Source organism: Pinus tabuliformis, chromosome X, assembly GCF_031772625.1.
Source record: "Pinus tabuliformis cultivar Carrire ecotype Pingquan chromosome X, CPIR1, whole genome shotgun sequence".
In the NCBI taxonomy this organism is placed as follows: domain Eukaryota; kingdom Viridiplantae; phylum Streptophyta; class Pinopsida; order Pinales; family Pinaceae; genus Pinus; species Pinus tabuliformis.
The window spans coordinates 1,211,930,479-1,212,218,836 of record NC_142308.1 but is presented as its reverse complement, the minus strand read 5'-3'; positions in this window follow the sequence as shown (position 1 = coordinate 1,212,218,836).

The following is a 288,358-nucleotide window of genomic DNA, read 5'->3' as shown; positions in this document are numbered from 1 at the left end:
GGGTTCACTTCACTCGAGACGGTTAAAGTGGAGGAACTTGTGCCGGTCTATTCATTAAGCAGGTTGCCGGGGTAATTGTTCCACCCGCCACTTCTGTACTGAATCCGGCGATGTTGGGTTTCATCTCCAACTAGCGTTTTCGGTCTGGAAGGCTACTGTTTGTGCTTGGTTTGACGCCCTAGATTCTTTAGGCGTGTGATTCAAATTTGTTTGGTTCTTTAGCGACTTTAGGTGGTTTGATTTGATATTTTACTTTGTTTTCGTGTGTAGTAGTTAAAAGTTTTTAGCTGTGGCGGAATTACCGAGACAGTCCCGTAGACTTCGGGGCAAGTCACTTGAGATTGTTACCGGAACTGATTTGTTGAGGAAACTCCGTAGATCACGGGGTGGATCTCCTGAAGACGTCCCGGGTCAGTACGAAGGATTGAAGGTCCTTGTAACTCCTCCTAGTGGCAGTAGAGTAGGTTCACCTGAAGAAGGAGAATCTTCCTTGGTAGTCCATCCAGATTACCAAAGTCTAGAGACAGGTTATAATATCGAAGCTGTTACAGTTTCTGAGCTTGCTAGTAGTTTTTCGTCTACTAGTGATATAGGCGAAGAACCTGAAATATCTGAACCTGTTACTTCGACTTCTAGTGTTCTAGATTCACCAAGAGTAGAGCGAGTTATCACCGAAAATCTTCCTACTGGTCTGATTGCTATTGAAGAACTTGCTCCAGAGGAAGAAATAGGTGTCTCTAACCTTGAAGATCAGCTTACTATTGAGTTCAGAGAGCGTGAATCTATCTTTTACAGTCCTCCTAGAAGTACTACTTGGTACCTTTTGTTAACCAATTATTTAGAAAACTCAGGGATAGGTTTTTCTACACCTCGTACTCCTTTCCACCTGGAGGTATTTATACTCCTATAAATATGTCTGGTCAGTCGTCCTTGTTTACTCAAACTCCTGAATCTTTCTTACACGGCGGTCCTTCTGTTCCCACCGGGTATCAATCACTTTCTGGTACCTTTGCGGGGGCATCTCCTCAACCCATTGATCATGGGTTATTAGCTGGAAACAATGGTAATATACCATTGGGTGGAGGAGACATTTACATGATGTCAGGTTCAGTTCCCGTTTCTCAACCTCAAGGTGGCCAATTACCGCCTGGGGGGCAGCCTCAATTAACCCCTGGGGGGCAACCTCAAGGTACACAAATTGTGTCTGGAGGGAAACCTCAAGGTCAGTATGTACCTATGGTGCAATACATGCCTCAAGGTCAACCCCAGCCTCAATATGTACCCCAGGGTCAACCTCAGTATCAATATTTACCTCAAGGGTATCAACCCCAAGGGTATCAACCTCCAGGTCAAGGTCAACCCCAGTATCAGTATTTACCCCAAGGTTATCAACCTCAAGGTCAATACTCGAGTCAAGGTTATCAACCACCTCAAGGTCAGTCATATGCTCAAGGTATGGAAACTGTACCTTTCGGTTATCAATCCTATCCTCAATCCGGTTACGGATCTCAGTATTCTCAACCTGTTACGGGTCAATACCCCGGAATGTTAGTGTGGGATCCATCACAGGGTCAACAGGTGTTGCAGCCAAGTATACAGTTGGTACCTCAAGCTGGACAACCCGTAGTTTCTGGTCCACCCCAGCAACCGCAACCTGTCCAGTCAAATGTTCAAACTTCTGTAACTTCGGTAGTTACTCAGCCGCCAATTGCACCTAGTACTCTATCTCAAACGGCTACTGCAACTACCGCTACATCTGCCGCACTTACTTCTGGAGTATCGACAGCTCCGGTTTCTACTGTCTCTGCAACCACTCCTCAGATATCTTTACCGTTGTCTGGATCTACGATTCAAACCATGGTCCAGATGCCTACAGGTCAGCCTGGTATAAGTACGATTGTCACTACTCAACCTCAATTTGTTCAACAACCGTATCAGGGATAGTACCAACATGGGCAAGCTGTCCAACAGCCGGTTTACCAGTATCAACCGTATCCTGGGTACACTTATCAACAACCTCAACAACCCCGATACGGTCCGGTTAATCCTGGTTTTCCAGGAGGATATAATATCCCTAATGCGATTCCTGCTCCTAGTTATCCTGGATATCCTCCTCCTAGGACTGGTCTTGTGACCCAGAATTTTAGAGATCCTAACCGGCAATTACCGTTTATCGCAACTTTGGATTTACCAGACTTGACGCGCCTAACGAACGATCTAATTCAATATCTTTCGTTCTGGCCGCCAATGCCAAATAAGTTGCCCAGTGATATACCCAAGTTCGAAGGTAAGTCTGGAGAGGATCCGTCCAATCATGTGATGACTTACCACCTCTGGTGTGCTTCAAATTCTATCTCAGATGATTCGATCCGCTTACGTCTTTTCCAGCGTACACTCATTGGTCTCGCGGCCAAGTGGTACATTGAGTTACCGCGGGCCTCTTTTTACAATTTCAGCCAGTTAGCTACCTCGTTCTTAACTCACTTTCAGTTGCCGGTCAGATACGATAACGGCACGGAGTTATTAACTTCACTAAAACAATCGACGTCCACGTATATTTCTGATCACATTCATGAGTGGAGATGTCGAAGAAGGTTAGTGAAAGTTTTTATTCCGGACCAAATCTTAGCTGAATGGTTTGTTAAATCATTATTACCGAAGATTACTGAAGATGTAGCTAAGGCCGGAGTAGTTACTGAGGAGCAAGTCATTGCTCAAGCGCAGTACCTTGACTTGGGTTATACTCAGTCAGGTACGTTACACGACAAGATCCCAGATCTTCCAAAATCGAATCAAATCGCTGCTGCTCCTTCGGGATCTCATGCCGCTGATGGTATGATTGGTACGGTGAACACAAAGAGCAAGAAGAAATCTTCCAAGAATTCTACTACTCCTATAATCACCTTGCCTGATTCCCCGACAGGAGAGTCTTCTCCTAAACTTTTCGCCGATATTCACGCTGTAGAGTCATCTACGGCCAAATCAAAAAATGGTGGAAAGAAGAAAGGAAAGAAGAAGGCTAAAGCAGACAAGGCTCCGAAGGAGAAAACGGAAAAGTCAGAAACTAATGACGAAAAGCGCAAACCTCGATATCCTTGTCTTATTTGTGAAGAGGATCATTTTACAAGAGATTGCCCTCATCGGGCCGAGGTTGTGAAAATAGTCAAAGGTTCTCCCACTCCTGCTGTGTTAAAAGATCCATTTCCAAAGCAGGAGAGTAAGATGATAGGTTCTTCCTCGAGTGCCGGTGAAGAACCCATTTTGATGATGTCTCATGTGAGGATTGCGACTCGGTCGCAAGATTATGGTAGTAAGAATCTTGTTGATGGTAAGGAAGCAGAATCTTCTCATTCTAATCCATCAACCTCAGCTCCTGGTTCTGATCCACTACAGATCGAAAAACCTAACCCAGACTTAGTAATCAAACCGCCCGCCAAGGGTGTACTTCGAAGGTCTGCTTTCAATCCACATGCGAGAGCGGCCCAGAATTACAACATTGTTGAGGACTTAGCTGTTTCACCCTCAACAATGTCAGCTTTAGAAGTGCTGCAATCATGCTCAGCACAGCGAAAATTACTTTTGTCGGCTATCGGAGCTGTTGATGTTCAGGACCCGAATCTGATAATCTTCGATCTAGAAAATAGTACACCGCGTCTACCCCATCAAATGGCTTTCCAAATTCCAGTGATAGTCAAAAACAGGCCTATTCATCGGACTGTGATTGATGAGGGAGCTTCTACGTGTATTATGTCGATTCAATGTTGGAGATCGCTGAACCAATCCCCGACCATCCTTAAGGCCTTTGATGGCCGTGGGTTCCGTCCGTTTGGTATTCTACAGGAATTGTCTATAGGGGTAGAAGGTAAAACCGTTAGTCTGGATGTGGAGGTGGTTGATGCCCCTCTAGACTACAACCTTCTTTTGGGTCGAAGTTGGTCATATGCTATGACAGCGGTCGTTTCATCGGTCTTCAGAGTAATAAAGTTTCCACATAACGGTAAGATCGTGACAATTGATCAGCTGACGTACTTTTCATCCGACCCAGCCTCTTCAGAGAGTATCCAGCATGTCGGTAAGACGACAATCCCTTATAGGGACGTTGGCGTAGGCTTAGTTAAAGATTTCGGTTTACTGGGAACTTTTCGTTTCCCTCCAATCAACGCAGACCCTTCATTTGCATCAATTCATATGATTACATCAGACACCATTATTTACGACGATCCTTGGATCGTCCCATCTGAATCTGAGATAGACTCATTCGGTGATGCTATGCCTTTGAGTCCATATGAAATTGTTTATGAAGCTGTTATGTCTTTTACCGGCTCGTGTTCAACCCAAATCGACAAAATGAATGTGGTCAATGAAGAATCATTTTTCACATCAACCTTAGAACGGATAGCGTTTCCCGATGTCGTGTCATCTGACGAGCAACTTCGCGAAATCCTAAGTGTAGACGATCTACCATGGGAAGATCTCCATCATAGATCTTCATTTTTACCTGAGGATGATGCTTTTGAAAATGATTTTTCATCTATCTTTACCGCTGAATATGTCAAAGACGCTCAAAATCCAACGAAACATTCTGATTCAGAGTTGAATTTAGGGAATATTTCTCGCACTATTCCCATTGACATTTCAGTGAAGCCCGGAATTGAGGAAAACATTCATATAGGTGCCTCATGTACAGAAGATGAAATTCAAACTTACAAGGCCCTATTCCAAGAATTCCGCGATGTGTTTGCCTGGTCTTACGAGGAAATTCCAGGAATCGACCCTGCCATTGTTGTTCATGAAATAAAGACCTACCCGGATGCTAAACCCGTCCGGCAACGGTTGCGTCAAATTCACCCCCGGAAAGCGGCTGCGATTAAAGCAGAAGTCGAGAAGCTGTTGAAAGCAGGTTTCATTTATCCAATCCCGTTAACGGATTGGGTATCGAATATTGTTCCGGTCAACAAGAAACAAGGAATAATAAGAATCTGTATCGACTATAGGGATATAAATCGAGCTTGTCCAAAAGACAACTATCCTACGCCTTATATCGATCAAATTATTGATGATTGTGCCGGAAGTGAAATGTTTTCCTTTATGGATGGTTTTTCGGGCTATAATCAAATCAATATTCTACCTACCGATCAACCAAAAACGGCATTCATTTGTCCATGGGGGACATTTTCTTATTGCAAATTACCTTTTGGGCTTAAGAATGCCGGAGCCACTTTTCAACGGGCGATGTCTTACGCATTTCATGACATCAAGCACATTGTGCAACCGTACCTCGATGATTTGCCTGCTCATTCCTTACATCGAGCTGATCACCTTGTCCACTTACGAGCAATCTTTATGAGGTGTAGGAATTATCGAATTCGGTTGAATCCCCACAAGTGTGTTTTCTGTATAGAGACGGGTCGATTGCTGGGATTTGTTGTTTCAAAAGCCGGCATTCGCGTTGATCCCTCGAAGGTCGAAGCTATCATCAAATTGCCTCCTCCTTCGAGTTTGCGCCAACTCCAAAGTTTGCAAGGGAAAGCAAACTTTTTACGCCGATTCATTCCAAACTACGCCGAGGTCACTAAAGGTTTTACACGGTTGTTGAAACAGAACGCTCAATTCTTTTGGGACGAGATTGCCCAACAATCTTTTGATGCACTTAAGCACGCGTTGACCCATGCACCGTTGTTGCATCCTCCCAACTACAACCAAGACTACTTCTTATACCTCGCAGCTTCGCATTCCACCATTGGAATGGTGTTAGTTCAAGAAGATGAATTCGGAGCGGAACATGTGATATATTATCTTAGTAGGACATTAAACCCCACTGAGCTAAAATATTCACATGTGGAGAAGTTGGCCCTGGCAGCCGTTCAAGCTGCCCAACGTTTTTGTCACTACATTCTTCTCCGTAAAACTACAGTTATTTCGGATTGCAACCCTATGATTTATATTTTGACAAAACAACTACTAGGGGGCAAGTACTCTAAATGGATCGTTATCCTGCAAGAGTTTGACTTGGAGTTTGAGAAGTCCAAGTCTAAGAAATCCTTAGTTTTTGCAGAATTGATGTGTGATTTCCCGCGTGCTGACACAGAAACTGTGGCAGAGGAGTCCATTACAGACGAATCTTTGTTTCTTATCAGTACTTTAGATCCGTGGTACGGGGATATAATCATCTATCTCCAAACCCAAACCTTTCGGCCTGAAGCTTCAAAGTTGGAACGTCGAAAAATTCGGTTTCAATCCCAGCAATACAGGATTATTGGAGATACACTTTATCGCCGGGGGGCAGACTTAGTTTTTCGACGTTGTTTAACTCACGAAGAGGCTGAGAGGGTTTTGAATGATTTTCACTCTGGAGCATGTGGCGGTCATATGTCTGGGTATGCCACAGCTCAGAAGGTGTTGCGCGCTGGTTATTTCTGGCCGTCCATGTTTAAATATTGTATCATTGCGGTCCGGAAATGCCACAACTGTCAAGTGTTTGATCGCAAGATGCACGCACCACTTGCTCCTCTCCATCCTATAATTGCTGCTGGTCCTTTCGCCAAATGGGGTATCGATTTTATTACTTGTAACCCTCACTCGGCCGGGGGGCATGCGTATATCATCCTCGCGGTTGATTATTTTACTAAATGGGCCGAGGCGATGCCTACATTCGACGCAACCGGCAAAACAACTGCAGTTTTCGTATTCAATCACATTATAACTAGGTTTGGTGTCCCGCAAGCAATCATCACTGACCATGGGAGCCATTTTCGAAACATCATGATGACTGAGCTTACAAGCCAGCTTGGTTTGCGCCATGATAGCTCTACTCCTTATTATCCGCAAGCCAACGGTTTGGTTGATTCTATCAACAAAGTTCTGGTTATCATGATCCGACGAACCATTGGTATTCATCGGTCGAATTGGCACAACATGTTATTTTCAGCGCTATGGGCATACCGAACTTCAGTGAAAACTTCAACAGGGTTCACTCCTTTCCAGCTAGTTTATGGCTTGGAAGCTGTGTTACCCATTGAATGCGAAATCCCATCACTTCAAATGGCTGTCAAATTACTCCCAGCTACTTCCGAAGAGGAGAAACGTTTATTATACTTAGCTCAATTAGATGAGACTCGACGTGACGCTGCATTGGCAATCGAGACTCACGCGAACCGAATGAAAGCTCAGTATGATAGAAATGTGACCCCTCGGAGTTTTTCAGAGGGAGACCTAGTGCTATTATATGATCAAGCTAACGATAAGCTAGGTGCTGCAAAATTCGTTCCTATGTGGCATGGACCCTACATTGTAAAGCGAAAGCTAGCAAAAGGGGCCTATGAGCTGGTAGATTTTGATGGGGACTCTTTGGGTAAACCCAGAAATGGACTTTACCTAAAGAGGTATTATGCTTAAATGGTGGGTATGGATATTTTTAGTTAGGTTAGGTTTTCTTTCTAGCCAGTATGTTTGTTAAGTTTAAATAGTGTGCTTAGCTTAGAAAGTGTGTTTTTCGTCGTTATTCTAGCTTATCTTGGTTTTACTCTTGATATTGCAGATGTCGACGCCTCTCCAAACGTACATTAGATTTGCCGATGGTGCTTGTCGTAGTACACGGAATATCTCTTCCGCAGCTTGGGTTATCTATTCGCCCTCTGACGAGTTAGTTTCTATGCATGGGGTGAGCCTCGGTCAAACGACGAACAACATTGCAGAATACAGTGCAGTGGTTGAATTATTGTCTGAATCTGTTTCATTTGGAATTCGACGTTTGATAGTGAGGTTAGATTCTGAACTCGTTGTATTACAGCTTAATAGAGTATATGCCATTAGAAATCCTGTGTTATTAAGGTTTTTTTTGAGAGTGCGTCTCTTGGAACGTGAATTTGATTACATTGAATATCAGCATATTCCAAGGTCTTTAAATACATTAGCAGATGCAATTGCTTCTCGAATGTTGGACAGACATTTGCGATAATCATACAAGTAAATTTAAAAAACATTTGATCACATATGTTAAACAAAATGAGCCGGTAATAATGATATATATATATAGATAGGAGTGTGTCAAAAATATACATCGTCTTCGATCATAGGTTGAAAAACACCTTATGATCGGGAAAAATGATAAGTACAAAAAACCAAAATGTCATATGTGTCTACAAAAGTGACTAGTCAATCACTGGTGGTGCTCTCTATACGAGACCACTGCCCGCGCTACCCTACACAAGAACCTCCTAAAAGGTCCTGGGACTGCAACCACATAGCGCTGAAGTCGAATGGGAATGTCATCTATGGTGGTCTCTGGTATATCCGCCGTCAGACGCTCTAGATCCTGTTCGAGCTCGGCTAAGGTCTCTACAGCCGCATCCTGTGGGGCTGGTGCTGGTACAGCTGGTACTCTCCTCTCAAAATCCCGGAGGTTGGCTGGACGCCGTGGACCTACATCTGCATTTTGAAAATCTGTGCTGTCAGTTTTGAGGCGATATATAAAAACAAAAAAAATATATATATACATAATTTGAAAACTCGTGAAAAATGAAATACCTCTGTCATCCCACTGTTCTCCCTGTGGAAGAACCATGTCCAGATCATTCCGAAAATCCATTCCGGCATAAGGAAAGTCCTGAATAGCAAAGACCTGGCTCTCTAGCCAGTGAAAGTAACCATCAGGAAATCGAACAACTGCTGCGCCCTCATCAGGATGCCGGGCCATTACCGCAACCCATCTCGTCAACTTAGGCTCCCGAGGCGCCACAACTGGAACTGTAAGATGCTGGGGGACCAGCATTGGAACTCTCTCTAGGGCAAAGCTCACGACTATAGGCCCATATCCAAAGGTCTTCAGTTGTCCTCTCTTTGCCCTGGTTAGTTGGCCCTTCAAATTAGCCAACACAGCATCGCACTAGTTGAAAATGGTGCCATGGAAACAGTCTATAGCCATCCGCATTTGGGACCCGGTGGCTTGGTGCAAAGCGGCCGCGCCGCAAAGTCTGGTAACAGTAAAGGCTATCACCATAAGTTCAGGTCGGGATATGTACTTGATTTCTATCCCCTTCTCATGGTTTTGGTTGTTGCACCACTCTAGCCGGAGACTAGCAAGGGATTGGCCACCCAGCCTAGTCCCGAATAGAGAAAGTTGCTTGCCCCTGTTAGGCAAGCCAGTGAGAAAATATATGTCGGAGGGCTCTATCTCGAGCTGGTGCTCTCCGATGTCGAAACATTGCTCCTGAATGTTCCACCTTTCAACCAGCCACTCAAGAAAAGGCACTTGGCCCCTCATGCCAGGTATGGCCCAGTATTTGTACAGTCCGCATGCTTTTAATGCATCAATGGAAGGTTGATGACCTATTGCGGCCAAATCAATGTCCTCATGCTCTCTTTCACGCCAATCAAGCATGGTGTGCTCCCTGCACATCATAAAACATTAGTTAGGATCCATAAAATTTAAAAATTTTGGTCTATTTTGGAGATATGAGGGTTTCAATTTGTGTTTTGTGGGGTACGCACCGCGGCCTTTAGGGACAGAGCGTCCGGACGCAGCTTCCCTTAAGGTCGGGTGCGTACACCCCGTAATTTTCCCATTTGGAAAATATCGGGGTACGCAGGTCAGCAGTGCATGACCTGCGTACCCCGAAGTGCGCATCTTGAAACCCCAAGACCCCAAAAAAATCAAATAAAAGCTTAAAAATGAATTCTAAATGGATGGAAATCAAGAGAGGGGTGTTGTAGAATACCTGGTGAAACGGCGTTCGATTCTGATGGTCGGATTCTCCGCAATCTCCACGGGAAGTTTCTTGTCAAAAGCCCTTTTCTCAACCTCAACAGTAAAATGGTAAAAATGACATGGTAAAAAGTCTTTTTATAGGTTTTTTGGATGAATGAATGCTAAGTTTGTTTATTTTTCACCATGAAAGAACATTTTTCAATGTATTTTTACCCATCTTAAACAGGTATGAGTAATGTGTTGTTTCTGTGCAGGACAAACAGACTTTAGGGTAAATTATCAATTTTCACGTCAGAGTCATCTTTTAAGCTCTTTTCTGACTCCTAAAACATGAAAAGATTGCTGAGCGTTTCTTTTACACTCGTTAAAACGGAATTAAAAGACGGTCCCCTTATAGCTCTTTTCTGACCGTAAAAACAGGAAAAGATTGCCGAGTTTTTGTCGTTTCAAACTCGATATGGAAATAAAACGACGTGTCCTTGATCGCTTTTTACTTTTCAGGTCAGAGACACTAATCATGAAAGTACTCCTTGGTCGCAAGATCAAGCGGTTCTCCCGAGTATTATTTTATACTTTTTCGGGCTTGGGGGACACAAATTTACGAAAAAGTTCAACCTGTAGTCTTCTTAAGTTTTTCAGACTCTCTAAAATTGAAAAACGCCGAGTTTCTCCTATACTGGGCTCGTTAAAATTTCACAGTAAAGGACCTGTTCAATTACAAACAGGAACGAACCACTCCTTCCTAGGGTTTGAATCAAAACTAGGTTGGACTCATCCGAAGGATGAGCTTATAATCAAGCATATGTTATCCTCCTCAAGCTTGTTAAAAATAAAGAGGTACTTGCCAGAAATGGTGGTTTAAAGAGAGAAGAATGAGCCTATTTGTTATCTTTTGTCTCAGAAGAAACTTTATTACCACTCTTGGACACGACACTTTTCATTCACCTGGGTTGGGAAATCCTTTGCCTCACAGTTGATCAAACCACTTTGAAAGTCTTCAGCCGGGTTCCGGGGATTAACTTTGAGTCATTCATCACCAAGCCATCTGTTGTGTCGTTATGTGTTCAAGAGGTCTACAAGCAAAACTTTCATCTGCAAAATACTTGTCATCCATTTGACCATCCCTGAGTCAGTCCTTACAACAACATTTCTTCAACTTGAACAATGATTTCGTGTTGTGGGCTTGCCCTGCAACGGGTCGCTTTCTATCGACATCAGCACATTATCTAGAGAGATGACTTAGAAATCGTTAGTACCTTGAAGTCTGCATGCATCAATGGTAGGTTTCTCGCCTTTGACGTCAGTTTACATCATTGACTTTCGATCGAAGGATTCCGTGAAATGTTCGACATCAACTCATTCATTCACATCTCATGGATTGTATTGGGTACTTTGAGAACCATTGATATTACTGGTGGTCTCTCTCACACTTGTTAACAGTTTACATCATCGACTGGTAATCAAGTGGTTTCTACCATGTTCGACATCAACTCATTTATTCGCATGGTTAGAATCGTACCAAATCGGGAGGTAGAAATGAAGACCCTGGATCTAGTTTCCACCATCCAGGCTGCGAGGAGTTTTGTATTCATTATCTAGTAGACTAATCATAAACAGATGGCTGTGCCCATACTGTGTCTACAAAAGTCTATGATTATGATGTACTGCAAGATCATTCCTGTATCAGAGTAGTTATTCTGTTAGTTAAAGTTTTGATCTGAGTATGGGAATGCCTACCTTAGCGATGATATAATATTATACGTGTATTTTGTGTTGAAAATTGCAGGTTCTGACCAGGCTCTCCACGAGATAATCCTTGAAATGATAAAGCGCGTCACCCTTCCTAGATAATACAAAACCCTAATCTACTACAGGCTTCACACTTTAGGGGGCAATCTGTTACACTAAAAAATGTCACCATGGCTATTTACAGTTAGTATGGCTCCATCAACAGTCATGCTATCCTCCTGGGCAAGTCTCATGCCTCTGCTCTCCATGTCAAACTTCAAGAAAGAGAGAAAGTCTTTGTAAATGTGTTTATCTCTGGGTACGCAGATTCTCTCGGCCTTACCTACGGGTACACACCTAATGTTCACAAAAACTGCGTACTTGTACGCTCTGTATGTAAAGGGGCAAGTGCGTACCCCTGTAAAGGTCAAAATGCGCAAGTTTCATCTTTAAAAAGTTACTTGTGGTCATTTCTAAGGGCTTCTAGAAGTATGTTTGACATGTATGAAGCGCCTCCAGATGGTTCATGTACCCCTACCAAAGAGGAACTTATCCCATCAATAAGGGAGATATCCCATCCAAAGAGGGGATTATCCCATTGATGGTGGACCTGATTAACTTCCTCTTGAGCACTATAAATACAGGCATTGGGCCAGAAGGAGGAGAGGTTGGAAGCTAAACATTTCTAAGGGTAGATGCTGCTGGAATTAGGACTCCCATTTAGAAGCTTGTGAGGAGAGATTACCATCTTTGCTTGTTCTATTTGGAAGTGGGTGAGCTTTGTCAAAGTAAATGAGAACTCTTGATGGACCCTGGGAGGAACTTGCACAACACCAAGGCTCAGGTTGTAATTGTTCCTTTTATTTCCTATTAATGCAAATGAGTCCATTCTTCTCAATAACTTGTTATTTATGAGTTGTTTCATGTACTCCTTGGTCTATGTGTTAAATATGTTTTATTTTATGAGATTATCAAGTGCTATTTAATCGTTTGATTGTTAGTGAATGCAGGTTTCGAAGTGAAGGAGGAGCTCATCTGGATCAGCAAGGCTGGACTGCTACAACAGCGTTGGACTACAGTTAGGATCTAAACACTTGATTTCTTATATAATAAATGCATGTTTAGAGAAGGATTGCTCTCATTTGTCTTGTTTGTCACTAGAGAGTCTTAGGCTCCTAGGGAGGTTGGTTGTGTCTGCACTATCGACTCTTTCCGCCTGACAGGGGTAACTTTAGTATCATCCAGTTGCTGACTTGATTGTTCTGGAATTACGGTGTTCTAAACGATGGAGGTCGAGAAGAGCCATATCAGCAAACCAATCGTCAATCCTAGAAGTGACAATGTGGCCATATGAGGTGCAAAAACATCTCCCCAAGAGGAGAAGGGACTAGGATTTCCTCCAAGGGGAATTCCTTGGTTGGTGGACTTCATTTTCCTCAACCTAAGACCAACGCGGGAATGGTGATATTATTCCAATTAAAATAAATTTTAGACGCTTTGACACAACTCGTTTTTTCAATTTTTAAGAGTCGAGAAAAAACAAAAGATGACTCTAGTCGCCTTCGATTTTTAATGAACCTGAATTGACAAGTGCTCAAATGGACCTTTTCCTTTAAGGAGTCTTAAAAGGAACGAAAGAGACTACTCTAGAGATCTAGACAGAGGGATTACCAAACCAATCGCAAAACCGCAGAATACTTTTTACGGTATGACAGTCAATCTTCCCGAATGTTGTGCTAAGTGCATTGCGATCGATAGGTGGCAGACACGGCTTCCTATGGATAAAGGATATAGCCTATTGTGGTCTCCCAATATATACTCGACGGTATGTGGGAGCACAAGTCCGTACTGGCACTTGTCGTCTTAAAGAGGAGGAATCACCCAACCAACAGTGAAAGCGACAGTTTCCAGGCTTTACGACGCCAGAATACGTCTCTAGCCTAGACTTCTAGATGTTGTGCATTAGGTTCCAAAGCATTTTTAGGTTCATTAAATTTATTTTACAGTTGATCTTTGTTAAGAAATTTTCCTTTCAGGTTCACCGCGTGATGTAGATGTACAATTCCTAAAATGAAATCTAAGATGATAAACAATCGTTTAATCTTCTTTTTGCAATGAAAATCCTAGTTACTAAAGAAAGAGAGATGATATTCTTTCAACATAGCGCAGAGAGCACACACTAGATGCACTGTCCTAAATCAAACCAACAAGCAGTCTAAATGCAAATGCACATGCATGTATTTGTTTTCAGCTTTCTTAATGTGTGGACGACAAGAAGAATGCTAAGTACAAATCTGAATTATTTTTCAAAGCGACAGTACTAACAAATTTCTCTTCAAAATGAAAGGAAGATAATGATGACACTTTACTATTTTGAATTGAAAACTACATTCGACACTTGAAAAACTACTAATTCAAATCAAATACAAGAGTAACTGTATAATCAACCATCAAGAACAATGGAATTCTTTTCTTTGACTGAAAACGACACTTGCGATACTTTCAAAACAAAAGACGACAGTTCGACTATGCTCCTACTTTGCAAAATAGAACTGAAAATGGTGGAAAATACATAAAAACATTCATAGTTCTTTGCACAATGGAGGCAAAATGATGGAAAGGAAGGGGGTTTCCACAGTGATATACTGATCACAGACAACAAAACTCCAGAATAGAGTTGAAAAGAGTGAAGAAAAACCAAGACCTGGAGGTAAAATTAGCCTTTTCTGATCATCGCACCTGTAACATAGGGAAACAGGGATGCATCCCACCTGCTGCACACAGGAGGTGCGATGCATACCGGTTTCCTTAAAGAGAGGGTGGGATGGTACAAGGATGAGACATTACCTGGGTCTTGGTCACAGTTTGCAACTCAGTTTAGGGATTTAGGCCGAGAAAATGATGTACAACAAATAGAAATCACAGGGGCTGATCTAATGAGGTTACTAGAGCCACCACTAGGGCAATTAGAAAGTTTTCAAATCGATTGTTCAGTTTATAAACAAAACCCGAAGATAGACTAAAGCAGCATTGATCTACTTTGCACTTGCATAGAAAATGCAGATCAAAGGCTAGCTGGCTTGACTTCAGGCTCCCTCTGTAAGTTTATAAAACAAACAAATATAGACAAACAAACAATCTATTCGCTCCCCAGTGGAGTCACCATTTTGTTATCGGGAAATCTGGTGTCCACTCAGATCTGCTAGTCCCACTTAGACTGGTAGCTATCTTAGAAACAAACAAACTAAAACCACTTTTGTTTTCCTTTATGAAAAGTAGATAAGAGTGGAATGAAGGACACCAACCTGAGTCTTGCACTTGGTTCCTTGCTTGATTCCTCTCCTTTCTGACAGATCCTTGTCGCTTCTCCTTCATCTACCCAGCTTCAAAGAGCACCTATGGAACCAAAGTAGCTTAATACTATCGAAGAACAAAGATCTACAATCATAAACAATATAGGACCAGATATATATTGAGCACACAAATGCATATATCATTAAAAATACAAGAATGTGGAGGAAAACTTGAATAGCTTTATTAACAATCAAGAATAGCAAAGAGGATTACAACCAATTGTTCTAACCTAGCATCATCCTCCAGCATGAAAGCCCTTCTTTCACCTCATGAAAAGCTTAGATCACCCAACACTATGATATTCCAACAAGAAACCAATAGCACTTCCTTACAAGATACAAAATTCCAGCCTCTGGACCTCTGGGATGAGGGATCCATATATAGATGATTGCAGGGGGATGAGTGAGCTTCTAGGATTTTGATTAGTGTCCTCTCTCTGATAGTTCTTGATTCCACTTGGAGATTGATGATCTCTTACTCATCCCTGGACGAATTCAGAGAGGCAAGTATCATAGGAGAAGTTTATGGAAGATTCCATGATCATCCACCTCGCATAATGCCTCTGCCATTTGTCCACTCTCGCCCATCGCACCCCATAGAAGGGATTTTCAGTATGCATCACACCTCCCGTCTGAATTAGGTGGGATGCATCGCACTTTGACCATGGAGCAAGTGAGATGGTCAAGTTTTGACCAGTTCTCAGTAGTTTTTCATGGAGAACTTCTGGAAGATGATGTAATTAGCTGACCTTGTTCTTTTAGGGTATGGAACAACACTTTTAGGGACTTAGGAGCCCTTGGTTTATGGACATGTCTGACTTGGGGTTGCAGTGCCCAAAAATGTCTATAACACCATCTATCAGTTACCCTATGATGATATCAAGACATTTTTCAAAAACTATTCTAGGGCATCCAGAAAGAAGGGTAGGGCTAGTCACTCTTTGTCTAATTCATCCTCCTCCAACACATCCCTAAAAAGTGAAATCAGGAATATGTTGGAAAACTTCAAGAGTGAAATGTTGCATAACCTTGCCTTAAAAATGGACACCATGGAGATCAAGAGGAAGTAGGAGGAAGAAGAAAGAGCCTTAGCTATTTTCTGCCCTAGATGCACGAGAAGGAACCCTAGAAATGAATGTCCATGGAATATAATAGAGATCTACTCGAATTGTGAGGAGAACCACCCCACAAACAAGTGCCCTTCTCTACCTAGATTGAAAGTTGTGTATCAAGGAATTGAAGGGGTGACTGAACAACTCTACCATGTAACCAAAAGAAGGCCTCCAGGACCTCGACCATACAATCAACAAGGCATGCAAGGGGCATCCTATTCATATTACAACCCTAATATTAATGCATCCATTCCCCCTTGGTTTGCTCCTGCCCATCCTTCATGGTCCACATGTTCTCCCTGGTCTTTTGCACCTCAACACCATTCCAAATCTACCAATTAATTATTTCAACCATATACTCCTCCACAACCTTAGTGGAATACACCATCCCATGGGTGGAGGCCCCCATACAACCAATATCCAGCCTTACTACCTCCACCTCCATCTCAACCACAAATCCTTCACCCTACTCCACCTAAGCAACCTTAGATGCCTGCTCAACCAAATCTGAGCCCGAACAAAAGACAGGCATAATAGGTCTATAGTGGGGAAACATCTTACCCTACCTACACTGTGGAAATTCAAGAAATCAACCTCAGGTTTGGAAGAGTGCTTCCAGATGATCAACCTCCATCTCAACCTCAGGGGCTTGAATAGGAAAAGGCTGATAGTGTTCCTCAAGCCAATCCACCTCCTTCTTCTGAGAGATTAATCCACACTATCAAGCACACCCCAGAAGAGACTTAACTTCTCCATGAATTGAAAAACTTGTGTGTTAAAATCCCGCTCCTCCAATATATCATATATGTCCCCATCTACAACAAGTTAATCAAGGAGAAATGCTTCAAACTTTCCGGGAGGTGAAAGAAAGACACCCCTACCATTAATGTCAATGGACAAGTGTCCAAATTAATGTTGGGGCAGGTGATTTGTGCGAAATATCTAGATCCTAGAATTCCTGTGGCAGATGTGTGCATCAATGGTATCATTTTCCCCCATACCTTAATTGATATTGGGGATGCCATAAATGTGATGACTAAGGATATTATGATTTAATTGAATCTCCAAGGATTATTAAGAAAGACCACAACAATCCTGCAGCTTGTAGACAGGTCCACAGTAGCTCTTGAGGGATTTGTTGAGGATGTCATGGTCTCCATTGATTCCTAGGAATACCTTGTTGAATTCTTAGTTCTCCAACCTAAGACCAAGTTCAATGGTTATCCTCTCATCATTGGAAGGACATGGTTAGCCACTGCTGATGCTTACATAAGTTGCAGGGATGGGAATATGACCATTAAAAATGGGTATTTTTCCAAACAATTGGTCTTGTACCCTCCTGCTCAACCATCTTTGGAGCAGGAATTACCTCTATGGTTAGAATATGAGGAGGAAGATGAAGAGTACACTTCCCCAATATCTACCCTAGATGCTGCTATAGGAGGGGGGAAACCTGAAGAAGAAGACTTGAATCAGCGCCCTAACACCATGTCTCTTGAGGGGTTAGTAAAGAAAGCTGAAGATAACCCTTAGACGGATTTGTGCCTAGCTAACTCAAGTCCTACACATGTCAAGATGATAAAATTTAGTCCAGAAAGAACATTGGAAATCAACCCCTCTCTCTTTGCACATCAGGAAGGGTGGTTATGTGACATGCTAACAAAGAATCTAGATGTCGTTGCCTCGAGTTATAAGGAAATGAAGGGAGCGCACCCTTTAGTGTGTACTCACCACATTTACATCAAGGAAGGTTGCAAGCTAGTGCACCAACCTCAGAGGAGAATGAACCCAACCCTTAAGGATATATTCAAAGAAGAACTGCATAAGTTGTTGGATGTAGGGTTCATTTACCCCATCTCAGATAGTGAGTGCATGTCTCCTCTGGTTCTGGTTCCAAAGAAAAATGGGAAGTGGAGGATCTATCTGGACTACAGAGAGCTAAACAAAGCCACAAAAAAGGACCATTTCCCTCCACCTTTCATTGACCAAGTATTAGATGGTCTAACAGGAAAGAAGTTCTTCTCTTTCCTGGATGGATTCAGTGGTTACAATAAGATCCAGATCAGTTGAGAGGACAAATACAAAACCTCCTTCACCTATCCTTGGGGTACCTTTTCTTATATGATCCTGACTTTTAGATTATGCAATGCCCCTGCCACTTTTCAGAGGGCAGTCCTGAGCATCTTTGAAGAGCTAGTCCATGAATTTGTGGAACTGTATATGGATTATTTCATACCCTATGAGTTTGATTTCCTGGAGGCTCTCGCTAACTTGGGAAAATTGTTAAACAAATGAATTGAAATGAACTTATCACTTAGTCCTAAGAAGTGTGAGTTCTTGATGACTGCAAGGACTATTCTAGGTCACTCAATATCCCATGAAGGACTACAAGTGGACCCAAATAGAATTGCTACCATAAAGAGGGCCCCTACTCCTCAGAAGCAGAGGGATGTTAGAATTTTCTTGGATTTAGTTGGATACTATATGAGATTCATAAAGGACTTCAGCAAAGTAGCCTCACTTTTGTTTGGACTATTGGCCAAGGACTCTGAATTTTTATGGCCAAAAAGATGCCAAGGGACCCTAGAAACCCTAAAGGAAAAGTTGACTATGAAACCTATAATCTGAGGCTCAAATTGGGTTGTTCCTTTCCACATCTATGCTGATGGCTATGATAAAGCTATAAGAGAAGCTCTAGGCCAGATAGATGACAAGTTACCTTATGCCATTTACTTCATTAGCATAAATCTATCCAAGACTAAATTGAACTATACTGTGACTGAAAAAGAGCTCCTAGTTGTTGTCCATTCCTTGAATAAATTTAGACATTATATCAGTGGTTACCAGACCTTTGTACATACTGACCATGCCGCTATTAAATATTTGATGAACAAGCCTAATGTGAATGCCTAAATTATTAGATGGTTGCTTTTGTTAAAACAATTTGATCTAACTAACATTGAAAAGTGTGGTAGAGAAAATGTAGTTGCAGATTTTTTATTTAGACTGGCTTTGCTTGTAGGTGAGGAAGGAATGGTTGATGATTAACTGCCATATGAGAATCTATTCGCTATTTCAGTTCTCTCTCCATTGTTTGCTGACATAGCCAACTACTTAGTGGCTACATAGTTCCCTCCAAATCTGTCCTTCAAGGAAAAGAGAAGAATTATAAGGAAAAGTGAACCATTCACTTGGATCTGGGGTAATCTCTTCAAGCTATGCCCAGATCAAATTCTAAGAAGATGTGTGAGGGAGGAGGAATTTTTTGAAATCCTTATGGCCTGTCATGATGGGCCTTGTGGTCACTTTGCAACCAATAGGACACCCTTCAAGGTACTATAAGCTGACTGTTATTGGCCCACTCTCCACCAAGATGAAAAGAGATATGCCAACCAATGTGACTGGTGCCAAAGAATTGGGAAACCTACTCCCAGGGATGAAATACCTTTGCAACCTCAAGTGACCTTTTAGCCATTTTACAAGTGGGGCATGGATTTCATTGGGCCCATCGATCCACCATTAGGACAGAAAAAGTACATAATTGTGTGCATTAATTACTTGACAAAGTGGGATGAAACCAAGGCTATCAAGGTAGCCACAAAAGACAAAGTGGTTGACTTCTTGAGGGAGACTATGTTTTACAAGTTTGGTACACTAGAGAGCTAGTCACTGATCAGGGCACTCAGTTCACCTCACACCTGATTGAGAATCTATTGAGCCAACATAAAATCAAGGACAAGAAGTCAACTCCTTACCACCCTCAGACCAATGGACAAGTAGAGGTAACCAACTGAGCATTGGAAAGAATTCTCCCAAAGGTGGTGAGCAGCAACAGGAAAGATTCAACTGACAGACTAGTGGAGGCCTCTTGGGCCTATAATAAAATTTGGAAGACAACAACTGGCTTCACCCCTTATGATTTGGTGAATGGGAAGAAGGCTCTTCTCTCCATTGAGTTTGAGTACAACACTTTGAGAATGAAAACACAATTCGATTTGAATTTTATAAGGGCACTACAAGAGAGGCTGCTCCATCTCAATGGGTTAGATGAATTAAAGATTCAGGCCCTCCTACACACAGAGGTGACTCAAGCACAAATAAAGGTTTGGCATGAAAAAAATATGAAAGGCAAAGTTTTTCAATAGGGTGATTGGGCTCTGCTATATGACTCCAAGTTGAATGATTTCAACAGAAAATTGTGACCAGATAGTTGAGCCCATATGTGACAGAAAAGTGCCATGATAATGGTGTTGTTTAGATAAGAACCATTAATGAAGAAGGTATCCCCTTTCTTGTCAATGGGTACATACTGAAAGCCTACAAAAGACCTCTGTCAAAGAAAGAGTTTGTCAGTAGTATCAATAAGGCTGTGATGGTGATTAGAGGTGTCTCGACTTCCACCTCACCGAATTCTTGAAGACTATTTCATTTGACAAAAAATGAAAAAAGAGAAAAAAAAATAAGGGACATCGGTGAAAACCTCCATGAGGCACCTAAGGCCAACTTTTGGGTTGAAAACCTCCTTGAGAAAACCCAAGAGTGAAAAAAGGAAAAATAAAAGATCCCTAGGTGAAAACCTCCCTTGAGGTGCCTAGGGTAGACAAACATGTTGAAAACCTCCTTTGAGGTGACTTGTGTGTCTTAAAAAAACATATATATAAAAAAAGAAGAAGAAAAAAGAACAAAAATGGTATGGTAGGGACCTCAAACCTACCCACTAATAAAAGTATGTGATTTTTGCAGTTTTTCAAGGAAACAAAGGACACCAAGTTCAGAGGGAAGAAAACCAAGCCACACCCCATTCTTCCTTCTTTCATTTCATATCTTCCATGCACACCACGTCTCCAGTATCCATTCTCGTCTCCAAGCGTCCAAAGCCAATTTGCGGGCAATTTTCTGACTTCTAAAGGATTTCCTGTGGTTACTACAGGAGTTTATTGTAGTACTACAAGATGTCCTAAAACTCTACAGTAATGGAATATCGGTTGACAATTAATGTTGCAAGCCTACTCTATGTTGAAAGAGGAGGTAATTGACCTCACCATATCTCACCCAACACCAATTCATGACCATGCCACCCTCTGTGTCCATCAAGGAAACCAGTTAGAAAGAAAAAAAAACAAAAACAAAAACAAAAACAAAACAAAACAAAAAGGTAAAGAAAACAAGGAAAACGAATAAAATTCCAAGGGCCATACCATCAGTGGCCTACCTCACCTACCACTCCATCTTCCCCATTTCCACCCCTTCCACTCGTACTTCAATACCTATTCCTCCCCCAAAAGAAAAAACACAATAAATAAATAAATTAAGAAAGAGGAAACTACATGATTTCCTGTAGTACTATAGGAAAACCCTGTAGTAGCCTATATCATTATACCAATAGTCTCCATGATGCTCCTTCGCCATAGATGTGGAGAAAGATTATCAGAACCTCTGTAGGCACTATGGCACCTATCCAGAGCTCAACAACAGTAGAAGAAGCCATGACCTGCACATCACAACAAAGAAGACAAACATATCAGCTGGGTGAAATCAACAAAACATGAACAAAGGAGAACATGTACCTGAACAAGAAGAAGCACAATAAATCCATCCTCCAGCATGCATCGAATGAGTAAAGGAAGCCATAGGTATGGCACCTCATCCACACTCTTTCCTAAGTATGAATATGATAAAGTGTAAGAATATGAAAAAGTTGGTTTTATAAGATGAAGGTGACCAGTTAACTTGGCCACCCTTAGCCTGAAAACAAAAAGTAAATTTCTAGTCAGCAAGCCACGTGGCAAGGTCACATCAAAGAAAATAAGTTGGAAAGGTGGTCAAGTTAAGTTGTACAGGAGTGGGTGATGATTACGAGAAATGGTTGCATGATAACTAATGGTGGGCCAATGGTCCAAAAGGAGAAATCATGTACCCTGCTAGCTAGCACACTACTACAAGGAATTGACCATAATTAGAAAAAATTCCTAACTTCCATGCACACATTATTCATTTTTATATGTAGAGAGTTGGGACCACCTGGAGGAACCATAGAAGAAGAAAGCTAGTCTCGACCATCCTACAATGAACACCTACAGGAAACGTAGAAAAACTACAGGAAATGGTGGGAATGTTAAAAAAATCTGCAAGGAGGTGCCTAAGGACCAACTATTCAGGAATCATCCTCAACAATGGAATTACAGTGAAAGGTAGGTGGCCCATATCCTCTATTTTTTGACTTGATAGCTAGAAAAGAGAAAAGGAAAAGAAATCTTCATTTTTTCCTAGTAATTATAGTGTGCATAGGGATATACATAATTGTGTGGAGAAATTGTGTGGGGATAAAGGAAGAATTGCGGTCATTACTCTCCCAAACTATAAACCCTAAGTCACCTTGAAAATATCTAAAGCTAAGCCACCAAACTACCTATAGTCAGGTTGACAGAGAGGAGGAAATGAGAGGAGGTTTCAAGAGAAGGGATCCCACAGGGACATCTAGAATACATCTCCATCCCCCTGTGGTAGAGATATTTAGAATGCATCAATGATTGGGATTATTCGATCTGCTTAGAGGATATGATGATGATGTAGCACGGGAATTTTCCATGTTACTCACACCTTAGGATAAAGTCAGTGCCACTTCTGTGGTGAGAGGATTTTGAGCAACAATTACCCCTGAAAGCATTATTAGGATCACTACACTTCCTCTAGGCTTACAATGGAGATAGGAAGATAAATCTAGCAACACTTATGCCAAGAATAATTTTTTCTTGAGAGATGAGGAGCCAATTGAGGAGAAAAATGGGATTAGAAGGGAGAGCTTTCCCTATCCTTTGTATGAAGTAAGCTATCACATTCTCAAGTATATTTCTTGTGAGGGAAGGCTCAATATAGTCTATGGTTACTAGCTTAGACTCCTCCATGAACTGAGATTTGCAGAAGAGTTACCCCTTAACAGAAGACTTAGTGTGCCCTAATTCTTGTTGCAATCAATCATAGACATGAGCATAAAGGTACAAGAAGGAAAACATTAGCAACTATGACATCATGGACTAATAAAGGTCATACTGGAAGATGCCCTAAACCAATTAAGAGTCCCTATTCTATGTTCCACATTTAGGGACATGTATAGGGAGGCTGTAATTGAAGCAATTGAATATGGAAGAGACCTAACCTCTAGTGGTGAGGAGGAATAATGAGAACCCGAGGAGGAAGAAGAAGAGGAGGAACCTAAAGAAGAAGAGGAAGAACCAGAGGAAGAAGATGAGGCAGAGACCAATAAAATAGATGGAGAAAAGAATAGTGGGGAAGAAGCACAGAAGGATGAGGCAAGCCCTGAAAAACATACCAAGGAAGGGGAAGAATCTCCAAGAGTGTCTCCTGAACCCACAGAGAAGGAGGCAACTGCTGCCTTGACTACCCTAAGTACACACATAAAGTCAACAGGAAAATGGCATAGGAAGACTCCCCTATATTTCAAAACAATAAGGAGGAATAGGATAAAACAGGGGAGACCACAAACACCTACCAAAACTCCTATCATCATTGAAGGCTCACCAAAAGAACAAGGAAAACTAGTCTCCCAATAAATGAAAGGTGAAGAGGGCACACCAAAATGGGCTTCCCCAAAGTTGACAATCACCTATGTTAGGAGGCTTGTCACCAGGTCAAACTTTGCAAATAAATTCAAAGAACCTTTGACCCCATTTCATAAGGGGAAAATCCTCATACAAGAAACATAGAAAATCCTACAGGAAACTTTGTAAGCACTATAGAAAACAGAGAAAAAGGAGCAGGAAGGACAACAAGGAAAAAGGAAAGGCAAGGAAGCAGCAACACAAGTACACGGGGAGACAGATGCTCCAAAGACATTAAAGGGAGAATACCAAGAGTTACACGAACCTAGCCCATAGCCCAATCTTAGCTCCTATTATAGATTCATTGAGGAAGGCAGAGTACTAAAACATAAATTTGTCATCCCTCTCTTCTTTGAGCTTGAGAAGGAGAGAGTAAGAACACATCGCTGGATGAAAATTGCTAAATCAAAGAATGTAAAGGATGTGGGCCATATGGAAGAGAATCTACTAGAGATGGGCAAAGAGTTAAGTGAGATAAGAGACACGGAAAGAGTTATGAAATCTTAACTAGAGGCTAAAGACACATGGTTAAGGAGGCAGGTATAGGAAAAAGGAAGCCAATTGGCCATTATGGAAAGCCTCTCTATGGAGGCACTCCTATGTAGGATGCCATCAAAATCATATGCCTTGTAGCTAAAAGATCAATGGCTGCAATTTCATATAAAGACCCTAGCACAATGAGGCACTATTCCTTTCCAAGAATAGAAGCAGTTCATTGAGCTTTGTGAGAAGAGAAACCTAGAGGAGAGGGCCAAGATATCTGAATTCTACTTACAAAACTTGGCCTTAATAGAATTGAATATGTGGGACCCCAATCCAAAGATGGGGGACTCAAAACTAATGGCCTTGGCATCATAGATGAGTCATGCAGAGGCCAAGTCTAAGGAAGGAAAGAGGGTGTTGGAAAGAGAACAAAAAGAGCCCCTTTACATTAGAGCAGAACAAAATAATTCCATGGTTGTCATTAGCACCCATAACATCATCACCAATGATCCCCAATTTTCACCTAGATACCTAGCTACACAAGAGAAAGAAGTCACTCCTTTTGAGGACACTTTGAGATTTCTAGGCAATGAAATCCAGCAGGCATACCAAAGGAGATGGGGCACACTACCATACAACCTAAGGATCAGGGAGTATCATTCCCCAGAAAGAATGAGGGATGCACTAGAAAGGAGCCTACTATATAAGAAGGCACTACAGAGACTCAAAATAAACTAGATTGGCTTGAAACTCAGTCCACCATTGCTCTTGGGTATGGTAGAAGGAAGAAAGGAGGAAGAGGAAATAAACCAATGGGTGGAAATAAAGAAGCATAGAGTTTTATCTGCAAGAGGTGAATACATCAACAAAATACTGGGATGTCAGAGTGGAAACAATGGCAATGAAAGACATGGACATAGATTAAGTTTCTCAGAGGATGAGAAAAACTTTCAGTATGGGGGTGATGATGAGGCTCATCAATGGTAAATTATATGGACCTTAATGCCGCTCTCCAACTTATTAAAATCAACCTTTCTCACATTTCTTTACATATTTTATCATATTTTTCTTAGTGAGAAGGGTAAAGATGAGATGTTATGCCATGTGGCCTAATGTACATTAATTACGGGATTTGGAGCAATTTTGGCTAATTTAAATGCAAGAAGTCAAAGTAGACAAGAAAGAAGGATTTTGGGAGATTGGATCTCCCTTCTTAACTCCTCAATCACTCAAAGATTCCTCCACTAGATCTCATCAGCTTAGAGTTACAAGCAGCCAAGCCCACCGAGGTCATTGGCAGCGAAGCTAGTGATAGTTGAAGACAAGTTGATCTCGAGTTGGGAGCCAAGCCTCCCTAATTTTAAGGAATTTGTTGGTCACTTCAGTTGTATAAATAAGAATGCCTAGTACCTCATTATGATTCAACTTTTTTTGTTGTAGCCAAGAGGAATTTTTGAGCTAAGACATTGTGACTGATAACTCTTATGTATTTTTGATATTTTGATAAAAATGAAAAGAATTCCCTTGATCCAGCACTGTGTTGACTCAGAGGGCTGAAGCTCTTGGGTTAGGGCCCAACCCTAGTAGTGGAGTTTATCCTTTCTGTACATGTATACTTAGATTACATTCATAGTTATTTGCTGAAGTGATTTTGGTTTTGTTTAAACTACAAGTATTTGGGTGATTACTTAGTTTGCTTCCTTTTGTGGATAGATAGATTAGTGGTACAATAGTGACAATAAACACTTCAGAAAATCTTGTGGTAGTGGCCTCTACCTCATCTTCCTTATGGGATCATGGGTTGAGGGTTCCATTCACACATTCCAAAAATAGATTTATTGTTTGATCACTGCATAACTTAGGATTTCTTATTGCATAGATCACCGTTTCCAATACTTGCTATTGTCATTTTGGTATTTTGAGTTTGCTATCTTCCATTCATAAACTTAGTCATTAGCTATTAATAACTCTATTTTTCCTCAATTCAACACAATTTTTCCATATATAAATGAAGTTGTGTATAAATGAAGAAAATAATGTATGTTGTTGCAGGAGTTTTTGATCTACAGGGAGACCTCATCTCACCAGCCTCATCCAAGTCTTCTCCACCAATGCTGCCAAAGTCCACCAAACCCTAATTTGAATTCCTATTTTGTAGCAAAGTGGACATTTTCCTTGAGCAAGTCCAACCATCTTGAAGCCTTGGATTGAGCCTTGGGTAGTGTGCACCTCCTTTGTGCCTTATTTCCCCATCAAACACCTTTCCCACACTTCATTCTACCTTTCCTACCTCCCTATAAGCTTTCAGCCTGTTTCCTGTAGTAAAATAGGGCATCCTGTAGTAGAACTAGGACATCCTGTAGTACTACAAGAAACCTTGTAGCAACCTGTTTTAAGCCCGAATTGAGCAGAAATGGTAATCTAAGATTAGGTGAGGCCTCCACTTTCCTTCCATACCCTCGAAACCATTCCAGATATGTTTCCCCATACGAGTGTTTCCTGCCAAAGAACAAATTGGTTAAATTAGAATTTGCATTCATAAAACTGGAAATGAAAAACACTTTTTTCTGCGATTTCTAGTTAGCACATGTATGAAACAATCATAGTAGTTCTTAGATAAAATTCCATTCTCATTTAGTCTAAATAACTAAATGTTATATGCAAGGTTAGGTTAGGTCTCTTTTGAAAGAAATATGTGCAGATTCTTAGCTAGATGACTTCATGTCATTTTATAGCACCTTCTAGTTCATCACTTTCATTTCCTAGAGTAGGAAACATTCCCTTTTTGCATTAAGAGTAATTTTCCCTTTGCCATTTGTTATTCAGACTCCTTCTAGTCAATAGAAGACTGGTTTGAAAAACCCCAGTTGTCTATCGCCTCAGTTGAAAAGTGACAGGAGTAGACCATTACATCTATTATGTATACAACACTGTCACCTCCAAGTTTATACGAACCTCAGGTTGATGAAGTAAAGTTGGTAGCCCTAGGAGTTGCAACATTCTTGCTGCGATACTAGAGCTCATCACTTTTTGGCACCGTTGTTGGGGAGCTATCTAAGTAGATGTGATTTTTTCTTTCCTTTTTTTCCCATTCAACAAATAGTTGAAATCTTTGCTTTCTTTCCAATTCTACAAGTAGTTCCATTCAAAAAAATAGTTGCTATCTTTGTTTTCTTTCCAATTCTGCAAGTAGTTCAATTCAATGAATAGTTGCAAATCTTTGCTTTATTTCGATTCTGCTAGTAATTATGAAAAATACATTTAAAAAGAAAATTCCATTCATTCCTCGTAGGAGTAGAGACAACTTAGGAAGATTTTTGCCAAATGCCTGCACTGCATCTAACAACCAACCTTCCCTCTTCTTTGGTGGCTGTGAGCTAAAGGACTCATTAGGTGAACAACCATAGATCTTTGAAGAGCCTATTGGGGAAGAAGAAGAAGAGACCATTCCACCAACCTACACCATGGCTGAAAATAAAAATGGGATTGAAGATAGAGAAGGAGCTAAAAATAGAGTTGAGGGTGATTTTATCATCAGGGAAACTAATGGAGATGCTAGGATGAAAAACATAAGTCCCTCTGCCCTTCCTCACTTCCATGGCTTGACCTCAGAGGACCTGGATACCCTTTTGTTTTAGTTTTCTCTCATATGCAGAACTTATGATTATACCTATGATGACCAAAAGTTGAAATTGTTTCCATCGACCCTCAAAGATGTAGCCTTGCATTGGTTCATGGGTTTATCTGGGGAAAACATCACCACCTATGATCAAATGCAACAAGCCTTCAACAATAAGTACAAGGACTATTTCTGGTCCAAAGATACCAAAGAGGAAATTTTTAGAATGAACTTGGGACATGATGAGTCTTTGGAAGATTATGAGGAAATGTTCCAACTCATCCACAAAAGGGCCAGATGCACCCTCAATGTTGAATCACATAAGGTAGTTCTTCTTAGAGGGATCAGGGAAGATCTCCTAGAAACCATAAACATGCTATCATGAGGGGAAATCTATCAGTTATGCTATGATGATGTCAATATAGTTTTCAAAAACTATTCTAGGGTAGACAGAAAGAAGGGTATGTCTAGTCAAGCTTTAGCCAGTTCATCCTCATCCAACACATCCATAAAAAGTGAAATCAGGAACATGTTGGAAGACTTCAAGAGTGAAATGCTAAATACCCTTGCGCTGCAAATGGAAACCATGTAGATCAAGAGGTAGCAGGAGGAAGAAGAAATAGCCTTAGCTATCTTTTTCCCTAGATGCACCAGAAGGCACCTTAGAAATGAATGTCCATTGAATCTTATAGAGATTGACTTGGTCTGTGAGGAGAACCACTCCACAGACAAGTCCCCTTCTCTTCCTAGATTGAAAGTTGTGTATCAAGGAATTGAGGGGGTGACTGAATAACTCTGCTATATCATCCAAAAGAGGCCTCCAGGACCTCGACCATACCGGCAAAGCATGCAAGGGGCATCCTATTCATATTACAACCTGTTATCACTCAGGTTGTCCCTGAAGGTTAAGAAAGGGATATGGCCATGGTAACCGCAAACCAACTTTGGACTGCAGGTTCCAGCCAACCTACAATCAGAGAGGGCTCTCTCTTTTAGATTTAGCTTTGTTTGAAAGGATTTTAGGCTAGGTCTTGGGTCCAGAGGGTTTTTTGTTTTGTTTTGGTGGGAAAATTGATACTTTCAAGTAGAGAGGCAGAGTATAGTCTGAATGTTTCAAACCATTGGGCGTGGAGTCGAGGAGGGGAACTGCAGGTGCGTCTCCTTAATAACAGTGAGGGAACATGGAGCAAGATAGCTGAGGTTGAAGCAATCTTAAGGTTTAGAGGATGAAATGAATGGTAAAGAAAGAGAGGCAGTTAAGAATCTCTCCAACAGATTAGCAAAGAAAGTAATAGGGCGCTACCTAAGGGTAGTTAAGAATCCCTAGATAATTGGCCAACACAGGTGAATTGGGGTAAACATGAGCCAGAAGGAATTCAATATTCATAACCAATTCATAATGAGAAAAACATCAAAAAACAACAGAAATCGAGCATAAAGAGTATTTAAACTAATTCTAGGCTATTCTTTTTTTTCTGCTATTTAGATAATGGCAAACACATAAACAGAGATAAGAGGCACTTATTGCTTCAGGACGCAGCACAAGAATTCCATCTTCAGTCTCCAAAAGCATTTATCAACAACAGACAGTTTGCTCTCCAAGCTTTTGACAATCTTTGATTACAGAAAAATTCAGGTATACACAGCGAGTCTCTAGTGAAGAATTCTCAATTTACCAACCCTTAAAACTATACAGAGGGTGGTATATATAGGGCAAAACTATCTACAGAGTTTTCTTTATTACATCTTGACCTAATCAGGTCATAATTAACTGACCTAACTCTACCAGAAATAAATGCATGAAATAACTCGGGCTGCGCTGAGGGCGGCCGTATCAAATCTGAATAACTTATGTAGTCCTTGGTGACTTGGTGCAGGTGCTTCTGAAATAAATGCGCATGGGTTTCTGCTTCTTTGCTGTCCTGTGGCTTTGAATGCTTTAATTGTGATTTGAGGGCAAGGATGGGCTTATGCCTCTTGATTTGACTTTCTGGGGGCTTCATTAATGTGCAGGTGCTTCGAGCCCCTAAACAAATCTTTGCTGATACTCTTTGGCGTCTTTTCTTCCACTGATACTCTTTGACAAAATCTGGACTGCTGATCTGATGTGCTGCGGGTCTAATCACCAGTAAATGGCCGCTGTTCGGCCTCTGTATCAACTGGAATTGTCTTCTGCTCCTTTTGGTATGCTCTGTGAAGAAAACGGGCCATTTTTGCGCCTTTTCGGGCTTCCTGGGGCACATGATGAGAAGATTCCCTAAAGATTCCCTGAAGATCCTCCATTTCGGCCTAAAAAATCCTGGATCGCTCATCAAAAAATGCCTCAGAATTGGATTCTGGGGCTCCCAAATGCGACTTTCGCACCTTTGCGCCCAAAAAGTGCTAATGACGTCAGCATGATGTGAAATTGTACGGTGGATGACGTCAGCATGACATCAGCAGGACGACGTGGCAAGATGACATCAGCATGATGTCATCATGTACGGATGAGGACGTGGCAGGTACGGTGGTAGGGACACGTGGCAGTGACGTGGCAGGAGGCCACGCAGGCAGGTGACTCATCGGGTGACTGGACAAAGGGGGTGACGTAAGCAGTGACAGGGCAGAGGGTGACGTGGGATGTGACGTCACGGGCGGTAAGCGGTTTTGTGGCGCACCGCTTATGGGCAAAGGCGGTCTCGGGGGAGGGGGCTCCGCCACACCCCAGAGCTTGACGCGTGGCGGGAGTACGACGGCAAAACCGCCGAACTCCCGGACGCTAAAGCCCAGGCATGTTGCATATAGAAAAGCCGCCCACCGTAGATCTGTGGCGGGCCAGATCTAACGGCTGGCGGTAGATGGGTAGCGACGGTGGGTTAGTGGGTGGGGATATTCGCGGGAATATTCCCTTTTGAATATATCGCGGTGGTGGGTTAAAACATAGGGAATGGCGGGATTTGCGTGTTGTATGAATATTATGAGTGCGGGTTGGCATATTTACACTTGGGTTTTAGGGATAGGGGTGAAATATGGGTTCTTGCCAAGCGGGGTTAGTGTTTTATGCACAGAACGTAGGAAAAAAGTGCAAAAAATGGGTTTTTGAAGGTTTTTTAGGGGTTTTGGGCTAGGGAAGAGGTTACTAGCTGACCAGATGTCAGACTAGCTCCTTAATGACTCGGATGGGCTAAAGACAGCCCCAGATGGACTGTGATTTCCCGGACTTATAGGAAATATGGCTATATTGCCAGGGAGGGGTATTTACATAGGGGAGTTTTATATACATGATTTTAATAGGGGAAGGGGAAAATTGTTAGGGAGTTATATATAATAAAGTTAATAGTTAATATGGAGATGAAAAGAGGGCGCTAAGGTATGAGACCTTAGGCTTTGTTGGGGAAAAGAAGGCTCACAGATGATGAGTGAGCAGTCCTTGAGTGAAGCAGATCCTCACCAAGGCGAATGTCATGGAAATGATGAAACTGAGAGGCTCAAGCAGATCTTGACCTCTTGGGGGATGTTAGTAAGTGATTTGGGGGAAATGAGGAGAAGGGGAGGTTAGTGAATTCCAGCTTGAGTACCTCCTTTGAATGCAAAACTGCCTGATAACTGTGATCTGAAAAGATAAGACATTGTGAGATACAAAATTGATCATCAGTCATCACTCTGCCACCGAACAGCTACCTACCCAGCCTACTGTCCTAACATTTTTTCTTCTTTTTGTTTTGGGTGCACTTAGACTTGCAGACCCAGATTCACAATTTTTCTTTTGAATTTTCCTATCTAGATCTGCACCTATTTCTGCGAGGGCCCAGATTAAACAGTTGGGTCCCTTTGATTCTCTACCTATCTACAAATCTGCCAAGATTAAACTGTTTGGACAGATGCATTCTCTATATTCTACAACAGGAAATTGAAACCTAGGGAGACCAAGATTAGACTGTTTGGACCTCCCTTTAAGAAATTCTTCAAGATTGGAACAACTCATCAAAATGGAATGCAACAGTGGCATTTGGATTAGCACACTTCATGGCTTCTTCTTTGGTCTCTTATGGAAATATGGAACACTGCAGCTTGCAAAGTATGACATATTTGGCATGTAAAAATGTCAATCATGAAAGATGATACCCTGTTGCAATAGGAGGCTAACACAACCTAAACAGAATGCATCCATTCCCCCTTGGTGCCCTCCTTCTTGTCCTTCATGGTCCACACCTTCTACTTGGTCTTTTGCACTTCAATACCATTTCAAACCTGCTAATCAATCATTTCAGCCATATACTCCTCCACAACCTCATTAGAATGCACCATCCCAAGGGTGGAGCCCCCTATACAACCAATCTACAACCTTACTGCCTCCACCTCCATCTCAACCGCAACTCCTTTACCTTGCTCCAACTAAGAAACCTTAGATTCTTCCTCAACTAAATCCAAACTGGAACAATAGACATGCACAATAGGTCTACAGTGGGGAAACATATTACCCTGCATATACTGTGGAAATTCAAGAAATCAACCTCAAGTTTGGAAGAGTGCTTCCAGATAATCAACCACTATCTCCACCCGAGGAGATTGAAAAGGAAAAGGAGGAGAGTGTTCCTCAAGCCAATCCACCTCCTTTTCTTGAGAGATTAATCTATCCAATCCAGCACACCCCAAAAGAGACTGAACTTTTGGGTGAATTGGACAACTATTAATGTCATTAGAAAAATATTCGACTTAATGTTGTGGCGGGTGATTTTCCTGAAGTGTCTAGATCCTGGAAGTCCTGTGGTAGATGTGCACATTGATGGTATCATTTTCCCCCATTCCTTGATCGATCTTGGGGCTGTCATCAATGTGATGACTAAGAAGACTACGCTTATGCTGAATCTCCAAGGATCATTAAGAAAGACCAGAATAGTCCTGCAACTTGTAGATAGGTCCACAATAGCTCATGAGGGAGTTGTTGAGGATGTGATGGTCTCCATCGATTCTTGGGAATACCCTATTGACTTCTTAGTTATCCAACCTAATACCAAGGTCAATGGTTATCCTCTCATCCTTGGAAGGCCATGGTTAGCCACTGTTGATGCTTATATAAGTTGTAGGGCTGGGAATATGACCATTAAAAATGGGCATTTGTCCAAACAATTGGTTTTGTAGCCTCTTTCTCAACCATATATAGAGCATGAATTACCTTTATGGTTAGAAGAGGGGGAGGAGGATCAAGTCTACTATTCCCCAATTTGTACCCTAGATGCTACTATAGGAGGGGGCAACCTGATGAAGATGACCTGATTGAGAAAATCCTCCAAAATCAGCCCCCCAACACCATGACTCTTGAGGATTTAGTAAAGAAAGTTGAAGATAATCCTTGGACCTATTGGTGCCTTGCTTACTCAAGTCCTACTCATGTCAAGATGATAAATTTTGGTCCATAAAGAACATTGAAAAAAACCCCTCTCTCTTTGCACACTAAGAAGGGAAGTTATGCAACATGCTAAGAAAGCATATGGATGCCTTTGCCTGGAGTTGTAAGGAAATGAAGGGAGTGCACCCTTTAGTGTGAACTCAACACATTTATATCAAGGAAGGTTGCAAGCTAGTGCACCAACCTCAGAGGAGAATGAACCCAACCCTCAAGGATATATTCAAGGAAGAACTACAAAAGTTGTTGGATGCAGGGTTCATTTATGCCATCTCATATAGTGAGTGGGTGTCTCCTCTAGTTATGGTTCCAAAGAAAAATGGGAAGTGGAGGATCTATGTGGACTATAGCAAGCTAAACAAAGCCACAGAAAAGGATCATTTTCTTCTACCTTTCATTGACCAAGAATTATATGGTCTGGCAGGAAAGGAGTTTTTCTCTTTCCAAGATGGATTTAGTGGTTACAATAAGATCCAAATCAGCCTAGAGGACCAAGATAAACACACGTTCACCTATCCTTGGGGTACCTTTTATTATAGGGTCCTTACTTTTGGATTATGCAATGCCCCTATGTTGGCTTATTGGGGCCTGACCCAGGTTCAGAAATTTTTAGCCAAACAAATCCCAAAACTACCAGCCCTTTCGGCAACATTCCGCGGAGCGCGGACTGAGGTCTCGCCCGAGGTAGTATGGGAGGGTGCTGGAACTAGGTTTCCACACCCTAGGGATGTCTTGATGAGGTCTGGAAGTTCACAAACTGATCCTATGAACTGCACTACTTCCTCGCTACCGTCCATTCTAAGTATCTACCTTCACGTGGTTTGGAAGACAAGTGCGAGTGTAATTTACATTTTCTGTGCTTAATTATTATTATGGATCTTGAATTAACTTACTAAAGCACAATACTTTCAGTTACTATTTAACATAAACGGACATGCACGCAATTACACTATAAACAAACGCATAAGCCAGAATATAGAATAGATATGAAATATTCCAAAACCAACTTATCTCTATTAATGCCTTTTTCTAGTTACAATCCACTTCTTGCCCTACATACGCAAAGGCAGGGGTCCACGCACATAGCTGCAGACTCTACCACGCCTTCGCGCACATAGCTATGGAGCCTCTATCTCCTACTACAACCCAAAACTTGGACTTACAGACACAGATATACTATCGTCTTCAGACACCCATATCACTTATTACATTACAAATCTTCCTTTTACACTTAGAACCTTGCTCTTATTTATACATTCCCATGGTCCGCAGACCATGGGTAGGCTGACACATTCTAGATTGATTTACAATATTTTAGGGTAGAATACCCTTAGACTTGACCCATTACAATTCACGCCTTGCGTACTCTGCGGAGTTTTTACAATACCAATACCCAAAAATGTGGGCTTTAAGTCCCAAAATCATTACGCGGGGGGTCTGCTGCCCAACAGGTCCCCAACACAATCATTTTGACTCGTTCCGAGTCACTCATCGATGTGGCAAGACACACTGCCAAGGCTTCACGGTCCACCATCCCTATGAGTGACGTACTGTGCTTCGTTGTTCCATCCTTGCCTGCTGCAACACTTCTTGAAGCTCCTACTCCATTGCCCTTGCTAATTTGCATAACCAATGATGCTCATTTTACTCTGCTCGGTTAACATAGAGTGGCTCCTCATAGGATTTTAGCTCTAGCTAAGATGCCAAAGCCGCGAACTCTTTGTGAAAGAGAAGCAAGCTTGTAATCTCTGGTCCCGTATACTCAATATTTGCTAAAGCTTGTGTTGCATTTTTGCAAGAGAGATGTTACTATTCACGAGGTTCCAATCTTCAAGTTTTGTTATGGGCACGCAACCCATGGATGCACTTTTCAACGACATTCTGGCTTTTATCCTAAGATTCATCATCTAGCCCTTATCTTTCATAGATCGCTTACTAGACCACAGGTCTCGCGGCGACATCTGGACCAATCCTGCTATTTGTCTGGGAATTTGTGGTATATCGCCCACCACTGGCGTTGGGCTTGGCACGACGACTTCGGCCATTGGCATTACAGTGTCCCGAAGGTCCTGTGTCTCTAGGTTTATTCTCAAAGAATCGAATTTGGATGGGTCCATATCTATCAGCTAGCTCAATAACTTAGGTCTCACAGTGCCATGGTTTGTTTGGTAGACGACCAGCTATGATTTATAAGCCATCCAATATTCAAATTTGACCGTTTCCTCCTTTTCTGGTTCATTAATGCGATACGGATTGGAGATCGTTTCAAATCCAGGACTGACTTCATGTCTTAATTTCTCGCTGTTCGCTCCTTGTTGTCTCAAATTGACCATCTTGTCATGAACAGTGACCTCAAAGGTCACTTTCCCACCTTTCTGTGTAGCAGTGTAGCCCTTTATGCGTGACTGTGATTCCTATCATAAACACTCCTTACACGGAACCCTGTTTCTGCGCAGCTTTCCTGCAGACTTGTTTATAGTCTCATGCCTTCTTTCAACTGCTTGAAGTGTTGAGACTGTTGTTCGGTTGGTTAGTCAGATAGCCAACCCACTCGTGTAGAGGTTCAGGTGACTGCCATTTACTTTTCCTGGGAAGGGCTCTCCATTAAGCTTGTCGATCTGGACTGCGCCACCATCTGTGACCTCTTTGACTACATATGGTCCCAACCAATGCATTCAGAGTTTTTTAGGGAATTTCTTGAACTTGATATCATATAGAAATACTAAATCGTTGACTTTGAATGTGCGCAACTTGATGTGGTGATCGTGCCAAGATTTCTTGTGCTGTTTTTGTACCTGTTGATGGAATCCTACCAGAAACTGTTCTTCCTCTAGTTCTTCCAGTTGCGTGAGCATCTCTTCCAAGGCTTCGCAGTCTGTCATACATGTCATCACTGCTATCCACAAACTGGGTACAATGTATTCCATTGGCATGACAACTTCTGTGCCATAGACTAACCTGAATAGTGTTTGCCCCATCAATTTCTTCCATGTGGTTTTGTATGCCCATAACACGGCCGGTATGTGTAAATCCCAATCGGTTCACTACGTGTTACATACTTTGTTTAGCGCAGTCTCCAAAATCTTGTTGAATGCTTCTACGATCCCATTCTCTTGCGGATGGTACAACGTGCTTTGCTGATGATACATCTGGAATTCCTTAGTAAGTGCGCTGATAGTTTCATTTAGGAAGTGTGTTTTGTGATCACTCATTAGAACTTTTGGACATACAAACCATGTTAAGACATTGTCAAATAAAAATTTTACAGCTGTAGCGGCCGTGCAGTCCTTAACCGACTGTGCTTCCACCCATCTAGTCAAATACTCTGTCGCAGTGATGATGTAGCATGCACCTGTCTTCCCTTGAGGGGTGATAGGCCCCACAAATTCTATGGCCCATTTTTTGAATGGCTGCAGCATCATTTGTGGATTGAGTGGCATCTCATCCCTTCGTGATGGTTTCCTAGTCTGTTGACATACATCACAGGCCCGACAGTACGCTTTTGAGCCTTGATGTAGGGTTGGCCACCATAGTCCAGCGCGAAGAATCTTTTGTACTGTCGCTCGTCCTGCATAATGTCCTCGTGCAGCCCCCCATGTGCTTCTGCGAGGATTTGTCCTCGTTCAAATTTAGGTACATATCTTCATAATATTTCATCATTTCCCATTTTGTAGAGGTGCCTCGCGATAATAGTAAAATCCACCACGCGTACCACCAATTCTTTCTTCTGCTGGACTGAATATCCCTACGGCGTGGTCCCTGTGGTTAAGAAGTGGATTATATCCTCAAAGTGGCCGTCTGCAATGCACACTACATAGAGCTGTGCAGTAGGTAGTCCATTCTCCAAATTGGTTGGCTCCTCACCGTTCTCAATTCGGGACAGGTGATCTGGGCCTGCGTTTAGGAATCCTAGCTTTACGATGACCTCGAAATCATATTCTTGAAACAGTAACAACTATCTACAAATATGCCCCCCCAACACAGGCTTTTTCACCAGGTATTTCAACGCGGAATGATCGGTATACATCTTGAAGTGCCCACTGAGTAGATAGTGGTGGTATTTCTGGAGCATGTATACCATCGCAACCCCTCACACTTAGTAGTGGAGTCGTTCTTTTAAACTTTGGACAATCATCGACTTACGAACGCAATCGGGTGATCAATGCCTTCCGCTCCTTCCTGCGTGAGTACAACGCCCAATGTGATACATGACACATCAACGTGTACATGAAATTCGATGTCCCATTTTGGGAAAACCAAAATGGGGGCAGATGCCACCTTTTCCTTGAGAATCTCTAGACTTTTCTTACAGTCATCATTCCAACAATATTTAAAGTCCTTTTTCAACAATTATTCCATTGGTGTCATGATTTATGCATAGCCCTTAATAAACTTTCGACAATAGCCAGTGTGCCCCAACATGGTAGGGAGTTGTTTGACACTGCGCGGCACTTGCAGATTGAGTATAACAACAATCTTCGCAGGGTCCACCATCAGGCCTTGTCTACAGACTACATGGCCGATAAAATTTCCAAAGGGGATGAGGAATGTACACTTCTTAAGATTCAACACAATCTGGTGTCGTTGACATGTATCCAGCATCAACCGTAAGCTCGTTGTATTTTTCTTGACTAGCCCAAATACAGTCCAATCGTCAAAATAAACCTCCAAAAACTTATGGATGAATTCCTTGAACGCGGTCACTACTACGCCGAAACTATCACTAGTGCATTCTTCAACCCAAAGGGCATAATAGTGTACTGAAAACATCCCCATTCGGTCACAAAGGTGGTCTTGCTCCTATCTTCCGGCACGATCTTGATCTGATGGTACCCTGAGAACCCATCTGTGAATGAGTATGCTTCCTATCCGCCAACATTCTCTAGGACTTCATCTGTAAGTGGTGTCGGGAATGGGTCGTGAATGTAGGCATCATTCAGTTTTCGGAGGTCCACGCAGATTCAAATTTCGCCCTTCTTCTTTTACTCGTGCAATATCATAGAACTCACCTAGTTAGACTCTTCCACTGGTTCAATAATTCTTGCTGCAAGCCTTTTGTCCAATTCTTTGCGGACATTTTCCTTATACTTTGGATTCAAGCAGTAAGGACACTGCTTAACTAGCTTTGTGTCTAGTTTTAGAGTTATCTTCATCATCCCTAGGTCGCTGAGGATCCCTTTTAACTTCATTATTTTGGTCTGGAATAAGTCTTGATATTCGCGAAGTAACTCGACGACCTTATCCACTATGGCATCATCCCAATAGTCCCCAAGCGTTGCGTACTTTGGCTCCACATTTGTACCAATATTCACCTATTTCGTTTTCAGTGGTGTGGTGATATCAGGGTCCTCGATTGATGGTCCTCGAACTTCATGACTCCCTTCTATCTTCAGAATATTAATATTTTGGGGGTCATCATCATCATCCTACACTTGCATGTTGTAACATTCTAGGGCATGGCTTAACTGATGTGACCATACTGGTTTATCTATTTCTTCTGGTTCCTGCGGTATTTTGAAAATGGTAGCTTTCACAACTTGCAGCGCATCGTCAACAGTATCCATCCATTGGTCTTCAAATAAGAACGTTAATAAAAATCCCTCACAAAAGATATCCCATTCGCCCATACCATGTCAGAGTTCTATCTCAGTATACCAGTTTCTTGGGATGACATCCAGGGTATGATAAAATAAGTGTACCCATTTAGGCTGGGGCTCTTCACCATAGGCTTTGGTCCATTTTGGGAGGTGTATGCATAGGTTATCGCATCCATCGTATTTCTCAGTTATTGGTAGTTACAGCTTCCCAAACCTTAGCTGCATCATCCTTCTGCAATCACGCCAGTTTTTAAAATTTCCTTCATGTGTTCCCCACCAACACGCAGGTGTTGCGCGTAGCACCCACTTTAATGCATCAAACCTATGGTGCTCTGGTACTGCACTCTCATACTTGCTCAAGAATTCATCCACCGCTGTCAGTCCATCATATGTTTGTAGATCTCGAGCCTGGGCAGTTACACAACGCAGTGATTTGGTCATCATATTACAATTTAGCATCGTCACTTCACTCAACTGATTGTGCCATTGCTTATCTTCTTCGTTTGACTCTGAAAGGCAGGATTCTGCACGCTCCCATGAGACCCTTCCATCTACAGTCAGATTTAGCCAATCCTGGTTTCGTGCAATTATTTTGTAAAAACAATCTAACTCCTCATTGCTTCCATCGTCATGCATGGGTTCAATGTAGCATTCTCCTTCAGTGGGATATAGCGGAACTACCACACGTAGGGAATTTTTCTCAAAAATCATTTTCCGCTTCTTTAGGTTGATGACTCCATTCATATCCGTGGCCCAGTCTATTCCTAGTAATGCGAGGTAAAGGTTACTGTCACCTCCAATCTCTATTACCTTGAAGTTTGTCTACGTGCTCGCACTTTTGATATCCACTGTCACTCCTGTCAATCTTCCCATGGGCAAGATATTTTGTTGGTTCACCATCCATAGTTGAATGGGAGACCACTGTAATGTGGGCCTGGCCATGCGTTCCCAAGTCTATTTGGTTAATACGTTCGCATCCAAACCCAGGTCTAAGATTATCTGATCCATCTCATATTCGATAATTTGCGCTGTCAACCACATTTCCCTTCCAGTGCACAAAGCATTCTTCCCCATCTTTTGAACTACGCGCGGTTCCCCTGACCCTACGCACCTAGCGATTAGCTATTGTAGTCCTTTAACTACCTTATTGTCATATAGTATTTTCATACATGTCTCTAAAGAGGTAGTTAGAATAGAAGGATCCAAGCCCATCTCTAGTTGATCCTTACTACCTAAAGTAGAGACCTTTGCGAAGCTCTTCTTAGCTTCCATAAACATTTCCTTGGCATGGTCCAAGTCAAACACAGGTTCCTTTGTAGGATCCTTATGTACCCAGGTATCATCTTCAAGCTGCTTCCCCTTATCTTCCCCTATGGTCATGCCACTTCTTAGCATCATGTTCATGTTGGGGTCCTATTTGCACGGTTTGGACCTCATCATTTGGATATTTTGGGTCGGAGTAGGCTGCAGCACCCATTTTTCACACATTTGTGTGATCAATTTCGGAAAATCTATCATTTCATGATCAAAATATTCGTAGTATGGGCAAGATAGTCTCATTGGGTTGGTAAAATCATGAGCGTAGTGCCCATGCCCTCCACAATTGTAACAGATTAGCTGTCCGTGGCACCTTCCGAGCCCCATTCCTTCTCGGCCTCGAGCTCGCCCTTGGAATCCACCCCGCGTTATTGCTACATCTGGATCGAGGCCTCGCGTTTCTATCTGCATTTGATAAGTTGGGGTCCTATCCATTGATGAGCCCCAATTTTGGTGCAATTTGGGCTCATTTTTGGCCTATTTTGCTTGCTCAAACCATTCATTTTTATTGTTTATGCATACACTTCTTAGTTTATTCATGTTGTTTGTAGGAGAAAGGATAGGCACTTTATCTACGTAGCTAATGCATTGTGATTCCAGGTTTTGGCATTAAAAGGGAGCAAAAGACAACGAAAAGGTGGCAAGGAGACAACGAGTTGGCATTGCTGACGTAAGGAGAGGTTGTCCACGGTCTTGGGGGACATTCCTCGTGATCCTCACCAAGAACTCCGAGCCCCACTCCATCCTCCCTCCGAGCTTAATACACGGCCAGCTGTTCTACAGGAACAGCAGTTCAAAACTGCTCTACAAGAAACATCATTTATGATCATCCTACAGGATCAACAGTTAAACTATAGATTGAACAGCCGAGCTCCTAGAATCATGGATACTTGTTGGAGCATCGTTTTGTATAAGTATAGAGGCCTTAGCCTTGGTTAGGTTGTTGAAACTCTCGTATTACTATTGTAATTTTGGAGCACAGCTCAAGTTTCATTCTCTTTTGTAAGCCAATTTGGCATGTTATCAGATTATGAATAAAGAAGGCCACTTTTGAGTTAGTTCTGAGTTTTCTCGAGGAGCTATAGCTCTCAGGTTAGGGCCCAACCTGAGAGCCATAGACCTCCTCAGTGTTGTAATGCATTTACCATTAGTTCCAACACTTGAGTTTGTTTAGTTTCCTATGCAATTCGGATTTCTAGCTTGTTAGTTTAATTGTTTTCATTAGCATAGATAGGACTGGTATGATGCTTTGCTTTCAGTATTCAAGTTTGATAGGTTGGTAGAATAAATCTCTTGGAGCTCCAACAAAAACAGGTTGTAAAGGCTCACTGCCATCTCACTGTTTGGGATTGGGGTGTAGACCATGATCAGCCACCAAAAAGAACAGCAGTCGTTTCATCTCCACGCAAGCTGCCACATGAACGTTTGTATTGAAGATCCATTCATACATTCTCGACATTGATACATACTGCACTCTCACGCATTAGTTTCATTTCTTGTTTTCCATTTCGGATTTGTAGGTTTCATGGCATAATAGGTTAATGAATTTCTTGTTTTGATGCACAGGTCATTTGTTTCATTTACACTGCTCTTTCTCAAGCCACTTCCTTCATCGTTTTCTCCATCCACCTGCAAGTTCTATTCACCTTCTATCTCACTCACTTGCCCTCCAACTCTCTCATTTCACGTACAGCTCCATCTCCTTCACTCTCGTTGATTCCACCCTTCCAAAACATCAACCCATTGCATGCACCCTTCCTTCGTCTGACTTGCCATTTCCTAAGACATCATTAGGTTCATCTCCATCTCCCTTAGCCTCCCACACCACTCCAACACTCCATCAACTCCTAAAAACCTCCACGGCCAACCATCCTGTAGACGTGCACAGCCATCCTGTAGAAAACAGAGTATCCTGTAGGATCCCCTGCAGCCTTCCTGTAGGAGGCCATTCACTTCGTTGCTGAGCTTCTGAACGTGAGGGACCTCTGTGGATGGGTGCTAAGGATCCTTAGGAACCTCTCCTAGCCTCCCCAACCTGTCCCACACTTTCCTTCCTTCTCCATCCCACCTGCACAATCAAACCCTAATTAGGCCAAGTTCACACTCATTCCACACACCTAAAGGAAAAACACAAAAACACATTTCTCATGATGCAAGTAGCTTAGACCCATGCATTTACACTTGTTAGAGGTAATGACAGCATTCATAGGAGTTGCATCCACATTCTTTGCATTATAGAAGATAGACTAGTTAAATTAGGGTTTCATGGATTTACATGCTTTTGATTCAGTTTGTCAAGCAGCGTAGCCTTCCTTTGAGTTAGCTTTCGTCCATCATTGATAAAGATTCTTCTGTGAGCCTATAGAAGTTGGCTTAAGCCCTAGCGGACTTGTGCCAGCTGACCAAGTGACAGCTGCGACAAGGGCTAGTACTTGTGCATACAGCACCGTCGCTTCCAAGTTTGTACAAACTATCGGGTTGATAAAATTAAGAGACAGGAAGCCCCAGGAGTTGTAGCATTATTGCTACAATACTGGAGCTCACCATCTTTTTGGCGCCGTTGCCGGGGAAGCGACAGAGTATTGGTGATTGTTGCTATTCTTCTACTTTCCACTACAATCTTCTTCTAAGTAGTTTATTTCATTTCCATTATGCAATTTCATTTATGCAAAAGTAGATTAGCATTTCCCGCTTTCATAGATTAGCATTTCTCGCTTTCATAGATTAGCCTTTCAATTCCGCATTTCAATTCTGCAAGCGTAGATTAGCATTTCAATTCTGCAAGCGTAGACTAGCATTTCATTCTTGCAATTTCATTTGAGCAAAATAGATTAGTCCTTTCAATTTCGCAAGATAGTTAGTTGCAGTTCAATCTATTTCATGCTTTGTAGGAGTAGAGATAAGTTAGAAAAATGATTGCACAACACCCCCACTGCTTCACACAGCGAACGTTCTTCTTTGATGGCTGTGATGAAAGGACCCCTGGGTGGACATCAAGACATATTTGAAGAACCTCTAGGGGAGAAGAAGAAGAAACATTCCTCTGAAGCAAATGGCTACAAGCAGAGATGTTGGGAGCAACATCTTGTCCAAAGATGAATTTGAAAATCAGATCGAAGGTTTCAAGAGTGATATGAGGCAGTTTCTTGCCATGCAACTGGATACCTTGCGGATCCAAAAGAAGCAAGAAGAAGCCAAGAGGGCTTTGGTCATTTTTTGTCCTAGGTGCCTTAAAAAGCATCCTAGGAACGAATGTCCAATGCACTCCCTAGAAGTGTGTTTTGTATGTGAAGAATACCATCCTACAGATCAGTGCCCTTCCTTGCTCAGAATTAAAGCTGCATATCAAAGAGCCAAGGGAGCCACTAGATCACTCTGTTATATGAACCAAAGGAGGCCACATAGACCCGTACCATACCAGCAGGAACTACAAGGGACACCCGAGACCTATTATGAGCCTTACCAAGCCACCTTCATGCCTTCTTGGGGTCCCCCTGCTCATCCTTCCTGGTCTACACCTCCTCCTTGGTCATATTCTCCTTGTTCCTTCACAGATCCATATTATGCCCAACCAGTTGCTCATTCATTTCACTCTTATGCTCAGCCACAGCCTCAGTGGAATGCACCTTATCAGGAGTGGAGGCCCCAGTACAACTCTCATCCCGCTCATTTTCCTCCACCACCTACTCATCCACAACCATCGCCTCCTCCTCCACCAAGGCAACCCCAAATGCCTACCCAATCACAATGCCATCAATCTCCATCTCAAACTCACACCTCCACTCATCTACCCGTACCATTTCCAAAGCCATGCAATGGAGTAACCCAACCCCATTGCAAATCTGAGGCACCACATGTGCAAATGATTCCTCGTGAGCTCAATGATGTTCACCAAAGCTCAGGAAAAGTAATGCAAAAAAGAGATCATCTTGAAAGCATTGAAGGATCACATCCAGCAAAAGAAGATTCAAAAGAGGAGATCAGAGAACCATGGGCAGCACTTGATAAAGAGAAGAGATCAGAATCAGAGATCGAGAGAGTTCCCTCATGGTTACCATCAAATCCTCCATGTATTCCAGAGAAAAATCAACAACAAGAGGAAGATCAGAAGGTCATGATAGAAGGTGACATGAAGAATGATCCAAATCAGCAAGATGACCAAGGATATCAAAGCTATATTGAGATATGGTTTCAGAAGGTCACTAAGTTGCAGCAGCACTCTCCTCCTCAGCTATGTTTTGTACTCTCAAAGTCAGATCATTTTGTCTCTGAAAGTTGGATAGTTGTCCAAGCATGCATTTCGAGCCTTCACATCATTTTTTCTCTAATCTCGATGTGCACATGGCTCCATTGGAAGTATTCCTATACTTGAAAATGATTTTGTTTTTCAAGTAGGGTAGGGTAGAAAAAAAAATGAAAAAAGAGAAAAAAGTAAAGAAAAGAAATGAAAAAATGAAAATAAGAGAAAAATAGAAATCTAAGGTGAAAACCTCCTTGGAGGCGCCTTAGGTTGGCTCATTGATTGAAAACCTCCATGAGGCGGTCAATGGGTTGGAAAAAAGGAAAAGAGAAAAAGATCCTTGGGTGAAAACCTCTCTGAGGCGCCCAAGGCAGGCAGTAGGGGTGAAAACCTCATTGAGGCGCTCCTATTGTCTTTCGAAAAAGAAAAGAGAGAAAAATAAAGATCCTTGGGTGAAAACCTCTCTGAGGCGCCCAAGGCAGGTAGTAGGGGTGAAAACCTCATTGAGGCGCTCCTATTGTCTTTCTAAAAAAAAAAGGAGAAAAAAAGAAAGAAAAAGGAAAAAAGCAATCAGCACCATAAAAGGTTTGCATGCAGATGTTCTATGGAGGAGAAGAAGCCTCTCCACTCCAAGCCAGGGGCCTTCATCATGCTAGCAAAGGATCCTCCTCCAAGAACAGCAATGTTTTTTTAGGTATGTGCAATTATTATCATGCTTTGGATCTTCTACAGGAGGATACAGTTTTTCTACAGGAACAGACCGTCTTCCTACAGGAAGACGCGGATCTTCTACAGGAAAGTGCCAATTTTCTACAGGAAGCTCTGTGTTCTACAGGAAACTTCCTGTAGAAGGTTACGATGGCCGAAATGTGTTTCAATTGAAGATCTAGCGACTGAGGAGTGGATTGAATGCATGCATGCCAATGATGGCACCCCTGAACATTGCCATTATCGTCCTCCACCATCCTCGTCGCCATGCAACCAAGATCCCTGCAGAAGCACAACAAAGTAATCAGTTCTCGTGAGAAAGCATCTGTCAAAGAAAAACTAGGCACCGAGAACCATACCACATCCACGTTGATACATCAGAAGCGCTGGGATCGTGATCGAGAAGCCAGAACCGCCAGCATGCAGCATACACCCGAGGAGAAAGAACGGTGACGAAGACCCCTCGCGAGGATCCTGTAACAGTTCAACCTGCTCAAGTGAAGACCGTTCACAGCACCGCCATCTGAGATCAAACACGGGCGCATGAACGCAGAACCAGTCACTCCATCGCCAGCATCCTGTAACCACGAGCCTACAGGAATGTGCAGCCACATGCGGCAGGTAGATCCATCGCTCAAAAAACTGGAAATCATGTGCAGCCGCGCGCAGGTAAGTGTTCTAATCCTTCTCTCCATCAAACTGCATGATTATTACTTCGATTTGTTTTGCATGGCATAAAGGTGAATGGTTGAGCGGCCTAAAGGCCAGTGATTGGCCACGTCGGTTAGTAAAGGGATAGTCAGAGGGCGAGGTGGCAGCCATGACGAAAGAAACACGCAGCAAGCACGTGAAGATTAGTCTCGTCAACCGAGAAGTGAAGTTTAACCGAAAAGAGCGGCGGCAGATCTGTGGGAATGAATGCGGCAACAAACGAATGTGCAGGCGGATGATGGGTGACATCACCCAACGGTACGGCGGGGACAGCTCACCCCCGCGCCACGAGCTGCGCCGATTCAAAATCTAATCGGCTCGATTAAGCGTGTATCTCCATCAACCTCACTTCAAAACTCGAGTAGATCCTCTGCTTACCTCTGCATGTTGATACGTCGAGCTCTCGGCTACCTGAACGCTGGTAAAGCACCTCTCGACTGCCAGCCAACTAAAGCTCTTCCCGAAGCCTGCGCACTGCTCCTACAGGAACAGTTTCTACAGGAACGCCGTCCTACAGGAAGCAGTTTCTACAAGAACGCGGCTCTACAGGAAGGTGAAGTCTTCACGTAAAAAAAGGTGGCAGAAAAGAGGTAACCCTGCAACTCCTTCCGCAATTGGTTTTTTTTTAAAGGTGGCAAGGCCATTAGTCACAGTGTGGTCATAAAGAATTGGATTGCCGTGCCTATACTATCGCTCCTACAGGATAGCTGCATAATTAGACTGTGGTTTTGTGAATTCATTGCATACTCTGTCTATAAGACCGAATTTCCTGTGTATCCACCACCTCTGGTATAAACCACTGTGTTCATCATGCCTGGCGGGTTTATCAGGCGAGAGCCCACTAATTCAAATGCATTAAGGAGAAACCTGGCAGTGGTTGAGCTCTTCACTAGAGCACAATGGATGCCTTTCTGTGATAAACTACAGGGCTACGATGATGAAGTAGCCGAGGAATTTTTGCAGGCTCTGCAGCCTAAATCACAGACATTGGCCACGGTAACCTTCAAAGGTCTCAGCCTCAAACTCACCCCAGAGCATATCAGTCGGATTACAGAGCTGCCCATGGGTCTGCCGTGGGACAAAGAAGAGCGGAAGATGAGCCAGCAAGCAAAGAAGGATTTCTTCCCACCTGAGGAAGAATTCTCAGAGGATAAAAATGGGGTAAGAAGGACGAGCCTAACACCACCGTGGAATGAAGTCAGTTTGCAAATAATGAAGTATATTACGTGTGAAGGCCGGTTCAGTATAGTATATGCATATCATTTCCGGCTCCTCACTGAGTTAAGGCACGGAATTGACGATCCTGTAGACCAAAAACTAAGCATCCCTTATTATCTTCTACAGTCCCTCATGGAGTGTGCTACCAAATTAAGACAGGGCATCCCTGATCAGATAGCCCATCATGGGTTAATAAAATTGCTTGTGGAAGATGCCTTGCACTCATATAAAGTTCCTCTCTCCTGGGAGTCATTTAGGAATCTGACACGAGATGGAGACATTAAAATGCTGATCGAAGAGAGTGGCTCCTCCAGCACTGAAGACAAGGAAGAGGTGGCTGAGGAAGAAGAGGCTGAAGAAAAAGCTGACTCCCCCATCCTTTCAGCAAGAGAAATAAGGTCAAAAAGCAGAAGAGACAGAGTCGGGGAAAGCCACGTCAGCCCAATTACCTCTCCAGCACTCGCAAGCAAACATAAGGATCAAACCCCCGTAGAAAAAAAGAGAAAAAGGGAAGTCACCTACCGCTACAGGAAAGGAAAAGCAGGCTTCTACAGGAAGCCCAAAAGCAAAGACCAAGGCTTCTAAAGGAAGCCCGACCCCAACGTCTATAGGAAGCACAAGGGTGCAAGAACAGGCTTCTACAGGAAGCCATGCACAACCAAAATCTAAGAAGCAGAAGGTGGACGTTTTAGCCATAGAGGCAGCGGCTGTATTAGCTGGCCTCAGTACGCCACCTAAGCCAAAGAGAAAAAGGAAGAGGGACCCTCCTCTCTACTTCAAAGCACGGAGGAGTGTTCGGATAAAAACAGGGAAACCACAGCAGCAGTCCAGCAGCCCAATTGTCATTGAGGACACCCCTGTTTCTCCCAAAGACAAATCCCCCTCAAAGGTCACAGTTACCTATGAAAAGGGCAGCCCGAAGAAGAGCACATGGCAAGACCGAGTGGACCTATTGAACGAGAAAACCAGGCTACAGGAAGCTGCGAACGTCCTACAGGATACCTTAGCTCGACTACAGGAAACTGAACAGAAAGAAGAAGGAGGACCTTCATCACCCAGGGCGGATGAGGCAGAACCCCCTCAAGAAACAGCAAGAGAGCATATACCTGAACCCAGTCCTTCACCCAATCTGAATTCATATTACACTTTCTTGGAGGCAGGCAAGATCATCCCACAAAAATTCACCGTACCTCTATTCTTCGAATTGGAGAAAGAAAGAGTCCGCTCCCATACCTGGATGAAAATTGCCAAATCAAAGGGGGTGGGGGACATAGGCCCTCTACAAGATCAGCTCAGGGAGGTCAGAAGTGAGTTCACTATGGCTAAACATGTGGCTAGCTGCCAGCAGGCACTTCTACAGGAAGAAAACCAAAAGCTACGGTTGCAGCTGCAAGAACTCCAGGCAAAGGCAGGACTATCCTCCAAGGGCATCACATCTGAACAAGAAGGCAAGAAGGAGCTGACCACCAATATTGAAGGACCAAAAACAGTTCTACAGGAAGAAGAACAACAGCTAAGAATTGAGGTGCAAGCCTTAAAGGAGCAGCTGCAACAAAAAGGGACGCAATTGGCTTGCATGGCTAGTTGGGCCATGGAAGCCTTGCAGTGCAGACATCCTGCAAAGTCCTATGGGCTGTACTTAAAGGATCAGTGGCTACAATTCCAGATCAACACCCTAGCACAAAGAGGTATTGAGCAAATTCATGACCCACAGCAGTTTACTAAAGTATGCAACACTAGCTCAACAGAGGATAAAGCTAAGCTAGCAGAATTTTATATCCACAATCTAATTCTGCCCAATGAGGTCTCTTGGGATCCCAATATCGCCTTGGGCGATATGCAACTAATGGCTTTTGCATCATGGCTGAATCATGAGGATCAGAGAGCCACTGAAGAGAAATCGGTCATGAACCGGGAAGTGAGTGAACCACTGTATATTCGGGCAGAACTAGAAGATCCGGTTGCCCTCACCTCAGCCCGCCAACAGTTATCCAATGATCCTGCAGCTTCCTTGAGATTTATAGACCAGCAAGCCCAAGCAATAGCCCATTTTGAAGACATGGACAGACTCTTGGGAGAAACTGCTGGCCATGCTTGTGCACGTAGATGGCATGCTTTGGCACATAGCTTGAAAATAAGGGAATACCATACCCCGACCAGAATGAGGGAAGCATTTGCAAGGGTGGACCTGTACAAGAAATCAGTGCAAAGACTTCAGGCCAGCTGGATTGGCCTCAAACTCAGCCCTCCATTGTTGCTAGGATTGGCTGAAGGAGGTACAGGAAAGGAAGAAAGGGCACAATGGGAAAAAGTGGAAAATACAGCAGGGTGTCATATCAACCATGAAGACATCACCAATGAAGCTTGGGATGTAAGGGGAGCAGTAAAGGCCATGAAGGATGAGGATCTTGACTAAGTTGCTCAAGGATGAGCAAATGGTTCAGCTGGGGGGTGATGATGAGCCCCAATTTTGGTACAATTTGGGCTCATTTTTGGCCTATTTTGCTTGCTCAAACCATTCATTTTTATTGTTTATGCATACACTTCTTAGTTTATTCATGTTGTTTGTAGGAGAAAGGATAGGCACTTTATCTACGTAGCTAATGCATTGTGATTCCAGGTTTTGGCATTAAAAGGGAGCAAAAGACAACGAAAAGGTGGCAAGGAGACAACGAGTTGGCATTGCTGACGTAAGGAGAGGTTGTACACGGTCTTGGGGGACATTCCTCGTGTTCCTCACCAAGAACTCCGAGCCCCACTCCATCCTCCCTCCGAGCTTAATACACGGCCAGCTGTTCTACAGGAACAGCAGTTCAAAACTGCTCTACAGGAAACAGCATTTATGATCATCCTACAGGATCAGCAGTTAAACTATAGATTGAACAGCCGAGCTCCTAGAATCATGGATACTTGTTGGAGCATCGTTTTGTATAAGTATAGAGGCCTTAGCCTTGGTTAGGTTGTTGAAACTCTCGTATTACTATTGTAATTTTGGAGCACAGCTCAAGTTTCGTTCTCTTTTGTAAGCCAATTTGGCATGTTATCAGATTATGAATAAAGAAGGCCACTTTTGAGTTAGTTCTGAGTTTTCTCGAGGAGCTATAGCTCTCAGGTTAGGGCCCAACCTGAGAGCCATAGACCTCCTCAGTGTTGTAATGCATTTACCATTAGTTCCAGCACTTGAGTTTGTTTAGTTTCCTATGCAATTCGGATTTCCAGCTTGTTAGTTTAATTGTTTTCATTAGCATAGATAGGACTGGTATGATGCTTTGCTTTTAGTATTCAAGTTTGATAGGTTGGTAGAATAAATCTCTTGGAGCTCCAACAAAAACAGGTTGTAAAGGCTCACTGCCATCTCACTGTTTGGGATTGGGGTGTAGACCATGATCAACCACCAAAAAGAACAACAGTCGTTTCATCTCCACGCAAGCTGCCACATGAACGTTTGTATTGAAGATCCATTCATACATTCTCGACATTGATACATACTGCACTCTCACGCATTAGTTTCATTTCTTGTTTTCCATTTCGGATTTGTAGGCTTCATGGCATAATAGGTTAATGAATTTCTTGTTTTGATGCACAGGTCATTTGTTTCATTTACACTGCTCTTTCTCAAGCCACTTCCTTCGTCGTTTTCTCCATCCACCTGCAAGTTCTATTCACCTTCTATCTCACTCATTTGCCCTCCAACTCTCTCATTTCACGTACATCTCCATCTCCTTCACTCTCGTTGATTCCACCCTCCCAAAACATCAACCCATTGCATGCACCCTTCCTTCGTCTGACTTGCCATTTCCTAAGACATCATTAGGTTCATCTCCATCTCCCTTAGCCTCCCACACCACTCCAACACTCCATCAACTCCTAAAAACCTCCACGGCCAACCATCCTGTAGACGTGCACAGCCATCCTATAGAAAACAGAGTATCATGTAGGATCCCCTGCAGCCTTCCTGTAGGAGGCCATTCACTTCGTTGCCGAGCTTCTGAATGTGAGGGACCTCTGTGGATGGGTGCTAAGGATCCTTAGGAACCTCTCCTAGCCTCCCCAACCTGTCCCACACTTTCCTTCCTTCTCCATCCCACCTGCACAATCAAACCCTAATTAGGCCAAGTTCACACTCATTCCACACACCTAAAGGAAAAACACAAAAACACATTTCTCATGATGCAAGTAGCTTAGACCCATGCATTTACACTTGTTAGAGGTAATGACAACATTCATAGGAGTTGCATCCACATTCTTTGCATTATAGAAGATAGACTAGTTAAATTAGGGTTTCATGGATTTACATGCTTTTGATTCAGTTTGTCAAGCAGCGTAGCCTTCCTTTGAGTTAGCTTTCGTCCATCATTGATAAAGCTTCTTCTGTGAGCCTATAGAAGTTGGCTTAAGCCCTAGCGGACTTGTGCCAGCTGACCAAGTGACAGCTGCGACAAGGGCTAGTACTTGTGCATACAGCACCGTCGCTTCCAAGTTTGTACGAACTACCGGGTTGATAAAATTAAGAGACAGGAAGCCCTAGGAGTTGTAGCATTATTGCTACAATACTGGAGCTCACCATCCATCATTAGTTCATAGCTTCGACATGTCCGCTCATCGTGGCCCACTGATCTACAAAAATTACAGTATAGTTGCTACGGAGTCTAGGTATACTTCTAAAACAGGTGACAATTGCTTTTCGTGTGTTTTCCTCCTACCTAACAAATCGTGCACTAGAGTGCAGGAGGTGCACTTGGCCCTACTTCTGCCTCCGGTCTCCACGGCATCGATCCCCCTCTCGCCAAACAGTTCACGAATACATGACAGTGATCCTTATCGTGACCTTGGCTTTTACATTTTATACACCACACTTCTTCGTGCATCTTTGGCCGAGGCACCCTATCCTTCTTCAAAATTTTCATCTCAAAGCATAGGTTTTGTAGTTGTGTGTGGAGTTTTTGGACTCCCAACCCCAGATCCTGTATCGGTGTTTCGTGTAACCTCATCGCCATTTCCAATGCCTCTACCTGGGTAGAGAGCTTCTATTGTGATAATGCCGTCCTCAGGTGTGGCGTCAAAGACGCCACAAATCACGCATGGCGTTGCACATTTTTTAGAGTCATATTGGCCTCACGGATCGTACTTTTTAGCCTCTTATCCAGATCCCAGGGGGTTTCACCTGGAAGCGTTGTGATCTCCTTGAATCCGAAGATCGATTGCATCTCCGATTTCGACCAACTAAATTCTTTGTTTAATGCAATCTGGATCTCCACTATTCCGACATTCGGGTGATCATTCGAGTGCTTGATATACCATGTCAACACGTGATCCTGCAATGCACTTACCAATGTGGCATTATTAATATTATCATCCATAACCCCGTGTGCTTCCTACGCTGCTCTTCCTACAAACCAAAACTGATCTGGATCTTCGTTTCCTACTCCTCTAAATTTAGGCAACTTGATCGCGCTCACCATGCTAAACTATTGGTTTGGTGGAGGCGGCGTGGGTGAAGATGGAGGTGAAGAAGGTGATAGGAGTGGGATGACAACTGCGGAATGCGCTGCTTGATCAAACTGACTGCATTCCTCGGAGAGACCCAAGAGCGCTCTTCCTCACTTCCTCGCGGAGTGAAATTAAAGGAATGTTTCCTAAGTCTTCGATCCCTTTGTAGACCTATCCGCTCCATGTCATGCCACTCATTAATGTATTCGCATCACCCGTTTTTCACATAACAACATCTTAATCCAAGTATTCAAAGACTTGATGTACTTACCTCGCGGTCCCTTGAGAAAACGCCTTTCTACTTCACTATAGCTGACAGTTGTGTCTATCACAAATTTAGTGATAAACCTTCCTATTATCCGATCCAACCAATGATCAAAAACGCGTGCGATCTTATCTTTAGATGCCTCTAGCCTCCGCACCAACTCTGGAGTCCACACTATCGGTTGATTGAGCTTGCACCTTCCTTGGCTATCTCCTAGCCTCACGATCCAATCGTACAGTTCTGAAGAGAAGGCCACGAAGAATACCTCATGGATTTCTGTATATATGAAGCGATCCAACCACCTCTTCTCAGATCTCTGTGGAGTTTTTTTTTCCTATTTTATGAACTCATGAAGCTTCTGATCCAACCAATCTTCAATTTCTTTCTTCGTAGGGTTCCAGTGTTCTGAATCACACATCTCTTAGGCAGATCATAGTCCTGGCAACGGAACCATTTTTTGGCTTATTTGGGCCTAACCTAGGTTCAAAAATGTTTAGCTAAACAAATCTCGAAACTACCAGCCCTTTCGGCAACAGTCCGTGGAGTGCAGACTGAGGTCTCACCCGAGGTAGTATGAGAGGGTGCTGGAACCAAGTTTCTACACCCTAGGGATGTCTTGATGAGGTCCGGAAGTTCGTGAATCAATCCTACGCGCTGTGATACATCCTTGCTACCGTCCATTATGAGTATCTACCTTTGCGCGGTTTGGAAGACGAGTGCGAGTGCAATTTACCTTTTCTGTGCTTAATTATTATTATGGATCTTGAATTAACTTACTAAGGCACAATACTTTTAGTTACTATTTAACATAAATAGACATTCATGCAATAAAACTGTAAACAGACACATAAGCCAGAATATAGAACAAATACAAAATATTCCAAAACCAACTTATCTTTATTAATGCCTTTTTCTAGTTACAATCCACTACTTGCCCTGTGCACACAGTTGTGGGGGTCCATGCAAATAGCTGCGGACTCTACCAGGCCTCCGTGCACACAGCTGCGGAGCCTCTATCTCCTACTACAACCCAAAACTTGGACTTACAGATTCAGATCTACTCTCACCTTTAGACACCCATATCACTTATTACATTACAAAACTACCTTTTACACTTAGAACCTTTCTCTTATTTATACATTCCCATGGTCTGCGAACCATGCATAGGCCAACACATTCTAGATTAATTTACAATATTTTAGGGCAGACTACCCTTAGACTTGACCCATTACAATTTGCACCTTGCACATTTCGTGGAGTTTTTACAATACCAATACCCAAAAATGTGGACTTTAAGTCCCAAAACCATTAAACGGGGGGTCTGCTGCCCAACACTCTGCCACTTTTCAAAGGGTGGTCCTGAGCATCTTTGTAGAGTTAGTCCATGACTCTGTGGAAATTTATATGGATTATTTCATCCCCTGTGAGTGTGGTTTCCTGGAGGCTCTCTCTAACTTGGGAAAAGTGTTAAACAAATGTATTGAAATGAAATTATTGCTTAGTCCTAAGAAGTGTGAATTCTTGATGACTGCAGGGACTATTATTATAGTTCACTCAATATCCAAGGAAGGACTGCAAGTGGAACCAAATAGAATTGCTATCATAAAGAGGCTCCCTACTCCTCAGAAGCAGAGGGATGTAAGAAGTTTCTTGGGTTTATTTGGATATTGTATTAGATTCATAAAGGACTTCAACAAAGCAGCCTCACCTTTGTTTGGACTGTTGGCCAAGGACTTTGAATTTTTATGGTTAGAAAGATGCCAAGGGGCCCTAGAAACCCTAAAGGACAAGTTGACTATAAAACCTAAAATTCGAGGCCCAAATCGGGCTCTTCTTTTCCATATCCATGACGATGCCTCTGACAAAGCTATAGGAGCAGCTCTAGGCTAGATATATGACAGGTTACCTTATGCCATTTACTTCATCAACAAAAATCTATCCAAGGTTAAATTGAACTATATTGTGACTGAAAAAGAGCTCCTAGATGTTGTCCATTCCTTGAATAAATTAGATATTACATCACTGGTTACCAGGACTTTATACATATTGACCATGCTGCTATTGAATATTTGATGAACAAGCCTGATGTGAATGCCCAAATTATTAGATGGTTGATTTTGTTACAACAGTTTGATCTAACTATCATCGATAAGCCTGGTAGAGAAAATGTAGTTGCATATTTTTTGTCTAGACTGGATTTGCCTGTTGGTGAGGAAGGAATGGCTGATGATCAGCTGCTGGATGAGAATTTATTCACTATTTCAGTTCTCTCTCCATGGTTTGTTGGCATAGCCAACTACTTAGTGGCTGCACAGTTCCCTCCAAATTTGTCATCCAAGGAAAATAACATAATTATAAGGAAAATCACACCATTCTCTTAGATTGGGGGAAATGTCTTCAAGCTAGGCCTAGATCAAATTCTACGAAGATGTGTCAGGGAGGAGGAATTTTTTGACATCGTTATGGCTTGTCATGATGGGTCTTGTGGAATTTTTTGACATTGTTATGGCCTCTCAAGGTACTACAAGCTGGCTACTATTGGCCCACTTTTTGCCAAGATGCAAAGATATATGCCAACCAATGTGACCAGTGCCAAAGAATGGGGAAACCTACTCCCAACGATGAAATGCCTTTGAAAACTCAAATGAATTTTGAACCATTTGACAAGTGGGGCATGGATTTCATTGGGCCCATCGATCCACCATTACGACATAAAAAGTACATAATTGTGTGCACTGGTTACTTGGAAAAGTGGGCTGAAACCAAGGCTATCAAGGTAGCCATAGAAGAGAAAGTGGCTGAGTTATTGAGGGAGAATGTGTTTTACAAGTCTGGGTGCCCTAGAGATCTAGTCACTAATCATGGCATTCAATTCACCTCACACCTGATTGAGAATATGTTGAGCCAACATAAAATCATGCACAAGAAGTCAACTCCTTACGACCCTCAAGCCAATGGACAAGTAGAGGTTACCAACTAAGCATTGGAAATAATTCTCACAAAGGTGGTGAGCAGCAGTAGCAAAGATTTGGCTGACAGATGAGTGGAGGCCACTTGGGCCTATAATACAACTTGGAATACAACCACTGGCTTCGCCCCTTATGATTTGGTATATGGGAAGAAGGCTATGCTCTCCATTGAGTTTGAGTACAACACTTTGAGAATGGCAACACAGTTGGATTTGGATGTTACAAGGGCACAACAAGAGACGCTGCTCCACCTCAATGGGTTAGATGAATTCAGGATGTAGGCCCTCCTACATGAAAATGTGACTCTACTACAAATAAAGTTTTTTCCATGACAAAAATATCAAAGACAATGTTTTTCAAGAGGGTGATTGGGCTTTGCTATATTACTCCAGGTTCAAGGATTTCAAAGGAAAATTGATGACTAGATGTCTGAGCCCATATGTGATATAAAAGTTCCATGACAATGGGGTTGTTCAGATAAGAATCATTGATGAAGAAGGTATCCCCTTGCTTGTCAATGGGTATAGATTGAAAGCCTATAAAATACGTTTGTCAAAGGAAGAGTTTGTCAGTAGTATCAATATGGCAGTGATGGTGATTGGAGGTGTCCCAACTTCCACCTCATCGAATTCTCGAAGACTATTTTAGTTTTGAAAAAATGAAAAAAGAGAAAAAATAATAAGTAACTTAGGTGAAAACCTCCATGAGGCACCTAAGACCAACTTTTGGGTTGAAAACCTCCTTGAGGCAGTCCAAGAGTGAAAAAAGGAAAAATAAAAGATCCCTAGGTGAAAACCTCCCTTGAGGTGACTAGGGTAGGAAAACAGGTTGAAAACCTCCTTTGAGTCGACCTGTGTGTCTTTAAAATACACACACACACACACACACACACACATATAGATAAGAACAAAATAACAAAAAAATGTTATGGCAGGGTGCTCAAACCTTCCCACTAATAAAAGTATGTGATTTTTGTAGGTTTTCAAGGAAACAAAGGACACCAAGTTTAGAGGGTAGCAAGCCAAGCCACACCCCATTCTTACTTCATTCATTTCATATCTTCAATGCCCACCATGTCTCTAGAATCCATTCTCCTCTCCAAACATCAAAAACCAATTTCAGGCAATTTTCTAACTTCTACAGGATTTCCTATAGTTACTACAGGAGTTTCCTATAATACTACAGGAGTTTCCTGTAGTACTATAGGATGTCCTGAAACTCTACAGGAATGGAATATTGGTTGAGAAATAATGATGCATGCTTGTTCTAGGTCAAAAGAGGAGGCTATTTACCTCACCACATCTCACCCAACACCAATTCATGACCATGCGACCCTCTGTGTCCATCGAGGAAACCACTCGACAAAAAATAAAAATATTTGAAAACAAAGAAAAGTCCAAGGGCCATACCATCAGTGGCTTACCTCACCCACCACTAAACCTTCCCCATTTCCACCCCTTCCACTCGTAATTCAATACCTCTTCCTCCTCCAAAAGAGAAAACACAAAACAAATAATTTAAGAAAGAGGCAGCTACAGGATTTCCTATAGTACTACAGGAAACACTTTAGCAGCTAGTATTATGACAGTAGCAGTATCCATGTTGCTTCTTCAGCATCCATGAAGAGAAAGAATATCAGCACCCTTGTAGGCACTATGGCACCTATCTAGAGCTCAGCAGTAGTAGTAGAGGCTAGCACATGCACATCACTACAAAGAAGACAAACATCTCAATTGGGTGAAATCAATAAAACAAGAGCAAAGGAGAACATGTACCTGAACAAGAAGAAGCGCAACAAAGCCACCCTCTAGCATGCATCGACCGAGTGAAGGAAGCCACAGGTATGGCACCTCATCCACACTCTTTTCTAAGTATAAATATGATAAACATGTAAGAATATGAAAATTTTGGTTTTATAAGCTAAAGGTGGCTAGTTAACTTGGCCGCGCTCAGCCCGAAAACAGAAAGTGAAGTTCTAGTTAGTAGAACACGTGGCAAGGTCACATCAAAGCAAAGAAGTCGAAAGGGTAGTTGAGTTAAGTTTTACAGGAGTGGCTGATGATTACGAGAAAGGGATGCATGATAACTAATGATGGGTCAACAGTCTAAAATGAGAAATCATGTACCCTGCCAACCAGCACACTGCTCCAAGGAATCGACCATAAATAGCAAAAATCTCTAACTACCATGCACAAATCATTCATTTCAAGACTTAGAGAACTACGACAACTTGGAGGAGCCATCAAAGAATAAATCTAGTGTCGGCCATCCTACAGTGAACACCTACAAGAAACACATAAAAACTACATGAAACAGTGGGAATTGTCAAAAACTATGCAAGGGGGTGCCTAGGGCCTAGATATTTAGGAATTCTCCTCATCGAGGGCATGAAAGTGAAAGGTAGGTGGCCCATATCCTTTGTGTTTTTACTTGATAACTAGAAAAGAGAAAAGAAAAAGAAATATTCATTTTTTCCTAGTAATTACAGTGTGCATAGGGATAGACAAATTTGTGTGGAGAAATTGTGTGGGGATAAAGGAAGAATTGCAGTCATCACCCTCCTAAAATCTAAACCCTCAGTCACCTTGGAAAACTTTAAATCTAATCCAAAAAACTACCTACAGTCAGCTTGATAAAGAGGAGAAAATGACAGAAGGTTTCAACAAAAGGGAGCCCACTGGGACATCCAGAATACATCTCCACCCCCCTTGGGTAGAGATATTTAGAAGGCATCAATGGTTGGGATTCTTCGATCTGCTCAGAGGATATGATGATGATGTAGCTCATGAATTTTCCATGTCACTCACACCTTAGGCTAGAGTCAGTGCCACTTCTGTGGTGAGAGGATTGTCAGTAACAATTACCCCTGAAAGCATTAGCAAAATCACTACACTTCCTCTAGGCTTACAACAAAGAAAGAAGGATAAATCTAGAAGCACTTATGCGAAGAACTTTTTATTGATAGAGGAGGAGCCAATTTAGGAGAAAAATTGGATTAGAAGGAAGAACCTTCCCTATCCTTGGGATGAAGTAAGCTATCACATTCTCAAGTATATTTCTTGTGATGGAAGACTCAATATAGTCTATGGTTACCAGTTTAGACTGAGTTGAGATTTGGAGAAGAGTTCCCCTTAACAAAAGACTTAGTGTGCCCTACCTTTTTTTGCAATCAATCATAGACTTGAGAATAAAGGTACAGGAAGGAAAACATCAACAACTGGCACATCATGGACTAATCACGCTCATACTTGAAGATGCCCTAGGCCAATTAAGAGTCCCTATTCTATGGTCCACATTTAGGGACATGGACAGGGAGACTGTAATTGAAGAAATTGAGTATGAAAGAGACCCAATTTCTAGTGGTGAGGATGAAGAAGAAGAACCTAAGGAGGAAGAAGAAGAGGAGGAACCTAAAGAAGAAGAGGAGGAACCTGAAGAATGATAGGAAGAACTAGAGGAAGAAGAGGAGGCAGAGACAAATAAAATAGAGGGAGAAAATAACATTGGGGAAGAAGCACAGAAGGATGAGGCAAGCCCTAAAAAACATACCAAGGAAGGGGAAGAATCTCTAAGAGTGTCTCTTGAACCCACAGAGAAGGAGGCAGCTACTAGCTTGACTTTCCAAAGCACACACATAAAGTCAAAAGGAAAAAGGTAGAGGCAGACTCCCCTATATTTCAAAACAAGGAGGATCACTAGTATAAAATAGGGGAGACCACAAACACCTACCAAGACTCCTATCAACATTGAAGACTCACCAAAAGGACAAGGGAAACTAATCTCCCTAGAAATGAAAGGTGAAGAGGGAAAATCAAAATAGGCTTCCCAAAAGTCACCAATCACCTATGTTAGGAGGCACGTCACTAGGCCAACCTGAGCAAAGAAAATCAAAGAACCTTTGACCCCATTTCAGAAAGGGAAAATCCCCCTACAGGAAACACTGATAGTCCTATAGGAAACATGAATAGTCCTAAAGGAAACTCTATCACTCCTATAGGAAACAAAAAAAAAGTAGTAGGAAGGATAACAAGGACAAAGGGAGATAGATGCTCCAAATAAATTGAAGGGAGAATCCTTAGAGCTACATGAACCTAGCCCATAACCCAATCTCAACTCCTATTACAGATTCTTTGAGGGAGGCAGAATAATACCACAAAAAATTTCCATCCCTCTCTTATTTAATCTTGAGAAGGACAGAGCAAGCACACATCACTGGATGCAAATTTCTAACTCAAAGAATGTAGAGGATGTGGGCCATATGGAAGAGAAGCTACTAGATATGGGTAGAGAGTTGAGTGAGATAAGAGACAAGGAAAGAGTTATGAAATCTCAACTAGAGGCTGAAAACACATGGCTGAGGAGGCAGGTGCAAGAAAAAGAGAGCCAATTGGCCACTATGGAAAGCCTCTTTAAGGAGGCACTCCAGTGCAAGATTCCATCAAAATCATATGCCTTGTACTTAAAATATCAATGGTTCCAATTTTAGATAAATATTCTAACACAATGAGGGAATATGCCTTTCCAAGACTATAGGTAACACATTGAGCTCTGTAACCAAAGAATCCTAGAGGAGAGGGCCAAGATATCTAAATTCTACTTACACAACTTGGCCTTAACAGACTTGAATGTGTGGGACCCCAATCCAATTCTAGGGGACTTACAACTAATCGACTTGGCATCATGGATGAGTCATGAGGAGGCAAGGGCTAAGTGTTGGCTTGAGGGGGTCTAGACCTAGGTTCAGAGTTAGCTGTGCCAACCAACAAAGCCCTAAACTAATGACCCTTTCAGCAACAACCTGCGTAGCACAGGCTGCAGTCTCACCCGAGCTAGTATTGGGAGATGACAGAACCATATTTCTGCATCCAGAGGTTTGTGTGATGGGTTTTTGTTACCTCTAGGGCTTTATTCCAACCTTCACAAACCCTAACCCTTGAAACCAAGATATTACAGTAACTTAGAGAAACATATCCTAACTCTGCACCGATTTCTTTAAACATTCATAACATTAAGTTAATAACAGATATACTACTTTCGCGCATCAATTAAGTGTTTCTTAAGATAATTGCAGAAACACAATGAATACACAGAAAATGCATAAGTAATCATAAAGGCACAGATATAATGGTATTGCTAAAAAATAGTCTTGATTAGATTCAATCCTTTTGTTACCGACTCTTTCTTCCCTGTGCACACAGCTGCACGTGCCTACGAACTTAGCAAGGTCTTTGCGCGCACAGCTACTGGAGCCTTCCCCTTCGCCTAAGTACATAAAACATACTCTTCTAACTTATATCACTTGCCCATACATGGATCTTGAATGATTAACTGACTTCCTATGACTCGCTATGACTCCTTTATATTGCTCCTTTCATTACATTACCATAGTTTGCGAACCATGGGAGGGTCACAAAACATCTTAACTTCTAACAAACCAAGGGGTTTGACCTTCCTAAATCCCCTTTGACTTCTACGACCTTCATGCTCTACTCCTCAAAATGTAGAGACTTTACAGAGATAACAAAAATGATTACAAAATTGACCCCAGGGGACCCTATCCTAACAGCCCCCCAACACAAAGTCGTGATTCATCCTCCAGTCACTCTACTGGTGTCACCTTGATCTTCTCCCATAGCTCACTAAATTCAATCTTCAAAATTTTTAGGTCTTCTGTCCCCTACATAGCGGTCTGGTAAACTTCTTCAACTATTTTCTCAGTGGTTAGGCCTTCGACTACAAGGCCCATTGTTCTCTGTGTCTACTACATGTCCTTTAGCTTACCCTGCACTGACAACGTAACCTAACTAGCTTGAACCTGGTGAACCTTTGCACTAGTGCTAAGGTTCACGCCGTTGACCTAATTTCATTGAACTATCTCTACTTCTCTCTGATGTTCACTTCAATCTTCTGTAGAGTTGGATCCTCTTGCGACGAGGTCCACCATTCCATGGCTTGTTCGAACGCCTGAGTGCAACTCTTCACTGCAACTTCCAAGGTGGTCATCTCTTCTTTAATAGAACCTTCATGCTGCTCTTAGACTTCTGGAGGGGTAGTGGCCTACGGCTTAAGTTGTAGCTTCGCGATTTGCAGCTGCAACTCAAACCCGACTTTGCCGGTTTCTACCTATGATTCCTTTACTGTGGAAACTATCTACTGGATCTTTTCTGTAGAGGCCACGTCGGTTAAAATCTAGAGCTCAAGAAGCTCACTACAGGCCTGTGCAATAGCTACCTCCAACTGCCGACTTCGCACTTTGACCTCCTCCTTTTCCTCAAGGGCTTGCGCCTTTTCTTCGAAGATCTGCTAATTATTGATTTTTACCTCGTTGATGATCAGAAATGCTCATTGTTACGAAATCCTAAGCTTTTTTGGCATCCCTTGGTGTAGCTCCTGCAGAGTTTGAATGGGAAGCATGGCTAGATTCAAACTCAGATCCTTCATGTGTAGTAGGTGTGCCCTTCCTTCGGTTGAGTCAACGCGTAGGGACCCCTCCAATAGCTACACTATGACGAGATCCAGGGTGAGTTTTTCTTCCAAGTCTGACCCACTTACTTGTTTTAGGCTCACTTGCTTCTGGCTCGCCTACCCCATGCTTTCTTGAATAGGACCTGTTGGGACCTACAATTACTGTAGGCCCTGATGTACCTTACCTAGTGTTTGTTGGTAATGCTATTCAAAGTGGCCCCAAAGATCCATCGTTGCATCGTGGACCACATCCCCAATTTCATCTAGGTCCCCCTCTGTGAGGACCAAAGGCATCACGCTCACTGATTTATCTGATTTTTGCTTCTTGCGTGGCCTTGTCAAAATCCTTTTCTGCCTCTTCTTGATGATGAAGGGGGATTCCAAGTTTGCGCCCCCTTCCTCTTCTCCCTCTATCTCTTCCTCCATGTTTGTGTGTTTGGTGTCTGACTAGCTAAGTTCAATGGCGGCCTATGACATAGTCCATTCCTTTATTGCTTCTTTTTCCTTGGCAACTGCTTCTTTCTCCTTTGCAGAAAATTATTTCTCCTGTGCGACCTTTTCTCTTTCGATAATCTTCTCTTTAGCGGAAAACTTTTGCGCTTCCTTCTTCTTTTCTGCTGCCTTAGTAGCTGTGGTCTTCACTATGGTCTACGTTATGCTCTGTGTTGTGATTTATACTGTTTCACCTTCAACAGCCTTATTGGTACCTACACCAGCATCAAAAGGGGTGAGCCAGTCACTTGGCCACTTATTGACAACCCCTAAGATATCTTCCTCGATGACTAAGTAAGGTAACTTGTACCATATTCCCTTGGCATCCTTCCTTGCGTGGATGTGTAGGTTATGTAAATCTGCCTTGAAATATGTGACATTAACGTACTGCTCATGCAAACTTGATGATAACCTTTTCCACTGGTTAATCACCATCCTTAGCTTTGAGTCATGCAAGACCCAAAATATCTTCATCTCCATTAATCATGTGGGGTCTTTGGTAGCCCATAGCGAAGCGAACTTCGCGGCCTCAAGTAGATCCAAGTCCTACTGAGGGAATTGACTCTCTTCAAGTGTCCTACAGGCCACCAACACGATCAATAACAACTACCATGCATAGTGGAATAACTTTCCATCATCTTGGGCCTCTCTGTAGTCCTCTAAAAATTCATGACATAAATATTGAACCCAGTTATACAGGACTCCTTTGGCGCACTGCGCAACCAAAGAGACAACTGGCGCTAACACTTCATCGACGTGACACTTCCTCATGATCTTACCATCCAAGATTTGTGCAGTAAACTACACTGCGCCATGTGAGATTTACTAATTAAAATACCAGCACGACTTCTTGACCTGAGCAAAATCACTCTTCATTTGGTCTACCAACTTTTTCTCCTACGACTTTCCTATGAAAGCCTCCCAGGGTTCACCCCTTGGTATGGCAACAAATTTATTTTGTGGATCAACATGTCTGTGATTGGGATAGGCCCTCCCAATTAGAGGCACCGATCGTGAACCAGTGTCAACAATTGGTGCACACAAATTGTATTAATAGTGGTGCAACTGAAATGCGGCACCCACAACATATTTAGGAGCCCTGCACCCCCAACTCCAGCCAACCATTTCATCGGTTCAAGCCTCATTACGTCCAACTCTTTTTACGTACTTGGCACCAACTGTGGAAACCTATCATGCTTCCCCAGATCCCAATCTTCCAATTTTTAGTTTGGTATAAGGGCCAACAACGAGCCCTCAAACAACACATAATCTAATAGCAAAGGTGTGGAGACCATAAACTTTGCAGAATCTAGGACTTTGGGCATTTTAATCGTGAATTTTCTAGGTGGTATATAGGGCGGTAGCTGAGTTATCAGCTCAACCTATTCTGTATCAATTTCATATACTCCCCCTTGTATTTCTTTGTCATCCAGGTCTAGTGGCTTTGTCGAATGTTTGGACCTATCCATCTTTCCCTTCTGGCAAATTTCGATCGGGTTTTTCTGTGGTGATTGCCGCAATAGAGCTTGCTGAGAATTCTTCTGCTTCTTATCTCCCATCATGGAAGCAGATGGCTTAGGCCTTAGTGACCTAGGCGCGGTAGTAGTAAACCCTGTAGGTACATGTTGGGTCAGCTTGGTCTCAGGTTTCATTGCAGTCATTCTCTCAAGGAATATCTCGCGTTGCCAGTTAGGTAATTTTGTGAATCCCAACTGTGAAATAAATCTTTCCCAATCCTTATCAGACATATAACACTGTTCTAGACACAATTGAAAATGCAACATCTTAATGAAAATTCTTTGGAAGAAAAGTGTTCGAATGTGGAGAAGGATTCCATCTTTATAGCTTAATTTGAATTCAAATCTGTTTGTTCCCTCCCATTCCCCATCATTAATGTCTTTTTTGCGGCTAATTTCAAAGATATGCATATTAAATGCTCCCCTACTCGTTTTAACGAAAACATTTCCATCCAATAAGTTATAGTGTTCCCAACTATCACTTTTTGGCCAGGCTGTTTGGGACCCACCATTATAGCACAACATCTTCATTGCAGCTTCCCTCTACGGCTTGCCTTGATTCATCGCGTAACCCAATCACTTCATCCAACATTCCTTTTGGAAATGTAGTTTATATTCTCGTTGTCCCTTACAACTACGTGGAACACTACGACTATCTCGCATCCATATAATCATTGTGTAGGGCTGGGATCACCCCTGTACAACTTTAATCGACTCCCATTGACTTTTCCTGGAAACAATTCCCTATTCAGCTTCGCAAGCTAAACTACACCTCCATCCGTAATCTATTTAATAATATACAACTCTAGCCAATGCATTTGGAGTTTTCCCAGAAACTTTGTGAACTTACTATCATAGAGTAGTACCAAATCATCGTTCTTAAAGGTGCGTTGTTTGATAGGATGATCATGATATTCCTTTTCAAGATCCTTCTACACCTAATGATGAAAGCCTATCGAGAATCGATCTTCCTCCAACTCAACAAGCTACACGGTGTGTTCTTCCATGGTACCTTGGTCATCCATGTATGTAACCACAACCATACGTAAACTAGGCACTATGTATTCCATCGGCATTACCGCTTCTTGTCCATAAAGCAATATGAACGACGTTTGTCCAGTCAACTTCCTAGAGGCAGTTTTATATGCCCATAGAATAGTGGTTATGCGCACATCCCAGTGATTGTGCTTCGCATTGCAAATCTTTGTTAATGCATTCTCCGAAACTTTGTTAAATTCTTCTACAACGTCGTTTGCTTGAGGATGATATGGAATACTCTTTTGGTGATACATATGGAACTCTTTGAGCAAGGAATCAAATGTCTCATTTAAGAAGTGTGAACCTCTATTTCTCATCAAGATCTTTGAGAATCCAAACCAAGACAAAATATACTTGAAGATGAACTTCATAGCTGTGGCAGTGCTGCAATCCTTCACAGGTTGTGCCTCAGCCCACTCTGTTAAATATTTAGTCACTGTAATGATATATCTAGCTCCATTCTTCTTGCCTAGTGGATGAATTGGTCCCACAAAGTCTTTTTCCCACTTATCAAACACCTGCAACAACACTTGCAGGTTTAAAGGCAATTCATTTCTTTGTGATGGTCAGCCCATTCTCTGACAAACATCACATGCCTTGTAATAAACCTGGGAATCCTTATGCACAGCCGACCACCATTGTCCTACTCATAAAATATTCTGTGCAATTTCTCTTCCCACATAATGTCCTCCTGTAACTCCTCCATGTGATTCAACTAGGATACTTTGTCTTTCATACTCTGGGACATACCTCCGCAATATCTCATCCGATCCCATTTTGTATAAATGTTCGGTGATAACATAGAAATCTGTAGCTCGGACCACAAATTATTTATTTTGTTGTGTGGAATACCCTTCAGGGGCTGTACCCATGGATAATAACTAGATGCTATTAGCAAAATGGTCATCTAGAACACGCACAACAAAGAGTTGCGCATCAGGAAATCCTTCCTCCAGACTTGTAGGTTCGTCGCCATTGTTAATCAGTGAGAGGTGATCTGGTCCAGCATTCAGTCTCCTTGGCTTCACAATTACTTCAAATTCACATTCCTAAAAGAGCGGAAACCATCGACATTCCCCCCCCCCCAACATAGGCTTGTTGACCAAGTACTTCAAAGAAGAATGGTCTGTGTACATTTTGAAGTGCGCACCTAACAAATAGTGCCTGAATTTCTACAGCACATACACAATTGCTAGTCCTTCGCGCTCTGTGGTAGAATAATTCTTTTCCACCTTCGATAACTTTTAGATTCTACTTGCAAATGATATCAGCTGATCGATATCACCTTCACCTAGTTGGGTTAGCACAAATTTTAGTGCTATGCAGGTTGCATTTACATGTACATGGAACTCCTTCTTCTAGTCAGGGAACATTAAAATGGTGTGGTGACCATTTTCTCCTTCAAAACATCCAAACTCTTTTGGAAGTCATCGTCTTAGCAAAATGTTGTATCCTATTTCAATAATCTTTCCATGGGCACAGTGATCTGCGCATACACCTTGATGAATTTCATGTAGTGCCCTTTGTGGCCCAATGTTGCACGCAGTTGTTTGACATTCTTCGGAGGATCCAAATTAATAATTGTGGAAATTTTGGCAGGGTCGACCATCAACCCCCGCTTATAGACTACATGGCCCAACAATATCCCATATGGTATGCATAATATGCATTTCTTCAAATTAAGGGAAATATGATACCTTCGACAAGAATCCAACATGTAGAGGTGCAAACTAGTAACATCTCTCTTAACTATCCGAAACACAGTCCAATCATTAAACCAAACCTCCAAAAACTTGTGAATAAACTCGTTGAAAGCTGCGACGACTACACTAGAGAAGATTGCAGGGGCATTCCCAACATTTTCGAGTACTTTTTCTGTGAATGGCGTAGGGAATGGATCGTGGACACAAGAATAATTCAACTTTCTCAATTCTGCACATATCCGAATTTCACCTTGCGCCTTATTCTCCTAAACCTCCCTGGGACTAACCCTGTCTGATTCCTCGACTAGTTCAATAATCTCGGCTGCAAGCATCTTATCCAATTCAGCACACACTTTTTCCTTATATTTAGGATTCAACCAATAAGGGTGTTGCTTCATTGGCTTCATTTCTGGCTTCGGAGTGGTCTTCATGACACCCATACCCCCTACTATCCCTTTTAAATAAGAAAACTTAGTGGGAAACAAGTCCTGATACTCCTGTAGTAGCTCTGCAACTTTGTCCACCGTATCTTCATCCCAATAGTCACCTATGTTTGCAAACTTCGGCTGCGCTTTTGATCCAATATTAACCTTCTTGGTCTTTAAAGGCTTTGACATATTAGGGGCTACCACCTTAGGCCCTACGACTTTGCGCTGTCCTTATGGCTTAGGGATGTTGATGTTCCTAGGATCTTCTTCACCTTCCTCAGTGGTCACATTGTAGCATTTGAGTGCATGACGCAGCCGTGTGCTCCAATCTGGTTGTACCCATGCTATAGGTTCTTCAGGAATTTTGAATATTGTAGCTTTGATCTCCTATAACACCTTGTCAAGACATTCAAATCCATCTTCAAAGATAAAAGTTAACAGAAAACTTCGTTTCAGAACATCCCATTCTGTGGTTCCATTTCGCAGCTCTTTTTCCAAATACCAGTTCATCGAAATCATATCCAAAGTGTGGAAAAATATATGAACCCATTATGGCTTCGGTTCTTCTCCCCATGGTTTCATTCATTGAGTCAGATGATCATGTGGGTCATCCTTCCCTGTATATTTCTCCGTAAGGCAGGTATTGGCATACCCAAACCACAGCTTCATCATCCATCAGTAGTCCTTCCAATATGTAAATTTGTTCTTATGCATACCCCACCATTTGTCAGGCGTATCTTGTAGCGGGATGTCTATTGCTTGGAACCAATGTTACTTCTATATATCTATTCAAATTTATCCAGAAATAAATTGACATCTTCTAAACCATCATAATGCAGTAAGTTGCATACCTCAGTGGATATACATCAGAGTTACTTTGTAATCCTATTGCATTGCAATGATGATACCTCATGCAACCTGTTTTTCCAGTGTTCGAGCTCGTCATCTGAATTTGAATTACAGGAGCTGTCCTTCTCCCACGTAATTCACCCATCCTCTGTAGGGTTGATCGAATATTCATTCCGTGGAGTCAGCGTATATCTCTACTCAATATCGTCCTCCTCATCATAATAGCGGACTGGTTCAGTGTACTGTGCATCCTCGGCTGGATCCAATGGGACAATAACCCTTAGCTCCCTCTTTTCAAATGTCATACTATGCCTCTTAAGTTTAATGATTGTGTTCACATCAAATGACCAATCAATTCCAAGAAAAAATGGATATGGGTTACTGTCGTCAACTATTCCGCTTACTTCAAAATCAGCTATGGTGCGTGCCCCTTCAATATCCACAGTCACTCCATGTAAGCACCCCATAGGAATAATATTTTTTCTGATTTTTCACTCTCAACTAGATCGGGGACCACTGTAGCATTGGTATTCCCATTCTTTCCCAAGTTTACTTTGGCAGAAAATTTGCATTAGACCCTAAATCAAGAATTACTTGGTCCATTTCGAACTCTCCAATCTAGACAGTCAATCTCATTTTTGCGATGAGTCTTTGTCTTACTTTTACCCACCTTTTGTACTATGCTTTGTTCTGATAGCAACTTATTCTTGCTAGTGTAGTTATCTATCAATTATTGCAGTCCCTCTACTACCTTCTTATCCCTTATGAGCTTCATGCAGGTTTTTGAAAATGATGCTAATAATGAGGGGTTTTCCTCCTGCATAGTACTGTCGTCTTCAAGCTTTCCTGTGCTTTGAATTCTTGAGGTAGAAGCTCCTACATTTGCGAAGCTCCTTTTTTCTTCCATAAATGTTTCCTTTACCTTATTTACAACAACTCCAGTCTCCTTCTCCTTATCAATAGCCTTGCGAACCCATACATTATCCTTTGGTTGATTCCCTTTATCCTCCCAAGTAGTTATGCAACTTCGTATGACAATATTAACACTAGGACCCTCTTTGCGTGCTTAAGATCTCATCATCTGGAAGTTCTGGGTCGGCTGCTGAGTTTGAGTCTTCATTTCCTACATCGTCATGATGAGCACAAGGAAATATTTTATGACATGATCGAATTGGTGACAATATTGACATGCAGGGTGCGTTGGATTCTACCAATCTCATGCAAAGTGACCTGGTTCTCCTGAATTGTAGAAAATGAGTTGGTGACGACTTCTTCCAGTTCCTCCTCCTCATTCTCTTCCTTGTCCCTGAAACCCTCAGCACGCTGCAATTGTGCCTTGATCTTGAGGACGAGCCTCCATCTGTACTCTATATGTTGGCGTTCTGTCCATCATCAATTCATAACTCCGAAAATTGCGTTTGTCATGACCCATATAATTACATAAATTACAGAACAACTATTGTGGAGTTTGCACAAACTTTTGCAGTAGATGACAATTGTCCATTGTATGTTTTCCTATAATCTAACAAATAGCACACCATGGTACCACTCTCGTACTTGGCCCAACAGTGTTCTCTGGTTTCAAGGGGATAGGACCCCCTCCAACTAGATAATTCTAGTACACTAGGAAATGATCCTTATCATGACCCTGGCCCTTACATTTCAAACACCATACTTCCACGCAGACCTCATTCTAGACTTATTTTCCCTTCTTGAGGGCTTGCAACTCCATATGCAGGCTAGCCAGTTGTGACTGAATCTGCTACTCTCCCAGATCCGTAGCATGAATGGGTGAGGCTTCTAATTTCATAGCAATCTCTAATGCATCCTCCTCTGTCCCAATCTTCTGTTGTGACAATGGAAATCTCAAATGGGGTAATAGCGAAGCAATGTACAAGTCCTTGTGTTGGTCATTTGTGATCTGCATATTATCGTGCTGCATCAAACATTTCAACCTCTGATCAAAGTCCCATGCAGACTAATATACCTTATGCTAGATCTATTTAACCTATATTACTGACTGGTATTGTGACTTAGGCTTCTTGAATTCATTATTAAGTGCTTTCTTTGTTTCTTCCCATGTTGCATTTGGATGAACTGAAAAATAATTAATATACTAACTTAGTGCTCTATCTTGCAGTGTTGTAACTAGCTACACTTTCTTCAAGTCATCATCTATAATCTGTTGTGACTTCCACACAACATCAACTACAAACCAAAACTATTCATGGTCTTCTGTCCCCAGAACCTTGAATATGGGCATCTTCATAGCGTTGTCCATGTTGAATAGTGGAGGTGGAGATAGAGGTGGAGGCAGAGGTGTAGGTGTGTGAGGCGGAGGTGATGGTGGAGGTGGAGTGGATGGATGTGGTATCCCCATGATACCCTACTTTACCATCTGCAGTGCACCTAGAGGTGTCTTCAGAACACTACTTTCTTCGTCACTATCAGATGCTCCAGAAAAAAGGTTGTACTCAACACCTGAATCTAGATTCCCTTTGAATGTTTTTCTACTTCGCATAGGCCCCGTCAAATCTCTTCTAAACATTAATTCAATGGCATAACCCTTTTCTCGCACAATAGTATTTTAATCCAAGTCTTCAGGGACTTCATATACCTACCTCTCGGTCCTTTAAAAAACCATCGTTCAGCTTCATTATAACTGACAGATGTATCAACTGTGAACTCAGTGATGAAACCGCCCAAAATTCTATCAATCCAGTAATCAACAACCCTCACGATCTTGTTTTATGAAGCTTCAAGGCACCTTATCAATTCTGGATTCCACACAATAGGGTTGTCCAACTTCCACATACCTTTACTATCTACCAATTTATAAAACCACTGATGTAATTCACATGGAAAATAACATAAGAAAATTTTGTGTTCTTCTACATATAGATATCTATTCAACCACTCTTCCTTCGATGAGGGTGGATTCCTATTTTCTTGGGCTGCAAATTCATGCAGCTTCCTATCTATCCATTTATCGATTTCATTCTTAGTTGGGAGCCATTTATTCAACATCACACATTCCTCAGATAAATCCTAGTCTCGACAACGAAACCATCTGTTGGCTTGAGGGGGTCTAGACCCAAGTTCAGAGTTACCTGCGTCAGCCAACAAAACCCTAAAATGTCAGACCTTTCAGCAAAAACCTACATAATGTAGGCTGTAGTCTCACCCGAGGCAGTATTTGGGAGTGACAGAACCAGGTGTCTGCATCCATAGTTTGTGTGATGGTTTTTTGTTACCACTAAGGATTTATTTTGACCTTCATGAACCCTAACCCTTGAAATGTGGATATTATGGTAACTTACACAAACAGATCCTAACTCTGCGTCGATTGATTTAAACATTCATAACATCAAGTAAATAACAGATCTACCACTTTCACGCATCAATTAAGTGTTTCTTAAGATAATTGTAGAAAATAAAGTGAATACACAGAAAATGCATAAGTAATCATAAAGGAATAGATACACAAGTATTGCTCAAAAATATTCTTTATTATATTCAATCCTTTTGTTACAGACTCTTTCTTCCCTGTGCACAATGTTATCACTCAGGTTGTTCCCTTTGACTCCCAAGGGAATACGGCCGAGGTAACCACTGACCAATCTTTGGGTCATAGGTCCTAGCCTACCTATGACCAGAGAGGGCTCTCTCTTTATGATTTAGCTTTGTTTGTATAATATTTTAGGCTAGTTATGATGCTCAAGGTTCTGTTTTTGGAATTTGCTGGATGATGACTTCAGTCAAGATATATATGTGCTTACCAGGGTGTTCTAGGCCATTGGGCATGGAGTCAGTGGTGCTTTATTTGTTTGATATGTTGTGTTGATATAGTAGTGATGTTGCAGAGCCAGATAAGTGTCTGAGAAACAATGCTTTGAAACTGTGATTAAGGGTGATGTAACCAGGCTATGGAAGGCAATTAAGAATCTTTCAACAAAATGGTATGGAGAAACAGTGAGAATATTATTTAGAAGCAGTGAAGAATTTCTACATAACATTCATATTTATAGAATTAATGAAAACATGAGCAATTAAGAATTCATGTCCATGATCAATTCTGAAAAAAACATTTTCAGCAATAAAGATTGAGCACAAGGTGTAACCAAACATATCCTGTACTATTCCTTTTCTCTACTGCTAGATTAGTGAGACATGTGTATGATTTAATAAACATAAGAACACAAAACATAGATTGAGAAAAACTTATTGTTCCATCAAACAGCACAGGAATTCTGCAACAGCACGCATAACATCACCAAGACATCAAACATTCAGGAAATCACTGAGCTTTTCCAGCCTTTTGCATTAGGCAATATGAAAATATACAATACATTTGCCTCATAATGAAAATCACCAACCCCTTATATGTTGCCAGGGGAGGTATATATACATAGTTTACATAAGAAAATATCTAGCTGAAGAGTAAATGCTTCATTAATGTCATGCCAGCTCCTGGAGCGTTGTAGCTGAGGGAGTAAATGCTTTAGTAACTCTTCAGTGCCTTAGCTATCCAAAATGGTCAGAAAATGTTGACTTTGTGGCTGTTGGAGTCGGCTGAGGATATGCTTTCCAAAAATTGTGTATTTTATCTCTTTTGCTTGCTGCCGCTGTCTTTTGCTGAGTCACCTTTCGGCTGCCTTAAATGCTGTCTTTATTATGCTTTTTTCCTTTTGCTGAGTTGTAGTTGACTGGGACCGAGTAACTGAGGCTATTGTGGCAAAATTTGAAGCATTGCCTACCACCAATCCTCCTTGGGCATTTGGTGTCTTCGAATCTTCACCAAAGTTTCATCTGCCTCTATATATCTATAAAAATTTGGAGGAACCTCAAAAAGGTGGTGGATTTCATTTTCAATAAAAAACGTATTTTCAAGTTTGTGCAGGAGGCCCTGCCCTGTTGGAGGCCCTGCTTCCTCAGAAGTACTGCCAGATGCAGTAATTTGATTTTCAACAAATGTTCACATCCTGTTGGCATATTGCTCATGGGGGAGCAGTCTTCCTGTACTGTTTAGTAGGCTGGGCAGTCCCTTTGCTTGCAGTGGTACCATTTTGAGTTTGTACTCATCCACCTCAACCTATATTTCATAGCATTTTCTCTCCACAGTTTGTACATAGTTCTTGAGAGTTAGTACCTTTTTAGCTGTAAGGACAGCCTCTGTTCTGTTAATAATGTTGATGGCTGCCAGTTCCTCCTTTGTTTGTCTGTTCAAAAAATCTATCATTCTATTGGCCTACTCAGGCCTGTTTCCCAACAGTGTTTTGGCCTTCTGAATCTCTATCTGTGCTTGGCCAATTAAATCCATTTGCTCATGCACAGTCTTAATTGACTTCCATTCTTTAGTGATGGATTGGTCAATTCGGGCCCACAAAATTCTTTTTATTTCTGCCATAGAAGTCTCTAGCTTGAGCTCTTTTTCCAAGGCCTTTATTTTCTCTTTCAGGGCCTTTATTTCTCTGCCTTGCTCTGCCACAGTCATCTTTGATTTATCATATTTGGCCTCTAGTTCTGCCAACTTTTCCCTGGCCTGCTTTATCTCACTGGCCTGGAGCTCCATTTATTTAATAGCCTTAGTCAACTCTTCCATGCTTGTACTGGAGTCTGGAGCTGTTGTTGTTGCTGCTTCTGTTGTTGCTGTGGTTGTTACAGGGGCCACTGCTGCCTCTGTAGTTGTTGCTGTGGTTGAAGTAGTTGGAGGAGCTTGGGATGTGGATTCTCCCTGCTTATCTTGTAATGCCCCTTCAAGTTCCTTCTCCAAATCAACGACCTTCTGGTTGAGCTACATTATAAGATCCAGCTTCTCATCGGCCTCCTTTTCCTTCTGTAATTCTGTTGTTTGAGGGTGCTCGGTGGGCAGCAGCTTTAACCTTTTCTTCAATGCATTCAGGTCATCTTATTTTTTCTTCATGAGGGCCCTCATGCCCTTTGGGTCCTTGGGATCATGTCCCAAGTCTATAATGATGTCCTCAAGTGATTTAATCCTGTTATCTTTGGCCATGGAGGACATTCTCTCAAAATCCAACTGAATGTTGGTATTTTTCAGTGATTCTTTTAATTCATGGGCCATGGATGCCCTGTCCAACAAGGTAGCATAGACCATTTCTCCAGTTTGCTTGTGGAGTTCTATTTGGTCCATGGGGTGAATGTCTTTTGCCATGATTTCCACCCTTGTTCTCACATAATCTGCAGCTGATTTGGGCTGCGACACCTTAGGTTTGAAGTGGCTGAGGAGCATTTTCTCCTCTTGAATATCATATACAAACATTAGCTTTTCTTGTTTGGTTGGTGCTGCTTTCAGAAATTGTTTATACACTTCAACTCTCAGCAAGTCATTTTGTGCCTTTATTTTCTTGAAAGAAGCCTTAGTGCTTTTAGGCTTCTTGCTCTGCTGAGAGGAGGAGGATACCTCCAAACCAAGCTATAATCCCTGCTCCTGCTGAAAGGAGCTTGTACCTGTTTGTTGGCTGCCTTCCCCATCTTTCCTTGAACTGTCAAGGACTTCTTCACTGATTTCTTCTATCTCTGGGGAATCAACCCTTTTCCTCTTGGCCTCGGGTTGCTGGGAGGATCCACTAGCAGGAGTGGACTCTTCTCTGTCTCTTTTCATACCCCTCTCCTCATGTGCTGGAGTCTGCAAAATTGGTGCTGCTGGTGGCTCTGTTTGTGGAGGAGGGGTCTGCTCTTGTTGCTGCCCAATTGAGGAGGCAGGTTGTTCTTTCATTGTTTCTTCCTCAGCACCCATTATTCCTTTACCCTTGTCTGTACCTGATGCTACTGTAGAAGGTGCCTGGGTGGCTGGTGCAGTCGTTGTGGCCGAGGTTCCTTTTCCCACTGGATGTGGTGGCTTGAATATTACCTGCTGCACAGAATCCAAGTCAAGAGTCTTTTCCAAATCCTTGACATTCTTTTGCATTATCTCTTCTTCAGTTAATTTTTCAATTAAAGTGTCTTGCAGCCATTCTTGCTGATTGGCATACTGTTCAATGTGTGGATATTTGCAATGCTCATAGCCTAGCAGCCTGTACTTTACTCTTCTAGCAGTGATAAAGCCTTCAGGGTCATAGGGGACCCACCGGAAGCTTTTTGAGAGCAGGTACTTATCTTTGAGGATTTGATCAGCATCTTGCCAACCCTCTTTCTTATTCATAATGAAGGGGCCCAGGTGGTGCTTGAACTTGAGATGGGCTTTCTTTTTGGAGCTGTGAAAGTGATTGAGGTCAGAGTGAATAAGCTGCCTATAATACTCCAAGGCAAATAGTCTCATGGGCACATATTTTGGGAGTCTGTATGGACAGAGCTCACAGCCATATATTCTGATGACTGTATGATCCTGGTATAGGTACCAATCACCTATTTTATAATTCTTGGAGAGCTGCAGGACTTTCTATATTTCAAATGACATTCTGGGAGGAGGGGACCTCATCAACAAACAAGAGACTGGGTAAACAAATTGATCAATGAAGTCACAATATGAATATGGTGAATTTTGCACTTGGTGGTAGACAGATGTCTAGAAGATAACAGATCTTCTTTCCCCTTTAGAATCCAGCTTTTTAATGTGGCATGGAAAAGCCTCGGACTGGTAATACATGAACATGTGGTAGATATAAGATGAATATTTGAAGATTCCCTCCCTGTCTACTTTGAAAAGCTGCTCATGTATCTTGTTGGCTATGAACTTAGCAAAATTATATTTGTAGGCAGGAGGTTGGCCTGGGCTATAAGCAGATAGTAATACCAGCACTATCTCATCAATAAATTCACTGGTCTTATAGCCCAACACATATGAGATCATGCCCAGCAGAAGTTTGCCTATATCAATAAAGTGGACATATAAGTAGGGAGGTGGCCCTTTGGGCTGGCGGTCAGGCCTCATAAATGTCTGGGTGATCTTTTTCCTATCCTCAGTGGTCATCTTGGCACCTGTATCCAGCAGATAGTTCATGGAGAAAGGGAACAGCAGCTGAGTTTGTTTAAAGTTGAGCATCTGGTTGATGGACTCAACATTGATGTGAAAGAGGATGCTCCCAGATGGAGACTTGACAGCTCTGTGACTGGCATCATAATTCTCAGCACAAAGGCGAATGATTTCTGGGAAAATGTTAACAGATGGGAGAAAGTAGTATGGCAGATTTGGTTCCCATATCCCATATGTATCCTTACCATTCAAATAGTCATCTCTCAATTCCCTGAAGGTCTGCAAATGGTCTCTATCACCTGCAAAGTCTTGGATGAGATAATCCCTGTCAGCAAGAGGCAGGGACTCTAGCTCTTTATTTGGTGGATTCATGGGGATAACACTGAGAGCTGTGGGTGCAGGGGCAACCATTTGTAATTTCTGAATGGAACAATAAGTGCAATAGGTTGCAAGGCCTTTCTAGAAGTCAATCGGCAGATTGGATGGAGGTGTTGTTGAATGTACCCTTCAAAGAGGAATTGGCTGGCTAGGCAGTCTTGCCTCTGCTCTGTTTTGGTGAATTCACAGGGATTGTGAATCAATGAGGATGAATTGCAGAGGAGGGGGTAGGATTACAACTGGTGAAATTTAGTTCAAATATGTACCCAGCAAAAGGGAACAATGCCGTGCGATTTGGATGATAATTTGAGAATTTAAGGCCGCGAATTATGGTTTTATCATCAAATTTAGGAGCAGGGGGCAATGTAGGTTGATTTGGTGTAGAAATGATTAAATGACAGTCCTTAATGTTGGATTGAGCAGGTGCTTAATGGACAATTTGCAGAGAAATGGCATAAACACGGGTTGAATAGGTGAATTTGGGCAAATACCTGGAAAAACGACGCCGAGAGTTGCCGGGTTGGATAGTGAATGAAGAATGCACTTGATTTGGCAAGTGGCGGCGTCTGAATCTTCAAATTCGCAGCTTGGCGGCAATTTTCACAGTGAATGGATAAAACGGCTCTTGTTTGTTTCCAACGAAAATGACATAAAACGGCTAAACAGCGCGTTTTTAACGAAAAATTTGGAAAATGGGGGTTATTGGCGCTTTTCCGCAGATGACGTCAGCATGACGTCATGGCGGGCCCAGGTTACGGAGGGTGACGTGGGCGCTGAGCTGGGGGCCAGCGTGGCCGGACACGGTGGCAGGCAGAGTGCGGTGGCAGAGTTACGTGTAGGGCCACGAGGCGCGAGGGCGGGCAGAGTGGCGTGACGTCACGCTGACGTGTGGGCCGACGTGACAGTGGAGGGGCGGTATCGGGGAGAGTGGTAAGCAGTCTCCCCGCACCACTTTTGGGTGAAGGCGGTATCGGGGAGGGGGGCTCCGAACACCCCCGCCGCTCGCCATGCGTCCTGTGTATGGGGGGGAATACCGCCCTCTCCCTGGATGTTAAAGGGCGGCGGGTTGAAAATCATAAAAGACGGCCCACCGTTGGATGAAGGGGGGCGGGCAATGGACGGCTGGCGAGCACCCCGACCCGTCATGCATGTTGGGGGGGACCCGCCGGCGTATTAAAATATTCAATTTAATCTGTCGGGGTCGGAACTTTGGATAAGGGGTTTTTGTGGGTTTGTTGGGTGTGCAGGTTAGAATGTTAGGTTTAGAAAAGCATATGAACGTTAGGTTTGAGAAGGGGAAAGGGGTTTTGCATGGGTATTTTTTGGAAAATAGGGTATATGAGGGTTAAGGGTGGGTTATTAGTCTAACCAGGGGTTAGAGTAATTCCCAACACAAGGGTTGACTATAGTCCCTGGTGGACTAAAGTCTCCCATAGACATACTATTTAGCTATAATGCTAAAGGGGGGATATTTATACATTGCTTGGGGTTTATACACCATGGTGTTATAGTAGTAGGGGAAAAGGGGAGCATAGGGGATTTAGTATAGATAGAGTTAACAGTTAGTATTGCAGAGGAATATAAGTGGGAAAATGATAGAAACTAAGTTTTTAGGAAACAAACTTGGTTAGGGAGTAGATCAAAATGAAAATAATTTTTACACAAGAAGTGTGGCTTCTTTTCAAAGAGAGAAGTCACTTCTGACATGAAGTTTGTACAAATGAAGTGTGTAAGGAGGACTGATCGGGCAGATCCTGCAGTGCTCATGGGGAAGTTAGTAAAAAACTTTGAAGGGGATGGGGGGAAGTCAGTGATAGTTCAGTAGTTTGCCCAATGAGCCATTGGTCTTGCCTTTCCTGCTGGTGACATCATGGTGATTTTTCCCAATTGATATGCTCGGATCATGCTTTCTGCAACCTTCAACTACCTACCCTACTTAATATGCCTAACATTTTTTCTTCCTTTGGATGGGTGCACTTAGTCTTGCAAACCCTGATAATTCTCTTTTCTTTTTGCTGCCCTCCTATCTAAGTCTACCCTTATGACTTCCAAGGGCCCAGATTCAGCAGTTGGGCTCCTTTCTTTCTCTATCCACCTAGTCATCTGTCAAGCTTGAGCTGTTTGAACAGGTACTTCCTCTCTAGTCTACAACATGCAATTTAAAACATGGTGAGGCCCAGCTTGAGCTGTTGGACCACCCATCAAAATAGTAGTGGCAATTTGGACTAGCCACTTTCATGGTCTTTGCTTGGGGTTCATTTCTTTTATTTTTTCATTGACCAATTCATTTTCTTGCCCTTTGATTTTTCTTTTAAGGCATACCCTCTTTACATTTTTTAAATTGTCTGCTTCTTTCACAAAAATGGAACCATAGCAGCATGGAAGGTGAACATTTTTGGCACTTCCACTGTCAATCATGAGAGATGAAAACCTATTGGTATAGGAGGCTAATAGTGGCTCCACTGGGGGATGGCTTTTCCAGGTGAAAAGCCAAGAACAACAATTCAAATTGCCTGAGTTTCTGCTCCCCTGCTGCTGGTTGAATTTCTGTGTTTGTTGGAGACCAATGGATAGGATCCTAAATAGTTGCAGGCAACACCCAGTGAGCTGATTTGCTGTGAAATTGTAGATCTATTTTTTACCATGTTTTCTCGGACATTTTCCACATCACTTGATAGTTACCTTGAGTTTTATTTGCTTTGTAAATGCCAGGATCAACATTTTCCCAAAAGAACATAGTGTAGCATCCTGGTATCCTCAAAATCTGCTGTACTTAGTGCTTTATTTATCTGCTGTAATTGAAAATGCTGGAAAATACAAATATTTATGTACAATATATGCATGTTCAATGTGTAATCAAGGGAGTCAAAATAATGCTTAAACATTCTCCCATTAACTGGGCCTTCCTCAGTATTTGAGCCATCCAGACTTCTTAGAAAGTAAGTGTTGTTTCCTTGTATAGCATAGATGACGTAGGGTCCCTTCCATAAAAAATCAAACTTACCATGTTTGCCTTTGTCTTCCCTTCTGGAATCCCATTTTAACACTTTATTTCCTATAAAGAAATCTTCAGCTTTGGTTCTTTTGTCAAATATTCTTTTAAGCTTTTCTTGTAGAACTTGGGTCCTTTGATAGACTTCTTCTCTTGTTTGCTGTAAGTGAATTGTTTGATTAATCCTTCTCTGAATGTCATTGGGCTCAGCTTGTATTTCTTGCAGCAACTTGATCACTGGAATTGCTAGAGATGTAGGAAACTTTGCTTCTAGCCCATAAACCAGTTCATATGGACTCATGCCAATTGATCTCTTGGTGGTCAATCTATCTGCCCACAGTGCATTTACCAGCTTCTTATGCCAATTCTTTTTGTTTTCTTCCAAAACTTTTTTAATGATGTTGATGAGACTTTTATTGGAAGATTCAACTAGGCCATTACCTTGAGGATAATAGGCAGTGGAATGACCTAGGGTCATGTGATACTTGTGACAAAAATTGATCATTTTCTTAGACTTGAAAGCTGCAGCATTGTTTGTGATGATTTTGTCTGGACAGCCAAATCTGGACAAGATGTTGGTTTCTAGAAATTGTATAATAATGGAGTCATTGGCTTGCCTACAAGGGATGGCCTCTATCCATTTGGTAAAATAATCTGTGGCATTGAGAATCCACCTATGCTGGCCAGAGGATGAAGGGTGAATTTCACCAATGAAGTCTAAACCCCATTGCTGGAATGGTCTCTCAGTTGAAATTGGTTTGAGTGGTAAAGGCAGCAGCTTCCTCTTGCCCTCAAAAATTTGGCACTTGTGGCAAGACATTACAAATTTCTTTACATCAGCAAACAAGGAGGGCCAATAAAATCCAGCCCTTAGGATTTTATCAGCTGTGGATTTCCAGTATAAGTGTCCTCCACAGTCACCTGCATGAAGTTCTTTGAGTACATTGTCAGTTTCTTCTATTGTTAAGCAATTGAGTAAGATTCCTTCATGATTTCTCCAAAATAAAACATTGTCAATAATACAAAAATTTGATGCTTTCATTTTCAAGAATCTTTTCTTGGTTCTGGACAACCCTGGAGGAGCTTGCAGGTTTAATAATACAAAACATATATCAGCATACCATGGAGATTGCATAAAGTCTTGGTTGATCTGTGGAGTCACCATCTCCTGTTCGTCGTCCAGTTCATTAATGTCAAGGGCTTGAAAATTGGTTTCAGTCATTAGTTTGGCTAGGCCTTGTCCTTTTATCAGTTTGGTAGGTTTAATCTCAATGTCATATTCTAAGATATTGGCAATCCATTTGCCCCTCTTGCCCTCAATTCCTTCTTGGGTTAGAATATCTTTGATCATTGCATTAGGAACATAGGCAATTATATGAGAGTAAAGAATGTAGATTCTGAATTCCTTGATGGCTTTTACCAAGGCATAGGCTTGTTTTTCCATGATCTGATATTTCAAGGGAGCATCCCTAAGGGCTCTACTGAAAAATGCAATGGGTTCTCACAGCCTTGGTCATCTTTTTGTAGCAAAACAACAGCAATTGTATGCTTAGAAGCAAAAGAGAATATGATAAAATCTTGATCAAATCTAGGGCTTATTAGAACTGGTGTGTTTGTCAATGCTCTTTTGATATCCTCAAAGGCTTGTTTAGCTTCCATAGTCCATTTGACCTTGGAATCCTTTTCCAGCATATTGTTTAGCAGTCTAATGAGTTCAGCCAGATTGGGAATGAATCTCCTTAAGAAGTTGATCTTCCCTAGAAAGCTTTGTAGTTCTTTGATGTTTCTTGGATGTGGTACTTGTAGGATAGCTTGAATTCTGTCTGGATCAATCCTTATACCCCCTTTTGAGATTATATGCCCCAGAAGTTTACCTTCTTCCAGCCCAAATAACGACTTCTTTGGGTTTAACGATGTGCCATACTTTCTGCAAATTGTGAAAACCTGCCTCAAGTGTTCTAAGTGTTCTTGATCTGATTTTGAAAAGGTGGTTAGATCATCAAGATAGACTACTAGGAAGTCATGAATTTCCTTAGCAAAGGAAATATCCATTGCTCTTTGGAATGTGGCCCCTGCATTTCTGAGTCCAAACGACATTTTGACATATTTGAATGTTCCCCAAGGTGTTGTAAAGGCAGTTTTGTCTTGATCATCCGGGTGTACTAGAATTTGATTGAATCCTGAGAAACCATCAAGTAAAGAGATCCTAGCAGCTCCCACTACCCTTTGCAAGATGTGGTCCATTTTAGGTAAGGGATAATGGTCTTTGAGAGATACTTTGTTCAGATTCCTAAGGTCAACACACAGTCGGATTTCCCCTGTCTTTTTCCTAGTAGGCACTAGGTTTGAAATCCATTCTGAGAATCTGATTGGGGCAATGATCCCAGCTTCATACATACGTTTAACCTCTTTTTCAATAAGGGGGAGAAGGACTGGATTGACTCTCCTGAGCTTCTGTTTGAAAGGCTTTTGATTTTCTTTTAGAGGGATAGTGTGTTGGATAACTGATGTATCATAGGATTTAAGGTCCTCATAACTCCAGGAAAAGACATCTTGAAACTCTTTGAATAACTCAATGTATTTCAGTTTTTGCTCAGGTGGTAATGCTTTGGATAATTTCACCATTTTGGGATTTTCAGGGGTCCCAATATTACAATATTCTATTTCATCATTCAGTGGTTGCATTTTCGGTTTTCTATAGATATCATTTGAATCGAAGAGATCCTCCAAAGGGGTTAGTCCTATGGGCAGAAAATTGTCCTTTAGGTCAATTACCTCATCTTCTGCTTCAACCATTTCTTCTTCATCTGATTGTTTTAGCTCCTGTATAATTTCCTTGTCAAAGGTGGTAGGATTCAAGACTAGATCAGTCGTTTCAGCTGATATTTCCTATGTAATTATGCAGATCTGTGGTTGATCTTCTCTAGTGCTAGTGTCAATGTTCATGCCAGAAAATTCTTCCTTTAAAGTGAGAAAGTTTTTTATCTGTTTGTTACTCTCAAAGACTTGCCAATTCTTGATGTTATCCGAAATTGAAGGTCTGTGTTTGATTTCAGCTGTAAATGTATGATTGGTTTTGAAGGGCAACTTACAAGTGCTGGCAAAAGTTGCCAAGCTGTGAGCATGTAGGTTGAGTTCTCTGGAAATCTTAGTCAACTGTGATTGTGAGAAACTCTCAAGTATTTGAATAGCTGCCCCCTTATATGCTCTCAACCTCAGATCACTTGTGGTGAAATTTCCCTTCATCTGTTGTATGACTAGATCTGAATCTCCCAAGATTGAGATTTTGGTTGCACCTAGATTTTTTATGAGTTTCAGACCTAGCAGGAGGGCTTCATATTCGGCCATGTTGTTTGTGCATCGAAAGTTTAGTTTATATGCATGGCCCTCAGCTTGGTCATTGTGCATATTGCGGATCCATACTCCTGCCCCAGCTCCTAGCTTGTTTACAGATCCATTAAATTGTAGACACCATAAAGTTTCCTGATCAAGGTTTGGGTTGGGATCACTAGGAAGTTGGATAATGGGTAGGTTGGTTCCTTGTAAGTCACTTGGTGTATCCTGTTCCTTTGCCTTCTTGTCAGCTATTTCCACTGTCCCTTGGTCTTTGAAAGTACATTGTTCATCTGACTCCTCGGTCTATACTGTCATTAATAGGTCAGAATAAGCTTTGTGACAGATATCAGCATTGTAGAGAATAAATGAATCCATGTCTGAGTGTATCGAATAGATTGGAAAGTTTTGGGGCTTATCTTGACTGCTTACCACATATTTCATCAGAGTTTCCCGGTATAATCTCTTTGGCTACCCAAAGACTGAGATAGTAGCATAGGACATATCTAATTGCAGAGATCCTTGAAGTTTAGCCCCCCAGGATCTGGACAAGAGCATGCCATACTTGGGGGGTATGTCAGCTACCACTACATCCATCAAGATAGTTTTGGTTGGGTATTGAACTAGGGAGACACATAAGTCTTTAATCAGGCCTAAACCCCTGACTTGGCTTGAATCAAATGAGAACAGGTCTTTGTAAGGTCTTGTGATATCTAAGTCCAGTTTTTCCATCACAGATTTGGGCATTAAGTTGTGTGAGGCCCCGGAATCGAACATTGCATTATGTAGGACCTTGTCATGAATGTTTAGACTGACATAAAAGGGTGGTACCCCTCCATTTTCTGTTTTTCCATTAACCTCAGGCCCAAACAGCAACTCTGGTTGGTCATCTAGGACATTCACAGCATCTTTATTGTCTGATATTTGGAGTGATTTATTGATCTGTTGTCTGTATATGTCATGTTTGGCTAATTCCGAAAGAGGAACTGATATCTTTAGCTTGCTTATTTCTGTTTCCAAGTTGAATGGTTTTTCCATTTGAATTTTGGCATTCATTGCAATAGTTTTTTCCTTTTCAGCTGAGTTATCAAGTGACTTTTGCTCATAGTTAGGTCCATGTTTGTTTCCTAGGGGAGCATCTACCTTTGTCTTTAATGGATGGGGTGGGCCTGGCTGATTTTGAGAGGACTGTTGTTCTGAAATGTCTTCCACAGTCACTTCTGTGGTAGGTGGGTTCGAGCTGCCAGCTGATTGGGGAAGGGAGGTGTTTTCATTGATCTTTTTTGGTTGTTTATTGTCCTTTGGTTTGAGGGGTGTAGGTACATCTACTGTCCTACTTCTTAGTTTGTACTGTTTGTGCACCTCATACACAGCTGCATCATATCCTTCTTTAAAATCGAATGATTCTCCTGACTTTGTGTGGAATTGACTGTCATTGTACACCTCTTGGTCTTCTTGTGTCAAAAAGACTTGATCTTCACCATCCAAACCCATTAGATTGATGTGAGGGTCCTCACTAGGTTCGCTGGATGTTGAAGCCTCGGCATAATTCTCTTGAAAAGGAGGTCTGACATGTTGGTCAGGATCAGTCCTTCCAACATTAGGATTTTGATTCTTTCTGAAGTTTGGGTTTCTAATATTGCTTATTTGACCTTCCCATGATGATTTTCTTTCTATGGTTTCCACCCTGTCTCCAAGTCTGTCCATCCCTTTGATGATTGCATCTAGCTTTTGCTCAAATGATGAGGGTTCTTCTTTGAAAGTAGTTCTCCTTTCAGTTCTTGCCCGGTTTGTTTTGGCAATTAGATTTGCCTCTACACTCACAGCTATGTTTTGCATGTCTGCTAGAGTTGCAGGGGCTCTTTCTCTTAGCTGATATGCCATATCAGCATCAAATCCATCAGGGAACTTAATCAATGCTAAATCAGGTGGGGGTCTAAGGTTTTGAGGAATGGCATTGTAAATAGTGTTGAATCTCGTGCAATAGTCCAAGACAGTTTCCTGTGGGCCTCTTTTTATGGTATCATATTCAGATAGAATGTGTAGAGGGTCCTTTTTTGTTTCCCATCTGTTGAGGAAGGACTGATAAAGGGCACCTGAATCAGCTATAGAATGTGCAGCCAGTGCCCTGAACCAGGTTCTTACTTCACCTGTCAGACTTTGGACAAAGATTTTCATCCTTACATCATCATCTATCTCATAGTTCTTGAAGTAGTCTTGCATTTTCTTAGTATGTTGTAAGGAAGTGTACGTACTGGTTCCATCAAAATAAGTAATTTTGCCCTGGTAATCCTGAGGCATGGCCCCAGGATTGCCAGGCAACTGAAGGGGTGCATAGCGATTAGCCATATTTGGTGGGATAAGTGGGACAACTGGTAGAAGGGGAACAACTGGGACAGCAACAACAGTTTGTGTGTTGGTTGTAGACAATATGTTTTGTGAAGTGGATGATGAAGAGGGGGAGGAATGAGTTGTATGGAGGTGAACAGATGGCTTAACAGGGGTTGGAATAAAACTTTGCTGACCTGCCTCAGGGCTATTTTCAGGGGATTGTTCAGGTTCCTTCTGGTTCCTATGAGTTTTATGGATCAAATTTGGATTCTCGAAAACAGGTGGGGGATTTGGGTCAGGATTTGACCTGGTGTGCCTAGTTCTCTTCTTAGGAGCCAGCTTCTGAACTTGTTTTTGGTATTTTTGAGGATATTTTTTAGAACTATTTTAAGGGACTGCTCAAGATTTTGAAACCCCTGTCTAAAAATAGACAACAGTTGAAAAATACGCTCTGTCCCCAGTGGAGTCGCCAATTATGTTATCACTCAGGTTGTTCCCTTTGACTCCCGAGGGAATACGGTCGAGGTAACCACTGACCAATCTTTGGGTCACAGGTCCTAGCCTACCTATGACCAGAGAGGGCTCTCTCTTTATGATTTAGCTTTGTTTGTATAATATTTTAGGCTAGTTATGATGCTCAAGGTTCTGTTTTTGGAATTTGCTGGATGATGACTTCAGTCAAGATATATATGTGCTTACCAGGGTGTTCTAGGCCATTGGGCATGGAGTCAGTGGTGCTTTATTTGTTTGATATGCTGTGTTGATATAGTAGTGATGCTGCAGAGCCAGATAAGTGTCTGAGAAACAATGCTTTGAAACTGTGATTAAGTGTGATGTAACCAGGCTATGAAAGGCAATTAAGAATCTTTCAACAAACTGGTATGGAGAAACAGTGAGAATATTATTTAGAAGCAGTGAAGAATTTCTACATAACATTCATATTTATAGAATTAATGAAAACATGAGCAATTAAGAATTCATGTCCATGATCAATTCTGAAGAAAAAAATTTCAGCAATAAAGATTGAGCACAAGGTGTAACCAAACATATCCTGTACTATTCCTTTTCTCTACTGCTAGATTCGTGAGACATGTGTATGATTTAATAAACATAAGAAGACAAAACATAGATTGAGAAAAACTTATTGTTCCATCAGATAGCACAGGAATTCTGCAACAGCACGCATAGCATCACCAAGACATCAAACATTCAGGAAATCACTGAGCTTTTCCAGCCTTTTGCATTAGGTAATCTGAAAATATACAATACATTTGCCTCAGAATGAAAATCACCAACCCCTTATACGTTGCCAGGGGAGGTATATATACATAGTTTACATAAGAAAATATCTAGCTGAAGAGTAAATGCTTCATTAATGTCATGCCAACTCCTGAAGCGTTGTAGCTGAGGGAGTAAATGCTTTAGTAACTCTTCAGTGCCTTAGCTGTCCAAAATGGTCAGAAAATGTTGACTTTGTGGCTGTTGGAGTCGGCTGAGGATATGCTGTCCAAAAATTGCATATTTTATCTCTTTTGGTTGCTGCCGCTGTCTTTTGCTGAGTCACCTTTCGACTGCCTTAAATGTTATCTTTATTATGCTTTTTGCCTTTTGCTGAGTTGTAGTTGACTGGGACCGAGCAACTGAGGCTATTGTGGCAAAATTTGAAGCATTGCCTGCCACCAATCCTCCTTGGGCATTTGGTGTCCTCGAATCTTCACCAAAGTTTCATCTGCCTCTGTATATCTATAAAAATTTGGAGGAACCTCAAAAAGGTGGTGGATTTCATTGTCAATAAAAAACATATTTTCAAGTTTGTGCAGGAGGCCCTGCCCTGTTGGAGGCCCTGCTTCCTCAGAAGTACTGCCAGATGCAGTAATTTGATTTTCAACAAAGGTTGACATCCTGTTGGCATATTGCTCATGGGGGAGCAGTCTTCTTGTACTGTTTAGTAGGCTGGGCAGTCCCTTTGCTTGCAGTGCTCCCATTTTGAGTTTGTACTCATCCACCTCAGCCTGTATTTCATAGCATTTTCTCTCCACAGTTTGTACATAGTTCCTGAGAGTTAGTACCTTTTTAGCTGTAAGGACAGCCTCTGTTCTGTTAATAATGTTGATGGCTGCCAGTTCCTCCTTTGTTTGTCTGTTCAAAAAATCTATCATTCTATTGGCCTGCTCAGTCCTGTTTCCCAGCACTGTTTTGGCCTTCTGAATCTCTATCTGTGCTTGGCCAATTAAATCCATTTGCTCATGCACAGTCTTAATTGACTTCCATTGTTTAGTGATGGATTGGTCAATTCGGGCCCACAAAATTCTTTTTATTTCTGCCATAGCAGTCTCTAGCTTGAGCTCTTTTTCCAAGGCCTTTATTTTCTCTTTCAGGGCCTTTATTTCTCTGCCTTGCTCTGCCACAGTCATCTTTGATTTATCATATTTGGCCTCTAGTTCTTCCAACTTTTCCTTGGCCTACTTTATCTCAGTGGCCTGGAGCTCCATTTCTTTAATAGCCTTAGTCAACTCTTCCATGCTTGTACTGGAGTCTGGAGTTGTTGTTGTTGTTGCTTCTGTTGTTGTTGTGGTTGTTACAGGGGCCACTGCTGCCTCTGTAGTTGTTGCTGTGGTTGAAGTAGTTGGAGGAGCTTGGGATGTGGATTCTCCCTGCTTATCTTGTAATGCCCCTTCAAGTTCCTTCTCCAAATGAAGGACCTTCTGGTTGAGCTGCATTATAAGATCCAGCTGCTCATCGGCCTCCTTTTCCTTCTGTAATTCTGCTGTTTGAGGGTGCTCGGTGGGCAACAGCTTTAACCTTTTCTTCAATGCATTCAGGTCATCTTCTTTTTTCTTCATGAGGGCCCTCACGCCCTTTAGGTCCTTGGGATCATGTCCCAGGTCTATAATGATGTCCTCAAGTGATTTAATCCTGTTATCTTTGGCCATGGAGGACATTCTCTCAAAATCCAACTGAATGTTGGTATTTTTCAGTGATTCTTTTAATTCATGGGCCATGGATGCCCTGTCCACCAAGGTAGCATAGACCATTTCTCCAGTTTTCTTGTGGAGTTCAATTTGGTCCATGGGGTGAATGTCTTTTGCCATGATTTCCACCCTTGTTCTCACATAATCTGCAGCTGATTTGGGCTATGGCACCTTAGGTTTGAAGTGGCTGAGGAGCATTTTCTCCTCTTGAATATCATATACAGACATCAGCCTTTCTTGTTTGGCTGGTGTTGCTTTCAGAAACTGTTTATACACTTCAACTCTCAGCAAGTCATTTTGTGCCTTCATTTGCTTGAAAGAAGCCTTAGTGCTTTTAGGCTTCTTGCTCTGCTGAGAGGAGGAGGATACCTCCAAACCAAGCTGTAATCCCTGCTCCTGCTAAAAGGAGTTTGTACCTGTTTGCTGGCTGCCTTCCCCATCTTTCCTTGAACTGTCAAGGACTTCTTCACTGATTTCTTCTATCTCTGGGGAATCAACCCTTTGCCTCTTGGCCTCGGGTTGCTGGGAGGATCCACTAGCAGGAGTGGACTCTTCTCTGTCTCTTTTCATACCCCTCTCCTCATGTGCTGGAGTCTGCAAAATTGGTGTTGCTGGTGGCTCTGTTTGTGGAGGAGGGGTCTGCTCTTGTTGCTGCCCAATTGAGGAGGCAGGCTGTTCTTTCACTGTTTCTTCTTCAGCACCCATTATTCCTTTACCCTTGTCTGTACCTGATGCTGCTGTAGAAGGTGCCTGGGTGGCTGGTGCAGTCGTTGTGGCCGAGGTTCCTTCTCCCACTGGATGTGGTGGCTTGAAGATTACCTGCTGCACAAAATCCAAGTCAAGAGTCTTTTCCAAATCCTTGACATTCTTTTGCATTATCTCTTCTTCAGTTAATTTTTCAATTAAAGTGTCTTGCAGCCATTCTTGCTGATTGGCATACTGTTCAATGTGTGGATATTTGCAATGCTCATAGCCTAGCAGCCTGTAATTTACTCTTCTAGCAGTGATAAAGCCTTCAGGGTCATAGGGGACCCACCGGAAGCTTTTTGAGAGTAGGTACTTATCTTTGAGGATTTGATCAGCATCTTGCCAATCCTCTTTCTTATTCATAATGAAGGGGCCCAGGTGGTGCTTGAACTTGAGATGGGCTTTCTTTTTGGAGCTGTGAAAGTGAGTGAGGTCAGAGTGAATAAGCTGCCTATAATACTCCAAGGCAAACAGTCTCATGGGCACATATTTTGGGAGCCTGTATGGACAGAGCTCACAGCCATAGATTCTGATGACTGTATGATCCTGGTATAGGTACCAATCACCTATTTTATAATTCTTGGAGAGCTGGAGGACTTTCTGTATTTCAAATGACATTCTGGGAGGAGGGGACCTCATCAACAAACAAGAGACTGGGTAAACAAATTGATCAATGAATTCACAATATGAATATGGTGAATTTTGCACTTGGTGGTAGACAGATGTCCAGAAGATAACAAATATTCTTTCCCCTTTAGAATCTAGCTTTTTAATGTGGCATGGAAAAGCCTCGGACTGGTAATGCATGAACAGGTGGTGGATATAAGATGAATGCTTGAAGATGCCCTCCCTGTCTACTTTGAAAAGCTGCTCATGTATCTTGTTGGCTATGAACTTAGCAAAATTATATTTGTAGGCAGGAGGTTGGCCTGGGCTATAAGCAGATAGTAATACTAGCACTGTCTCATCAACAAATTCACTAGTCTTATAGCCCAACACATATGAGATCATGTCCAGCAGAAGTTTTCCTATATCAGTAAAGTGGACATATAAGTAGGGAGGTGGCCCTGTGGGCTGGCGGTCAGGCCTCATAAATGTCTGGGTGATCTTTTGCCTGTCCTCAGTAGTCATCTTGGCACCTGTATCCAGCAGATAGTTCATGGAGAAAGGGAACAGCGGCTGAGTTTGTTTAAAGTTGAGCATCTGGTTGATGGACTCAGCATTGATGTGAAAGAGGATGCTCCCAGATGGAGACTTGACAGCTCTGTGACTGGCATCATAATTCTCAGCACAAAGGCGAATGATTTCTGAGAAAATGTTAACAGATGGGAGAAAGTAGTATGGCAGATTTGATTCCCATATCCCATATGTATCCTTGCCATTCAAATAGTCATATCTCAATTCCCTGAAGGTCTGCAAATGGTCTCTATCACCTACAAAGTCTTGGATGAGATAATCCCTGTCAGCAAGAGGCAGGGACTCCAGCTCTTTATTTGGTGGATTCATGGGGACAACACTGAGAGCTGTGGGTGCAGGGGCAACCATTTGTAATTTCTGAATGGAACAATAAGTGCAATAGGTTGCAAGGCCTTTCTAGAAGTCAATCGGCAGATTGGATGGAGGTGCTGCTGAATGTACCCTTCAAAGAGGAATTGGCTGGCTAGGCAGTCTTGCCTTTGCTCTGTTTTGGTGAATTCATAGGGATTGTGAATCAATGAGGATGAATTGCAGAGGAGGGGGTAGGATTACAACTGGTGAAATTCAGTTTTTCAAATATGTACCCGGCAAAAGGGAACAATGTCGGGCGATTTGGATGATAATTTGAGAATTTAAGGCCGCGAATTATGGTTTTATCATCAAATTTAGGAGCAGGGGGCAACGTAGGTTGATTTGGTGCAGAAATGATTAAATGACAGTCCTTAATGTTGGATTGAGCAGGTGCTTAATGGACAATTTGCAGAGAAATGGCATAAACACGGGTTGAATAGGTGAATTTGGGCAAATACCCGGAAAAACGACGCCGAGAGCTGCCGGGTTGGATAGTGAATGAAGAATGCACTTGATTTGGCGAGTGGTGGCGTCTGAATCTTCAAATTTGCAGCTTGGCGGCAATTTTCACAGTGAACGGATAAAACGGCTCTTGTTTGTTTCCAACGAAAATGACATAAAATGGCTAAACAATGCGTTTTTAACGAAAAAATTGGAAAATGGGGGTTATTGGCACTTTTCCCCGATGACGTCAGCATGACGTCATGGCAGGCCCGGGGTACGGAGGGTGACGTGGGCGCTAAGCTGGAGGCCAGCGTGGCCAGACACGGTGGCGGGCAGAGTGCGGTGGCAGAGTTACGTGGAGGGCCACGAGGCGCGAGGGCGGGCAGAGTGGCGTGACGTCACGCTGACGTGTGGGCCGACGTGACAGTGGAGGGGCGGTATCGGGGAGAGTGGTAAGCAGTCTCCCCGCACCGCTTTTGGGTGAAGGCGGTATCGGGGAGGGGGCTCCGAACACCCCCGCCGCTCGCCACGCGTCCTGTGGATGGGGGGGAATACCGCCCTCTCCCTGGATGTTAAAGGGCGGCGGGTTGAAAATCATAAAAGACGGCCCACCGTTGGATGAAGGGGGGCGGGCAATGGACGGCTGGCGAGCACCTCGACCCGTCATGCATGTTGGGGGGGACCCGCCGGCATATTAAAATATTCAATTTAATCTGTCGGGGTCGGAACTTTGGATAAGGGGTTTTTGTGGGTTTTTTGGGTGTGCAGGTTAGAATGTTAGGTTTAGAAAAGCATATGAACGTTAGGTTTGAGAAGGGGAGAGGGGTTTTGCATGGGTATTTTTTGGAAAATAGGGTATATGAGGGTTAAGGGTGGGTTATTAGTCTAACCAGGGGTTAGAGTAATTCCCAACACAAGGGTTGACTACAGTCCCTGGTGGACTAAAGTCTCCCATAGACATACTATTTAGCTATAATGCTAAAGGGGGGATATTTATACATTGCTTGGGGTTTATACACCATGGTGTTATAGTAGTAGGGGAAAAGGGGAGCATAGGGGATTTAGTATAGATAGAGTTAACAGTTAGTATTGCAGGGGAATATGAGTGGGAAAATGATAGAAACTAAGTTTTTAGGAAACAAACTTGGTTAGGGAGTAGATCAAAATGAAAAGAATTTTTACATAGGAAGTGTGGCTTCTTTTCAAAGAGAGAAGTCACTTCTAACATGAAGTTTGTACAAATGAAGTTTGTAAGGAGGACTGATCAGGCAGATCCTGCAGTGCTCATGGGGAAGTTAGTAAAAAACTTTGAAGGGGATGGGGGGAAGTCAGTGATAGTTCAGTAGTTTGCCCAATGAGCCATTGGTCTTGCCTTTCCTGCTGGTGACATCATGGTTATTTTTCCCAATTGATATGCTCAGATCATGCTTTCTGCAACCTTCAACTGCCTACCCTATTTAATATGCCTAACATTTTTTCTTCCTTTGGATGGGTGCACTTAGTCTTGCAAACCATGATAATTCTCTTTTCTTTTTGCTGCCCTCCTATCTAAGTCTACCCTTATGACTTCCAAGGGCCCAGATTCAGCAGTTGGGCTCCTTTCTTTCTCTATCCACCTAGTCATCTGTCAAGCTTGAGCTGTTTGAACAGGTACTTCCTCTCTAGTTTACAACATGCAATTTAAAACATGGTGACGCCCAGCTTGAGCTGTTGGACCACCCATCAAAATAGTAGTCGCAATTTGGACTAGCCACTTTCATGGTCTTTGCTTGGGGTTCATTTCTTTTATTTTTTCATTGACCAATTCATTTTCTTGCCCTTTGATTTTTCTTTTAAGGCATACCCTCTTTACATTTTTTAAATTGTTTGCTTCTTTCACAAAAATGGAACCATAATAGCATGGAAGGTGAACATTTTTGGCACTTCCACTGTCAATCATGAGAGATGAAAACCTATTGGTATAGGAGGCTAACACACACAGCTGCAAGGGTCGGCACATTCAACTGCGGACTTACCAAGGTCTCCGTGGATACAGCTGTAGGAGCCTCCCCCTTCGCCTAAGTATAGAAAATAGACTCTTATGACTTAGATCACTTGCCCATACATGGATCTTCAATGATTAACTCACTTCCTATGACTTGTTATGACTCATATATATAGCTTCTTTCATTACAATACCATGGTTTGTGAACCGTGGGCGAGTCACAAAACATCTTAACTTCTAACAAACTAAGGGGCTTTGACCTTCCTAAATCCCCTTTTACTTCTACGACCTTCATCCTCTGCTCTTAAAAATTCGGAGACTTTATAGAGATAACAAAAATGATTACAAAATTGACCCCAGGGGACCCTGTCCCAACACTAAGTAAAGAGGGTGTTGGAAAGAGAAGAAAAAGATCCCATTTACATCAGAGCATAATATACCAGTTCCATGGTTGTCATTAGCACCCACAACATCATCGAAAATGATCCATAGCTTGCACCTAGATACCTACCTACACAAGAGCAAGCAATCACTCATTTTGAGGACACTTTGAGATTTCTAGGGGATAAAAGCCAATAAGCATGCCAAAGGAGATGGGACACCCTACCATACAACCTAAGGATCAGGGAGTATCATTCCCTTGAAAGAATGAGTGATGCACTAGAAAGGACCCCACTATATAAGAAGGCACTATAGAGACTCAAAATACATTGGATTGGCTTGAAATGTAGTGCACCATTGCTCTTGGGTATGTTAGAAGGAAGAAAGGAGGAAGAGGAAATAAATCAGTGGAGGAAATAGAGAAGCATGCGGGGTTTTATCCACAAGAAGAGAATACATCAACAGAAGCCTAGGATGTTAGAGAGGCCACAAGAGCAATGAAAGACATGGACATAGATTAAGTGGCTCAGAGGATGAGCAACACTTTCAGTAGGAGGGTGATGATGAGGCTCATCAATAGGTAATTTACATGGACCTTAATTCCACTCTCCAACTTATTAAAATCAACTTTTCTCATATTTCTTTACATATTTTATTATATTTTGTTTAGTGAGAAGGGTAAAGATGAGATGTTATGCCATGTGGCCTAATGTGCATTAATTGCAGGATTTGGAGAAATTTTGGCTAATTTAAGTGCAAGAACTCGAAGTAGACAAGTAAGATGGATCTTAGGAGACTAGATCTCCCTCTTTAACTCCTAAATCACTTGAAGATTCCTCCACCAGATCTCATCAGCTTGGAGTTACAAGCCGCCAAGCCCACCGATGTCATTGGAAGGCAAGAAATGATAGTTGAAGACAAGTTGATCTTGAGTTGGGAGCCAAGCCTCCCAAATTTTAAGGAAGTTGTTGGTAGCTTTAGTTGTATAAATAAGAAGGCCTAGGGCCTCATTAGTATTCAATTTTTTTTGTTGTAGCCAAGAGGCATTTTCGAGCTAAGACATTGTGACTGATAACTCTTATGTATTTTTTATATTTTGATAAAAATGAAAAGCATTCCCTTGATCCAACATTGCATTGATTCAGAGGGATAAAGCTCTTGGGTTGGGGCCCAAACCTAGTAGCAGAGGTTCCTCTTTCTGTACATGTATACTTAGATTACATTCATATTTAACTCTTGAAGTGATTTTGGTTTTGTTTAAACTGCAAGTATTTGGATGATTACTTAGTTTGCTTCCATTTGTGGATAGATAGATCAGTGGTACAATAGTGATAGTAAACACTTTAGAAAATCTTGTGGTACTGGCCCCTGCCTCATCTCCCTTATCGTATCATGGGTGGAGGGTTCCATTCACATAGCCCAAAAGCATATTTATTGTTTGATCAATGCATAACTTAGGATTTCTTGTTTCATAGATCATTGTTTCCAAATTTATTTGAAGTACCTGCAATTGTCATTTGTGTCTTTTGAGTTTGCTATGGTTTAGAAGCACTTCTATTCATCAACTTAGCCTTTAGCTATTAATAACTCTGTTTTTCCTCAATTCAACTCATCTTTTCCATATATAAATGAAGTTGTGCATAAATGAAGAAAATAATGTATGTTGTTGCAGGAGTTTCTTATCCTGCATGGAGACCTCATCTCTCCAGCCTCGTCTAAGTCTTCTCCGCCTATGCTGCCAAAGTCCACCAAACCCTAATTCGAATTCCTATTTTGTAGCAAAGTGGACATTTTCTTTGAGCAAGTCCAACCATCTTGAAGCCTTGGATTGAGCCTTGGGTAGTGTGCACCTCCTCTGTCCCTTATTTACCCATCAGACACATTTCCCATATTTCATTCTACCTTTCCTACCTCCCTATAAGCTTTTGACCTATTTCTTGTAGTAAAATAGGGCATCCTGTAGTAGAACTAGGACATCCTGTAGTACTACAGGAAACCCTGTAGCAACCTATTTTAAGCCTGAATTGAGCAGAAATGGTCATCTAAGCTTATGTTAGGCCTCCACTTGACTTCCATACCCTCGACACCATTTCATACTTGTTTCCCCATAACTATCTCATTTGCCAAAGAAAAAAATGGTCAAATTAGCATTTGCATTCATAAAACTGAAAATCAAAAAGGCTTTTTCTACAATTTCTAGTTAGCACATGCATGCAGCAGTCATATTAGTTCTTAGATAAATTTCCATGCTTATTTAGTCTAGATAACTAGATGTTATATGCAAGGTTAGGTTAGGTCTCTTTTGAAAGAAATATGTGTAGATTCTTAGCTAGATGAATTCATGTCACTTTATAACACCTTCCAATTCAATACTTTCATTTCCTAGAGTAGAAAACATTCCCTTTTTTCATTAAGAGGAATTTTCCCTTTGCCATTTGGTAGTCAAAGTCTTTCTAGTCAATAGAGGACTGGTTTGAAAATCCCTAGTGGTCTATCGCCCCAGTTGAAAAGTGACAAGAGTAGACCATTACATCTACTGTGTATACACCAATGTCACCTCCAAGTTTGTACGAACCCTGAGATGATGAAGTAAAGTTGGTAGTCATAGGAGTTTCAGCATTCTTGCTGCAATATTGGATTTCAACATCTGGTCTTCCTTGGTAGCACAAACCATAATCACTAGTGCTACACAAATACCTGAAAACCCGCTTCAGTGTTGTCCAATGCTCCTTCCCTAGTTTTGACATAAACCTTCTCAATACTCCCACTGCATGTGCAATGTTGGTCTAGTATAGACCATTTTATACATCAGGATACCAACTACACTTGGATATGGAACACGGGACATGTCCTCTTCCTCTTCTTGTGTCTTGGGACATTGATCAACATATAACTTTACACCTATAGGAATAGGAACCTTCACCAGTTTACTATTCTACATATTAAACCTCTGTAGTATTGTCTCAACATACCTCCTCTAGTTTAACCAGAGCTTCCTCTCTGCCTGATCTCGTTTAATTTCCATGCCCAAAATATAGTTTGTAGCACTAAGATCTTTCATGTCGAATTTCGAGGACACTTGGGTCTTCAAATCCTGAAGAATTTATTTGGCATTTCCAACCAACACCATATCATCCACATACAAGACCAAATAAATAACATGGTCACCAATTAATTTAAAATACACACAGTGATTTGCTTTGCTTCTGGTAAAGCCAAGTCCCTGTATAAATGTATCAAATTTCTGATACCACCTCCTTGGTGATGGTTTTAACCCATACAAAGACTTTTTAACTTGCATACCAGTTATTTCATACACCTAACCACAAAGCCTTCAGATTGCTTGATGTAGATCTCTTCTTCCAAATCCCCATGAAGAAATGTTGTCTTCACATCCATTTGTTCTACCTCAAAATCAAAAGAAGCAACAATAGATAAAAATAACCTAATAGAAGCTACCTTCGCAATAATAGAAAAATATCACTAAAATCAATTCCTAGTATTTGGGATAACCTTTTTCTACCAACCGAGCTTTGTATTTTTGCACCTTTCCTTCTACATTCATCTTCTTCTTAAACCCCCATTTGCTTCCAATGGGTTTCCTTCCAGCCGAAAACTCCACTAGATCCCAAGCCTCATTTTTGTCCAAAGATGCCATTTCATCAAACATGGCCACTTTCCAGAGTTTGATATCCTCTCAATATACTACCTTTCTCATAGTTCTGGGATGATCATAATTAATAGATAAAGCAAATTTTGAACAAAAATCACATGGACTATACCTTTCTAGCTACCTTCTTTCTTGATCTGATCTTCTCATAGCTAGAGTTTGTGGCTCTTCATCTTCTGACTCCTTTTCTGCTGTAGAGTGTGATTCTTCCTCCTTTAGCTAAAGTTCTATCTTCTCAAGTTCCTTTGGTAGGACTTCATGTTTATTAACATCTTTCACCTCTCTAAACACCACATCCCGGCTGTCCACAACCTTCCTTATTTATGGGTTCCAAAGCTTATAACCCTTTAAACCATCCTTATACCCAATAAAGATGTACCATTCAGATTTACTATCAAACTTGGTTCTTTTATCCTTTGGAACATGTACATATGCATCACATCCAAATACCTTCAGATGCGAAAGAGAGGGTTTCTTGCTAGTCCATACCTCTTGTGGAGTCTTCTCATCCAACGATGATGAAGGTGATATGTTGACTATGTAACATGAAGTCTCCACTGCCTCTACCCAGAATTCCTATCCTAACCCGACACCATTGTGCATTCTTCTTGCCTTTTCCATCAATGTCCTATTCATTCTTTCTGCAACTCCATTTTTCTGAGGTGTGTATGGAGTAGTATTTTGTCGTGCTATACCACACTTCTTACAAAATCTTTAAATTCCTTCTTGTAAAATTATCCATTGTATCTGTCTTCAACACCTTTATCTTTTTCATTATCTGGTTTTATACCAAAGCCTTAAATTATTTAAACCTATCAAAGACTTCAGATTTGTTCCTGAGGAAATATAATCATGTATTCCTTGAGAAGTCATCTATAAATGATACATAGTACATAGACTTACCGAGTGATGGAACTAACATAGGTCCAAACACATCACTGTACACAAGATTTAATATACGTTTCACTCTATTAGCACCAGAGGGGAAACTCACTCGATTCTACTTCCCATATACACAATTTTCACAAAAATCAAAATCCAAAGAGCAATTAGACATACCTTCTACCATACCATTAACATGAAGTATTCGAAGGCCCTTATCTCCAATATGTCCAAGCCTTTGATGCCATAGCATGGTATTTTCTCCGAAGACCACTAAAGTTTCAGCTTCACTTTCAGGAACTACAAAACTGTTGCACCCATCAATAATAGTGCTACCTTGAATTTTGTATAGAGTTCCAATCCGAACTCCCCACATCAATACCAGTGATCCCCGAACCATGTTGCAGGTATCTTTTTTGAACACTATTTTTACACCTGCATTATCCATCTTGCTTATAGAAATCAGATTTATGGCCAATGCAAGAATATGTAGTACACCTGGAAGTTTTCTAATCCTTCCACCTTACAACTTCAACTTGAGTTTTCTGCAACCGAATATTATAGCCTTCCTGTCATCCCCTAAAAAGACATCACCACCATCATATTTCTCATACTCACAACACCACTTCTTATGGGGATTGAAGTGAAAGGATTCACCTGAGTCAATCAACCATGCCTCATGATCTACTTTTGTACTTGAAGAAGAATCCAAGTACACATCTCTACCTTCGTTTGAGGTGTTTTTTTCCTCTACAGAATGAGTATCATCAGATCCCTTTCCTTTTTTAAGGGCTTTAGATTTACAATCCCTTTTAAAGTGCCATTCCTTTCCACATTTCTAGCACAACTTTACAAATTTTCCTAGAGATTTATATCTCCCTCTTGATTTAGATCTCCCACTCGAAGACTTATTTTTGTTTCTATTTTGGAACCATCTTCATACAGAAAAGGCATCACCATTTTGGCCCTCCATATTTTTCCATCTCATATCCCCCGACAACAACGATGAGACTATTTCATCAAACTGCAAGGCAGTTACACTGCTACTTATTGCAACAACTAGACTATCCTGTGAATCTAGTAGAGAACACAAAAAACTGATACACTTATCTTCATCTGAAATTTTAATATCAACAGATAATAACTGGCTTACCATAGTATAAAAGGTTTTCAGATGCTCTGTCACCAAGTCTCCATCTTTCATTTTCAGGTTATACACATTTTTTTTAGGAACAATTTATTCACTTGTCGTGGTAAAACAAAACCCCGCCATTTTTTTATTTATGTACTTCTATAATGGGGACCCTTTCTATCAATTTTTGGCTAAACACCTTCAATGATTTTTATTAAGTTAATTATCCTGCAATTTTGTTTTGTTTTGAATTAGAAGTCGGAGAACCCACAGTATTAACCATTTCTTTTATCAATGTTTCGAATCCCAATCGGGATCCATCATCAGGATTTCCATTTTGATTATTTCATTGAATCTGAATTTTCACAAGATTTCCATCGATACTTGTTTCGACCCATTTGGTCAACCTGTTTGTAAATGGCGCTCCTTTGAAGTTTGATCGTTTTCTCGCCTGGACTAAAAATGTAAATAGCTGTAAAATATTTCAATTTTTATAACTAGTTAAGTTCAATAGTCATCCATTGTAAATATTGATTTTTAGTTAAATTTAATTAATTTTTCATTTTTCACTAAGAGTCCTACAAAATGACCGAGCTAAATCATACAACAGATGAAATTTTGTTTTAGAATCTTGGTAATTTACTCCAAATTTATTATTTTAAAACAAATTTCCAAGACCGGGTTCTCAAAATTGCAAAATGACTATAGTTCAATTTGTAGGATTAAAAATTTGCGTGGGCACCACTCATCTTCATTAATTTAATAGCCCCTGATACCCAGATCACAAAAAAACTTATATAAAAAAAATCATATCGCAAAAAATTCTCGTAAACAATTTCCCGCAAAATACTTCTCGCAAAATCTTCTCACATTAATTTCAAAAGCCTTAACATTTCAAAACACAGAAGTGCGATAAGCTGATGCGAGAATTACGAAGTCTTTCATTTTGTTTGGAATTTGTTTTAAAATAATCAAAAAATTTCATGTGATGTGATATTACGATATCGCATATCGCATATCGCAATTTTATTAAGCTCCTCAATTTAAACATTTTAGGATTTGCGATTGGAAAAATGCGATGGGGTAAAAGGTTTTAATACAAAGGTTTTTATTTATCACCTTATGACTCCCGTACCTCCACCTCACCTCATCCTACCTCACGCTCACCTCATCCTTCAGTCACTTCACCCTCCACTCACTTCCCTCCATTCCTCTTCACGTGGATGGAATTAATGGATTTTGGATTTATTTCAATGGTTTGTTTAATGAATAATGGTTGATTTCAATGGTTTGTTTAATGGATTTTTTATTGATTTCAATGGTTTGTATATAAGATGTTTAGTTTAATATTATATTATAATTATAATTTTAATATAATTTAAATTATAATATTAATATAATATTATTACATTTTAATTAATTTATGTAAATAATTAATTTAAATTATAATCACAATTAATTAACATTAATTAAAATTAATTGTATATATTAGTTAATTAATAATTAAGTTAGAATTAATTAAGAATTAATTAAAATCTAATTTATGATTTGACTCGTCAACTTCGGAGACTCATAGATTAAGTTTTACTTGGCCAAATGAGACCCAGGACTGTTCATTGGAAAGATAAAATCATGGAGAAAATTTCTGAGGACGTTTCACTAACAGATTTGATCATTTATTAGGTCTAAAAGTAGGTAGAATATCAAGCTCCGAATTTTTAAAACAAAATCAATTTTCTGAGTTTTATTCTCTGTATTTTCATTTGCCCAAACCTTTTCTGAATGCAGATCCATTCGTCAATGAGATCCCTGATCAATTAAAATCATTACAAGAATCAATAGAAATCTAAGATTTCATTTTCAATTATTTATTTAATTGAAATCAATTAGATTTTTTTTAATTCGAGTTTTGGCATTTAATTTTTTTTTATTTGTTTTTGCAGGAAAACAATTGAAAAGATGAGGAGAAAAAGATGTCAATCAATGAGAATGCTCTAGCAATTGAAGAATGAAATTTTGAGCAAATGAAAATTGATTGAGCAAATCTATTCTTCAACAATCTTTCTTGTTAAGAATTCCCTTGCAAATATTATATATAGCAGATTGCAAAATGTAATAAGGGCTTCTCTTCTCTACAATTTTGGAATTCTAAAAGCACTTCTGTAATAAGGATTTAGAGTTGTAGGTGGGAGGAGAGGAATCTCAGATCTGGAGATTTTTGAGTTTTTCTTTTAAATTTTGAGTTACGTTTAATGAATAGTGTTTGAACTATTGTAGCTCTGGTTTTGAAAGCAGAAGCTCAAGCACTGTAAAAGACTATTAGAAACTGAAGCTAGAGAAATGGATTCAATAAATTGGTATTTATAATACTATTATTTTAAATGTTGGTTTCATTTTATGATGACAGGAATGTGTCAATTTACTTTCATATTTGTGAACTTTTGTCGGTATGGGTAATTTGACTCTATTTTATTTTATTATTTATCTCTCCTCTTATGGGCTGAACTCTGATTCTTGAGTAACTATTTACTCAGAAATCTATCTTTTAATACTGGTTTAATAAATAGTGATATGTTGTGAGGTTTTTCCGCATATTATTTTTTAATTATTCAAGTTACCAATTAATTCTGTGAACTTATTCCTTAGTGTTGTTGGTTGATTATTTCAGTTGAGGGGTTCCTAAATAGGATGTGTTTGACATTCATAATGTCAGTTAATTGAACTACTTCGTTAGCTTGATATTCATTATAAGCCAAACATATTTAAATCCCAATACTTTAAATATCTTGCTCTCAGTTGGGTTAGATCTATATCTGCCTAATTGAGATAAGATTACGATTTAGTTCTTTTTGCTTGCATTATAGAATAAGTTTGCATTTAGATTAATTTATACATTATTTTAGATCCTCTTCCCAAGGAGGAAAACTTTAGTTGTGGCTTGGCTGAGCCCCAAATCAGCGTAAGGATCACTTTCTTGCCTGATCAGCAAGAGGGTTGATCTAATGTCTCTTCTCCATTGGTGAATGAAAGTCATATTTTAAAACCATTAGGGATTGAGAGAAGATAACTAGCCCTAGTTGAACCAGTTAGAACCACCATTCCAAATGGAAAAGGAGATGCTTTAAGGTCCGTATCGGGTGGTCATCCTCCATGTTGTTGCAACGAATTTTGAGGCTTCAACATTTTGGGGTTAGAAGGAGGGCTTGAAACTTGTTTTCTATTGAGGTATTTTGAATTTTAACATTTTATTTAATCACGATGGCTCCTCTTAAACTTCCAATTTGGAGTTGTATCCATAGACATGCATCTTCCAATACTTCACCTGATGTGGTAAGACTCTTGTCTCAGGTAAATTCTTCTACTTTTAATCACGTCTTTCAATTTATTCGAAATTTTTGTATTCTACTTTTCAAGGAATTGATGAAGGCATTTTATGCAGAATTTTTAGTCTCACATTCGCGGCAAAATCCAGACACTGGTGTCGAACTCTTCTAGTTGCCTCAATTCACAGCTGAGATCAATTTGTTGCAATTTTCATTTGTAAATTTGACGGATATGATTATGAAAAGGTATGTGATAAAATTGAATATCTACGAAGGTTTGAAAATGAGAGAGTTATTGATTTTAATATTCAATTTCATTTGAATTGTTTAAAATTTAAAGTCGAAGATAATCCTTCGTTAGAAGAATCATTAGATTGGTTTTAACATATTTGTTATCTTACTCCCATTCATAATCCATATGAAATTAGTTCACACTTTGTTCCATCCTTTTCCAACAAAAATAAGGATTCCAATATGGATGTGTAAATAAATTATGATGAAGTGGTCTCACAAAGCTTGAAAAATATTTCTATCCAAAAGCAAGAAGGCAACAACAACAATTTTGGAGAAAGAGCTGCCTTGAGATCTAAAAATTACCCTACATTGAATTCAGAAAATCAGATCGCAAATCAACAAGTACAAGAAGCAATCAAAGTAACCAATAACACAAACTGCGGTACAAATTTCTAAATTCTTTCATGATAAGAAAATGCCAAAATCAGAGCAGCAAAGCAACCTTCTTCAAGAAAGCATGAGTACACAACGGAATGATCTAGAATCTAAAATTTATAATGAACAGAATGCACAAGAGTTCTCAAACAGAGAAACTTTTAAGTTCATTATTTCTGATTCTCATTTTTCCGTTTATCTTGATATTTTTACTGATGGTAATTTTTCCCTCTTGGTATTAATGATATTTCAGAAAATACAAAGGCTAATCTAAATAAAATACCAATTAGATTTTATCAAGATAGAGAAACAATAATTGATCATTTTTTTGGCATTAATAAACATGTACTTTATATTCCTTCTTATTTTAATACATTGGATGAGATCAAGAAAAGTAAACTTTGAAACGGGAAGTGATACTGTAACCCGTTTTGTAGAGATAGCAAAAAATTGACCCGATTTTGAAAAGGGGCGATGCAGAATATACATATTTTTTTAGAGCATATTTTTTGGCACTTTAAATAACCGATACGATTACCCGTTTCATAGGTGTAGTAAAAACGCGACCCGATTTTGAAAAGCGATAATGCAAAATACAATTCCTTTTTTTGGGGCATATTTTTGACACTTTAAATTTTCATATGTATCAAATATAAATATTTGTTTTTAAATATTAGTGATTTTCATGCTGATTTTGAAATGTGCTGATGCAACGTGTTGATGCAGCATACCTTTTTTTTGAGGACTTATTTTTCACACTTTAAAATTTATTATGTCCATTTTTTTAAATTATGATTACTTAACGGATTTTCAAGTTGTTTTATTTATTTTTTAAATGTTGATTACTTAAAAAAAAGTTAAAAAAAATAAATTATCTCATAAACCATAAAAGAAATTGCAAAAAAAAAAAAACAAAAAAGTCTAAAAAAAATGTTTACAAATAGAAAATTAACAAAAAAAAGAGACTAGTAAAATAAATATTAAAAACATTTAAAAAAAAAACCTCGAGGTAAACAAAAAAAAATGAAAATTAAAAAAATATATATTTCTTTTAAAAAACAAAAACCACATGGCAAGCACAGGGGCCACGTGGTTTTTTTTTTTTTTTATTAAAAAAATATCGTTAAAAAAAAATCAAATTGTGTAATAATATTTTTTATTTATTTTTCTTTAAATAATTGTTTAATTTTTTTAAACTTTAAATAAAAAAATTAAATTTGTCTATAAAGAAAAATTTTAATTTTTTTAATGAATTCAAAAAAGAAAAAAAAAAAACAATCATTAAAAAATTTAAAATTTTTCCTTATAAACAAATTTAACGTTATATATATATATATAAAATAAAAAATTTTAATAATTTTTTTTATGGTTTATGAAATAATTTCTTTCTATGATTTTTATTTTTATTTTTTGTCTTTATATATATATATATATATATATATATATATATATATATTTTAAGTAATCGACATTTTAATCTTAATTTTAGTAGTTTTTATTTTTTTTGGCTAGTTTTAAATTTTTTTTTTTAAATCTAGTTTGTTTTTAATTTAATTTATTTTTTTTTTTAGTTTTTTGTTAATGTTTTTTAAATTTTTCTTTTTTTACCTACTTAATTTTATAGTTTATTTTATTTTATTTTTTTTTGCCATTTTTTTATAAAATATATATATATATATATATATATATATATATATTCCATTTTTTTTAAATATTTTTTTTTATTATTATTTGTTTATAATTTTTATTTTTATTTTTAGTTTTTTATTTCTTGTTGTTCTTTTGTTTTTATTTATTTATTTATTTTTTTGTATTTTATATATATATATATATATTTTTGTTTTGTTTTGTTTGTTTGTTTGTTTGTTTTTTTTTTTTTTTTTTTTTTTTTTTTTTTTTAAGTATATATTTTAATTTATGTTTTGTTATTTTTTTTTTAACCTTTTTTTGTTTTGTGTTTTTTCGTTGTTTTAATTTTTTAATTTTTAATTCTATTTTATGTTCTCATTATTTTTTTCTAAATTTTAATGTTTTTCGGGGTCATGATAAAATATTTTATGCCATTATTTAAAAATGTTGAAATTTTACCCTTGAAAAAAAGTGTTATCCCAACATCAACATTTTTCATTTTGAGGGTGTTTTTGGAACAATTTTTGCACAAAAAATTGGTTTTCACCGTCATTTTTAAAACATGTTGAAAATTTACTCTAGAAAAAAAAAAAATGTTATTCCAACATCAACATTTTTCGTTTTTACCATTGCTTTTGATGTTTTTACGGGGTTTTTTGGCCAGAGTTCCCGTTTTGAATTTATAGTTTCCATTTCAAAGTTTACATTGTTATCAAAGGGAATTCTAATAAGTATCGTGAAGTCATTTATGATAATTACCCTGACAATGAAGATAGTGCTTTGTATTATCTCAAGTCAATCCTCATGAAAAAATTCAAAACACATATGAGGATGAAGAATGCTTTAATTTAGAAATTATTCCAACCAATCCTGATTCTCAAAAAGTAAATTATCTTCATCATTTCAACATCCAATAAATCATTCCAATTTATGATTCATATCATGATCAAGCTCTGATTCCTATTCATTATCATAATTCTCTTTCTAATTCACAAGTTGGAATTGGAAATCATTCAAATTCCATTATTCTGGCCAAATCTTGTAAAAAATATATTATTTCAACACAATCTCGATTGTGTTGTAACATTAGTTGTATTGATAGTGATTTTATTCTATTTTTGTTTCCTCACTTAATTTGTTTAAAGTCATATTTAACTTCTGATTTTATTTTTCAAATTCTTGATATTTTACGCTGGCATATTGAACATTGCACTATCAAACACTCAATTGATGCATTTCCCTATTGGGAAATTGAAGTTTCATATTATAATCATGAACATAAAAAACTATCAATATTTCAATTTCAATCGATGCCATTTTTTTTATCAAAAGCTTCTATTTTCTCAAAGGCAGTATCAACAAGAGAGTGTATTTTTACAATCTAACCAACAATCTAATTCAATTAATAATCTTCCATTGTATCTAATAGATTTCCATCCATTTTTCATTAACTCATTTGAAAAATATTTGGAAAGTTTTCCTTCATGGAAGATTGTTAATAGTTTAACACTTACACATAACGCTAACAATTTTTTTAGGCCTGTGAATCTAAAAGCTCATATCCACAATCTGGTTTATTATCTTCTCTTTTTAGTCTCTTCCAATCATTAATGGAAATCCATTCAGATTTCTATGATCTAATTGAAATCCAATTGGAAAGGGCATTTCAAAAGAAGGAGGTTTTAAATAAGTTGCTAACAATAACTGTACATTCTTCTTTCATATTTAGCTTTCTTACTTTAATTAAATTTGTATTTCTATTACTAATATTTGAATTGTACATATATGCAGAAATTAAAATGAGAGAGTGGTTACATTGGAAATATGACTATACCTGGTCATTTTCATGTATATAGTTAGGATAGGAGTAGAATTAATATATTTAGTTTCCTTATATAATTAATTTATTTTTAACAATTCCGCGGATAAAAAATAAAGCAAGCAATCAACCTTTCTCATATCATATACATGTTTAGAGAAATATTTTCCTCTCATCGGAAACCTTTTTATTTTTGTTTCCCATCTTTAAATCAAAAATTTCTTGCAGCAATACCTCTACCCATGACTACATCTCTGCCTATTTCGAATAATGTCTTGACTAAATTTAATTGAGAATGCACTTGGCACACATCACCTCAAAGCCACTTTTCTCTATTTCGACATTTCCTTCTAATATTTTCTTCTTAGATTGTTATGTTGAAAATTTCGATGATGCAAAATCTTCCTGATATCATTGTCCCATAAAATATATGACTGTCTAAGCTCGCAAGCTTAATGGAAATTTAATTATTATTAATCAGTCTTACTTTTTGTTGTAAACACATGAAGTTCATGTTATCTTCCTTGTAATTTGTTAAAGTGACCTTAAGGGTGTCCATTTTGTTGTGAGCACACATTTGAATTCGTGTTGATATTCTTTCATAACCAGTGGCTTTATTCTATTTTGATCTTTAATTTATTATTTGATGTTGTAATATGAACCATATTTATCTACTAAATACATTATTGAATAACCACCTTAACAATATAGACTTCGGTTAATGTTAATTCGAAATGAACAAAATTAATAATTACTGTTGCAATTCAAAAGGGAGCATATTTTCATTTACATTTCTAGTGAATTATATGAATTACAAATTTCCTGAACCTGAATAATTGATTTTCTTTAAGTTGATTGTACACTCTAATTTAGAATAAATAATGAGATGATTTTGAACAAAATCCAAATTTTAAGAAATCCATGGAAAAAATTGAAGATTCATGAGATAAAATTTACAGACAATTTTCTTCCAGGTAAGCATTCGTCAGTTCATTTTCATCTATTGTTGGTTTTTCCTTTTCCTTAGTTTATTTCTTATTCTTGTTCTGTTTCATTTGCAGGTTTTCATTCATTTTCAAAACTTGAAGTAAGTTGCACACCCATTTCAAATCCGCAAAAGGTTCAGGGAAATTTTATTTGTTATTCATTACAATTTGAGAATTCTTGATTTTTTCTTTCATTCATTAAAAACCCAATACACCTTTAAAACATTATCGCAAAATTCATATCGAAATATGTCAACTTGACTTTCATATCACTGATACCACAATGAATTTACATTTGTGATATTCCCTTCCCGCTCATCTTTGTTAATCCTTTCCTTTCAATATTACATCATCCATATCACAATTGTTTATATTGCAATATTCCATCAAAAGCGACTCTTAGCGTTTACTGATAAAATTTGCTGATACAAGACCTTTGATGTTCTTTTACACTCATTCTCTCGTAAAATTCCACATTTATCATATCGTATATTGCATTTCACATTTCGCATATCCGATAGTTGACTTTTCCAATATTGTTATGTTCACACAATTCCAGACCCGATATAAAATTTAAATCAAGTTCATTAAAAATATCGTCCATTCAGTCACAATAATGGTAGGGGCATAGGTTTAAAAGTCTTGTTGTTCCAGATCCGATATGATATCAAATTCACATCATAAGTTTATCGGGTCTATTCTTCATCGCACATAAATGTATCAACAATGTTACATCATGTACTTAAATTTGCCAATCGTCGATTTCTTTCGAGATCCAAAGCCGGTCCCACCAATTTTCCACGTCATCCATCACATCCCCGCAGTTGTAGAATAATAGCGGCATTTCCAACATGACTATTTCTCAATGTACCAATATGCCAATATCGCAATGGCTTCATCATAATTTTATATATGCTCATATCACAATTATGAATGTGCGATGTGTGATGTGCGATGTGGCTATTCCCTGATCCCCTATATAGTGATTCTTCGATATTGACATCACCTTATCGCATCGCATAGCATATGTCCATATCATAAATTTTCTGCCGCAACAAATATATCACATCGCAAAACTCAAATGAAGCCTTATCTTAAGATTCTATGATGCAATAGATTCAGATACATTTCCCTTTGCCATTAACATTCGATCGTTATATCCCATATCGACAAAGGTAAAAATCGGATAATCCACAGTAAAAACCATTTTCCATCAACGTTTCAAATCCCAACTGGGATACATCATCAGGACTTTCTTGAATGCTGATAGTAGAAGAGCTTAATTGAGAGATTTAAATAGTTATGAGGAGAGTAGATTTTAGGATGAGATGAATGTCGGCTTTGTTTTAAGAATATTAATTAAAGATTTTTAATAATTTTTGATTAATTATGGATGAGTTAATTTATGAATTTAAATTATTATTATAATCCTTAATCTTAATATCCCTAAACCTTAAAACTTAATAATTAATATTAATAATTAAGGTAGTAATAATTATTAATATTAATTATTAAGTTTTAAGGTTTAGGGATATTAAGATTAAGGATTATAATAATAATTTAAATTAATAAATTAACTCATCAATAATTAATAAAAAATTATTAAAAATCTGCAATTAATATTCTTAAAACAACGCAGACATTCATCTCATCCTAAAATCTACTCTCCTCATAACTATTTAAATCCCTCAATTAAGCTCTTCTACTATCAGCATTCAAGAAAGTCTTGATGATGGATTCCAGTTTGGATTTGAAACATTGACGGAAAATGGTTTTTATTGTGGATTCTCCGGTAACTAAGTCTAAATATATAGACCACAAATGTCTTAAATCCATAAAGGTAAAAATCGCGGATTGAAATTTAATTATGGCGAAGAAACTTGCAATGCGAAACATTCGCTAAGGCATTGTGTTGTATAAATATTTTAAGGCAATCTTGGGTAATCACTATGGTATTAAAGCAATTGATAGGAAATTTGCAACAAGATTATATCATTTTGATTTCTCTTATATTTCAATTTTAGATATTCCACTCCATATTTAATATGAAATTTAAGACCTTCCCATCTACACATATAAATTTCATTACCTCGGATTTGGTCTTTATTCTGGACAATTTATGGAAATGGAGTTGAAATGAAACTTATAATAGTATGAGAACATTCATTGTTGCATTTCATTAAGAAACATAATTTAATTTTTGATGAATTTGTTTTACTTTCGATTCCTTGAACACAAAGCATTATCTCCTTATAGTTTACTGTTTGTTTTGGTTTAAATAAAACAAATAATGATTTTAAGTTATAAGATTATGGTTAGTTCAATTTCTTCATGCTTTTGATTTTAATTAAAAGAAGAAGTTAGCTAGCATTGGAGAAGATGATACCTCACACGTAAGATTAAATGCAATTCTCTAATGGTAAGTTTCATATACCCACTTTCATTTATTTTCATTACTTTACTTTAGTTTCATTTTTTGTTTTTAAATTCTGCTAATATAAAAATATGTTTTGCATCTCTTCATAAAAGCTTTCAATCTTCCACCATATCAGATTTTGAAGCCCTATACTTTTTTCCTAGTTTGCTTTCAAGAAGTAGCGATAATCTTCGTCGAAACAGCTACACTAGAAAGTTTCTGAATCTTTAGTTTGTTTCTTTAAGCATTCCTTTTATTAGAAAATGATTAAGATGATGCTTTGAAACAAAAAGATTGATACCAGACAATATTTTTTCATTGTGGCTGAATTTTATCGTCACTGCTATCTAAAGCCTAAAACGCTTATAACCTGCAAGGTAAAATTTATTTAAATCTCGACATAAAAAGGAATGGTTACATGATTCATTTATTTTATTTTATTTTGCTGAGACATTGGTATAAACATTCTTGTTGGAGTTTATCTTTTAAAAACTTGGATTTTCCTTTCTACTCTTACCTTTTTTATTTTTATTTTTGTTTGTTGATTTCTTTTATCAATTCAGATTAGGAATTATTTTCCTTTTTATTTTTCAGTTTTGATTTTGGTGACTCTGCCATAATTTATACAAAAGGCCTTTTTGTTACCTAACAATGGTTGACATATGCAGAAAAAGAATGTTAATAGTTTACTATTGGTTTTTTCTGAAATCTCTTAATAAAGTTTGTTTTACTTATTATAAAGGTAGACATACTTAGGGAAGAGATTACAAAACAAGAGAAGTTGATAAAGTATCATAAAATCTGAGAAATTTTTTCATCAAAATTGTAATTATTTTGAGATTTCAATATTTTATTAAGATCTTTCAAAATTCTATTATCAGTCAAGAAAAATTATTTTTAACCAAGTAAAGACACTTTACAAAAAGACACCCTTAACTTTGAAAATGTCATTCTTAACTCTTAAGGAGTCAATAATTCTCCCTGTCTAAAAAGTCTTTTTTTTCTAGAGTGTAATCCAAAAATGTATTTAAACTTAAGAGATAAGAGGTCTCATCATGAGCCTGCTTACCATAATCATAGGGGAAAAATAAGCTGACATTACCAACATTGCTAAACAAACTAGTGTAATGGCTTATAATTGTAAATAATTATAAGACAAGAGGTCTCATCACGAGCCAACTTGTTCAGTCTAATTATAACCAGTGAATGGCATTGTCAACTATCTGGCTACCAAACTAGGAAAATGGCTTTTAAGAATTAAAAAATAAAAATAAATATAAAAAAATAAATATATATAAATGGATTTATCTCTAGGTCATTTATTCATAAATAGATGGGATTCCGAATCGTTGATGATTAAAAGGTAACCCTACCGAGACTATAGATGTTTGTTGGCAACAATGGCTCTATCTTTGACAAATGAGTATATTTTAAAAGCTAAGCTGTAAAGTGACCCCTGCTTTATCTCTACAACTAATTGAAGACTGATATAAAGTTATGAGATATTTGGACTTATGAGGAATTTTAAGAAAAATTACAGTTAGATAATTGTTGTTTTTATTCAGACTAATGAACCTATTCAAACATTTAAAAAATAATTATCTCATCTTTAATTATTTTTACTTTAATTTTAGGAAAATCTCATTCATATAAAACAAAGATAACTTGTTCTTCTCTCGTGTGTCCACATTGTTGTGGTAAAACACAACCCCCCATTTTTTATTTATGTACTTCAATAATGGGGACCCTTTATATTAATTTTTGGCTAAACACCTTTTATGATTTTTATTAAGTTAATTATCCTGCAATTTTGTTATTTTTCATTTTTGTCAGATTTCCATTTTGATTGTTTCATTGAATCCGACTTTTCACAAGCTTTCCATCGATACTTGTTTCGACTCATTTGGTCAACCGGTTTGTAAATGACGCTCCTTTGAAGTTTGATCATTTTCTTGCGTGGACTAAAAATGTAAATAGCTGTAAAATATTTCAATTTTTATAACAAATTAAGTTAAATAGTCATTCATTGTAAATATTGACTTTTAGTTAACTTTTATTATTTTTTCATTTTTCACTAACGGTCCTACAAAATTACCCAGCTAAATCACACAACGGATGAAATTATGTTTCAGAATCTTGGTAATTTACTCCAATTTATTATTTTAAAACAATTATTTTAAAACAAATTCCCAAGACCAGGGTCTCAAAATTGCAAAATGGCTATAGTTCAATTTGTAGGATTAATAATTCACGCAACCCCACTCATCTTCATTAATTTAATAGCCCTCGAGACCCAGATCACAAAAAAACTTATAAAAATAAAAATCATATCATAAAAAATTTCTCGCAAACAATTTCCGGCAAAATACTTCTCACAAAATCTTCTCGCATTAATTTCAAAAGCCTTAACATTTCAAAACACAGAAGTGTAATAAGATAATGCGAGAATTACGAAGTATTTCGTTTTGTTTGGAATTTGTTTTAAAATAATAAAAAAATTTCATGCGATGCAATATTGCAATATCGCATATCGCAATTTTATTAAGCTCCTCAATTTAAACATTTTAGGATTTGCGATTGGAAAAATGTGATGGGGTAAAAGGTTTTAATACAAAGTTTTTTATTAATCACCTTATGACTCTCGTACCTCCACCTCACCTCATGCTACCTCACGCTCACCTCATCCTCCACTCACTTCACCCTCCACTCACTTTCCTCCTCCATCATTCCTCTTTACGTGGATGGAATTAATGGATTTTGGATTTATTTCAATGGTTTGTATATAAAATGTTTAATTTAATATTATATTTATATTATAATTATAATATTTATTATAATTTTAATATAATTTAAATTATAATATTAATATAACATTATTACATTTTAATTAACTTTTGTTAAATCATTTACATCTTAATTAATTCACGCAAATAATTAATATAAATTATTATCACAATTAATTAGCATTAATTAAAATTAATTGTATATATTAGTTAATTAATAATTAAGTTAGAATTAATTAGTAATTAATTAAAATCTAATTTAGGATTAGAATTTAATTAACAAATTATGATATTTTGGCCCAGGCAACAGAATTTCCAAAATTCTGCCAGATTTGACTCATCAACTTTGGAGACTCATAGATTAAGTTTTACTTGGCCAAATGAGACCTAGGATGGCTCATTGGAAAGATAAAATCATGGAGAACATTTATGAGGAGGTTTCACTAACAGATTTGATCATTTATTGGGTCTAAAAATAGGTAGAAGATCAAGCTCCGAATTTTTAAAACAAAATCAATTTTCTGAGTTTTATTCTCTGCATTTTCATTTTCTCAAACCTCTTCTGAATGCAGATTCATTCGTCAATGATATCCTTGGCCAATTAAAATCATTACAGGGATCAATAGAAAGATAAAAATTCATTTTCAATTATTTATTTAATTAAAATCAATTAGATTTGTTTTAATTCCAGATTTGACATTTTAATTTTTATTTTATTTGTTTCTGCAGGAAAACGGTTGAAAAGATGAGGAGAAAGATATCTCAATCAATAAGAATGCTCCAACAATTGAAGAATGGAATTTTGAGCAAATGAAAATTGATTGAGCAAATATTTTCTTCAACAAACTTTCTTGTCAAGAATTCCCTTGCAAATATTATAAATAGTAGATTGCAAAATGTAATAAGGGCTTCTCTCCTCTGCAATTCTGGAATTCTAAAAGCACTTATGTAATAAAGATTTAGAGTTGTAGGTGGGAGGAGAGGAATCTTATATTTGGAGATTATTGAGGTTTTTTTTACATTCTGAGTTATGTATAATGAACAGAGTTTGCACTATTGTAGCTTTGGTTTTGAAAGTAGAAGCTAAAACATTGTAAAGGACTATTAGAGACCATAGTTGGAGAAATGGATTTAATAAATTAGTATTTATAATACTATTATTTTAAATGTTGGTTTCATTTTATGATGACAGGAATGTTTCAATTTATTTTCATATTTGTGCACTTTTGTCTATATGGGTAATTTGTCTATATTTTATGTTATTATTTATCTCTGCTCTTATGGGCTGAATTCTGATTTGTGTGTAACTATTTACTCAGAAATCTATCTTTTAATACTGATTTAATAAATAGTGATATGTTGTGAACTTTTTTCTCATATTATTATTTAATTATTCAAGTTACTGATTAAATGATCAAAATCATTCTGCGAACTTCTTCCTGAGTGTGGTTGGTTGATTATTTCAGTTGAGAGGTTCTTTAATAGGATGTTTTTGGTATTCATAATGTCAATTAATTGAACTAATTCGTTAGCTTGATATTCATTATAAGCCTGGCATATTTAAATCCCAATACTTTAAACATCTTTCTCTTGGTTGGGTTAGATCTATAGCTGCCTAATTGAGATAGGATTGGGATTTAATTCTTTTTTCTTGCATTATAGAACAAGTTTGCGTTTAGATTAATTTATACATTCTTTTAAGTCCTCCCAAAGAGGCAAACTTTAATTGTGGCTTGGTTGAACCCCAAATTAGCTTAAGGATCACTTTCTTGCTTGATCAACAAGAGGGTTGACCTGATGTCTCTTCTCCATTGGTGAATGAAAGTCATATTTTAAAGCCATTGGGGATTGAGAGAAGGTAACTGGACCTAGTTGAACCACTCGAAACCACCATTCCAAACGAAAAATGAGCTGATTTAAGGTCCAGACCGAGTGGTCATCCCCCATGTTGTTGCAACGAATTTCGAGGCTTCAACATCACCATAGACTTAGATTGGTAAAATTCCCCAACCTGTCCCAAAAATCCTTTACTAAATATTCCCCTGATACATTCAACAATATTGAATCTGAGACACACAATTGTATTGTGGTATTTGCCTTCTGATCCAACTTCACCAAGTCTTCAACTGACATTGTTGTTGGTTTGGTACTTGGATCTACTGCGATCCACTGATCTTTAACCACCAGCAGATTCTCCATCTTGAGTTTCCACAACTCAAAACTCTGACCATTAAATTTCTCGATCTTTATCTTTCTACTGCTCGCCATCTTCTTTCACCACAACAATCGATCCCGCAGATCTGCCACTGAACATGGTCTACCATAGGTCCGATCAAAACCCTTCAGCATCAAAGGTGTCCCCTTGAAGCCAAAACAACTCTGATACCAAATGTAGGGTTTAACCCCATACAAAAATTACTTGCATACGAATTCTATAAACAAAAAACAAACAATGATGAGAGCATAAAACATAAAACATATATACATGGAGATTTTCCCCTGGATCCCAAAAACCGGGACTACCAGATTGATTTCTCATTATATTCCTTTCAATGTTAAAATACATATATATACATGTCAAAACATCTATAAACCCAAAACCATTAACACTGGATTACAACATAACTATAATTCCCTTAACCAGATCTACAAAATAGCATGGATAGAAAACCATCATGCCCAAAACCATCTGGGAAATCAATGCACAAAATCGTTGGTAGGTTCACCCACCTAATATAGGGTCCAATTTTTTTTGCCCAGGGTGTTGACTCGAACATTGTGTAGGGGGGCTACCGCCCCCTGCGTATCACCTAACATGAGCTGCCCCCTTTTTATGGCCGACATAGTGTATGGGGGGGCTACTCCCCCCCCCCCTTGCCCATGACCCCCACGCACATGGGGTAGTCGTGGAAAGAAAATAACACACCCAACAATGGCAACAATGTTGGTTTTCATGTTTATACAAAAAAATTATTTCAATTTTTTTTTTTTTGAAAAAGAAAGTAGAAGGTGTTGGGCAACGGATCCCCCATGTAACGGTTTTGGTGGTTGAAGCCCACATTTTTGGGTATTTTACTGTAAAAGCTCCGCAAAATGCGCAGAGCGTGAATTGTAATGGGTCAAGTCCAAGGGTAGTCTACCCTAAAATATTATAAGTTAATCTAGAATGTGTTGGCTTTCCCATGGTCTGCAGACCATGGGAATGTATAAATAAGAGCAAGGCTCTAAGTGTAAGGTAGATTTTTGGTACGAAGAGTAATATGGGTGTCTGAAGGAGATAGTAGATCTGAATCTGTGAAGTGTAAGTTTGGGTTGTAATAGGAAATAGAGGCTCTGCAGCTGTGTGCGTGGAAGCCTTGTTAGAGTCTGCAGCTGTGTGCATGGACCCCTGCAGTTGTGTGCGCAGGGCAGGAAGTTGGTTGTAACTAGATAAAGGGCATTAATAACTAAGAGGTTCTGAAATATTGCATATCTATTCTCGATTCTAGTTTATGCATCTAATCATAGATCTATATGTTTATGCTTATGTTATGGTTTTATATGAAACTTTAAGATTTATGATTGCATGCACTAGGTTTAACTGTTAAATGCTCGATTAAAGACCTTAAAGAATATACCAGATTTATAATAACTGCAATAATACTAAGACTCTAAGAAACACCCCCTTGCGGATCTTCGCGAAGGCCAGACAGCTGCGTAGAATAGTGCGAGTGCGTAGTTCGGGTTGCGACTCCTCCCGACCTCATCAAGACATCCCTAGGGTGTGGAAACTTGGTTCCAGCACCCTCCCATACTACCTCGGGTGAGACTTCAGTCTGCACTCCGCGGACTGTTGCTGAAAGGGCCAGTAGTGCGGGATTTGTTTGGCTATAACTCTTCCGAACCTAGGTCAAGGCCCAATAAGCCAACAAATTATTCCGTTGTCGGGACAAGGGATTTTCCTAAGGGATGTCTAATGTCGGAACACTGGAACCCTACGAAGAAAGAGATTGAATATTGGTTGGATCAGAAGCTTCATGAGTTCATGGTGCAGGAAAACAAAAGCCCACAGATATCTAAGGAGAGGCGGCTGGATCACTACATATACATGGAAATCCACGAGATCTTCTTCACATCCTTCTCAGTAGAACTGTATGAGTGAATCTCGAGGTTAGCAAACAACACGATAAGCTGCAAGCTTGATCAGCTGATAGTGTGGACTACGGAGCTAGTGTGCAGTCTGGAAGCTTCTGAACATAAGATCGCGTGGGCCGTAGATCATTGGTTGGATCGGAAAATATGAGGGTTTATCATTAAATTCGTGATAAACACAACTGTCAGCTATAGTGAAGCCAAAAGACGTTTTCTCAATGGACCGTGAGGTAAGTACATCAAGTCTCTAAATACCTAGATTAAGATGTTGTTATGTGAAAAACTGGTGATGCGCATATAGTAATAACTGGAACAACGTGAAGTGGAAAGAGCTTCAAAGGGGTCGAAGGGTCAGGAAACAATCCTTTAATTTCACCACCGCGAGCTAGTAAGGAAGAGTGCACTTGGTTTTCTCCAAGGAGTGTGGTCAGTTTGATCGGGTAGCGCATTCCGCAGTTATCATCTCCACTAATGCCACCACTCCCATCGCCTTCTTCACCTCCAAATTCGCCCACTCCGCCCCAACCAAACCAACAATTTAGCATGGCGAACACGATCAAGTTACCTGTATTAAGAGGAGTAGGAAATCAAAATCAAAATCAATTTTGGTTTGTAATAAGGGCAGTGTGGGAAGCACACGGGGTTACAGATGATAACATCAAAAAGGCCACATTGGTAAGTGTGTTGTAAGATTGCATGCTGACTTGGTATATCAAACACTCAAGTGATCACCCGAATGCTGGAATAGCAGAAATTCAGAGTGTGTTGAACAAAGAGTTTAGTTGACTGAAATCGGAGACGCAGTGGATTATAGGATTCAAGGAGATCACGATGCTTCCAGGTGAAACCCCCTGGGATCTAGATCAAAGGCTGAAAAGTACGATCTATGAGGCTAATATGACACTGATGGATGCACAACAAACCGCGTGGTTTGTGGCATCTTTGACACCACACCTAAGGACAACATTATCACAATAGAAGCTCTCAACCCAGGTAGAGGCATTGGAAATGGTGATGAGGTTGCATGAAACACCGATACAAGATCCGGGGTTGGGAGTCCAGCAAATCCACGTGCAACTACAAAACCTATGCTTAGAGATGCAGAGTTTGAAGCATGATAGGGCGCCCCGGCTAGAGGCGTGTGAAGAAGTGTGGTGTATAAAATGTAAGGGCCAGGGTCATGATAAGGACTACTGTCATATATTCATGAATTATTTGGCAGGAGGGGGACCGACGCCGTTGAGACCAAAGACGCAAGTAGGTCCGAATGTGTCTGTTGCTCTTTGGTGCGTGATTTGTCAGGTGGGAGGAAAGCACGCGAAGGACAACTGTCACCTGTTGCAGAAATATACCCAGACTCCATAGAAACTTTACTGTAATTTCTGTAGATCAGTTGGTCATGATGAGCGAACATATCGGAGCTATGAACTAATGATGGATAGGACTCTAGCTTATCGAATGTAGATAGAAACTTGAGGCCTCGATCCAGCTGTAGCAATAGCGTGGGGTGGCTTCCAAGGGCGAGGACAGGGTCACGGGGGAATGGGGCTCGAGAGAGGCCGCGGACAGCTAATTTGTTACAATTGCGGATGCCTTGGGCACTATTCTCATGATTGTACCAACCCGACGAGATTATCTTGCCTGTACTGTGAACAGTTTGATCATGAAATGATATATTGTCCAACGCTAATCACAAAAATGCACAAAAAAGTGTTGCTACAGCCCACTCCGATGTAAAACATCCAAATAATGAGGTCTGAACCACATGAAGAGGACCCTAATGTGAACATGATGCTCAGGAGTGGCATGACCATGGGGGAGGATAAGAGGAAGAAGCCTAACGAAGACACCTGGATATGTAAGGATCCTGCAAAAGAACCTAAATTTGACTTGGACCGTGCAAAAGAAACCTTTATGGAAGCTAAGAAGAGCTTCACAGAGGTCTCTACTTCAGGTAGTAGGGATCAACCAGAGGTGGACCTGGATCCCTCGATGCTAACTACCTTTTTAGAGACATGTATGAAACTGCTGCGTGATAATAAGGCAGTTAAAGGACTACAAGAATTGATCGCTAGGTGCGCAAGGTCAGGGGAGCCACGAGTATCTCAAAAAATGGGAAAGCATGCCCTCCACACCAGACAGGAAATGTAGTTGACAACGTAAATTGGTGAATATGAGATGGATCAAGTAATCTTATACCTGGGGTCGGACGCAAACGTATTACCAAAGCAGACTTGGGAACGCATGGGCAGGTCCACACTACAATGGTCTCCCATTCAACTGCGGATGGCGAACCAACAAAAGATCTTGCCCATGGGCAGATTGACGGGAGTAACAGTGGATATCGATGGCGCGAGCACGTAGATAGACTTCAAGGTAATAGAGATTGTGGATGACAGTAACCCTTATCCTGCATTACTTGGAATAGACTGGGAAACGGATATGAATGGATTCATCAATCTAAAAAAGTGGAAAATGATTTTTGAGACAAAGTCCCTACGTGTGATAGTTCCATTGGATCCTGCTGAAGGACAACATTACACAGAACCTGTGTGTGACGATGGAAGCGACGAAGAGCTAGATTGTATCTACAAACTAACCGTGCGGAACCAGGATTGGCTACATCCTACTATAGATGAAAGGACCCCGTGGAAGCATGCAGAATCCTGCCTATCAGAGTCTGACAAAGAAGATGAGCGATGGCACAATCGGTTGAGTGAAGTAATGATGCTAAATTGTAATATGATGACCAAATCACTGCGTTGCGTAACTGCCTAGGCTCAGGATCTACCAACATATGATGGACTAACCATGGTGGACGAATTCTTAAGTAAGTTTGAGAGTGCAGTACCAGAGTACCAAAGGTTCGATGAACTAAAGTGGGTGCTACACGCAACACTCGAGCGTTGGTGGGGAACACATGAAGGGAATTTTGACAGCTGGTACGATTTCAGAAGGATGATGCAACTAAGGTTTGGGAAGTCGGAACTATGAATAACTGAGAAATATGATCGATGTGGTGACATGTGCATGAACCTCGTAAAATGGACTAAAGCCTATGGTGAAGAGCCCCAGCCTGAATGGGTACATTTATTCTATCACACCCTGGATGTCATCCCCAGAAACTGATATACTAAGACAAAGCTCTGAAATGGTAAGGGAGAATTGGATATCTTACGTGATCGGTTTTTATTAACATTCTTATTTGAAGACCAATGGATGGATACTGTTGACGATGCCATGCAAATTGTGAAAGCCACTATCTTAAAATTACCACAGGAACCAGAAGAAATCATTCAACCAGAATGGTCACATCAATTAAGCCATGCCCTAAAATGTTACAACATGCAAGCAGAGGATGATGATGATGACCCCTAAAACATTAACGTCCAGAAAAAAGAAGGGAGCCGCGAAGTTTGAGGACCATTGATCGAGGTCCCCGACATCACAGTGCCACTAAAAACGAAATAGGTAAACATTGGTATAGAGGAGAAGTCGAAGTACATGACCCTGGGGGACTACTAGGATGATGCCACGGTGGATAAAGTCGTTTAATTACTCCGCGAATATCAATATTTATTCCCAACCAAAATGACAGAGTTAAAGGCGATTCTTGGTGACCTGGGGATGATGAAGATAACTCTAAAGCCAGACATGAAACCAATAAAGTAGTGTCCTTACCATTTGAATCCAAAGTATAAGGGAAAAGTCCATGAAGAATTGGACAAAATGTTGGCAACAGGAATTATTGAACCTGTGGAAGAGTCTGACTGGCTGAGTCCTATGATTGTACAAGAGAAAAAATAGAAGGGTGAAATTCAAATCTATGTGGACCTTCGAAAACTGAATGATGCCTGCATTCATGACCCATTCCCGACCCCATTTACAAATGAAGTCCTGGAGAATGTTGGTGGATAGGAAGCGTACTCGTTCACGGATGGGTTCTCTAGATACCATCAAATCAAGAACGCGTCGGAAGATAGGAGCAAGACTACCTTCGCAACTAAATGGGGATGTTTTCAGTACACAATTATGCCCTTTGGATCAAAGAACGTGCGAGGGATATTTTCACTTGTAGTAGTGGTTATGTTCAAAGAATTCATTCATAAGTTTTTAGAGGTTTATTTTGATGATTGGGCTGTATTTGGGCTAGTCAAGAAACATGTAGAAAGCTTACGGTTGATGTTGGATAAGTGTTGATGACATCAGATTGCACTAAATCTTAAAAAGTGTACATTCCTCATCCCTTTTGGCAACTTGCTTGGCCATGTAGTCTGTAGACAAGACTGATGGTGGACCTTGCAAAAATCGCTTTCATACTCAATCTGCAAGCACCGCGCAGTGTCAAACAACCTCATACCACGTTGGGACACATTGGATACTATCAAAAGTTTATTAAGGGCTACACACATATCACGACACCAATGGAACAATTGCTGAAAAATGACACTACCTATTGTTGGAATGAGGAATGTAAGAAGAGTCTGGAGATTTTAAAGGAAAATATGGCGCTGTACTCATGCAGGAAGGAGCAGAAGGCATTGATCACCCGATCACATTCGCCAGTCGACAACTGTCTAAAGCTGAAAAATACTGCTCCACTACTGAGTGTGAGGGATTGGCAATGGTATAAGCGCTCCAAAAATATCGCCACTATCTACTCCATGGGGACTTTAAATTGTATACTGATCACTTCGCGTTGAAATACCCAGTGAACAAGCCTGTGTTGGGGGGGCACATTTGTAGATGGCTGTAACTGTTTCAAGAATATGATTCCGAGGTCATCGTAAAGCTAGGACGCCTAAATGCAAGCCCGGATCACCTATCCCGAATTGAGAACGGTGACGAGCCAACAAATTTGGAGGAAGGACTACCTGATGCACAACTTTATGCAGTGCGGGTCGCGGATGGCCACTTCGAGGATATAATCCACTTCTTAACCACAGGGACTGCGTCACAAGGGAATTTAGTCCAGCAAAGAAAAGAATTGGTGGTACGCGCGGCGGATTTTACTATTATCGCGAGAAACCTCTACAAAATGGGAAACGACGAAATATTATGAAGATATGTACTTGAATTTGAATGTGGACAGATCCTCATAGAAGCACATGGAGGGGTTGCAGGAGGACATTATGCATGGAGGGTGATAGCACAGAAGATTCTTCACGTTGGACTCTAGTGGCCAACTTTACATCAAGACTCAAAAGTGTACTGTCGAGCCTGTGACGTATGTCAATGGACTAGGAAACCATCACATAGGGACAAAATGTCGCTCAATCATAGATGACGCTACAACTATTCGAAAAATGGGCAATCAACTTTGTGGGGCCCATCACACCTCAAGGAAAAATGGGTGTGCGCTATATCATCACCGCGATAGAATACTTGACCCGATGGGCGGAAGCACAACCTATTAAGGATTGCACGACCACTAAAACTGTGAAATGTTTGTTCAAAAATGTGTTGACAGGATCTGGATGCCCGAAAATTCTAATGAGTGACCATGGAACACACTTCCTAAATGAAACTATTAGCACACTCACTGAGGAATTCCAGATATATCAACAACAAAGTATGTCGTATCATCTGCAAGGGAATGGGACAGTTGAAGCTTTCAACAAGATTTTGGAGACTGCGTTGACCAAGATCTATAATGCACAATGAAACGAATGAGATTTACACATACCTGCTGTGTTATGGGCATACCAAACTACTTGCAAGAAATTGACGAGTCAGACACCTTTCTGGTTAGTTTATGGCACAAAAGCCGTCATGCCAATGGAATACATTGTACCCAGTTTGTGAATAGTAGCAATGACAGGCATGGCAGACCGTGGAGCATTGGAAGAAAGGCTCACGCAACAGGAAGAACTAGAGGAGGAACGGTTTTTGGTGGGATTCCATCAGCAGGTAAAGAAGCAGTGCGAAAAAGCTTGGCATGATTGCCATATCATGTTGCACACATTCAAAGAAAATGATTTAGTATTTTTGTATGACAACAAGTTCGAGAAATTCCGTGGAAAAATCTGGATGCATTGGTTAGGACCATATGTCATCAAAGAAGTAATAGAAGGAGGCGTGGTCTAGCTCAGCAAGCTCAATGGAGAGCCCTTCCCAGGAAAAGTAAATGGTAGTCACCTGAAGCTCTACATGAGTGGGTCAGCTACCTGACTAACCGACCAAAGTACAGTGTCACCACTCTATTAGGGAGCTGCGTGACCACAGGGGTGCACATAGAATCATATGTCACAAGGGTCGCAGTTGCAGAAAGGGCTGCGCTGCTGTGTGGACAAGTACAGAAGTGATCGTTGTCATCACTGTTCATGACAAGATGTCCGAGTTACGAATAAAAGGAGCAGGCGGCAGGAAATTAAGATACCAAGTACGAGCCCAATTTGAAATGATCTATGGTCAACCTAGCGTTAATGGGCTAGAAAAGAAGGGAATGACTGAATTTGAATTTCCACAGGCCTATAAATCACAGTGGGGCATCCATAAAACAAATTGTAGTATTTGGAGAATGAAGCTAGTAGATATGGAACCATTGAACTGCGACGGTGGGGGAGTAAGCCGGGTGTTTTCAAAGGAGACGCAAGACCCTGAAATGTCAAAAGTCGGGGGCACCATGAGGACCTCAATTCCGAAGGCGGGAAATGTACTAGAAATTCGCAGACAAGTAGCAAGACCAATCTGGATGCCGCTCTATAAACCATGGTCTGGAAAGCGATCTATGCAAGCTACGTGAAAGATGGTGAATTTTGAAACAAACGAAGGAATTTTGCTTAAAATTTTGTCTCTGACGAGCCTTGAAGATTGGGATCTCGCAGACAGCAACACCTCTCTCACAAAAATGCAACACAAGCTACAACAGATATTGAGTATACGGGACCAGAAACTGCAAATTTGTTGTACATGCACAAAGAGATCATGGCTCTAGCATCTCAGCTAGAGCTAAAATCCTATGAGGAGTTACTTTTTGTTAACTGAGCAGAGCAGAATGAGCATCATTGGTAAGGCGAACTAGTAGGGGCAATGGAGTAGGAGCTTGAAGAAGTGTTGCAAGAAGCAAGGATGGAACAACAAGGCGCAGTATGTCACTCACAGGGATAGTGAAACACAAAGCTCAGGTAGCGCATCTCACCACACTGACGAGTGACTCGAGATGATTCACGATGATTTTGTTGGGGGCTTGTTGGGCAGTGGATCCCCCGCATAATGGTTTTGGGGCTTTAAGCCCACATTTTTGGGTATTTTACTGTAAAATCTCCGCGAAATGCACAGAGCGCAAATTGTAATGTTCAAGTCCAAGGGTAATCCGCCCTAAAATATGATACATTAATCTAGAATGTGCTGGCTTACCCATGGTCCACGAACCATGGGAATGTATAAATAAGAGCAAGGCTCTAAGTGTAAGGTAGCTTTTTGGTACGAAGAGTAATATGGGTGTCTGCAGGAGATAGTAGAGCTGAGTCTATGAAGTGTAAGTTTGGGTTGTAATAGGAAATAGAGGCTCCGCAGCTATGTGTGTGGAGGCCTGGTTAGAGTTCGCAGCTGTGTGCGCAGACCCCTGCAGCTGTGTGCATAGGGCAGGAAGTTGGTTGTAACTAGATAAAGGGCATTAATAAAGATAAGTGATTCTAAAATATTGTGTATCTATTCTCGATTCTGGTTTATGCATTTGATCACAGATATATATGTTTATGCTTATGTTATGGTTTTATGTGAATCTTTAAGATTTATGATTGCGTGCACTGGGTTTAACTATTAAATGCTCAATTAAAGACCTTAAAGAATAGACCAGATCTATAATAACTGCAATAATACTAAGACTCTAAGAAACACCCCTCGTGGATCTTCACGAAGGCTAGACAGCTGCGAAGAATAATGTGAGTGCGTAGTTCGGGTTGCAACTCCTCTAGACCTCATCAAGACATCCCTAGGGTGCAGAAACCTGGTTCCAGCACCCTCCCATACTACCTCAGGTGAGGCTTCAGTCCGCGCTCCACGGACTATTTCTGAAAGGGCCAGTAGTGCGGGATTTGTTTGGCTATAAACTCTTTCGAACCTGGGTCAGGGCCCAATAAGCCAACAGAAGGCTAAGCTGGAGAGGAAGAAGTTTTTTCCTTGACCAACTTCAAATCAATATTATCTTGCGAATTTCTTATGAACTCTTCCTTTGTTAATGGTTTATGATATATTCATAATCTATGACCATTTACAAGGAAAGTTACATTTTTTTCATCAATGGTTTTGGTTCTAACAACTCCATTATCAAAGACAGTATCAATCTCATAAGGACCAAGCCAATGAGTTTGAAATTTTCCTTGAAAATCTTTAAACCTTGAATCAAAATGCAATGCCTAATCACTAGGCTAGCATTTTATTTCTTTGATCAACTTATCATGCCACTTGGATATTTACTATTGGACTATATTGGTTCTATGAATAAAATCTTGTCTTTGGGCTTCTGATAGATCAAGACCCGACTATTATTTTAAAAGTATTTATCTGGAACTCAATAGGAACTAGGACTTTCTTTCCATGAAAAAGTTTAGAAGGAGTGTGTCCTGTTGTGTTTCTCCATGTGGTACGATATGCCCATAAAGCTTCTGGAATATTTTCTTCCCAATCCCTTCTATGCAGATGCATAGTCTTGGTAAGAATTGTTTCAATTAATTTATTACTAGATTCAACTTGTTCATTTACTTGTGTATGATATGGAGTAGACTTCCGATGTTTGATTTTGTATTCCTCCATGATCTTCCGTACCAAATTGGATGTAAATTGAATACCTTGATTTGTCACAATTTCCCTTGGGACAACAAAATAAGTGAAAATATCCACAAAAAGAAATGAAACTACAACATTTTCAGTAGCAAAAGGTAGTGCTTTAGCTTCTACCCATTTTGTGACATAATCTATACAAACAAGAATGCACCTTGTTTGTCTTGATAGTGGATTAATTGGACCAACAAAATCCAAAGCTCATTTCTCAAAAGGTTCAATAAGTACCTGAGGTTGTAGAGGAATTTATCTGAAGAAACATACCTTCCCATTCTTTGAAAATGATCACATCTTTTAACATATTCTTTGGCATTTTTAAAAAGAGAAGGCCAATAGTATCCTAAGAGAAGGACTTTATAGGAAATTATTTTGTCAACAAAATGTCCTTCACATGGTTCATAATGATACTTCATCCTCTCTAACACATCTTCGAATGATTAAGTCAGGTCATGTTTTGCACAATTCTTCATTTATCCATGAATAAGATGCACTAGTTTGAATAACCTTCTTTTTTTCCCGAAAAGACAACTATGAAGGTAACTTCCCCATGGCGAGGTAATTAGAAATATCTGAAAACCAAGGAGATTTAATAGATACTGCAAAAATATATTCATCAAGAAAATTATCTTTTACATGAACATATTTATTATCATTTTGGATTCTAGATAGAAAATCAACAACTGTGTTTCCTTTCCAGGCCTATCTAAAATAGTGATATTGAATTCTTGTAATAAAAATAACCATCTTGTAATTCTTCCATTAGTAATTGATTTATTCATTAAATACATAATTACATAATTATCTATGCGAATGAAGGTTTCATAACCAGTGATATAATGTCTAAATTTATTGATGGCATGCACAACAACTAAAAACTCCTTTTCTGTTATAGTGTAATTCAACTCTGGATGGGTCACATTTTTGCTTGTATAGTAAATGGCATAAGGAGTTAAATTTTCCTATCCTAATACAACTCCTAAAGTTGTTTCCGAGGCATTAGTTGAAATGTGAAAAGGTAGTTTCTAGTTTGGTCCTCTTAAAATGGATGCTTCAGATATCTTTTCTTTCAATGTTTCAAAGGCTTTCTAGTAGTCAAATTCTAGATGAATTCACAATATTTTGTAAGAAATTTGAAAAGTGGAGAGACTATCTTTGTAAATTTTTCTATAAATCTTCTTTAATATCTAATAAAACCAAGAAACTTCTAACACCCCTTTGACAAATAGGAACTGATAATTTAGAAATGACTTCTACCTTAGATGCATCAACTTTAATTCCATTTTCTAAAGTATGGTAGCCTAAAACAATTCCCTCAGTGAACAACATAAAACATTTTTCATGGCTTAATGAGATATTTTCTTCTTTAAACCTAATGAGAACTTTTTTCAAATGATTAAGAGATTCTTCAAAAGAGTTTCCATAGACATTAAAATCATTGATGCAAACTTCCACACAATCATGAATTAGATTAGAAAAAGTGCCTAAAAATTCCCTTTGGAATGTTGCAGGTGCACTGCATAACCGAAAAGGAAGTACTTGATAAGAATAAGTTCCCCATGGATAGGTAAATGTTGTTTTGTCTTGATCTTATGGAGCTACTTGGATTTGGTTATATCTACTAAAACCATCCAAGAATGAAAGATACTTTTTCCCTACTAATGTATTAAGGACTTGATCTATAAAAGGAAGTGGAAAATGATCTTTTAAAGTAGCTTTATTCAATTCTATATAATCAATGCATACTCTCCATTTTCCATTCTTTTTAAGAAGAATTACCAACGGTGAGACCCATTGGTTGTATGATATTGGATAAATGAAATTCACATTTAACAATTTTTGTAGTTCTTCTTTAACAATTTCCCTTAGGTTTGGATTCATCCTCCTTTGGGTTTGTTAGATTGCTCTAGAATTTTCTTCAATATAAATATGATGCATACAAGTGTTAGGATCAATTACTTTCATAGAAGTGTATTCCAATGCATAAGCAGAGGAATTTTCTTGTAACATCTTCACTAATTCTTTCTTTTGAAATTCTTCCAGATTATCATTAATATTCAAAGTTTTCCTTGGAAAAATTTCTATTAAAGAATTGCCAAATTTCTCCATAGAATGTAACACCATTTTATGAGATGATAGATATTCAATATTACAATGTTCTTGAAAGCTTTGATTTCATTCACAATATGAGGAAGATTCATTATTTTCCATTAAATTTAAAATCTAATCTTCTTCATCTATTTGTGAAGTATAAAAAATTGGTCGTATCTCAAAGTTTTCATTATCATCATCTATCGATACTTCACTTTCTACTTTTATTTTTATTTTTGCAGGATGATATAATGTGAATTTCTTTCTCAAACTTCCACCAGAGATAAACATATCACCAGATCGACAAGTTATAAAAGCATCAGTTGTAGCTAACCATGGTGTACCTAGAATCAATGGATGTCCTCCTCGATTATTCTTGGGTGTTAAGATCATGAAGTCAACATGATATTCTCAAGAATATAAGGATAAAAATACATCTTCTAACACATCGCCAGGTTTGACAACATATCTATCTACTATTTGCAATAGTGTAGGTGTATATTGAAGATTAAGAAGTTTCAATTGATTCATAGTTTGTTTACTCGTGATATTTATAGCTACTCCTAAATCAATCAATATATTGGGAATCTCAATACCATTAATGCGTGTTTTCACAATGGAACTTCCTGGATCTAGATATTTTTGAACTATTCTTTTTCCCATCATGATAAATGAAATTTTCCCAACTAACTAGATTCTCTTAACTTCTTTTCTTTTTCTTCCTGGTTTTCTAATACTTAATTCCCTAATTGTCTTTGCAAATATTGGTATTTATTTGATAGATTGTAACAAAGGAATTTTTAGACAAACATTCTTTAGTTCATCTATCATATCATAATCATGCAACACAATCTGTTTTGCTAACCCTTTGTCAATTTTCAATCTTTCAGGAAAAGGTGTATTTTGAACAGAAACTAAAGGTTGATCTATAATATGATTTGATTTTATTTGAGTTGTTATCGCTCAGGTTGTTTCCAAAAGTTGTAAGAAATGGAATACAGCTGAGGTAACCACATACCAATCTTTTAGACACGGATTCTAGCCAATCTCTACCCAGAGAGGGCTCTCTCTTTATGATTTAGCTTTGTTTTTAGAAGGTTTTAGGCTAGTTATGAAGTTTCAAGGGTTTTGTTTCGAGTTTGGGTGTTGAGATTCAATAAAATAGTGAGGTAAAACTGAAGAGTTCAGTCCATTGGGCTTGATGGAGTCAAAAGGAGGATGGTTTCCTAGATTTAGTTTCTAACAGAGGATGGCATCATAGAGCAAGGTAGTCAAACATGGAACAATTCAAAGGCTGGAATCAGATGGAATGGACTCAAATGGGTGAAGGGAAATTAAGAATCCTTCAACATATTGACAAAGGGAAAATGGATGATTACTGTTAAGGAGCATTTAAGAGTTCCTTAGCAAATACTCAACGTGAAAGAATTAGGGGAAATAGAAGCATTTAAGAATTCACTGTTTATACTAATTCTGAAGAAAACACGGAGAATAATAAAGACTAAAAACAAAGTGCAGTTAAGCAAATTCTGAATTAATCATTTTCTTTATCATTCAGATCATGAAACACAAATGATATAGTAAACATGAAAACTGTAGAAAACACAAGATATAAGGGTACTTATTGATCCATAGGTTGATTCAAGAATTCTGTGACAGGTCTTCTGCATCAATTCTTCATCCAATAGGCCAGACAATAGTTTGATTCCAACAGATTTTTATTCCAAAGGTTCAGTATTACATCAAAGTCTAGGAAATCTACATATACCCCAACCTCTTCAAAACTCTGATGAAGGGGGTATTTATACAACAAAATATGTATGAACAGATATCTCATAAAAGATCTGAGATAATATCTAAGTTTAACATAAATTACTTTACAAGGAAAGTAAAAACAACTAACTTATGTTGTGGTGGAAGCTGGCTCTTTAGGGTTCGGCTTGCTAGTGTCCTTTCTAGCTCTGTGCTGACTGTTTGTCTTAACTACTCTTAACTTCTGATCTGCTCTTCATTCTCAGCTTTGATACTCTTTAATTCTGATTTGATTTGCCTTTTAATTCTCCACTGATACTCTTTGACTTCTTTGGATCCTCTTTAATGCTCCTCTGATACTCTTTATCGCTGATCTGACCCCTGCTCACTGCTTTTCTGGAAAAAATAAGACTGCTTGTGTGTCCTTTCACCACCTTTCTTTGGCAATTCATGTCTTGGAAATTTCATACTAGCTGTAGTAGGTGTCCCTGTAAATCTCTGTTTTTTCTCTTCTGCGAGATTTGGAAATCCCTCAGTTTGCTTTAAACTGTATTGAAAGAGGAAGAAAACTGTACTGGGTAGGTTTGTTGAGGGCACGAGCTCATTGGTGCAGCTTTACTAGTCGGGAGATGGTCGAGGACCTAGAACAGAGTCGGTCGATTGCATTCCTGGAGCATTGTTTCACCGAAAACTATAGAAAAAATGGCGCTTTTACCCTTTATTGAAAAAAATGATTTTTGGCGGGAAATTTTGATTTCAAGGATGGATGACATCAGCATGAAGTCAACGGGGGTACAGTATGGATGACGTGGTAGGTGACATCATCGAAGGGTCAGTGGGAGGGCGGTAAGCTGTTTTGTCCGCATTGTTTTTGGGCTTGGGCAGTTTCGGGCGGAGGGGCAGCGAACAATGCGGGTGCAAGAAATGTTGCACCTGTACGGGAGAAATACCGACGTTTCCCCGTGGCTTAATGTTCGGTGGCAAGGGGGGGTGCGAAATGGTTATGGATCATTGGATGTACAAGAGCAGATTGGATGGTGGGTGCTTATAGGAGATGGCGGGGAGTTTAATGCGCGGGGGCCCGATCATTTTTAACGTTAATAAACCATTTCGGGCGCGATTTTATTGGTTCTCGGGGTTTTGGTTAAGTTATTAATTAACCAAATGTTAATTAATCCTTTGAATGGCATGGTAACAGGTTATTGAAAGGTTTCGGATAAACCTTTTAATTCCCAATTTGTACAGTGCTATGGTTTAGTTAACCGGGGTGGGTTTATTAAATATTGGGGGTTTTCTTTAATGTATTAACATAATACGGGAAAGGGGAATAAGTATAGGGAGTTATATAATAATGTTAATAGTTAATATGAGTTTGAAAAAGCACGCTAAGTATAAAAACAGGTGTATTTTTAGACTTAGGCTAAAAAGTGGGAACAAGGTTTATACAAGAAAGATGGCCATTGTCCTAAGCAAAACAGGGTTGTACTTAGGCAATGTTTGAAATGGAATGAGTGGCTTAGTGATATTAAGCAGATCTTAATATCATTGGGGGAAATTAGTAAATGTTTTGGGGAAAACTGAAGGGGAGTTAGTTATAAAATCTGCCTCGCTTGAGCTGCATCAAAATATCTGCCATGGCACTTGTGATAACAGTAAGATGAACATCTTGAGAGACAAAATCAATCACAAGTCTCATTCTGCAACATCATCTACCTACCCAGCCTACTTTGCCTAACATTTTTTCTTCTTTCCTGGGTGCACTTAGACTGGAAAACCCTTATCAATCTTTTCTTTTCTTTGCATGGTAAGCCTACCTAAGTCTGCACTTATTTCTTCCAAGGGCTCAGATTAAACAGTTGAGCTCCTTTGCTTCTCTACCTATCTACTTATCTACCAAGATTAAACAATTGGGATAGATTTTTATTCTCTATTTCTAGAACATGAAATTCAAACATGAACTAGCCAAGATTAAGCTTTTTGGCCATTCACCAATTGTGGCAAAAAGTTTCAACAAGTTGTACATGATGCTTTATTTACAAAAAATAAAATAGTAGTGGCATTTTGGGCTTGCAAACTTTCCTGGTCTTTTTTATTTGGGGTTCATTTCTTTTCATTTTTTCTTTTGACCATTTATTTTTTCACCCTTTTGACTTTTCTTTTTTGATAATATGGAAACCTTTGCAACAAGGAAGGATATGAACATATTACAGAGCTCAACCAGTCAATCATGAAATATGACACCTATAACTATAGGAGTATAACACTGGCTCCACTTGGGGATGGCTTTCCCTGGTGGAAAGTCAAGAACAACAGGTCAAAGAACCTTATGGATAAATTTTACTGTGCTCTGAAATCTTCCTTTGCTGAATGTAGAAACTGTACAAAAGGATGTTGTAAAATATATACATTACTCTTGAACTTATTCAAAAAATTGTACATCTGTTCTGGACAGTCTGCTTTGATTATCTGATCTTATGTTCTTTCTCCCACGTCTTCTTCTGCAATCTCTGATAAACTGAAATGAGGCTAAACAAAAAATGATAAAGTTCCTTCATTGATTTCTGAATTTTCTACACTTTCCTCCTCATTCTCACTGTTGAAATGAACGAGCTGATTATTTCTTTCAAGCTGTTGATCCTGAACTTCCTTATGTACATGTTAGAGTCAGGATATATCAAAAAAATGGATCAAAGTAGTGTTTCAGCATTCGACCATTTACTAGTCCTTCTCCTATTTATGTACCATCCAGGCTCTTCAAAAAGTAAGTATTGTTGCCTCGCAATGCATGGATGATAGATGGCCCTTTCCGTAGGAAGTCAAACTTCCCATGTTTTCCTTTGTCTTCTCTCCTGGAATCCCACTTTAGAACTTTGTATCCAATGTAGCAGTCTTCTACTTTGGTCCTTTTATCAAATATTTTCTTGAGTTTGTCTTGTAACACTTGAGATCTTTAGTGCACTTCTTCTCTGGTCTGTTGCAAATAGATGGTCTGATTTATTATTCTTTGAATGGAATTTGGTTCCACCAGAGCTTCTTGTAGTAACTTCATGACAGGAACTCCTAAAGATGAAGGAAATACAGCCTCCATGCCATAAACTAGCTCATAAGGGCTAGTTCCAATTGATCTTTTTGTAGTAAGTCTGTTTTCCCACAGTGCATTTGTGAGTTTCTTGTGCTAGTTTTTCTTGTTCTCCTCCAACAGTTTCTTAATAATATTGATCAGGATTTTATTGGAGGACTCAGCTAGACCATTACCTTGAGGGTAATAGGCTGTGGAATGGCCTAAAGTGATATGATATTTGCTGCAAAAATTTATCAGTTTCTTGGACTTGAAGGGAGCCGCGTTATCCGTTATGATTTTTCAGGACAACCAAATCTGGACAAGATGTTGGTTTCTAGGAATCCTATAATGACTGTATCATTAGCTTGTCTAGCAGGGATGGCTTCTATCCATTTGGTAAAATAGTCTATGGCAGTAAGAATCCATTTATGTTGGCTAGAAGAGGAAGGGTGAATTTCTCCAATGAAGTCTAAACCCCATTGTTGAAATGGTTTCTCAGTGGAAATTGGTCTCAATGGCAAGGGCAACAGTTTCCTTTTTCCTTCAAAAATTTGGCATTTGTGGCAAGTAGTGACAAACTTCTTTACATCAGCAAACAAGGTTGGCCAGTAAAATCCAGCCCTTAGGATTTTGTCTGCAGTTGATTTCCAGTACAGGTGTCCACCACAGTCCCCTGCATGAAATTCTTTGAGAACTTTTTCAGCTTCTTCTTTTATCAAACAATTCAATAAAATACATTCATGATTTTTCCAAAAAAGAGTACCATCTAAAACACAAAATTTTGAAGCTTTCATCTTTAAAAATCTTTTCTTTGTTCTGGATAACCCTGTAGGAGCCTGCAGGTTTAATAATACATGAATTATATCAGCATACCAAGGTGATTCTAAGAAGGCCTAGTTGATTTGTGGAGTTTCCATCTCCTGTTCGTTATCCAGTTCATTGATGTCTAGGGCTTGAAAGTTTGTTTTAGTCATGATTTTAGCCAATCCCTATCCTTTTATCAACTTTGTAGGTCTTATTTCAATGTCATACTCCAATATTTTAGCAATCCATTTACCTCGTTTGCCTTCAATTCCGTCCCAAGTGAGGATATCTCTGACAACAACATTTGGCACATAAGCTACTGCGTGGGAGTACAATATGTAGACTCTGAAGTCTTGAATGGCTTTCACAAGTGCATAGGCCTGTTTTTCCATGATTTTGTAATTCAGAGGTGCATATCTAAGTGCTTTACTGAAAAAGGCTATAGGTTTTTCACATCCTTGATCATCTTTTTGAAGTAAAACAGCTGCTATGGTGTGTTCTCATGCAAACGAGAAAATTATGAAATCTCTGTCGAACTTTGGACTTGAGAGGACTGGTGTTCTGGTCAAATCCAATTTAATTTTTTCAAATGCTTGTTTGGATTCTATTGTCCATTTAACTTTTGAATCTTTTCTTAACATGTTGTTCAACAATCTAATCAATTCAGCCAAGTTAGATATGAATTTTCTTAAAAAATTAATCTTCCCTAAGAAAGCTTGAAGTTCTTTGACATTTCTAGGGTGGGGTATTTGCAAAATAGCTCCTATCCAAGCAGGGTCAATTCTGATGCCATCTTTGGAGATGATGTGACCTAAGAGTTTACCTTCTTCTAGACCAAACAAAGATTTTTTAGGATTTAAGGAAATACCATATTCTCTGCATTTTAGGAACACTTGTCTCAAATGATCTAAATGTCGCTGGTCTGTTTTGGAAAACACGGTGAGGTAATCTAGGTATACAACCAGAAAATCATGAATTTCTTTCGCAAAAGCTATGTCCATTGCTCGTTGAAAGGTTGCCCCTACGTTCTTAAGTCCGAATGGCATTTTAACATATTTGAATGTACCCCATGGTGTTGTAAATGTAGTCTTGTCTTGGTCATCAGGATGAACTAGAATCTTATTAAAACATCAAAACCCATCCAAAAGTGAAATCCTGGAAGCACTACTAACCTTTGTAAAATATTATCCATCTTGGGTAAAGGGTAATTGTCCTTCAAGGAGACTTTGTTTAAATTTCTCAAGTAAACACATAATCTGATTTCTCATGTATTTTTCCTGGTAGGCACTAAATTAGACACCCATTCTGAAAATCTGATTGGGGCAATTATCCCTGTAGCATGCATTCGTCTGATTTGTTTTTCAATTAAGGGAAGCAGTACAAGTTTGATTCTTCTGAGTTTCTGTTTGAATGGTTTTTGATTTTCCTTGAGGGGTATTTTATGTTGAATTACAGAACTGTCATAATACTTGAGGTCTTCATAGCTCCAAGCGAAAACATCCTGGAATTCTTTAATCAGTTCAACATACTTTAGTTTTTTATCAGGGGGGCAAAGATTTGGATAGTTTTATCATTTTTGGATTCTGTTAAGTTCCTATGTTGTAGTCTTCAATGTCTGCTTTTGGAGTTTCTTTGGAATGTCGTTAAAATCAAAGAGATCTTCCAAAGGAGTCAATCCTTTGGGCAAATGATTATCTTTCAAATCAATAATTTCAATTTCTTCTTCAATAATATCATCAACATGTGTTTCTTTAAGCTCTTGAATTTCCTCTCTGGTAAAACTCATTGGATGAAGCATTTGAATTGCATTTTCTGTTGACATATCTATTTGTATCTGATTTGCTGGATCAAACTCACTAAGTGTGTCTTCATCTGCGTTAGTGCTGGAAAATTCCTCTTCTAGGGTCAAAAAGTTGTTGATCTATTTATTGCTTTCAAACATTTGCCAATTTTTCACATTGTCAGGTATTGCTGGCCTGTGTCTAATTTCTGCTGTGAATTGATGATTTGGTTCAAATGGCAATTTACAGGTGCTGGCAAACATCGCTAGGCTATGAGCTTGCAAGTTGTGTTTTCTTGGGATTTTGGCAAGATGGGTTTCCAAAAATGTGTTGAGAATCTCTATGGCTGTTCCTATGTATTCTTTTAATCTGGGATCATTTATCAAGAATTTCCCTTTTATTTGTTGAATGATTAAATCAGATTCTCCTAGGACTAACACTCTGATTGCTCCCAACTTCTTGAGCAGTTTAAGACCTAGCAACAGAGCTTCATATTCAACCATATTATTAGTACATCTAAAGTTTAACCTGTAGGCATGACCTTCAACATGTTTGTTTTCAAGATTATGCACCCATACTCCTACTCCAGCTCCTAATTTGTTCACAGAACCATCAAATTCTAAATACCACAGGGTTTCATGTTTATGATTAGCATCTGGTCTTTCAAGGATCTGTTTAGCAGGGAGGTCTGGTTTTTCAGACTGTTTTGGTTTATCCAACGTTTCATGATTTTCAGCAATTTCTTGGATTCAGACACTAGACTTTTCATTTTTTGTTTCTTGTGTTTCATCTGCCAGAACTTTTATTTCATGTGGGGGATCAATTTCAGCATTGTACAGGATAAAAGAATCCATGTCTAAATGTACTGAGTAGATAGGGAAATTTTGAGGTTTTTCTTGACTACTTACTACATACTTCATTAAGGTTTCTTTGTATAGTCTCTTGGGTTGACCAAACACTAAAATAGTAGCGTAAGACATGTCTCACTGGAGAGATACCTGAAAATTTGCACCCCAAGATCTAGACAATCACATACCATATTTTGGAGGAATATCTGCTACTACTATGTCCATCAAAATGGTTTTGGCAGGATATTGGACTAGTGATACACATAGATCTTTGATTAAACCCAAACACTTGACCTGACTTGAATCAAAAGAGAAAAGATCTTTATATGGCCTGGTGATGTCAAGGTCAAGTTTCTCCATTACAGACTCAGGAATTAAGTTATGGGAAGCACCAGAATCAAACATGGCATTGTGGAGTATTTTATCATGAATGTTTAAAGCCACGTAGAAAGGAGGAACTTGTCTTCTTCTGTTTTTTGATTTGCTTCAGGGCCAAAAATCAGTTCAGGCTAGTCATCAAAAACATTTATTAAATCTTCATTCACAGCAATTTTGAGTGATCTGCTGATTTGACTTCTGTAGACATGATGTTTAGCTAATTCTGATAATGGAACAATTATCTTTAGTTTTCCTACTTCTTTCTCAAAATTGAAAGGTTTTTCGGTCTGAGTTTTCGTATTTCGGACAGCTGAATTTTCTGCATTTTTCTCTTCTTCAGGTGTGGGATTATGTGTTGAACTATTTTGCAACTCATGTTCTAGAGGCTATTCTTCTTTTCCTTCAGCAAGAATAGCAGTGGAAGGTTGTCTGTTAGGTATTTGATTGTCTGATATATCTTCCACAATTGGATTAGTTGGGTTAGGGTCTATTTTAGAAAGAATATGTACAGGGGGGTTACTGATCTTACCTTTGTTAGGTTGCTTGGTATCTTTCTTTTTGCTGATTTTAGGGACATCTATTCTTCTGCTCCTCAGATTGTATTGTTTGTGAAATTCGTAAATGGCTGTATCATATCCCTCCCTAAAGTCAAATGATTCACCTTATTGAGTTTGGAATTGTTTCACAATGTGAGCTTCTTGATCTTCATGGGTCAAGAAAACTTGTTGTTCATTGTTGAGTCCCATCAGATTAATTTGAGTGTCTTCTGTTGGTTCATCAGATGTTGAGGCTTTAGCATAATTTTCTTGAAATGGGGGCCTGATATTTTGGTTAGGCCCTGTCTTTCCAGTGATAGGATTTTGATTTTTCTTGAAATTTGGATTTCTTCCTGTATTGCTTGGTTGACCATCCCAAGGGGATTTTCTCTCAATTATTTCCACTCTATCACCAAGTCTGTCCATTCCTTTAATGATAGCATCTAATTTCTGTTCAAAGGCAAATGGTTCTTCTTTGAAAGGTATCCTTCTTTCAGCTCTGGCTCTAGACTGTTTAGATATCAGATTGGCCTCAACACTGACAGCTATGCTCTGCATTTCTTATAAGTTTCTAGGCGCTCTTTCCCTAAGTTGGTATGCCATATCAGAGTCAAATGCATCAAGGAATTTGATTAAAGACAAATCTGGAGGGGGTCTGAGATTTTGAGGAATAGCATTGTAGATAATGTTGAATCTGGTACAGTAATCTTGGACAGTTTCTTGTGTGCCTCTTCTTAGGTTTTCATATTCAGATAAAATGTGGAGAGGATCTTTCTTCTTTTCCCGTCTATTCAAGAAAGTCTTATAAAGAGCTTGTGGGTCATTGATACTGCTTGCAGGGAGGGCTCTAAACCAGGTTCTAACATCTCCAGTTAAACTTTGAACAAATACTTTCATTCTGACATCATCATCATCAATCTCATAGTTTTCAAAATAGTCGGCCATTTTCTTGGTATGTTGTTGAGTTGTGTAAGTGCCAGTACCATCAAAATAGGTGATTTTACTTTGATAATCTTGAGGCATAGCCCCTGGATTTTCAGGTAAGTTTAGGGGAGTATATCGGTTTGCCATGATTGCAGAGATAAATGTGACAGCTGGAAGAGCAAGGATAACAGTAGCAGTGTATGTTGTGGATGGAGTGGAAAGGGTGGTTTGAAGTGTTGATGGGAAACTTGGAGAAGCTGTAGCAATGACAGAAAGGTTTGGTGTTTTTCCAGAGGTAAGCTCGGATTGAGTAGGGCTCTGCAAATGTTTGTCAAGGTGTGAACTAGTAGAATTTTCTTGGCTCTCTTGGCTTCTAAGGACCCTAGGAATCAGATTTGGATTTTCATACACAGGTGGAGGATTTGGATCAGGATTTGATCTAGCGTAGAGAATATTTTTTGGAGCCAGTTTATAGGTATGTTTTTGGTTTGTTCTTGAAATAATTTTTTACAGTACAACTTTAAACAATATCTTCTAGGAAGTTTTACATATGGGAGTTTTTCTCTCAAGTATCCTAAAGATTTATTGAAAAGAGAATCTGATCAAGTATTTGCAACCTACAGTTCAAAACATAAACTAGACCGGAGATAGACTGAAGCAACATTTATTTACTTCTACAATTGCAAAGCAAAAGCATTTTCAAAGGCTACCTGGCTAACTTCAGGCTCCATCTGTAACTTATGAAACAAAAAAAAAGTGACAAACAATTATTCAGTCCCTAGCGGAGTCGCCAGTGATGTTATCACTCAGGTTGTTCCCAAAAGTTGTAAGAAAGGGAATACGGCCGAGGTAACCATAGACCAATCTTTTAGACACATATTCTAGCCAATCTGTACCTAGAGATGGCTCTCTCTTTATGATTTAGCTTTGTTTTTAGAAGGTTTTAGGCTATTTATGAAGTTTCAAGGGTTTTGTTTTGAGTTTGGGTGGTGAGATTGAATAGAACAGTGAGGTAAAACTGAAGAGTTCAATCCATTGGGCATGATGGAGTCAAAAGGAGGATGGTTTCCTAGATTTAGTTTCTAACAGAGGATGGCATCACAGAGAAAGGTAGTTAAACATGGAATAATTCAAAGGTTGGAATTAGATGGAATGGACTCAAATGGGTGAAGGGAAATTAAGAATCCTTCAACATATTGACAGAGGGAAAATGGATGATTACTATTAAGGAGCATTTAAGAATTCCTTAGAAAATACTCAACGTGAAAGAATCAAGGGAAATAGGAGCAATTAAGAATTCACTGTTTATACTAATTCTGAAGAAAACACAGAGAATGATAAAGACTGAAAACAGAGTGCAGTTAAGAAAACACAGATGATATAGTAAATATGAAAATTGTAAAAAACACAAGATATAAGGGTACTTATTGATCCATAGGTTGATTCAAGAATTCTGTGACAGGTCTTCTGCATCAATTCTTCATCCTGTAGGCCAGAAAACAGTTTGATTCCAACAGCTTTTTATTCCAAAGGTTCAATATTACATCAAAGTCTAGGAAATCTACATATACCACAACCTCTTCAAAACTCTGATGAAGGGGGTATTTATACAACAAAATATGTACGAACAAATATCTCATAAAAGCTCTGAGATAATATATAAGTTTAAACTAAAGTATTTTAAAAGCAAAGTAAAAACAACTAACTTATGATGTGCTGGAAGCTGGCTCTTTAGGGTTTGGCTTGCTGGTGTCCTTTGTAGCTTTGGGCCGACTGTTTGTCTTAACTCCTCTTAACTTCTGATCTGCTCTTCTTTGTTGGCTCTGATACTCTTTAATTCTGATTTTATTTGCCTTTTAATTCTCCACTGATACTCTTTGACTTGTTTGGATCCTCTTTAATGCTCCTCTGATACTCTTTATCACTGATCTGACCCCTGTTCACCACTTTTCTGGAAAAAATAAGACTGCTTGCGTGTCCTTTCACCGCCTCTCTCTGGAAATTCATGTCTTGGAAATTTCATACTAGCTGTAGTAGGTATCCCTGTAAATATCTGTTTTTTCTCTTCTGCAAGCTTCGGAAATCCCTTGGTTTGCTTTAAACTATATTAAAAGAGGAAGAAAACTGTACTGGGCAGGTTTGTTGAGGGCACGAGCTCATTGGTGCAGTCTTATTGGTTGGGAGACAGACGAGGACCTAGAATAGAGTCAGTCGATTGCATGCTTGGAGCGTTGTTTCACCGAAAACTATAGAAAAAATGGCGCTTTTACTCTTTATTGAACAAAAATGATTTTTCGCAGGAAATTTTGGTTTCAAGGATGGATGATGTCAGCGGGGGTACGGTATGGATGACGTGGTAGGTGACATCAGCGAAGGGTTAGCGGGAGGGCAGTAAGCTGTTTTGCCCACCTGCTTTTGGGCTTGGGGGGTTTCAGGCAGAGGGGCAGCGAACAACGCGGGTGCGCGACACGTTGCACCTGTACGGGAGAAATACCTGTGTTTCCCAGTGGTTAACATTCAACAATTGGTGACTTCTTTTCCAATACTCTACCAAATCTAAGTTGGACATTGTTTAGATCTAATGGAGTTATCATGTAATTTTGGAAATTTTGTCTTTATATGCTATAAAAAATCTCTGAGCTTTTATTATTTGGATTTGGAAGTGGCTGAGAAGGTAGTTGATTTGGATTTTGTGGAAATGGTAATGAAAGTTGTGGGTTTGGATTTTGAGATTGAGAGGGTTGAACAACCTAAGTAAAATATTGTGGTGGAAAAACAAGGCAAATTTGTTGAAATTTAGGATATTGAGGATACTTTCCATAAGGGTTTTTCCATCCTTGTGGCCAAGTTTGAGGCCAAGGTTGCGAAGGCATGGGTGCAGTCCAATTAGTTTGTGGTGGTTGTGCATATGTTTGAGTGTTGAAACCTTGATTCATATTTGATTTTGGATTTTTCCATCGTCTCTTAGCAATAAAACAAAGAGGTTCTACTTGATTTTGCATTACTTCCTCTTGATAAACAAATTTTAGACCCGGTATTGAAGGAAATTCCTTTGTATCATGATTTTTTGCTCATATAACACAAGTTTCTACACTTTTCAAATCAAGGGGGCATTCTCTCAAGGCATGCTTCTTTCTACATTTTGGAAAAAAGATAGATAATGAAAAAATTTCAACCTTTTTCTTGTTTTTTATTTTATGGGTATTTATTTGTTCACAAGGATCTCTTGGATTTTTCCCTGTTCCTGTCTTTCCCCTTGAAATGTGTATGTATAACTCATAAATATCTTGAAATGATAACTTATAAATATCTCCTTTACCCATCAAATTGAGAATATATATCCACTCATCTCTGATAGATTTCAAGAAGAGAGATTTCAAAGTTTCTTCATCTAGAGTATGCATTTTAGCCCTTTCTACATTATAAGCAAAATTTTCAATGACATCTTCAAGATTTTAATCTTCTTTTTGCATCATTTTAAAGAATTCATCTTTAAGGTTATGGGGCATGCAATAATCCTTGTATTTTTCCAAGAACACATTTTTCATTTCTTCCCATGTTCTTATAGAATTTTCTCCTAAGCCGATAAACCATTTTAATGATGCATCTTTAAGAGTGGTTGGAAACAATTTCAAATTTTGAGTATCAAGCAAGTAGTCATAGGATCTCCACAAGACTTCAAACTCAAAGAAAATTGTTTCAGGATTCTCATTTCTTAATCCATGGAAATTAGGGAGGATAGGTGAGATATTTTTCATTGTGGCTATCGTATCTTCATCAAAGATGGGAAATCCAAAATTTTCTAGATCTCCTCTACCTGCTCCTCTTCCTCTTCCTCCACCTCTTCCACCTCCTCTATTTCCTCATCTTCCACCTCCAATCCTATGTTCACCATTCACATTATGTAATTATCCTTCCTGTCTCATGCCATTGTAGATTCTTCAGAGCTAATATAAGGTTCCAAAATTGGATTTTATATTTCTTTCTCTGGTTCTTCTATCAATGGAATGTTAAAATAAGTTTATTATTCTTCCTCACTAGGGATTTCCAATTCTTGTCTTATAAATTGTTCTCTAATCGAAGATAGAAATATTAATCCTTCTGTTGGGGATGTAAGATCTTCTTCCTCTACTACGGATTCAGTAGAGGAAGTTGGTGAATCTTTAGGTTGGATTTTAGTTCTATGTACCTTAAGAAGTCTATTTCTACTTGCAATTGATGAAATATGAGTTTGGGTTGATTGTGTGGCACTACAGGGGCGTGGTGGGGTGAGTGGTGATGTTGGAATTGAAATCCTACCTCTACTTATGAATCTACCTCTAGAATCTCTTTCCCTATGCATAAATATGTTTTTTTCATTCTTTTTATGAAAATTAAAAGACTCCTATATACACTTCCTTGACAACGATGCCAAAATGTTTGGTAATTTAATTGATGTTAAATTACTACATAAATTATCAACTAGAGCTTGTAAACTAGTGAAGTGTATGTGCATTGTATGTGCTAAAAGTCCTTATTATTTAAGCAATGAATTGAGATATCTTTATGCACATATGATACTTAAAATTTATTAAAACAACTATCGCTCTTGCATAAAGTAAAGATGTCACACTTTACAGAAATGAAACTAATTTTATCACACTTCCTTAAACAAATATCACATTTGTAAAATGAAACTAAAATTATCACACTTTCTTAAAAGACATATCACACTAGAATTATCACACTTGCTCAAAAGAAAGATCACACTTACAGAAATAAAGTTACTCTGAAATAGAAGACTAAATAATCAAACTCAAATTAATTTAACCATAAAAGGAAATTAATCCAATATTTCACACTTAATATAAATTGAAATCTTCTTCACTCAAATGTAACTTAAGTTAGATGTAACTCAAACTATACTACAAATCCTGAATCAATCCACACTCTTTCATTCTACTTTTCATATGCATAACAGATCTCGGCTTCACTCATTCATCCTACAACAAAATGATTAAACAAATCCTGCTTTAAACTCAACCATAAACATTCATTCAAAATTGAAACTGGAAAGCTAGATGAACTAATTAAACACTATATAAAATGCATAATTGAAATATTAATTAAAAAAGATAAATCCCTGCAACTCCAGGGGGCTCTCCTGCAAGATGTAGGTAACAACACGACTTCTTCAAATGATTATATACACATTGAGATAACACAAAACAAGGGTATCAAACAAAATAGAGATTTTATATAACTGTAAACGAAGTTTCAGAAATAATATTCAAGTTTGTCGTTTATCATGCCGAGAGGTAGATTTATAACGTCTATCAATAATTGTTTTAGAGATTTACGAGCCTATCCTACTCGATAGAGACTAAAAATAAAATAAGAAGATAATATGACATGATTTCCTCATGATTTTCTATCGGATAAGAAAATCATGAGGCTAAATATCTACTTACATTAATTTTCTTGCTCGCTTGGTTCGCCTTCGGCTCCTTCTTCGATAGTTGACTTCCACGTTGACTGGACTTATACAGTGTCCTTATCATCAATCCAGGTCATAAATATACGTAAATATCATTATACCAACTATTAGCCACCTTCCCATATGTATCATTCCTCGGTTGGAGTTTCAGAACCCATCAAACCTTCAATTATGTTGTAGAATCAATCATTAGATGAAGAAATGGTGCAATTCAATAGCTTATGAAAATATTGATTTAAATAATAAACAACAAGGAAAATTATGAAATACAAGATGTTTAAGTATCTGTTATTTCCATGAACCTTGTAAATTGATGCTCAATTAGAGTTATTAGAGTAAAAAAGAAGGAGGATGGAGTGTAAGAAGGTTGTCAAAAAGAGACAATTTTAGGCTTCAATAGCATCCAGAAGAGTGCACCCCAGTGAGCATCAAGTACAAGAGGAAGGTTCCTCATAAATTAGGAAAGGAGCATAACTGTAAGTTCAAAGCAAATACAATCATTCTAAAAGTGCCTATGGAAGCGGAGAGGAAGAGGTAGTAGTGCGAAGCAGAGAAGAGGTAGGGGAAAGAGAAAATGTAGAAGGAAGAGAAGGAAGTGAAAGACAAGGAGGAAATATAGGCACAATAAGGACTGAGAAGAAAGGAGGAAGAAGAAGAAACACTGAAAAAAGTAGAGGAAGAAAGGAAAATAATATAGAAGAAGAAGAGAACAAACAAAAACAGGTGTTGTAGTGTTTTCTTCTCAATGATGTACAAAAAGAACCCACTTAAGATTGTGGATGACAAACAATATCAACAATAAAAATGACTGCTAAACATTGTAGATCTGTAGCTATTGATAGAAATAAAACCTGCCAAATTCTAATCTATGCTACGATCATAGTTAAACAATGAAATAAAGAGTAATAATCCCAAACATCCAATGGAAACTAGACATGTAAAGAATAATTTTATAATAACACTTGTGAAGAGAGTAGATAAATGTTACGATTCCCCCTCTATGGGATGGGTTCTTGGCTATCCTAAAACATTTTCAGCTTATGTAGAGTCTCTCTCCTCTATAATGTATAAACCCAACAAAAATATGGTGAGCGACAATGAAAATAATGAGAGTTACAACAGTAAGTGCAATAATGAAAATAATCAAAAGTGAATAATGAATGGAAAACCCTCCTATTTATAACAAAATATTTTGTTATCCTCAAATAATGAGCAATAATAAAATATTATTGATCCCATTCTTAGAATTACCACTTGGAATATTTTATTATATTTGTTTAGGAGGGAAAAAGTATTTAAACTGTTATTTAGAAATAATAAATAAATAAATGATTTATTTATTATCTCAATGAATTAGTTAAGGAATAATAAAAAAAAAATTGATTTATTTAATTATTCATAAGGGATTTAGTTAAATTTAACAAAGAATAGTAATTAATTAATTATTAATTAGTTATTCTTAGAGAAAAATAAGATAAATAATGATTTATCTGTTTATTTTTCATGATTGGGTCAAATTTAACAAGGAATAATAATAAAACAACGGTTTAATTAATTGTTCCTAGAAGAAAATCAAATAATAGTGATTTATTTAATTATTCTTCATGGGTTTAACTATAAATTACTTAATAAAGGTGGTTTATTAGGTAATTTCTCACAATGAAAGAAATTTTATTAGGGTAAAATTTTCTTTACATGGTATACTTCGATCCATCTAGTAAATTAGGCTAGATGATCTTTTTTTGGTGATAAAAGATTTCCCCCCAACATACGAGTGTTAAGAGAAAAACGTACGACCGAAGTACATTGTAAAGACACAATCACTTAGACAACACAAGGGAGTCAATGAGAGAGAGAGAGAGACCAAAGAAGCTGAAGCTGAGAGAGGATAGTGACAGAGAGGGTGAGACTAATACAAGTCTCCTTTTATGTTGTGGTACTGGACGTCAATGAGGTAGGGGAGGCATACCCATACCGCCGAGATAACTTAGTACAAAATTAATGGTTCGCCCAGAAGTATGAAACTGAGCAATCAAGTACATGCTGAACGGTACATGACATGCTATCATAATAGAGGAAAAAAATAATACAATGTATCCCATATACACAATGAACCTGGTAAAAACATGAGCAAGGATTGAATATAATAATATCTAAGTACATGAGATACAAAGCCCCTTCCTTCAAAACATGGGTGGGAGGGAGGGTAGAACAACCAAAGATGTCCTGTTGAACAAGGAAGGGCTCTCCAAAACTAAATTAATCATCTGGAGGAGACGTTCATGCGATGAACACTGTGATCAGTAGGAATCAAACCCATCAACTCTGTAGAAATTCATCTGAGGATGTAGCATAGTAGGTATGCATCTAGGCATGTGAAGGGCTACTTGAAGGGCCACCCCCTCATGAGGTCTGAAAACATCTCACACACACCCAAGAATCACTGGGACAATCTGCTGAATCACTAGACCATCAAGTGTATGTATCACGATCATGAAACGATCAAGTGAAAGGGAAATAATGAGACCCTCCTCTCGATCCAAGGCACCGAACAAGAATGGAAGTTGGAATTGAGATACACTGCCCTCTACACTGTTCTTCTGGAATAAATGGGTTGATGTCAACAAAATAGGGCCAGCTATGGATGAGGCAATGAGGCTTCTCAACTAAAGCACAAGGGAAAATAGTAATGTGATTGATGGAATGACACCAGGGATAATGGGGAAAAGTGGGACTGAGGAACAAATAAACAACTTCCCTTGTCAGAGCATAAATTACATGGTTGAGTTGACAACAACTGACTCAACTCCTGGGAGGATGTGGATAGTATGACTAGAGGCCAAAATGGGCAAAAAAGGATGAACGGTATACAAATATGGATGGAATACTGTGACATGATATGATGGGACATGAAATAGACTCCAAGAATGCAAGGGTGACTCATTGCAGATGTTCTGAACAAGGGTGATTTGATGATGCTGCCACACAGACTAGGCTTGATGGGGACAATGGCAACATGAGTAAATGATGGTCACTCATGATGAAAATTGACATATGGTATGACAAGTATAAAGAGGAGGTGGACCTCAAAGTACAAGTGTCGCTTTATGATGAAATTTGACTTTAAGAGGCAACGAAGTGACCCTTCTTGGAAAAATGGTTTCCATATGAAGTATCAAATCATCAGAAATTGAGGAAGACCTGTTATAGAGCTCGATGAGAGCTTTCTAATGGTGTTAAGGTTTCGTCAAACTGAGCTACGGTCTAGTTGCAATGGGTGACAAAAGAATTGTGGATTCTTCTATGAAAGGACATTTTCCCTCCAATTTGGATTCAATTGCTAAGTGAGCTATGGTGAATGCAGAGAGGAGGAAAAGGCCCTAAATCTTTTGGAGAATGTAGCAGGAAAACTGACCATTGGAATCAAGATCCGTGACTTTCACATAGGTGGCCTTACTCATTTCTTCAATTTCATCGGTTTATTTCCTGATTTTTGGCACTTGGCAACTCCCTAGGGGACCCTTGCCCTTGCTCATGGTCGCATCTCACTTTTTGGGTCTAGAAATGCAATATGGCTTGCAGCAAAGAGCTAGAAACCATTGAGCTCGTACTTTCTGGGCTGAAAACTATAATTTTTGGGTGGAGGAAGGGTTGGTCTACTGGCCTGGTGGGGGTTGCAGGCTGATTAATGTAGCCTACTGTTTTCTTTTCTGAATTGACAAGACATGTGGTGTTTTGCAGATATGGCAAAGCTGAAAATCAACTGGCGTCAACGAGACTTGGATACTCTTCGATCCGAGATCCAGGGGGATAAGAAGGTTCGAGGGGCATTGGCTCGTTATGAGGTTCTCAAGTTGGTAGAGAACCCACCGATGAGGGCAAGTGAGCCCTTACTATTGAGAATTATGATATATTGGAATCCAGACCAGGAGGTCTTTGTAATGCAGGGGAACAAGATCGAGCTCACATTACAGGAAATTTACTTCTTGACCGGACTTCCTCCACTTGGAGTGGTGGGGGATATTCATCCGGTGTTACCTTGTGGGAGGAACATTACTGAGTTCACGGAGCGCCATTGCTGACGAGGTGTTCGTGTCAAGGGAACGACTATCCCGCTTGTTGATCTAGAGAGGCTAGAGACATAGCCTGTTGTTGTGATTGTGCTATAGGTCTTGGGTAGTCAAGCGTTCCACTGCGTCACTGGAGGGCAAATGATGTTAGTTGAGAGTCTTTTGGTTGGGACCTACTATGGGTGGGCCTAGATGATGTTGTCATCGGTGAAACGACAATTGAGTCTTTGTAAGAGGAAGGTGAATTGTGACTATGCTTTTGGTACAGTACTGCGTGCGTTCTTCTTTGAGAATATACCCACTATCCATCCTCATGTATAGATCTGAGATGGGGGCCCACAGAAGCCCAGGATGTGCCAGTGGGGGAAGATACTGCAAAGAAGAGGAGGAGGGGGAGTCAGACAGGTGTTCCTATTCTAGACATATCTAGGCACTGTAACCCCAATCACATATGTCCATAAACCAAGGGCTTCTAAACCCGTAAAAGTGTTGTTTCATACCCTAAAGGAACAAGGTCGGCTAATTACATCATCTCCCAGAAGTTCTCCATGAAAAACTACTCAGAACGGGTCAAAACAAGACCATACAGACTGCTCCATGCATAGGGTGCAATGCATCTCACCTATTACACACAGGGGGTGCGATGCATACTGGAAAGCCCTTCTGTAGGGTGCGATGAGCGAGAGCACACAAATGGAAGAATAATTGTGCTAGGTGGAAACCCAAATAATCTTCCAGAAACTGCTCATATGACACTTGCCTCTTTGAATTTGCCCAGGGATGAGTAAGAGATCTGAAATCTCCAAGTGGAACCAAGAACTATCAGTGAAATGACACTAATCAAAATCCCAGAAGTTGACTTGCTCTCCTATAAAAATCTATATATGGATCCCTCATCCAAGAGATCCATAGGCTGGAATTTTGTAATTTGCAAGGAAGTGCTATTGGTTTCTCTTTGAAAACATTATTGGGTGATCTTGCTTTGTATGAGGTGAAGAGGGCTTTCATGCTGGGAGGATGATGCTAGATCAGACAACCTAATTGTAATCCTCTCTTCTACTACTTCTATCAATAAAGCTATTTGAGTTTTCCTCCATATGCTTGTATATCTCAGAATCGTGTTTGTGTATGCATTTATATGGTTAATGTACATCTAATCCTACATTATTTATGGTTATAGATCTCTATGCTTTGATGGTATTTTTCTGCCTTGGCTTTACAGGTGTTCTTTGAAGTGGGACAAGTGAGGAAGGAGTGGTGAAATCTCTATCAAAGGAGAGAGGAAATAAGCAAGAAGACTAGCGAAAGACTGAGGTTGGTGCTCTTTGCTTCTCTCTCATCTATCACTCACAAAGGAAAACACAAGTAACTTTAATCTGTTTGTTTCCAAGATAGCTACCCATCTTAGTGGGACTAGCAGCTTTGAATAGACAATATTTTTCCCGATAACAAAATGTCTACTCCATTGGGGAGCGAATAATTTGTTTGTTTCATTATTGTTGTTTGCTTTATAAACCACAGACGGAGCCTGAAGTTAAGCCAGCTAGCCTTCGAACTGCTTTTGCTATGCAATTTCAAAGTAGATCAACGTTGCTTCAGTCAATCTCCAAGTTTGTTTATGGACTGAACATATAGCTTGAAAACATCCTAAGTGCCCTGGTGGTAGCTTAAATAACCTCATTAGATCAGCCCCTATACTTTGTGTTTACTGACAATCATTAGCTCAGCCTAATCCCTGAACTTAGCTGCAAAATGTGAGAAAAAACCAAGCTCAGTCTCATCCCTGGACCATCACACTGTCTCTTCTTGGCAGTCTAGATACATCGCACCTCTCGTGTGTTGTAGGTGAGATGCATCCCTGTTTCCCTGTTTTAAAGGTGTGATGATTAGATGAGACTATTTCTACCTCCATATTTTGGTTTTTTCTTCATTGTCTTCAGCTTTATTCAGTAGTTTTGTTGTCTGTGATTAGTATATCTCTATTGAAACCATCTTCCTTTGCATTATTCGACCTCCATCAATAAAGAATTGTGAATGTTTTTTTATGTATTTTTCGTCATTTACAATTCTCTTGTGCAAATAGTAGCTTAATCGAACTGTCGTCTTTTGATTTGAAAGTGTCGCAAGTATCGTTTTCGATAAAGAAAAAGAGTATTACAAAACATTCCTCTTTTAGACAGTCGATTACACTTTTTCCATTGTATTTGATTTGAATCATTAGTATTTCAAGTGTAGAAAGCAATTTTGAATTCGAAATCGCAAAGTGTCGTCTTGACTTTACTTTCGTTTTTGAAAAGAGAATTGTTAGTATTGTCGCTTTGAAAGAAGATAGTTCAAATCTATACTTCATTTTCTTTTTGTTATTTTCACATTAAGGAAACTAAAAAAAAATACCTGCATGTGCATTTGCATTAAGATTGCATGCTGAAGTTGATTTAGGAAAAGTGCATCTAGTGTGTGCTCTCTGCTCTATGTTGAAAGAATTTAATTTCTCTTTCCTTAGTAGCTAGGATTTTCATTGCAAAAAGAAAATAAACGACTGTTTATCATCTTAGATTGCATATTTAGGAATTGTATATCTACATGACGTGGTGAACCTTAAAGGAAAACTTCTTAAGAAAGATCAACTGTAAAATAAACCTTAATGAACATAAAAACGCTTTGGAACATAATGCACAACATTTAGAAGTCTAGGCTAGAGACATATTCCAACGTCGTAAAGTATGGTAACTATCACTTTCATCATAGGTTGGGTGATTCCTCCTCTTTGAGACGACAAGTGCCAGTACGGACTTGTGCTCCCACCTACCGTCAAGTATATATTGGGAGACCATAATAGGATACATCCTTTATCCTTAGGAAGCCATGTTTTCCACCCTATCGATCACAATGCACTGAACATAGCATTCGGGAAGATTGACTGTCGTACTGTAAAAAGTATTCTACAATTTTGTGATTGGTTTGGTAATCCCTCTATCTAGATTTCCAGAGTAGTCATTTTTGTTCCTTTTCGGACTCCTTAAAAGAAAAGGTCCATCTGAGCACTTGTCACTTTAGGCTCATTAAAAATTGAAGGTGACTGAGTCATCTTTAGCTTTTTCTCGACTCTTAAAAATTGAAAAAGCGAGTTGTGTTAAAGTGTCATAAAATTTATTTTAATCGGAATAATGTCACTATTCCCTTATTAGTCTTTAGGTTGAGAAATGGAGTCTACCAATCAAGTATTTCCCCTTGGGGGAAATCCTAGTCCCTTCTCCTCTTGGGGGGATGTTGGTGCTCCACACATGGCCACATTGTCCCTTCCAGGACTCACAATTGGCCTGCCTGTATGGCTTTTCTCGACCTCTATCGTTCAAAACACTGCAATTCCTCAACAATCAAATTAGCAACCAGATGATACTAAAGTTGCTCCCCCACCTTCTACTTCATTTTTTTCTCCCTTTCCTTCTTCCTCTTCGCTTGGTGAAGCTAGTAACACTAAAAACCAAGTAACTAAGAAGAAGAAGAAAAAGAAGGAGAAGAAGAAGAAGAAGCCAATGGCGAAAGGGGGCAACCATGCATCGTCTGGTGAAAATCCACACACTGCACAATCCAAACCTAAATCTCCATGTGTCATTTGTAAGGGAGACCACTATCATCGAGATTGTCCCTGCATCCCACAGATCTTGAGGGACTGGTCTCCCCGCTTGCACAATCTAGTGTCTTCAACCGCTGACGATCATGTTGAAAGCACACCATCAACTAGTGAAAATGAAGTCAATGGACAAAAAGGAAGATCCAAATTTCCTTATAGATTGTGTGAAGGCGATCATGCCCTCCACCATTGTCCCTTCTTAGACGAAGCTAAAAGAGTCTTGGATAACCATCCTGCATGACTGCAGCGAATTCCTCCTGGATACAAGAAACTCTTGCCAAGTCCATCGCTAGCTAAAAATCCAATGACACACCATTGTTTTCAGTCGAAGCACCCATCATTGAAGATAGACCCTCTGAGTCCACACTGGACCAAAGTCAATAGGTCAAGATGGCAATCGACCCAATCTTTCCTTCAGAAGGTCCACCTTCAGATGATACTGTCACCAAAGAGAATGAGAATGAAACCATTCAAATTCTCTTTGTAAACACAAACTCCGATGAACATGGGGGCAATATACCCATTCCTTTACTACAAGCAGTGATCAGGTGCTCATGTCCTAAGTGTCGTAAAAATTCTCAAAATTTAAAGTGCTCAGAAATGGTTCAAAGCTAAATGACTAGAAGGTTCTCGTCCTCCCAATTCCGATGCCACAAACGGTTCGAAAAACGGTCGCCGTATGAGGAAGATATGACAAAAAGAATAATTGGCTCAATAACATTAGAAATTTGAATTTAAAAAAAAAAAAATTAAAAAAGGAATATTCCGTAGAATATTCCTTGGAATATTCCAGGGAATATTCCCTTTTCAACAGCCAATCAAAAGCTGCCACGTGGCAGGCCCGGAGGCCGCCACGTGGCCCCCAGATGACGTCAGCAGTATATGGGATTGTGTTTCAAAATTTTTGGGTCAGATTGTGAATCGAACCCGCGACCCCTGCTGTACCAGTTCAAAGGTTTACCAACGCGCCACCAAGGGCCGATCTGATCCATGGGCGGAGAAAATCTTTTTAAATTTTGAAATTGTAGTGGGGGGAAAGCAAAGGGGGCCAGCCCCTAAGGGCCAGCCCCGCCCTCCATATGACCTGCGCCGGGGAACCAAGAGCTTAAGCACTAACCGACAACCCAAACGGTCAGCACACAATCCGAGGCAAGCATTTAATTTGACTGCAGTTCAGTTGGCGGCGGAATTGACGGAGTGCCAAATTTGGTGGTCCCTCCATATTTGGCAGGCCTAACTGGCCGTAACTAAAGTTAACTGGGGTTTTGTTAGGCCAAACTGGCAGTTAGGAGTAAATGGTCATAACTTTGGCTAGGAAAGTCGGTTTTGGACGAATTTTTTTTTTTATTTTGGGTATTTTCGACCTTTTGAAGCCATTGGTGTAGGTCTTATAGCCATCAGAGGTCATCTGCATACATTTTTGGAGCCGTGAAAGTTCTAGGAGCCACCAGGGCCCAGTATTGGGAAGACTGTACAGGGTTGCAGGAATCCATTGGAGGTGATCCAATAGTCAATCCTGAAGGATTCAAGTGTTCTGAATCCATTTCTACCATCTATTTCTCCTGTAGATGCTTCTATTCAGCTGTATTTTCAATTTAAGCATTTAATAAAAACAAGGACAAGCCCGGTTGGGAGCTTTGGACCCAACAGACGTAGCCCTGGAGGGGGTGAACTGCTTTATCAACTTCTTTTGCATATGTGGTTGATTTATTTTGCAGAACAAATTCATTTTAATGTGTTAAACAGTAAAAGGAAATAACTCTGCTATGCTTAAATGGGTCATGAACAGCTGAAAATTTCATGTGTTTTCTTTCTGCAAGACATGGAAATCTTTTAAACATGTTTAATTCTGAATTGAATACCTTGCAAACAAATTTCAAGTAGTTTCAAATTCAGATCAAGTTGGTATCAGAGCTCAGGGTTTTTGTGCAAAGATCTTCTAACTGTCTTGCAAGTATTGATGCTTACCAGGTTGAAACTTAAAAGAGGGGAAGGACAGTTGACTAGAGAACGAGAGAATCCTCAGTCAAGGAAGGCCAGAGAGCCATCACCTCCACCTTCAATTTCACCCTCAAGAGTCTCAGCAGAAGCTTCAAGGATGTCTGAACATGAAGGAGAAATTCCTATAGAGATAGATCCAAGAGAAGAAGAAAGAGTCTTCAGAAAGGCTTTCTTGGATCTCACTAAAATGGTGAGGATATTGTACCAAGAAAGAAATGAGAAATTGGCTGGAGAAGGGTCCAAACATCCACATGAAGGAGAGGGCTCTTCAGGAGGTAAGAAGGATGATGATCATTCCAAGAAAGGACATGGAGGTAATGGTGATCCACCACCCCCATATTCACCTTCTTCCTCTTCATCCTCGTCTTCTTCTGTTCATAAGCATAGATCCTCTGGAAAAAGTCCTTTTTTGAAGCTTGATGTAAAATTCGAATTACCTATGTTTAATGGTGAAGTGAATGCAGAAAAGCTTGACAACTGGATTAGGCAGTTGGAAGTTTACTTGAGGATCCAAAATATGCATGATGATGCCACAAAGATTCAGTTGGCTTCTTCGAGAATGGATGGAGCAGCCTTGGTCTGGTGGGAGGCCAAGACTAAAGAGGAGATCAAGAAATTTGGTAAGGTTACCTTAACATGGCCTGAATTTCTGTTAGCCATTAAAAAACAGTTTTATCCTCTTGCTCACATGCAGAAAGCCATTATGAACTGGAAAAATTTCAGACAACTTAAGGGTCAAAGTGTCCAAGACTACACCCAAGAATTCAGGAGAAGAGCTCTCTTGTTAGGGGTAGATTTACAGACCCAAGAAACCTTGCTGAAATACATTGGTGGCTTGCATAGCTACCTTAGACACACCATCTTGATGTTTAACCCTACTAGCCTGGACGAGGTTTGTGTCCAAGCTACCCATTTAGAGGCAAGGGAAAAAAAAAAACATTTGAAGAGGGTAGAAACAAGCCCCCCAAGGGGAAAAGAAAAGAGAAAACCTCCAAGGGAAAAGGAAAAAAGAATGCATCTGTCAAACAGGAGAGTGAGAAAGTGATCTGTAAACACTGCTCTAAACCAGGCCATGAGGAGAAAAACTGCTGGAAATTACATCCTGAAAAAAGACCTCAATCTAACAAATCCAAAGGGAAATAGAAAACTGCTGCTACTACATCTACACCACAAGATTTAGGGGAAGATTCAGGTGATGAAACCAAAATTGTAGCCATGGGTTTGAAAAACTTGAAGGGAAAAGAAATTGAAACTCAAGCCAACACTAGTACCTCAAACTGTCATGTACAAGCTCCTAATGAGGAAGAAAGAATTGAACTGTTTCATGTGAGGGTGATTTCAAAACATACTAAGATTGACACACTTTTTGATAGTGGGTCACAAGCAAACCTTATATCAGAGGACTTGGTCAAGCAGCTTAAACTTGAGACAATTCCACATCTGAAGCCATATCCACTTGGATGGATTTGCAAGGATGCAAATTTACAAGTTTCAAGAAAGTGCACATTGCGCTTTTCAATTACTGCACATTTTATTGACACAGTTGAACTTGATGTGGTACCTTTTGATATAGCAGGAATCGTTTTGGGAAGTCCTTACTTGTTTGACAGGAAAGCTATCTTTCATTGCCATGAAAACAAATATCATTTGTTCAAAGATGGCAAGGAGTTCATTGTTAGAGCTCATCGCAAGAAGACAAATATAGCGATGGTGAATGCAGGACAGGTAAAAAGGCTGGTCAATTCAAGTAAGAATTTTGTTCTTCTTATGATTAAGCCCAAGGTTGATGTGAATCATGAGTCATTTGACAATTGTGATCCAAAACTTAAATCAGATCTGTATGATGTAGTTGATGCATATCATGAGATGTTTCAGGAGCCAACAGGTTTGCCTCCTAAGAGGGAGATTCAGCATGAAATCCATTTGCATCCAGATTGTCCTCTTCCAAACATAGGCATGTACCGCATGTCTATTATGGAGAATGTTGAAATAAAGAAGCAAATCAAGGAATTGTTGGAAAAAGGTTTCATAAGGCCAAGTACTTCGCCATGTGGGTCACTGATTGTATTGATTCCAAAGAAAGATGGCACTTGGCGTATGTGTGTTGATTTCAGGGCCTTGAACAAGATAACGGTAAAGAATCGTTACCCACTCCCAAGGATAGATTATTTGCTAGATCAGCTGAAAGATGCTCGATATTTCACTAAGCTAGACTTGCGCAGTGGATATCATCAAGTAAGAATTGAAGAAAGTGACATTTGGAAGACAAACTTTAAAACCAAACAAGGACTCTTTGAGTGGCTTGTGATGCCGTTTGGTTTGTGCAATGCACCTGCAACTTTCATGCGTGTAATGGATGATGTCTTGCGTCCTTTTCTTGATGATTTCGTTATTGTCTACTTAGATGACATCTTAATTTTCAGCAAGTCTAGAGAAGATCATGTCATGCATGTTAAGAAAGTACTTGATGTTTTGAAGAAGAATCAGTTATTTCTTAAAATGTCAAAGTGTGAATTTGGAAAGACTTCTTTGGTTTATTTGGGACACATAGTAGGAGGAGGTGCTCTGAGAATTGATCCTGCTAAGATTGAGGCTATTATGAAGTGGCCTACTCCCAAATCCATAACAGAGGTAAAAAAAATTTTGGGTGCAGCTCAATATTGGAGGAAGTTTATCTCTAACTTCTCTTCTATAGCAGCTCCTATGCATGCAGTGACAAGTGTGAAGCATGCTTTCCAATGGGGAGGCAAGCAGCAAAAAGCTTTCGAATCTTTGAAAGAGAAGATTAGTTCAGCTCCAGTCCTTGCATTACCGGATTTGAGACAGCCATTTGAGATAAAAACTGATGCTAGTGATTATGCTATGGGTGCAGTTCTTCTACAGCATGGTAAGCCTATTGCTTTTCATTCTGAAACTTTAATGGTGCTGTTGTAAATTATCCTACATATGATAAGGAGTTGTATGCATTGGTACAAAGCGTCAAAAAGTGGAAACACTACTTGATGGGCAAAGAAACTGTTATACATACCGACCATCAGCCCTTATAGTACTTGCAATCACAAAGCAAGTTACAACAGTCACGACACTTCAGATGGATGGGGTTCTTGCAACAGTTCCAATTGTTAATAAGGTATAAGAAAGGTACTTTGAATAAGGTTGCTGATATGCTTTCAAGGCCTATTATTGGTGTTGTTACTTTACTTAAGAATGCTTCCATTGTACATGATAGTTACATAGAACAATATGCATCTGATGATGACTTTAAAGATGTGTATGCTAACTTGAGTAAAGGGAATCATGTAGAGGAAAATGATTATCACATGCATAACAATTTGTTGTTTCATTTGGGCAAGTTGTGTATACCACAGGGGGAGAGGATAAATGTCATAAGAGAAGCTCATTCTTCTCTTATTGTTGGCCATTTTGGTGTGAGCAAAACAGTTGCACATCTACAGAGGTATTGCTATTGGCCTCACATGGTAGATTTTGTTGCAAGGTTCATAAGAGGTTGTTCATTATGTGCTACAAGCAAGCCTAGCAATAGGAAGCTTGGTTTGTATACTCCTTTGCCGGTACCTTCTAGACCATGGGAGAGCATCTCTATGGATTTTGTAGGAGGTTTGCCAAAATCTAGAAAACAACATGATTATTTATATGTAGTAGTTGATCGTTTCAGAAAAATGTGTATACTTATGCCTTGTAAGAAAACTATAACTGCTGAACAAACTGCTGAATTATTTTTTCATCATGTATGGATTCACTTTGGTTTGCCTACTTCCATTATTAGTGACAGGGATTCCAGATTTGTGGGGAATTTTTGGTCCAACCTATGGGAGATGATGGACACAAAGTTGAAGAAAAGTACTGCTTTCCATCCGCAAACAGATGGACAAATCGAAGTTGTGAACAGAACCATTGTGAACCTCTTGAGAGGTTATTGCAGCAAGCATCCCAAGCTTTGGGATGAACATTTGCACTACATACAACATGCTTACAATCGTGCCAAGCACTCTTCCACAAACACCTCACCATTTGAAGCTTGTTTTGGTTACTTGCCAAAATCACCTCTTGATTTCATTCTTGAGAAAGATGTTGCCATTGAGGGACATAGTGATATTGACAAATCTCGGTCATTCATTGAAAGAATTCAGCAAATACATCAGCAAATTCAAGAACGGCTTGAGAAGAGTCAAGGCAAGTACAAGGAAAGACACGACAAGCAAAGAGTCGATCACAAGTTTCAAGAAGGGGATGAGGTATGCCTGTACATTAGTAAGGAAAGGATGGAAGGAGAAGGTAAAAAGCTGAAGCCTATTTGTTATGGTCCATTCAAAATCCTCAAGAAGGTTGGAAATAATGTTTTTCAATTAGATTTGCCTTCCTACATGCAAATGTATTCTGTTGTCAATGTGGAGAACTTACGTTTGTATGAACCTCCTTTGATTGCTGATCATGAAAGTGCTGTTCAGATGCCATCTATAGAAGATTTCTCGCCAGAATTCTTAGATGAGCTGAAAGAAGATACAATCCTTGACAGAAGGACACGCACTTCAAGGAGGGGTAGTGTAGATTATGTTCGGGTTGGTTTCAGAGGCAGCAAACCGAACAAGGAAAAGTGGATGGAGGTGGACAGAGTTAGGGAGCTATACCCTCACCTCTTTAACAGATAGCTGAAGGCTTTTGGGGTCCAAAAGCTTCCCAATGGGGAGGCGTGATCAGGTGCTCATGTCCTAAGTGTCGTAAAAATGCTCAAAATTTAAAGTGCTTAGAATTGGTTCAGAGCTAAACGAATGGAAAGTGCTCATCCTCCCGATTCCGGCACTGAAAACGGTTTGAAAAACGGTCACCGTATGAGGAAGATATGGCAAAAAGAATAATTGGCTCAATAACATTAGAAATTTGAATTTAAAAAAAAATAAAAATTAAAAAAGGAATATTCCGTAGAATATTCCTTGGAATATTCCAAGGAATATTCCCTTTTCAACAGCCAATCAGAAGCTGCCATGTGGCAGGCCCAGAGGCTGCCACGTGGCCCCCAGATGACATCAGCAGTATATGGGATTGCGTTTCAAAATTTTTGGGTCAGATTGTGAATCGAACTCGCGACCCCTGCTGTACCAGTTCAAAGGTTTACCAACGCACCACCAAGGGCTGATCTGATCCATGGGCGGAGAAAATCTTTTTAAATTTTGAAATTGCAGTGGCGGGAAAGCAAAGGGGGCCAGCCCCTAAGGGCCAGCCCTGCCCTCCATATGACCAGCGCCGGGGAACCAGGAGCTTAAGCACTAACCGCCAGCCCAAACGGTCAGCACGCAATCCGAGGCAAGAATTTAATTTGACTGCAGTTCAGTTGGCGGCGGAATTGGTGGAGCGCCAAATTTGGCGGTCCCGCCATATTTGGCGGGCCTAACTGGCTGTAACTAAAGTTAACTGGGGTTTTGTTAGACCAAACTGGCAGTTAGGAGTAAATGGTCATAACTTTGGCTAGGAAAGTCGGTTTTGGACGAATTTTGTTTTTGATTTTGGGTATTTGCGACCTTCAGAGGCCATTGGTGCAGGTCTTACAGCCATCATAGGTCATTTGCATACTTTTTTGGAGCCGTGAAAGTTCTAGGAGCCACCAGGGGCCAGTATTGGGAAGACTGTACAGGGTTGCAGGAATCCATTGGAGGTGATCCAATAGTCAATCCTGAAGGATTCAAGTGTTCTGAATCCATTTCTACCATCTATTTCTCCTGTAGATGCTTTTATTCAGCTTTATTTTCAATTTGAGCATTTAATAAAAACAAGGACAAGCTCGGTTGGGAGCTTTGGACCCAGCAGACGTAGCCCTGGAGGGGGTGAACTACTTTATCAACTTCTTTTGCATATGTGGTTGATTTATTTTTCAGAACAAATTCATTTTAATGTGTTAAACAGTAAAAGGAAATAACTCTGCTATGCTTAAATGGGTCATGAACAGCTGAAAATTTCATGTGTTTTCTTTCTGCAAGACATGGAAATCTTTTAAACATGTTTAATTTTGAATTGAATACCTTGCAAACAAATTTCAAGTAGTTTCAAATTCATATCAAGCAGGAAGTTTGTCAGAGACTTATCCAGCCATTTATTCAGTCCCACCTCGAAGCAATCTAGTTGTTTCCTTCGATTGGAATCTACTAGGGAGACCCTGCCTACCATCTAATGCACCATTCTGAATCATAGCACAAGCTTATAGAATGATCATGGTTGGTACTATCATAGATGAAGGGGCTTCCGTGAGTATCCTTTCCTCCACTTCTTGGAAAGCGCTTGGTTCGCCATCGCTTCTGCCTGAGATTCAAAATCTATCAGGCTTCAACAAAGGAACCAGTCGACCGTTAGGGATCCTTCCAAATTTGCCTATAACTTTGAGAAAGAAAACTGTTTATCTGAACATGATGGTAGTCCAAGGACCTCTAGATTACAATCTACTCCTTGGGCGTGACTACATTTATAGTATGGGAGCTATCGTTTCGTCACTCTTCCGAGTGATTTGTTTTCCACATGAAGGCAGAGTGGTCCACCTAGTTGACCAAATTTCATTCCCTGGTTCAAACATAGCTATTAGTCAAATGCCATCCGTAATTGGTCTTTTTGAACAAGGAATGTCTAATCAATCTCCAGACCATCCACCTAATGATTGCGAGTGATTCGGTGATCATGATTGAAAACCAGGAGGCATGCACCCTGGTTTGCTTCGATAGGAAAACCCCAGATATAAGATAGGTTTCCACGGAGGAATATGACTAGTTTGATACCCCTGTCCGTTTAGGAAAATGGATTTGGACTGGAAAAATATTCCCCCGTCAAAGGTTATGTGATTGGGACTGACAACAGTCACCTTTGTCCATTTCAATGGACATCGCCAAGGAAGGTTTTGTCTGCGACGCAGATGGAACACTCTCGCTAATGTGAGAACTTCCATATGGGGCCCTGGAAACTCTACTTTATACCTAGGGGCATGCAAACCTTTTCGTACGCAAGTGAAAAGTGACCAGCGTAACTCTAACCCCATAGTTTTGCTAACTTCAACTGCTTAAGTTAGGTGATTGGTCTGATCCACCATTCACCTTTGCCAGGACCAATGGAAATGGCAAAGTAAAGGAGATGTTTCCCACTAAGAAGCTATCCTACCTAACCTTAGTAGTTATTTAACCCCTAGGACAGTAGTTGGTCATTCCTAGCTTGCATACAAAAGGCTCAAGAGCAAAGTTGCGCATGGGGCAAGCTCCCTAAAAAATGAACCTACTGATGAGACATCCTTATTATACGACTCGCACGAGCAGTTTTACGCAAAGTTCAAGCTCCTTAAAAAATAAACCTCACCATGAGCAGTTTTACACGAAGTTCAATATCGTTAAAAAATAAACCTAGCAATGATCAAATGTTTCCATAGAGTTCAAGCTCATAACAAAATGAACCCCACCTCCGGTAAATAACCATTTTGATCGCATGACTATTAGCTTTTGAACCTTGGTCATGTTCTTACCATCACCTCCACTCTTTTTTAGCCGATCATACACCTCCATTTGATTGTTTACCCTTTTTAGGAATAGCTGCAACGAGTGATTCTATTAGCCACCCTCTTTCCACTGTCGTGATTGAAAAGTTCCAAAACTTACCTGGAACCAGTTGCTATCCAAAAAATCACTCGTTCCTCAAAAAACGAGTCTCCTTTAAGCTCTTTTCATCTGACTTGTAAAATATGAAAATATTTCTGATAAATTGGCCTCTCCAGCTCATTAAAGCGACCGGAAGTGCCATCCATCCTCTAGATTTTAATCTTTTTGGACTTGAGGGATTATTACACAAAAAGATCTAGTGCTTGTCTTGTTTGGCTCGTTAAAACTATCGAAAAGTCATCCCCTTCATATTGTTTTCCACTTTTTTGGACTTAAGGGATTACATTAAGAAAAAGGACCACTGGAGTTGCCTTTCCATCCCTTTTAGACTCTCTAAAATTGAAAAGGACAGAGTTATTTTTTTTGTTAAACTCGTTAAAACAATAGTGAAAAACGTGTCCATGCAGACAAGAGCGATTTTCACTGTCTCTAGGCTCGTTAAAACATAGCGACAGGTTTTCCTGAAGGGAAAGTTATAGAATAAGCATATGTTATCCTCCTCAAGCTTGACAAAAATAAAGAGGTACTGGTCAGCAATGACTGGGGAAAAAGGGAAGAAAACTTGAATAGCTTCATTGGTAGCAGGTCGCTCTTGAACATGACACTTTCACTCCATCACCATGATTGAGTCGGGTTGGGTTATTCCGTTCACTGGTCATATCACCATTGGTCCACCGTACCATCCACCTTGGGGTTAACGCTACCAATCCATTTCAGTGTCGCCGGTATGTTCAAGAGAAGTCGCTAAGAGAATTCACCAACCTAGCCAACATCTCATTCGCTGCAATACCTTCACTCTCCATTTTTCATGACCGCCAGTTTGAACCTTGTATCATCAGATCGTTTTCACCTCCACAAAATCATTTTCTCTGTTTCGTTTCGTAGATGTGGGATTCATTAAGGCCCTCCTACGATGGGCCACTTCTTGTCGACATTATCTCATTATCTAAGAAGTTGACTTAGGGACAACCCTTTCAATACTTTGAATCTTGCATGCCTCAATGGCAAGTTTCTCACTTCCGGCGACAGGTTTACATCAATGGACTTCGACCGAAATATTTTACGTGGTGTTCGACATTAGCTCATGTATTCACACCACGTGAATTGTACTACAGTACCTTGAGGGTCATTTTCATTATCGGTGATTCCTCTCGCGCCAGTTAAAAACTTACATCATTGGCTGGTAATCAGGTGATGTCTTTCCATGTTCGACATTAGAACATCTTTTCACATGGATCGACTTGTACTTCGGGCAAGGATTGAACGAGTTTGAAGACCCTGGATCTAGTTTCATCCATTTGGGTTGCGATATATTTAGGAAAATAAAGACATCAAATGTACATCATTGCTGCACAGATAATCATCCAAACTAAAGCATGATGGCTCTAGCAGAATCATCAGTTTGCCACACAGACAATTTTCTATCTTATCTACATGAATATGAATTTATAAAGCTAAGCATGGGAATGCCTGCTGTAGAGTCTCTACTTTACACCTTATCATCCATCATTACCTACTGTTTTCATCACTTTCCTCTCTCTTTTGCCTCATTTTCCACCCAGATCATTACATTAGTTGTCATTAAACATGATCAAGTGAGCTTTGCTAATGGGTGATTGTTTTGTTTAGTTTTTGACATACTTACAGGCATTCCGCAGCCATCTGCTGATTCCGCAGCCATCTGATGATCCCGCAGCCATTTTGTTGATCTCAAGGTTCCACGTGCCATTTTGCAGAACGAGCCACATGGGCATGTTGGAATATATGTGCTCGAGGTTCCTGTGCCATCAGTTCAGCCAGCCACGTCACCTGTACCTCCGGTCAAAGGGGGTCAAGTTTCGGTCAAATAAAGGCAGCTTAACGTTGATGCGTAAGCTGTTAGGTTACGTCGGTGGAAAAGGTGACTTGTCCGTGTTTTGCAAGCCGTGGGGAACATGATCCAACGTTGGATTCATTGCCCATAACGACCAGGACCTCCAGCTCGACCATGAGGCATATGACGTGTTGACTGCACTTAATTACGCATGACATTCTGTTGATTTTCTGTTTTATGCTTTACACATTAGGCTATCTTGCAGACGCCTATAAATACTTGCGTCTGCGTACGCTTATGTTAACTTTTTAGCTGTTGTAGTTTATGACTTTGTGAGAATTTTAGCACACTTTTAAAACTCTGTTTTATAGTGCTGTTCCAGCCCTTTGACTATGTATTTCTGCATATAAAGTAATGGAAACAGTGTTGTTTTGAAGTTCTACATCATCTGAGTTTTCTGTGGGTTGTTTGGATGGAGGGCCCCTGTCCATGACTGCCCGTGTATAAGTATTTCATGTTCATACTTCTGCAATTTCTTTATTTTACTTACAGCATTTCCTTTTCTTGAAGTTATGTACAGCTTACTTTCTTTTCATTGCTGCAGCCTTTATTTTCACTGATCAGCTTTGTCTCTTTGCAGGTTTTGACCCGGGATTAAGTGTATTGTATTTGCTTTAATATCTAATGGTAGTTGCAGTTGTCTTATTCATAATGCTGCCCTTTTTACTCTGTTTTCTAGACTAGTTTTTAGCTTAGTTTTACAAGTTGGATGCTAACTAATTTATGTTCTCTTTATCATGAATGGTTTATCTTTCAGAGAACAGAACACTAATTAATTGCATCTTTTTTTTAAGTAGTCTTGGCTTGTGGCACTAATACTTTTTCCACTTGTTACACATAATCACACATGTAGGAAGCAGTATGATGGAAAAGGCTTAGTAGTGCTATAATTTGTCACTTAGATTTTTTATCAATTCTTGGATTTGTCTTCAGCTACTTCCTAATCGTGTTTTACGCAGTACTATGTGGTAGAAGCAGGGAGTTAGGAAGAGATAACCATTATCATCAATCCTTGAAGTGATTTTCTTGTTTCTTTTATTTGCAGCAATATGGATAGAGACTAATTCCATTAGAACGTGGTCATTTTCTTTCAAGTCATTTCAAGCTATTTACTTCTTTCAAGTTCTTTTCCTTTACAAATTCAGCAAGTAATTAGAAATCACCATTCACACACTTTCACTCATCTAGAACTCACTTTTCACACACTTGCACTCATCTGTCTATAATCATCACTCCATCTTAGGAAGATAAGTTAACCATAAACAACACCCCAAACGACAAAAGCTCTAAGAAAGTTGCTTAAGTACATATAGTACACCTTCACTTCATCAGCTTACGAGCCCCGGGTTGACAATTAATGACATCAATTTAGGAACACTAAATTGACTAAACATTTTGGCGTCGTTGCCGGGGAAGTGAAATTAAGTAGCCATACTTAGATAAAAAAAAAAACATAAAAATTTCAAGGAAAGAAGTTAATAACCTATCCAAGTATGCTCTCCTCTTGCACTTTAAAGTGATCTGGAGGATCAGAAAGGAGAAAGTTATTGATTTAGTAGTTTCTTGAGTATGCTCTCTTCTTGCACCTAGAGTGAACTGGAAGATCAGAAAAAGAACTATTAACTTGACTTGAAGAAAAATAATAAAAAAAAATGACATGCATAGAGCTAGAGATTCTAGAGGACGGTTTTTAGCTAGAGCTCGAAGTTCAATTTTTACAAGTCCATCTGCTTCAAGGGATAGACAAGAGACACCCCCCTTATCTCCAACCGAAACTCCTAGTCCTGGAATTCCTGGAATTCAAGAGCCAAGAGTTGACTCTCCTACACCTTCTATTGAGTTTGAACCAGGAAGAGACTCTTCTCTTTCTCCTACAGGAAGACCAATTGTAATTGAGGAATTGGAATCATCTGAAGAAGAAGGATAAATATCTTCTCATTCACCTTTTGTAGAGGAACCAGAAGATTTTGAAATCCCTAGGAGAATCATCATGGCAGAGGAAGAAGGAGGAGGTAGAGGTAGAGGTAGAGGAGGAGGAGGAAATAACAATAACAATAATGGAGGTAGAGGTCCCATTGGAGGAGGAAATAGAAATGGGGATAATTCATTTGGGTTTCCCATTGTTAATGAGGATTCCCGAGCCACTATGAAAAACATATCACCATCTGTCCTCCCTAACTTCCATGGGTTAAGGACTGAGGACCCTGAAACATTCTTATTTGAGTTTGAAGTGGTGTGTCGAACTTATGACTACCTGGATGACTCTCAGAAACTCAAGTTGTTCCCTTCAACACTGAAGGATCAAGCCTTGAAATGGTTCATGGGGTTACTCACTCAATCCATTAGGACTTGGGATGAGATGAAACAGACATTTTTGGATAGGTATTTAGACTATTGCATGCCTACTAATCACAAGGACGAGGTTTTTAAAATGGTACAAAAAGAAGATGAGAGTCTAGAAGATTTACTTGAAAGATTTCAATATAACTTGAAAAGAGAAAAAATGAATACCTTGGATGAAGAGACCTTAAAAGCCCTCTTATTGAAAGCCATTAGGGATGAATGGATAGACATCTTAAACATGATGGGGAAAGGGGATATTTCTCAACTTTCTCTCAATGACATAGCAGAACTTTGTATCCATCTCTCAAGGGGAAAATCAAAAACTCAAAAAGGGCCTAGAGATCCTTCTCTCCTTAGGGCGAATAAATCTGCAACAGGATCAGTGAGTAGGGCTGAAATCGGCAGTATGCTTGATGAATTTAAAACTGACATCTTAGGGAGTCTTAGTGAACAACTTGATACCCTTAAGATTCACAATAAACAAAAAGCAGAAGCCGAGGCTTTGGCTATCTTTTGCCCGAAATGTAGAAAGAAACATGCTTTAAGGGAATGTCCCTTAGATGCACACGTTGTAGAAACATGTGTAATTTGCTCAGAAACTCATGAGACCAAGGATTGTCCCTCAATTCCTGGCCTCAAAGCAGTCTTTCAAGAGGATCCAGATACACTTGAATCTCTCTGTTTTATTGCAAGGAGACCTTGGCAAGGACAACAGAATCAAGGGTTTAACAACTCTATGAATTCTCAAACCCAACCAAGTTGGAATCCTTGGCAACAACCTTGGCCTCAACCTCAAAATGCTTTCCAAGCATGGATGCAAAGCATGCAAAATCCTTATGGGAGATTTGCACAATTCTATCAATATCCTCCATCATTTCAGAATCAGCAAGCTCCACAACTTCCAAACCAAGGTCAACAACTATCATTGCCATACCCTCAACAACAACAACCTCCTCCACAAAATCAAAATTCTCAATTAGCACTTCAATCCCAACAGAAATCTAATCAACTTCCCTCTCAGCCATTACCAAATCCAAATAATAGGAACCCTCAAAATGCTTACATGATGGAAGGTCAACCATTCCCTACCTACATGGTTGTTCCTCTTAATGAAGAACAACTTAGATCAGGTAGAATCCTAGATCAACCTTCCAAAAGTGTTCAACAACCAAGCATTTCTGAGGAGGAATCTCTCAAAGTCAATAAAGGTTTTGAAGTATCACTTCAAAACCAAAATATCCAAAAAGAAAAAGAAAAAGAATCAATCTCTACAACTCCCCTAGTTGAGCAACCTACACCTACAGCTACACCTCCCTTTCCTGAAAGATTGCAAATTGATAAAGGGGTGGAAAAGCAGATATGGGTGCCTGACTATAACTTCCTAGATGAATTGAAAAATGTATGTATCAAGATCCCCTTGTTACAAGCCATTAAGAAAATTCCCATTCTAGCGAAGACAATAAAGGAGTTGAGTTTGAAGAAAACAGTAAAAAGAACCAGAGATACTAAAAGGATACATCTAGTTGGAAAAATTGCAGACATAATGATGGGTAAGATTACCATGCAAAAGTATGTAGATCCCGGTAGTCCTATTGTCAAAACTCATATTAATGGGGTTAAAATCCCAAATACTCTGATTGACTTAGGGGTCGCGATCAACATCATGAGTAGACAGACCATGGATCAGTTAAAGCTTCCTAATCTTCTCTTTACACCTACTTTGCTGCAGCTTGCAGATAGATCAATCATTAAACCTGATGGTGTATTGGAAGATATTCCAGTCTCTCTAGATTCTTGGGAATATCCAGTTGATTTTATGATTTTAACTCCCAAGAACAATCTAGGAGGACATCCTCTTATTTTAGGAAGACCTTGGCTGGCCACAGCGGATGCTTTCATAAGCTGTAGGTCTGGAGACATGTATATATCAGATGGTAATTCCACCAAGAAGTTCAACTTGTATCCCCCAGCAAAATCTATAACAGAAATAGGAGACGATGAATGGGTAGAGGATGAAGATACTATACAACCAGTTCTAACCATCTCTGAGATCAGTGAGGATAGTCAAATTCTAAATACATTAGAAAATTTTGAAGTATCTTTAGAATATGACTCTGAACATTTTCAGATAGATGCAGACATTGAATATCTCTCCTCTAGACAAATGTCTCTCTTCTCAATGGAAGAGTTTGGTAGTTCTACAGCTGAAATCCTCCCAGGAAAAACATTAAACATTAACAAAAACTTGGGAAGACCACAACAAGAAGAATTAACTAAACTGTTGCAAAAACATTCCACTGCCTTTGCATGGGAATACACTGACATGAAAGGAATTGATCCTAAGACTTGTATTCATCACATCTACATTGAAGAGAATAGTAGACCTATTAGGCAACCACAAAGGAGGATGAATCCAAACCTTAGGGAAATCGTGAAAGAAGAACTCCAGAAATTGCTCAAGGTAAACTTCATTTACCCCATCTCAGATAGCCAATGGGTTTCTCCCTTGGTTATAGTGCCCAAAAAGAATGGTAAATGGAGAGTTTGCATTGATTATCGAGAAATGAACAAGGCAACCTTAAAGGATCATTTTCCTTTACCTTTTATTGATCAGGTACTAGACACCTTAGCAGGTAAAAAGTATTTCTCATTCTTGGATGGTTTTAGTGGGTACAATCAAATTCAGGTAGCACCTGAAGATCAAGACAAAACCACATTTACTTGTCCTTGGGGAACTTTTGCCTATTGAGTACTCCCTTTTGGATTGTGCAATGCACCTACTACATTTCAAAGGGCTGTATTAGGAATCTTTTCAGATCTGATTCATGATTGTGTAGAGGTATACATGGACGATTTCACAGTTTATGGTAATACATTTGAAGAAGCTTTGGAAAATTTGGAAAAAGTACTGGTAAGATGTAAGGAAACAAATCTTTCTTTAAGTCATGAAAAGTGTTTTATGATGTTTACTGAAGGGATTGTTTTAGGACATCATATTTCAGGAGATGGGATCAAGGTTGATAAATCCAAAGTTGAAGTCATCTCTAAGTTACCTGTTCCAAATTGCCAGAAGGATGTTAGAAGTTTTCTTGGGTTTACTGGGTATTACAGAAGATTTATTGAAAACTTCACTAGGATAGCATCTCCTCTTTGCAAATTGCTTACCAAAGACTGTGAGTTTAAATGGGATCCTGAGTGTCAATCTGCCTTTGAAGCTTTAAAGTCTAGAATATCTGAAGCACCCATCTTAAGGGGGCCAAATTGGAAACTCCCTTTCCACATCTCTACTGATGCTTCAGATACAGCTCTAGGAGCTGTTTTGGGACAAAAGGATTTGATCCCTTATGCCATTTATTACACAAGTAAGAATTTGAATCCTACTGAGTTAAATTATACTGTTACAGAAAAAGAGTTCTTAGCTGTGGTACATGCAATCAACAAGTTTAGACACTACATAACCGGCTATGAAACCTTTGTCCATACTGATCACTCTGCCATAAGATACTTAATGAACAAACCTGTCACTAATGGTAGAGTTACAAGATGGCTTTTACTTTTGCAAGAATTTAACATTACTGTTTTAGATAGACCTGGAAAGCAAAACACAGTAGCTGATTTCTTGTCTAGAATCCAAAACACTAATGAAGATTCTCCAGTAGAAGATAAGTTTCCAGATGAATACTTGTTTGCAGTTACTACCAAGACTCCTTGGTATGCAGATATGGCTAATTATCTTGTTACAGGGAAGCTTCCTCTACACTTATTTCCCAATGAGAAAAGGAAAATCATTCGGGAGAGTTCACATTATTCTTGGATTTCTAATGAATTGTTCAAAACAGGGCCAGATTGTATAATCAGAAGGTGTGTTCGGGAAGATGAAATGCCTGACATCCTTAAGGCATGTCATGATGAACCATGCGGCGGGCACTTTGCGGACAAGAGGACAGCCTATAAGATCCTTTCTTTAGGATATTATTGGCCTTCTCTCTTTAAATATGCAAAGCAGTATGTTAGAAGGTGCGACAGCTGCCAAAGAGTTGGGAAACCAACTCCTTCAAATGAAATGCCTCTACAGCCTCAGGTATGCATCGAACCCTTTGAGAAATGGGCTCTAGATTTCATTGGACCAATTAATCCACCATCAAAGCAAAAGAAGTATATACTGGTTTGTACTGATTATGTTACTAAGTGGGTAGAAGCAAAAGCATTACCTTCTACCACTGAAAATTCAGTTGTTCAATTTCTTTTTGAGGATATTTTCACTCGTTTTGGTGTCCCAAGGGAAATTGTGACAGATCAAGGCAGCCAGTTTACATCTAAATTGATGGAGAAGCTGATGGAGGAATATAAGATCAAGCACATAACATCTACTCCCTACCATCCGCAATCCAATGGTCAAGTGGAATCTACCAATAAAGTTCTTGAAGGCATTATCACCAAGACTGTTCATCTTCATAGGAGAGATTGGGCGGAAAGGCTCCCTGAAGCCTTATGGGCCTATAGAACCACATGGAAGAACACAACAGGACATTCTCCCTATGAACTTGTTTATGGGAAGGAAGTCCTGCTTCCTATTGAGTTCCAAATCAAGACCTTCAAGATGGCAGTCCAATTGGGAATGAGCCTCTCAGAAGCTCAAAAACACAGAATGGACCAGCTAAATGAGCTAGATGAAATAAGACAAGATGCAATTCTAAGGACCGATCTAGTTCAGCACCAAAGATCTAAGTGGCATGATCGTCATATCAAAGAAAGAAAGTTTCAGAAAGGAGATTGGGCCCTATTGTTTGATTCAAAGTTCAAAGACTTCAAAGGAAAGTTTCAAACTCATTGGCTTGGGCCATATGAGATTGATGAAGTCTTTAGCAATGGAGCAGTTCGAGTAAAAACTATTGATGAATTTCATACTCCTCTTATTGTGAATGGCCACCGCTTGAAAATCTACCAGAAGCCATTCTCAAAAGAAGAGCTTGTCAAATTGTTCAAAGAAGATTCTGCAATCAGGTTGGTGGAGAAGGATTCTTCTCCTCCATCAGCCTAATCTTTGGTTTTTGAAAAAAAAAAAGAAAAAAAAAAAGAAAAAAGAATAAATGTATGAGCCTGAAAACCAATCTCTGATTGGCAGTCTCATACAGAAAACCTGAGGTGAAAATCAGGGTCACCTGACACCTCATGTTTTCCAAAAAAAAAATCTCTCTTTCTTCCCTTATTTCATCTCATTTCATCATCACCACCATATCATCCACCATTTCATTCATTTTCACTCCACTTCATTTTTCCATTCATCCACCCATCCACTACATTCCATTCCATCAATAAAGTCATTTTTAGATAGTTAAAGTTGTTTTTGTGCAGTCGGAGGCTACTACTGCAGATTCCGCAGCTATCTGAAGATTCTGCAGCCATCTAATGATTCCGCAGTTCTCTGTACCTGCATAAAAAAAAAAAAACACATTCTGTTTGAAATTTCTTCGCAGCTCAGTAGTCATCAATAATAAATGAAAAATGGTCATGCAACAGCCATAAATTAGTGAAGGGTTAGTGGCAAGTCATCAAAGGCAAATCTAAGCGGGAATCTAAGGTATGGGCTAAATCCTAAACTTACAGTTATTTCATTATGCAAAGTTTTCTAGGTTATGTTTCTTGCCACTAAGTGTAATGATTACCAGTCATGCGACCATATACCCACGTATCTCCCAAGTCTATCAGTCCTTGATTACCACGATTTTGAATTTCACTTGCGGCTGCTTCTTCCATTAAGATCTCGTACTTAGGTGACGTAACCTAATGTACTACGTCTCTATGACATTAACTCACGCAGCCAAGTGTAACTCCGAAACCGAAATCTAAGGACATAGCCATTCCATTCATCATTCCATAACCCTTCTACCCTCTTACGCTCATATCATTTCACTTTCGCTGTTTCATTTCCACTCACACTGTTTCATTCCATTTACGCTGTGCTCATTACGCTGCCACCATTCACTATACTCTGTTTTCCCTCTCCGCTAAATTCTAATCACCAGTGGAGGTCTGTTACGGCCGTATCTAGAGCTAAAGCCATAATCCACTGTGTTGAGGCCGTAAATCCACCAAGTCAAGGCCATTTTAAAGCCGAGTTCCAAAACAGAGCCGTGAATTCACTGTGTAAGACCCTTGTTGAAGCCGTGTTCCAAAACAGAGCTGTGAATTTACTGTGTAAGGCCGTTTTGAAGCCGTGTTTTAAATAGAACAGAGCCATAAGAGCCAATGGGAAAGCTCTTAAGGGCAGAACTGGAAGGTTCAAAGTTTTTGGAGGGTTATCCTCAGGTCAAAGAGGCATTACAAAAGGCAAACTGGTTACAATGTATACAGAAGTTCAGAGGCTACCATAAGGAGGTTACCAAGGCCTTTGCAAGGTCCTTCAGAGAAAAGGATAATCACGTGGAGATAGGGGACTTACAATTCACAGTCAATGAAAGCAGCATAGCACAAGCTACCTCACTTCCACAGACTGGAGAAAGGTGGTTTAAGAACCGGTCAGTTCAAGATCAGCAGTGGAAACAAATTTTAAAAAACCCAGGTATGGACACCAGTATCTTTACCAAAGGGATTCCTGTTTCTTATGTTAAGGAGGAGTGGACCACTTTACTCTTGTTAGTGCAAAAAATTTTCACTTGTGAGGGAAGATTTGGGGTCTTATATGTTTATCATGCAAAGGTTATGATGCATTTTCTAGGAGATGATATTAACCTCCCATACTTTCTATTTTCAAGTCTTAAGAAAATGTGTGCAATGGTCCAAAGGAACCCCAGAAATATTGAAGCACATTTATATCATCACGGTCTTGTGAAATTGCTAGTGGAGGAACAATGAAATCAAAAAGAGACACATGGGAGAGGTTTCTCATAAGAAATCATTTTCAAGAATTAGGAGAAACTTCTGGAGGGTCCCCTCAAGTACCAAAACGAAGTAGAAGAAAAAGAGGAGAGGGGGTTAACCAAGAAACTACTGCCCAAACAGAAACTATTGTTCCTGATACCACTCTTCCTGAAACAACTGCCCAAGAGGAAACTGTTCAAGAACAGTTTGATGAGGAAACTGATATACAGCATCCTGAACAGGAAATTGATCCTGGATTTACTGAAGATGATAGCCAAGCAGCCCAAGGAATTATCACTGAAACTCTTTCAGAACTTGCTCAAGAAATTGCTCAGAAAAGAAAAGAAGGGAGGAAGAAACGAAAGCAAGATAAAAGTAAATCTGTAGTCCAAGAAACTCACCTCACTCCTGAGAATACTAGTGAGGAAGACACTCAGCCCTTAGCTCAAAGAATGGCCAAACTTCATAAAACTGCCCTCTCTAAAAAGGTGGAAAAACAGAAGCAAAATGTACCAAAAGAAAAACAGAGTACCACCTCTGTAAGAAGGAGCAGCAGATTACAAAACAGAAAAGTAGGGGCCACAAAGGGTAAATAGTCATTCTTCATTGACTTAGGCTCACCTCAAAAAGGTGCTACAAGTCCTGACTTAGAGAAAAGTCCTTCACACGCTGAGCATATTGAGACTAGTCCTCCACGTGAGAAAAGTCCGTTTGAACATGAACTTGAGCATGAACATGGATCTGAATTTGATTATGAACCAAGTCCCAAAAAGTCACCTGAGGTTGACCCGGAGCAGCAAAAAGTGTATAATTATCTGGAAACATTGGAGCAAGCAGCCGCTGGCCCAAGCAATGTTCAACCTTTAGAACAACAAATCCACTCCTTAAAACAGGAAATTTTTGAGATTGAGGTTCTAAATCGACATATCATGCAAGAAAATGAAAAGTTGAAAGAGCAAGCCAAATTGGATAAGATGATTCATGATAACACCATGTTACATTTGGGCCTGTGGCAAAGAAGTAACAAAAAGTTAACGAAGAAATGCAAAAGGCTAGACAGAGCCTTGATCAACCTAAAGTTCAGATGCTTAGTAAAGAAGCCAAGGGTCAATGTGTCTACACAGAGAAAGAAGAGGAGATTGGATGTCTTGGCAGAGGCATCACAACAGGTTGATTGATTAGTGTTTTTGCATGAGGACATGCAATGCCCTCGTAGTGGGGGTATGTAGAGTCTCTACTTTACACCTTATCATCCATCATTACCTACTGTTTTCATCACTTTCCTCTCTCTTTTGCCTCATTTTCCACCCAGATCATTACATTAGTTGTCATTAAACATGATCAAGTGAGCTTTGCTAATGGGTGATTGTTTTGTTTAGTTTTTGACATACTTACAGGCATTCCGCAGCCATCTGCTGATTCCGCAGCCATCTGCTGATTCCGCAGCCATCTGATGATCCCGCAGCCATTTTGTTGATCTCAAGGTTCCACGTGCCATTTTGCAGAACGAGCCACATGGGCATGTTGGAATATATGTGCTCGAGGTTCCTGTGCCATCAGTTCAGCCAGCCACGTCTCCTGTACCTCCGGTCAAAGGGGGTCAAGTTTCGGTCAAATAAAGGCAGCTTAACATTGATGCGTAAGCTGTTAGGTTACGTCGGTGGAAAAGGTGACTTGTCCGTGTTTTGCAAGCCGTGGGGAACATGATCCAACGTTGGATTCATTGCCCATAACGACCAGGACCTCCAGCTCGACCATGAGGCATATGACGTGTTGACTGCACTTAATTACGCATGACATTCTGTTGATTTTCTGTTTTATGCTTTACGCATTAGGCTATCTTGCAGACGCCTATAAATACTTGCGTCTGCGTACGCTTATGTTAACTTTTTAGCTGTTGTAGTTTATGACTTTGTGAGAATTTTAGCACACTTTTAAAACTCTATTTTATAGTGCTGTTCCAACCCTTTGACTATGTATTTCTGCATATAAAGTAATGGAAACAGTGATGTTTTGAAGTTCTACATCATCTGAGTTTTCTGTGGGTTGTTTGGATGGAGGGCCCCTGTCCATGACTGCCCGTGTATAAGTATTTCATGTTCATACTTCTGCAATTTCTTTATTTTACTTACAGCATTTCCTTTTCTTGAAGTTATGTACAACTTACTTTCTTTTCATTGCTGCAGCCTTTATTTTCACTGATCAGCTTTGTCTCTTTGCAGGTTTTGACCTGGGATTAAGTGTATTGTATTTGCTTTAATATCTAATGGTAGTTGCAGTTGTCTTATTCATAACGCTGCCCTTTTTACTCTGTTTTCTAGACTAGTTTTTAGCTTAGTTTTACAAGTTGGATGCTAACTAATTTATGTTCTCTTTATCATGAATGGTTTATCTTTCAGAGAACAGAACACTAATTAATTGCAGCTTGTTTTTAAGTAGTCTTGGCTTGTGGCACTAATACTTTTTCCACTTGTTACACATAATCACACATGTAGGAAGCAGTATGATGGAAAAGGCTTAGTAGTGCTATAATTTGTCACTTAGATTTTTTATCAATTCTTGGATTTGTCTTCAGCTACTTCCTAATCGTGTTTTACGCAGTACTATGTGGTAGAAGCAGGGAGTTAGGAAGAGATAACCATTATCATCAATCCTTGAAGTGATTTTCTTGTTTCTTTTATTTGCAGCAATATGGATAGAGACTAATTCCATTAGAACGTGGTCATTTGCTTTCAAGTCATTTCAAGCTATTTACTTCTTTCAAGTTCTTTTCCTTTACAAATTCAGCAAGTAATTAGAAATCACCATTCACACACTTTCACTCATCTAGAACTCACTTTTCACACACTTGCACTCATCTGTCTATAATCATCACTCCATCTTAGGAAGATAAGTTAACCATAAACAACACCCGAAACGACAAAAGCTCTAAGAAAGTTGCTTAAGTACATATAGTACACCTTCACTTCATCAGCTTACGAGCCCCGGGTTGACAATTAATGACATCAATTTAGGAACACTAAATTGACTAAACACCTGCCTCGGCTAGATCATGAAAATATTGTGAAGATAATGTATTGTATTGTATCTTATTACAGGTCACCTTCCAGTTTGAAAAACCTTGGATCCTCATTTTAAAGCATTTCACCTGACATCAAAATGATTTACGACCTCATGCTTTAGGGGGAAACTATTATAGACATATTTGGGCACTGCAACCCCAATCACATCTGTCCATAAAACAAGGGCTTGTAAACCCCTAAAAGTGTTGTTTCATACCCTAAAGGAACAAGGTCAGCTGATTACATCATCTCCCAAAAGTTCTCCATGAAAAACTACTCAGAACTAGTCAAAACAGGACCATACAGACTGCTCCATGCATAGGGTGCGATGCATCTCACCTATTACACACGAGGGGTGTGATTCATACTGGAAATCCCTTCTGTAGGGTGCGATAAGAAAGAGCATACAGATGGCAGAAGCAGTGTGCTAGGTGGAAACCCAAAGAATCTTCTAGAAACTGCTCATATGACACTTGCCTCTTTGAATTTGCCCAGGGATGAGTAAGAGATCTGAAATCTCCTAGTGGAACCAAGAACTATCAATGAAATGACACTAATCAAAATCCCAGAAGCTGACTCACTCTCCTGTAAACATCTATATATGGATCCCTCACCCAAGAGATCCAGAGGCTGGAATTTTGTAATTTGCAAGGAAGTGCTATTGGTTTCTCTTTGAAAACATTGTTGGGTGATCTTGCTTTGTATGAGGTGAAGAGGGTTTTCATGTTGGGAAGATGATGTTGGATCAGACAGCCTGGTTGTAATCCTCTCTTCTACTACTTCTATCAATAAAGCTATTTTAGTTTTCCTCCATATGCTTGTATATCTCTTAATCTTGTTTGTGTATGCATTTATATGGTTAATGTACATCTGATCCTACATTATTTATGGTTATAGATCTCTATGATTTGATGGTATTTTGCTACCTTGGTTCTACAGGTGTTCTTTGAAGCGGGACAAGTGAGGAAGGAGTGGCGAAAGCTCTATCAAAGGAGAGAGGAAACAAGCAAGGAGACTAGCAAAAGACCGAGGTTGGTGCTCTCTAGTTCTCTCTCGTCTACCTCTCGTAAAGGAAAACACAAGTAACTTTAATCTATTTATTTCTAAGATATCTACCTGTCTTAGTGGGACTAGTAGCTCTGAATAGACACTAGTTTTCCTGATAACAGTTCTGACCATAGTTTTTTGTACACTTGGACCAGATGCCCCTTTACATTGACGAATACCCTTATAGCGGGATGAACTATTAGGGGGATCCTGTCTTGCCAGTTTTGCCCGGGCGAGCATGGGGACCAGAAGGTAAGTGTTAAGTTTCTATGTTTTATGGTGCATTTTATATTTCGATCACATCTAGATGGTATTGAGTGTGAAATATGTTGTATGCAGACATAGCACCAGTGAGGCCGATAGAATATGCAGGTCGAGCCGCGGCGCCTGGGGCTATAGACCGGGAGAAATCAACGTCATAGTAGGGTCCACAAGATACTAAGTTGCTTGCTAATTTGCATCATAGGTTTGATGTACCCTTGACCGAGGTTTCAGAGCACAGATGGCATGGTTTAGAGGATCGATACACATATGAGTGCACTGGTCTTCCCTAAGAGTGGCGAGGTATTGTGTGATGCGTGGCAATGGCATGTTAAGAAATACATGATCTACGTGCAGGTGGAGGAGAGCCTTTGGCGCAAGATCCACTGGACAGTGAATAGATGCAGTGACGTGTGGGTCCCTTTGATTGTGATTTTTGTAACATGCTATGGGAATCTCGGATGTATTTAGAGCTATAGCTCCAAACACTTTTATGATACATAATATGATTATGCATTTTATATGATGATGATGGTGTGCCATTTGTTTTATTTATGGTTGTATTATGTGGTATACATGTGATAAATGCAAATATAGAATGTTGTTTGCAATGGTATCTACACAGTGATTTTGGGCTCTAGGCACGTGACCGAAAGTAATGGTTTCAAATTCATGTACCAATAGCTTCACTCGTAGATATTTTCTAAATAGGACTTGGTTATGCACATGATACACACCATTCAATTACATGACAAATAGCAAGGAATATAAACGAACATGAAGATGAAGGATGCGATGAGCAAGGGCATCGACTAACAAACCTATTATTGCATCACATTCGACCTGATTATTGGTGGAAGATCCAATTCACACGTCGTTTGAAAGGAATAACGTGTGTGAGGGGGTAAAAATGGCCCAGGATTCCAAGGTTAGATTCCGAGAGAAGTGACTTGCACCGTTAGAATGACCGATATACGGTGTGGATGATGGATGCATCTGAAAGGTGAAAAAGACAACAGATGGGATGATGCAATCTACCTAATGATCCAGGTGGATGTTGGTGGCCACCCACCTATCCCACTTGCACCCCCACAACTATCTCTTTCAATTTTTCAATTTCCTTAATTGTAGCACAATTTACTATTTTTAGCAGTTTTTTGGGTCCTAAACTTCCGGAGCTGTTTTGAGGCCATAAATGACATTTTTTGGGAAAATTGGGAGCAACATGGGTCCATGGCTTAATGTTTCTCTTCCAAAATTTGTATTCCTCAGATAGATATTTCTAACGAGCTATTGTGCACGTCAAATGGAGATCATATGCCAAAGTTACGACCCCGGGAAGTTGATGTACCAATTTACCCAAAACGAGGCCCATAGTTTGGCGTTTCATCTCCTAGAGTTAGGTTTTTGGATGTTTAGAGCTTTCCATTGCTTCTCAACAATAAATAGGCCTTCGAGCTTCATTGTAACACAGACCAGAGGCATGTAGACGCCACATCTCTTCTCAGAGATAAGCTACCATCACCCTAGCTTGTTTATTTCCATTTCTGTTTGTAAGAATATTTCAGTATTTTACATTAATGAAATGAAGTATTATTTCCACTGCATCTCTATATTTATGGTTATTTCTGTAATTTGTTTCATTCTTGTTTAAATCCAGATTAGTGGTATCAAAGCGGTCTGCTTTTTCTTTGTTTTTCTTTGCATATCCCCAATGAGGTCGAGATATAAGGATTTAGGGCTTGAACTGGTCGAACCTTTGCAAGACCAAGCTTGCAAATCCTGATGGCCTCCCATGGCAGATGAAAATAAAAATGAGGGGGTAGGAGATCCTATCAAAATCTTGCTCGAAGAAGCCCTCAAGCGATAAAGGAACGTGATGATGGACAACTTTTCCCAGATCCTTCAGCGGCTACCCAGAGGCGACGCATCGGCTTCCAACAACTACTCTAGAAATGCCACACCGTTTAAGGTACAAGTTAATTTTGAAATCCCCATATTCAAGGGTTAAATAGATGTAGATGCTATAGATAAATGGTTAATTCTGCTAGAAGGGTATTTTTCTGTTCATGATTTTTCCAGTCGGGAAAAGATTATTTTCGTTGTTCTCAAAGCAGCCCCCACATCAAGGACTAGTGGGAAACCTACTGTGAGAAGAAGGATGAAATTACGGGCTCACTATTTTCAGCCACACCTACTTGGAATTTATTCTAGGATGCCAGCAAGGAGTAGTACTACCCTGTCAAAAGCTATGGGGACAAATACATAAAGTGGACCATGCCACGATAGGGAAGGGACCAAGATGTGCCAGAGTTTACCAATATTTTCCATACCCTTCACACAGATTTGGGTATCAAGGATTTAGAGCAGCGTTTGGTACTAAAATACCGTGGCTGCCTACACACGTACATCCAAGGAGAAATAGAATTCCTGAATATCTCCTCGCTTGGCATGGCACAACGATACGTCGTCAAGATGGAGCAGAAGTTTAAACAAAAGAAGCGAGACTTTGGATCTGTGAATCCAAAGAAAAAAGGGCAAAGCAAAGGCGAGGTGACCCAAGACAACCCATCGAAGCCACAGGAAAGTGGTGTGAGTTCCATAAGAGCCCCACTCATAACACAAGTGTGTGTTGGACCAAGCAGTCGCTGGTGGTCGTGTTGAAGGCTTCAGAATCATATGCATGTTTTGACCCTAAGTAAAAGCCTGACAAGGGGAATGGCAAAGGGAAGTAGAACATTGACGTGGAGCCCAATGCCATTGTCGCCACTGCCAAGATCCAGAAGAATGAGCCCAAAGATCCAAAGGAGGGGCAGCGTCTTTTCCACTCACAAATGTGGGTGAAGGGTTCACTGCTACAATTCATTGTCGACAATGGTAGCCAAAAGAACCTCATTTTAGTAGAGGTCGTGAAGTGGTTGGGCCTACCAACTACACCACACCTGTAGCTATACAATATCAAGTGGCTTCACCAAGTAAGAGATCTCAGAGTCCACCAGCAATGTCGCCTTCCCTACAACATCAGGCCTTTCACAGATGAGGTATTGTGTGATGTTGCAGCTCTTGATGTTTGTGATGTACTATTAGGCCAACCATACTTATGGAGGCTACATGTTGTGTATGAGTCAAGGCCTCACACTGTTATTATTACTTTGGGTTATTCATTATATAGGATACCAGAGGTAGCCCCACCTACTGCCACCTCTTTAATCACTGCTAAGAAATGCAACAAGCTTATCTCCCAGACTAGGAAATTTGTTTTCTGTCTGGCTCACTCCCAAAGTAAGGGGAAGATTGTCACCACATCCATGACCCCCATGAAGGGTTCCTCCATGCAGTAGTAGGAGCAGAGGGATACGGTCATCTTCTCCTCACCCACAAAGGTACTGTTGCGATGTCAGGTCAAGCATTTGGTCATTCTGACTTCCAAAGCACCTCTACCCAACGGGCCGATCTATCACCACTCCATTCTGGAAAATTCCAAGTACAAGAAATGACATGATCTACATCGGGTGCCACACAAGTTTTAGGTGGGTGACAAAGTCTGGTTGCATCTACAGAAATAACGCCTTATAAGAACCCATCAGAAGCTCAGACCACTCTGATATGGTCCTTACACAAGTACCAAGGTTGTAGGAAACAATGCTTTGGAGCACAGTATTCCCCCATTCCTTTTCTTGCACCGAGTGTTCAATGTGGACCACCCTTGACCATGCTTCCCACTGTTACTTGACACATCAGAAGTTACAGAACAGCTCACAAGGGACCAAGTTCAGTCGAAGTTTCCTCATCTCATGGAGGAACTCAACGTAATGGGGACCATTGCTTCCTAAGGGGGGAGGAATGATCCAGGTGGATGTTGGTGGCTACCCACCTATCCCAATTGGACCCCCACAACTGTCTCTTTAAGTTTTTCAATTTCCTTAATTGTAGCACATTTTACTATTTTTAGGAGTTTTTGGGGTCCTGAACTTTCGGAGCCATTTTGAGGCCATAAAAAATGTTTTTTGGGAAACATGGGAGAAACATGGGTCCATGGATTGATGTTTCTCTTCCAAAATTTGTAGTCCTCGGATAGATCTTTCTAGCGAGCTATTATGTGCATCAAACAGAGATCGTATGCCAAAGTTATGACCCCAGGAAGTTGATGTACCAATTTACCCGAAATGAGGCCCATAGTTTGGCATTTCATCTCCTAGAGTTAGGTTTTTGGATGTTTATGGTTTTCCATTGCTTCTCAAAAATAAATATGCCTTTGAGCCTCATTATAACATAGTTCAGAGACATGTAGCCACCACATCTCTTCTCAGAGATAAGCTACCATTGCCCTAGCTGCTTTATTTCCATTTCTGTTTGTAAGAATATTTCAATATTTTACAATGAAATGAAGTATTATTTCCACTCCATCTCTGTATTTATGGTTATCTCTGTAATTTGTTGTGTTCCTGTTTAAATCCAGATCACCTAACTATATGGCATAAATAAAGACACACAAATCAAAGGAATGTGTTGTGAGCAACATTTATGGAGGTAGAGCACATTAGGAGAATTAGGAAGGAGATGGCCTTCAAAATCCTCTTGAAGAAATGCCCCCTTACTCAAGTGTAGGGGTAATCATGGGTAGACATAGCTTGCATGGTGTCCCCATCAAGCTAGGAGATGGGCGAAAGGGAGGAAGACTCACTACATGTTGCGGCGACATTACCAAGTGCATCAACATGAGGAATAAGGTTCACATATGCATCGGCTTGAATGGTAGATGATGAAATGGTAGATGGAGGGTATACTGATGTTGAGACAATGGATTCTATCGAAAAAGGTTTAATAAAAAAGCGCACATCAACCTTAGGAAGGTTCATCGGCGAGGAACTTAAGGATGACAATAGGTAAAGCATGGGGTCTGTGGTGTCTGTCATCTCGACATCAGGGGGAGGGATCACAATAGTAGGGCCATGGTTTCCCTGTTATAGTTGACTGGTGGTACTAGAATCCACAACATGAGCTTATTTAATTGAGTCAAACTAAAAATAATTGAACTAGATTGCTAAATTTTAGCAATCAATACATGCACACCTCCACTTCTTGCCAATAAATCGAATTTACTGAGTAAACTAGTAAATAAAGCCATGTCACACAAGTTAACTGTGATCCAAGTCATCTTGCTGATGTGGAATATAGAATTAGTAAATTTGACTAAGCCACAAGTTAAATTTAGCCTTTCATGCTAAAATTTCTAACAACATTTTTTTTATAAACGTTCAACAATAAGACCTTCATTAGGGGGGAAAGATTTGTTTTGGAATTGTTTCCTAAAATATGATTTAAAAGTTTCCCTATTAGATGGTCCTTCTACTAAACTCTTCTTAAGATATATGAATTAATTAGTTAGCTTATTAAGGGCTTTTTGAATTATTTCCATATCAAAAGGTGATCGATCCTTATTTTTGCAAGTGATTTTGACAATGTTTCAGGTTTTATATTAGAGGATGGGGCTTTATCACTCTGTTTGTTAGAATTAGGCTTAAGGTTAAGTATGTCCTTCTCAACAGACATAGCTTCATCGAAGGATGCTTGTAAAGTGGCCTTCTGGACCCTCTTTTCCCACATAGAAATATTAGTAGCAAGAGCCTTGACACAATAAGAAAATACCAGATTCTCATCATGCATAGGATTGTTGGGAGTATTTTTTTTAATGCAAGAAACCTCATATTGAAATCCTTTATTCTTTACTTACTTTCCATCTTCATATTGGATAGCTCCATGACTAATACCTTTGGAGTTTTTTCTCCCCCAAAATTCTCTAACAAGCCAATTTCAAATTGTGCCCAAGACATAATACTTTGAGGGGGTTGTGAAAAATACCAAGTTGTAGTTTTTCCCTCAAACGTATATGGGAATAACATATAGAGGACATCTTTATGACACACACTCTTCTACCTAATGGCTAGCATAAAATAATTTATGTGATCTTCTACTGGTTGTTTAGAGTCTAAGTCAAATATAGGGATGAATTTGCGAGGGTTTTCAGTAACGAACATTTCACACCTAAAATAGCCATAACATCCTAATTGATCCACGGAGAAATAGGGTTATTTCCCTAGTTACCTTGGTTGTTTCCCTGGTTATTAGCCATATGTGGATAACCCTCAGAATTAAGTGACTCAATTGGTGAAGAATCTTCTTCACTGGAGGATTCCTCTGCAGTAGAGGAAGAGGATGAGCTAGGTGGGAAAGGAGGTGGACCTGATCCTCCTAAAGAATAGGTTGGCTAGATTCACCAACACGTAGTTCAGAAAATGATTGATTGAGATCAATTTGACCAGTGAAAATATCATGTAATCAATTATTAGGGGTACTAAAAGTCTGATAAATTCATTCCTAGGTATCAAACATTGTAGGTTCTTCCCAGTGGAGATCAATGGGTATGACCAGAAACTAGGACAATTGTCTTTCAATGGATCTTTCTCTCTCTAATATAACTTGAGTTCTTGAGAGACCTTCCTGAAATCTTTAGAGACACATGACAATTCTAGAACAAAGTTGAGAATGGGTTGGAGTTGTGGTTTCACTAATCGTCTATTAAAGATTTGTCACACGGAATCTGTCAAGGGTGCGGACACGACTGACCTTCCTAGAAGTCTAAGACATTCTAATGACAAACAAGACAAAATGGAGTGATCTTTCTCTAAATACACCTTTTACAACATGAAAACTGCAAGTGTTTAGGCTTACCTTATTCCAAAACACTGTTGTTGAAGTCCGTTCTTGACGATCCGGATGAGCTCCTCCTTCAAGTCAATTCCTGCAACCACAAACAATCAAACAATTACCAAGCACTTGCATTTCATATAATAAAACATATATTCAACATGCAGACCAAGGAACACATGAAATAACTCATTAACACAAGCTATTGAGAAAAATAAACCAGTTTGTATTAATAACGAAACAAAGAAACTCTTACAACCTGGCCTTGGTGTTGTGCAAGTTCCTCCCAGGGTCCATCAAGGGTTTTCCTCTACTTTGACAAAGCTCACCCTCTCCCAAGTAGAATCAAGTGAAGACAATCTCTCCTCACAAAGGCTCTAATGGAAGACCTAAATCCTGCAGCATTTACCCAAAGAAAATGTATAGCTCCAACCTCCCCTCCTTCTGGCTCAATGCCTTTATTTATAGTGCTGTAAAGAGGTTATTCAGGTCCACTATCAATGGGATCATCCCCCTCTATGGGTGGGATAGCTCCCTTATTGATGGGATAAGTTCCCCCTTAATAGAGATACATGAACCAACTGGAGGCGCATCCATTTCATCAAACCGACCTCTAGAATGTTCTAGAAGTAACCACAAGTAACTTTTTCAAGATAAAACTCGCGCATTTTGCCTTTTACAGAGGGACGCACCTGTCCCTTAACATACAGAGCATCCATGGACGCAGATTTCGTGAACATGGTCAGCGTCCCCGCAGGTAAGGCTAGAGAGAACCTGCGACCCCAGAGATAAACATAGTTTTTACAAGACTTTCTCTCTTCTTTGAGTTTGAGATGGATAACAGAGGCATGAGACTTGCCTAAGAGGGTAGCATGACTGTTGATTTGAGCCATACTAACTGTAAGTAGTCAAGGTGACATTTTTTAGTGTAACAGATTGCCCCCTAAAGTGCGAAGCCTGGAATAGAATAGGGTTTTGTAATTCTAGGAAGGGTGAAGCGCTTTATCATTTCAAGGATTGCCTTGTGGATGGCCTGGTTGGAACCTGCAATTTTCAACACAAAATACATGGATAAGATTATATCATCACTGAGGTAGGCATTCCCATACTCAGATTCAAAACTTTAACTAATGGACTAACTATTCTGATACAGGAATGATCTTGCAGTACATCATTTTTTATAGACTTTTGTAGATACAGTATGGACGCAGCCATCTGTTTATGATTAGTCTACATAGATAATGAATACAAAACTCCTCGCAGCCTGGATGGTAGAAACTAGATCCAGGGTCTTCACTTCTACTTCCCGAATTGGTACGATTCTAGCCATGTGATTAAATGATTTGATGTCGAACATGTTAGAAACCACTTGATTACCAGTCGATGATGTAAACTGTTAACAAGCGTGAGAGAAACCACCAGTAATGTCAATGGTTCTCAAAGTACCAAGCACAACCCGTGAAATGTGAATAGATGTTTTGATGTCGAACACTTCACGGAATCCTTTGATCGAAAGTCAATGATGTAAACTGACGTCAAAGGCGAGAAACCTGCCATTGATGCATGCAGACTTCAAGGTACTGTCGATTCCTAAGTCATCTTTCTAGATAATGTGTCGATGTCGATAGAAAGCGACCCGTTGCAGGCAAGCCCGCAACACGAAATCATTGTTCAAGTTGAAGAAATGTTGCTGTAAGGACTGACTCAGGGATGGTCAAATGGATGACAAGTATTTTGCAGATGAAAGTTTTTGCTTGCAGACCTCTTGAACACATAACGACACAACAGATGGCTTGGTGACGTATAACTCAAAGTTAACCCCTGAAACCCGGTTAAAGACTTTCAAAGTGATTTGGTCAACTGTGAGGTAAAAGATTTCCCAACCCAGGTGAATGAAAAGTGTCGTGTTCAAGAGCGGTAATAAAGTTTCTTCTGAGACAAAAGGTGACAAATAGGTTCATTCTTCTCTTTTTTCCCCCACCATTTCTGGCAAGTACCTCTTTATTTTTAACAAGCTTGAGGAGGATAACATATGCTTGATTATAAGCTCATCCTTCGGACGAGTCCAACCTAGTTTAAATTCGAACCCTAGGAAGGAGTGGTTCGTTCCTGTTTGTAATTGAACAGGTCCTCTACTGTAAAAGTTTAACGAGCCCAGTATAGGAGAAACTCGGCGTTTTTCAATTTTAGAGAGTCTGAAAAAACTAAAGGAGACTCCACGTTGAACTTTTTCGTATATTTGTGTCCCTCAAGCCCGAAAAAGTATAAAATAATACCTGGGGGAACCGCTTGATCTTGCGACCAAGGAGTACTTTCATAATAGTGTCGTTAACCTGAAAAGTAAAAAGCGATCAAGGACACGTCGTTTTATTTCCTTATCGAGTTCGAAACGACAAAAACCCGGCAATCTTTTCCTGATTTTGCGGTCAGAAAAGAGCTAAAAGGGGACCGTCTTTTAATTCCGTTTTAACGAGTGAAAAAGAAACACTCGGCGATCTTTTCATGTTTTAGGAGTCAGAAAAGGGCTTAAAAGATGACTCTGAAATTTTGTTTGTGAAAAATTACAATTTCCCTCGAAATCCCTTTGTCCTGCACAAAAGCGACACATTACTCATACCTGTTTAAAATAGGCAAAAATACATTCAAAAACATCTTTTCATGGTAAAAAATGAACTAATTCATCCAAAAAACCTATAAAAAGACCTTTTACCATGTCATTTTTACCGTTTCACTGTTGAGGTTGAAAAAGGAGCTTTTGACAAGAAACTTCCCGTGGTCGCTGCGGAAAATCTGACCGTTGGAATCGAACGCCGTCTCATCCAGGTATTTTACACATCCTACTCTGCATTTCTATCCGTTTAGAATCAATTTTTAGGTTTTAGTTTCATTTTTTGGGGGGGTTTTGGTTTTGGAATGCGCCTCTCGGCGGACGCAGGTGCCCTTCGGGTGACCTGCGTCCCCCGACTTTTTCTCATACGGGAAAACGGTCGGAAGACGCAGCCCGCCTTCAGGCCAGCTGCGTCCGGGCGCCCTGTGCTACAAAGCCGGGGTGCGTCCTCCGAGAAACGCGCATTTCAAAACCCCAACTCTCTCAAAAAACCACCAAAAATTCCCAAATTAATTTCTAATTGCTATTTTTGATATGCAGGGCATTAATCATGTTAGACTGGAGAGAAAGAGAGCATGTAGAGGAAGATGAAGCTGCGATAAATCATCAACCTTCCCTGGATGCCCTAAGAGCATGCGGATTATACAAATATTGGACCATACCGGGCATGAGGGGCCAGGTAAGATTCTTGGAATGGCTGGTTGAGCGATGGAACGTACAAGAACAATGCTTTTACATAGGAGGGCACCAGCTCGAGATAGAGCCCTCGGATGTATACTTTCTCACTGGCTTGCCAAACAGAGGTGAGCAACTCAGTCTTGCGGGGACTAGGCCGGGTGGCCAATCCCTTGATAGTCTCCGCGAGAATTGGTGCACACCTGGGGCTCACCATTCAAAAGGCATAGAGATAAAACACATCACTCCACCGGAACTCAAAGTCATAGCGTTCACGGTTACCAGAATTTGCGGCGCGGCCGCTTTACACATTGCTTCCGGATCCCAAATGCGGATGGCAATTGACTGTTACCAAGGCACCATTTTCAACTGGTGTGAAGCTGTGTCGGCTCATATGAAGAGCCAACTGACCAAGGCAAAGAACGGACGACTAAAGACTTTTGGATATGGGCCTATAGTCGTGAGCTTTGCCTTGGAGAGAATTCCAATGCTGATCCCTCAGCAACTCACTGTTGATATCTTGGGTCCCCAGCAGCCAAAGCTGATACGATGGGTTGCGGTGATGGCCCGGCATCCTGACGAGGGCGCGACAGTAGTTCGATTCTCAGATAGTTATTTTGACTGGTTAGAGGGCCAGCTTTTTGTGATACAGGACTTTCCGTATGCCGGAATGGATTTCAGAGGTGATCCGGACATGGTTCTTCCACAGGGAGAACAATGGGACGACAGAGGTACTTTTTATTTTCACAAGTTTTCTAGTTATGTATTTTTTGTATATTTTTTTTTTATATATATCGTCTCAAAACTAATAGTAAATCTTTCAAAATGCAGATGTTGGTCCACAGCGTCCAGCCAACCTCCGGCCTTATGATAGACTACATCCAGCTGCACCGGTACCGGCCCCACAGGATGCGACAGCAGAAGTACTAGCTGAGTTGGAGCATGATCTAGAGCGTCTCACGGCAGATATACCTGAGACTACTATGGACGACATTCCTATCAGGCTTCAGCGCTTCGTAGTCGCGGTCCCTGGACCGTTTAGGAGATTTTTGCGTAAGGTAGCGCGCGCAGTGGTGTCGTACAGAGAGCACCACCAGTGATTGACTAGTCACTTTTGTAGTCACATGTGACATTTTTGACTTTTTGTACTATCATTTTGCCGATCATAAGGTGTTTTAAACCTATGATCGAAGACGATGTATATATTTTTTGACACACTTCTATCTATCATTATTACCGGCTTATCTTGTTTAACATATGTGATGAAATGTTTTTAAATTTACTTGCATGATTATTGTAAATGTCTGTCCAACATTCGAGAAGCAATTGCATCTGCTAATGTATTCAAAGACCTTGGAATATGTTGATATTCAATGTAATCAAATTCACGTTCCAAGAGACGCACTCTCAAAAACAACCTTAATAACACAGGATTTCTAATGGCATAAACTCTATTAAGCTGTAATACAACAAGTTCAGAATCTAACCTCACTATCAAACGTCGAATTCCAAATGAAATAGATTCGGATAATAATTCAACCACTGCACTGTATTCTGCAATGTTATTCGTTGTTTGACCGAGGCTTACCCCATGCATAGAAACTAACTCGTCAGAGGGCGAATAGATAACCCAAGCTGCGGAAGAGATATTCCGTGTATTACGACAAGCACCATCAGCAAATCCAATGTATGTTTGGAGAGGCGTCGACATCTACAATATCAAGAGTAAAACCAAGATAAGCCAGAATAATGACGAAAAACCACACTTGCTAAGCTAAGCACACTGACTAAACTAACACACTTGCTAGCTAGAAAGAAAATCTAACCTATCTAAAAATTTCTCCATACCCATCATTTTAAGCATAATACCTCTTTAGGTAAAGTCCATTTCTGGGTTTACCCAAAGAGTCCCCATCAAAATCAACTAACTCATAAGCCCCTTTTGCTAGCTTTCGCTTTACAATGTAGGGCCCATGCCACATGGGAACGAATTTTCCGGCACCTAGCTTATCGTTAGCTTGATCATATAATAGTACTAGGTCTCCTTCCGAAAAACTTCGAGGGGTTACATTTTTATCGTACTGAGCTTTCATTCGTTTCGCGTGAGTCTCGATAGCTAAAGTAGCGTCACGTCGAGTCTCATCTAATTTAGCCAAGTATAATAACCGTTTCTCCTCTTCGGAAGTAGCTGGAAGTAATTCGACAGCCATTTGAAGTGATGGGATTTCGCATTCAATAGGTAACACAGCTTCTAAGCCATAAACTAGCTGGAAAGGGGTGAAACCTGTTGAATTTTTCACTGAAGTTCGATATGCCCATAGCGCCGAAAATAACATGTTATGCCAATTCGTTCGATGGATACCAATGATCCGTCGAATCATGATGACTAGAACTTTGTTGATTGACTCAACCAAACCGTTGGCTTGCGGATAATAAGGAGTAGAGCTATCGTGGCGCAAACCAAGCTGGCTTGTAAGCTCAGTCATCATGACGTTTCGAAAATGGCTCCCATGGTCAGTAATGATTGCTTGTGGGACACCAAACCTAGTTATGATATGATTGAATACGAAAACTGCAGCTGTCTTGCCGCTTGCGTCGAATGTAGGCATCGCCTCGGCCCATTTTGTAAAATAATCAACCGCGAGGATGATATACGCATGCCCCCCGGCCGAGTGAGGGTTACAAGTAATAAAGTCAATGCCCCATTTGGCGAATGGACCAGCGGCAATTATAGGGTGGAGAGGAGCAGGTGGAGCGCGCATCTTTCGATCAAACACTTGACAGTTGTGGCATGTTCTGACAGCAAGGATACAATCTTTAAACATAGACGGCCAGAAATAGCCAGCGCGCAACACCTTCTGAGCTGTGGCATACCCAGACATATGACCGCCACATGCTCCAGAGTGACAATCATTCAAAACTCTCTCAGCCTCTTCGTGAGTTAAACAACGTCGAAAAACTAAGTCTGCCCCCCGGCGATAAAGTGTATCTCCAATAATTCTGTATTGCTGGGATCGAAACCGAATTTTTCGACGGTCTTCCTTGGAAGCTTCAGGCCGAAAGGTTTGGGTTTGGAGATAGATGATTATATCCCCATACCACGGATCTAAAGTGCTAATAAGAAACAAAGATTCGTCCACAATGGACTCCTCTGCCACAGTCTCTGTGTCAGCACTCGGGAAATCACACATCAATTCCGCAAAAACTAAAGATTTCTTAGACTTGGACTTCTCGAACTCCAAGTCGAACTCTTGCAGGATAACAATCCATTTAGAGTACTTGCCCCCTAGCAGTTGTTTTGTCAAAATATAAATCATAGGGTTGCAATCCGAAATAACTGTAGTCTTGCGGAGAAGAATGTAGTGACGAAAACGCTGGACAGCTTGAACGGCTGCCAGGGCCAATTTCTCCACATGCGAATATTTTAACTCAGTGGGATTTAAGGTTCTACTAAGATAATATATCACATGCTCTGCTTTGAATTCATCTTCTTGAACTAACACCATTCCAATGGTGGAATGCGAAGCTGCGAGGTATAAGAAGTAGTCCTGGTTGTAGTTGGGAGGATGCAATAACGGTGCATGGGTCAACGCGTGTTTCAGTGCATCAAAAGATTGTTGGGCAATCTCGTCCCAAAAGAATTGTGCGTTCTGTTTCAACAACCGTGTAAAACCTTTAGTGACCTCGGCGTAGTTTGGGATGAATCGGCGTAAAAAGTTCGCTTTCCCTTGCAAACTTTGGAGTTGGCGCAAACTCGAAGGAGGAGGCAATTTGATGATAGCCTCGACTTTCGAGGGATCGACGCGAATGCCGGCTTTTGAAACAACAAATCCCAGCAATCGACCTGTTTCTATACAGAAAACACACTTGTGGGGATTCAACCGAATTCGATAATGCCTACACCTCATAAAGATTGCTCGTAGGTGGACAAGGTGATCAGCTCGTTGTAAAGAATGAGCAGGCAAATCATCGAGATAGGGTTGCACAATGTGCTTGATGTCATGAAATGCATAAGACATTGCCCGTTGAAAAGTGGCCCCGGCATTCTTAAGTCCAAAAGGTAATTTGCAATAAGCAAATGTCCCCCATGGACAAATGAATGCCGTTTTTGGTTGATCGGCAGGTAGAATATTGATTTGATTATAGCCTGAGAAACCATCCATGAAGGAAAACATCTCACTTCCGGCACAATCATCAATAATTTGATCGATATAAGGCGTAGGATAGTTGTCTTTTGGACAAGCTCGATTGATATCCCTATAGTCGATACAGATTCTTATTGTTCCTTGTTTTTTATTGACGGGAACAATATTCGATACCCAATCCGTTAACGGGATCGGATAAATGAAACCTGCTTTCAACAGCTTTTCGACTTCTGCTTTAATCGCAGCCGCTTTTCGAGGGTGAATCTGACGCAACCGTTGCCGAATGGGTTTAGCATCCGGGTAGGTTTTGATTTCATGAACAACAATGGCAGGATCAATTCCCGGCATTTCCTCGTAAGACCAGGCAAACACGTCGCGGAATTCTTGGAATAGGGCCTTGTAAGTTTGGATTTCTTCTTCAGTACATGCGGCACCTATATGAATGTTCTCCTCGATTCCGGGCTTCACTGAAATATCAATGGGAATAGTACGAGAAATATTCCCTAAATTCAGCTCTGAATCAGAATGTTTCGTTGGATCCTGAGCGTCTTTGACATATTCAGCGGTAAAGATAGATGAAAAATCATTTTCAAATGCATCATCCTTAGGTAAAAACGAAGATCTGTGATGGAGATCTTCCCATGGTAGATCATCTACACTTAGGATTTCGCGAAGTTGTTCGTCAGATGACACTTCTTCGGGAAACGTTATCCGTTCTAAGGGTGAGGTGAAAAGTGACTCTTCACTGACCACATTCATTTGGTCGGTTGAATGAAAGTCGGTAAAAGACATAAGAGCTTCATAAGCAATCTCATACGGACTCAACGGCATAACATCACCGAGTGAGTCTAGCTCAGAGTCAGAGGGAACATACCAAGGATCATCATAAATAATGTTTTCTGACGTGATCATATGAATTGTTGCAAACGAAGGGTCTGCATTGAGTGGAGGGAGAGGAAAAGTTCCCAGTAAACCGGAATCCTTAACTAAACCTACACCAATGTCCCTATAAGGGATTGTCGTTTTACCAACATGCTGGATAGTTTCTAAAGAGGTTGGGTCGGATGAAAAGTATGTCAGCTGATCAATAGTCACGATCTTACCGTTATGTGGAAACTTAATGACTCTGAAGACCGATGAAACGACCGCTGTCATAGCATATGACCAACTTCGACCCAAAAGAAGGTTGTAGTCTAGAGGGGCATCAACCACTTCCACATCCAGACTAACGGTTTTACCTTCGACCCCTATAGGCAATTCTTGTAGAATACCAAACGGACGGAACCCACGGCCATCAAAGGCCTTAAGGATGGTGGGGGATTGGTTCAACGAAGGAGAACCAAGCGATCTCCAACATTGAATCGACATAATACACGTAGAAGCTCCCTCATCAATCACAGTCCGATGAATAGGCCTGTTTTTGACTATCACTGGAATTTGGAAAGCCATTTGATGGGGGAGACGTGGTGTACTACTTTCTAGATCAAAGATCATTAGGTTCGGGTCCTGAACATCGACAGCTCCAATAGCCGACAAAAGCAATTTTCGTTGCGCTGGACATGATTGCAGCACTTCGAGTGCCGACATTGCTGAAGGTGAAACAGCTAAGTCTTCAACAATGTTGTAATTCTGGGCTGCTCTCGCATGTGGATTGAAAGCAGACCTTCGAAGTACACCCTTGGCGGGCGGCTTAATCACTAAGTCTGGGTTAGGTTTTTCGATCTGTAGTGGATCGGAACCAGGAGCTGAGGTTGATGGGTTAGAGTGAGAAGATTCTGCTTCTTTACCATCAACAGGAGCCTTACTACCATAATCTTGCGATCGAGTCGCAATCCTGACATGAGACATCATCAAAATGGGTTCTTCACTGGCATTCGAAGAAGAACCTATCATCTTATTCTCCTGCTCTGGAAATGGATTTTTTAACACAGCAGGAGTGGGAGAACCTTTGACTATTTTCACTACCTCGGCCCGATGAGGGCAGTCTCTCGTAAAATGATCTTCTTCACAAATAAGACAAGGATATCGAGGTTTGCGCTTTTCGTCATTGGTTTCCGACTTTTCCGTTTTCTCCTTTGGAGCCTTGTCTGCTTTAGCCTTCTTCTTTCCTTTCTTCTTTCCACCGTTTTTTGATTTGGCCGTAGATGACTCTACAGCGTGAATGTCGGCGGTAAGTTCAGGAGGAGAAGACTCTCCTGTCGGAGAATCAGGCAAAGTGATAATTGGAGTATTGGAGGCCTTGGAAGACTTCTTCTTACTCTTCGTAGTCACGATACCGATCATACCATCAGCGGCATGAGATCCCGAAGGAGCAGCAGCGATTTGGTTTGACTTTGGAAGATCCGGAATTTTCTCGTGTAACGTACCCGACTGAGTGTAAACTAAGTCAAGGTATTGTGCCTGAGCAATGACTTGCTCCTCAGTAACTACTCCGGCCTTAGCTACATCTTCAGTAATTCTTGGTAATAATGATTTGACAAACCATTCAGCTAAGATTTGGTCCGGGATAAAAACTTTCACTAATCTTCTTCGACGTCTCCACTCATGGATGTGATCAGAAATGTACGTGGATGTCGATTGTTTTAGCGAAGTTAATAATTCTGTACCATTATCGTATCTGACTGGTAACTGAAAATGAGTTAAGAACGAGGTAGCTAACTGGCTAAAGTTGTAAAAAGAGGCCCGTGGTAACTCAATGTACCACTTGGCTGCGAGACCAATGAGTGTACGCTGGAAAAGACGTAAGCGGATGGAATCATCTGAGATGGAATTTGATGCACACCAGAGGTGGTAAGTCATCACGTGATTAGACGGATCCTCTCCAGACTTACCTTCGAACTTGGGTATATCGCTGGGCAACTTATTTGGCATTGGCGGCCAGAACGGAAGATATTGAATTGGATCGTTCGTTAGGCGCGTCAAGTCGGGTAAATCTAAAGTCGCAATAAACGGTAACTGCCGGTTAGGATCTCTAAAACTCTGAGTCACAATACCAGCCCCAGGAGGAGGATATCCAGGATAACTAGGAACAGGAGTCGCATTTGGGATATTATATCCTCCTGGAAAACCAGGATTAACCGGACCGTACTGGGGTTGCTGAGGTGGTTGATAAGTGTACCCAGGATACGGTTGATACTGGTAAACCGGTTGTTGGGCAGCTTGCCCAGGTTGATACTGTCCCTGGTACGGAGGTTGAACAAATTGAGGTTGAGTAGTAACAACCGTACTTGTACCAGGTTGGCCTGCAGGCATCTGGACTGTGGTTTGAACCGTGGGTCCAGACAACGGTACAGATGTCTGAGGAGTGGTTACAGGGACAGTAGAAACCGGAGCTGCCGATACTCCAGAAGTAAGCATGGTAGATGAAGCGGTAGTTGCTGCAGCCGTGTGAGGTGGAGTACCAGGTGCAATTGGCGGCTGAGTAACTACAGAAGTTACAGGGGTCTGAACACTTGACTGGACAGGTTGCGGTTGCTGGGGTGGACCAGGAACTGCAGGTTGTCCTGCTTGAGGTACCGACTGTATACTTGGTTGCGACATCTGTTGACCCTGTGACGGATCCCATGTTAACATTCCAGGGTATTGACTCGTAACAGGTTGAGGATACTGAGATCCATAGCCGTATTGAGGATAGGGTTGATAACTGTAAGGTGCAGTCCCATATGATTGCCCTTGAGGTGGTTGATAACCTTGACCAGGGTATTGACCCGTAGGTTGATAACCTTGAGGTAAATACGAATACTGGGGTTGACCTTGACCTTGAGGTTGGTATCCTTGAGGTTGATACCCTTGGGGTTGATACCCTTGGGGTTGCCATCCTTGAGGTTGCCATCCTTGAGGTTGCCATCCTTGAGGTTGATACTGATACTGAGGTTGACTTTGGGGTACATATTGAGGCTGGGGTTGATACCCTTGGGGTTGATACCCTTGAGGTTGCCCCCCAGTCACAAATGAAGTACCTTGAGGTTGCCCCCCAGGCATTAACGAAGGTTGCCCCCCAGGCGGTAATTGGCCACCTTGAGGTTGGTTAATGGGAGTTGAACCTGACATCATATAAATTTCACCTATACTCAATGGTACATTACCACTGTTTCCAACTAATAACCCATGATCAATGGGTTGAGGAGATGCTCCCGCAAAGGTACCAGAAAGTGATTGATACCCAGTAGGAACAGAAGGACCGCCATGTAAAAATGATTCAGGACTTTGTGAAAACACAGATGACTGACCAGACATATTTACAGGAGAATGAATTCCTCTAGGTGGAACCGGAGTACGAGGTGTAGAAAAACCTACTGAGTTGTCTAAAAAATTGGTTAATGCAAGGTACCAAGATTCACTTCTAGGAGGACTGTAAAAGATGGATTCACGCTCCCTTAGATCAAGGGTAATTAGATCTTCAGAATCAGAAACGCCTATTTCTTCCTCTGGAACAAGTTCTTCTATAGCAATTAATCCAACAGGAAGATTTTCGGTGATAATTCTTTCTATTCTTGGTGAATCAGGAACACTAGGAGTTGGAGTAACAGGTTCTGAAATTTCAGGTTCTTCGCCTGTTTCACTGGCAGATGAAAAACTACCAGCAAGCTCGGAAACTGTAACAGCTTCGGGATTGTAACCTGTTTCTAAACTTTGGTAATCTGGATGGACTACCAAGGAAAATTCTCCTTCTTCAGGTGATCCTACTCTACTGCCACTAGGAGGAGTTACAAGGACCTTTAACCCTTCTAAATTACCTGGGTCGTCTCGAGGAGGGGATCCCCTAAGTCTACGGGATCTTCTCAACAATTCGGCCACAGAAACAACTTCAGGAGACTGGCCCGCAATTCGACGGGACCTTCTCGGTAATTCCGCCACAATTAAAGATTTTTAACTACAACACACGAAAACAAAGTAAAAAATTTCAAATCAAACCACCTAAAGTCTTCTAAAGAACCAATCAAATTTGAAGCACACGCCTAAATAATCTAGAGCGTCAAACCACACACAAACAGTAGTCTTCCGGACCAAAAACGCTAGTTGGTGATTAGGCCCAACCTCGCAGGATTCAGTACAGAAATAGTGGGTGGAACAGTTACCCCGGCAACCTGCTTAATGAATAGACTGGACCAAGTTCCTCCACTTTAACCGTCTCGAAGTGAAGTGAACCCCCCAGAAAATCCAAGTGAGTATAACCGACGTCTGCTCCAGGTACAGTGGGACCTTCCCTCCACCGTCACCTTGGGTAGAATCCTAGATATTATGGCCACTAAGGTTACCAATCACAACAATTACACCTGGGGGAACAGTCTAAACTCCGACAGCACGCAAGGGCAGAGTAGCAAGCTCCAATCCCCTTACCGGCTCCTTGACAACAATCCAAGGTTTACCGATAAGTGACCCCTGGCTCCTCGACAATGGTTAATCCGAGGTTTACCGTTTGTAATACGTACTGCCTGGCGTCGTTCCCAACGAGGGAGGAATGATCCCCTCACTGGTTCGGACACGAGCTCGTGTTTCTCCTTTAAGAGGAGCTTTCCCAGAATGTAACTGAAACAATTGGATTTGTTCTACTCAAGATAGACTATCTGTTTGGTTTTGTAGTCTTGGAGAGTTAAGTACTCACCTACTCCAAGACCCTAGCCTAAGCTATGTTGGTGCTTCAGAGCCCTAGAAAAATAAAGATTACTAGATTGATTTTAATTTAAGCGTTACTTTTAAGGTTGTTTCTTAAGTCAAAAGGTGATGGAAGTGAAACTAGTGGTGTGTTGACTCGACTCGAAACCACTACAAAATGCACCTAGAATGATTTATCCACTACTTTACTTTTTCGATGAATTGCTTAACTAAAAAGTTGAGAGAATGCAATCTTTATAAAAGCAACTTCTTAATTGAAGACAATCAAAGAAACAATTCGTTTTTCTTTTCCAAGCATAAAAACATAACTTCTCTTTACATGCACGAAAAAACTCTTTTCTTCTTTCGAAAACAAAAAGCTACTTGAAACAAGACTTTTTAAGAAGATGTTTTTGTATTTTTCTTTTAATAAAGCAAGTAAATCTAATGTAACCAAAAAATCAATCTTAACAACTCTTAAAATCTATGAAAATGCACTCATAAGCAAACTAAAGGCAAATTTACTCTAAGCAATCTTAACGAGGCCAAAACTAACAATGATTATTTCTAAGGTGTTTTACTTGATCACAATCAAATCAAGGACTAGCTTATTGCAGAATCAAAAACTAGCCAAAACAAAACTCTAATCTTTTTGTTCTTTTTGTAAAATGGAAATCAATACTTTATAAACAAGTAATTCGAAATTTGACCCAAAACAACTCAAATGGCAAGTTGCTCACAAAAGGAGACTTTACGACAGGCCCGACTTCTAAGAAGGTTGACTAACCAGAGAGATCTAAGGCTGGACAACTTTCTACTATCAAAGTCACTACAAAGCCTTTCCAAAAATCAAACCCTAGGTCGAAACTTCGTTGAAAACCACTAAAACACTCAAAGCTCACAAAACAAGTTTAGGTGAAAATTCTTGACAGGGTACTAAAGGATCTGGGCAGAAAACACTAAGGAAAAACAAAATCTAAAAGTAATTTGAAGCAAAAATGGAATTTTCTTAAGTTTTACAGGAAGACGCAGGCAACCCGTTGTCACAGGTGTGCCCCCGCTCTGTGCAGACGGCAACAGCGCGTCCAAAGACGCACTGTGCAGTACTCAGAGACTGCGTCCTTCTGGGAAAATGAAGAAAAACCAATCTAACTAAATCTAAAGCTAAGCCACCCAAATACTAATTCTCACAGTCAAAAACCAGAAAATAAAAATGATTTTCTCAAAGCAAAGTTCATATAAAGGAAAAGACTCTCTCATTAATGGATTCCCCAGCGGAGTCGCCAATTTGTCACACGGAATCTGTCAAGGGTGCGGACACGACTGACCTTCCTAGAAGTCTAAGACATTCTAATGACAAACAAGACAAAATGGAGTGATCTTTCTCTAAATACACCTTTTACAACATGAAAACTACAAGTGTTTAGGCTTACCTTATTCCAAAACGCTGTTGTTGAAGTCCGTTCTTGACGATCCGGATGAGCTCCTCCTTCAAGTCAATTCCTGCAACCACAAACAATCAAACAATTACCAAGCACTTGCATTTCATATAATAAAACATATATTCAACATGCAGACCAAGGAACACATGAAATAACTCATTAACACAAGCTATTGAGAAAAATAAACCAGTTTGTATTAATAACGAAACAAAGAAACTCTTACAACCTGGCCTTGGTGTTGTGCAAGTTCCTCCCAGGGTCCATCAAGGGTTTTCCTCTACTTTGACAAAGCTCACCCTCTCCCAAGTAGAATCAAGTGAAGACAATCTCTCCTCACAAAGGCTCTAATGGAAGACCTAAATCCTGCAGCATTTACCCAAAGAAAATGTATAGCTCCAACCTCCCCTCCTTCTGGCTCAATGCCTTTATTTATAGTGCTGTAAAGAGGTTATTCAGGTCCACTATCAATGGGATCATCCCCCTCTATGGGTGGGATAGCTCCCTTATTGATGGGATAAGTTCCCCCTTAATAGAGATACATGAACCAACTGGAGGCGCATCCATTTCATCAAACCGACCTCTAGAATGTTCTAGAAGTAACCACAAGTAACTTTTTCAAGATAAAACTCGCGCATTTTGCCTTTTACAGAGGGACGCACCTGTCCCTTAACATACAGAGCGTCCATGGACGCAGATTTCATGAACATGGTCAGCGTCCCCGCAGGTAAGGCTAGAGAGAACCTGCGACCCCAGAGATAAACATAGTTTTTAAAAGACTTTCTCTCTTCTTTGAGTTTGAGATGGATAACAGAGGCATGAGACTTGCCTAAGAGGGTAGCATGACTGTTGATTTGAGCCATACTAACTGTAAGTAGTCAAGGTGACATTTTTTAGTGTAACAAGAATAGGCTCACATTCAGAACTAGAGGTAGTTTCAATAGTGGGAGGTTTTGAGTGACTTCTAGTGACAATAAGGGAGGGAACGATTTTCCTTTTATGACTACCCTTAGCCATATAATATCAGATTTTTTCTCCTAGCACCATTTGTTGACAGGCCTTTTGGACCATACATCAATAAGAGGATGCAACACAGAACGAAGTTCTTCATATGACGTAGGCCATTTGAATAGTCACTCTCGACAAGTTTAAAGGATCCATCAGTCTGGGATTCTCTCCCTCTTGTAAAGGAAGAAGAATGGGGGATGTCCTATCATTATCATAAAGTTATATATACTTGAACCTAAAGGTGGTATTTTATATTGCTACACCTAATCTAGAAGTTAAATAATATGATATGATATAGGAATAGAGTTAGTAATCAATGTACACAACTAGGTTAAAATGAATAATATAGAAATTGTACACGAAATATGATACAAAAGAAATGAAACTAGAAACTACTATAATTGGTGATAATAATAAAGAATAAATGATATTCAGTTTGTACAATACTGATATTCGAAATGCAAACTAAATAACTAAATTTAAATTATAACTGAAATTATAATTTAAATTTTGATAACTCTTAATGCAAAGTTCTATAAAAGACATAAAACTACAATCGTTCCAATCCTATGATCCTTTAAACAAATACATAATCATCTAAACTTCCTTTCATGTTTCACATCAATTTTTTTTTTTTTTTTTGTAAGTCAGATATGTATATTATAGAACAAAATATGTTACAAAAAAGTCTGCCGAAGCAGAACGAAACCTTAGAAAGACCATTTTACCAGAGCTGACAGCAAGCCCTGAACTTTCAAAACCAAGATGCTCACCTCGCAGGGCGGCCTACTCTTAAAGCTGTTACATATTGCCACGACACTATCAAAACTTGGACAGAAACAGAGTAACATAACGATCTAGCATAAGGCCGAAGCCTTGACAGAAGACAGAAGAAAAACAGAAGGAAAATACTAAGGAAAACCGCCAATTCGACTGACGGTATCTAAGCCCACGTCCAGAACATGCTTGTCAACTCTGGCCTGCATGGCTTGCATGGATTGGAATTCCTGTGCTTCCTTCATCTTGTTCTGCTGCACCAGGGGATCCGGGCTCAGAGTTTGCCGAAGAAGCCTGATGAGCAGATTCAATTTCTTGTTGACAGTTTCCACTGCATCATGCACTGTGGAAATTCTTCGATCCAGCGATTCATGGATTTCATGAATTTTTGCTAACTGATCCTCCGATGGGGAGTTCCCCTTCCCAGAATGCTGCTTCCCTTCGTCCTTTGAGTCCAGGGCTTTCGCAAGGAGGGTTTTGATTCTCCAGCTCTCCGCTTTAGTCCGAACATATTGAGTGGCTCTTTTAGAGGGAGTGCCCGGGTCATGTAACCAGTCAACCTCCTCCGCAATGTTCTCCTCGGTTCGCTGCGTTTCTTCCTCTTTCACAGAAGCTTCCAGTTCCGCGATCTTGCGTTTGCTCCTAGCTGCTGCTCTGGTCTCATACATGTTCTGCGCTGTTCGTAGCTCTTGGTTAGCCGCCGAACACCTGCAACTCCCCGCCTCCATGCTATACCCTCTAATCTTATCGCGGTGATCACGTCTACAGACAGAAAAGTGGCGGTCTCTCGCAATACCTTGAACTGAGGTGAAAGAACCAGAGCCTCGACTCTCTGTTAAATAGCTATTTTCCACAGAGTTTCCCATGATGCGCTCTTCCCTCCGATGCAGAGTGGAGGTACTCTCGTTATTAATTCGGAAGATATCCGCACAAATCAAACAGCTCTTCCCAGACCTGACATAAATGTTGTTGATTTCCTTCCCATCAAGGTCATGCCAAGTGTCCCTTCCTCTCAAGCAGACTCTACGGTGTCTTTTGTGGCATGAACTATAATGATAGTCTTCAAATTTGGCCTTCTCTTGCCATAAAGACAACCGCCGCTTCTGTCTAGTCGTCCAGCTCCCGTGATGAAAACCCATGTTGTTACCGGTATTTCCAGATATACGGTGCCGGAAACAGAAACCGTTGCCGGTCAAGCCCGGTCGGTTTCGTTTAAATCTTGCTGTGCCAGCTGTAAACATCTCGCCTTAAGGTTCGGGCAGTCCACTTCCTGCCAACAACTGTCCCAACCCCTGTCCTGATTGTCCACGCCACAATTCGCCAGGTAGTCCGCCAGCCCGTTTGCCTTACGCCTGACCGTCTGAAAGACTAAACCTTTCATTCCAGCCATAAGTTCTGCAATATTCTCCGTCACCTTGGCAAGCCTCCAGTGTTTCGTGGCTTTGTTCGCCTTAGTGCCTCCTTGAATTCTCTTAGCTGTTGAGATAACCAGTGACGAATCCCCTTCCACAATTACATTGCATTTTCGTAGGGATTTTAAGATTCTCAGACCATGCTCAAGCGCCGCAAATTCCATCTCATTATTCGTGCTTTCCCCAAGCGCTCTATAATATATATGCAGAATTTCTCCGTGCTGGTTTCGTATTGCACCTCCAATTCCTGCCTTGCCGGGATTACCTCTCGAGGCCCCATCAAAATTCAGCTTCAAGCCCCCTTCCGGCGGACACTGCCATTTGTCGATCTGTGAGGATGGTTGCGTTCTGTGTCTCGATGCTGTGATGCTGCTGGTAGCTTCCAGTCGAAAGCACTTCAGGATGCGTAAGTCCTGAGCTGAAGGTTTCTCGTTATATTCCTCTCTGCATTTTGTCTGAATTAACTGTTGAATGTTAGTTAATATATTATCTTTAGAGAATTCTATGTTCCTGTGTTCATCTTGAAATATTCTACGGTTACGTTCCTTCCAAATTGACCACAGTAAGAAGCCTGGAACAGACTTCCATATGCTGTTGACTCTTAGTATGTTGGAGAAGTTTTTTTTCCAATTTAGAATGGTTCTGTGAATGGATTCTCTATCTCGGTCAGAACTGCTGAGAATTCCTTCCATCCAGCTCCATAATTGATTTGCCCATTCACATGCATTAAACAGGTGGTTTATAGTTTCCTCTTCGACGAGGCACATAGGGCATCTTGAGGGTCCCCTGAATCCTTTCTTGCATAAGTTGTCCCAGGTTAGAGTTTTGTTTCTCATTAGAAGCCAGAGGAAGGTCCTGATTTTCGGCCAGAATAGGCTGTCCCAAACTTTGTTGCACCAGGGCACGGCTTCTACCTGTTCTTCCTTTTCTATTATATCCCTAGCTTCTTTTAATGAGAAATTTCCATTGCCTTTTAAACCCCATCTCAGCTTATCATCTTCTTCAGTTTTTCGAATCTTTCTTTTGAGGATTCTCTCATTGAATTGCTGAATGCTTTCGTTGTTCTCCTCTATGCTAACAGGATTTAAATTAATCCACTCCCTCCAGATCGGATCCCTACTGCTTTGAATCCAATATTGATTAACTCTGTATCTACCCTCGTTTTGACTTATTCGCTTGAGGGAAGATAGCTCTGGGGTGTCCAGTTTAGGGAATTGCTGCCAAGCATCTTCCCAGAACAGGGCAAGCCTTCCGTTGCGAATCTCCCAAAAGCTATGCTCCTGTACTAAGCTCCTATTATTCCTGGCATGGTTCCATATTGACGAACCTTCCGGGACTTCCTGTAGTCTTATGAGGTCCTGAGTATCACAATCTGGAGTGTACTTCTCCTTCCAATGCCTCGCCCAAGGTAAATTGGGTTCTTTAATCCATTTCCACCATATCTTAGCTCCACAGGTTCTGTTGACCACTGAAGGATCTACTAAGTTCAGCCCCCCCATAGATTTTGGCTGGCATAGCTTATTCCACGCCACCAACGCCCATTTCTTCTTATCTCCATTCCCATTCCATAAAAAGGATCTCTGAATAGTTCTCATTTGCTGCAGAATGCCCTTGGGAGCTGGAAGCATAGAAAGTAAATATTGCGGAATTGCCTGTAGAACAGCCTTGGTTAAGATAAGTCTACCCGCGAAGTTTAGAGCTCTGTGCGTCCAATGCTTGCATTTTTTCTCCATGTTGGCTAGAACCTTCTCCCAGTGAGCTTTCTGCCAAGGTTTCAGAGTCAGGGGAGCACCTAGATATTTCGAAGGCAGGGAACCAATCCTGAATCCAAGAAGCTGGGACAGGTGAGCTTGAATTGCCGGATGAGTGTTGAAGAAAAAGATTGTAGACTTAGAGAAATTAATCTCCATACCAGAGGCTCTGCTGAAGAGATCAAGGATACCCCTATAAGCCAAAGCCTCCTTCACTGTGGGTGTACCGTGTAACATGGTATCATCCACAAACTGTTGATGTGTTGTGGCTGGTATCGATCTTATCGGTTGCAGACCTTTTATGGATCCTTCTGCTTTCTTCTTGGCTATGATTCTGCTTAGTCCTTCCATTAGGATCACGAATAGGAAAGGGGATAGGTCTTATTCCCCGCGAAGGAGTGAAAGGGGCTGAGGGAGCACCATTGACAAGGATTGAATATCTTGGAGATTTGATGAGAGCAAGTATCCACTTGATCCATTCCCTGCAGAAGCCGAATGCATCCAATACAGCTTCAAGGTATCTCCAGCTTACTTTGTCATAAGCTTTTGATAAATCTAACTGCATTAGCATTCCTGCTTCTTTTCTTGAATGAAGTGAGTGGATCATCTCCTGCGCTAACAAGATGTTATCTAAAATTTGTCTACCCTCAACGTAGCCCGATTTCTCTTCCGATATGATACCAGGAAGAATCGACTTTAATCTATTGGCTATGACTTTTGAAATAATTTTATATATAACATTACATAGGGCAATAGGTCTGAATTTATCAGGTGTCTTTGCTTCTTCAACCTTAGGAATGAGCGCTAAAAAGGTGGAGTTGATGGATTTTAGAATAGTTCAACTACCTCCCAGACCTCCTGCTTAACAGTGTTCCAACAAGCCTTGTAGAAGTTGATGGTAAATCCATCTGGACCTGGTGCTTTATCGTTAGGCATATTCCTAATTGCCTCCTCCACCTCTTCCAGAGAGATTTCCCTGCTAAGGGCCCAATTCTGATCTGAGGTGATGGATTTAGGAATGGCTGCTGTAAGTTCCTTGATGGCCTCCTCTCTATTTATATGTGGTTCCTGTGCAATTGAGCTGAAGTGATCCGAGAGCAGAGCAGATATGTCATTGTGATTCTTTAGTATCTCCCCTGCATTGTTTTTTAACTCAAGAATCTTGTTAGCACTTCTATGGTCTAGAGCCGACCTGTGAAAAAATTTAGTATTCTGCTCCCCCTCTTTTAGCCACTGGATTCTAGATTTCTGTTTCCAAAGTATCTCTTCTTGCATACATCTGTTGTGCCACTGCTGTGAAAGAACTTTTTCCTGCTCAACAGCTTCGTCACTGTGGATGCCTGCTGCCCCATCTCTGTGAATCTGTTCCAATTTGCTCTCTAGAATGGCTTTCTCCTGGATGATGTTTCCAAAAACCATTCTATTCCACTCTTTTATCCTTTATTTAGTTGCTTTCAACCTCTTTTGTAGATTAAACATTTTGGAACCTCTTGCCTCCAAAGGTTCAGACCACCATTTCTCAACCATTTTGAGGAAGTTAGGGTGGTCTAACCAAAATTTTTCAAATCTAAATGGTTTATTCCTAGGAGTACCCTGAACTTCAACAATAAGCGAGATTGGCCAATGATCCGACCCACCACTTGGAAGGATATCTGATTCTGCTGTGATACCATCCATTATTATGCTTTCTGAGATCAGAAATCTATCCAAACGAGAAGCTATCAACCTCTCTCCCCCCCTTCTGTTGTTCCAGGTAAACTTGCCACTCTTGGGGTATATGTCTACCAATCTGACAGTCTCAATGAAACTTGTGAAGGCTTCCGCGTCCCTGTTAAGTTTCCTTAGACCCCCTTTTTTTTCCAGAAGGGTGGTTATCATGTTGAAATCACCCCCCAGAATACACTTAGACCTTGGATATCGTTCAATAAGTCTGGTTATTGAATTCAAAAAAATTATTTTATCTTCTAATTTCTGAGGACCATAAATATTGATGCATAGGTAAGACTCAGAGTTACCTGTGGGTTGAATTTCCACCGCTATGAAGTGTTTGTTCGCCTCAGCTGAGATAATCTGGATTTCCCTTGTATCCCATAGTGTTGCAAGGCCTCCTTCTCATCCCTGGCTTTCAATCTCTAAAACTTCTAAATTTCTCCCAAGCTTCTTACATAAACTGTTCATGCTAGAGTTGCTACATTTAGTTTCTTGTAAGAATATAATTTCCGGTCTATATTTCTGGATTTTCCGCTTTAAGATTCTGTGTTTTGCATGGCTGTTAAGCCCTCTTGCATTCCACGAGATGATCTTCATGTTTAACTAAATTTTATTGGTAGGACGGGAAAGCGCTAAGCGCCTTCATCTTCCCTGAGTTTATCATTATCATGCCTAGCTCCTGCAGAACTTCACCACTAGTTCTACGGCCTCTTCTTTTCTTCTTCTTTGAGCTGGATGATTTCCAAAGAAGACTTTTCGAGTGGAGGCTATTGCCTTTTACTATACCTAGCTTCCTGTTTTGCTTTTCTAATTCTGCTTTTTGCCTTGCTATGAACAGGTCGTTTACCTTCTTGATTTCTTCTTCCGGTGCATTTTCTATTCCTCGAGCCTTCCAGTTCTCAGCAATTACTGGTAGATTCATCCCCTCCCTGGCTAGCGCCTCTTCCAACTCTTGATCCTCGCTTCCTCCATCACTGGTTAGCATATCGGTTTCCTCTTCCGTCTCTTCTGTTCTCTCCTGCATTTGGACTTCGTTGTTGAGGTCGCCTTCATCCGTTCCTTCCCTGGTTGGTTCTTCCTTTTCATCATGCCCTGCATCTGATGTTAGGGTTTTGTGCTTGTCCTCCGAATCTGTTTCAAGATCTAAGATCGCAAAAGAGTTGCTGTGGTTGTTTCTGTCTGTATTACCTTTATTATTCTTCCTTCTGTTAGCTCTCTGTCTAGACTTAGGTTTTATGAAGGTTTCTTTGTCTTTGTTGGCTTGTGCTGTTTCGGTCTCTACTTCCTTCCTAATCATAGGGCAATCTCTCATCAAATGCCCATGTTCATGACATTTGCGGCAACGGAAGGGAATCTACTCATAGTCTATGGCCTGAAAATAGTCCTCGTCCCTGTATTCAAGCCAGAGCCCCTCATGCAGTGCCCCGGAGACGTCCATTTCAACACATATTCTGGCGTAAGATGTGTATCTCTTTTGTAATGTTGCTTCCGAGGCCTTGATAAATGTTCCCAACTGGTCTCCAATTTGTTTCAAGGCATTCAGACCCCAATAATCTATTGGGAGAGAGAACAAACGAATCCAGACTGGGACTTGAGTAAAAGATTCTTTCTCTGGGACGAAGTTTGGTTTCCATGGTCGCATGTACAGACCAGCTGAAGCCAAAAAGTATGGGCCACCCTCAAAAATTCTATCCTTGTCTTCTAGGTTGGAGAATACAACCGTGAAGAATCCTTTGGCTCCCAAATGAAGTTTAACATCCCCCCTCGGCTTCCATTGTTGTCTGATCCATTGACAAAGAGTTCTTTCAGATGGCCAAATGCCCATAAATTTGCAAATGACAGCATGTTCTGCCATGTGCTCTCTGTATGCCTGAATCTCTGGGTCAGTTATTACTACCCTGAGGTTGTCAGTCTTTTTTGGTTTGCAGACCCCATTTGATGAAGAGTATCTATTGGGGCTTGTGCTTGTCTCCCCCTCCTTCTCCGGCTTTCCTTGCCTATTATCTGTTTGCTCCCTGTTTTCTTCTGTTTGTCGCTCCTCGTTCTCTGTTGATTTAATTATTGAGGCGATTTTGTCTTTAGTTCCTGTCAAGCTTTCATCCCCTTTGCCTTTGCCTTCCGTTGTGCTGTCTGGCTTGTCAGTTTCCCCTTGTATTTTCTCCTTATTCCTCCTGCCGTTCTGCTTGTTATTGTCAAGCCCAGAAATCCTGACCCCTTCCTTCTTATTTTGCCTCTGCTTCTGCATGATTATCTGTTTGAAAGTAGGGGTCCCACTGGACCCCTCTGCCCCCATCCGGTCGGTCAGCTCTTGACCTTTTCGTAACAGTGCTGCGAAATGAGAAATGACCACTTCCAGCCCTGCAACGGGATCAGAACATCAGAAACCCTAGTTTCGTCGTCTGCTCCTCTGCGCGCCTCCTCACATCAAAAATTAAATGCAAACGCATATATAATTAATTACCTAATACTAACTCAGTCGAGGAAAGATTTAAATAACCACAACAATTTCTATGAAACAATAAATCTTCCAACACTTAAACTCTGAAATCATTCAGCAAGAAAACAATAATAGACTATGTAAACACATAAATCATTACATTTAAAATATTAGTCCCATTCACAAGCAAAACCACTTACTACAATGACCTAAATCCTCAAAAATTATTTTGAGACTTTAGAACCAAGCAATGAACAAATCACAATTATCCTTTCAAAATTCATACATAAAATGGTAATGCAATCAAATAAATATATAAAACATGACTAACATAGTAAATAAAGATGTAGTCAATTCATTGTTTATTTACATAACACATTCATGAAAATAAAAATATTCATTCTTCAGAATTTCCCAAAACATGGTTATAAGAAATTCAAAAGACAAATTCATATGTAGCCATGGATTTCAAACATTATATATAATTAGTATTGGTATGCTAAATTCATTCAAAAAGTAACAAGACTTATAATAATAAAAATATTTAAAGGTTCCTTAGTCACCAAAATTGTATTAACATCCTTCCTCCCCGTCTCTCTAAAAAATTGAGGGTTTATATACATATCCATAAGCCCCAATACTCTAACTAAATCTTATAAAATAAAAGCAATATCTCCAAAATAAGTTTCACAATATGAATATCATGACCTCTTGGACTAAATCATAACTTAATCAAAGAAAAGTGACATAATTAACTAGCAAGGTTTCCAAGTGAGTTGAAAATGTTGATCGAAATCCAAAGTAACTAACCTCATGAAAACCAATGCCAACACCTAGAAGATAAGGAGTTCCTGTTAGAAACCGAAAACATGAAATCAATAACTGATAATAAAATTAACAGAAGCGACTCTAGAATATCAGATTATGTAGTTTCTCTCAAAACTAATAAACTAAATAAAAAAAAATAAGCATACCTTGCCAAATTTACAACCTATAAATAAACAAATGACATCATATTATTTGGAAAAAAATTGACTCTGAGGATTTGAAGTTATGACTACTTTGACATTAGCAAAGTTGAATCATGATAATGTGTGTATCCAATGATAACAATTTTTCCTCCAACCCATAAGTATTTTTATCCTGTTGACTTTCCCTAAGCTTATTCATCAACCTTAATTGGTCATTTTCCTATTGAAGCTACTAGATTCTATGCTCCAAGCATGGAACTGTAAAAGGATAGCATTGTTTCCAATACATATTCTGAGTACATTTACCATTATTAGCCTTGTGTTGACAATGGTTATCACAATTATTATCATCCTTATGAGTTGGAGTATTATCATCAAGAAACTCACAATTATGATCTGGTTGGGGCTTATTTTTCTTTGACAATGGCTCATCGAGAGACTCAACATCAACATGGAATCCTTTAGTAGGGAATTTATTTCCCTTTTTTTGTTGTACCTGAGATATTCTCCAAGCTACGTATTTAATTTTAACTAGAGATTATATGTCAGGACTTGGATGACTACTTTCTTCCATCTGTGCAAGTTTATAATGGAGATTATGGTCTGAGGGGGTTGGCTCGACATCATATTTGAATTTGGGTTCCATTTCAAACCCTATTTTACTTTCCATGCTTCATGTTACATGTGCATGTGTCAAAATAGTGGTTTTGAACCTATTTTCACCAGATAAATCTGATGCATTCGAATGGGACAAGTTATCAAGACCAAAATCATCAATGTCGTGAGACTCATCAGGTTTTGGGTTGGCTTTTCGATAACTAGTCTAAACCATAGGTAGAACTTGTTGTTGGTCATTAACTTGAGGTATTTTGAAACCATTCAAGTGAGGGAACAAGTCCTAAGAGTCTCCAAACTTAAACAAATGGTGGTTAACCAAAATGAAAATTAACCCATGATGAAATAAGGACCACCCAGGGTTCTTATGCTCAACTTGGTAGAATTTATCCATCTTTAATAAGCTCTTATGTAAATAAAATAGGGAGATTGATCTTAAAACAAAGAAACACCATTAACAGGCAGAAACGATACCAAAAAATTAGCCCGTATCTACCCTCCTAGCTGATAAAACACCTAATAAAACAAATAAAATTATGTCATTTGGTTTTGAGAGACTGGACAAGCACACCTTTCACATTATAAGTCCATTTCTTTGAGACCAAAAACTCTCTCCAAGAAGTTTCATGCACAAGGAAATTTTGGACTAGTTCTCGCCATCAGTAGGAAGACATATTGCTTCAACAATAAATATTACATATACCTGCATTTCAATGTCACGAACCTTGGTTTCTCTATCATTTTAAGTGGAAGGAAAATATTTAACCACATTTCCATTCTATCCCTCCAAACACTGAATGAAATCCCACCACCTAACCTCTTGGAAGGAGCGAGGTATTCCTCATAGGACTCTATTATCTCACCTCCAATAAACTTTGTTCGAACTATAGGAACCATGAGATGATTTGACTATGGTTTCATTCATACAAGACAAATGGGTTTCACATAACAAACCCTAGCCTTACACAGCGACATACAAACCCCATACTAGAAACTGGAATGGAAAGAATGCACGGTAGAACCTTAGGTTGAGAGTGACTAACTGATATGCAGTACTAACAATACTGGGTGGTAATGATAGTGCCACTTAGAAGTAATGGAACCACATAAATTGAGATATGACAACTATGCAATGGATTTTCAAGTGTTAAGACCCATGTTTACCAACTTTGAGGAGAAATCCATGTCATTAGATAAATAAATAATTTATTCAACACTAAATCTCATTCTATGAGCATACATTACCTATTGCTATCAAGTTTCAATTCTTTGGCATTATAACTTATCCTTCGCGCAGATGTAATGAGATCATCCTCAACACAATTTAATTTTAAAAAGGACCAATATGCATAGTATTATATCACATCAATCCAAACCATAATAACAACGACCCAAAACATAAATCACAAAATTTATTAATGTTAGCTGATGTTATATAGTTTTAAGAGTCAAAACTTTCAATATAACATGGAGTATAAACAACATAGAATTGGGTTACATAGTACATTTTATAACAAGGTCTCGAAAATAATGATTGATAATTTAGAAACATATAGTATATAAAAACACCATGCCATTATCAAATTTCAAACCAAAACTATGGTATTGAAATTGTGTGAGAATGAAGATTACAACACCAGGTTGATATCCACACTTGAGCCAAGAGATGTACAATTCTTATCAATTTTTCTCATAATAAGAACCATATATCAACCATTTGGCATATATCAACATTTTGTCTTTAGGATTTGGAATTGGTCTTTAAGATAATTCGATATTATAATTAAACCATATACCAATGAAAAGGAAGGAATCTCAAAGTCTAAAATAAATTAACACACTTGTAACACAAGAAAATGTCTCTCCTTGGAAAACTTAATTGTCATTCCAAGTTATAAAGAAAAGTAGTAAAATCCAAAACAAACAAAAGACAAGAAGAGAGGACCATTTCATTTGAAAAATGTAAAGGGAGTATGTTGGGTTGTCAACAAGACCCTTATGTTCGTTCTATGATAAAATATTGGTGAACTAGAAATTTAAGTTATTGATAAGAAATTTTGCATTAATATCTCAAAGCATAAGATCTATACCATGGGTTTCACCTTAACTATTTTGTTTCACATTTACTAATGTTATTATTTTATTATTAAAAAAATATTTTCAATGTGTTTTAACTTTTGTTGGTTCTTCTAAAGAATTGATATTAGCGATTTCTAATATTTACAATGAAACCACTATGTACGTGTTTTATTTTATAGGCCTTTTAGAAATCAAGACAAAGAATATTATAACCATCACTATACATAATAAATATATTAAAAAACATGTTGCACAAAATAACCCATAACAATTATCTAGTCTTAACAGTCACCCACTAATAAATTGATATCATGAGTCATACATTTATATAACATATAATTTCTTTGTCTCAATATTAATCACTCAATTGTATTTCCAATCATAAATTTAGGGCTTAAAACCTATTTTCATAGGAAATCCTCATGAACATAAAGAAACATTCGCCACAAGGGAAAATAAATATATTGAAAGCATTAAAATAAATTTCCTTTGAATATAAAAATCAAGTGTATAAATTGAACTCTTGTGCCTTGCAATTGCTTCAAATTCTAAGAAAACTATGAAAAGATTAGATTAATCTAAACTCCAAATTAGAGCTTCTTTCATTAATTTTAGATTAAGATTCATAAAACCTTGGGATTAGTTGAATCCATCTTAAGTACATTAATTATATATATATATATATATATATATATATATATATATATATATATATATATATATATATATATATATATATATATATATATATATATATAACACTTTTAATCCATGTTCTTCAAAATTGGAAAGAAATCCCACTATCCTAGGTAGCTTGAAACCTTGTCCTTGCACCCTTGTGCCAAGCACAAGCATAGATCCAATAACATTAGTTTTAAATATACTTCTCATTGCATCAATAACATTAGAGGCAATAAAGGGGTGCACACAAGGAAAAACACTAACAACGTATTCTAAATAATGTTAAATTATTAATAATATTAAAGCATTATCAACAATGTTAATCATGTAATGAGTCAAATATGATTTTGTCTCATAAATTATTTTCCATGGAAAAACAGAGTAAGATTCATCCATCATTTTGATGTTTTCAAGAAATTTTGTTTAGCCAATTTAATGTCCTTAAATTGTCAATCATAAATTTTTGACCAAGGCAGGTATACTGATGAAGCACAGGTGCACTATATGTTCTAGAAGTTAATTTATGTCGTTATGTTCCTATTAGAGTCTAAACTTAGAATTATTGTTGAGATGGTATTGTTGATTATATTAGTGTATTGATCCCTAAAGTTGTTAACTAGTTCTCTTAGGAATTATTCTCTATTGAATCCGTTTATGGATGGTATGAGAGTGATTCTAGACTTTACTTTTGTTAGACTGTTTTGGATTTTTACCTTAAATTCTTATGTTGTAGCCAAATATAAATTACTATGTGCAAGAGAGATCTATTCTATCAATTTATAAATGAATAATGTTTGAATTTGATTGAGAAAGAAAAGGACTCTCACTCTTTTACTTATTCAACTTCATCCAAACAAAACATTCTGGAAAGCAGCTATGCTATGAAATAAAACAGTTGAACCACACTAAGTAAAAACCAAAATAAAATGAACACACTATACCAGATAAAAAGAAAATAAAATGACAAAGTTAAGCTAGGTGGAAAGCAATGGAGATTGCTTATGCATACAACGATTCAATGGTGAATTCATCATATTGCATTTCAACACACAAAACAAAGCATCTACGATTAAGTATTTAAAGAAATCTATGTGTGATTGGTTAAAGACCTGTACTGGTCGTAGGGGCCCTCCATGAATCAGTCAAAAATCTCCAATCAATGCAGCACAGAGAAAACATAAAACCGAGTCTATTACTTGCAAACAAGTCTTAACAAATTGTTCTCAGAAATTACATAAATCGCCACACACTCAAAAAACTGAGCGGTCATAGCTTTTATATGACTTCTTGGCATAACAATACGAGGGATTCAAGCCTACATATCTTTATTTCAATCAAACTATATTGCTAAATAATCGATTTGTTATTCGGAAAAGAAAATCGATAAGATTTTGTGAAAACTCAGACTCTGTCCTGGCGATAATCTTGTTGTTGACTTTGGGGTTGCCCGTGTTATCATGCGACCTTCTTGATGAATTGGTTTGAGGGAATAGGAAAGAATCCATGAGGGGATTATTCCTCATCCATCTATATCTTTCTTTGCTAAGATGGAGCTTTTGAACCCTGTTAACAATGGAGGCAGCTGCGGAAATCTAGATTAGCTGCAAAAATAAGCCAATTCTGTAACTGAATGCATACTTTAACAAAACAATAAGGTATATAGACAAATATGAAGAATAATACATGTAAGTGCTTACCTTTAAGAAAACCTTGTGTCTATTGCATTATTTAGGTGATAAGTATAGGAAAAAGGTAAGAATTATAGGCAAAAAGTGTGTGAAGGTAAGAGAGTCCTTGGACTCTACATTCCCTCATGCTAGAGGTTTTGTTTGTCCTCATACAATTCATCATTTTTAGTCACTTGTGCCTTCTGATCATTGCCTCTTGGATTCATTTTCTTCTTCTTTCTGGTAACCACTCGCATCCTTGGTTTCTCATGAGGATTTTATATTTTAGGTTAATAATTTATCTTTGCATTGCCTTGTTTTCCTTCTTCATATTTTTGTTCTTTTTGTACCACAAACTCAAATGAAGGATGAGGTTGTCACTCTTTGCAATTTGAATCTCACTTTGTGCTTTCAATGTCTGATTTTCATTCTTAAGATATATGTTCAATGTTTCTAGCTCAAAAATCTCTTGCTTTAAAATATTTCATGCTGAAGGTTCTTGTGGTTCATTGAACTGATTGCTCCATTCTCCGGGACTTTGGATTAATTCTTTAGTTGTTGTTTCTTTTATTTCTAATGATTCTATGTAGTCATAAATATCTTTTTTAATAGGATCAACACCTCAACTATGCACTAGGCTCCCTGGAGGCGAACTGTAAGGTGGTGATGACACTCTCGGTGATAGTTTTGGTGATTCTCTTGGGGAACCCTCAGGGTTTTTAGTTGGCTCTTTTTCCTCGAGATCAATGTGTTCCATAGATTCTGAGACTTCTTGTTGCATTGTGTTCAACTTGGTACTTCTCCTTAGTCCTAGGGTGTGTAATCCCTGTGTTCCCCTTCTTTTAGCTTTTGGCTTTTCTCCTTGAGGAAGGGTCTTGTTTTGTGGTAACTCTTCTGTTCTTTTGCTAGCTTTATTTCTTCTAAAATTTCCCTTTTTCATTTTCTGTAAAATATCCACTACGGGAATTTCATCTTCTGATAATTTTGATTGAGACTGGGGTTCCTTTTCTTTTATTTCTTCCATTTTTCTCTTTCTTCCCTTGAGGGTTCTACTGTTGCTGGCTTGTTCAGGAGATCTTTCTTCAAAATGGTTCCTTATCAGAAAATTTTCCTAGTTATCCCCTACGCTCTGAAGGTGGAACTCAACCAAGATCTTTATCAATCCATGATGAGATATAGTATTATCTATGCATTGAATTTTGTTTTGAACATTTATGGACATTTTATTAAGACTATGCAAGAGGTAATAAGGAAGATTCATATGGTGTTCTTCAAGAAAATGCATCATTATCCTAACATGCTAGAAATACATGTATCCAAACCGACCTTCACAAGTGATGAATTTTCTAAGTACAAGTAGTAAATTCCTCCATTTACTCTTAAGGGTTGTACTAGGAATACCTTTCTTGAAGACGGTGGTGTCCATATTTGGATTTTTCAAGAAGACCTTCCAATCTTCTCCATTGATTCCCCTATTTTTGAACCACTTCTCTCTGCTTCTAAGAAATTCATTTTCTTCTACAGTCATGGACTTTGTTATGGTGATTTTAATGTCTCATATTTCGACCTTTGTTCCATCAAACAAGCATGCAAAATTCTTGGTCACTTCCTTATGAAAACCGTTGAATTGTTCTATGAATTAAAACCATTGTTTTTTCTGCAACAACTCCTTGGTCTAAGGATATCCTTCTAAGAATTTCTTCCATGTTGGCTCAGTTCAGACAATAACACCCATTATGGAAGATGATTCATCCAAGGACTGGTTACTTTGACAAGAGAATGGTGTGGTAGGGTTTCGTTTAGTGGCAGAGAGACAAAGAGGCTATGTGAGTTCAGAGAAATGCAAGAACATGTGGATTATAATGAAGGTTGTGGAAATGAATTTGACCATTGGGGCACATTTAAAATAATGATTCAGTGATTACTTCAACAGATTTAGAATGAGGACGTGATAGGGTTTTTAAGTGGTGGATTATGATGTTTTTAATAAGTGACCATCACCCTTAAATTGCAATGATTTTGTTTAATTTTTAGAAGTACTATGTCCTCTTAGTCATATATGCAATATATCAATCCCTATTGCGAAATTAAAGTAGCACATACATTTGATTAACTTTGCTAACCTTATTTGTTGTTATGAGATATCCTGCAGGTAATTTGCTCTATCATTTATCCTTCAATTTGAATCATCAAGTGTTCCTATCAAGTAGGCTTCAAACGTATTATTAGGCTGCAGAAACTTGTCCTAACTATAGAAACTTGTCCGAGTTGTGGAAAGTTACTGATTTTGCTGCAGAGAAAAAAACTTTATTAAAGGAATATTATTATTATTATTATTGTTTTGAAAAGAAAATTTAAAGTGCCAATAGAAATTGGTTTTCACTTCAAATTTTCTGTATAAACATGCCAACAACATGTTGGTTTTCATGCTTATACCTTTATTATTATTATTATTATACATATAATTTCTCTCTCTCTCTCTCTCTCTCTCTATATATATATATATATATATATATATATATATATATATTACATAAAACTGAGTAATTTTTCTAAGGTGGAAAAGAAGAAGAACTCTTCTTGACCATCTTCAGTTCTGAATTATCTTGGAATATTTTGACAAATTCTTCTTTTGTTAATGGCTTCTAGTAAAGTTTGAGTCGATGTCCATTTACCAAAAGAGGGATTTTATGTTCATCAATAGTCTTGATTCTAACTACACCATTTTCAAAGACACTTTCAACTTCATAAGGTCCAAGCCAATGGGTTTGGAAGTTTCCTTGAAAAAATTTGAACTTCGGATCAAAGAGTAATTCCCAATCTCCTGGATGAAATTTTATTTCTTTAATGTACTTATCATGCCATTTGGATCTCTGTTTTTGAACTAGGCTAGTTCTCTGGAGGTCTTCTTTTCTTATTTCATCAAGCTCATTAAGTTGTCTCATCCTTTGCTTTTGTGCTTCTGATATGTCAAGATCTAACTGTATTGTTGTTTTATAAGTTTCGATTTGGAACTCTATTGGAAGTAAGACCTGCTTCCCATAAACAAGTTCATAGGGAGTATGTCTTGTAGTATTTCTCCATGTAGTTCTATAGGCCCATAAAGCTTTTGGAAGCTTCTCTACCCAGTCCTTTCTGTGTAAGTGTACAGTCTTGGTAAGGATTGCTTCAATCACCTTATTTGTAGACTCAACTTGTCCATTGGCTTGTGGATGGTATGGAGTGGACTTTCGATGTTTGATTTTGTATTGCTCCACAAGCTTCTACACTAATCTGGATGTAAATTGTGTTCCTTGACCTGTTAAAATTTCTCTTGGAACACCAAAAGAGTGAAAATATCCTCAAAAAGAAATGAAACTACAACATTTTCAGTAGCAAAAGGAAGTTCTTTAGCTTCTACCCATTTAGTGACATAATCAATACATACCAAAATATACCTCTTTTGCTTTGAAGGTGGGCTGATTGGTCCAACAAAATATAGTCCCCACTTTTCAAATGGTTCAATGAGTACTTGTGATTGTAATGGCATTTCATTCGAAAGAGTGGGTTTTCCCATTCTCTAACAACTATCACATCTTTTAACATATTCCTTGGTGTCCCTGAAAATGGAAGGCCAATAATATCCTAAAAACAAGATTTTACAAGCGGTTCTCCTGTCAAAAAAATGTCCTCCACATGGCTCATCATGACAGGCTTTAAGTATTTCTGGTATTTCATCCTCTCAAACACATCTTCTGATGATAAGATCTGGTCCTGTTTTATATAACTCTTCATTTATCCATGAATAAGATGTGCTATTGTGGACTATTCTTCTCTTTTCTATGGGAGACAAATGAAATGGAATTTTTCATGTAGCCAAATAGTTAGCAATATCTGCATACCAAGATGATTTAGTAGATACTGCAAAAAGTTATTCATCAGGAAATTTATCCCCTATAGGTTGATCATTATTATCATTTTGAATTATAGATAAAAAGTCATCAATTGTGTTCTGTTTTCCAAGCCTATCTAGAATGGTGATGTTGAATTCTTGTAACATTAAAATCCATCTAGTTATTTTTCCATTCGTGACTGGTATATTCATTAGGTATCTAATGGAAGAATGGTCTGTTTGAACAAAATTTTCATAGCCAGTTATGTAATGTCTGAACTTGTTAATGGCATGAACTATAACTAAAAATTCATTTTCAGTTACAGTGTAATTTAACTCTGCAGGAGTTAAAATTTTATTAGTATAATAGATTGCATAAGGAGTAAGATCTTTTTGTCCTAACACAGCTCCTAAGGCTGAATTTGAAGCATCCATTAAGATATGGAAAGGTAATTTCCAATTAGGTCCTTTTAAGATAGGTGCTTTAGAAATTCTCTGTTTTCAAAGTTTCAAAGGCAGCTTGACATTCAGAATCCCAATTGATTTCACAGTTCTTGGTAAGTAATTTAAAAAGTGGAGATGTAATTTTTGTGAAGTTTTCTATAAATCTTCTATAATTTTAAGTAAAACCAAGAAACCTAAAATCTCATTGGCAATTTGGCACTCATAATTTAGAAATGACCTCAACTTTAGATGAGTCCACCTTAATTCCATCTCCTCAAATATGGTGACCCAAAACAATTCCTTCGTTAAACATCATGAAACATTTTTCATGGCTTAACAAGAGATTTGTTTCTTTACATATTATTAATACTTTTTCTAAATTTTCTAGTGCTTCATTAAAAGAATTCCCATAAACTATGAAATCATCCATGCACACTTCCACACAATCGTGAATAAGGTCAGAGAAAATTCTGAGGACTTCTCTTTGGAATGTTGTTGGAGCATTGCATAATCCAAAGGGAAGTACTCGGTAAGCGTAAGTCCCCCATGGATAAGTGAATGTGGTTTTATCTTGATCTTCAGGGGCTATCTAAATCTGGTTATATCCACTGAACCCATCCAAAAAGGAAAAATACTTTTTCCTTGCTAATGTGTCTAAGACCTTATCTATGAAAGGTAGTGGAAAGTGGTCTTTTAATGTTGCTTTATTTAATTCCCTGTAATAGATGCATACTCTCTATTTTCCATTTTTCTTTGGAATGATTACTAGGGGTTAAACCCACTGACTATCAAATATTGGATAGATGAAATTTACATTTAACAATTTTTGCAATTCCTCCTTAACAATTTCTTTTAAGTTTGGGTTCATTCTTCATTGAGGCTGTCTAACTGGTCTTGCACTCTATTCATTGTAGATATGGTGTATGCAGGTTTTAGGATAACTCCCTCTCATATCAGTGTATTCCCATGCAAAAGCAGAAGAATGTTTCTATAAAAATTCTACCAATTGATTCTTTTGTAATTCTTCCAAGTTTTCATTAACATTCAAAGTTTTACCTGGAAATATCTCTATCAAAGAATTCCCAAATTTTTCCATGGAGAGAAATGATACCTGTTTAGATGAGAGATACTCATTTTGACTACGATCATAATGTGAGGAAGATTCATTATTTTCCAATAGGTTTAAAATTTGGTCTTCCTCTCTCACTTGTTCAATAGTAAAAATAGTTTGTATATCATCTTCATCATCTATCCATTCTTCATTCCCTGTTCCTATTGTTGTCCTTGCAAGAGGGTATAATGTAATTTTTTTGTACAATTTCCATCTGAGATAAACATGTCACCTAATCTACACCCTATGAAAGCATCAACTATGGCTAACCAAGGTCTTCCTAAGATTAATGGATGTCCCCCTAAACTATTCTCGGGTGTTAGGACCGTGAAATCAATAGGATATTCCCAAGAATATAATGATACACAAACATCTTCCAACACACCATCAGGTTTAATCACAGACCTATCTGCTAATTGTAATAAGGTTGGTGTGTATTGAAGGTTAGGAAGCCTAAGTGTGTCCATAACTTGTTTACTCATTATATTTATGGATGCTCCTAGATCAATCAGTGTGTTTGGTATTTCAGTTCCATTGATGTGAATTTTTACAATCGGGCTTCTTGGATCTAAATATTTTTGAATTGTTGTCTTCCCCATCATAATGTCTACAATTTTTTTAACTAACTGAATCCTTTTGATGTCTTTTATTTTTCTTCCTAATCTTTGAGTACTTCATTCCTTAATTGTTTTCGCAAAGATCGGTAGTTATTTTATGGCTTGTAATAAAGGAATATTAATACAGACATTTCTTAATCCATCCATCATATTATAATCAGGCATGATAATTTATTTTTCTACTCCTTCATTGATTTTCAACATTTAGGGAAATGTGGTCTAATTGATACCAAGGGTTGTTCTATGATAGGATTATTTATTGGAACGATTTCTGTTTGTTCATTCTCTTTTTTAGGGAGAGAGGTATCTCCTTCTTCCGATTGATTTTGGTGTTTTTGAAGATTTGGTCTTATTTCCTGAATGACAACAGGGGAATTTCTTTGTAACACTCTTCCAAACCTTAATTGGACATTATTTAGATCTAGTGGAGTTATTACATAAGTTTGAGGATTCTGCCCTTCCATGTTGTACACAGGTTGTTGTGGTATTTTATTGTTAGGATTCGGAAGTGGTTGAGCGAGAAGTTGATTTGGTTTTTGTGGAAATGGTAGGGAGAGTTGTGGATTTTGATTTTGAACTTGGATTTGAGGTAATTGATTAGCTTTGGGAATTTGATTAGATTTGGGTAGAAATTGTGGTGGAAGATAGGATGGTGAATATTGTTGATATTGAGCATAGGCCCCATAAGGATTTTTCCATCCTTAATTCCATGATTGTGACTATGGTTGAGCCCAAGGTTGCCAAGATGGATTCTAATTATTTTGTGAACACTGAGAAACTTGTTGTGGTCTAAACCCTTGTGGTTGATTTGGTTGGGGGATTTTCCATGGTCTCTTGGCTATAAAGTAAATAGGTTCTATTTGTTCTGGCATTCATTCATCATTAAATATAACCTTGAGACCTAGTAAAGAAGGACATTCCTTAGTGTCATGACTATCTGCACATATGACACAAGTTTCTATGGCTTTTGAATTTAAGGGACACTCTCTTAGAGCATGTTTCTTTTGACATCTAGAACAAAAAATATATAATGCACTTATTTTATATTTTTTCTTGTTTTGTATTTTAAGGGTGTCTGTCCGCTCACTTAGACTCCCTAAAATATCTATCTTAAAGGTATCAAGAAAACTTCCTAATTCTACCTTGGTGACTTTCCGAGCTGCAGATTTATTAATTCTTGATAAGAGAGGGTCTCTAGGACTCCTTCCAACTCGTGCTTTACCCCTTGAGATGTGTACACATAAATCACAAATATTTGCAAATGGTAATTGAGAAATATCTCCTTTCCTGGTTAGGTTAAGGAGATCAATCCATTCATCTTTAATAGCTTTGAGTAGGAGGGCTTTTAAAGTCTCCTCATCCAAATTTTCCACTTTTTCTCTTTTAACATTGTAAACAAATCTTTCTACTAGGTCTTCAAGATTTTCATCTTCCTTTTTTGTCATGTTGAAGATTTCATTTTTAAGGTTGCTAGACATACAATAATCTCTATATTTTCCTAAGAAAGCCTCTTTCATTTGTCCCCGTATTGTTATAGAATGCACTCCTAGACTCACGAACCATTTTAATGTTGAATCCTTTAAGGTAGCAGGGAATAATTTCAGTTTTTGAGCATCATGCAGATAGTCATATGATCTGAATAATACCTCAAATTCGAAGAGAAATGTCTCTGGGTCTTCATTTCTTTTTCTGTGGAAATTAGGAAGAATTGAGGGTGATATATTTTTCATTGTGAAGGCTGTATCTTCATCAAGAATAGGAAATCCAAAAGGATCTTGGTTTCCTCTACCTCTACCCCCTCCTTTGTTCCTATCTCCACCCCCTCCTCTACCTCTACCTCTACCTCCTCCAATCCTATTTTCCTCACCATTGATATTGTGTACCTCTTCTTCCCCTTCTTCAGCCATAATAGATTCCTCATAACTAATATAGGGTTCTTCTAATGCTTCTATTTCTTCTGGTTCTTCTATCAATGGTTTTTCAAATTATATTTCATGTTCCCCTTCATCACCAGGAACTTCTAATTCTTCTCCCAAAATTTGTTCCCTAGTGGAGGATAGAAAAATTACTTCAGTAGTTGGGGATATAGGATTTTCTTCAATTACAGCTTCAGTAGATGAAGTAGGTGAAGTTATGGATTGGATTTCTGATCTTAAGACTTCATGAAGTCTTTTTTGACCTCCAAATGGGATTCAGGTTTGAGTAGGTGGTGTGGAATCTCAAAATCATGGTGAAGTGAGTGGATTTGTGGGAATTAGACTTCTTCCTTGCCCTACAAATCTACCTCTAGAGTCTCTATCCCTACGCATATCATGTTTTGAATTAATGATTTTTTTTTTTAACTTCTATTTGTACTTCCCTGACAATGGCACCAAAATGTTTGGCCAATTTAATGTCCTTAAATTTTCAATCATAAATTATTGACCAGGGCAAGTATACTGATGAAGCACAGGTGCACTATATGTGCTAGAAGTTATTTTATGTCGTTATGTTCCTATTAGAGTCTAAACAAATAATTAGTGTTGAGATGGTATTGTTGATTATATTAGTGTATTCATCCCTAAAGTTGTTAGCTATTTCTCTCAGGAATTATTCTCTATTGAATTAGTTTATGGATGGTATGAGAGTGATTCTGGGCTTTAGTTTTGTTAGACTGTTTTGGAATTTTATCTTGAATTTTTATGCTGCAGCCAAATCTACATTACTATGTGCATGAGAGATTTATTCTATCAATTTATAAATGAATAATGCTTGAATTTGATTACCAAGGAAAAGACTCTCACTCTTTTACTTATTCAACTTCATCCAAACAAAACATTCTGGAAAGCAACTATGCTATGAAATAAAACAGTTGAACCACACTAAGTAAAAAGCAAAAGTAAATGAACATCTTGTACCAGATAAAAATAAAATAAAATGACAGAGTTAAGCTAGGTAGAAAGCAAAGGAGATTGATTATGCATACAACTATTCAATGGCGAATTAATCATATGGCATTTCAACACACAAAACAGAGCATCTACGATTAAGTATTTAAAGAAATCTATGTGTGATTAGTTAAACACCTATACTGGTTGTAGGGGCCCTCCCTGAATCAGTTGACAATCTCCAATCAACGCAGCATAGAGAAAACATAAAACCAAGTCTATTACTTGCAAACAAGTCTTAACAAACTATTCTCAGAAATCACATAAATCGGCGGGCACTCAAAACACTAAGCGGCCATAGCTTTTATAATACTTCTCAGCATAACAGTACGAATGTTTCAAGCCTACATATCTTTATTTCGATCAAACTATATCACTAAATAATCGATTTTCTATTCGAAAAATAAAACCGATAAGATTTTGTGAAAACTCGGACTCTGTCCCAGCGATAATCTTATAGTTGACTTGGGGGTTGACTGTATTATCATGCAACCTTCTTGATGAATTGGTTCGAGGGAATAGGAAAGAATCCATAAGGGGATTATTCCTCATCCATCTATATCTTTCTTTGTTGAGCAGGAGCTTCTCAACCCTATCAAATATGTAGGCAGCTGCGGAAATCCGGATTAGCTGCAGTAACAGGCCAATTCCGTAGCCGAATGCATACTTTAACAAAACAATAAGGTACATAGACAAATATGAAGAACGAGACACGTAAGTGCTTACCTTTAACAAAACCTTGTGTCTATTTCACTATTTAGGTGATAAGTATAGGAAAAGGGGAAGAAGTATAGGAAAAAAGGTTTTCAAGGTAAGATAGTCCTTGGACTGTACAAAATTCATTAAGGAAGTGTTTTAATATTTTAGGATTTTTTTGTTTATAATAAATATTATTTGAAATTTAAAATTTAAAATTGAATTTAAAAACAAAATTAATAATAATAAATATTTAGTATTTTTACTAAATATTGATTAGTGTTGTCTGATATATAATTATATATATTGATTTATAATATTTATTGTTAAAAATTTTAAATCATTAAATTAAAATTTTAATATTAAAATTAACAATAATATATAAAAATATTTTATTGATGATTTTTTGTTAAATGAATTATTTTTTTGTAAATATAAGTAATTTGTATTCCATATCAAAAAAGTGAAGAGCACATGATGATCATAGTTGTGCACATATCTATATTGTTCTCTTTATCAAATAGAGACACACAACATTACATGCTATGACAAAAATATTAAATCTCTTGAACAAAAGTGAGAAGTCCAGGTAAACTAGTACCATCCCATATCTATGCATTAGAGAATACATAAGCCACCGAGAATGAAACATATGTAGAGTTGTCCATAAACAAGTAATAACTTCACATTGTAACCTGACCTATAGAGAAAACCAACAATGGACAACACCATAACAAACAGAGACCTGCTTGCTACTAGAGACATACAGAGCCAAGAGGAAAAGATACATACCAATTGTGTCCAAAGAAATAATCATTGTAAAGTTTCGTTCGAGAAATGGTGCTATGACGCAAGTTTTATATGTACGCCCACCAAAATGAGGCCAAATACAATGAAATAGTCTTCCAAAATGCTTCACAATATAAGTTGCAACCTCTTCAAAAGTAAATAAAACCATTTCATCCATAAATTAAGCCAGAAACACCAACATAGAAAAAACACTAAAACGTCACAACCCACAAAAACTCGAGGAGGAGACAACAAAATATTATCATCACGTAATAGACTTCAATTCAACCATATCCAAGATGTCAACTAGAATAAACCAGACCAAAAGAACACATGAAAAAATGGATGACAAAATTACCTAAGAGCATCATACTAATCATGATATAAAGAAATCAGAGTAGATGTCTAAACACTATCCGCCGCATGATCAATGAGATCACTAGACAATGAATAACTCACAAAGAAGCCTTTACTAGTGCCAAATGAGTGTCGACATTGTCCAGATGGATCCTATGATTGCGGAGCATGTGTTTAATTTCCTCGAAGGGAGAGGAAAAATTATAATTTTCCACTTGTTTTTCCTTGAAATTGAGACACAAGAAAGTCATCATTTGTTGATTTAGCACAAAAGAAATCATGAAATGACTCCTCCTTTTCCTAAATCTACTAGCAGATCGAAGTCATTTTGCATCCTCCCCCACCAATTCAAAGTCAGAGTAATAAGTATGATCCCCTTCCTCCTTATTTTCCAGCACCAAGATCTCCTTCCTCACCTCTAAAGGAACAACATCAAAACAAGTAGCAACTAAATCATAGGAAAAAGAGTGAACCCTTTTGTTCCCATTGTTACCTCCACCATCTCTCTCACTGCCCATTCTTTCTCTTGGATGCATGATTGACATTGCGAATAAGCATTGAGGACAATGTGTAATGTTACAAAAATGAAATAACAATAATAAACAAAGAAAAATACACATACAACACAAAAATATTTAGACAACAATTAAACACCCATAAAATTGCACGAGAACTAAGTCAAACGAAGCCATTTTATTTTCAAGAGGAGAGTACAAGTATATAGAATGTGTGCACTTGGGCTTGCCAAAGAAAGCTAGGAAATGCCAAGTGAGAAAAGTGTTGCCCCGGATGCAAAAAAATTATTTCTCCTCAAGCTCTGTGCTAGCCGTGGAAATTTTACAACTTCTCGCTAGAAGAAACCCTTGTTTGAGCCTCCAAAAGTTCTCAAACATTTTTTCCAAATTAACCTTGGAGTGTCCACCACAAACCTAGAAAAAACCCAAAAAGGGATTTAGCAAATTCTACCGACCAGCTGAGACCCAAAATTTATGCTCACTCCTCCCCTAGTGGCTGCCAAATAATTCTACTATTTGGGGAACCAAAAGTCCTCCAAAAATTCTACAAAATTAGGATCAGAATCTATGACACCTAACCAACAATACCCATAAATAGTTTGGTCTAATTCCGAAATATTAGAATTACCCAAAATCGATGTTACACCCTCCCTCGCAAAAACTATGACCCACACAAACTACAACGGTTGAATATGTCACTTGTCCCTCCTCAATCAACGATAGAATGGCCCTGTAATTTCCCTTGAGAAGAAATGAGAGAAATCTCTTCTCAAACCCAGCACAAGAGAGAAGAATCCAATCGAGGAATTCTCCCTAGTGAAACTTCAACAGAGGCCCAAGTGATGAATTTGGCTCTCCTTGGAACAACAAATTCCAACCTTGAAATTCTCCACAATTTTTGTTCCACCCTTAGTTAAATTTCTTCTAAATCCTCTGTCCAAAATACCCCTTGAAACTCCCTCAGTTCAGTTGTACAATTTTTCTCCTACGTCCTCTTGGAAATTCAAACTTGTTGAATAATGAGTTGAGTTGTCCCACGAACTTTAGTAAAATTCCTTCCCACCAAGCGCAAAAATTCCACCGAAATAGAGGCTGGAAATACCACTTGGGAATTCCTTATTCTAAACAACACTGGTTTACTTGGCTAAACAACTCAAGAAAACTTGTGTTCGAGTTAGATTATCAAAAAATACCAAATGGAGGCCTCGTTGCCTTATTTATAGAAGTTGGCCCTCTTTCTCTTGGTTGACCCCATTTTCCACTAACTCGCACCCCCTTTCTTTTTTTTCCTCCATAAGTGCAAATTATCTCCATGGGTAGAACTACCTCCTTTTTTGGTCACCACATTCCACTAAGGATGCAATTTCTCCTATTCTCCTAAGGCCTTTATGCCTCCCATATCAAAATTGCCTCCAATGCATGAATTTCAAAATTATGCTATGCTTAGCACCACCCAAAAAAAATTTGTTGACCTCCTCAAATGGAAAAATCAAATTTGGAGACATTACAGTCCTCCCCGCCAAAAATTTGTTGTCCTCAAGTAATTCTCGAACAATCTCTCTCTCCCTGCTAACCCAACTATCACTCCAAACAATACCAGGGTCCCAAATGTGCCACTAAGTCATCAATGAATCTCTACTGGACCAAATACTCTCCATAGAACCGAACCCCAATGGAATATCCACATTACCTCCCCCTGCGTTGTGGGGAAAAATGCCTATGCAGGACGGTCCTATCCACCTAAGGTGTGACAGCGCCTTAGCAACAAACGAATACAGCTATTATGATTTCTTCCTTCATGAAATGTGAAAGAGGGGAGATTGGCAGACTTACCGTTGTCATTCGGTTGTCCCTCGATCTAGATCCTCTTCTCTTCGTGTGTCCACAGCTACTTGTCTCCTCGCTTGCTCAAGAGAACAGCTACTTGAATCCACGAGACCATAAGAGAACAGCTACCTGTGACAAGAGAACAGCTACTTGCGACAAGAGAAGGACACAATGCAAAGGCAAATATACATATTCATAAATGATTCAGGATTAGAAGTAAATCAAATACACTAATGCAATCATACAAAATACACCAGCATATAGGAAAGAATCAAGATATCTTTATTGATAAGTAACAGGGTTCAGGAAGAGATACAACCCATAGGGCTCCAATCCAGCATCTCCTTCCCAGCAGAATGGAATTCCTTCTTCAGCTCCCTTCAAAGCATTAAGCACCCAATGTTTCCAGCCACAAACCAACAGCAATTCTTTGCATTCACAAAATTCCAGCCTCTTAGATCCCATGGAGGTGAGATCCATATATAGATGTTTGGAGAGAGGATGAGTCAGCTTGAGATCTGACTAGTGTCCTCTCCCTCTGTCAGTTCTTGAGTCCACTTGGAGGTTCTTGCTTCCACTTGGAGATTTGGAACCTCTTACTCATCACCAGTCGAATTCCCTGATCCAAGTGTCATTTTGGAAGCTTCCTGGGCATTGACACCTTGAGGAATGACTCTACCACATGTCAAAACTCGCTCAGCGCAGGTAGCTAGTGTTGGATTTGACATTCAACGCAGGTAGCCAGTGTAGCAGTTGACATTCAGTGCAGATGCTCAGTGGAGAAGTTGACATGATCCAGAATTGGCTTGTTTTTGAGTGTTTTCAGGTGGAGAACTTCTGTGAATTGTTGTGGTTAGTTGGCCTTGTTCCTCTAGGGGTAGGAACAACATGTTTAGGGACTTTGGATCCCTTAGATTATGGACATTTCATGCTCAATGCTGTAAGGCACAAAAATGTCTATAACAGTTGCCCCCTAAAGTATGAGGCCGTTTATCAGGTGAAATGCTTTATCCAGGAGGGTCCGAAGTTCATCCATCTATTGGGAGGAGACCTGTAATAAAATACAATACAATACATTATGATTCATACTGCTTTCATGATCAAGCTGAGGCGGGCATTCCCATGCTTAGCTTTATAAATTCATTTTTGTACATAGAACAGACGATCGTCTGATGGTAGACTGATAATTTTGGCGAAATTATCATCCTTTGAGTAGGATGATCATCTGCTGCAATGATGTACATGTCAAATGTCTTTATCTTTCCTGAATATATATCGCAGCCCGGATGGATGAAACTAGATCCGGGGTCTTCAAACTCGTTCGATCTTCACTCTAAGTACAAGTCAATCCATGTGAGAATTGCGCTGAAGTCGAACATGGAAAGACATCGCTTGATTACCGGTCAATGATGTAAACCGTTAACAAGCGCGAGAGGAATCACCGATAATGATAATGACCCTCAAGGTACTGCAGTACAATTCACGTGGTGTGAATAAAGGACTTGGCGTCGAACACCACGCAAAATCTTCTGGTCGAAGGTCATTGATGTATACCTGTCGCCGGAAGTGAGAAACTTGTCGTTGAGGCATGCAAGCTTCAAAGTACTGAAGGGTTTGTTCCTAGATCAACTTCTTGGATAGTGAGCTGATGTCGACAAGAAGCGATCCGTCACATGAGGGCCTTAATGAATCCCACATCAGTGACACGGAACGGAGCTAATGATTTTAATGGAGGTGAAAACGATCTGTGACATATGATTCAGGGTGGCGGTCATGGATGGATGAAGGATAATGTATGGCAGTAGATGGGACCCGATTGACTCTTTCTGAACGACTTCTCTTGAACATATGGCGACACTGATGCGATGGATTGGTAGCATTACCCCAAATATGGATGGTATGGCGAGACCATGGTGATGTGACCGGTGAATGAGACAACCCAACCCGATTGTGATATGGAGGAAAAGTGTCATGTTCAAGAGCGACCTGCTACCATCAAAGTTTTCTTGATTTTTCCCAATTTTTCCCCAGTCATTGCTGACAAATACCTCTTTATTTTTGTCAAGCTTGAGGAGGATAACATATGCTTGTTCTATAACCTGCCCTTCGGGCAAGCCCATCGCTATGTTTTAACGAGCCTAGCGATAGGGAAACTCGTTCTCGTCTAAAGACAAGTTTGTCGCTATTAATAATTTTAACGAGTCTAACGACAAGGATAACTCGGTCCTTTTCATTTTTAGAGAGTCTGAAAAGATACATAAAGTTAACTCCAAAATTCCTTTTTCGTCATCTAATCCCTTAAGTCCGAAAAAGTATAAAACAATACAGAAGAGATGAGTTTTCGATAATCTTTAACGAGCCGAACAAAACAAGCGCTCGATCTTTTTGTGCAATAATCCCTCAGGTCCAAAAAGATTAAAATCTAGAGGAGGGATAGCACTTCCGGTCCTTTAACAAGCTGGAAGGCTAAGACTCGGAAATTTTTTCATGTTTTACGAGTCAATTGAAAAGAGCTTAAAGAAGACTCGTCTTTTGAGGAACGAGTGATAAACAGGGATAGCAACTGATTCCAGGTACAGGTTGGAATTTTCCAATCACGGCAGTGTCACAAGGATGGCTAGGTGAAATCACTCTTCGCAGCTGTTCCTCAAAATGGGTAAACAATCATATGGAGGTGAATGATCGGCCAAATGAAAAGTGGAGGTGGCAGGTGCAAACACGACCAAGGCTTTAACAGCTGATAAATTTATGATCACAGTGGTTATTTACCGAGATAGGTTCATTTTTTAGTTAAAAATGAGCTTAAACACTGGAGGAAACATTGCTCACTGCTTTTATTTATTTTTTAACGAGCATGAAGACCACGTTAAAACTGCTCGGATCTTGCGTTTATTTTTTAACGAGCATGAACTTTATGCTAAAACTGCTCGATTACCCAGTCATAAGATAAGAGTGTCTCATGAAAGATCCCATTTTTTATAGAGCTTGTGCCTTACCAAAGCTATGCTCACTCTCCTTTCTTTATGCAAGTTAGGAAACGACTAACCCAAAAAACAAATAAATAACCGCTCTTTGCTTGCACTCCAAAAGGTTTGCATGCCCCCAGGTATAAAACAGAGTTTCAAGGTTACCTCTACTTGCCCTCCACCAAAACATTTGTTTTAATTGAGAGAGGCTTACCTCTTTCAGGTTACCCAAAGATTGTCTCGTTAATCTTTCAAAAAAAACACTTCCTCGACAATGTCTACCGAAATAGACAAGGGTGAATGACTGGTGCCAAACACGTAACTTTGACAAAAGAATCTTATTCTAGAACAACCCCTCTTCCATCCACGGACGGGGTACGGACTAGTCATATTCTCCCGCGGAAACCTACCCTATACCCAAAGTTTCCCTGCCGAAGCAGGCCAGGATGCATGCCCCCTGGGTTCCGGTCATATCCTCCCGGATTACTCGCGCTCATCAGGAGGATGGACCGTGGGTTGAGACACTTCTTACGTGTATAGACCATTTAGGGATGGTACATGACTATTTGCGATGTGTGATCCGGGAAACGAAAGTTGGTCTACGAGCTTGACCATTCTTCCTTCATGCGGAAAACACATTACTCTAAAGAGTGAGAAGACTACAGCTCCCATGCAATATATATAGTCTCGTCCAAGGAGTAGGTTATAATCCAAGGGTCCTTGAACGACCATCATGTTCATTTGAACGGTCTTCCCTTTCAATGTTACAGGCACATTGGGGAGGATCCCTAAAGGTCGATTGGTTCCTTTATCAAAACCTGATAGATTTCTCATCTCAGGTAAGAGCGCTGGTGAACCAAGTGCTCTCCAAGCAATAGAGGAAAGGATACTCACAGATGCCTCCTCATCAATGATAGTGCCAGCCATTACCATTCTGTATATTTGACAAATAATTCTGAATGGTATACTGGCTGGCAACCGGGGTCTGCCTAGTTGGTTCCAATCAAAGGACACATCCAGGTTGCTTGGTGGTGGGACCGAATATACGGCCGGATAGCGCTCTGATGAACTTCCTTCCTGCGATAAAGGAATGGTGGCATTGCCCCCTTGATCATCAGATTTAGTGCTGATGAAGAGAATCTGGACGGTGTCGTCTTGATTCTCCTCTGTGATGGTGTCATTCGAAGACGGAGCCTCTGAAGGCAAAACCGGGTCAACTGCCGTATCAACCTTTTGACTTTCGTCAGGCATGGATCCAGACGGTTCATCTTCAATGACAGGTGCTTCGGCTGACCACCTGGGCGGGTCAGTCGGATTCTCAACTAGCGAGGGACTTGGCAAGAGTTTTTGATATCCAGGAGGAAGTTGCGCTCGTAAAATCGGGCGATCTTCCAGAACTCTTTTTGCCTCGTCTAAGAAGGGACAACGGTGGATGGCGTGATCGCCTTCACACAGTCTGCAGGGAAATTTAGCTTTCCCGCTCTGTCCTGGAGCTTCACTCCCACTAGTTGACGGTGAGCAGTCGACATGGCTATCAGAGGTCGATGCTACCGAATTGTGCAAACGGGGGGACCAGTCTCTTAGTATCCGAGGGATACATGGACAATCTCTATGGAAATGGTCTCCCCTACATATGACGCATGGCGATTTAGGCCTTACGAGTGTGGTGTGTGGATTTTTGTTAGATGACACTTGTTTGCCCCCAGTCGCCTTAGGCTCCTTCTTCTTCTTTTCTTTCTTCTTCTTCTCCTTCTTCTCCTTAGGAACACGGTTTTTTTATTTACCAGTTCCGTCAAGCGAAGAGGAAGGGGGGGAGGAAGATGAAGTGGAAGGCTGGGAGGCAACTCTTGTCTGATCTAACTGTTGACTCGACTATTCAGAAATGGTGGTATTCTGAACGACATTGGTTGAAAAGAGCCAAACTGGTAGGCCAATTGTCAGTCCTGGAAGCGACAATGTGGCCATGTGGGGCACACCAACATCTCCCCAAGAGGAGAAGGGACTAGGATTTCCACCCAAGGGAACTCCTTGGTTGGTGTGCTCCATCTTTTCAACCTAAAGATCAACGCAGGATTAAAGGGTGATTGTTCCGTTTAAAATAAATTGTTAACGACGCTTTAGACACAACTTGCTTTTTCAGTTTTAAAGAGTCGAGAAAAAGCTAAAGATGACTCTAGTCTCCTTCGATGTTTTAACGAGCCCGAAGTGACAAATGCTCGGGTGGACTTTTTCTGTTATAGAGTCTGAAAAAGGCCAAAAGAAACTGCTCTGGAGATCTAGGCAGAGGGTGTGCCAAACTTTTCGCAAAACCACAGAATACTTTTTACGGTACGGGTGGTCGATCTTCGTGAATGCTGTGTTCACTGCATTGCGATCAGTAGGGCGGCCGACATGGCTTCCTAAGGATAAAAGATATATTCCTATAGGGGTCTCCCAATATATAAGCGACGGTACGTGGGAGCACAAATCCGTACTAGCGCTACTGTCTCTCAGGAGGAATCACCCACCTTCTTCGAGATCGACAGTCACTAGGCTTAACGACACTTGAACACGTCTCTAGCCTAGACCTCTATGTTGTGCGTTATGTTACAAAGCGTTGTTAGGTTCATTCAGTTTATTTTAGGTTGATCTTTTTAAAGTTTTCCTTTCAAGGTTCACCACGAGATGTATGATACAAATTCCTAAATGCAGTCTAAGATGATAAGCAAGCTTTATTATCTTTCAACTTTGAAAATCCTAGCTACTAAGGGAAAATAATAACACTATCTTTTCTCAAAGAGCAATCAACACACTCTAATGCACTTCCCCTAAATCCAACATGCAAAATATCAAATGCAAAATGCACAATGCAGGTGTTTGTTTTCCACTTTCTTAGTATAAATGCCTACAAAGAAAGCTTTTTGCACAACTTTGAATTTGCTTTTAAAATGATCAATACAAACAAGCTCACTCTTTCGAAAACAACAAGGGTAGAAGAGATTACAATAACTTCGCTATTTTCGAAATAAAGACTTGTTTTGACACTTAAAAGACACAAATTCAAACCAATAAGCAAAAGTAAATCTATAATCAAACTGCAAACAGCCAATGAACTCTCTTCTAAGATTATAATCAAATCTGAATCAAAGGCTACAGGATGACTACTTTACTCATGCAAAGGAAGACTGTAAATGACACCACAAACACATAAAAACATTCACAATCTTTTTGTACAAAAAAGAGGCGGAATCTAAGCAAAGAAAAGGTTTATCAGACTGGTACCTAGGCTGGTTAAAGGCTGCGAAAAACAGAGATCAAAACAGGGCAACAGAGGACAAAGAACCCCAGCTGCACAAGGCCAAACTGGTTCAGCGCAACCTCAACACTGAGGAATTGACATTCAGCGCAGGTAGCCCCTTCGGGACCTGCGTTGAAATGCAGACTGCCTTCATAGCAGTTGCGCTGAAAGAGAAACTCTCGTTTCCCTTGGGTTATGGGTCATAAAATGCTCAAAAATCAACTGTTTCAGGCCAAATCAGAAACACAAGCAAGGTATAAACAGAGGGATGCTTTGATAAGGTACTAAAGACTATCACAAGGATCATCAAATCATTTGTGGATCTAGTTTATATCATAGACAAGTCCAGCAACTGGATTAAAACAGCGACTTTCTACTTCGCATCTGAAAAAGATGCAGTTCAATAGTTACTGCCAAGTCTATGAAGTAAACAAATGACAGAAACACAAATGAAATGAATAAACAAGTTCTTCCCCAGCGGAGTCGCCAATTTGTTGTGGGGAAAAATGCCTATGCAGGACGATCCTATCCATCTAAGGTGTGACAGCGCCTTAGCAACAAACGAATACAGCTATTATGATTTCTTCCTTTATGAAATGTGAAAGAGGGGAGATTGGCAGACTTACCGTTGTCTTTCAGTTGTCCCTTGATCTAGATCCTCTTCTCTTCGTGTGTCCACAGCTACTTGTCTCCTCGCTTGCTCAAGAGAACAGCTACTTGAATCCACGAGACCACAAGAGAACAGCTACCTGTGACAAGAGAACAGCTACTTGCGACAAGAGAAGGACACAATGCAAAGGCAAATATACATATTCATAAATGATTCAGGATTAGAAGTAAATCAAATACACTAATGCAATCATACAAAATACACCAGCATATAGGAAAGAATCAAGATAGCTTTATTGATAAGTAACAGGGTTCAGGAAGAGATACAACCCATAAGGCTCCAATCCAGCATCTCCTTCCCAGCAGAATGGAATTCCTTCTTCAGCTCCCTTCAAAGCATTAAGCACCCAATGTTTCCAGCCACAAACCAACAGCAATTCTTTGCATTCACAAAATTCCAGCCTCTTAGATCCCATGGAGGTGAGATCCATATATAGATGTTTGGAGAGAGGATGAGTCAGCTTGAGATCTGACTAGTGTCCTCTCCCTCTGTCAGTTCTTGAGTCCACTTGGAGGTTCTTGCTTCCACTTGGAGATTTGGAACCTCTTACTCATCACCAGTCGAATTCCCTGATCCAAGTGTCATTTTGGAAGCTTCCTGGGCATTGACACCTTGAGGAATGACTCTGCCACATGTCCAAACTCGCTCAGCGCAGGTAGCTAGTGTTGGAGTTGACATTCAACACAGGTAGCCAGTGTAGCAGTTGACATTCAGCGCAGATGCTCAGTGGAGCAGTTGACATGATCCAGAATTGGCTTGTTTTTTAGTGTTTTCAGGTGGAGAACTTCTGTGAATTGCTGTGGTTAGTTGGCCTTGTTCCTCTAGGGGTAGGAACAACATGTTTAGGGACTTTGGATCCCTTAGATTATGGACATTTCATGCTCAATGCTGTAAGGCACAAAAATGTCTATAACACCCTGTAAAGACCAACTCATCCCTAAAGGTGGTTGAATTACCAAACATTGTAATATCAGGGTCCCATTCTAATCTCAAAAGGATACCACCATGTCGACACTACGCCACTCTGACTATGATCAACTATCCACAGTACTCATATTGTATCCTCCCCACTAAGAACCTAATGGTGTAATATCTGTGGGGGCCAAGTACATCCTGCTGGTTATAATACCACCCATATGAAGTGTTATCCCATTTCGAGAAGTCCCTGAGAGGCATCATTATTGCTTCCAAACTAAGGCCCAACAAAATACCTAGATATCCTTCCCTAATGGAAACCCTCTCTCCTAAGTTTGTGACCCAACTTCTCTCCCCTCTAGCTCCATGGCCCCACACTAATCTTGAAGTTAGGTCAACTTGTCGGTGTTGTGCCAGTCTAGGCGTGACTACAACCCCCTCGTGCTATTGTAGATCCATCCACTCCTGTAATCCTCTACCACAACCCCAATAAAGGAAAAATTTATAATGTTGAAGACGATCCTTCTAAGGCATCCCATCAAAGCCATCATCTACTAATCCTCGTCTAGTCTCTCGTCGAAACAATAGCAGGTAAATTCCTCCTCGGCACAGAGTGATAATCTTGACAATCCCCAACCTGGCCTCACAAAGGAAATGTCATCCTATCATTGTCATCTCTGTGATCCCTCCGAAGAAAGGTGATCTACTACCCCAATGGACCCTTGGAACCCAAATCCAAATTGAAAGCCCATCACCTCCAATTCTTTCCCCCTTGCATTGTGTAGTATCGATGTCTACTAGGAACCCCACGTGCCATACAACCAATCCCTGAATATTTCTAATATAGATATGTTTGATGCTCGCACCCATCTCAGTGTATGTGGATATGTCTTGATCTAGCCAATCATAACCTCTAAGTTTTCCATCTGCACCCTCGATAATGTGCCAATACGATGTTTGAAGATCAGATACCCACTAGGAAATTGCCTCAACTATAAATGGTATCCCCTACTCATGCAGGATCCCAACAGGACATACTAAAGTAGAGGCACATGTCTCCCCCATGATCAGCTCCCCAATTGTGGGCTCAGAGATGAGCAGTATACCACCCATGAAAAAGATCATCTCATCTGCTAGCATGTGGTTGCCAACTTCTGTACCAACCTTGCTCCTCCACCGAGGAATCCCTATCTTTCCCCTAATGCACTCGATCTCATAGAGCCATGTCAAGCAGGTCTCCCAAGTCCCGCCACCCATAATGCAGGCCTCAATCAGGCACAACAAGGCACCCCTTAACTATCTTCAAGGCCAATAAGTGAGAGATGCCTCAGCTCTGGCGGGTATGGTCAAGAACCTGTGTGGACACTCCTGACTGGCTTCATGACCAAACCGCTCTCCAAACCAGGTATGTCCCCCTCAATGGCATGCCGAACGCTCTCGTCAAGTAATCTCCTTACTAGCAGCACTCTCCTGGTCTGTAGTGCAGCCCTGCATGCTGCTATATTTAACCATGTATCCTTATGCCACCTGGCATACAACTGCACCTCTTGCACATCTCTGTGCATTGCTGGACCCTACTACATACTGACGCATGATCAGGTGATCAAAAAATTTCTCAAAATTCAAAGTTTTCGAATCGGCTTGGATCTTGAATGACCACATAGTGCTCGTGATTCTGAATTCGGCGCAACTAGTTTCGCATGAAACAGACTCCGTATGCTCCCTAAAATATGTTCTATTCATTTTACCAAACAGGGGAATTTTAAAAAAAAAATATGCAAGCAACCCAGTCAATAGTCTGTATTGCTTACGTGGCATTGGCTAGGCATGCCTACGTGGCAAGGTGACTGTGCATATGATTGTTTTCCTCTGACAAATTAGATGGTGCCATGTGGCATGATTTCATTGGAGTTGATTTGGGTGATTTCCATTAGTTGCTTGGTGGCCAACCACATGTTGCCACATGGCCCAGCCAGGGGCTACCATGTGGTCCAACCAAGGGCCACTACGTGGGAGCCCGAGGGCCACCAAAAATTGGGTTAAGGTCCGAGCAGCAGTGGTGTTGGTCGAACTCACAACCTCCAAACTCCAAGCACCAAGTCTAACCATACTTTATTGTTTATTATACTATGGTTTGCTGCACATATTTAAACTATAAGTCATGCACCATCAAGAAAAGGGACCCGCCCTTCGGCGCGTGCCACCCAACGGAACCCCTAGTGGAGCAGAGTGGGGGCCTGGCTAGTGAGGGAGAGTCGTTGGCCTTAGCCTCGAGCACGTAGCCCCCCCATCTAGCCCAAATTTTTGGGATTAAGGCCTCATTGGGTATTAGAGGCAAAATTGTAGGATGGTGCAGGATTTTGGGGAAATTGTGACGCGATTAGAAAAAAGACTTGGGGAAGCCATAAATTCTTCCATTTTTGACCAAATTAAGAGCAGAAAGAGGCTAGATAGACATTTTTGGGCATTCGGGGGCCATTGGAACAGGTTTTATAGCTTTTTAAGGATTGTAAACTGATGTATTCACACTTTTGAGCATAATAGTGAGGGCCAAACCATTGGAAGTTGGACCAAGGAGACGTAGCCCACGTGGGTGAACTCCTTCATCATGTGTCATTGTGATATTATTTTGGTGATTTTCATGTCTGTTATATGTTGTTGTTCAATATATTCTTCCTATAATAATGGTGATATTATTAGAATATATGATTAAACTATTTATCCATATATTATATTATTATAATAATAAGTAGCCGAATATAATAATATAATATAGGGTGAGTATATATTATATATTATATAATATATTATATATTATAGGATATTAATCCTAATATACTATAGTATAGAAAATTCTTATAACTATATTCCAGCATTATTATTATATATAGTAATAATTTGATCTATTAAACATAATGTTACATTACATAACATTTTACAACAACTTTTCCATACTAGGTTGTAGACTAGCTCTTCGTGCGACTAATCACATAATTTAGAAAAAAGAGAGCACTAACTAATTTATAACGAAGCCGGGAGGCTCATTCTACAACCCAATATGAGGGGATGTGTAAGTTTGTTCGTCCATCCAATAAGTTTTAACCCTGCACATAAATTACCTTCATACAAATTCTAAAACATAGAAAATAAACAATGCAAGAGCATAACACATACACAGAGATTTTCCCCTAGATCCCAAAACCAAGATTACTGGCTTGATATGTCATTATTTTCCTTTCAATGTTACAAGACCAGATAAATAACATGGTCACCAACTAATTTAAAATACACACAGTGATCTGCTTTGCTTCTTGTCAAGACAAGTCCCCGTATAAATGTATCAAATTTCTGATACCACATCCTTGGTGACTGTTTTAACCCATACAAAGACTTCTTTAACTTTCATACCAGTTCTTTATTACCCTTCACCACAAAGCCTTCAGGTTGCTTCATGTAGATCTCCTCTTCCAGATCCACGTAAAGAAATGTTGTCTTGACATCTATCTATTCTACTTCAAAATCACAAACAACAGTAACAGATAAAAGTAATATAATAAAAGATACCTCAACAACAGGAGAAAAAATATCACCAAAATCAATTCCCAACACTTGGGAATAACCTTTTACTACCAACCGAGCTTTGTATTTCTCCATCTTTCCTTCTGCATTTGTCTTCTTCTTGAACACCCATTTGCTGCCAATGGGTTTCCTTCCAGCCGACAACTCCACCAGATCCTATGCCTCATTTTTGTGCAAAGATACCATTTCATCAACCATGGGCTCTTTTCATAGTTTTCCATCCTCTGAATCTACTACTTTCTTCACAGTTCTGGGATCATCATTAGTAATAAATAAAGAAAAAATTGAACAGAAAGCAGATGGACTATACCTTTATGGATGTCTTCTTTCTTGAAGTGATCTTCTCACACCTACAGTTTGTGGCTCTTCATATTCTGATTCCTCATCTGTTGTAGAGTCTGATTCTTCCTCCTTTAGCTCAAACTCTATCTTCTCAGGTTTCGTTCGTTGGATTTCATGTTTAATAACATCTTTAACCTCTCTGAACACCACATCTTGGTTGTCCACAACCTTCCTTGTTACTAGGTTCCAAAGCTTATAACCCTTTAAACCATCATTCTACTCAATAAAGATGCACTTTTCAGATTTACTATCCAATTTTGTTCTTTTCTCCTTCGGAACATGTACATATGCATGACATCCAAATACCCTCAGATGTGAAAGAGAGGGTTTCTTACCAGTCCATACCTCTTGTGGAGTCTTATCCTCCAATGCTGATAAAGGTGATCTATTGACCAAGTAACATGTTGTCTCTACCGCCTCTACCCAAAATTCATGTCCGAACCCGGCACCACTGAGCATACTTCTTGCCATTTCCATCAACGTTTTGTTCATTCTTTCTGCAACTTCATTTTGCTCAGGTGTGTATGGAGTAGTCTTCTACCATGCTATACCACACTTCTGACATAATTCTTCAATTCCTTGCTGCAAAACTCTCTCCGTTATCTGACCTTAACACCTTTATCTTCTTCTTTGTCTAGTTTTCCACCAGAGCCTTAAATTCTTTAAACCTGTCAAAGACTTCAAATTTTTTCTTAAGGAAATATATCCATGTATTCCTTGAAAAGTCATCTATAAATGATACATAGTACACAAACTTACCTAGTGATGGAACCTTCATAGATCACATCACTGTGCACAAGCTCTAATATATGTTTCGCCCTCTTACCACCAGAGGGGAAACTCACCTGATTCTGCTTCCCATATACACAATTTTCACAGAAATCAAAATCCAGAGAGCTATTACTCATACCTTCTACCATACCTTTACCATGAAGTATTCGAAGGCCCTTCTCTCTAATATGTCCAAGCCTTTGATGCCATAGTATGTTTTTCTCTCCAGAGACCACTAGATTTCCTATTCCACTTTTAGGAACCACATAACTGTTGCACCCATCAATACAGTGCTACCTTGCAACTTGTACAGAGTTCCAATTTGAACTCCATGCATCAATACCAGTACTCCCTGAACCATCTTGCAGGTATCTTTCTGGAACACTATTTTTACACCTGCATTATCCAACTTGCTTATAGAAATCATATTTCTAGCCAATGGAGGAATATGCAGAACACCCGGAAGTGTTCTAACCCTTCCACCTTGCAACTTCAACCTTACTTTTATGTGACCAAAGATTCTAGCCTTCCTATCATCTCCTAAGAAGACATCACCACCATCATATTTCTCATACTCACAGAACCACTCTCTATGGGGAGTGAAGTGAAAGGATGCACCTGAGTCAATCAACCATGCCTCATGATCTACATGTGTACTTGAAGAAGCCAAGTATACATCCCCACCTTCATCTGAGGTGGTTTTCGCCTCTGCAGAAGGAGCATCATTATATCCCTTTCCTTTTTCAAGAGCTTTATATCTACAATCCCTTTTATAGTGCCCTTCCTTTCCGCATTTCCAGCACACCACCTTTACAGGTTTTCCTGGAGATTTAGATCTCCCATTCGATGAATTATTTTTGTTTTTGTTCTAGGAATGTCCTCATACAAACAAGGCATCACCATTCTAACTCTCCATATTTTTCCATCTCATCTCCTCCGTCAGCAAGGATGAGACTATTTCATCAAACTGCAAGGTAGTTGCATTGCTACCTATTGTAATAACCAGACTATCCCACGAATCTAGTAGAGAACACAACAAACTGATACACTTATATTCATCTAGAATTTTAATATCAACAGATAATAACTGACTTACCACAGTATTAAATGCATTCAGATGTTCTGTCACAGAGTCTCCATCTTTCATCCTCAGGTTATACATCTTTTTCTGTAGGAATATTTTATTCACCAAAGACTTAGATTTGTACAAAGTCCCTAACTTGTCCCACAAAGGCTTCGCCATAGCTTCCCCTGATACATTCAACAATACTGAATTTGAGACACACAATCATATTGTGCTCTTAGCCTTTCGATCTAACTTCTTCCATTCTTCATCGGACACTCCCGTTGGTTTAGTACCTGGATCTACCGTGATCCACTGATCTTTATCCACCAACAGATCCTCCATCTTGAGTTTCCATAACTCAAAACTCCAACCATTAAATTTCTCAATCTCTATATTTCGACTGCTTGCCATCTTCTTTCACCACCATAATTGATCCTGTGGATCTCCTACTAAATAGGGTCTATCACAGGCCTGAGCGAAACCCTTCAGCAAAAAAGTTGTCCCCTTGAAGCAAAAACAACTCTCATACCAAATGTAGGTTTTAACCCTATACAAAAATTACCTGCATACAAATTCTAAAACACAGAAAATAAACAATGCGAGAGCATAACACATAAAACACATATACATAGAGATTTTCCTCTTGATCTGAAAACCAAGATTACTAGCTTGATTTTTCATTATGTTTTTTTCAATGTTAGAATACATATTTATACATGCTGAAGCATCCAATACGATGGACCGAAAACCATCGCGTCCAAAACCATGGACCAAAAACCATGTATAAAACCATAAGTAGGTATGCCCAACCTAACATAGGGTCCAAAAAAAATTCCCTGGGGCATTACCCTGAACACCGTAGAGGGGGGCTAACTGCCCCCTTCAAACCCCCCTGTGACCTCCCCGATGCGCAGTCGATGCAACGAAGGGTGGGGGGGGCTCAGCCCCTCGTCTAACCCCTCTGTAAACTACGTAGGCTAGTCGTGGAAAGAATATAACACATCCATGCGTGCCCTTTAAAAAAAAGAAAATGATGTTCTAAATAGAAAAACACCATATAATATTAATATATACATACACACCATAGTCATCACCATATATATTAATAGTATATTATGGTTATAAATCATTATGTTATATTATATAATAATATAATATATTATAATATAAATACCAACTAATATAATAGGAGTTGTCTTTAGTGCGACTTTTTGGACTTTCCGGTGCCGGAATCTGGAGGGACAATTTGAAGTGAAATTTTGATTTTCGTTATTTAAACTGGTTTTTTTGACTATATATATGGATTCAGCGCCTTGAAAAACTCTTAGGGCACTTGAATTGTGCAAAGATTACACATCAAAATTGTGATTTCAATAAATTCTTGTTGGATTTTAGAGAGATTAGACCTGAAAAACCCATCCGAGAAGCTTCCAAGAAGTCGCACTAAAGACAACTCCAATAGAATATACTATTATATTATTATATACTTAATAATATTTATTATATATATTCTTAGTATACTAAGATAATATTATATAACTTGAATATCATAATATGATCAGTATATGTTAGATGTTAGACTTTTGTGATCTATATTGTAGATAAATCTCTTTCGGATTAATCATATACATGGATGTTTCTAACCAACTTATGTGGTTTATCCTCACAATAAAGTTCGAAAAATTGACCAAATTCTAATAATGTGATTAATAAAAAAACATTTATCTATCATTAATATATTTTATTCTTACACTGCGTTATAATCTAATTCATTTAAAGTTGGTTCTTTCTGTATATCTGTCCACTGTAAGGTATATGTTCTTTAATCGATTTCTTAAAATTAAACGAAGGAACAGCTATTCTCAAATTGAATTTTTAAAATTAAACGAATGAACCAGATTCAGTTGAGAGTTCAAGACTTCAGATGGCATGACGATTGATGCAGACGACCTTTTTCGGATCCAGGTGTCAGCGATGAACTTGCCGCGACGCGTATGGTTTGTTTCATTGGTGCCGCAGATTCATACCAAGCAATGATGCAAGAAGTGCGGTTCGGGTTCTTGGACGCCTGTGCTGGTTGAAAGGAACGGGGAAAGTTGGATGCAACTTTTTTAATGTGAACCTGTAATGGGAAAGTTTTAGTTCCCAACCATTTTTTTAATTCCCCGCATGCAACTTTTGTTTTTCGGGTGGCCATTATCGAGATGATCGAGATGGAAGATGCTTTCACCGATCTGCACTTTCAATCTGAAATGATCGAGCTGGCAGATGCTCTCGCCGATCTGCACTCTCAATCTGTCGGCAGCAGTGCAGTGATGACGATGGTCTCCTCGTTATTTCTGAAGCCTTTTTCCTCCAGGTCCTGTCCAGATATTTTGGTTCCGACTGTCGTTTTCCCACCACTGAAATTAGTAATAATTCCTACAATGTGGTTCATAGAGAATCATGTCGGGGATATTTTTTACTGGAATTACTTAATTATATCTATACTAGTTAATAATATTATCATTAGGTATTACTTCAACCTATAATAATCTATTAATAATCCTAGTTTAAATATTACTAATGGATAATATTATTATTAATAATATTACTTTAATTATCCTTATAGGAGTTTATAATCCTATATTATGGTATCCTTATAGGTATGATAATATTAAAGATGAGTTGTATTATATTATCCATTATATATAATAATCAATATATAATAAATCATCTTTGAAGTCAATAACCAGCGATACCTCTTCAAATAGGTTTTGAGATAGCATTGAAGCCATTTTTTCCACTAATGATAATAGTATATTAATAGTATATATATGATAGATAATAATATTATAATATATAATATTATTAATATCTCAAAGCATAAGATCTATACTATGGTTGCACCTTAATTTTTTTTTGTTTTATATTTACTAATGTTATTAGTGTATTGTTAAAAAAATATTTTCAATATTTTAACTTTTGTTAAAAAAATATTTTCAATATTTTAACTTTTGTGGGTTCTTTAATTGATATTAAGGTTTTCTAATATTTACAATAAAATCACAATATAAGTATTTTATTTTATAGTTTTTTAAGAATTTAAAAAAAATATATAATAATTACAATGCATAATATATATATTAAAAAACATGTTACACAAACAGTAACAATTATCTAATCTTAACAATCACCCACTAATAAATTGATGTTATGAGTCATACATTTATATAACATATAATTTCTTTGTCTCAATATTAATCATTCAATTGTATTTCCAACCATAAATTTAGGACTCAAAACCTATTTTCATAGGAAATCCTCATGAATATCAAGAACATCAGCGACAAGGGAAAATAGATATATTTGAAAGCATTAAAATAAATTTTACTCAAGTGTATAAATTGAATTCTTGTGCCTTACCATTGCTTCAAATTCTAAGAAAACTATGAAAAGATTAAATTAACCTCAACTCCAAATTAAAACTTCTTTTGTTAATTTTGAATTAAAATTCATAAAACTATAAGTTGAATCCATCTTAAGTACATTATACATTAATATTAATATTAATTATATATATATATATATATATATATATATATATATATATATAACCCTTGATAATCCATGTTCTTCAAAATGGGAAAGAAATCCCACTATTCTACTTAGCTTGAAACCTTGTCCTTGCACCCTTGTGCCAAGCACAAGTATAGATCCAATAACATTAGTTTTAAATACACTTCTCCTTGCATCAATAACGTTAGAGGCAATAAAGGGGCGCACACAAGGAAAAACACTAACGATGGTGAATTTAGGACAAAGGAAACACAATAATAACGTATTCTAAATAATGTTAAATTATTAATAATATTAAAGCATTATCAACAATGTTAATCACGTAATCAGTCAAATATGTTTTTGTCTCATAAATTCTTTTCCATGGACAAACAAAGTAAGATTTATCCATCATTCTGAATTTTTCAAGAAATTTCATTAATGAAGTGTTTTAACATTTTAGGATATTCTTTTTGTTTATAATAAATATTGATTGAAATTTGAAATTTGAAATTGAATTTAAAAACAAAATTAATAACAATAAATATTTGTATTTTTACTCAATATTGATTAATGTTTATATATATATATATATTGATTTATTATATTTATTGTTAAAAATTTTAAATCAATAAATTTATATAAATTATTAAAATTAAAAATAATATATAAAAATATTTTATTATGATAGGGGTTTTGGCGTAAAAAACATTATATAATTTTTTTTTAATTAATTATATTTTTTTGTAAATATAAGTACTTTGTATTTCATATAAAAAAAATGAAGAGTACATGATGATCATAGTTGTGCATATATCTATATTCTTTTCTTTATCAAATAGAGACAAACAACACTACATGTTATTACAGAAATATTAAATTTCTTGAACAAAAGCCAGAAGTCCAAGTAAACTAGTACCATCCCATATCTGTGCACTAGAGAATACATAAGCAACCAAGAATGAAAAATACGTAGAATTGTCCAGAAACAAGTAATAACTTCACATTGTACCCCGATCTATAGAGAAAACCAACAACGGACAACACCATAACAAAGAGAAACCCGCTTGCTACTAGAGACATATAGAGCCAAGAGGAAAAGATACATAACAATTGCGTCCAAAGAAATAATCATTGTGAAGTTGTGTTCCATAAACAGTGCTATGACGCAAGTTTTATATCTACACCCACCAAATTGAGGACAAATACAATGCAGTAGTCTTCCAAAATGCACCCCAATGCAAGTTGCAACCTCTTCAAAAGTAAATAAAACAATTTCATCCATAAATTAAGCGAGAAACACCAACATAGAAAAAACACTAAAAACCCACAACCCTCAACACCTGGAGGAGGAGACAACAAACTAATATCGTCACGTAATAGACTTCAATCCAACCATATCCACGATGTCAACTAGAATAAACCGGACCGAAAGAACACATGCAAAAATGGATGACAAAATTACCTGATAGCATCGTATTAATCATGATCTAAAGAAATCAGAGTAGGTGTCTAAACACTATCTGCCAGAGGATCAATGAGATCATGAGACGATGAATAACTCACAAAGAAGCTTTTACGAGTGCCAAATGAGAATTAACATTGTCCAAACGGATCCTATGATTGCGGAGCATGTGTTTAATGTCCTCGAATAGAGAGAAAAAATTATAATTTTCCACTTGTTTGTCCTTGAAATTGAGACGCAACAACATCATAATTTGTTGAGTTAGCACTAAAGAAATCATGAAATGAAGCCTCCTTTTCCTGAATCTACCAGGAGTTGGAAGTCATTTTGCATCCTCCGCCACCAATTCAGAGTCAGAGTAATAAGTATGATCCCCTGCCTCCTTATTTTCCAGCACCAAGATCTCCTTCCTCACCTCTAGAGGAACAACATCAAAACAAGTAGCAATTATATCATAGACAAAAGAGTTAACCCTTTTGTTCCCATTGTTACCTCCACCACCTCTCCCACTGCCCATTCTTTGTCTTGGATGCATGATCGACGTTGCGAATATGCATTGAGGACAATGTGTAATGTTCCAAAAATGAAATAACAGTGATAAAAAAAGAAAAATACACATACAACACAAAAATATTTAGACAACAATGAAACACACATAAAATTGCATCAGAACTACGCCAAACGAAGCCATTTTATTATCAAGACTAGAGTACAAATATATAGAACATGTGCACCTGAGCTTGCCAAAGTAAGCTAGGAAATTCCAGGTGAGAAAAGCGTTGCCCCGGATGCAAAGAAATGATTTCTCCTCAAGCTCTGCTCTGGCCCTAGAAATTTTGCAACTACTCGCTAGAAGAAACCCTTGTTTGAGCCTCTAAAAGTGGTCAAAAAATTCTACCAAATTAGCTTTGGACTCTACACCACAAACCCAGAAAAACCCAAAAAGGGTTTTAGCAAATTCTACTGACCACCTGAGACCCAAAATATACGCTCACTCCTCCCCGAGTGGCTGCCAAATAATTCTACTGTTTGGGGAATGAAAACTTCTCCAAAAATTCTAAAAAATTAAGAGCAGACTCTTTCATAGTTGAGCAACAAAACCCAAAAATATTTTGGTCTAATTATGAAATCCCAGAATTACCCTAAATGAGTCTGATGCCCTCCCTCACAAAAATTGTGTCCCCCACAAACTACAACTGTTGAATATGTCACTTTTCCCTCCCCAATCAATGATAGAATGGCCCTGTAATTTCTCTTGGGAAGAAATGAGAGAAATCTCTTCTCAAACCTAGCACAAGAGAGAAGAATCCAGCCGAGGAATTCTGCTTAGTGACACTTCTTCGCAGGCCCAAATGATGAATTTGCCTCTCCTTGGAACAACAAATTCCAACCTTGAAATTCTCCACAATTGTTGGTCCACCCTTATTTAAATTTCTCCTAAATCCCCTGTCAAAAATACCCCTTTAAACTCCCTTAGCTCAGTGGTACGATTTTTCTCCTATGTCCTCCTGGAAATTCAAACTCGTTGAATAATGAATTGAGTTATCCCATGAACTCTAGTGAAATTCCTCCCCAATAAGCTTAGAAAATCCACCGAAAGAGAGGTTGGAAATACCGCTTGGGAATTCCTTGTGCTAAACAACACTGATCTACTTAGCTAAACATCTCAAGGAAACTTGTGTTCAAGTGATCTGAATTTGAAACTACTTGAAATTTGTTTGCAAGGTATTCAATTCAGAATTAAACATGTTTAAAAGACTTCCATGTCTTGCAGAAAGGAAACACATGAACTTTTCAGCTGTTTATGACCCATCTAAGCATAGCAGAATTATTTCCTTTTACTGTTTAACACATAAAAACGAATTTGTTCTGCAAAATAAATCAACCACATATGCAAAAGAAGTTGATAAAGCAGTTCACCCCCTCCAGGGCTACGTCTGCTGGGTCCAAAGCCTCCAAATGGGCTTGTCCTTGTTTTTATTAAATGCTCAAATTGAAAATACAGCTGAATAGAAGCATCTACAGGAGAAATAGATGGTAGAAATGGATTCAGAACACTTGAATCCTTCATGATTGACTATTGGATCACCTCCAATAGATACCTGCAACCCTGTACAGTCTTCCCAATACTGGCCCCTGGTGGCTCCTAGAACTTTCACGGCTTCAAAACGTATGCAAATAACCTCTGATGGCTGTAAGACCTGCACCAATGGCTTCAGAAGGTCGACATTATCCAAAATCAAAAAAAACATCGTCCAAAACCGACTTTCTGGGCCAAAGTTATGGCCATTTACTCCTGAGTGCCAGTTTGGCCTAAAAGAACTCCAGCTAACTTTTAGTGAAGGTCCAGTTAGCCCCGCCAAATATGGCGGGACCGCCAAATATGGCGGGACCGCCAAATTTGGCGCTCCGCCAAATAAACCGCCAACTGAACTGCTGTTATATTAAATGTTTGCCTCGGAGTGCGTGCCCGGCTGTTTTGGCTGGCGGTTAGTGGATAGCCCACGGTTCTGGGCGCTGGTCATATGGTGTTGGGGGGCTGGCCCCCTTAATTTTCCCGCCGGAATAAGTTTAAACTTTAAATAAACTTTGTGCTGCACCCATAATACGTCCGGGTGCTTTGGTGCAACGGTAAGGCATGGAAGTGTTAAGCGGGAGGTCTTGGGATCAAACCTTACCGCCTTCAATAAATTTTGATATGCGCCCCAACAAACTTTGATGACGTCACCCAGGGCCACGTGGCACCCTCCCGGCCTGCCACGTGGCAGTCTCTGATTCGCTGGCCAAAAGGAATATTCCCCAGAATATTCCAAGGCATATTCCGTAGAATATTCTTTTTTTAATTTTTTTAAAAAATTCAAATTTTCTAATGTTTTGGGCAAAATATTCTTTTGGCCATATCTTTCTCATACGGCAACCGTTTTTCGAACCGTTTGCAGCGCCGGAATCAGGAGGACGAGCACTTTGCAGTCGTTCAGCTTTGAACCAGTTCTGAGCAATTTGAATTTTGAGCATTTTTACGACACCTAGGACATGAACACCTGATCACGCCTCCCCATTGGGAAGCTTTTGGACCCCAAAAGCCTTCAACTACCTGTTAAAGAGGTGAGGGTACAGCTCCCTCACTCTGTCCACCTCCATCCACTTTGCCTTGTTCGGTTTGCTGCCTTTGAAACCAACCCGAACATAATCTACACTGCCCCTCCTTGAAGTGTGTGTCCTTCTGTCAAGGATTGTATCTTCTTTCAGCTCATCTAAGAATTCTGGCGAGAAATCTTCTATGGATGGCAGCTGAACAACACTTTCATGATCAGCAATCAAAGGAGGTTCATACAAACGTAAGTTCTCCACATTGACAACAGAATACATTTGCATGTAGGAAGGCAAATCTAATTGAAAAGCATTATTTCCAACCTTCTTGAGGATTTTGAATAGACCATAACGAATAGGCTTCAGCTTTTTACCTTCTCCTTGCATCCTTTCCTTACTAATGTACAGCCATACCTCATCCCCTTCTTGAAACTTGTGATCGACTCTATGCTTGTCGTGTCTTTCTTTGTACTTGCCTTGACTCTTCTCAAGCTGTTCTTGAATTTGCTGATGTATTTGCTGAATTCTTTCAATGAATGAACGAGCTTTATCAATATCACTATGTCCCTCAATGGCGACATCTTTCTCAAGAATGAAATCAAGAGGTGATTTTGGCAAGTAACCAAAACAAGCTTTAAACGGTGAGGTGTTTGTGGAAGAGTGCTTGGCACGGTTGTAAGCATGATGTATGTAGTGCAAATGTTCATCCCAAAGCTTGGGATGCTTGCTGCAATAACCTCTCAAGAGGTGCACAATGGTTCTGTTCACAACTTCGGTTTGTCCATCTGTTTGTGGATGGAAAGCAGTGCTTTTCTTCAAATTTGTGTCCATCATCTCCCATAGGTTGGACCAAAAATTCCCCACAAATCTGGAATCCCTGTCACTAATAATGGAAGTAGGCAAACCAAAGTGAATCCATACATGATGAAAAAATAATTCAGCAGTTATAGTTTTCTTACAAGGCATAAGTATACACATTTTGTTGAAACGATCAACTACTACATATCAATAATCATGCTGCTTTCTAGATTTTGGCAAACCTCCTACAAAATCCATAGAGATGCTCTCCCATGGTCTAGAAGGTACCGGCAAAGGAGTATACAAACCAAGCTTCCTATTGCTAGGATTGCTTGTAGCACATAATGAACAACCTCTTATGAACCTTGAAACCGAATCTACCATGCGAGGCCAATAGCAATACCTCTGTAGATGTGCAACTGTTTTGCCCACACCAAAATGGCCAGCAATAAGAGAAGAATGAGCTTCTCTTATGACATTTATCCTCTCCCCCTATGGTATACACAACTTGCCCAAATGAAACAGCAAATTGTTATGCATGTGATAATCATTTTCCTCTACATGATTCCCTTTACTCAAGTTAGCATACACATCTTTAAAGTCATCATCAGATGCATATTGTTCTATGTAACTATCATGTACAATGGAATCATTCTTAAGTAAAGTAACAGCACCAATAATAGGCCTTGAAAGCATATCAGCAACCTTATTCAAAGTACCTTTCTTGTACCTTATTACCAAATGGAACTGTTGCAAGAAGCCCATCCATCTGAAGTGTCGTGACTGTTGTAACTTGCTTTGTGATTGCAAGTACTGTAAGGGCTGATGGTCGGTATGTATAACAGTTTCTTTGCCCATCAAATAGTGTTTCCACTTTTTGACGCTTTGTACCAACGCATACAACTCCTTATTATATGTAGGATAATTTACAACAGCACCATTAAAAGTTTCAGAATGAAATGCAATAGGCTTACCATGCTATAGAAGAACTGCACCCATAGCATAATCACTAGCATCAGTTTGTATCTCAAATAGCTGTCTCAAATCCGGTAATGCAAGGACTGGAGCTGAACTAATCTTCTCTTTCAAAGATTCGAAAGCTTTTTGCTGCTTGCCTCCCCATTGGAAAGCATGCTTCACACTTGTCACTGCATGCATAGGAGCTGCTATAGAAGAGAAGTTAGAGATAAACTTCCTCCAATATTGAGCTGCACCCAAAAAACTTCTTACCTCTGTTATAGATTTGGGAGTAGGCCATTTCACAATAGCCTCAATCTTAGCAGGATCAATTCCCAAAGCACCTCCTCCTACTATGTGTCCCAAATAAACCAAAGAAGTCTTTCCAAATTCACACTTTGACATTTTAAGAAATAACTGATTCTTCTTCAATACATCAAGTACTTTTCTAACATGCATGACATGATCTTCTCTAGACTTGCTGAAAATTAAGATGTCATCTAAGTAGACAATAACGAAATCATCAAGAAAAGGACGCAAGACATCATCCATTACCCACATGAAAGTTGCAGGTGCATTGCACAAACCAAATGGCATCACAAGCCACTCAAAGAGTCCTTGTTTGGTTTTAAAGGCTGTCTTCCAAATGTCACTTTCTTCAATTCTTACTTGATGATATCCACTGCGCAAGTCTAACTTAGTGAAGTATCGAGCATCTTTCAGCTGGTCTAGCAAATCATCTATCCTTGGGAGTGGGTAACGATTCTTTACCGTTATCTTGTTCAAGGCCCTGAAATCAACACACATACGCCAAGTGCCATCTTTATTTGGAATCAATACAATCGGTGACCCACGTGGCGAAGTACTTGGCCTTATGAAACCCTTGTCCAACAAGTCCTTGATTTGCTTCTTTATTTCAGCATTCTCCATAATAGACATGCGGTACATGCCTATGTTTGGAAGAGGACAATCTGGATGCAAATGGATTTCATGCTAAATCTCCCTCTTAGGAGGCAAACCTGTTGGCTCCTGAAACATCTCATGATATACATCAACTACATCATACAGATCTGATTTAAGTTTTGGATCACAATTGTCAAATGACTCATGATTCACATCAACCTTGGGCTTAATCATAAGAAGAACAAAATTCTTACCTGAATTGACCAGCCTTTTTACCTGTCCTGCATTCACCATCGCTATATTTGTCTTCTTGCGATGAGCTCTAACAATGAACTCCTTGCCATCTTTGAACAGATGATATTTGTTTTCGTGGCGATGAAAGATAGCTTTCCTGTCAAACAAATAAGGACTTCCCAAAACAATTCCTGCTATATCAAAAGGTACCACATCAAGTTCAACTGTGTCAATAAAATGTGCAGTAATTGCAAAGCGCAATGTGCACTTTCTTGAAACTTGTAAATTTGCATCCTTGCAAATCCATCCAAGTGGATATGGCTTCGGATGTGGAACGGTCTCAAGTTTAAGCTGCTTGACCAAGTCCTCTGATATAAGGTTTGCTTGTGACCCACTATCAAAAAGTGTGTCAATCTTAGTATGTTTTGAAATCACCCTCACATGAAACAGTTCAATTCTTTCTTCCTCATTAGGAGCTTGTACATGGCAGTTTGAGGTACTAGTGCTGGCTTGAGTTTCAAGTTCTTTTCCCTTCAAGTTTTTCAAACCCATGGCTGTAATTTTGGTTTCATCACCTGAATCTTCCCCTAAATCTTGTGGTGTAGATGTAGTAGCAGCAGTTTTCTGTTTCCCTTTGGATTTGTTAGATTGAGGTCTTTTTTCAGGATGTAATTTCCAACAGTTTTTCTCCTCATGACCTGGTTTAGAACAGTGTTTACAGATCACTTTCTCACTCTCCTGTTTGACAGATGCATTCTTTTTTCCCTTTCCCTTGGAGGTTTTCTCTTTGCTTTTCCCCTTGGGGGGCTTGTTTCTACCCTCTTCAAATGTGTTTTTTCCCCTTGCCTCTAAATGGGTAGCTTGGACACAAACCTCGTCCAGGCTAGTAGGGTTAAACATCAAGATGGTGTGTCTAAGGTAGCTATGCAAGCCACCAATGTATTTCAGCAGGGTTTCTTGGGTTTGTAAATCTACCCCTAACAAGAGAGCTCTTCTCCTGAATTCTTGGGTGTAGTCTTGGACACTCTGACCCTTAAGTTGTCTGAAATTTTGCCAGTTCATAATGGCTTTCTGCATGTGAGCAAGAGGATTAAACTGTTTTTTAATGGCTAACAGAAATTCAGGCCATGTTAAGGTAACCTTACCAAATTTCTTGATCTCCTCTTTAGTCTTGGCCTCCCACCAGACCAAGGCTGCTCCATCCATTCTCAAAGAAGCCAACTAAATCTTTGTGGCATCATCATGCATATTTTGGATCCTCAAGTAAACTTCCAACTGCCGAATCCAGTTGTCAAGCTTTTCTGCATTCACTTCACCATTAAACATAGGTAATTCGAATTTTACATCAAGCTTCAAAAAAGGACTTTTTCCAGAGGATCTATGCTTATGAACAGAAGAAGACGAAGATGAAGAGGAAGAAGGTGAAGATGGGGGTGGTGGATCACCATTTCCTCCATGTCCTTTCTTGGAATGATCATCATCCTTCTTACCTCCTGAAGAGCCCTCTCCTTCATGTGGATGTTTGGACCCTTCTCTAGCCAATTTTTCATTTCTTTCTTGGTACAATATCCTCACCATTTCAGTGAGATCTAAGAAAGCCTTTCTGAAGACTTTCTTCTTCTCTTGGATCTGTCTCTATAGGAATTTCTCCTCCATGTTCAGACATCCTTGAAGCTTCTGCTGAGACTCTTGAGGGTGAAATTGAAGGTGGAGGTGATGGCTCTCTGGCCCTCCTTGACTGAGGATTCTTTCGTTCTCTAGTCAACTGTCCTTCCCCTCTTTTAAGTTTCAACCTGGTAAGCATCAATACTTGCAAGACAATTAGAAGATCTTTGCACAAAAACAATCAAAAGACAACTACACCAGAGATTGACTGAAAAGAGCATTTATCTACTTTGCAATTGTATAACAAGAGCATTTCGAAGGCTTCCTGGCTCAGTTCAGGCTCTGTCTATAGCTTATTTGACTGATTTTGATACAAAGAAGCAACAATCTAGCTCTGATACCAACTTGATCTGAATTTGAAACTACTTGAAATTTGTTTGCAAGGTATTCAATTCAGAATTAAACATGTTTAAAAGACTTCCATGTCTTGCAGAAAGGAAACACATGAACTTTTCAACTGTTTATGACCCATCTAAGCATAGCAGAATTATTTCCTTTTACTGTTTAACACATAAAAACGAATTTGTTCTGCAAAATAAATCAACCACATATGCAAAAGAAGTTGATAAAGCAGTTCACCCCCTCCAGGGCTACGTTTGTTGGGTCCAAAGCCTCCAAATGGGCTTGTCCTTGTTTTCATTAAATGCTCAAATTGAAAATACAGCTGAATAGAAGCATCTACAGGAGAAATAGTTGGTAGAAATGGATTCATAACACTTGAATCCTTCAGGATTGACTATTGGATCACCTCCAATAGATACCTGCAACCCTGTACAGTCTTCCCAATACTGGCCCCTAGTGGCTCCTAGAACTTTCACGGCTTCAAAACATATTAAAATGACCTCTGATGGCTGTAAGACCTACACCAATGGCTTCAGAAGGTCGAAATTATCCAAAATCAAAAAAAAAATCGTCCAAAACCAACTTTCTGGGCCAAAGTTATGGCCATTTACTCCTGACTGCCAGTTTGGCCTAAAAGAACTCCAGCTAACTTTTAGTGAAGGTTCAATTAGCCCCGCCAAATAAACCGCCAACTGAACTGCTGTTATATTAAATGTTTGCCTCGGAGTGCGTGCCCGGCTGTTTTGGCTGGCGGTTAGTGGATAGCCCACGGTTCTGGGCGCTGGTCATATGGTGTTGGGGGGCTGGCCCCCTTAATTTTCCCGCCGGAATAAGTTTAAACTTTAAATAAACTTCGTGCTGCACCCATAATACGTCCCGGTTCTTTGGTGCAACGGTAAGGCATGGAAGTGTTAGGTTGGAGGTCTTGGGATCGAACCTTAACGCCTTCAATAAATTTTGATATGCGCCCCAACAAATTTTGATGACGTCACCCAGGGCCACGTGGCACCCTCCCGGCTTGTCACGTGGCAGTCTCTGATTCGCTGGCCAAAAGGAATATTCTGTGGAATATTCCAAGGAATATTCCGTGGAATATTCTTTTTTTAATTTTTTTAAAAAATTCAAATTTTCTAATGTTTTGGGCAAAATATTCTTTTGGCCATATCTTTCTCATACGGCGACCATTTTTCGAACCGTTTGCGGCGCCGGAATCAAGAGGACGAGCACTTTGCAGTCGTTCAGCTTTGAACCAGTTCTGAGCACTTTGAATTTTGAGCATTTTTACGACACCTAGGACATGAACACCTGATCATCAAGTTAGATTATCAAAACATACCAAATGGAGGCCTCTTTCCCTTATTTATAGAATTTGGCCCTCTTTCTCTTAGTGGACCCCACTTTCCACTAACTCGCACCCACTTTCTTTCTCTTCCTCCACAAGTGTGAAATATCTCCATGGGTTGAACTACCTCATTTTTTTGGTCCCCACATTCTAATAAGGCTGAAATTTATCCTATTCTCCTAATGCCTTTATACCTCCCATATCAAAATTGCTTTCAATGCATGAATTTCAAAATTGGGGACATTATAGTCCTCCCCACCAAAAATTGCTTTTCCTCAAGCAATGCTAGAACAATCTCTCTCTCCGTGCTGACCCAACTATCACTGCAAACAATACCAGGGTCCCAAATGTACCACTAGGTCATCAACGAATCTCTAGGGGACCAAATACTCTCCATAGAACTTAACCCCCAAGGAATACCCACATGACCTCCCCATATAGAGACTAGCTCATCCCTAAACGTGGTTGAACTGCCAAACATTGTAATACTGGGGTCCCATTCTAATCTCAAAAGGATACCACCATGTTGACAATGCGCCACTCTGACTATGATCAATTGCCCATAGTACTCATATTGTATCCTCCCCTCTTGGAACCTTATGGCATAGTATCTGTTGGGGACAAGTACATCTTGCCGGTTATAAGACCACCCATGTTAAGTGTTATCCCATCTCGATAAGTCCCTGAGAGTCATCATGCTTGCTTCCAAACTGAGACCCAACCAAATACCTAGATATCCTTCCCTAGTGGAAAAGCTCTCACCTAAGTCTATGACCCAACTGTTATACCCTTTAGATCCATGGCCTCATACTAATCTAGAAGTGATGTCAACATGTAGGCGTTGCAGAAATCTAGGCATGATTGCAACCCCATCGTGCTATTTTAGATCCATCCACTCCCGTAATCCTTTATCACAACCCCAATAAAGGACAAATTTATAGTGTTGAAGACGATCCTGCCAGGGTATCCCATCAAAGCCATCATCTACTAATCCTCATCTAGTCTCTCACTAAAACAATAACAGGGATAGTCCTCCTTGGCCTAGAGTGATAATCCTAACAATCCTCAACCTGACCTCCCAAGGGAGGTGTCTTGCTATCACTGTCATCTCTGTGATCCCTCCGGAGAAAGGTGATCTACTACCCCAATGGATCCCTGGAACCCATATCCAAATTGAAAGCCCATCGCTTCCAATTCTTGTCGTCTGTTATTGTGTAGTATCGATGTCCACTAGGAACCCCACGTTCCATACAACCAATCCATGAATGTTTCTAATAGATAAATGTATGATGCTTGTGACCATCTCAGTGTATCTAGACATGTCCTGCTGTAGCCAACCATAACTACTAAGTTTTCCATCCGCACCCTCGGTAGTGTGCCAGTACAGTGTTTGAAGCCCGAATACCCACTCAGAAATTTCCTCAACTATAAATGGTATCCCCTGCTCATGCAAGATCCCAAGAGGCCCTACTAAAGTAGAGGCACATGTCTCCCCCATGATCAGATCCCCAAGTGTGGGCTCAGAGATGAGTGGTATACCACCCCTGCAGAAGATCATCTCATCTCCTAGCCTGTGGTTGCCAACTTGTGTACCAACCCTGCTCCTCAACCTAGGAATCCCTATCATTCCCCTGATGCATTAAATATCATAGGGTCGTCTCAAGCAAGTATCCCAAGTCCCGTTACCCATAATGTAGGCCTCGATCAGACACAACAAGGCTCCCCTAAACTACTTGCAAGGCCAATGAGTGAGAGATGCCTTGGCTCCAACTTGTATGGTCAAGAACCTGTGTGGACACTCTTGACTGGCCTCATGACCAAACCACTCTCCAAACTTGGGTATGTCCCCCTCAACAGCATGCGTAACGCCCTTGTCAAGTAATCTCCTTGCTAGCAACACTCTCTCAATATTTAGTGCATCCACGCATGCTGCTACATCTAGCCATGTATCCTCATGCCCCCTTGCATACAACTACACCCTATTGCACATCTATGTGCACCACTGAACCTGCTACATATTGTCACATGATCAGGTGCTCAAATTTTTTCTCAAAATTTAAATTTGTCGGATCGGTGTGGAACTTGAATGACCGCATAGTGCTTGTCGTTCTGAATCTAGTGCAACTCATTTTGCATGAAACAGACTTTGTATGCTCCCAAAAACATGTTTTGTTCATTTTCCCAAACAAGCAAATGAAAAAAAAATATGCAAGCAACCCAATTAGTAGTTCGCATTGCTTATGTGGTGCTGACTGCACATGCCTATGTGGCAAGGTGACTGTGCATATGATTGTTTTCCTCTAACCAATTAGATGGTGCCAAGTGGCATGATTTCATTGGTGCTGATTTGGGTGATTTCCATTGGTTGCTTGGTGGCCAACCACAGGTTGCCACGTGCCCCAGCCAAGGGCTACCACGTGGCAGCCCGAGGGCCACCAAAAACTGGGTTAAGGTCCAAGTAGCAGCAGTAGGGGTCGAACCCGCGACCTCCAAACTCCAAGCACTAAGTCTAACCAACACACCATACTTTATTTCTTATTATATTATGGTTTTCCGCATATATTTAAACTATAAGTCATGCGCAATCCATATTAGGTGCCAGTGCACAGGGGAGCAGCCCTTGGGTGCGTGCCACTAATTAGAACCACTGGGAGAGTGGAGTGGGGGCTTGACTAGCAGGGGCGAGCTGTTGGCCTTAGCCCCAAGCACATGCCCAACCCCCCCCCCCCCCCCATGTGGTCCAAATTTTCAGGATTAAGGCCTCATTGGGAATTGGAGGCGAAATTGTAAGATGGTGCTGGGTTTTGGGGAAATTGTGATGCGATTAGCAGAAATACTTAGCGAAGCCATAACTTCCTTTTTTTACCAAATCAGGGGCAGAAAGAGTCTAGATAGGCATTTTTGGGCATTCTTGAGCCATTGGAATAGATTTCATAAATGTTTGAGCATTGTAAACTGATGTATTCACACTTTTGAGCACAATAGTTACGACCAAGCCATTAGTAGCTAGACCAAGGAGACATAGCCCAGGCGGGGTGAAATCCTTCATCATGTGTCATTGTGATACTGTTTTGGTGATGTTCATGTCTGTTATATGTTTTTGTTCAGTCATTTATTTATGTCAATTTGTACATGAAATTTACATAAAAACATTCAAGAAAAAACTCATGTTAAAACTTAAAATTAACCTCATGAATCTTTAAGCACTTTTACATATTATGAACATGAATTTAGCATAGCAAAACTAATTTTCCCATTCAAATAAATTTTGGTATCAGAGCTCCTGGTTTTCTTTGTGCAAGGAGGATTTAACTATTTGTCAGTGAATGTGATGCTTACAAGGTTGAAGCTCAAGAGAGAAGAGGGAAAGTTGGTTGGAGGTCGTGAAGTTGGGTCAAGGAGACAGAGAGACAGTTTGCCACAACCTCCACCACCATTTCTACCTCAAATTGTAGTTGAAGATTTAGTAAGCATGTCACATGAAGGAGAGCCTACAATATGTTAGAGGATGAGAAGGTTTTTAGGAAGGTTTTCTTTGACATGACAGAGATGGTGAAAGTCCTTTATGAAGAGAGGAATACAAGATTGCAGGGTGAAAACTCCAAGCCTCCAAAAGGATAAGGTTCTTCAGGAGGAGGAGGTAATGGAAATGGAGGTGAACCTCCACTATATCCACCATCATCTTCATCTTCATCTTCATCTTCACATTCATCTTCACCCTCTTCCACTAATACAACCCTTACTCATACTCATCAACATACATCAAAAGGAATTAGTAAAACACGCCTGTTAAAACTTGATATCAAATTTGAACTACCCATGTATAATGGTGAAGTGAATGCAGAGAAGATTGACAATTGGATTCATCAGTTGGAGGCCTATTGCAAAATTCAAAACCTTCAAGATGATGATACAAAGATTCATCTAGCTTCCTTGAGACTGGAGGGTGCAGCACTAATATGGTGGGAAGCCAAGACATAAGAAGAGATTAAAAAACATGGTAATATATCAATTTCTTGGTCTGATTTCATTGATGCAATTAAAAGACAATTTTACCCTCTAGAATATATGCAGAAACCCATCATGAATTGGCAAAACTTTAGACAAATTAAAGGTCAAAAATGTGAAATATTACACCCAAGAATTTAGAAGAAGGTCTCTAGTGTTAGGTGTAGATTTGCAATCACAAGACACATTGTTGAAGTATTTAGGGGGTGTACACAGTTACCTTAGGCATATTATCCTTATGTTTAATCCCAATAGTCTAGATGAGGTTTGTGTGCAAGCCACTCATCTTGAGGTAAGAGGGAAAAATACTCCAGAAGAGGGTAGTAAAAATCCATTTAAGGGTAAAGGAAAAGAAAATGGTTTCAAAGGGGAAGGAAAGAAAAATGAGTCCATTAAGAAGGAAGGAGAGAAATAGCATGAAAAATTATTCCAAAGAGGGTCATGATGAAGCTTATTGTTGGAAGCTTCATCCTGAGATGAAACCAAAGAAATTCAACACAAGAGAAAAAAAAAAGACAATTGCAACCACTCAACAAGATTTGGGATCTGATTCGGGTGATGAAACTAAAATCACAGTCATGGGGATAAAAGGTAAGGACTCCATTGCTAGCACTAGTACTTCAAATTTATACAATGAAACTCCAAATGAAAAGAAGAAGATAGAACTTTTTCACATAAGGGTAATATCAAAACATAGCAAAATTGATACTCTTTTTTATAGTGGCTCTCAAGCCAATGTAGGAATTTACAAGGTAATTTCCTAGTATAGAACACCAAATGACATGCTCACAAATAGATCACAGATCAGTACACCATTATTCTTGACGTGGTTAAAACCCTCAAAGAGGGAAACAATCTAGGGCTTGAGCCAACATGGCCACTTCAGGCAGTTTATTAATGTAAAAGAAAGAAAATTTACATAAGATTCTCTCATGAATGGTCACCTTACAAATGATCCTCCATGCTCTTTAAATAGAGATCATGGACCAATCAGGTGTTAAGCTACATAACAAGTGTCGGTAATACCAAGGAGAGAATGAACCGTCAGATCACTTCATGTCTAGAATATATCATGACTATTGGATTTTAAGTTACAAAAGTACATAGTAAAGAAACACACTTTACCTAAATCTACACTAGACCAAGTTATACTGAACTATTTCCTATGTGTCGGGATATCCTAACATCGCCCCTTAAGAACAACTTGGGATAGGATTGAAGGATGTACAAATATGACACAATAAGAGTTCAAGGAAGGAGGCATTAGAGCCTATCCCCCCTTAGTGACAACTTCCTGAACTCCAACCATAAATTGAAGTTTAGTAAACTTCACCTCTGTGAGAGCCTTTGTAAAGATGTCTGCAACTTGAGCATTGGTTGAACAATATTGTACTTTAAGAACATGGTCATGAATGAGCTTTATGATGAAGTGCATGTGTAGTTCAATGTGTTTGTTGTGCTGATCTTGGACTAGATATTTGCATAGTTGAATGGCACTTTCATTAACACACCAAAGTGTAGTCGGATGTTGCTATTGAAAGCCAAACTTTGACAGGATCTGATGAAGCCACAAGGCTTCCTTACTAGCTTCTATGGATCCATGATACTCTTCTTTTGCTGAAGAAAGAGAAATGGCACTTTTTTTCTTACAAACCCATGCAATAGGTCCAGAACTAAGAGTGAAGACATAACCTGCAGTAGAATTCCGATCATCGGGGTCACCAGCCCAATCAGAATTAGTGAAACCAACCAATAGAGGAGATGTTTCTACACTGTAATGAATCTCAAACTAAACTATACCTTGAACATAATGAATTATTCTTTTAGTTGTTTTCTAATGACTTTCATGTGGGTTTTTCATAAATCGAGCAATAATGCCAACAACAAAGGAAAGGTCGGGATGGGTATGGGTTATATACACAAGTTTTCCTACAAGTTGATGGTATAAGGTAGCATCAACTTCATGGGAAGTACAAGTAACTGAAATTTTGGCTACATAATGAAAGGGAGAGGGGGCTGGCTTACAGTGTTCCATGTGAAAGTGGCATAAAAGATCACAACCATACTTGGACTGGGAAAGGGAAATACCTTCCTTGGATTTCAAGACTTGAAGACCAAGAAAATAATGCAAGTGTCCTAAGTCTATCATTTCAAACTGATTTTTAAGGTTAGAATTCACATCGTTTATAAGGTTGGGATCACTACCAGTAAGGATAAGATCATCAACTTAAAGAACAAGAATGATAAGAGACTTACCCACTTTCTTGGTGTAGACAGTATTGGCGAAATGACACCTAGAAAAGACAGTATCTAAAAGAAAGCTATCCATTTTGGCATACCAAGCCCAAGGGGCTTGCTTGAGACCATAAAGAGATTTCTTAAGCTGACATACAAGGGTGGAGTCTCTTTGTATAAAGCGAGGAGGTTGTTCCATATAGATTTATTCATGCAATTCCCCATGCAAGAACACAGATTTAACATCCATCTTGTTGGGTGTGGAGCCTGATTATCTTCTTTATTCAGAGGTATCACCACATTGGACCGTAGTTCATAATGTGGCAGCAATGCCACCCGTAATATTTGCGCTGCAAGGGGGGTCCAGAGGGGGATCGGGGGCAGCACCCTTGAAGCTAAAAATAGATGTAAAATTTCCTTGTAAAATGTTGTAATTTCGTACTCAATCTGGGTCGTTCATTAGGTGGAGATATGACAGTAGAAGTTATGTTTAATTTAGGGTTTTTTTCCCTAGAAGGAAACCCCTCGCTATATATGAGGGAATTGTATTACGTCTATGTAGATCTATATTTTGAGTGAGAAAGATAGACAAGATTGTGTAAGAGCGAAGAGGGAATTACAGCGGATCTGATGAAAGTTGTATCTCTTCAGTTTGTTGGATAATATAAAAGGAAGGACTGGTTTTTTATCCATGGACATAGCCCAAATTGGGTGAACCACATATATGCATGTCTCTCTTGTTTTATGTGTTTTCTATGTTTATAATTCTGCAATATATTTTATGTGTTCCATTGCTCTGTAATATATAATTTTCTAACAACTGGTATCAGAGCTGAAGGTCTATTTGGCTGATAAAATCATAGGAGACAAGGGTTCCTGGTTCGAGTGGGAGCAATGGCGAAATATGGTCGGTTTAGTGTTGAAAAATTTAATGGCCAAAACTACCAGCTATGGAATATGTAAATGGAAGATTATTTGTACCAAAAATATTTGTACCAACCATTGAGCAGAAAGACAAAGAAGTCGATGAGTATGAAAGACATAGAATGGGATATTCTCGACAGAAAGGCACTTGGAACAATATGGCTTTGCCTAGTGGCATCGGTAGCCTTTAATATTTCAAAGGAAATGAAAATAGAGGGTTTAATGTCGGCATTGGCCAAACTATATGAAAAACCCTCAACCTCAAATAAGGTATTTATTATGAAGCATTTATTTAATATGAAGATGTCATAAGGTGGATCTGTTGTTGATCATTTAAATGAATTTAATATAGTTACCAATTAGTTAAGTTTTGTAGGGGTAACTTTTGGTGATGAAGTTAGGGCTCTGTTATTCTATACTGATTTCCAGAAAGCTGGAATGGTTTAGTTATTGCCATTAGTAACTCTATCTCTAGATCTAGTACATTAAAGTTTGATGATCTTTTTGGTGCAATCCTTAGCGAGGAAATGCGATGGAAAAGCTTCGGTGAGACATCAGGTAATGCTTTGACTGCAGAGACTAGGGGAAGAAAAATGGAAAGAGGAAAGAGCCCAAGATATCGTAGTAAGTCATGGAAAGGTAGATCCAAGTCCAAATTGGGGATAGTGTGTTGGAAATGCAGGAAGAAAGGACACATGAAGAAAGACTGCAAGTCTCGAAAGGGAAAAGAAGGAGACACGCAGCAAGAAAACAATCATGAAGCGAATGTGACAGGTTATGTGTTGCAAGATGCTTTGATTCTTCCATTAGAAAATATTATTGATGCCTGGGTGGTAGATTTAGGGGCCTCATTCCATGCCACAGCTGATAAGAAGCATTTTCATGATTATGTTCAACGAGATTTTGGACAGGTTCGATTGGGTGATGATAAACCCTATAAAATCATTGGAATGGGTACAGTTTTCATAAACAATAGAATAGAAAACAATGGTTATTGAAGGAGGTAAGGCATGTTCCAGATCTCAAGAAAAATCTAATTTCAACAGGGCAGTTGGGAGGTGAAGGCTGTGTAACTACTTTTACTAAAACTTGGAAGGTCACTAAAGGAGCCCTGGTAATAGAAAAAGGAGAAAAGGTTGGTACATTGTATTTATGCAATGGTATTTCTAATTCTTATAATGCTTTAACCTCTACAGGAGAAGATACAACGTTGTGGAATCATAGGCTTGGGCACATGTGTGAGAAGGGGATGCAGATTCTTCACTCAAGAAATTTGTTGCTAGGTTTGAAGCATGTTGATTTAAAATTCTATGAGAATTGTGTTTATGGAAAACAAAAGAGAGTTAGATTCCTCAGAGTTGGGAAAGAAAAGAAAAGTGAAAAAATAGAGCTTTTGCATATAGATGAATGGGGACCTGCTCATGTATCATCTCTCGGTGGCTCTCATTATTATGTTACTTTTATTGATGATGCAACCAGAAGGACCTAGATTTATTGTATTCGAAATAAATCTATGGTATTTGATACTTTCAAGAAATGGAAAGCTTTGGTTGAAAACGAGACAGGAAAATGGTTGAAGTGTCTTAGATCAGACAATGGAGGTGAATATTGCAGCAAAGAGTTTGATAGGTATTGTTCAGAGAATGGAATTCGTAGAGAGAAGATCGTTCCAGGAACACTGCAAGAAAATGGTGTGTCAGAAAGGATGAACATGACAATCATGGATCATGCAAGGTGCATGAGATTGCATGCAGGATTTCCTTTACAATTTTGGCTAGATGTTGTAGATATTGTTGTGATGGTGGTATTCCAGAGGAGTCATGGACAGGTAAGAAGGTAAACTACTCAGTTTTAAAGACTTTTGGTTGTGAAGCCATTGTCCACATTAATAAATAAAATAGAACAAATCTTGAGGCAAAATCAAAGAAATGTACCTTTATTGGATATGGTGTTAATGATTTTGGTTATTGCTTTTATGATTATGAAAAAAAATAAATCATTAGGAGCAGATATGTTATTTTCAATGAAAAGGTTTTGTATAAGGATCAACTACAGGAAAAGAAACAGGAAAAACAAAACAGAGAATACAAAGTGCTTGATGAGATCACAAAAAAAATGATGCTACCTAAAAATCATAATGATCAACAACCAGAACAACAACAACAACCACAACAGCAACAAACACCTCAAACACTTGAAAGTGGTGCTAGAAGATCTACCAAGATAAGTAGACCCCCTGAACGATACTCTCCTTCATTATATTATGTATTGTTGACTGATTCAGGTGAACCAGAATGTTATGAAGAAGCAGTGTAGGTAGAAACCAAGAAGAAGTGGGAGCAAGCCATGAAAGAAGAGATGGACTCCTTAGCACATAACCAGACTTGGGACTTAATCAAGTTGCCTGCAGGTAAAACAACATTGCAAAATAAATGGATTTACAGGTTGAAGGAAGAAGATGGAGGTAGAAAAATGTATAAAGCTAGACTTGTGGTGAAGGGGTTTGCATAGAAAAAGGGTATAGATTTTGATGAGATATTTTCTCCTGTTGTTAAAATGAATTCAATTAGAACCAATTTATGCCTAGTAGCAGCTGAAGATTTTCATCTTGAGCAGTTAGATGTAAAGACAACCTTTCTCCATGGGGATTTTGAGGAAGAGATATATATGCAGCAGCCAGAAGGATATGAGGTAAAATGGAAGGATAAATTAGTGTGCATGTTGAAGAAGAGATTGTATGGCTTAAAACGGGCTCCAAGGCAGTGGTATCTAAAATTGACAGGTTTATGTCTGAACAAGGTTATACTAGATGTCACTCTGATCATTGTGTTTATCTCAAAAGGAAAAATGATGGAAGCTAGTTATTGTATGTAGATGACATGCTTGTTGCAGGTTTTGACATGCATGAAATAAATGTGCTCAAAAGAAAATTGGCAAAATCATTTGCAATAAAGGATTTGGGTGCTGCAAAACAAATCCTTGGTATGAGAATAACTAGAGACATGAAGAATCACAAATTAACATTGTCTCGGAGTGAGTACATACAAAAGGTGTTGAAAAGGTTTGATATGCAGAATGCAAAACCAGTTAGTATACCTTTGGCTAGCCATTTCAATCTAAGTAAGCAAATGTGTCCCAGGACTTAGGAAGAAATGGATTATATATCTAAAATTACATATGTATTAGCAGTTGGAAGCTTAATGTATGCAATGGTCTGCACAAGACCTAATATTGCACATGCAGTGGGATTCGTAAGCAGATACATGAAAAATCCAGGAAAAGAACAATGGATGGCAGTGAAGTGGATTCTGAAGTATTTGAGAGGTACCACAAATCAAGCATTATGCTTTGGTGGTTCAAACATTGCTCTACAGGGATATGTTGATGCAGATGTGGCAGGTGATAGAGATAACAGGAGGAGCACAACAGGGTATGTTTTTACTGTAGGTGGAATAACTGTCAGTTGGGGTTCAAAATTGCAAAGTGTTGTTGCACTCTCAACAACAGAAGCAAAGTATGTTGCTGCTACAAAGGAAAGTAAATAAATGATTTGGTTACAAAGATTTCTGGATGAATTGGGAGAAGCAAGAGTTGGGCAAGTTATACAGTGACAACCAGAGTGCCATACATATTGAAAAGAACTCTACATTTCAGTCCAAGACTAAACATATATAGCTCAAGTGCCATTTCATACGGTCAGCATTAGAAGATGGACAGTTGAAGTTGGAAAAGATACACACTAGCCAGAATCCTGCAGATATGTTAACAAAATTTGTAACCAGGGAGAAACTAAGATTCTGCTCAGCTTCAATTGGTCTTCAAGTATGATGATGAAGATGAGAAACATCCAGGTCCAAAGTGGAGTCATTGTCTAGTCAATTAAGCAGCAATGGAGTTTCTATAATCATTATCCAAGTGGGAGATTTCTTAGGTGTGGAGCTTGATTATCTTCTTTATTCATAGGTATCACTACATTGGACCCCAGTCTGTAATGTGGCGCCAACACCGCCCGTAATATTTTCACTGTAAGGGGGGTCCAGGGGGCATTGGCGGAAGCACCCCCAAAGCTAAAAATAGATGTAAAATTTCCTTTTGAAATGTTGTAATTTCGTAGTCAATCTGGTTCGTTCATTGGGCGGAGATCTGATGGTAGAAGTTATGTTTAATTTAGGGTTTTTTCCCTAGAAGGCAACCCCTCGCTATATATGAGGGAATTGTATTGCGTCTATGTAGATTTGTATTCTGAGTGAGAAAGAGAGAGGATATTGTGTGAGAGTGAAGAGGGAATTACAACATATCTGATGTAGGTTGTATCTCTTCAGTTTGCTGGATAATATAAAAGGAAGGACTGGTTGTTTCTCCGTGGACGAAACCCAAATTGGGTGAACCACGTATATCTATGTCTCTCTTGTTTTATGTGTTTTATGTGTTTATATTTCTGCAATATATTTTATGTGTTCCATTACTCTGTAATATATAATTTTCTAACACATCTGATGGACTTCCCATTTGAAAGAGGCAGCAAGGGAAAGAACAAGGAGGATAGAGTTCATTTTGGCAACAAGGGAGAAGGTTTCATTATAGTCAATGCCTTCAACTTATGAAAAACCCTTAGCAACAAGATGAGCTTTATGTTTATCAAATTTTCCATCTAGTCCAAACTTGGTTCTATAAACCCATTTGGATCTAACAAGTTTTCGTCCCTTTGGAAGAGGAACAAGATCCCATGTATCATTTTCCAATAATGAGAGATATTCCTCATTCATAGTTGTGTCTCAATCTAGATGGCGAGAAGCTTCTACAAAGGTGTTAAGATCATAATTCCCTGAAGCTTGAGCCAGTAAAGAAGAGGCTCTCTCGAACTGAGAACGTGTACGTTATTGATCTGTAGGATCACCTGCAAGAGCACCTGCTACATCTCGAGTAGCACAGACCCATTTGGAAGCCGAGGATATGAATGAGTATCCTGAGAAGGTGGGGGAGAATTTTCATCCTCACTGTCATCATCTGAAGAAGAAATATTTTCAGAAGTAGAAGGGATAGAGAGAGGCGGCACATCCGTCGAACTAGGCTAGTAGGCTGATATATTTTTAGCAAACTTTACATCTCTTCTAATGATAACATTTTTGGATTTAGGTGGAAGAATTCTATATCCTTTGACATCTTTAGAATATCCAATAAAAATACATTTTTCATTCTTAGGTTCTAAGGCTCTATGTTTCTCATCTAGAATATGGGCCCATGCTTCACTTCCAAAAACACGAAAGTGACTTATATCTGGTTTAATTGAGATCCATGCCTATTCTGGAGTGATATTCTTTAAAACCTTAGTAGGAGTGTGATTTACTATGTAATTTTCAGAGTTAATTACCTCTTCCCAATAATTAGGACTAAGCCCTTTAGATTGAAGCATACAATTAGCCACTTCCTTTAAGGTGCGATTCTTCCTTTTAGCTACACCATTTTGTTGTGGAGCATATGGAACAGTATGTTGCATTTGAATTCCATGCTCAGTGAAAAATTTTATGAATTTGTTGTTAACATATTCACCGCCATTATCAGATCTTATCTTAAGAATTTGATTTCCATATTATTTCTCAAAGAAGGCCTTAAAGGCCAAGAACATGTTAAATACTTCACCTTGAGTTTTAAGAAGTATACCCAAGTGTGTTTGGAGAAATCATCAATGAAAGTTAAGAAATACCTGTAACCAGAGAATGAAACCACTAGAAGTGGACCACATAAATCACTATGAACAAGTTGTAAAGGGGTTGAGGCATGGAAAGAGGCACATTTTTCAAAACTATCCCAATGATTTTTTCCGAGTACACATCCGGAAAAAACACCATTGATACAAGATACCATAGGAAGACATGTCACCATATTTTCTTTAGATAGATTTTGAAGGGAGCGATAGTTTAATTGACCAAATCGCTCATGCCAAAGTTTTCTCACTTCATCATTATGAGAAACAAATCCCGAGGCAAGAGTTTTTGACCCAAATTTTTTGAACTTATATAACCTTGTAGAATAATTAACAATTCCAGTAGCTAAAATATGTCTAGGATCTCTTAGGTCCTTAATTACAACATCTTGAGGTGAAAATTTAATGGTTTTACCTTCACCTGAATGAGTTATATGATATACAGTTAGAAGGTTGCAGGATAAGGTTGGAACACATAATACATCATTAAATTGGCCATTGTCTAGATGAATAGTTTCAGTACCTACAACACTAAGAGATCTATCATAACCAACATATATATTTTTGGTGTTACAATCATTTAAAGAAGAAAACATGGCTTTGTTTTTGGCCATGTGATAAGAAGCTCCATAATCAATGCGCCACTCATGAGAATGAGAAGAAGAAGATACATTTAGTGCATAACCAGACCGAGATGCATGACAACCACATGCAAAAAGTGTTATTCCTGAAGATGAAGTTGAAGTTGAAGGGTGCTCTGAATGGATGTTATGCTTCTTCATTGTTGTTTCAAAGGCTTCCATCTTCTTAAAGCATTTGGATTCTAAGTGGTCATATTGATTACAAAAGTTTGAATGTCTTTTAGTCTTCTTCCCTTTGTTTTTATTTGCCTTATCATTTTGTTGAATTGATTTTTCATTTTGAAACTGAAAGTGCTTAGGACCCTTAGTTGGTTTAGGACCATTCTTTTTAGGATGTTGCTTCTTAGGATTCTTTGAACTTGGTTGTTGCTGGGGAGCTAAGGCTTATTTAGAAGAGTTTCCAAGATTAAGAAGACCAATATGTAAAAGATTTTCTTGTTCTCTTATTAAAGAATCACAAAACGCATCAAAAGAGGGGGACTTGTAGTCTTGTCCTTGAGAAATAGAGACTTCTCTAGTATAATGGAAGGTGGAAACAAACACAGAGTAGACTGGTCCCAACTTAGTAAGAATGGAATAGATAAGGCTACCCTTTTCTTTCTTAACCTTAACACCTTCCAAGAGAAGTCTAAGGGTCTTGAACTTGGATAAAAAATATTCAATGGAGGAAAAATTATTAGGGTCCAACGTAAGCAACTCATTTTTGAGTTGATGGGCTCTAATTTCATTTTTAATTCCAAAAACTTTATTAAGCTATTTCATTGCTTTATGAGGGGTATCAAGTTCTGCGATATGGAATCTAAGGTCTAGACAAATAAACATCCCTATCAACCCACATCCTTGATCTTACCTATTTTCCCATTTTTCTTGCTTATCTTCATCTTTAGGTTTAGACTCTTGGCCCGAGGCTATTCTATAAATACCTTTACTTTTAAATAAATCCTCCATGTAGGACACCCATTGAAAGTAGTTGGTGTTGTCAAGAATAACTTAGCATGGAATTTCCATTTTAACAGATACTGAAGTTGTAGATGTTGTAACTAAGTGTTACAATGGAAAGATCTCGAAAAATTAGGCCGATTCAAAAAAACGGCTTCGAAATGAAGAAGTTATGGCTTTTTGAAGAAACGTTGTTGAAGATGCCGACAAAGTGCGTGAATGTGCATAATTGAATGATAATGTTATATTTAAAAAAAAAAGAACTTTCCAAACTTAATCTAATTAGCTCACTTAAAAAAAAAATTATGTGACCCACTTTTATAAATAAGTGAAAGTCACTTTTACAATGGTACTTTATGAGCTACCCACTAAATTGTAACTTAAATAAAAGATAAAGAGACTTTAGAATTATAAGTAACTCACTTTTTATAATGGGTGAGAACAATTTTACATAAAGTAACTTTAAAACATAAGTTACATGTGCTTTTTGAAAAAGTAACTCAACAAAAAGAAAGTCTTGAACCCAAGACTTCTATTCTCATAAAGTAACTTTGGGCCAAGTGAGCTAGTTCAAAAAGTTAGTAAGTTTTGGAAAAGAGGAAGGTTTTTTTTTTTTTTTGGTAAGTCATTGAAGCTTTGGAGTGCATGCTTACTTGAGAAATCCCTTTTTGCCTACAAAACAAAAAACCACACAACCCAACACGGACATGGAAAAAAACCAAACCTTATGGCTTGAAGTTAGATTTCGCCGGAAACTATATATTTTCCTCAATGTTTCTGATTTTTCAAGATCACACTAAGGTGCGGCGGAAAAGAGCATATGCATGAGAAAAATCCTTTCCTTTTGTTTTTGGTTTGCCCAGATCACACAGAGTCGCGGGGTAAAGAGCATAAGCAAAAATGAAAGGTATAGATCCGGTAATAAAAAAACAGAGAGAAAAATAAATTGAAATAAAGAGAGATAAATAACTAAAATTGCAAGTAAAAATTGTATACCTCCAGATCTTAAAAATGACTTAGTTAGGGCTATCAGAAACCTTTTCACATGAAACAAAAGGGGTTCCTCACCAGAACATAAACTCCTAACACAATAGATCAGTCCTCTCGGCCCGAAAGCTATCAAAAACAGTGGATCTAGGAAACAATAGTCGGATGCAGTTCTATCGGATTCAGATTTCTATCACCAATGGCTACAACCCTCAAATAGCTCTGAAGCCATGTAGGAATTTACAAGGTAAGTTCCTCATATAGAACACCGAAGGACACTGCCCACAAACAGATCACAAATCAATACACCAGTATTCTTGACATGGTTAAAACCCTCAAAGAGGGAAACATTCCATGACCTGAGCCAAAGCGGCCACTTCAGAAAATTTATTAATGTAAAAGAAATAAAATTTACATAAGCTTTTCTTATGAATGGTCACCTTACAAATGACCCTCCATGCTCTTTAAATAAAGATCATGGACCAATTGGGTGTTAAGCCACGGATCAAGTGTCACTAATAACGAGGAGAGAATGAACCATCAGATCACTTCATGTCTAGAACATATCATGACCGTCAGATTGTAAGTTACAAAAGTACATAGTAAAGAAACACACTTTACCTAAATCTACACTAGACCAAGTTATACTTAACTATTTCCTATGTGTCGGAATATCCTAACAACCAATCTCATCTCTGAAAACATTGTCAAAAGTTTAAACTTGGAAATCATTCCACATCATAAGCCATATCCATTAGGATGGGTGTGTGACAATGGGGTTCACTCCTCAAAGAACTGCCCTCGATTACTTTCCTTACTCATGGGCGGTTTTCTCTCAGATTCCACAGGGAGGAGTATACAGATTGGATCCTCTCACGTTATTGGCACATTGAACTTTCCCTAGTCCTACTAAAATGATGGAGTCCCCTATTTGACCCAGAAAGTGAACAACTTGGTGTAGGGCTGATTTGGGTCTGCCTTTTAGGGATCCTAATGCACTTTTGGTCGGAGGATGTCTTCATTCACATAGGCAATGCCTTGGGGACTTATCTAGAACACGAAAAGACATTCAAATCTTCTGGCATCATGTCCATTGCGCGAATCCTGGTCCATCTAGATACAAGGGAAGGATTGGAGGAGAAGATCACCCTCCACTGGAGACATTTTTCTCACAAGAAAATCCTTGATTATGAAGGAATTCCCTTCTAGTGCTGGAGATGTCACAAGGTAGGGCACCTGCATAAAGAATGTCTGCTCATTCAGCCATCATCTACTCCATATGCAAAGGTGTTGTAGGGAAAAGTATCCGACTCGGATGACCCTATCCCACTCTAAGGGTGATAGTACCTCAGCAACAACTGTAAAGAAAACTACTTAAGGTTTACTTCTTTACGAAAGAAAGAGAGAATGAAGAAATGCACTAACCGTTGCCTTGCGCTTAATGTCGAATCCAAACTCTTCTCTCTGCTGCTTGCTCCCGGCTCCTTGCTCTTTTGCTGGCCCAGCTACAATGAGATCCTGCAAAATAACAAAGAAGGAAACTACAAGAAGCATGCAATCATAACTGATTCAAGGATTAGCATAAATCAAATATACAATTATCACAATACATCATTGAAACAAGTGCATATAGAAGAACCTCAATAGCTTTTATTAATGGAAGAAGTAAAGTTCTGAGAGTGTTACAACCATTGAAGGCCCCAATCTAGCAACACCTCCCAGCAGAAAGAATTTCTCCTCTTCACCTCCTTCAAGCAATCACCCAATAGTTCTATAGTGAAACCAACAACATATCATTACTTTGCACAAAATTCCAGCCTCCTGAGCTCATAGGAGAGAGCTCAATATATAGATGAATTGAGAAAGGATGAGTCAGCTTGCAACTGGTGTGTAGCTGCCTTGTGTCCTCTCTCTCTTCAGTTGATCTTCAGTTCTTGAGTCCACTTGGAGAACCTTGCTTCCACTTGGAGAAACAGAGCCTCTGACTCATCACAAGGCGAAATCCCTGATCCAAGTGTCATTTTTGGAAGATTCCAGAGCAATGACTCAGTGTGCCACTTGTCCCATCTCGCTTAGCGCAGGTGGCCTTTGTTCTACCTGCTTTGCAACGCAGGTACACCATGGAGGAGTTGAGTTTCAGCGCAGAAGCCTAGTGGAGCACCTGCTTTGATTTCAGGATTGCTTGTTTTTTAGTGTTTTCAGGTGAAGAACTGATCTGAGAGCTGTTGGTTTGCTGACCTTGTTCCTCTAGGGGTAGGAACATCATGTTTAGGGACTTTGGATCCCTTGGATTATTGAAAATTCATGCCTGATGCTGCAAGGCACAATATTGTCTATAACAGATGCCCCCTAAAGTATGAGGTCGTTTATCGGGTGAAATGCTTTATTAGGAGGATCCGAAGTTCATTCAATCTGCTGAGAAGTGTCCTGTAATAAGATACAATACAATACATTATTTTTCATACTTTTTCATGATCTAGCTGAGGCGGGCATTCCCATGCTCAGCTTTATAAATTCATTTTGGTACATAGCACAGATGATCGTCTGATGATAGACTGATAATTCTCTGCTGAAATTATCATCCTTTGAGAAGGATGATCATCTGCTGCAATGATGTACATATCAAATGTCTTTATATCCTGAATATATATCGCAGCCCGGATGGATGAAACTAGATCCGGGGTCTTCAATCTCTTCCGATCTCCACTCGATGTACAAGTCGATCCATGTGAGAATTTCTTGAAGTCGAACATGGAAAGACATCGCTTGATTACCGGTCAATGATGTAAACCGTTAACAAGCGCGAGAGGAATCACCGATAAGGATGATGACCCTCAAGGTACAGCAGTACAATTCACATGGTGGGAATAAAGGACTTGGCGTCGACCACCATGCAAAATCTTCTGGTCAAAGGTCATTGATGTATACCTGTCGCCGGAAGTGAGAAACTTGCCATTGAGGCATGCAAGCTTCAAAGTATTGAAGGGGTTGTTCCTAGATCAACTCCTTGGATAATGAGCTGATGTCGACAAGGAGTGATCCGTCAAAGGAGGGCCTTAATGAATCCCACATCAGTGACACGGAACGGAGCTAGTGATTGTGATGAGGTGAAAACAAACTGTGATGTATGATTCAGGGTGGCGGTCATGAAATGGATGAAGGACAATGTATGGCAGTGGATGGGACACGGTTGACTCTTTGCAGAACAACATCTCTTGAACATATAATGACACTGATGTGATGGATTGGTAGCATTACCCCAAATGTGGATGGTGTGGCGAGGACCATGGTGATGAGACCGGTGAATGAAACAACCCAACCCGATGTGATACGGAGGACAAAGTGTCATGTTCAAGAGCGACTTGCTACCATTAAAGCTGTGAGGTTCTCCCAATTTTTCCCCAGTCATTGCTGACCAGTACCTCTTTATTTTTATCAAGCTTGAGGAGGATAACATATGCTTGTTCTATAACCTGCCCTTCGGGCAAGCCCATCGCTATGTTTTAACGAGCCTAGCGATAGGGAAACTCATTCTCGTCTAAAGACAAGTTTGTCGCTATTTAATGAATTTAACGAGTCTAACGACAAGGATAAATCGGTCCTTTTCATTTTTAGAGAGTCTGAAAAGGTACATAAAGTCAACTCCAGAATTCCTTTTTCGTCATCTAATCCCTTAAGTCCGAAAAAGTATAAAACAATACAGAAGGGATGAATTTTCGATTGCTTTAACGAGCCGAACAAAACAAGCGCTCGATCTTTTTGTGCAATAATCCCTCAAGTCCAAAAAGATTAAAATCTAGAGGAGGGATAGCTCTTCCGGTCGTTTAACGAGCTGGAAGGCCAAAACTCGGCAAACTTTTCATATTTTACGAGTCAGGAGAAAAGAGCTCAAAGAAGACTCGTCTTTTGAGGAACGAGTGATAAACAGGGATAGCAGCAGATTCCAGGTACAGGTTGGAATTTTCCAATCACGGCAGTGTCACAAGGATGGCTAAGTGAAATCACTCTTCGCAGCTGTTCCTCAAAATGGGTAAACAAACATATGGAGATGAACGATTGGCCAAATGAATGGATGGAGGTGAGACTGCAAGAACACGACCAAGGGCTTTAATATGGCTGTCAAAGGTTACATTTACCAAGGTTATTTACCGGTTCAATTTTTCTGGGTGAGCTTGAACTCTAGGGGAAGATTGCTCACAACTTATGTTTATTTTTTAACGAGCATGAACTATGTGCTAAAACTGCTCGGATCTTGCGTTTATTTTTTAACGAGCATGAACTGTGTGCTAAAACTGCTCGAATTTTGCGTTTATTTTTTAACGAGCATGAACATTGCTAAAACTGCTCGATTATACCAGTCTTAATACAAGGAACGCCTCAGGTGAGGTAGTCATATTTAAGGAGATATACCTCACTAGTTACTCCAATTTGGCAAGTTTTAACTTTTGCCCCACATCCTTTCTTTATGCAAGCTGGAAACGGCTAATCCTACGAGTTTAACGGGTTAGACCTACAGGTTTAAAGGGAGGACCTAAAAATTTAAAAAATAAATAGTCGTCCCGTGCTTGCACTCCAAAAGGTTCGCATGCCCCCAGGTATAAAGTATAATTTCAAGGCTACCCCTCCTCTATTCCACCTCTGTTTTTCTACTTGTCGTCTTGCTATATTTTTAACGATACTTGTCTTCTCGTTATTTTTCGGTGCCGACGGTACTTGTCTTCCCATCAGTTCACTTTTTGATTTTTGCAAGATCACAACAGATAAAACATTGGCGTTACGGAGGGAGGTTTGCTTCTTACTTATTATCCGAAAAATGGTTTTGTTCGCTGCCGCAAACTAAACTCTTTTTTCCGGCGATGTCTATTACTAGGTTACTAAAGATGGTGACCACTTGTTGCAGCAATTTCATCTCTTTCTTTGGAGGCTGGCCCTACTTATCCTTCAAAACATATGTTTTAATGGGTGAGGCTTGCCTTCAAAGATGGTGGCTACTTGCCGCCACAAATGGATCTCCTCCCTCGGCATCCTACTTACCTAGACAAGGGGAGCGAGAAGCTGATTATCTCACTCACATAACTTTGACAAAAGAACTTTATCCTAGAACAACCCTCTCTTCCATGCCGGACGGGGTACGGACTAGTAATATTCTTCTGCGGAAATTAACTTTATACCCAAGGTTTTCTCTGCCCAAGGCAGGCCAGGGTGCATGCCCCCTGGGTCCCAGTTCTTTCTTCCGAATCACTCGCATTCATCGGGAAGTAGAACCGGGGGTGGAGGCATTCCTTGAGTGAATAAACCATTAAGGGATGGTATTTGACTATTTTCAATGCGTGATCCTGGAAATGAAAGTTGGTCTACGAGCTTGACCATTCTTCCTTCGTGCGGAAAACACATAACTCTGAAGAGTGAGGACACTATCGCCTCCATGCAATATATATAGTCTCGTCCAAGGAGTAAGTTATACACCAAGGGTCCCTGGACGACCATGATGTTCATATGAACTGTCTTCCCCTTCAATGTAACGGGAACATTGGGGAGAATCCCTAACGGGCGACTGGTTCCTTTATCAAAACCTGATAGATTTCTCATCTCAGGTAAAAGCGCCGAGGAACCCAGTGCTTTCCAAGCAATAGAGGAAAGGATACTCACAGATGCCCCTTCATCAATGATAGTTCCAGCCATCACCATTCTGTAGATTTGGACGATGATTCTGAATGGAATACTGGCTGGTAACCGGGGTCTGCCTAGTTGATTCCAATCAAAGGACACAACCAGGTTGCTTGGTGGTGGGACCGAATACACGACCGGATACGACCCTGACGATGTTCCTTCCTGCGATAAAGGAATGGGCGCGTTGCCCTGATGCTCATCAGAGTCTGTGTTGATGAAAAGAATCTGGATGGTGTCATCCTTGTTCTCTTCAGTGAGGGTGTCATTTGAAGATGAATCTTCAACGACGGTGTCATTTGAGGATGAAACCTCTGAAGGAAGAACCGGGTCAACTGCCGTTTCGACCTTTAGACTTTCGTCTGGTCTGGATTCAGTAGGTTCATTCTCAATGACCAACACTTCAGCTGACCACTTGATCGGGCCAGCTGGATTTTCAACTATCGAGGGACTTGGCACGAGTTTTTGGTATCCAGGAGGAAGTCGTAACGGTGAAACCGGACGATCTTCCAAAACTCTCTTCGCCTCATCTAAGAATGAACAACGGTGGATGGCGTGATCGCCTTCACACAGTCTGCAGGGTGATCTTGGTCTCCCTCTTTGTCCTTCACTCTCGCTAGTTGACGGAATGCAATCAACATGTCTATCAGAGGTTGATGCTACCAGATTGTGCAACCTGGGGGACCAGTCCATTAGTATCCGGGGAATACAAGGACAGTCACGGTGGAAGTGGGTCCCTTTGGTAATGACACATGGCGATTTAGGCCCGGTCGGTGCAGTGTGTGGATTTTTGTCAGATGTCTTTTGCTTGCCCCCAGTCGCCTTCGCCTTAGGCTCCTTCTGCTTCTTTTCTTTCTTCTTCTTCTCCTTCTTCTCCATGGGAGGCTGACTTTTGCTAGCTCTACCTTGCGAAGATGAAGGATCAAAGGAAGAATTGTAAGAAGTGGAAGGCTGGTGGGTAGCTCTAGACTGGTCTGACTGTTGATTCGACTGCTCAGGATTAGTGGTGATCTGAACTACATTAGTTGAAAAGAGCCATACAGGTAGGCCAATTGTCAATCCTGGAAGTGACAATGTGGCCATATGAGGCGCACCAACATCTCCCCAAGAGGATAAGGGACTGGGACTTCCACCAAGGTGACTTCCTTGGTTGGTGGGCTCCATACTTTTCAACTGAAAGATCAACGTGGGAATAACAGGTGATTATGTTCCGATTAAAATAAATTTTATTAACGATGCTTTAGACACAACTTTGCTTTTTCATGTTTTAAGAGTCGAGAAAAAGCTAAAGATGACTCTAGTCTCCTTCGATGTTTTAACGAGCCCGAAGTGACAAATGCTCGGATGGACTTTTTCAGTTATAGAGTTTGAAAAAGGCCAAAAGAAACTACTCTGGAGTTCTAGGCAGAGGGTGTGCCAAACTTTTCGCGAAACCACAGAATACGTTTTACGGTACGGGTGGTCGATCTTCGTGAATGTTGTGTTCACTGCATCGCGATCAGTAGGGCGGCCGACACGGCTTCCTATGGATAAAGGCTTTGTTCCTATAGGGGTCTCCCAATATATACGCGACGATACGTGGGAGCACAAGTCCGTATTAGTGCCACCGACTCTCAGGAGGAATCACCCACCTTCGTAGAGATCGACAGTCACTATGTTTAACGATGCCAGAACACGTCTCTACCTAGACCTCTATGTGTTTGCGTTATGTTACAAAGCGTTGTTATGTAAATTGAATTTATTTTAATGTTGATCTTGTTTAGCAGTTTGCCTTTAAGGATCACCACGAGATGTATGTAACAAATTCCTGAATGCAGTCTAAGATGAGAAGCAAACTTTTCAATCTTTCAACTTTGAAAATCTTAACTACTGAGGGAAAAGAAAGACAAATCTTTTCACACAGATCATAGAGCACACACTAATGCAATTTTTCCTAAATCAGTATGCAAACAGTCAAATGCAAAATGCACAATGCATGTATTTTCTTTTCCCTTTCTTAATGTTGATGTATTACAAAAAGAAAGTTGTTATATAACTTTGATTTCGATTTCAAGCGAAAGTAAACAAGCTAGTCCAAAATCAAAAGACACCTTAAGATTTACTTGTTTAAACACTGGAAATGCATGAAATCAAACCATAATGACGAAAGTAAAAAGACTAATCAGCTATGGACAGCAAACAAGCTAACTCTTTAGACCAGCAAAATGCCTAACACAGGTTCAGATCTAAGAGGCCAAAGCAAGACTAGTTCACTTTCGTTATGGGAAATTGTAAATGATGTAAGAAATACAAAAGAACAAGTACAATTTCGTTATATAACAGAGGCGGAATGATGGCAAGTAAGGTTGGTTTCAGAACAGGTACAAGACTGGTAACTGGCTGCAAAATCTATAGTGAAAACAGGCAAGAAAAAGGGAGGAAACCCCAAATGCACAAGGCAAAATTGGGCCAACGCAGGTGCTGCACAGCCAGTCTGGCTCTCAGCGCAGGTAGCCCCTTCGGGACCTGCGTTGTAAAGCAGGTAGCCTGTGTACTACCTGCTTTGGAAAACGAAAGTTGCGTTTTCTCAGTTTCCGGGTCACAATTTTCTCAAAAATTCACAGTTTTTGCTCAAATCAGAAGCTATCAGTCAAGCACACACTAAGGGATGACAAGGAAGATGAAAAGCTATCACTAAGAGCTTACAAGGATCCTTGTAGATCAGCTCTTCAAATCATGAACATGCTCAGAAATGAGCTAGAGTAGCTGCCCTCTACTTCGCTTTTGATATAGTCAAAAGCTTTTCGATTTGGTACTCTTTTGTTCAGGAAATGAATAGCAAAATACTACAAACAATCAAACAGATACGATCCCCAGCGGAGTCGCCAGTTTGTTGTAGGGAAAAGTATCCGACTCGGATGACCCTATCCCACTCTAAGGGTGATAGTACCTCAGCAACAACTGTAAAGAAAACTACTTAAGATTTACTTCTTTACGAAAGAAAGAGAGAATGAAGAAATGCACTAACCGTTGCCTTGCGCTTAATGTCGAATCCAAACTCTTCTCTCTGCTGCTTGCTCCCGGCTCCTTGCTCTTTTGCTGGCCCAGCTACAATGAGATCCTGCAAAATAACAAAGAAGGAAACTACAAGAAGCATGCAATCATAACTGATTCAAGGATTAGCATAAATCAAATATACAATTATCACAATACATCATTGAAACAAGTGCATATAGAAGAACCTCAATAGCTTTTATTAATGGAAGAAGTAAAGTTCTGAGAGTGTTACAACCATTGAAGGCCCCAATCCAGCAACATCTCCCAGCAGAAAGAATTTCTCCTCTTCACCTCCTTCAAGCAATCACCCAATAGTTCTATAGTGAAACCAACAGCATATCATTACTTTGCACAAAATTCCAGCCTCCTGAGCTCATAGGAGAGAGCTCAATATATAGATGAATTGAGAAAGGATGAGTCAGCTTGCAACTGGTGTGTAGCTGCCTTGTGTCCTCTCTCTCTTCAGTTGATCTTCAGTTCTTGAGTCCACTTGGAGAACCTTGCTTCCACTTGGAGAAACAGAGCCTCTGACTCATCACAAGGCGAAATCCCTGATCCAAGTGTCATTTTTGGAAGATTCCAGAGCAATGACTCAGTGTGCCACTTGTCCCATCTCGCTCAGCGCAGGTGGCCTTTGTTCTACCTGCTTTGCAACGCAGGTACACCATGGAGGAGTTGAGTTTCAGCGCAGAAGCCTAGTGGAGCACCTGCTTTGATTTCAGGATTGCTTGTTTTTGAGTGTTTTCAGGTGGAGAACTGATCTGAGAGCTGTTGGTTTGCTGACCTTGTTCCTCTAGGGGTAGGAACATCATGTTTAGGGACTTTGGATCCCTTGGATTATTGACAATTCATGCCTGATGCTGCAAGGCACAAAATTGTCTATAACAAAAGGGGAAAAAGTATATGCACCCTGATGAACCACAAGTGGAAGATCAACCTTCACATCCTGCTAGTCCGAGGGATGCGGTTAGGGACACTGCTCAGCTAACTTGTTTAGTCCAAGTCCCACCTATATCCCTGCCCACGAATAGATCCCAGACTACTGCGGAGTGTCTACATCTCTGGGCCATGGAAATTTGGGGTTCACTCCTCAAAGAACTGCCCTCGATTACTGTCCTTACTCGTGGGTGGTTTTCTCTCAAATTCCACAGGGAGGAGTATACAGATTGGATCCTCTCACGTTATTGGCACATTGAACTTTCCCTAGTCCTACTAAAATGATGAAGTCCCCTATTTAACCCAAAAAGGGAAAAACTTGGTATAAGGCCGATTTGGGTCCCCCTTCCAATGATCCCAATGCACTTTTGGTCAAAGGATGTCTTCATTCACATAGGCAATGACTTGGGGACTTGTCTAGAACATAACAAGACATTTGAATCTTTTGGCATCATGTCCATGGCGTGAATCCTATTCCATCTGGATACAAGGAAGGATTGGAGGAGAAGATCACCCTCCACTGGAGACATTTTTCTCGCAATCAAATCGTTGATTACGAAGGAGTTCCCTTCCAGTGCTAGAGATTTCATAAGGTAGGGCACCTGTATAAAGAATGTATGCTCGTTCAGCCATCATCTACTCCATATGCAAATGGAAAAAGGCATATGCAACCTGATGAACCAAAAGTGGAAGATCAACCTTCACTTCCTGCTAGTCCAAGGGATTCGGTTAGGGACATTGCTCGGCCAACTTGTTTAGTCCAAGTCCTGCCTATATCCCCGCCCATGACTAGATCCCGAAATATTGCAGCGGCTGCTCCATCCACAACTACATCTCCTCCTCTTTGTTCCTCTATTTTTCAATTTAGTAATTTCATGCATCTTCTGTATGCATTTGCATCCATCCCTTGTATGAAATCCACACCTATCAACTATTCGCTTGACCCTCCTCCAGTTATCTTTTCCACCACCCCTCCTACTATGTTTTCTTCGGGACAGTCTGATCCATATGTGCCATCCACTTCCTCCCGATCGCATTCATATAACCTCCATTCTCGTATCCCTGCACTTCTGGAATCGATTGGACTAGGCATTTCATCTTCGACAGTGGAGACCAAACCCTCCTAGGGGAGGCCCTCCAAGATTTCTAAAGCTATTAAGCTTGCAGGGGTCGATGTGGCCCTTGGCAGATAGAACACCATCGAAAGGGTACTTAGAGCACAGGAAACCCTAGCTATGGTTCCCCCATGAAGTGGATATCTTTTAATTGCAGGGGTTTAGCTAGTCCCTCCAAAAAATTAGCTCTGAAGAGGATTTTGGATTCTGAGCCTTGTGATATAATATTTCTTCAAGAAACCCTAGGAATGGCTGAGCAGATTACCCAGACCCTTCGCTTTTTGAAGCATGGATGGACCTTTCATGCCTTGGATTTCTTGGGGCGATCAATGAGTATCGTTGTGGGTGTTAACTCCCGTTCCATTAAACCTATCTCTGCATGGGGTGGCCATGGGTACCTTGGGATGGACATTTTCTCTGCGGAGCTGGGTAGGAATCTTCGCATTGTTAATATATATGCTCCTAATCATAATAGACTGGATTTATGGCACAAGCTATTAGGGCTCTCCCTTATCAAAAACTCTACCATTTTAGGAGGAGACCTAAATTTCACCATTGGCCACGAAGAATCCTGGGGTCATCACTCACAATTGGACCCTCTCTCAAACCAACTGGAGCTACTATTGGAGTAGCATCACCCTAGAGATAGCCCTATGAACAAAAAGATGTCCACCTAGCATAACAAAAGGATTGGAGATGTGGCACTAGGCAAGAGATTGGATCATTTTCCCATCCATGAAGATCTGTGAGCATCCTTCACTAATTACAAGAAGTGGGTGGGGTTTGGCGGGATCTTGGATCATTCCCCCATCTAGTTAGATCTAGTTGGACCATCACAAAAGCCCAGGTCTCCCTTTAAATTCAATGCGACCTGTTTAAAGAACCCAGATTATCACATATTAGTTACTGAGTTTTGGAGAGACCACCCACTATCAATTGATCACCGTGTGTCAAAGGGATTCTTTGTAACCTATTGATCCTTAAAATACTCTCCATAAATTGGGAAAAATACAAAAAGGTCAGGGATGAACAAACACTATGTGACATTGAGCGCCAGGTCGATGATCTGACTGATGGCCAAGGCAGAGGGTAAATCACTATTGAAGCAAAGGCCACATTAACAGGTCTAGAGGCCAAGAGATCCAAGATTTTGCTGGATCGGGAAGAGACATGGAGACTCAGAAGCCGAGCTATCTGGCTTCAAGCAGGGGATGACAACACAAATTTCTTTCATAACTTTTCCAAAGGGAGGAGGGCCAACAATACCATATGGCAGATGCCAACTGAACAGGGGCAGACGGCTCAAACTTTTCATCAGCTGGCACATTTGGGGAATACTCACTTTAGGAAGCTCTTCAAAGCTCCCCCTAGAGCAACACTTGCAGAAATTATTCGAATTGCTAGGCATTTCCCTATATTTGTGGATCCAGACTCTGTGGAGGATCTTATCAAACCAGTATCAATGGGGGAATTGGAGAGCACTTTGAAATGGTTCAAGAAGGATAAAAGTTCGAGGCCGGATGGATGGTCAGTGGAATTCTATCTATCCTTCTTCGATACCATTGGCTCCGATCTTCTCAAGGTAATCAAGGAATGCTGAACTTCAGGGAGAGTTTATGAAGCCATTAACTCTACTTTCATTTCCCTTATTCCTAAGACGCACTCCCCTCAATCCTTTAGTGATTTCTGACCCATCTCCCTTCACAACTTCTTGTACAAGATTATTGCTAAGATCATTGCAAACTGTATCAAGCCGATCCTATCCAATAACATATCCTCTGAACAATTTTCCTTTCTCCACAACCGTCAAATCCATGAAGCCATACGAACTGCCCAGGAAGCCCTCCACTCTATCGAGTTGAATAATCTTAAAGGAGCCATTCTCAAAATTGTTCTCTCAAAGGCCTTTAACCGTGGTAGTTGGCTATACGTTAGGATGGTTCTAACTCACCTTGGTTTTCCTATTCCCTTCATTCGATGAATTATGTGTTGCATTAGATCTGTCTATTTCAATTTCCTCATAAATGGATCTGCTTCCTATTTCTTCTATGTAGAGAAAGGACTCCGATAGGGATGCCCACTCTCCCGTTTTCTCTTCCTGATTGTCATGTAAGGTTTAAGCAGGGTAATCTCTTCTGTAAAAAGGGCAGGAAAGCTAGAGGGCCTCAAGATCATGGACCAATGCATACTTACTCACCTCCTATTCGTGGATGATGTACTTATATTCCTCAATGGAGGCATACATTATTTCAACACTCTTTCTGAGGTTCTTCGATTATTTTGTATAGCCACGGGGATGGAAATCAACCAACCAAAATCCACCATCACCTTTTCAGCTTGCTCCCCACAGGAACTCCATCATGCATATCAAAAATTCCCCTTCCAGAGTCTACAACTGGAGGATGGACTGAAATACCTGGGCTTCCGCATAAAATCTCATGGATATAAAATAGCTGACTAGACCTAGTTGGTAGCCAAGGTTGAAAAAAGATTGAACAACTTGCGCCATCGACTCTTGTCTAGGGAGGGCGCTTGTGATTATTAAATATGCTCTTGAAGCCACCCCGGTCTCTTAGATGTCTCTAGCCTAGATTCCTCAAGGCATTCAATCCAGGATACAAAGGATATGTTGCAAATTCTTATGGAAGGGGCATAAGGAAGGTAAAACCTTTGCTTGGGTCAAATGGAGCCGAATTACTGTCCCAAAACAATGGGGGGGATGGGGCATCAAGGATCTCCCAACTTTCGCTCATGCACTTCTGGCCAAATTGGATTGGCTCCTCCTGAAGACCAAAAGTCTATGGACAAAATTCATCACTTATAAATATATCTAGCCACAGAATATCATGGATTGGGTCCGGCTACCATCTTGGAACAAGCAGGGAATATCTGTTATTTGGAAAGCAGTCATACAAACTCTCCCCACTATCAGGAGTGGGCTTACATGGTGAATTGGCAATGGTACAACAGTTCGCATTGGGGTTGATCCATGGATTGGATGCGGCAATATGTACAACCTTCCCCCAATACTGAATACATTTCTAAACGACAGAGGAATTGTCACCATAGATCATATCGCGGTCCGGAAGAATACTACTATTTTTCAACAAGCTTGGATGTCTACAGCTGATCTTGGTATCCCCGATCTGTGGAGTCAGGAGTGGAGGCATTCTACAAATGCATTAACATAATCACATGTGTGAATAAGGGATGACACGGATGAAATGATTTGGGTTCTAATAGTGCATGGGGCATATGCACCTAAACATGGCTACCCCATCATCCACGTTGCTCATAAGCCCAATATACTGGAAAGTTGGTGCCAAATGTTCTGGAAACTCAAGGCATCGCCACGAACACGCATCTTCATGTGGAATATGATCATGGATAAGACTCCCATAGGCACTAATCTCATGAAAATATCTTTTCAGGGTCCATATTGGTGTGTTTTATGCCGCTAGGAGGAGGAATCAAATGAGCACTTATTTCTGACCTGCACTATCACACAGCAGATTTGGGAACAGGTGTTGTCCATGCTAAACATCAACCAGAGATGGGAAGGGAACTACATTAAGGAAGCGTGGAACAGTTGGTGGACTGCAGCCCCCACAATGAAAATCTAAAACCTCCCTTTGATCATGTGTTGGAATATCTAGTTATGTAGAAATAATATCATTTTCAACAGCATGCAAATCAGGTGGCCTCTAATTACCTCGAAAATTTGCAACTATTATAATGAAATCCCGGACGAGGACCTTCCCACCTCAACTCGAACTATCACCCCTGAAGTAATAGATCATGCTCATCCCTCGGCCTACTTTGATGGTTCAGCACAAGAACAGGGGTGAGGGGGTGAACTCCTACTCTGCCTATACGACTCACATTTCTTTTGCATTCGTATGGGCTTGGGTGCAGGCACAAATAATTATGCTGAGCTCATCTCGCTTCGCCATCTTTTATATTATGCTCTAAACCAAAATTGTAGACATTTACAGGTCTTTGGGGACTCCAAGATTGTCATAAATTGGTTCAATTGCACAACTGCATGCCATGTTCATTCACTCAGGAACATTTTGGATGATGCATTGTTTTTAAAATCACAATTTGATCAGATTTCATGTACTCATATTTACAGGGAGCGCAACAAATCTGCGGATCAACTTTCAAAAGAGGCAGTGCACCAACCCAGGGGTGAATGGCTGATACATGAACAAAGACAAGGACAGGCCTACCAGTTCTACCACACGCCTTATATAGAACAGATGCAACAAAGCGTCAGTAGGCCCTAATTTATCATAGTTTTTTTGAGGTACCTGCAAACAGAAAATTCACAAAATATAACATTTTTGAAATTTTGTAATATTATTTGTAACACATATTGATCTCTGAAGGTCCACCCTACCTGGGTAATATGTACATACTTATACTATTTTGATGACTACGGTCACACTTATAGCATATGCCACAGTCATCTACAACATGTAATTTTCCATATATAATAGAAAATTACGATTTTTCCATGGGAAAAAACACAATATAAATTTAAAATATAAAGAGGTTTAGGAACACTCAACAAAGAGGTATGGTAAATAAATACAACTTTTTTTTATATTACACCAAAGGTATGGTAAATAAATAAAAATATAAATAAACTAAACATCTCATAAATAAATAAAACCTTGTTTTCTATATACTCCATAAACCTCTTTATATTTATGAAAACTCAAAAAGAGGTTTAATTTAGGTAAATAAATATAAAAGAGGTATAAAGAGGTATGGAAAATAAATAAACATATATCAAATAAGATTAGAAATCAACATCTAATTATATACCAAGCCTATGGGCCAAATACCATGGTAAATAAAAGAGATATGATAAATAAATAAAAATATAAATAAACTAGAGGTATGGTAAATAAATAAAACCTCTTTTTATATTTACTCCGTAAACCTTTTTATACTTCTTAATACTCGAAAAATAGATTTTATTTAGGTGAAGCTTATGTGCTAAATACCTGGGCCAAATTATTATTAATACCATGCAAAAACAATATTATTAACCCTAATATTGATATTAACACACTAATGTTATTATTATTATTATTATTAAATATAATATTCATATTAGTATATTATAATATTAATATTATTAAATTTAATAACTTTGGATTAATACAAATTTTTTTATTATTATAATATACATTAATATATTATGATATATATTAACTCTAGATATATATGGAAGGGAACAACAAAGACATAGAGTGATAGAGGTGGAGAGATAGGGGGAGTGACAAGTGAGAGAAGGATAGGATAGAGGATGAATGAAGAGAGAGATAGGGAGAGGAATGAGAGAGGTAGAGAAGGGTAAAATAGGGAGAGGGACATACAACGATGTAGAGGGGGGAGAGCGGAGATAGCGAGGGAGATAGTGAGAGGATTTGAGGGCAAAGAGAGAGAGAGAGAGAGATGGGGGAAGAGAGAGGAAGGTATTAGAGAAAGGGAGAGAGAGGAAGGATGAGAGAGAGGGGATTGGAGGGCAAAGATATAGAGAGAGATGGGGGAAGAGAGAGGAAGGTAGGAGAGAAAGGGAGAGAGAGGAATGATGAGAGAGAGGACTTGGGAGAAAGAAGGAGAGAAGGAGGGATAGAGAGATGGAGTTGGAGGAGGAGAGAGGGTGGGAAGAAGAAATACATAAAGAGCGAGAAGTAGAGTGAGAGATGGATTGACAAGGGAGAGATGGAGAGAGAGAATGTATGTTTAGGGGTGAGATAAAGAGACAAAGAAGGAGAGGTAGAGAGAAGGGGGAGAGAAAAAGAGAGAATTCACGAGAAATCATAGTCTTACTTGAAACTATTTAACTAGCATAGATCCATCTTAACTCTGGATCTATCAAGATTCAAGCTCCTAGAGGGATCAAATCTCTCGGGGTGCAAACATTTCCTCAAATTTTTCACTCAAGAAAAAAGTTTATACCTAGAGATATTTGATATCTCAAAACTTGATAAATCCGACATTAAGATAAATCTATATTAGTTATTAAATAATATATTATAATTTATTAAATTTAATAAATTGTAAAAAAATTAAATAAAATTTTGTAATTATAAATTTTATATATTATTTTTTAATTTAAAATTTTATATATATATATATATATAAAATTAATTCCATGTCTCAATTCACATCAAATTGAGACTATTAATTCGAATTTTATAAAAAAAGATTAAAGATAAAAACCAAATCTTACAAACCGATTAATAGAACCTTTCGATTATGTACCTACAATTAATTGGTCACTCTGCCACTCTGCCACTGTTACCCAAAAGGATAGCCTCCTTGCATATGTGGTGGTTTTACAAAGTCAAGTCAAAATTAACATTTCACGTAAGAATTTTTTATTTTGTTTTTAATAGATATTCACTGAAATTTGAGATTTAAAATAGAATTAAAAAGATTAAAATGAAAAAATTAATATTTTTATAATATTCATAAAAATTAAAAATTGAAAAGTATGGTTAAATATATATTTAATTATATTGATTTAGTAGATTTATTGTTTTTTTTGGTAAGTTTGACAAGTTTATATTTTTATCATGTCTAACCTATCATCTAAATTAAGGCAGATAATTAAACAAATAACTTCACATTAAAAAATATACATCAAAAAGCGTTTTAACAAAATACCAATCACTATCTATCCAAAACCCCATAAACATTGTTTATTTTTTTAAATAATAAATTTTTAACTATTAAATTTATTAAAATTTTAATATTAAAATTAAAAATAATATATACAAATAATTTATTGATAATTATTGATAAATTATTTTTCTTTGAAATACTTATACATTTTAACTAATAAATAAAAATAAAATTATTTAAAAAAATAAATGATTAAAAGATATTATTTTAAAGGTAGGAAAGAAAAAATAAAAACACAATTTTCCTTATATTTTGTATTTATTTCCAAAGGATGGAATTTCAATGTGTACTTTATAATGGCCTTTAAGTGGAAAAGAATGAGGTGGCCGTGCACAACTTGGAAATATCAAATTAAAGATACTTTATAGACTTGACAGTCACGCAATCGAAATAAGGATGGGACAGTAGCCAACACTAACCGAATTGAAAGTGGATATGAAAACGTGTAAATGAAGGTTTATGGGTGAATCTTATCCCTCTCGCGATGTGATCTTAAAGGTGTATTGCATGTTTTTGTTCTTAGATTCGGATATGTCAAGATTTTGTTGTATTTTATTTTATTAGTCCCTACGCTAGTGGATTATAGTAATTGAAATGAGGTAATAGCATTATTACATTTTATTGTTAAGATAAAGCTTTTAACTACGTTTCATAAAACGAAGGTTGCTCAATTTATCAAACTGAGGGAATGAGATTTCCTAGATCAATCATGTAAAATCACATATTTGATCATCTTATTTACGTTTTCCCAAGGCAAAGAGGCTATATGTTTCATGTTTTATTATATAACTTTGGTTTATATGATATATTATTTTTCAGTATTTCCAAATGGTTTGAAATAGAAACTAGCAAGAATTAAATGTTCGGGGTAACATTCCAGGTAATGTTTGGGTATTTGTTAATGTATATATAGAGGAGGACATGTCAAGTTACAATGATTAAGTTACAGGTGTGTAAGTTATAGATGTGTAAGTTACATGTGTGTAGGTGTGTTGTCAAGTTACAAGTAAAGGTATTAGCCAACAGCCACCTCGCATGTATGCCTACTTTACTCGTTCACTTTTCTGACCTTTTTCGACCTAAGGTCATGAGCATTAGGTCTCAATCCCTAGCTTGTTTTTGCAGGTAGGAAGTGCATTACCTCTCATTGCAGGTAGGAATTGCATTACCTCTCAATACTATGGGAAACATATGCTGATGCTAGTACTTCAGTTGCTCTTAGTGCTCTTAGTCCTTAAGCTGGCTTCCCTCACAGTCCTTAAGATGGCTTCCCTCGCTTGGCTTCTTTATGCAAATAGGTTCTTCGTACATGCATGGAGAGGAAGCAAGAGCAAAATGATGATACTACTAATACATCCCTCACTTGGCTTCTTTCTGCAGGTAGGTTCTTCGTACCTACAAGGAGAGGAAGCAAGAGCAAGCAAATCAGTATGCATTTAATGATGATACTACTAATACAAGCAGATATTATGTATTAGCACAAACATGTATTGTGTATTGATTTTATTGACTATGTCGTCTAAGGTTCAATACAAATTGGAAGCACAACACCACCGCCAAAATCCAATGCCAGCATGAGACAAATATACACAATTTTATTGCCATAATACCCAAGCACCATCTCTAAACAAACATGCCTAGAATCACAATCAAAATTTGATGATAGCCACAATAAACATATAACCCTGGAGGATATATGTGCCAAAACAAGGCTAGAAGCCATAGAACCTCATGGATGAGCATATGAAGAGCCATGGTCATAAGAGAGTAGAACAAGAGTATTTCCACTATGAGTAGGAGGGTCTGTTAGATCTCCTTAACCAAAATTCAAAATCAGGACCGATTCCACCTTTGCCAAGCAGGAGCCCACATTGTAGAGGCCAAAGTGAATGTTGTGAACCATACATTTAATGTCCTCTAGAGAGGAAAACACATTGTAGGTCTCAATCTTCTTTTCCCTAAACAAAAGTCGCAAAAAAGTTGAAGTTTGTTGATTGAGAGCAAGAGAACTAAGGAAATGTAGTCTTCGTCACCAAAAGTGACCCAAGTTGGGAAACCATTTCACCTGAATACCTGCAAGTTTAAAATTTTAAGCATACGGATGATCACCACTTTCCAATTATTCGAGGAAGAGAATTTCTGATAAACTTCCAATTGAATGACATCAAAATCCAAAGCCATTGAATGATAGGAGAATGGTTTGACTAGATGATACCGACGCCACGTAATCGAAGAACCACCATGTCGACTAGGCATGCGTTGGTGGGGTTCCATGAATACTTGAAAGGTCAAGAAACAAAAGCAACCAGAAGAAGAGCGACGTCCAAGAAATGAGATAGAAGGAAAGGGAGGAAGAAACTGGAACCTTGATCTAAAAACAACAATAT